Below are 288358 nucleotides of genomic sequence, written 5' to 3'. Positions count from 1 at the left end.
TTTTGGAAGTGAGCAGTGAAAAACATGTTCAAGGTTAATCTTGGATATGTTCAGTATAAATGACATCTCTGAAGCCTGGGGGGGAAAAGGCCTCATGTTTTCATTTGACCTCTGGTTTTGGCTGTTAAACATTGTAAACTAATGTAAATAACACCAATCTCTTCAAATCAGCTGGAATCTTTTCTCTTTTTTGTCTCATCCAGCCACTCCTATGTTCAACACCCCAACTTCCCTAGTACTGTTTTTCCTCCACCCTCTTTAGACTTTAGAAGCTCTTCTTTTCCTAAAGATTTAAGGTTTGTGTTTGGAGTAAATTATTCTCCCATTTGGTTACAGGTATTGAATGGGTGAATGTATTTAAGCTTAGAACTGTGGCTCAGTGTATCCCATATCCCTACTTTACTGTGGAAATTTTTTTAATGCATAAGTTTCTTCCAGAATTTCTTAAAAATGGCTTACATTTTTAAAAAGGCAAGCCTAACGTTTACATCCCTTCATAATTCTGAATATAAGAACACTTGAGTTATTAAGTTTAGAGGTGTAAGTTTAAAATCTAGAAATGATCACAGTATCACATGTTTGCATGTTTGGTAGCAACACAGTATAATATTCTCCCCTCTTTGGGATTTTGGCTAGTTTGAAACTTTACATCAAGGATACAGAAACTAAGTAGTATATCCTATTTGTAGACTGGGTATTTTAAGTTTTTGCCAAACCAGTCTCTTTAATGTTTTGGCCCAACAAATAATTTGATGGAGTATTTCTTTGTAGAAGCAATGTATTTGAGTCAGCCACTTTGTGAAGAGATGAATAGTTTGGATTCTATCCCATCACATTGCCTTTCAAATTCTCAGTTTTTCTGTTTAATCTTGGGATATATTTGTTCCTTATTTTTAACCTGTTGCTCTAAATTTTAATTTTCAAAACTGAAACATCTCCTGAAGATTCTTCAGTCTAAAGTCCTCACACCAAACTCCTTTCACTAAAGGTTTAATTAAGGGGCTGGGTTTGTGACTTGGTGCATGTGAGACCCTGGGTTCAGTCCTCAGCGCCACATAAAAATAAATAAATAAATAAATAAAATAAAGGTATTGTGTCCTAAAAAATAAATTTTTTTAAAAAAGATTGAATTAAAAATAAGTGTGAGGAAATAGTTTGCATTGTTTTGTATCACTGACTGGTTAGATATGTCTGTTGAAACCAGGTTGAAATCTTTTCCCTTGGTTTAAATAAGAATGTTTTTAATAGAGTGAATAATGTCTGGATCTAGAAGGTGGCATTTTCAAACTGAAATTACAAGTGATTTTACAAGGTAAGTACTGCTGGTTTTGTGAAAAGTGAAGAGGAATTCAGATGATGAGAGAAGTTTTAATGGTATTTGCTTTATTTATACAGCATTTCCCCTTTATTGAGACCCCAAACCTAAACATTAATGCTTTTATAGTTGTTCATATTTTACCCAAGACAAGGAGAGAGCTACAGTTGTGTACGTCTGAGCCTTAGAAATAATTTGTAAATGTTGACAAGAGCTTATACGTAACTATTATTTTCTTACAAAGAATGGTGATTGATGTTCAGGAATTTTAACTGTTTACCCAGGTTAGTATTCTGGGTATGTCATAGAATTAGCTATTATCAATTTTTATTGGTTTAAACTGTAAGGCAAAAAAAAAAATTCACCATAGCAAACTAGTCTTCAAAGTCCCCAAAAATCTTTGCTTTGAATTGGGTTTTGGAGGTTAATTATTTTCAGATTGTTACTTTTGTCAGTCTAAATTGTCACATACTGCAGCTTGGATAAGGCTCTTTTGCATAAAATTTTTGTGCTTGTAGATAAAACAACAAAAAGCATACTTGTATTTGCTTGTGCTGAATGTACCTTAATGAATGTAAATTTAAGGGTTGTCTGTTTTTGCAAGAAATTTTCTAAAAGATTCAGGCAAGTCTTTATTTTTTTAGCAAGATCCTAGATTTTCTTTGCCAATGCCCTTTCCAGTTATTAAAATATTATAAAATATAACCTTGTCAGCTTGCTGAGTTTGTGCATGTGTAATGTTAAATGGACTCCAGTTTGTAGTCTCTAGAAACTTTGTAACAAATTGTAATGCTGATGGGACAAATTTATTTTCTAAGTAGGGTCTCTTAACCAAATATATAACATTAGCCTAATTGTTGCCCTCCGGAGGCTTATAAAGTGGCCACTTGAACTTAGAAACTGAGTTGAAATAAGCATAATATTTATGTTATTTAGTCTGGTTTCTTAAAATATAGGAGGAAAATTGGAAAGGGGTAATGAAATAAGAGCCAGGTGTCCCCGCATTGTAAACAGTTGTGTTACCTAGATCTTTGGCCTCTGTTCTAGTATTTTCAGCATCTAAGCCCTGTATCTGTACATAATCTTTAGGAGGCCCTAAGGAAACCTGCTTGGGCATTCTGATTCCACGATTACATTTGTGTTACCAGCAAACATTTCCCATTACATTTTAGTGATGGATATTAAAAGAAAACCAATTAGTATGATTCCCTTAAATAAAAAGCTATTTAAGTCTTTTCCCAGATTAAATAAACAATAATTGACTGTAAAACTAGACTGGAAATTGTTTTTACTTTTTTAGAAAATATTTCCCAGGATAGCCATGGTTATCTTTATACCCAGATAGGTGTAAAGACTTACCTATGATTGTTTTTTTCTTTTAAGAATTTTTTTCCAAAAGGAAAATATAGGAGTGGAAATGAATGGCATTAAGTGAAAGATTATATGATAATGCCGAATGTTTCATGCAGGCAGTATTAGTATTTTGTTTACACTAATCTGCTGAGTCTTTTAAATCATCATCTGTGGAGGTGAGCTATAGTTTTCTATATTGCCACCTTATAAATTAGAATTTTGCTCCCCCTGATTTCTAAACTTTAATACTTTGTTCATCAAGGGGAAAACATTACCAGAAAAATCTTTGAAAATACTACTGTTGGACTCAGGTTTGCTCTTTTCCTTCATAGCTACTAGCATATAGTAGTAGGTTGACTTAATTTTTGCTGACTTTAGTTCTAAATTTAGTAATTACACGATTCATACTATAAAACTTCAATAGAGCAGCTTTCCCAGGGTGGGTTGAACACAATAGTTCCAAATTGTCAGGTTCCCTGACATTGTCTAACAGTGCTCTTTAAAATATACAGTACAAAAATGTGTGACATAAGATACGTTTCTTTATCCTATCTAGACAAGTCACAATATTGTAAACCTCTTCAACCCTGAGCTTTTGTCATCATTGTACAAATGAATTGTCCGTGCTTTCCTTTCTTGCACTTTTGTATTAATGTGTCACTTTTTGACTAGAGATGTGCTTTTGACACGATTTTCTCTTGATGAATACAATCTTAAGAAGTGTGAAATGTAATTAACAGTTCTAAAATGTTAAATGAACAGTAAATGTTCAGTGGCGCACTTCACATTCAACTTAAAACGCATGATAAGTCTATTTGGAGTAGACATGAGATTATCATATACTAGAAACAACAGAAGACTGTAGTTTCTGATTTTTGAACTGCATATTCTAGTTTTTTTTTTTTAATCCAAAACGACAAGGGATTTTTTTTTTCTAGTTTCAGTTTTGGCACTGGATTTTATCCCGGAGTTTTAAAATATTCTTCATCCTGTTCTTTTTCTATTAAGGTTAATGTTGAAGAAGGAAAATGCGGAAGTCGTCATTTGACAAGTTTTATAAATGAGTATTTGAAGCTCAGGAATAAGTGAAGCTGAAATTTGAAAAAATAAAAGAAAGAATGCATGCTAATTATCAGACCAGAAGTCCCACTTGTAGAATATTGAGCAATTTGTGTGAAGTGGGGAAGATGAAAGAAGTCAGAATTTGAAACGGAAGAATGAAGAAAAGAAATAAAAATGAAGTTAAGATAAGAAGTAATCTGGAATCAGAAAGCACTACGCTAAGTAATTACTAGTCTGTTTATGTGTCCCTGTATATTTTGCTAAACATGCATGCATTATTTGTTTAATAGAAGAAAATATATACAGGGTAACGAAGTGCCTTCCAAGGGAAACGTATAAATTAGGTAATTCTAATTTTAACTGCTTAGTCAAATGATTGAAATGCAATTCTTTAAAAATAATCCTTTGTAGTCAAATACCAGGCAGTGATAAGCTCTCCAGCATGGGTAACAGTTGGCCTCCTGTTGTCCCTTAGATTTTTCATCTAACTTAGCTTGTTCTGGGACATGAGTGAGTACCTTCTGAGTTGGAACTGCTAGTGGTATATGCCATCTCCATTCTCCCAACTCTTAATGCACTGACCTTTATCCTTCAGTACTAAATAATATGATTATAATGTTTTTCTGTTGGAAGTTTTTAAAAGAATGTCACCAGGATGGTTATGAAGCCAAACCCCCAAAATCCAAGCAAAGCATTGAACCAGGGTAGTTAAATTTTGGAATGAAAGCATTAGTTTTTTCCCAAATGGTGTTAGTGGAAAGCTGCAACCATTTAGGCCCTAATATTCAGATGCATATGTGCCAAATAGGAACGATTCTTCAAATTTTGTTTAATGCTTGTTCCAGCCAAATGACTAAGGTTTCCGCTAAAATACAATACCTTTCCTTGGAAGAGGTGGGTCATACAAGTGAAACAGGATAGCTAATTCAAAATGTAATAGTAGTAATAGGTGCTTTGTTCCATTTTCTGTTATCAGTGTTTAGCTATTATGATATTAAAGACAGATTCTGAAATAGTTTTTTTCTAGACTATCCCTATCACTTCCTGAGGAAACCAACTCAAAGTTCTGTCTTTTCTCTTTCTGTGTTTCATTGTAGCCAAGAAGAGTCAGATGATGGTGTGATGTTGTTGCCCCTGGTTGGATGGGACAAGTACACATCAAAATAATTAGTAACCACCCAACAGTTGTCTTCTACCCAATTTAGAATGCCAAGGGTATCATCTTAATCTCCCCCCCCCCCTTTTTTTTTTTTTTGGTAAACTGAAGGCAGCTTTAAAACTTTCTCTCAGGTGTAGGTCTTAAAGCTCTTTGAGAAAGTAGTTTACCCCTGAAACTTACAGGATCCATTTTTTGATACTTGGGGCCTATTATCACAATGTGAAAGTTGTACTTTTTATATTGCATTTTGTAAACAGAAGAAAAATATTCCCATTTATAAAGAGTTTTTGTATTCATTTTGCCTTAATTGTTGCTTTGTAAAACTTGCTATGAATAAACCAGTATAACGACATGAATAATGCTGATTTTGCACATAGCAGAGGTAAAAATTATGAATATTTCTGTTCAAGCCCTTGGGTTCTTTTATCAAGAGACCTGAAAAGTCTAGAGAAAAGGGCCTTTTAGCCCCATAAACTATTGGAACCAGTATGAAATTTAATTATGTGGCCCAAACTGGAAAGACTTAAACTAGAAATGTTGATGCTGAATGCTGGTGGATTGTCAACATCCATTCCTTCTTGGCCAAGTCATCTTTGGGTATTAGTGTGGCTCCTCCCTGGGCCATTGGGGAGACAAGGGAAGTTACAGGCTTTTGTCCTGGGACAGGCAGTATAGGGAAGACAAAAATAATCAGGAGTGTTGATAAATGTTAGGGATGGATAGAAACATGGTTCCAGGAGGGTGGGGGGATCAAATAGAAAGCTTATAACTTCTGAAATTGAGTCAGACTAATCTAGCATCATATTCAAGTGTACTTTGATTTTAATGAGTGGGTGCCCAACTCCAAACTTACTCAATAGATTCCAGGCTAAAGCCCTGTATTTTGAAATATTAAAGAGGTTTAGTGGATACCTCTTGTTTATGAGCTCTTGCATCTAGTTTTTTGAATAATAGGGATTGGATGGTATTTCTGTTTTTATCATCTCTTTCAAATAATTTTTGAGATTATCACTGTTCTCGATAGGGATATGTCATCATGTTTTGTTGGAAGGCTTATTTTTTAAATTTGTATTTCTTGTAGGTTGTATATTAATGTATGACTAGGAGCCAATCAATAAGAACCAGGATTCTCTGAGCATTTTTCAGGGAATTTTTGGCTTTATTGTATTGATGCTAAAGGCATGTGTCCTTAGCAGTTCTTTTTGGTAGGGTTTTAATGTATTGACACCTATAACTTTGTCTGCCCTGGGTATGTAATTTGAAGTATCCTGTGTAGGGGCTTTTCCCCAACTGGTTTTATAGATTTGCCTGTGTATTAAGACTTTAATTCATGCTTTGGATTTGGCTAATCTTTTAGGTCTCATTTCTTTTAAGCAAACTAAATTCCTTACATATATCTTCCCAACCAGCTAAGTGGCAGAAGGCTTTAATTTTTCTAAGAAAATATCCCTCATAGGAAAGAAAGTAGAGGTACTATTTAGGTGTTAACCAGATGGCAGTAGACAGGATATTCCCCTTATTCTTGGTATAAGAAATTATGAAATTTTGCATAGCCTGTTAGATTCTGAGGCTGAGTGAACTCTGATTTTATAAATACCCTGTCTAGCTCTTGGTCTGCTCTGATTTCATGAATAAATCTCAGACTTATTTCCTAGACTAGTGCTTGTGAAACAGACTAATGCATCTCAGCTTGGAATAAAGCTTTTCTGTTGATTAAAGCCAAGAAATTTGTGAAAAGGGTTCTTGCCTCTCTATACCTGATCTTCCTTTATATTCAAGTTCCAGTGTTAAAAATTTGTTAGCTATAACAGAGATTTTAACTGTTAACTGTAAGGCATTGGTGTTCTGCTCTCCTTCATGAGCAAGTAGTTCTATTTGGTTTCTATTAAAGCTTATAATTATTCCGTTAAGTTATATTTCTAGCACTGGAATAGAAGCATTTAGATAACTTGTTCATCATTTATCTTCTAGATTAGCTTTTGCTTGTAGTGAAGATGGTAAAATTTGCATATTTTTGAGGCGTATTGAGAGTAGAGATAAAGTGTCTTTCTAAATGTTTGTTGGAACATTGAATAGAGAAATCTAAGGGCTTGTAAATTGGGGTTTCCAGTATAGCAATACATCTTTAAACCTGAGGGTATCTATTTCTCAACAACAATCTGAGGTTCTTTTTTCTTGTCTTTGCAGTCATTTATTGAAGAGAATTGGTAGATAGGAAAGCCTGTGTAGCATTTCAAAAAGTTGTTTGTGGTATAGAGACCCAAATTCATTTTCTTTGTTAGACTTTTCTTCCCTATTTTTGAACTTAAACTTGATCTTATCTGTTTGGTGCTATCTATACCCCTTGCCCCCCTGATTTCCCCCCTCCCCCAAGGCATCATAGAAAGGATCTTCTGAGTGTTTTCCACTATCCTGTAAAAAAAAGTTTGTATTCTAAAAGGTTTTTAAACTGTAATTAAAACCTTTTGGAGATGCCAGAATTTTCTGAAGTTTGGCAGAGGGGCGATCTCTTGTGATAACTTATATTTGGATTCAGACTTTACAGTGACTTAATACTGTAAAATTGCTTCATTTTCAACTTGGCCATTTGTGCTGTGTCTCAGGTAGAGTTTCATTTTGGATTTCTAGGTCTTAAATTGGAAAACCTACAATGAATGCTGTCTTGCTTGGTGAGAGCTTAGTTATCAAAGACTTGGAGTCTCTTATCTTCTTGGTACAATTTGCAGAACTTTTCCCTAATTCTGTTACTAGCTATATTGCACATGCCTCTTCTGCTGTTTGACATGTGCCGTTAACTCATTGAATTAAATATCCTATTGAGACATTATCCTTTGCTGCTTTCTTTTTGTGATCTTTTTTTGTGCTACTCGCCTGCCAGCTACTTGAATTTTGATTGAGAAAGCTTAGAGTACACAGATTATCTAGACTTCAGTTTTTGCTTGTAGTTCCTGGGTCACCTTTCCTTCCTGGACCCTAGATTAGTAGTTGATGATTTAATCTGTCTTGGTTTTAATATGTATTTTTTATATAACATTTCTAGTTTACTTATTCTCAGTTTCTTATAAGTTTACCCTGTCTTGTCTCCATGTAGCTGAGAAATCTAGGTCTTAACAGGCCATTGCCTTTCTACTGTAGCTCCATCTGATTACGTTGAATTTCTTAGGAGCCTCCCACCATTAGATGAACCTAGGGTCTTATAGAATTTATTTAATGTCTTATATGGCTGGTCTTTGCTTTCCACTAGCTATCCACCTTTAGGACTTAAAATGAGATCATTGTCCTTGTCTCTTTCCGCATTTAACAATAAATACAACTCTTGAAAATTTGAAGTCTTATGAGAACTATCAAAAGCATTCTAAAAGTAAGTTTTGCAAATTTTGTAGGGTTTTAAAATTGACTGTAACTTAACTGAAAAAATAAGTTATAGATTTCATAGTTAATAAGATTCTTTCTCACCCTGGTCTTTATGGAGTAACATTCCCAAAATACAATCCTTGGACAGTTCCCTTAACCACCCTTTCTTCAGGGAGTGGGATCAGGTAACTCTTATTCCTGCTCCAGAAAGGTGGAAGAAAGGAAAAATTAATTGACTTATGTCAGTTGGAGGAATGAAACTATTATACCAGGTATATGCAATTCCTGCCCTTACCTATGTTTTCTTATCTTTGGAAGAGGATTGCTCTCCTCACCATTTACCTCACAGCAGCTTGTTTGTTTTTGAAGTTGCCCAGAAAGTATACAAATTAAACTTTTGACATCTACGTGTAGGAATCCCGTTCTGCTTCCAGAAGTGGAAGTGCTCACGGATCGGGGAAATCTGCAAGGCATACCCCTGCAAGGTCTCGCTCCAAGGAAGATTCCAGGCGTTCCAGATCAAAGTCCAGGTCCAGATCTGAATCTAGGTAAGAAAGACAATCTTGAGATTTTCTTCTGTTTCTCTTAGCTCTGAAATTGGTGTGTGCTTTGTTAAACTAGGAAGATAGAGAGGGTTAGATCTTTTGTTGGCTTATTTAATATTGGTACTAGAAATGAACCTAAGTTGTGGAAGAGAGACTTGGTTAAGAGCCTGGGCTTTTGGAGTCAGGGTTCAAATCTTACCTCCATTTTTGCTGGCTTGGGCAGATTACTTACTTAACCTTTTCAACTTTAGCTTATTATCTATAAAAGGCAAGTTATATTAGTTTTTTGAAGTTGTAAGGATTCACTATAGGCAAACTGTTAGTTTGGCAAATATTAAAACATTAGTTTTCATTAATTGCAGTTCTTTTAAATAGGTGTAGTCCAGTGTGGATTTAAAAACTTACCACTGTGTTGGAGGGGTTTGGGAGCTTTTTTGTGTGTGTTAAGAGAAGGCTGTGCACCCTGCTTTGCTTGGAACAGTCGCAGGTTATTAATGCCTCTTCAGGCATAGCACCTCTTCTCTCAAATGTGTCCTGGATTGTGTGGTGTAATGCTAGTCGAGAGCCACTTATTAATCTTTTAAAAAATAAAAACTGGTAAAAAAAAACTGCCTGTGGTGGTGATTTTATAATTGTGTTAAAGTGAGTAGTGGGAGACAGAAATAGAGTGGTATTAAAAGCAAAAGGTGTGCATAAACTAAGCTAGTAAAGTGCTGCATGCCTTGATTTTTCAGAAGATGAGTATAAATTTGATTTCACCTTTTGTTAATTTGAAGAAATGTTGGTATAGCTTGTGGTTTTGACAACACTTCTAGCAAAGTTGAAATGAACAGAAGAAAAAATGGACTCCACTTAAATTGGTGATCATGTTACTTTGGGAGTTTAACCTCCAGTAATAAAAGCATTGAAAGTCATATCTATTTCAGTTATTTATTATAACCTTTAAGCCTTTGTCTTAACAGGTCTAGATCCAGAAGAAGCTCTCGAAGGCATTATACAAGGTCCCGGTCCCGCTCCCGCTCCCATAGACGTTCCCGTAGCAGGTCTTACAGTAGAGATTATCGCAGACGACACAGCCACAGTCATTCTCCCATGTCTACTCGAAGGCGCCATGTTGGCAATCGGGTAAGATGAAAAACTTATTTATTCCCATCTTATTCCCTCCCCCAACCAAGAAATGGTTTTTATAGCTGGCCTGTGACACCTCCCTATAATCATAATCCCAGTGACTTTGAGATGAGGCGGGAGGATCCCCAGGTTTACGGCCAACCTGTCTCAATAAAAACAAGTACTCTAGTGAAAGTACTCTTGGGTTCAGTCCCCAGTGGCTTGCCCAATAAAAAACTAACATGGAAAGTAGAGCTATTAGCAGTATAACATACAGCTCCATACTGATGTTACTCATAATTCTGGGGCGTGGTTTATAAATTTTAAAAGGTGCTCTCCTAAGTTTTTTCATTTGATTTTAAACTTATTTTTGGTATAAGGAGTTTGTTTTTAAAATGGAATGTAATTTCCCTAGTAAATTGTGATTATATAAAAGTGAAACCTGGTAATTTCATTGTGGAAACTGGAAAGTTAGTAACATGGTCTTTTTGTTGCATCAATGCAGACTGCTTAATACATGTTAAAAATGGTTTGGTATACATCCTCTTGGGTTGCATTTATTTGTTGATTTCCAGAAAATACTAAATGGAAAGTCTGGACATAATAACTTTCCATTCCATCACTAGCATGATGTAATCAGGTGCTGTGCTGTTTCCTAGGCAAGGAATGAGCCATCCCTTTGTACAACATGTTTATACCGCATATGCTACCCCCACCATTACTCACTTAGCCATCTGAAAGCAGTTGAGACCATATTCATATAATTACTGTTACTGGGCCTATTTTGTTAAGTCAAGTTTTTTTCATAGGTATATAACCGAATTGTTTAAGGTATAATAATAAAAAAGTCTGTTTTAGTACAGGTGTAATTATTTTTTTAAAAAGCTGGGTTTTTTTGTTTGTTTGTTTTTTGGTTTTTTTTAAGTTGAAGATGAACACAAAAACTTACTTTGTTTTTATGTGGTGTTGAGGATTGAGCCCAGTGCTTAACACTTGTGAGGCAAGCACTCTACCATTGAGCCACCAACCACCCTGGCCCTACAGTTGTAATTTTTACCTACCGATGAATGAGGGCTGACTTCTAATTTTTTTTAGTGCCATTTTTTCATCATGACATTTACATTTTAGTAGGCAATTAAGAAATATAGTGGTGTTTTTTGATACTGTTTTTGGTGCTGGGAATTGAGCCCCAGCCCTTGTAGTGATTTAAAGTATACAAGAAGGTTATGTGCAAGCAAGTTTTTCATTGTAGGAGCAGTATGTGCTAGCAATTTGAACATACAACTTTAGTATCTGGGCAGGGCCAATAGAAATAATGCCTATGGACAAAGTGATAACTATAGCATTGGATATGTGTGTTCTTGTGAAATTACTTTCTTGGTTTTTGTTACAGAGAATTAAATCCAGATTGCATTACCACTAAGTTACAGCCCTGTTTTTTTTTTTTTTTTTTTTCTTTTTTTTTTCCTCCCTTTTGAAACAGGGTCTCAACAAGTTCTTCTGTGGTCTTTGTGCCCATTCTTTAAAATATTTGCAGTGCTTTGTAATTTTTAAATGATATTTGGTCTAATTATATATCTTACGGGTTCCTTCACATTATTTCTCTCTAAACAGGTTTTCAAAGTTTAATACCCTTTTTTCTATTTCTAGGCAAATCCTGACCCCAACTGTTGTCTTGGAGTATTTGGGTTGAGCTTATATACCACAGAAAGAGATCTGAGAGAAGTATTCTCTAAATATGGCCCCATTGCTGATGTGTCTATTGTATATGACCAGCAGTCTAGGCGTTCAAGAGGATTTGCCTTTGTGTATTTTGAAAATGTAGATGATGCCAAGGAAGTAAGTAAACATTTACCTTTGTATTAAAAGGAAAAAAAAGGATTTCTGTTTAACTCCCAAGTACTAACGGACAAGTGCTTAGACAAGGACAATTTTTGCTATTTATGGTATAAATAGGAGATATGTAAATACAGTTTTAGGTAAATCCTTCTAGCCTCAGATATCAAATTATACATTGAATTCTTTTTTCAACCTTTCATTGTGGGGAAATTTCAAATCCATGTGGATTAACAGAAAAATGATTTAAGACATTTGGTTCTATCACCTAGTTTGAATAGTTCTCAGCTATGGCTAGCTGTGCTGCAAATCTGTTCTTTCCATATAATTTTGAGATGATTGCAACATGTCACTGTTATTTCTGTAAATACGTATTACTGTTTTGGCATGTATAAGTAAAATACAGGAATATTAATAATTCTGTGATTTAGAGTATCAGTGATTACATTGAGCTGTTTTCTAAGGTGGAAAATAATCTGAAGTTATGGTTATAACAATGTTTTAATTTTTTAAAAGTATACTGGCAAGTGAGTGGTTTATTTGGATTTTGATTTGACTTGAGGCAGGATGTAGTGGAACTTTCATGTGAAATTCAAACAGCATTTACATTTCAGACTTTAGATGAAAAGGTGTGGTAGCTGTGACATCATCTTAAGGGGGAAGGAACAAGAAAATCAGAAGCAATACAAACCTACTGGTTAATGTTTTTTATTTATTTGTTTTAGTTGTAGGTGCCAAAAGTTATACAATTTGGCCCAATCTCACTGACAGTGTAGTAGGCTTCTGCATTTTCTGATTCACTTGCTACAGCTATATGAACACTGGCTTGAAAATCTGTGCTAAAGTAGTAACATTGGAACTAGAAACTTAAATTCTGCTTAGGTTAAAGGCTGTTGATTCCTCAAATTATCAAACTTCCAAGACTTTGAAATGGGGTATTTTTGGTTTTAAATGCAGAGTTTTTCAGTTGGTGTATACTCTGGATAGGAGGATATGTGAATAAAACTTTGTAAAATCAGAGGATCTCAGTTCTGCTTAACCAAAAGCATCCATATGTAAATGAAAGTGTGACACTGTATTCACTCATTTATGGATTTCATTTGATTCCTAGCCACTTAGATTGTTAGTTTATGGATCATTAAGAGTCAGGCAACTGGCCATATTTGGCTCTCAGATAATGTAGTTTATCAACCATGCATCACTTTAGAGCTGGAAATATTGTTAAATTGAAAAAGTTTCTACGACCAGCTTTCCCAAATGAAATGACTCATTTTTAAGTTTTAAGATTTCATGTTCTAGCCTATGTTAAATGTTTGACACTAACTGAAAGCATCCACTAGGTTATTATTTTTAAAGCTATAGGATAATTTAGTATTTTTATCTAAAATGCATGCACCAATTTATTTATCTTTTATCTCTTGAAGGCTAAAGAACGTGCCAATGGAATGGAGCTTGATGGACGTAGAATCAGAGTTGATTTCTCTATAACAAAAAGACCACATACCCCAACACCAGGAATTTACATGGGGAGACCAACCTAGTAAGTTTACTTGGAAGATAAAAGTGTGATTGACAGTGAAGTTTGTTAATTTCTTCCTGAAAACACTTGAGATGAAGTGACACCTACATAAAATCCTGTGGCCTCGTAAATCATTTTTCTTATCTCTTAACTAGCTAAAACTAGGTAGATTGTGATGGAAACATTCTGTTTGTGTCACAAATTTTGTTTGCCATCTTTAAATCATTTCCTGTAATAAGATGATAAAATGATAAAATCAAGTTTTTTTTAAGTGTTCTTTGCAGAATATAATGCATGGGCTTTAGTTATTGCACTGAAGTATAAAATACTTCTTATCATGACTCCCCAGCTGTGTACCATATTGACAGAAAACTTTAAATTATTCATGTAAGTCTAAATATAATCCATATAATAGAGAATTATGACTATGTTCCATGGTTGGCATATTCTCCTGACCTAGCTAAACCTTAGCCTACTCAGAAAAATGAAATTTTATTATTCCTTAGAAATGTGAACTAGTGAATTAACTTTATAAAGTATTTTTTTAGTTGTAGATGGACACAATACCTTCATTTTGTTCATTTTTTTTATGTGATGCTAAGGATCAAACCTAGTGCCTCACATATACCAGGCGAGCGCTCTACCACTGAGCCATAACTCCAGACCAATGAGTTGGCTTAATAAATGAGTGATTAGGACCTGTGAGCCTCCTTAACCAAACGAGATGAAATATTGTTACAAGGGATGAGAAAAGGGAAAGGCAGATATTGGTGAGGGTTATAATAAAATTCATTTCCAGTTAAAATATCAGAGAAGAACTACATATTGTAGATACCACTATTTTTGTACAGGAGAAAAAGATCCAGTTGTGTACATAGATCTTGACTAAAAAACCCAGAACACTGCATAGTATTTTGCTATATATATGTACTGATTTTTAATAACATAAGTCTTATCTGGGAAGATAGAAAAGACTACCTGAATTTTTTAAAAGGTTTATTATTATTCACAGTGGCAGCTCACGCCGTCGGGATTATTATGACAGAGGATATGATCGAGGCTATGATGATCGGGACTACTATAGCAGATCATACAGGTATGTTATATGGAAGGCCATTACCCTTCTGAGTCTCAATTGTAAGGTATTATTTAAAGTAACACAAAGCTTAGTTTTTAGTAAAGGCTTTACTGTTGGGGCGGTATCTCGGTGTCAGAGGGCTTGCGTACTCACGGTCTTGATTTTGACCTCAGTGCCATAAAGAAATAAAAGCTGGAGTTTAAATCAAATTTAAGGATTATGTGTCTTTAATTTGGTATCTGTATTTGCATTTTTTTGAATGATTATTCTAAAATATTAAAGGGAGCTTTATCAAAAGTTGTTAATAAATAATAACTAAAATAATAAAAATAATAATAAAACTTTATTTTAAACATTGTATATGAATCGGCTGAATTCCCTGAAAGTTGGCATATGTTTCCATTTTGGGAGTGGTTGGGTAGTTTAGCTTTCAAGTAAAATTGTAAATTTATGTGATGATTAGATATGAACTATAACTGTTAACCTTGATGGGTTTGTGGCTTTGAGGTATGGATGTCTTTGCATGGTACTTTGATATATTTTAGAAAATTGGAAGTTGTCCTAGCCAGGTTTATTTGCACATTCCTGTAATCCCAGTGATTCAGAAGATGGCAGAGTTCAGATTGAGGCCTGTCTTGGGATTCAGCTCAGTGGTAAAGTGTCCCTGAGTTCAAGCCCAAGTACCCAAAAAAGAAAAATCGATTATATTGTTGCTGTTTGTAGGAGTGAGTTTATTAAGTATGTTTTTGACATTGCCAACATTTAACCCACACAAACTCAAAATATTTGTTCTTTTTAAATAAGAAATACATTAAACAACACTTAAGAGTAGAGGCTAAGATTATAGTCTTCATTTTTCATTCACTTGGTAGCATTTCCTTGGAAATGTTCTGTAGTGTTAATACTCATTTTAGCCACCAGAGAGAGCACTACAATTTTCTAAAAAGGATGGCAAAATTGACTATCTATTATACAACACTAGTATTCACTGGGCACAGTGCCAAACACCTGTAATCCCTTGTGACTCAGAAGGCTAAGGCAGAATTTCAAATTTCAAGGCCAGCCAGGAGAACTTAGCAAGACTTTACTCAAAAAGTAAAAAGAGCTAGGAATATAGCTCACAGTGGTTGAATACTTCTGGGTTCTATTTCCAGTATTGTGCCCCCACCCCCAACTAGTTTCACTCAAGGTTCATGAGGTTTTTTTGTGAGGTACTGGGGATTGTGGAGCCATACCTGACCCCACACACTTTTTTCTTTTTGGCAAGGGAGAGGGTCCCTCCTAAGTTGCTGGGGCTGGCCTTATAAATTTGCCATCATGCTTCAGCCCCTTGAAACACTGATCTTAGAGGTGTGAACTGCTGCACTTCATTTTCGTTTTATCTTATAACTAAATGTTGCTTTTCTGTCTTCACAGAGGAGGAGGTGGAGGAGGAGGTGGATGGAGAGCTGCTCAAGACAGGGATCAGATTTACAGGTATGTCAGGAGAGAATTTAAATCTGGACAAAAACAGAAAACATTAAAGATGTTTGCTATATAGGTACTGATTATATGTAGGTAGTTTTAAGTGGCATCACAAAATTGGATTTCTTTTAGTTTATTAAAATACTCTTTAACAATAAAAAGGGCTTTGTAGTGTTCATAAAAGTTAATTTGACTTATAATAAGTAATTGGTGTCATTTCATAAATAATGGGAAGCAATTAAGTCATGGATATGGTTGCAGATTTGTAGTCATTTGCTTATGACTGCTGTGTTCTTCCACTCTTAATTTCTCAGTTTTTCTTTTTTAAATAAGTACAACCTACTTGAAACACTAGTCAACTTTATTTATGGTGTTAAAAGTGGTTGTAAATAATGGTAAGGGAATTTTATAACGTTATATTGATGGAATATAGCAAGGAGTATTTAACCTGATATTTTTTAGGAGATGCTTATTCCAGTACACTAGAGCCCAGTATGATGTTCATTCTGAAAATTTAGCCTTTGAAGCCTAACTAATGAAAACATTAAAGGTTTGTTAGGTCCTTCTAGTTTTTGTTGTATAATCGTAATTTGTAGAGACTTAGACAACCTTGACGTTTGTTTACAGAAGGCGGTCACCTTCTCCTTACTACAGTCGTGGAGGATACAGGTCACGTTCCAGATCTCGATCCTACTCACCTCGTAAGTTTTTTATCTTTATGATTTTGTTTATATATTATAATATTATGACTTGTTCTGACTTGGCATCTACAGCTAGTTGAGTGATCTTTTTGCAAATAATGGGTTGGTCCACATATTATCATTGTATATCTATTATCTATTATATCTACGTTAGGATCCATTTAATTGTTCAATAAGCCTAACATAATCTGTCACCATTTTTTTTTTTCCTGCTTTGGGAACTATTACAAATTTTGGACAACTGGAATTGGGTCGTTTATTATATGTTCTTGCATCTGCTTTTTTGCTTTCCACATTTTTTATTGGTACCTCATAGCTGTGCCTAATGATGGGATTCATTGTTACATAGTCATGCAGTATGACAACATAAGTTAGCCAGGATCATTCCCCAACACTTATCCCCTCCCTGCCAGTTGGGTTTTTAGACTCTTATCTCTCATATCTAGTATTTAACACCGGTTATCTCATTTCTATTTTTTGTACACACTTCTGTTATTCCCACAAAGGGAATCTGCTAGAAATTTCCTAATTGTAGAATAGTCTAATAAAAGTTCTTAGCATTCAAATAAGCTTGATATACTGCTCCCTTAGCATTAAAACATGTTAATTTTTCATTTTCTTTCCAGGTCGCTATTAAAGCATGAAGTTGAAGATTTTCTGAAACCTGCCATAGAGCTGGGATATTGTTTGTGGACAATATTTTTTATTGTCTCATGTTTAAAAAGTGAACAGTGCCTAGTGAAGTTAGGTGACTTTTACACCTTTTATGATGACTACTTTTGGTGGAGTTGAAATGCTGTTTTCATTCTGCATTTGTGTAGTTCGGTGCTTTGTTCAAAGTTAAGTGTTTTCAGAAAAGTATGTTTTGCATGTATTTTTTTACAGTCCAAATTTTGACTGCTGAGAAGTTTCTATTGTACAAAACTTCATTTAAAAGGTTTTTCTACTGAATCCAGGGTATTCTGAAGATCGAAGCCTGTGTGTAAAATGCTACCAAATGGTAAAAAGCAACAATAAACAATTTGATTTTTACTTTTCTTTCTAACATCAGTGCTTAGAACTATTCCAATTTGTCAGTAAATTTAAAGACAAAACTGCCCATTTTACTCCAATCCATGAAACATAAACCATATTTAATATACTTGCAAATAAATGTTAAAAATATGCTCTGTAACTCTGTACTGCTAGTATTAGAACTAAAAATCTTTCAATACAGCAAGCGCTTAATGCTTATAAATGTGGATTTGTCAGCTTTTATGTAATCTGTATCATAGCAGAGGAATAAGAAGAGTTACACATTGTATCCCTTAAGGCTGTTTCTTAAAAGCTGTTACAAGGGGATAATGGTATTTTCGTCTAGTTATCAGCAAGTAACAATACATTCCACCACAAATGTACTCTTGTTCTAGTTTTTAGACTATATGAGAAAACTGGGTGCTTCAGAATGTGGGGTAAGAGAAGGGAACACTACACCTGTGTCGTGGATGGACTGAAGACATTGCCTGTTCATTTTTTAAATATTTTCAGGTCCTTTGCTTACCAAAGGAGGCCCAATTTCACTCAAATGTTTTGAGAACTGTGTTAAATAAATGCAAATGAAGAGACAAAAATACTGGTGCAACTCAGTTTACAAAGAAGTGTTGGTTTTCTTTTGACCTTGTGGTAATTAGGATAGTTGTTTAGGCCCTGATGCAGTATGCTTCCTGGGCTGAGATTTATACTTTTTTTGTTGTTTTAAGATTGTGTTTCTCAGAAGTATATTTAGAGTGGATAAGGGTTACCTAGAATACCTTGGTATTTTACATTTAATTTTCTTTTACATTTAATTTCTTCTTCCAACCAATTCTGAGAATGTCATAGGTAATGGTGTTATGCTACTGGCTTTAATAGCACTTAGATATAATTCAGTATGTCCCAGCTATTTTTATGTGTTTTGCATTAATTTCACTTAACAATCATAATGTAAAGTAACATAGATCAAAAGACTGCTAAGGTGGCATTTGGGCCTAGGTGGTCTCAATCCAGCTCTTTTTTGTTTTTTGTTTGTTGTTGGTAGGACAAGAAGAAATTGCCCAGCCTATTTATTGGCCTAGGGTATACAGCATCCTTGGGAATAACCATGTCTCATTGATGTATCCTACAAAAGTATTTGGGTTGATCTGTTAATAATACAAGTCCCATTTATACCATCTGTTTTTAAGATGGATTTTCACTCCTATCTTCCAATGTGTTCTTGGCTCTGTCGCATGGAAAGGTTCATTCTTGGTTTTGTTTGGTTTTTGTACTGAAGAGCCCAGAAGCACTCTACTGTGGCACTTAATTTTTATGGGAGGGTCTCACTAAGTTACTGAAACTGCCCTCGGTCTTGGAACCTTGCTTCAGTCCTTAACTGAGATTACAAGCATGTTCCACCACACACAAAAACCAAAATCAAGGCTCTCAAAGTTGTTTGTTTCAGGATCATAACACTAAAAGTTGTTGACCTTGGACCAACCTATAAAGCCAGTGCTTTTACCCATTATAGTACACCAACTTGTTATCACTCATACCATAAATCTGCCTGCTTCCTTAAAGTCAAAATCTTGTGAGCATGTGACATTTTTCACACTGAGGATATTTTAATTGGTGGTTCTGATTACAGAATATTGGGGGGTTTAGGTTTTGTGATGCTGGTGTATATCTGCACATAGAAATACACATGAACTAGGCATAAATAATGCTCAGCTGCGAGTGTAATAGTGACATTACATGCAAATCTCAACATCTGAATTTATTGAAAGTTATGGGAAGTACTTCCAGTCCAGGTAGAATAATAGGATTCCTTTGATATATTTCTACTAGCTGGGTGCAGTGGTACATGCCTATCTCAGCTGCTCAGGAGCTGAGGCAGAAGGATCCCAAATTCAAAGCCAGTTTCAGCAAAAAACGCTAGACACTAAGCAACTCGGACCCTTACTCCAAATAACATAAGAACTGGGGATGTGGCTCAATGGTTTCAAGCCCCAGCGTATAATCCCCAGTCCACCAAAGCCCCACCACCACCACCAAAATAAGATTTCTACTAATTTTTGAGTTTCTCAATTGGCTTCATCTGTTAAGTTTGAAAGATTGAGTGAATAACCCTTTCACCCAGATTACAAGGATATATGGGATCCCTATGGATTTACTATGGAGTTGATAAAGTTGGATAGAGTGGTTTGAATATCTAGTTGCTCCAAATTTGTATTACAAGCTTGTCTCCAACAGTACTATAATTTGTTAACTTCTGAACTGCGGCCTGTGGTGGTGCACCTGTAATCCCAGTAGCTCAGGAGCTGAGGCAGGAGGATCATGAAAGCCCAGCCTCAACAAGTGAGATGCAAAGCAACTAAAGTGAGACCCCATGTCTAAATAATACAAAATAGGGCTGGGGGTGTGGCTCTGTGTCAACTGCCAGAGTTCAGTCCCCGGTACTGCATCCCTCCACCCCTGCCAAAACAACATTCTGGAATGGTGTTATGTAATGACATTCTGCCTACTATTCCCAATCTGCTTTTCTCCCTAACCAATCTACACACAAAAATTGCCACATCAGTGGGTTGGGGATGTGGCTCAAGTGGTAGCACGCTCGCCTGGCATGCGTGCGGCCCGGGTTTGATCCTCAGCACCACATACAAAAATGTGTCCGCCAAAAACTATTTAAAAAAATTCTCTCTAAAAAAATTGCCATATCACCCAAAGGAAACAGTGTTTGGGACATTACATGGAGTCTTGAATAGAAAATAAGTAGGAAGGTTAATGGTAATGGTGTGGGAATTCTAGCTATTAAGAAGACATTTTTAACAACCTGGATTCCTACCTTAACCCAGATTTTTTTTATCCCTGATTTCATTTTGAGGTTGATGGTGCAGGGGAGAGTACTGGGGATTGAACTCAAGGACACTTAGCCACTGAGTTACATCTCCACTGCTAGACATGCATCACAGGCATGTGCCACCATTCTTGGCTTTAGTAACTGTTCTGTGAGATGCTTTTTCCTTCTTTTGAGGGTCTCACTTGGCTAAGTTGCTGAGTTCCATCATGCGACCAGCGCACTGCTTTTATTAAAGAGGTTCTTGGCATAAAAGTTAGCTAGCAAGATCAAAATAAACAGACTCAATTTTACCTTTTTTTATGACCAGGTCCAAGACGGCTCTCACTTCTCTGGCTCATGGCCCCGACCACCCGGTAGGGCAGCAAGGATTACTATTACTCAGGGCTAGCAGGAGAGAAAGAGCAAGCCAGGGAGTGGCCTTTTATTGGGGAACAAGAAATTCAGGGGAAAATTCCATCCCATGAAGGTTGAGGGGGGCAGCACTCCAAGGTCAGGGATGGTGGTCAGTCACACCCCCACATGGACAGGCTTTCGCACCAGGAGAGGGTCGGGAAAGCTCCCACACAGTTTAGCCAGAGCGCCTCACACCCAATCCGGGAGTTGCCCAATCACATGTGAGAATGGCTTCCCACAGCTGAGGCTAGCTTTGGACTTTTTTGGTGGTGCAGCGAATATTGGAGATTGAACTCAGGACACCAGACCACTGGCTTTGGACTTTTGATCCTCCTGACTCAGCCTCCCAAATCACTGGGATTACAGGCATGTACCAGCATGAAGTCTTGCCTGGAAGTAAAGGCATTCATACACCAGGGCCAACCATGTGTTGCTTTTAAAGCTGTAGGACTGAGACTACTAAAAACCAAATATAGTTGATTGGAGGGTTGCTGAATTAAAATACTTTGTACTCACTAGGGTCTCTTAGCAGGGCATGATGGCACACACCTGTGATCCCAGTGGCTTTGGAGACAGGATCACAAGTTCAAAGCCAGACTTGGCAACTTAATAAGGCCCTCAACAACTTAGAACCCCAGCTCAAAAGGCTGGGAACGGACTCAATGGTAAAGCACCCCTGGGTTAAATCCCCAGTACATGGGCCTCGGGATGTGGCTCATGTGGTAGTGTGCTTGCCTGGCATGGGTGAGGCACTGGGATGTTGCTCATACGGTAGCGTGCTTGCCTAGCATGCGTGAGGCACTGGGTTCGATCCTTAGCACCACATAAGATATATTGTGTCCATCTAAAACTAAAAAAATTAAGGAACCCCAAGCCCTCTAGTATGATCTTTAAAGTTTTCTTTATAATAAGAAATGTGTGCTTCAATCAGGTAAACAATTCTCAGCCCTCACTTTTCATTAGGAGGATTTTAGCTCTGTTGCCCAGGGGAAGAATTGTAGGTTTTGAATAGGACAGAATTTCAGAAGTAGTTGTTTTATTTACATTGTTAAAATTATAAATTTTCGGGGGGTGAATTAGGAAGATGGATTCAGGTTTATTGGTTTTACCATTCACACCAATTTTGCTTCAGGCCATGTGGTTTTTCAACTTCTAAGCCTGGATTTAATGATTGAGTCTGCCAAATGACATCAAAAGGTAGAATGCATTTGAGATGATGTAGAGGAATGAGATTGCTGGATTGGTTCCCTATACATTCTACTCACTGCCCTTACCTTAACAGTACACCAAATATTTCTTCTTTACTAAGAGATGAAAGTGAAATGAGGTATCAGGTTATTGCAGGTCAGGTGATGACTTAAACTCTAGGAAGCCATGTAGGCAGGTTAATAAAAGCAGCAGGGTGGTCGGTGTGTGTTGATTACAATTAGTGTGTGAAGTGGTCTGGTAACAAATATTTAAAGCTGTTGGATACTAGCTTCACAGGAATAAAGTTAATAGACCTTAATTATATATCAAAAAAATGTGAACATAGGCCTGGCACAGTAGAGATTTCTAGGCACAAGCCCTTTGATTGAAGAAAGCCAGACCTAAAAGGACCACATGTAATAAGAATCTTCCTAGCTTTGCCAAAGCATTCTGCAGCCATCTACCTACCTCAGTGTTGGGAGAAAGACCAACACTGAGGTAGGTAGTTGGTAGGTAGTTGGAAAAAACTTACCAGCAATATTGAATATTGGGCTGGGGATGTGGCTCAAGCCGTAGGGCACTTGCTTGGCATTCGTGCAGCCCGGGTTCGATCCTCAGCACCACATACAAAGATGTTGTGGCCGCCAAAAACAAAATAAATAAATAAATATTTAAAAAGAAATATTGAATATTGGCTTGTAGTTAAATTTATGGGAATCAGGAACATCACTGTCAAAAGTCAGTGGTGTTCATGGGGACTAGATGACTAACACTTTGACACATTCATTTCACTTGACATTCAAGTTCTGAGTATGTTCAACAACTAGGTGAATCCTAGTAACCTTGGGATACGGGCCAAATAGAAATCATTCAGGCTCCTAGGGGCTCCTGGTAAAATGCAATCCTCAATTTACATGGTTTTTAATGGTGTGAGAGTTGAATGCATTCAGTATCAATATGCCATATGATACTCTGAACAGTGCTGACCCCAGCAGCAACAGTGTACCAGGACTGCCAGTCAGCCAGTGAAAAGAATGAACAACTAATCCTCTAGTTATGCTGTTTGGTAGGTTAGGTGTATTAAATACATTTTTGACTTAATGATACTTGCACTTTATGATAGACTTTCAGGACATACACCTGTATAAATCAGAGGATCTATAGTATTATATCCCCAGGGGATTGTCAATAATTTAGTAGTAGTTCCAATAAATACCTGGAAGATGAAGGCACAATGATTTCTTTGCATTAAACTCACCAGTTTGGTCAATGCATAAAACTCATGGATATTCTAAGTAGTGAATTTAAACATGGGTAATGATTCAGATTATATTACCTTATTGGGACAAACATGGTCCCTAGCATTTGACATGTGCCTGATAGTCTAGAGCTATTTTCACCTTTTTGACTAACATCTGAAACAATATGCATTAATCTGGGAAAAGATAACAGTTCACCATTCCACATTGCCAAGTGACACTCTTATCAACCACATCTGGCCTGTGTCTTTTTTTTTTATAAACCTTTATTTTATTTATGTATTTATATGTGGTGCTGAGAATCGAACCCAGTGCCTCACACATGCCATGCAAGTGCACTACTGCTGAGTCACAGCCCCAGCCCCTTATGTTTGATTTTTTTTTAAAGACATAATTGTGCCCATTCACTAATACATTGTGTAGACTTTCTACTTCATAAAGGCAGTATCAAGTAGTTTTGACAGAGACCGTATGGTACATGCAAAACCAAAAGGGTGTTTTTGGAAAAAATCTAGATCTGTTTAATCTGGTACACGTGTCCTTGAATTCCCATTCTGCCAGAGCCTGGTTTATAGATAGCTCTTTCCCCAATATGGTAGCATCAGCCAGAATCAGACTATTTAAATGTTGAAAGACTCCAGTAACCCTAATAGCAGAAAATATATCTTACCATTGTAAACTAAAACCAGTATATGTCCTGAGTTTATGGTTATCTTCTAGACAGTGAAATGATCTCATTATTTATGTATTTAAAGGCTCAGGAGTAGCAGGACGGGAAGACTGGTAACAAGAAAGTAAAGGCAAGGAATATATATTTACCTAGGCTGAAACATTACTATCACAACTGAAAGCCTAGCATGCCCGTAATAATGACCAGCCCTGAATTTCAATGTGTTGATGAGAATATGTTGAGCTTCCATTCTTAAGAGAGAAGTAGTTTGTCCTCAATGGAAATAGAATCTGAATCTGGATTTGCTTTATTTTTGCTTGTCATTCCTGTACATGACTTATACATGCTGTACCACACAGCTTAGTTTGGGGTTTTTGTTGTTTTGGATACTGGGGATTGAACCCAGGGGTGCTTAACCACTGAACCATATCCTTAGTCCTTTTTATTTTTCATTTTGAGAAAGGGTCTTGCTAAATTACTGAAGCTGGCTTTGAACTTGGAATCCTCCTGCCCTCAGCCTCCAGAGTTGCTGGAATTACAGGTGTGTACCACCATGCCTGGCTCCACACACCTTGATTTCTATATCAGTCAGGGAGGGTTCTCTAGAGAAACATAGGTTAGGAGATGGATATGTAATTTTAAGTATTCCTGTTTTATGGTGATATTATCAACTATATGTATATATACACTAGGTTCATAGTATGAACATTTTACATGTTTTTAAAATATTTTGGAAAACACAATGAGAATTTCTGATGTCTTGAAAACATCTAAAAAACTATCAGATGGGTGTAGTGGTGCTCACCTGTAGTCCCAGATACTTCCAGAGTTTGAGGCCAACCTAAGTAACATAGCAAGGCCCCATGTCTTTATAAAAAAGAAAATGTCCACCTTTTACCTTTTGATTTATTCTAATAAATTTTTATATGTAAGATTATAAGTAATCTCAATTTATCTTCTCCATTTTAAAATATTAATAACTTAGTCATAAAGTAAACATTTTTAAGTCTCTTGAGTGTACCAATACATATGACTAAACTATTCTCCGGGAGAAAGACACTACAATCTATCCTTCTAGAACCTTCTAGAAGGTATTAAAGTCCCTAAATCCTTATAGCCCTACCAACCACAATTAAGCATAAACATTGTAGAATCTTTTGAAAGTTGATAAGTGAAAGCACTTTGCTTTTTAAGAAAATCTGTCTTAGTATGATTATGCTTTTGTATTTGTCCGTTTAAAGTTTGCTTTCATTCCTTCAGTGACAGTAAACATACTGGGAATTGAGCACAACTGTCTTCCATTCTCCATCCCATTCATTTATGCATAACTCCCCTCTCTATAAAATGGGATGATGGAATTATATACTTTGGCATTTCATAAGGAAACTAAGTTATTGGAATGAGAGTTTAACTGGAGTTCTAATCAGTCCACATATATGTCATCCATTTTAACTTCACATTTAACTTAAAGAAACTTTCATCTCAACATTCAACATTTATTAGCTATGTTATAGAAATTATCATAGGTCCTGGCGATAAAATAGTCAACAAACAATTCTCTTCCTCATTTTGTCAGGAAGACAGATAAATGAAACATATGTCCCATACTGACACATGCAATGGAGGAAAATAAGACAAAATAGTATTTTTAAAATAGGTTGGTCAGGGAAGGCTGCATTTAATATGACACTTGAGCAGAGATTGGAAAGAGTAAGCCCTGAAGATTTTTACAGCAAGAATATTCTAGAAAAGAGTCAGGAGTGGTGGCATCCACCTATAATCCCAGAGGCAGGAGGATTGCAAGTTCAAAGCCAGCCTCAGCAATTTGGCAAGGCCCTAAGCAAATTTGTGAGACCCTATCTCAAAATTAAGTATATAAAAGCTGGGGATGTGGCTTGGTGTTTAAGCACCCTGGATTCAATCCTCAATACAAAAAAAAAAAAAGTATTCTAGAAAAGGAATACTTTTTGGACTTTTTAAATATAAGGCATACCAGGGAGGCCAGTGTGAGCAAAAACAGCAGTAGGAGGTACGATTAGGGACAATGTGATCCACTCATGGTGGAATGGGGGAACTGTTGGAGATTTTGGAAAGATCTGACGTAGAGGAGGCTCAGCTATTGAGCCAGGCAATGTGTAAGAATGAGCTTTCAGTCTGGTGGGAAAGATGACCACATGCAGAGATGCTTTTATTCTCATAAGAGTAAAATCTGTGAAGAAGATAGTCATAGAGTATAGTGAGATCCCAGAGGAAGGGCCCTGGGCAAAGCTTTTTGGATGAGATGACAGCAAAACTACTGGATACATGATTAGGTGTTTGAAAGTGCTTTGTAAGTCATGAGACAATATATAAATGTAAAGAGAATTTTGAAAATATCCATGCATGTGGAAGCCAAATGGTCTTGGTAGAATTTGGTACAAAAAGGTTCCTTCAGATCCATCATCCATACTCCTTGTTTCCATAATTAAAGCTTATGTGCCAACTTTTGATCACCTATGTGGTGCTTCTCTGAATATCATCTGAATGTATCTAGTCAGTTATCATAGCATACTAACTGCATAATAACCAACCATAAACTCTCCAGCATACATCATTAAGCATTATTTAGCTCATAGGACTCAGTTTGGGTGGCCTTGCTGCTCTTAGCAAGACTCTTATTCAACTGCAGCACAGCTCGGAGATTGGCTGATGATCAACATTGTGGTGGTAGAGACAGGTCTGTTTCACACTGCAGGTGTGTAAGACTGCTCCACCTGCCTCAGCGTCTTTGAATGAGTGGGTGAGCTACCACATGTTCCTGTCGCAGCAATGATAGAAACACAACACTAAGTCTATCCACCCAAGTGCATTTTAAGCCTCTGCTTGCAATTATATCTACTAATTTCTCTTGGGAAAAATAAGTTACATGGCCAATGCATAAGTCAAAGAACGAGGAAATGCAGCACTTTCAGTGAAGGAGATTGCAAAGTTACATTGCAAAGGGCATCGATAGAGAGGGGCGTCAATAACTCAATCTAGCAGACCACTTTTTCCATCCTGGTAGTGGAGACGTGTCATCTTTTCAGTTCAGCTGCCTTACATCAAGACCTGCTTTTGTTTAGGAAATTCCTTTTAGAGGAGCCATCTAATACTACAGAAGCTGAAAGCCCCTGGTATTTCTGTGCCTAACCTTATACTTAGAGTATTTGCATGTGACTAAGCCTTGGTCAATTGCATATATCAAACTGAATTCATAACCAGTGACTCCAAGAAATAGAAATAGTAGAAAGAATGGATGATAATGGTGTTTCAGGGATGGCAATATAAGGATGGGGTGGGGGTCCTAACTCTAGTGGTCACATTCCTTGCCTGGTGCCAGTGGCAGCTGAGGTGCAAGCTGTGGCATCCAGGATTTTGCTGTAGCAGTGACCTCACTTGTAACTATAGCTGTTAAAATTCCTTCCTAGCCTATTTTCAAGCCTGGTCTCCCCTATTCCTGTTGTCTTCAAACTATCCCATGTCCTAACATATAACCTTTCTGCTTAATGACCTGGAATTGTTTTTTTATTGTTTATAACCAGGAATCCTAATTGATAAAAGATTCTTCATTGCTCATGATGCCTGATTGGTAGCCATTTGTCTGGTCTTCATGTCCTCTCCAATCCCAATTCTCCTTTTAGTGGAAGTAGATGTCCTAAAAGAACTTAGATCACATTGTTGTTTGCTTTAAAATCCTTCAGTGGTTTTCTCTTGCATTTACATACAACTCAAAACTCTTTAGTGGTCTGCAAGGACCTTCATTGTCTAACCCACCTCCCAGCCACACCTCTTTACAACCTCACCTTGCAACTGACTTTTGATTACTGGAAACAGGAGCTTCTTCAGCTTTTCAACTTGAGGTCCTGAAGCTATAAAGGCCTATAGTCTCCTCAATTACTTATGTTACTTAAATAGTATATTTAATTATAGCTAAAAAGTTACCATATTCATAAACAAATACTATATTTATTCTTCCTCTGCTATAGAGATTGCCTCATTAATCCATAGAAAGAAGATTATTTTATAACTATTTCTATATTATAATCCTCTGCATAAGTCTTAAGTGAAATGAAGCCATATGGCAATCAATTGCTGGCATCATAAACCAACATCCATCTAGGTAAAAATAAAATAAAATAAAATGAAACTATTGAACCAGGCCCAGTGGTACATACATACTTGTAATCCCAGTGAATGGGGAGGCTGAAGCAGGAGGATCTCAAGTGTGAAGCCAGCCTCAGCAATTAAGCAAGATCTTCAACAACTGAGCAAGATCCTGTCTCAAAAAGGAAAAGAAGGACTGGGATGTAACTCAGTGGTAAAATGCCCCTGGGTTCAATCCCCATTATTTAAAAAAAAAAAAAAAAAAGCGGGGGGTTTGAACTTCTTGATTGCAAGCATTTTTTTTCACCACAAGTTGTTTATTTTATAATACAAAAAAGTTAGCTTTGCCTATGCTAAATCTTCATACAAACAAAATCATCTGTTATGTATTCTTTGGTATCTGGCTTCTTTTCAATCAGTGTGTTTTTGTGATTTGTTTATACAGTTGTATATATAAGTGGTTTGTTCCTTTTTGTTGCCAAACAATATCCATTTTTATTGCCAAATAATACCCATTGTATGAATATATCATGGCATTTTTAGCTATTCTGCTAATGGACACCTGACTATTTGTAGATTTTAGGCATGATGAGTAACTTTGCTATAAATATTCTTATGCAGGTCTTTTTTGTGGATATATGTTTTTATGTCTCTTGAATAAATTCATAGCAATAGAATTGCTGGGTCACAAAGTAAAACTATTTTTAACTTTTAAAGAAATTAATAGTTTTCGAAAGTGATTAATTTTATATTCTCACTGCCAATGTACAAGAATTCCTGTTTTTCTTTGTTTAGTATTGTCAGTCTTTTTCATTTAATTTTAGTCATTCTGTTGGGAAGTGATATTGGTATCTCATGACTTTGATTTTCATTGCTGATGACTGTTGACGTTGCAAATATTTTCATGTGCTTGTTGGTCTTTTTCATTTAAATGTTTATATTAGTTGTAGATGGACACAATACATTTATTTTATTTATTTGTTTTTATCTGGTGCCTCCCCTGTGCTAGGCAAGTGCTCTACCACTGGGCTACAGCCCCAGCCCCATTGTTGTCCTTTTTAAAAATGTCTGTTCAAGTCCTTTGCTCATTTTAAAAATTAGTGTAGGCTGAGGTTGTAGCTCAGGGGTATAACACTTGCCTACCATGTGCAAAGCCCTGGGTTCAAGTCCCAGCACTACAAAAAGATGGATTCTCCAAAGAACTGAACCAATATACCTTCTGTTAATAGCACACACACATGCACATGTATATTTCTAGAATGAGATTTTGAGGTATTGGCAAATTCAGTTGTGCAGTCTAAGAAATAACATGTCTACTGTCTGCAAGCTGGAGATCCAGGAAAACTGTTAATAGCATCTGAAGGCCTAAGAGCCAATGATGTAGATCCATACTGATTTTAAATGCCTGAGAACCAGACTGCTTCAGGAAGGATGACTGATGTCTCAACATAATAGGAAAAGAGAATTCAACCTTCCTCCATTACCTTTTTGTTCTTTTCAGGTCCTTAATGGATTGAATGATGCCCACTCACACTGGAGAGAGCTGTGAGGCAACTCAGTTCACAAATTCAAAGGCTAATCTTTTCTTGAAGTGTTCTTACAGACACATCCAGAAATAATGTTTAACCAGACATCTGGGCATCCTGTAGCCCAGTCAAGTTGACAAAAAATTAACCATTGCAAGTTATTTTTATTTTTATTACTTAATTGCATATTAGGTTCTTTATTACATACATGTATTACAAATAATTTCTCCCAGTCTATAGGTTGTTTTCATTTTCTAATTGGTATATTTACAAAAGGATTTTTTAACTTTGACAAAATCCTATTGGCTAGCTTAATTTTTTATGGTTAGTGCTTTCTGTATTTTGATACCTTTGTGTACCTATGGCTGCAAAAACTATTCTCCTATACCTTTTTCCAAGAAGTTTTATCATTTTAACTTTTATGTTTAGGCTTAGGGTCCATGTTGAATTAATTTATATGCATGGTATAAAATAGAAGTAAAAATTCTGCCTGTAATCCCAGCGGCTCATGAAGCTGGGGCAGGCAGATTTCAAGTTTAAAGCCAGCCTCAGCAACTTAGTGAGGCCCTAAGCAACTGAGACCCTTTCTCAAAATAAAATATAAAAAGGTCTGGGGATATATATGGCTCAGTGGTTAAGTGCCCTTGAGTTTAATCCTTGGTACCAAAAAAAGAAGTTAAAATTCTTTGCCATCATCTATGTGCATATCTAATTGCTCCAACACTATTTGTTCAAGAGACTGTCCTTATCCATTGTATTTGTATTGCTCTCAGATTGAAAATAATTTGACACAAGTGTGGGTTTATGCTAGACTCTTTTTATTATATTCTATTATTTGTCTATTCTTTTGCCCATACCACACTGTTGCAAGCACTCTGAGTTATTTTATGTATTATGTATAATAATATTAGAGCTCAAATATGGTTATGAGGTCTTGTAATTAATTACTAAAGCTTAAATATCTTGCATAATTGCAGACTTGCTCATTTTACAAGCTTTTATGGAAATTGCCGCTCAGTACATAGGTCAATGAAATGAAGATACTAGGAAGCATTCTGCTGCAGTGTAAGTAGGAAAACAGATGCTTTGAACTGCCAAATAACAAAGAGAGAGTACAAATACAGATTATTAAATTCAACTTTTTCCTCTGCAAACTGATGAGATCTAGGATTATTTAATGTCATTATTAGAATCCCTGATAAAACTAGAAAGCACTTTTCTTTGACAAATTATCAAAACAAGTAACGAATAATGAAATATTTGAAGTGGTGCATGAAAGTTTTTTTAATATTTATTTTTTAGTTTTAGGTGGACAAAATATCTTATTTAATTTCTTTATGATGCTGAGGATTGAACCCAGTGCCCCATGCATGCTAAGTGAGCGTTCTACCACTGAGCCACAACCCCAGCCCTTTTTATTTTATTTTGAGATAGGGTTTTGCTAAATTGCTGAGGCTGTCCTTGAACTTGTGATCCTCCTGCTTCAGCCTCTAGAATCACTGGGATTACAGATATGTGTCACTGTGCCAGAATAACAGACATTCTGACCACTAGAATGAACTCAGTAGAAAATTGTTAAGAATGTAATGAAGTATGTTAATGCTGACTGACAATTGTTTTGTATTCAAAGAAAAAAACAACAAAAAAAAAATAAAAAGTTTAAATGTTTTAATAGTTTGTTAAATCAGTATTACAGTTTTAATATTAAAGATTTTTTAAAGACTGATGGCAACATTTGTAGTTATGTTCAGGAAAGCTTCATAAGATTTTGGAAATATTTGTCATGAAAATGATGCATTGGATTAAAAATCCATTTGTATCATCACAAGAAAAGTCATCATTGTATTTGTCAATAAATGAAGGAAGAACTCAGATTTAAAGAGTGATTGTATACTTGACACACAATTTTAATAGATCCAATTATCTGAATTATGATAAATGGAAGAGTCTCTGTTAGAAAAAGTGAGGAATCTCTTCTGATATTTTCTATTTCCTGTGTATGCAAACAAAGTTTAAAGAATTCAAAGAGATCATCTCTTCAAATTGCGTATAATGAGTTTAACTATTATACATGTTAGGTTGGTGGGATAAAGCTCAAATTTCTCATAAAACTTTTTAAAAGATTTTTTTGGGAAGAACTCAAAGAATTTATTTAATTAAATATTCAATATCACCCACTTGAATCAAATGTATGAAATATGTCAATAACTATGTAATGTTTTGAACAACCAATAATAAAAATTAAAAAAAATTCAATATCCTTACTAATAGTTTGATTTTTATTTATCTTATCATAATTATTTCATGAAAAAATGTAACTTTTTTTAACCATGACACATACCCCTAATCTCTACCAGTCTCCCCACAGTGTACTGCACCACTGTTGTCATTTTGTGGTGTTACTGGGGATTAAACCCAGGGGGCTCTTAACTATTGACCACATCCCCAGCCCTTTGAGTATTTTATTTAGAGAGTCTCGCTGAATTGCTTAGGGCCTCACTAAATTGTTGAGACTAGCTTTGGATTCATGATCCTCCTGCTTCAGTTTCCCATGCTGTGGGGATTACAGGCCTGCACCACCACACCTGGCTAACTGTTGTCATTTTCTGTGCAGGCCTTCATGCACAACATGGGGAAGTTCTGCACTCCAGTGAAATCTACTAACTTATGAAATTCCCATCAGAACTGTATTGTTTTTCTCAAATATAAAGAGGCAATTATTCAGCATTAAAAGAAAATAAAATCATGGTATTTGCAGGTAAATGGATGGAGTTGGAGAATATAATGGTAAATTAGCCAATCCCAAGAAAACAAATGCTGATGTTTTCTCTGATTTAAGGATGCTGATTTATAATGTGGTTAGGGGGATCATGGAAGGATTAGAGGAACTCTAAATAGGGCAAAGGGGAGGGAGGGGAAGTGAGGAGGCATGGGGTAGGAAAATGGTGGAATGAGATGGACATCATTACCCATCATTACTTATACATGTATGAAGACACGAATGGTGTGACTCTACTTTTTGTACAACCAGAGATATGAAAAATTGTGCTGTATACATGTAATATGAATTGTAATGCATGCTGCTGTCACATATAAAAATTAGAATTTAAAAAAATGTATAGTATGTATATGTGTGTGTGTGTGTGTGTATAGAGGGGGGGGGCAGTCAAGGACCACTAGGATTTAAAGCCTCCAAGAGGAAAAACAGAAACCTAAACATATAATTGGAAAAGAGGATTAGGAAGTTAAACAAAACCCCAAAGATATTAACTGTAAAAAGTTAATAAATTGGGGCTGGGGTTGTGGCTCAGCAGTAGAGTGCTCGCCTAGCATGTGCGAGGCCCTGGGTTCCATCCTTAGCACCACATAAAAATAAATAGATAAAATAAAGGTATTGTGCCCCCCCAAAAAGTTGATAAATTGAACTTCATTAAATTTTTAAAGATAACATATAAGATACATAACAGGGCTGGGATTGTGGCTCTGCAGAAGAGCACTCGCCTCACATGTGTGAGACCCTGGGTTCGATCCTCAGCACCACATAAAAATAAATAAATAAAATAAAGGTCTAAAAAATTTTAAAAAAAGATACATAACATTTATCTTATATATAAGGTGTGATATACATATAAAGAACTCTTCTAACTCAATAATAAAAAGTCAGCAAAAATGGGCAAGAATCTGAATAGACATTTCTCCAAAGAATATTTACAAGTGGCCAGTAATCTCATAAAAAGATGTTCAACATCATTAGTCATTAGAGAAATTCAACTCAAATCACCAATTAGTCATCACTTCACATCAATTAGGATAGCTGTAATGAAAAAAATAAAAAATAAGAGACAGAAAATAACAAGTGTTGATGAAGATGTAGAGAAACTGGAAGCTTTGCACCATGCTGGTGGGAATGTGAAATGTTGTAGCTGCTATGAAAGCGAAATTGTTGATTCCTCAAAAGATACCTCGGAAGGCTGAGGCAGGAGGATTGCAAGTTCAAAGCCAGCCTCAGCAAAGGCAAGATACTAAGCAACTCAGTGAGACCCCGTCTCTAAATAAAATATAAAAATAGGCTGTGGATGGGTTGAATTCCTGGTACCAAAAAAAAAAAAAAAAAGAAGAAGTTAAACATAGAGTTACCTTACAACTCAGCAACTCCTTAGCAAATGGAATTGAAAATATATATTCAAATAGATTGTTTCTGAATGTTCATGGCTATTCATAATGGCCAAAATAACCCAATATCCCTTGTATTGATAAACTGATAAATAAGATGTGATACATCCAATATAATGGAGTAATGCATTCTGGAATGAAATTCTGACAAATGCTATAACATAGATGAAACTACAATACATTTTAACAGGAAGAAATCAATCACAAAAGATCATATGTGATATGATTTAATGTATATGAAGTATGCTCAACATCCATGATGTCCTGAAAAAAAACATAGACACTTATGAAATATGCAGAACAGGCAGATTTACATACAGGGAAAGTAGATTAGTAGTTTCCTAGGGATGATAGTTTGCAGGAGGGGAAGTCACTGCTGATAGGTCCGAGGTTTCCTGTGGGGGTAAAGAAAATACTCTAAAACTAGTGGTCCTATAACTTCATAAACATACTAACTGCTATTGAATTGTATACTTTAAATAGGTGAATTTTATCTTCATGTAGTTGTTAAGAACTTTCAGTCATTAAAAGACGCTATTAAAGGTGTGAAAAGGCAAGTCGGTCTGACAAATATCACATCTAACAGAATTTCTAACCAGAATGTACGTAAAGATGACAGATCACCCATGGTAGCCAGCCTCCAAAATTGATCCTTGCCTCCTGGTATTTATACCCTTGTTGAGTTAGTTCTCCTCGTTTTGAATAGTTTGTCTTATGGATTATAGAAATGACAAAGTTCAATCGACAAAGACAGGTCAGAAAAGACATTACAGCTTCGGCACTGTTCCCTCCTAGGTCACTTGCCTTTGGGGAGGCCTGCCATGATGTGAGGAAAGTCGAACCATCTTATGCAGAGTCCATGTGGAAAGGAACCGGCCTCCTGCCAACAGCCTAGCTTGTGTGTGAGGTTCCATCCTGGAAGTGCATCTTTCAACCCCTTCAAGCCTGCACATGACTGCAGCTTCATTGAACCTCTTGGCTGCAACACCATAAGAGATCCCAAGCAGAACCACACAGCTAAGCCAGTCCAGAATTCCTGACTGCCCCCCAGCTGTGAGAGTGAACCTGTGTTGATGTTTTAAACCAATATGTCATGAGGCAATTTGTTATTAAGAATAAATATCCATCCCATTTTTTTTTTTAAATAGCCACAAGCTCTAACTGTTGCTTCATCTCAACAAACAAACAAACCAGAAAACTGTAAAAACCTAATAGCTGGGGTGACTGTTGATGAGCCCACCCTAGAGATACCCAAGTCCACACTGGAGGGAGGTCTCTCTGGGGAAATAGAACTGTGTTTAATTCAGAAACAATACTGAGAGGCCCTCACAGATTTGTTGAAGTCCTTGGAGAAAAATTGGTATCTATACTTTAAAATGTAGAAAATGAAAAGATGAAATAGGTTTCAACTCTAATATAAAAATTCAAATTTATAGGAGGTGAGAAAGCCATTTATGCTGTAAGACAGTCCTTGACTCAGAAATGAACCACACCGAGGTAGTCAGAATAAGGCAAACACTGCCTGTTAACACTGAAAATGGCCATATCCCTCTAGGAAGAGGATGGGAGGAGGAGAAAGCCGGGTCAATAGGAGAAGGATTATCAGTCCTCGACTTCCATAACAGGAAATGGGTCACGTCTAACACTAAAGGAAAAAGTGACAGTATAATATTTAGACATGGAGGTAAACCCTAGATGAAAAGCTAGAATTGGTGTTGGTCGTTGTCTCAGAGGAAAAAAAAAAAAAAACCTGGGAGAGGAAGAATGCTCCTGTTGTTTTTTGTTGTTGTTGTTGTTTGTTTGTTTTAATTTATTGTTTTTTTAAAAATACGATTTTAAAAAATTACTTCGATTGGAAACTTTTTCTTTCTGTTTTCTTTTTTCTTTCTTTCTGTACCGGGAATTGAATTCACAGTGCTCTACTACTGAGCTACATCCCCAGGTCTTTTTAAAATTTCTTTTAAAAATTGAGACAGGGTCTCACTGAGTTGTCCAGGTTGGCCAGGAATTTATAATCCTCCTGCCTCAGCTTCCTGAGTAGCTGGGATTACAGGAGTGCACCACAATGCCCAGCTAGTTAAAACATTTTAAAATTTATTTTTTATTTGAGACAGAGTCTCAATATGTCACTCTGGCTGACCTTGAACTCCTAGATTCAAGTGATTTTCTTGCTTCAGCCTTCTGAGTAACTGGATTACAGGTACCATGGTCGGCTTGATTAAAATATTTTTTACAAAATAAAGTATAAATAAATTAGTCCTGGTCTCTTCTTTGCTTGTTAATGGGAATGCCACAAGTTCCAACAGAAGGAATGGATTTCACTGAAAAATAAAAATTTATTATGTTTGACTTGAAGTAAAAAGAAAAATAAACTTGCAGAAAAGTGTGCGTGAATATGTGCTGACGTTGGTATGCTTTTCATCACTTTTTCTGCATTAAATTTTTCTCTAAACCTCAAAGGAGTTAAGGGACTGGGGATGTCGCACAGTGGTTAAGTGCTTGCCTAGCATGGGTGGGGCATAGCACTACAAACAAAACTGGGGAGTTAGTTCTCCATTTCATATTATCTGGAAACTTTGAAAAACAATCTCTGCTGTTTGATGTCCCTCTTGTTTCTGCTGAAAACTTTACGTGCCTTTTGACTCAGACACATTGCATTTCAGGAAATTTACCTTAAAGTGATCAAAAGTAACCTATTGGGAAATCAAGAAATAGATGGAGGAGGGGCTTATTATAGCTTAAAAGAACAATGGAAAAGAAAATGAAACTCTTAAATACTTAAGAGTAAGCAAAGGATCTGAGAAAATAAAATTCATTCTGAAGGATCCAGCTCTGTTTATGAGCTGCGGTCTTGCTAGTGATTGCAATGATTTGGCTTGTTTTCCAAGATTTACATGAACCAAAAGTTGCAAACTAAAGTGTGGAATGGTAAGCCAGGCCTGGTGGCACATGCCTGGAATCCCAGCAGCTTGGGAGGCTGAGGCAAGGGAATCCAAGTTCAAGGCTAACTTCAGCAACTTAGCAAGACACCGTCTCAAAAAAATTTTTTTTAAATAAATAAATAAGAACAGAAGGGTTGGGAATGTAGCTCAATGGTAAATTGTCCCTGGATTCAATTATATATATATATATATGCATTTTTTTAAAAAAAAAAAACCATGAGATTGTAAAACAGGAGAATACAATTTTTTTGTTGTTTACGTATTATTTGTATGATCAAAGTGTTTCCGTTGTTTTAAATTTGGTGAAAAAAATATCTTTCATATCAATCATTCATTCATTTATTCAATACGCAGTTATGTGTAGACATTTAAAAAATATTTTTTTTGTTGAAGATGGACACAGTATCTTTATTTTATTTATTTTTTTAATGTGGTGCTGAGAATTGAACCCAATGCCTCCCAGAGCTCTACCACTGAGCCACAGCTCCCGTCCCTGTGTAGACATTTCGCTAGGCACCTGGATTGAGGGTAAGAAGTTGAGACAGAAGAACCCAAAGAGAAATTGGCACCTATAGGTCCCTAACTTTAAAGGCACTTATTCTATCTAATAGAGGAAACAAGACAGGTGCTACATTAAGGACAGCACAGAACAGGAAATGATAAAAGAGGTACAGATAAAAGCCAAAAGAAGCAGCAGCCATCATGTTGAATTAGGGGAATCAGGGCCAGTGTCAGGAAGGAGGAGGGACATGTTCTGTGCCTTGGAGAATGGGCATAGCAGATGGACTGCACTCAATAAAAAGGAGCCCCATAGGAAAGGGAAAGGGAAAAAAGATGTTTCTAGACTCTTCCTATGGGATTAATAAGACGTACAGAGTTAATGGTCCACCCTGAATCTGAGGGACTATAATCAATTTCCTTAAGACATTTCCATCCAGAAGGTAGAGGGTGTCCAGCGAATTACTCTCTGACAGGAAACTGCTGACACCAGGCGCTGATAGACCTGCTGACTCAGGCTGATGGGAGCCTCCAAACCCTTGTCACCCCTCAGTGCAGGAGTCTTAACTGCAGCTGTTGGAGCAGGGCCAGGCTTGCAAATTGCCTTTCGTGCCACTTGCCAAGAGTGAGTGTTCACTAATTTTTTTTTTTCCCCTGGGCAGAGGAATAAATGACAGTGATTTCCTTGGCATTCCCTCCTGTGGGAAGTCTAGTTAGTTCAAAACGTTGAGAGTCTGGGAAACTTTGCATTTCTGTACAGCCCCAAGGCTAAAAGCTGTGTAAATATAATTATGTTTGTGGGTTTGCCTATTTATTATCACATCATTTAAAAACAGCTCGACGGATGAAACGTTTATGTAAACCTTAAAAACAGGGAAAGCAATACCATATTTGTTAAGACACATATAAAGTAAGATGATACATATGTATGAAGTCAGATGATAGAAACAAGCATGAGGATAATATAAAGTTCAAGATAGTGGTTACGTCTGCAGGGGAGGGAGGCATACCCAGGGAGCTTCTGGTTGTATTTGTTCTGTTTTACTTTGTAGTCTGAGTGATAATCAGACAGGCATTTCCTGTATTATTCTCCATATGTTTTGCATGCCTAATATTTAATAATGTTGCTTTGTTCCGAAAAGTCTTTATTTCACCTTTTTACAAGGTTTAATGAGGTTTAATTTATACACAATAAAAGGTACCAGTTTGGGGCTGGTGATGTGGCTCAGTGGTAGAGTCCTTGCGTGGCATATGCAAGGTCCTGGATTTGATATCCAGCAACACGCGTGCGCACACACACACAAACACAAAGTACAGATGAGTTATGACAAGTAAACAGTCTAAAATGTAATGTAACCAACTCTAAAATTAATCTAGAGAATTTCTACCACCCTCTAAAATTAAAAACAAAAAATCACCTAAAAGATCACTTAACAGAAATTTACGCTCAACCTGTTCTCTCACAGTAAGCAACTATCGAATTGGACAAAGTACATTAAATAACTGTTGTTCTACAGGCATTACAAGATTGTGAGCCTTGAGAAAAGCGAATCGACAAGGTGAGCCCTATCCTTGCTTTCTACCTGGATTCAGTTTCTGGACTGTCTTGTCAGGAGGCTCACCCTTAGCAGAGCACAGCAACTCCCTGACTCAAGGAGACAAAGCTCAGAACTCAGAGCTACTCAGTTGTGTGGATTTTTTTCCCCCCTGGATACCAGAAATTGAACCCAGGAGTGCTTTACCATTGAGCTACATCCCCAATACTTTTTATTTTTTATTTTGACACAAGGCCTTACTAAGTTGCTGGGGCTGGCTTCGAACTTAGAATCCTCCTGCCTATTGCTGGGATTACCAGCCTGTGACACTGCACCTGGCTAGTTGTCTGGAATTTGTTGGGCAAATTATCAAAGAGATAGGAGCAATGCCAAGGAGAAGCTCCAGAAATCTGCTTAGAGCCCCTCTTGAGTCTGGCTGAATACTAAACTGTACATGCACAGGACAAGACTCCAAGAGGCTGGACTGATAACAATTAGCTGGAAAAGAACAAATATTGGGCTGAGGTTGTGGCTCAGTGGTAGAGCACTCGCCTAGCACATGTGAGGCCCTGGGTTCGATCCTCAGCACCACATAAAAATAAATAAATATAATAAAGGTGTCCAACTACAACTAAAAAATAAATATTAAAAAAAGAACAAATATCAATTAGCTGCAAGCTAAGAAACTACTCAGTCTCATTCAGGGCTGGGAGATGTTTCACCCAGCCAAAGCAAAATATCGAGCCCTAGAGTTTAAGATTTCTCTAGACTCACTCTAAAAATGCTTAAAAATAAGTTTCAAAAGGGTAATTCCCAAATGAACTAACTCCCTGATAGAACAAGATCCAAAACTCAAAAAAGGAAAAGTCTGGTAAGGTGTACAACTGTAGTCTCAGACCCTTGGAAGACCAGGGTAGGAGGATCATTTGAGCCTAGGGGTTTGAGGCCAGTCTGGACAACAGAGAGACCCTACCTCAAAATAAGAAAAGAAAATTAAAAAAAAAACAAACTGTAGATATTCAACAAAGTAGTACCCACCATGTCTAGCATATAATTTAAAAATTACTTGATATAAGAACAAGCAGGGAAATATGATCAATAACCAGGAGAAGAGTTACCCCAGTGTGTACCCCCAAGTGATGAAAATGAAGTTATTATCAATAAGAACTTTATACCAGTGTAATAAAAATTTCAACTATTTTAAAAAGGTGAACACAATGAGGGAAAATTGAAAAATACCAGTTAAAAATGGAAAGGGCAAAAAAAGAAATGAAAATTCTAGAATCAAAAAATAAAACATATGCATTAAAAATTTCACTGGATAGGTTTAAAACCACACTGGAGACATAGAAGAAAGATCAGTGAACTTGAACATGTGGCAACAGAAAGTGTACACACATGGCACACAGAGAAAAGGGCCTGGAAAATCGTTAACAAACCTAAGCAACTGGATAACATGAAGCCATCTATATGTGAAAAACACGAAAAGAGATGAGATTCTAGCAGAAAAATATTTGAATAATGATTACAAACAATTCAACATTTGAGCAATAGTCAAATTTCTTTTTCCAAAATTTCCAAAATATAAACCCATAGATCCATGAAGCTCCATAGAATCCCAATATTATAGGCTAGATATAAATCAAAAGATGTCAAGGAACATCATCGTTAAATTTTTGAAAACTAAGAGAAAAACTTAAAACAGCTAAAGGAAAAATTATGCATTACATAGGGAATCAACGATAAGAAAAATTTCTGACTGTAAGTCAGGACACAATGTAGTAACCATTTAAAGTGACAAAAGAAAAAAAAACCTGTCCAATTAGAATCTACATTAAGAAGATTTTCCTTCAAAAATTAAGGTAAAATCAAGGCATTTTCACCAAGCACTTAGCCCAGAGAATTCACTACATATATTCTATAGGAAATGTTAAAAAAAATTTCTTCATGATGAAAGAAAATTATGTTAGGTGAAATATGAATGAATGCACAGAGGAATAAATTATCAAGTACTATAAGAGGTAAATATGAATGTAAATGTAAAAAGCTTTTTTCCTCCTTTCTTTTTTTGTGGTTCCCACTTGATTAGGAACAAATGTACCACAGAGCCCATGCTCTGGCCCCTTTGTGATCACAGAATTTGGTGTGCGCATCCTGTGCAAATAACTCACCAGCCTGTGGATTCATTCATTCATTCATTCAACAGATGTGCTAGGCACATGTCTTTTCTTTTATGAGGTGTTTTGTGCTTATCAACATTAAATAATATGACAGCAATAAATTAGAATGTCCAAATGCAAAGTAGATATCATTGAGTACTGTTCTTTTATCTTTTCTGAAACCCACTAATGTTCTGGGACTTTTTGGAAGCTAAGCTAGCATGATGGTGTGTGGACATTTGTTAATAAAGATTCATTGGTTGATGGTTAGAAAAGCTTCCTGGGGAACAGGATGTGACTATTGATTTAGCCCCTGTAAGTTCATCCATGGGGTGTGGGTTGCTTATCCTTGGTATGATGACAAATGGAGAAAATGTGACATTTTTAAGACACCTTTTAAGGAAGTGTGAGGCTTGAAATTGATTTGGTCATTGTGATCTCATTCCAGAGTATTTAGCGAATGCACAGTACCTACGCAGCAACTTCCAAATTGCTTTCCTTGGAGAATATGAAGTCTAACAAACTTTCCTTCTTCATAATCTTGAATTATCTTCAGACAACTTGCTTTTCAAAATGTGGCCTCATTTCAGAGTCTCTGTCCATAGACAGTTGGCTCTGTTCCTTGGGGCCTAAGGGGAGGCAGAACATGGGTGGAGGAAAGCAGCTCATGACATGGCCATGAAGAAACAGAGAGGGAGAGCTTTTTTCCTCATTTCTGAGTTTCTTTAGAAGATAATTAAAGGAAAAAAATATATATATATAGATTGCAAGATTTTTAGTGAACACAAGGTAAAATACACATAAACAAAAGCACAAAGAATGGGCAAAATTAAAATATACCATTGCATGTTTCTTAAATTATATGTGAATTTGTATCATATAAAGGTAGAATAAAGGTAAATTTGGGCTGGGATTGTTTCTCAGCGGTAGAGCGCTTGCCTAGTGTGTCCGGGACCCGGGTTCGATTCTCAGCACCACATAAAAATAAAGGCATTGTGTTGTGTCCATCTACAAAAAGATATATTCTCTCTCTCTCTCTCTCTCTCTCTCTCTCTCTCTCTCTCTCTCTCTAAAAAAAAAAAAAAAAAGATAAGTTAAAGATGAACATTGAACATTGTAGCTCCTGGGCAATCACTATCAGCATAAAGCCAACAATGCATATCGCTAATAAGCCAACTTGAATACTGAAAAATAGTCAAATAACCCAAAAGAAGGCAAGAAAGAAGAAAGATAAGAATAAAAAACACATGAAAGTAATAAAGCAAGATAGTAGATTTAAAACTATTAAAGTTATATTAAATGTAAATTAATTAGGTATTCTAGTTAAAAAACCAGAGATTGTCAAACTGCATTTCTTAAAAAGAAAAACTCAATTAATTATACACTGCTTAAGAGATGCCCATTAAGTAAATGACACAGAGAGATTAAAAGCACAGAAATGGAAAAAAGAGGGGCTGGGGTTGTAGGTTAGTGGTTGAGCATTTGCCTCTCATGGGTGAGGCACTGGGTTCGATCCTCAGCGCCATATAAAATAAATAAATAAAGCAAAGTTTAAAAAAATAGAAAAAGATAAACCATGCAAACACGAATCTTACAAAAACTCATGCAGTCATTTTGAAAATTAGCCTCATTTGTAGTATAATCTTTTTTTTTTTTAATTTTAATATTTATTTATTTTTTAGTTTTTGGCGGACACAACATCTTTGTTGGTATGTGGTGCTGAGGATCGAACCCGGGCCGCACGCATGCCAGGCGAGCGCGCTACCGCTTGAGCCACATCCCCAGCCCTGTAGTATAATCTTAACATGGAAGAACATGATAAACTTAAAATCAAACAGATTAAGACATGATCCATATATATATATATATATGTATATATATATATATATATATATATTTTTTTTTTTTTTTTGCCATGCTGGGTATCAAACCCAGGGTCTTGCAAATGATAGGAGAGTACTTTACCACTGAGCTACAGCCCTGGCCTGAGTCCTAAATTTAATTTCAAACAGCAGGCTTCAGGACAAGGAGATTACCATAGATAAAAGAGGGACATTTTATAATGATAAAAAAAAAGGTCAGTTCATCAACAAGACATCTAATCCTGAGTGTGTATGTACTAAGTTACAGAGCTTCCACACACATAAAACAAAACTGGCAGAAGTGGAAGAAGAAATAGAAGTCCATATTTATAGTTGGAGATTTCAACACTTCCCCCCAATAGTTAATTATTAACAAGTAAAAAAGCAGTAAGGCTACAGAAATTTTGAATAATATTATCAACCAATTCAATTTTTTGACATTTATAGGATACAAGGTTGAAAAACTGCAGAAAACATATTCTATTCATGTGCACATGGAACATGCATATGGTGAATGTTCTCTGAGTACAATTTAACCAAAACTGAATTCAATAACAGAAAAATATCTGGAAAACCACCAAGTATTTGGAAATTAAACAACATACTTAATTAGCCCATGGATCAAAGAAGTTACAAGGGAAATTTGAAAATATCTCAGATTGAGCAATAGTAACATTTTCCAAAGATGGAAAATCTCAGCAGAGAAATAGATGCTATTAAAAAAAATAACCCAGTGGAACCAGGAATGTAACCAGTAGTACAGCATGTGCTCAGCATGCTTGGGACCCTGAGTTCAACCTTCAGCACTGAAAAAATAAGTAAAAATGAAAGTAAATCAATGAAAATTTTAGAACTGAAAATTTTTAAATAATCAAAAGTTTTAAAAATCAAAACTGGAAGTAATAGCCAAATGGAGATGATCTGATATCAAAATTTGGGTGATTGAGCTAAAGAAATGATTGGGAGGAAAGTTATAAATCTTAATGATTTCTACTAAAAAGAAGAAAGGTTTAAAATCAAGAATTCAAACTTTCATGGGCTGTGGTTGTGGCTCGGGGGAGGGGGGTGAGGGGTAGGGGTAGGGGGTGGGGGGGCTCGCCTAGCATGAGTGAGGCCCTGGGTTGGATCCTCAGAACCACGTATAAATAAATAAAATAAAGGTATTGTGTCCACCTACAACAATATATATATATATATATATATATATATATATATATATATATAAAATTTTTTTTAACTCAAACTTTCACTTGTATAGAATAGAGGACACAGAACCAAACTCACAAAAATGGTTATCTCATACTAGGCAAGGATGCCAAAAACATTCACTGGAGAAAAGATAGCCTTATTCAAAAATGGTGCTGGCAAAACTGGGAATCCATATGCATCAAAATGAAATTAAACCTCTATCTCTCACCCTGAACAAAAATCAATTCAAAATGGATCAAAAATTTAGGCACTAGAACAGAGACACTGCACCTAATAGAAAAGAAAAAATAGGCCCAAATCTTCACCATGTCGGCCTAGGATCTGACTTCCTTAAAAAGACTCCTAAAGTGCAAGAAGTAAAATCAAGAATCAATAAATGGGATGAATTCAAATTAAAAAGCTTCTTATCAGCATAGAAAACAATAACATGAGGAGAGAGTCTACAGATTGGGAGAAAATCTTTACCGTATGGACCTCCAATAAAGCATTGATCTCTAGGATATATAAAGAGCTAAAAAAACTTAAACACCAAAAAACAAAAAAACAAATAAACCAATCAATAAGTGGGCTAAGGAACCGAATAGATACTTCACAGAAGAAGAAATATAATCAATCAACAAATATATGAAAAAGTGTTCAACATCTCTAGCAATTAGAGAAATGCAAATCAATACTACACTAAGATTTCATTTGACTCCTATCAGAATGGCAATCATCAAGAATACAGGCAAAAATAAATGTTAACGAGGATGTGGTGGAAAAAGTACACTCATGCATTGCTGGTGGGACTGCAAATTGGTGCAACCTCTATGGAAAGCAATATGGAGATTCCTCAGAAAACTGGAAATGGAACAACCATTTGACCCAGCTATCCTGTTCCTTGGTTTATATCCAAAGGACTTAAAATCAGCATACTATAGTGACACAGTCACATAAATATTTATAGCAGCTCAATTCATAATAGCTAGACTATGGAACCAAACTAGGTGTTCCTCAATAGGTGAATGGATAAAGAAAATGTGGTATATATCCTCAATGGAATATCACTCAGCTTTAAAGAATAGTGAAATTATGGCATTTGCCAGTAAATGGTTGGAGTTGGAGAATATCATGCTAAGCAAAATAAGCCAATCCCGCAAAACCAAAGGCCAAATGTTTTCTCTAATATGCAGATGCTAAATCACAGTAAGGTGGGGGGCACTAGGGAAGAATAATGTTACTTTAGATTAGATAGAGTGAAGTGATGGGAGGGGAAGGGAGGGGATGTGGGGATAGGAAATATAGTAGAATGAAACAGACATTATTACTGTATGTATATATGTGACTACATGACCAATAGGATTCTGCAACTTGTACACTCAGAAAAATGAGAAATTATACCCTATCTATGGATGATATATCAAAGTGCATAAATGCATTCTACTGTCATGTGTAACTAATTAAAACAAATAAAAAATAATAAAAGGAAGTTAGGAGAAAAAAACTGAGCAAACTAAACTCAAGTAGAAGAAAGAAAAAATAAAGACCAGAAATCAACAAATCAAAACTCAGATAATAGAAAAAATAAATTAAGATAAAAATCTGTTTTTTGTAAAGATTTATTAAATAGCTACACCCTACCTACAATCACAAATAAATAAAGAAATATAACTATGGTGCCTACAAACATTAAAAGATTAGTAAAGAAATGTTTTCAATAATTTTATGTCATGAAATTTGAATATCTAGATGAAATGGGCCAATTATTTAAAAAACACTACTAAAGAAATTGAATTTGTAATTTAAAATATTTCCATTAAAAAAACTACAGACATGGGGCTTAGGCTGTAGCTCAGCGGTAGAGCACTTGCCTTGCATGTGTGAGGTACTGGGTTCTATCCTCAGCACCACATAGAAATAAATAAATAAAGATATTGTACCAACTACAACCAAAAAAATATTAAAAAAAAAACCTACAGACTTAAATGACTTTACTACTGAATTTTATAATATATATATAGGGAAGAAATAATACCAATTTTATATGAACTTTTTCAGAAAATAGAGAAAAGAACACTCTGGTATTATTTATTTATTTGGTACTGGGAATTGAACCCAGAGGCACTCAACCACCGGGCCACATCCCCAGCCCTAAGAAAATTCTTCAACATCATAAAGGGTACCTATGAAAACCTACTGCTAACATCATATTTAAAAGTGAAAAACTGAATGCTTTTCCTCTAATATCCAAATCAAGGCAAGGCCTTCCACTTATTGTTTCTATATTTAACACTTTACTGAAGGTTCTAATCAATGTATGAGAAAAAGAGAAAGAAAAGCATTCATATTAGAAAGAGGCAAAAATCTCACTCACAGATTACCTTATTATAATAATACAAAATTTTAATGAACCTACAAAGAAAAACTATGAGATTTAATAAGTGAATTTAACAAGTTCAAGGATATAAGGTCGATATATGAAAATAATTGCATTTTTATATTGTAGCAATGAATAATTGGAAAATGATATTTTAGAAATACTAATTTACAACAGCATCCAAACCAGAAAAAAATATACAGGAATAAGTCTAACTAAATCTGCCAAGACCTTTACATTAACCTCTACAAAACAATTCTGAGAAAATTCAAAGAGGACCTAAATAAACTCAAGGTATATGATGTTATGGATTGGAAGAGTCAAGATTGGTAAGCACAGGTTTTTTGTTTGCTTGTTTTTGTTGAAATTGAAAACTTGATCCTGAAATGTATATAAAAATATAAACGACCTAGAATAGAAAATAGCCAATATAATTTTGATAAAGAGGAACAAAGGTAGATTTATAGTTCCTGATTTCATGATATACTACAAAGCTGCAATAGTTATTGACGATGTGTACTGATATTTAAAAAAAAGTCCATGGGGGGACATATTTCAGAAATAAACCACTCTTATATGATTGACTTTATTTTTATCAAGCTATCAAAGGACTTTAATGAGGAGATTAAGTCTTTTCAACAAATGGTATTGGGACAATTGGCTACCTATATATGAAAAACAAATCTTGAGATTTACCTAATACAAAAAAAAAACTTATTCAAAAGGAATAATATATTTAATGTAAAGGATAAAATTAAAGAGCTTCTGGAAGAAACCACAAAATTTGGGATTCTGGTTAAGTGGAGTAAGCCTACTCCCTCAGCTCTTCCCTGATTGCAACTAAGAATCCTAGAGGGAATTCATGAAGTAACTCTTTGAGGACTCTAAAATGCAAATGATAACACGCAAATTGGAAAAGAAATCATAACTCGATGTACTACTAATTCAGCAATAAATATTCTGATTTTTCTACTCTTGTACCTTCCAGCCTGAATTGAAAGGCAGTCCAAATCCCAGATGTATACCAGGTGTGGACAGAAGAAGTTGCAAGAGAAAAGTTCTCTTGTTCCTCAAGAAGTTTTAAATGTTCATACCCCTCCACGTGGTCATTTCAGCCTTAGGAATCAATCCCAAAGATAAATAGATTTGCCTTTACCAAATCAGAGATTTTCCTTACTGAGTTATTTATAATTGCAAAAAACTTGGAACAATAGAAATATCCAATAATAGAAGAATGTTAAAATAAATCCTATCATTGAAATGCATTCAATCATGATGGATGATTATGCAGTCATTTTTTGAAGAATGTTAAAAATGTTTGGAAAATGCAGTATACACTCTGTGCAAGGTGGCATGCACCTCAAAGTCCCAGCTACCCAGGAGGCTGAGGCAGGAGGATTGCTTGAATTCCAGGAATTCAAGACCAGGCTGAGCAACATAGTAAGACTCTGATTTGGAAAAAGAAAATTCAGTTTAATTCAATGTACAAATCCATAAATAGAGTATGCCCAACGTTCTTATGACTGACTGTGGTTTTACCAATATTACTAACCTGGCCACTTATAACTGACTTTTCTTCAGGGGAAGAAACACATTTATCTAACATTAGCCTTGGTGTTTTAGAAATCAAAACAAACAACAAATCAATTTACTTCCTCCTGGATCTTTGTTTAACCTAAGCCTAATAAGCCTCCCTGAGGGTAAATGATGCTATTAATACTGAAGGTTAACCTGCAGGAAAGGATCCCACTCTGGGCACCTTAATCCTGTGCTTCTTTTCAGGTTTAGTTGAAGTCACTTGCCCTAGAAAGAAACAGTATTTGCTGATTAACAAGCTGCCTCTCAGATGTAGAAGATACCTAGGAGCCCAGCGCTGTGCCTGGGCTGGATATTGCTCCCTGGAACAGAGGGAACACACTTAGAGGTCTCAACTCGGCAGGCAGCCCGTGTAGGCCTTTTCTTTGACAAGGTTGCTTCTACATCTTTCATATATCAGGCAGCAAATACCCTCAGGGCTGCCATCCTTCGAGACTATGTTAGAATGTTGGACAGCAAAGAAGACCTAGCTCAAGTATCCTATTGCACAGGAATTTTGCAACCATCTTCCTTCAGCTGTATCTTTCTAGAACAGTCCAGAAAATACAACCTGCAGACATCTAGATGGAGGTGCATCCGCTAAGGTCCAGAGCTACCCGGAGCCTGCTCCTAAAGGTACCAAGGTCTGGAGTATCCTACTCCCCACCAGAATTATTGACTTTGACCACTGCGTTACTCAAGTTGATGCTTCAGACCATGCAAACCCTGATTGTGGGATGTGGGGACAGCCACTGGACACACACTCAACACAATAACCTCTGAACTACAATAATGGTGGCATTTGCTAGCTTTTGAAAGTTCTCTTGCTCTGTGTGCTACTACCCTACATACCATCCTAATACAAAACTGTAATGGATGTCTAGCTTCCTCCTATGGCCACAATCCAACTTAGGCTGGAATGATAGTTCCAACTGTATTTTCTGCCTAGAATGTTCTACTGATAAATAGTCCTTGTTTTATTTCTAATTGGAGTATAAAATACATATAGTAGAGTATATAAAGTGCATTTACCTTAAGTGCATATAGTTCAATGAATGTGTGCATGTGTATAGACCCATGTGACTATTGCCCAGACCAGTGTAGAAAATTTCCACATTACAGAAGATTCCCCAGTTCTCACTAGTCAATATGAGGGACCACCACTATTATAATGTTTTTTTTTGTGTGTGTGTGTGTGGGGGGGAAGGGGTACTGTGGATTGAACTCACTTTACCATTTGGCTACATCCCCTGTTCTTTTTTTCTTTTTCTTTTTTTTTTTTTTTTTGAGACTAGGACTTGCTAAGTTGCTCAGGCTGGCTTCAAACTTGTGATTCTCCTGCCTCAGCCTCCTGTCACCAGGATTACAAGCATGTACCACTGCACCAGTCTGACTTATCACTATAGATTAGTTTACTTATTTTTATACTCCATATCTGGCTCTTTTGTTGTTGTTGTTGTTTCTGCTTGGTTTATCTGTGAGATTCTGCTGTTTTCTGTACTTGACTGTTTTTCATTACTATATAGCCGTCCATTTTATGTGTACACCACAACATGTTTGTCCTGCTTTTGATGAATATGTGGGCTGTTACCAATTTGAAGCTATTGTGAATGAGATTGCTATAAACTTTTAAAAAATATTTTTAAATATTTTTTTATGGACACATGCACTTTTCTTCACCTAGAAATGGAATCACTGGGTTTATAAGATCTCTATATATTTAGCCTTAGTAAACCTTTCAAGACCATTTTCCAAGGCATTGAACTCCCATCAGCAATTGTGCGAGTTCTAGCTGCTCCCAATTTTCACCAACATTTGGTATTATGGTGAATGTGTAGCTGTTACCATTGTGGCTTTAATTTGCATTTCCCTGACACTTATTGGTCATTTAGTTTTTTGCATTTCCTTGGTACTTCTTGGCCATTTGGATATCTTCTTTTGAGAGGAACCTATTTTGCTGTTTCACACATTTTTCAAACAGCATGTGTTGTGTTCTTATTAATTAACAGGAGTTCTTAAACATTTAGACAAAAAAATTTATGTTAAATACACTACTGTCAAGGTGGTGGAGGTAAATTAGCAGCCATTTATTGCTGATGAGACACAGAGGTTAGAGAGAGTGAAGAACAGATGCAGAAGTGCCTGCTTGTCCTTACTCCTCTCTCCTCCATGTCCTGCTCATTTTTCAAAAGCTCCCTTGCTGACCAACAACAGGCCAGGCCTGTCATTAGATGCATACGGCAGGCACACAGATGCAGTGTAAGCTTCTCCCAGACTTCTCCCTTCCTGGTCCCACTTTAGTAGCTGGTTGTGCTTGGTTTCTTGGATTCCCTGACAACCTCCAACTTTTCTACTTCAGGGTAGTGTTTCAGGAAGACCCGTCAGTGTTTCTCTTATCTGTCAACAGAATAAGACCTCTCTGTTCAAAGGAATTCTTGTTTCACCTGCAAAGAGGATATATGTATCTCCTTAGCATTGTATTTCCCCCAAAATTGTCTGTATGCATGTTTGTATGTGAGACTGAGTCTCTCTTATACACACACACTTTTTCTTGTTTTTGTTTTGCGATACTGAAACCCAGGGTGCTCTACCACTGGAATACATCCCAGCTCTTTTTATTTTATTTTTTTAAAAAATATTTTTATCCACTTTGAGTTGATTTTTGTGCAAAGTGAGAGATAGAGGTTTAATTTCATTTTGCTACATATGGATTTCTAGCTTTGTCAGCACCATTTGTTGAATAGACTACCTTTTCTCCAGTGAAAGTTTTTGGCACCTTTGTCTAGTATGACATAACCGTGTTTATGTGGGTTTGTCTCTGTGTCCTCTATTCTGTATGATTGGTCTACAAGTCTATATTGGTGCCAATACCATGCCATTTTTATTACTGTAGCTCTGTAGTATAGTGCTGCAGTCTAGCTGGGCACAATTCAGGAGCCACTTGTCAAAAGAAATAAACTTTATTTTTAGAACACACACACACGGCACCACACAGCTCTTTAGGAAAAAGCCTGTGCTACTACCAGCTTCCCACAAGCCTCTCAACCTCCCCCACTTTTCCTGCTCTTGAGGCTGATTGGCTGGGTTGCGTGGGCAGAGCCAAAAAAAGTCCCCCAATGAGCAGCTCTGTGGACTGAAAGGGAGAGGAAACAGCCCAATGAGGATCACCGCAGAGGAGCCAATCAGTTGGCAGCTAGAAGTTTGCTGGGGCCCTGTGAGCCAATCATCAGCTGGTAGCTGGAAGTTTGCTGGGGCCACCTGGAAGTTTACTGGGGCCCCTTCGGCTATGGCTCTCAACAGTATAGATTAAGGTCTGGTATTGTGATGCCTCCTGCTTCACTTTTCTTGCTAAGGATTGCATTAGCTATTCTGGGTCTCTTTTTTTTCCAAGGAAATTTAATGATTGCTTTTTCTATTTCTATGAAGAATGTCATTGGGATTTTAATAGGAATTACATTAAATCTGTATAACACTTTTGGTAATATGGCCATTTTGACAATATTAATTCTGCCTATTTAGGAGCATGGGAGATCTTTCCGTCTTCTGAGGTTTTCTTCAATTTCTTTAGTGTTCTGTAGTTTCCATTGTAGAGATCTTTCACCTCTTTTCTTAGATTGATTCCCACGTACTTTATTTTATTTTTTGAGGCTATTGTGAATGGGGTAGTTTTCCTAATTTCTCTTTCAGTGGATTCATTGTTGATGTATAGGAATGTGTTTGATTTATGGGTGTTGATTTTATATCCTGCTACTTTGCTGAATTCATTTATTAGTTCTAGAAGTTTTCTGGTGGAATTTTTTAGATCTAGATATAAAATCTAGATATAGAATCATGTCATCAGCAAATAGTGATAGTTTGAGTTTTTTACCTATTTGTATCCCTTTAATTTCTTCTTTTGTCTAACTGCTGTAGCTGGACTTTCAAGGATGATGTTGAATAGAAGTGGTGAAAAAGGACATTCTTATTTTGTTTCAGTTTTTAGAGGGAATGCTTTTAATTTTTCTCAGTTTAGAATGATGCTGGCCTTGGGCTTAGCATATATAGCTTTTACAATGTTGAGGTATGTTCCTACTATCTCCAGTTTTTCCTAGTGTTTTGAACATGAAGTTGTGGTATATTTTGTCAAATGCTTTTTCTGCATCTATTGAGACAATCATATGATTCTTGTTTTTAAGTCTATTAATATGATGAATTACATTTGTTGATTTCCGTATGTTGAACCAACCCAGCATCTCTGAGGGGTTTATCTTTTTAATATGTTTTTGTATGTGATTTCCCAGAATTTTACTGAGAATTTTTGCATCTATGTTCATCAGGGATATTGGTCTGAAGTTTTCTTTCCTTGATGAGTCTTTGTCTGGTTTTGGTATCAGGGTGATATTAGCCTCATAGAATGAGTTTGTAAGGGTTCCCTCCTTTTCTATTTTATGTAATACATTGAGGAATCTTGGTGTTAATTCTTCTTTGAAAACCTTGTGGAACTCAGCTGAAAATCCATCTGGTCCTGGGCTTTTCTTGGTTGGTAGGCTTTTGATGGCGTTTTCTATTTCATTACTTGAAATTTATCTGTTTAAATCATGTATGACCTCCTCATTCAGTTTGGGTAGGCCATATGCCTCTAGAAATTTGTCAATCTCTTCAATCTTTTCTATTTTTTTGAAGTATAAATTTTCAAAATAGTTCTAATTATCTTTTGTATTTCAGATGTGTGCTGCACAAAAATTAACTCAAAGTGGATCGAAGACCTAGGTAGTAGAACAGAGACCCTGTGCCTAATAGAAGAAAAAATAGACCCAAATCTTCATCATGTCAGCATAGGATCTGACTTCCTTAACAAGACTCTAAAAGCGCAAGAAGTAAAATCAAGAATCAATAAATGGGATAGGGCTGGGGATATAGCTCAGTTGGTATAATGCTTGCCTTGCATGCACAAGGCCCTGGGTTTTGATCCCCAACACTACTAAATAAATAAATAGGATGGATTCAAATTAAAAGGCTTCTTCTCAGAAAACAATAACATGAGGAGAGAGCCTACAGATTGGGAGAAAATTTTTATCACATGCACCTCTGATAAAACATTAAACTCTAAGATATATAAAGAACTCAAAACTATTAACACCAAAAAAAAAAAAAAAACCCAATCAATAAATGGGCTAAGGAACAGAACAGACACTTCACTGAGGAAGAAATACAATCGATCAACAAATATATGAAAAGGTGTTCAACATCTATAGCAATTAGAGAAATGCAAATAAAAACTACTCTAAGATTTCATCTCACTCCTGTCAGAATGGCAATCATCAAGAATACAGGAAACAATAAATGTTGGCGAGGATGTCAGGGAAAAGGCACACTCACTCATTTGCTGGTGGAACTGCAAATTGGTGCAATCTCTATGGAAAGCAGTATGGAGATTTCTCAGAAAACTGGGAAATGGAACTGAATATGAAACTGGGAAATGAAAACTGGGAATGGAACTACCACTTGACCCAGCTATCCCACTCCTTGGTTTATACTCAAAGAACTTAAAAATCAGCATATGGCTTCAATAGAAGGATGTAATGGAGGAAAGCACTCACAACATGACTGACAGGAAGAAAAGAACCCAAATTGTGTTTGTTGTTTAAATTATAAATTTTAACTTAGAGAAGCAAAAGGAAACAAATAATGCAACTACCTAAGAGCTGCCTGTTCTATAGCTTTTCCTGAACACTTCCATTCTTCTCCTACTCACATTCATTGGTCCTTTCTGAGATATTAATTCATATATGAACATAGGGAAGTTATGTCCAATTAATTCTCCTGTCTTTTCTACTCCTATCCCCCTTCCTTCCCTTCATTCCCCTTTGTCTAATCTAATGAATTTCTACCCTCCCCCCATACACACACTTATTGCGTGTTAGTATCTGTCTATCAGAGAAAATTTAGCCTTTGTTTTTTTGGGGATTGATTTATTTCACTTAGCATGTAATTCTCCAGTTCCATCCATTTACTGGCAAAGACCCAAATTTCATTCTTCTTTCTGACTGAGTAATATTTCATTGTATACTACATTTTCTTAATCCATTCATCTGTTGAAGGGCATCTAGGATGGTTCCATAGCTTAGCTATTGTGAATTGATCTGCTATAAACATTGATGTGGCCACCTCCTCAGTATAGTATGCTGATTCTAAGTCCCTTGGGTATATGAGAGTGGGATAGCTGGTCAAATGGTGGTTCCATTCCAGGTTTTCTGAGGAATCTCCATACTGCTCTCCAGAATGGTTGCACCAACCAAGTTGCATATTCTTAAGCAAAATAAATTATTGTTATTCTATACCACAAAGTTTTGGGGTGATATACTTTATACTAATAAATAACCAGAATAGAATGAATAAGTAAGATTCACTTGGGTTTTTTACATTATATTATGTAAGACAGGCATCTAAGCTAATTCTTTTCTACACAGTGATTCTGGTATATCCATATATGTAAATTCCTTAAGACAGAATACTATGTCTAGGGGCTGGAGGTTCAGCTCAGGGGCAGAGCATGTGTCCAGCATGTATGAGGCTTGGGGTCAATTTCTAATACCACAAAACAAAACACCATTGAATGGAAAACAAATGATTGACTTCCAAAAAAATTGCAAATCACATATATATCTGATAAAGGATTTCTATCTAGAATATCTAAAGTGCTTACACTTTGATAAGAAGAAAACACTCAATTTGAAAAACAGCAAGAGACTCAAATAGACGTTTCACCAAAAACCCATGAAAATATGCTCAGCATCATTCGTCATTATAGAAATACAAATTAAAATTGTGATATCGCTTCAAACCAACTAGAATGTCTATAAAGACAGAAAATAACAAGTGTTGGTGAGAAAGTGGAATCTGATAGTGTTGCTAGCAGGAATGTAACATGGTCCAGCAACTCAAAAACAACCCAGCCATTCACTCTTAGGAACCTAGACAAGGGAAACAAAAACAGATGCCAAAAAAGACATGTAATCCAGTGTTCATGGCCACATTCTTTATAATAGCCCCAAACTAAAAAAAAAAAAAAAAAAAAAAAAAAAAAAAACCGAAAGGTCCATAATGTGAGGAGTGGATAAATAAAATACAATATGTTCATGCAATCAACTTAGTGAGGCCCTAAGTAACTTAGAGAGATCCTGTCTCAAAAAGAAAAACTAGATAGGGGCTGGGGTTGTGGCTCAGTGGTAGAGGGCTTGCCTAGCACATGTAGGGACCTGGGTTGGATCCTCAGCACCACATATAAATAAATAAGTAAAATAATGGTATTGTGTCCAACTACAATTTAAAATTTTTTTTAAAAAAATTAGATAAATAAAAAAGGACTGGGGATGTGGCTCAGTAGTTTAGTTCCTGGTTCCAAACAAACAAACAAACAAAAACACCCCCTACCAACCAAACAAACAAAAACATTCTGCTAAGTGAAAGAACTCTGGCATAAGCACATTTTATAGGATTCCTTTTATATAAAGTATCCAGAAAAGGCAATTTTTAGAAACAGATAGCAAATAAGTGGTTGGGTGTTAGCCAGGGTTGGGGTGCTGAGAAGGACTATCTGCAAATAGGTGTGAGGTTACTTTTTGAAGTGATGTGAAGGTTCTAAACTGGACCATGATGATAGTCATAACAATATTATGCATATATTGAAAACCATTGAATGTAAGATGTAAAACTATGAAAATACTAGAAGAAAACACAGGGGAAATGATTCAGGGCATTAGAATGGACAAAGAGATTTTTTGGACAAGACCCCAAAGTATAAGAAACAAAAGCAAAAGCAGACAAATAGGATTACATCGAACTAAAATCTTTCATACAGCAACAGAAACAATCAACTAATAGACAGCCCATAGGATGGGAGAAAATTTGCGAACTGTACAACTGACAAGGGGTTAGTAACCAAAATATACAACAAACTAAAAAAAAACTCAATAGCAAAACACACAATCAAACAAAAACCCCAAACAACCCCATTTAAAAGTGGGAAAGTGATCTAAAAAGACATTTTTTTTTTTCCAGAGGAATACATACAAATGGACATCGGGTATATGAAAAAAATGTTCAGCATCACTAATCATCAGGGAAGTGCAAATCAGAACCACCATGAGATGTCAACTTACTTCAGTTAGAATACTTATTACCAAAAAGATGAAAGAGAAGAAGAAATGCTGTAGAGGGTGGGGACAAAAGAGAACACTTGTACTGTTGGTAGGAATGTAAATTAGGAGAGTCGCTGTGGAAAACAGTGTGAAGTTCCTCAAAAAATTAAAAATGAAATTATCATGTGACCCAGCAATCCCACTACCTGGGAGATTTTCAAAGGAGATGAAATTTGTCTATCAAAGAGACTTCTGCCCTCCCACGTTCACTTCAGCTCTATTCACAACAGGCAAGAAGTAGAAATGACCTGGGTGACTGTCAGTTGATAAAGAAAATATGGTACATAACAAAATAGAATACTGTTCAGCTATAAAAAGATTGAAATTCTATAATTTGGGATGACATGGATGGAACTGGAAATCATTATGTCAATTGAAACAAACCAGGCAGAGGAAGGCGAGTACTGTATGATCTCACTAATAAGCCGAATATAAAAGAGTTGATCTTATCAAAACTGAGGGTGGAATGGTGGTTACCAAAAGCTGGGGAGAGTGGTGGGGAGGAAGAGATGGGGAACTAAGTTAAATAAAAGCAAAAGTTTTGTTGTGCTATTACACAGCAGGGCAACTGTACAGTATAACAATAGTATACCGTATGTGTCTATACACACACACACACACACATATATTTTAAAGCTAGAAGAAAGGATTTTGAATGTTTCCACCTTACAGATATGATGAATTTTTGAGGAGATATATATTGTATAATGTTCAAATAAAGAAAAACATATGTACTGAAACATAGTACCCCATAAATATGTATAACCCCATAAATATGTATAATTTTATGTATCAGTTAAAGTTACAAAATGATTCAAATTATTGAATCACTTACAATGGTTAGATTTTATTGTATGCAGATTACTTTTTAAATAGATACCTAATCAGAGTTGGGTAATAAAAAAGGATGCTGATTTATAATCAGAGATAGCAAGCCTGGCACAAATCTCCATTTAAGCAGAGGATATGGCTTTAAAAAAAAAAAAAAAAAAGAGAGAGGAAAGGAATTGTCTCCAAGGAATCTATTCAGGAAATTCTGAGCAACTTTGTTAAAAAGGAATGTTCAACTATATATCTTGTTGATGCCAACTGTTTCTGTGGAAGCAATTCTGGCTATTAATTCCATTCATCCATTCACAAAACTCACAGAGTGCTTACTTATTTGCCAAGCATTATTTATCACACTGGAGAGGGATAATGAGAATGAAAAGGCATGGCGTGACCTTTGACCTGTCAGCATTTCAAAAATGTGGTTCTATTTAGGAGTCTTGGACCTTCTTCCTCTTCTAGCTACCTTCTTCTTTCTTGGACTTCAGAGCCAAGAGCTTTGCCTACTTCCTCACCTCCCTATTCACCCTTATTTTTTTTCTTATTTTTAGCAATATTTCAAGCATATAAAGGAGAGTAGTAAAAATACATAATGAATATCCATGTGCTAGTTAGTTCTTAATCTTAAGATTTTTAATCTTAAGATTTTTAAAAATTTTATTTTTGTATGTTTTTATTTATTTTTGGTGCTGGGGACTGAACCGAAGGGTGCTTTACCATTTATATACATTCTCAGGTCTTTTTATTTTTTTATTTTGATGAAAATTTTTAAAAAATCAACTAAATTGCTGAAGACCTTGCTAAATTGCCTCAAACTTGCAATTCTCCTGCTTCAGCCTCCAGAGTCACTGGGATTACAGGTATGTGTCACCACCCCAAGATATTTTCTATATCTTAATCTCAAGTCTTGAAAAAACAAAAACAGATATAGTTAAAACCCCTGTGTTTTCATCTTTTTTCACAGAGATAACTGGTGTTTGATATCTCTCATCTCCTCCTCTCATGTATATACACTATTTTTGTGTGCACCTATTCATAAATAACATATACCATAATTTTACATTTTATATAAATAATGTGATACTTGATGGTAAGAGTTGCTTTGTGGCCTAAATATGGTCTATTTTAGAAAATAATCCATGTGCTCCTGAGAAGAAACTGTCACCATTGATGGATGAAATATCCTGTACATGTCTGCTAAGTCTAAATTATTAATTATATATTTAAAAAAAAATAATGTGATACTTGACATTTTCCCTATATCTTGCATTCTTTACCCAATATGTTTTTTTACTTTGATCCAAATTTTAACTTCTAGTTACTATTAATACCATTAGATGAATAAAGCATAATTTATTTCTTTATCTTTCTATTGCTGGACATTTAGATTGTTCCTATTTTTTTTTATTGTAAACAGTGCTGCAGTAACATCCTTGTTTCATTATAAAAATGTTCAAGATTTTTATGGGCTCTATACCTAAGAGGGGAATTTCTGGGTACATACACTTTTTCAATTTCTTTTTTTTTTATTGGTACATTATAATTACAAGTAATAGTGTGATTCATTTTACTCTTTGATTTCTAAATTTCTTTCCAATTTACACTCATACACTCATATTACCAGGACCTGAGAATTCTTATTTACCCATACATTTTGTTAAGATATGGTTTTTAAATTTTAGATGTTGATTTACCTTTATTTTATTCATTTATTTATATGTGATGCTTAGAATCGAACCCAGTGCCTCACAGATGCTAGGCAAGTGCTCTACCACTAAGCCACAACCCCAGCCCCTTAACGTATAGTTTTAGATTAAGTTGTGCCTGTATTAAAGGTCTAGAATAGTAGCTACCTCACTGTGATTTCATTTTGTCTCTTCTTATTACCAGGGAGATTGAGCACCTTTTCATTTGGTCTGCACTTTAGATAGCCTGCTCCGGAAGTTTCGGGAAGTTTTTTGTTATGCTTTGATCATTTTTCTATTAGTCTATTTTCCTTTTTCTTATTAATTTGCTGTCAGTATTCAATCTTTGTTATATGACTTTTATCTTTTTTTCAGTCTACCTTTTCCCCTTTTTGTGATGATCTCAGTTAAATAGAATTTTAAAATATTGAATGCTAAAAAACATATAAGCTTTCCTTTGTGCTTTTAAAAAATTTTATTTGTATTTTTTACATCTTGTTAAGAAATCTTTAGATTTTTTAAAAATATATTTTTTAGTTGTAGATGGACACATATATTTATTTTATCTATCTATCTATCTATCTATCTATGTATTTATTTTATGTGGTGCTGAGAATCAAACCCAGTGCCTCACTCATGCAAAGCAAGTACTCTACCACTGAGCTACAACCCTAAGCCCAGAAATCTTTTTATTTTTATTTTATTTTATCTTATTTTGGTAATAGGATTTGAAGCCAGGGGCACTTGACCATTAAGCCACATTTCCAGCCATTTTTATTTTTTATTTTGACTTCTCTGCTAAGTTGCTGAGGCTGTCTTTGAACTTGCAATCCTCCTGCCTCAGCCTCCCAAGGCCCTGGGATTACACCATGCCTTAGATATTTTTTACAACTATATTGGACCAATAAAAAAAATTTTTCGTTAGCTGTGCTCCTGGTGTTATGTTAATTAGAAAAAGGCTCTTATCAATTACAAAAGAAAACTGATTTATATACACATGAAATTAAATGATATTTGGGATTCACTTTAAATTAATTCATCAAAAACTTGACAGGAGGGCTGGGGTTGTAGCTCAGGGGTAGAGCGCTTGCCTAGCATGCGTGAGGCACTGGGTTCAATCCTCAGTGCATATAAAATAAATAAATAAAATAAAGATATTGTTCCTATCTACAACTAAAAAAAATGGACAGTAAATGTGCATATGGAACAACAATAATAGCTGTGTGTCACAGAGATAGGAGCTAGATGATACACCAACTTTCTATGGCAGTTTCTTATACTGTCTTCACTTCATATTGCCTTAGAGTGTTTTATAACAAACAAAAAAATTGAAAAGAGATGAAAGGAAAACTTCTCTGTTAACCACAGGCACCAAGGTATTCTAAGTCCCTAACTTGTAACCTGCTTCAGGCTGTCTTCTGTCCTCACTGCTCAGTTGAAACTACTGAAAATGGCCCAATGATGTCTTACTTGCCCAAATCAAGAGAGTCTTCTTCGTTGACATCTGATTTTTCTGTGGAATTTGGCAATTTTGTAATTCTCTATTGTTTTATCTTTTTTTTTTTTTTAGTTGTCAATGGATCTTTGTTTATTTATTTTTATGTGGTGCTGAGAATCTAACCCAGTGCCTCACACATGCTAGGCATGAGCTCTATCACTGAGCCACCACCCCAGCCCCTGCTTTTACTTTTTGAGAATTTTTTTATTATGAGATTTTTTTCTTTTTCTTAGATGGGGTCTAGCTGAGTTGCCCAGGTTGGTATTGAACTCCTGAGCTCACGTGATCCTTCTGCCTCAGCCTCCCAAGTAGCTAGGATTACAGGCATGTATCACTACATCTGACTATTATGGGAAATTTTAAAGTCATTTAAATGTAGACATGACAGTGGTGAACTCTCCAGTGTTCATCAGCATTTTAAAAAAATATTTATTTTTTTAGCTGGGCCCAATATCTTTACTTTATTTTTAATTGGTGCTGAAGATCGAACCCAGGGCCTCACATGTGCTAGGCAAGCGCTCTACCACTGAGCCACAACCCAGCCCGTTCATCAGCGTTTTTTTTTTTTTTGAGAGAGAGAGAGAGAGAGAATTTTTTAATATTTATTTTTTAGCTTTCGGCGAACACAACATCTTTTTATGTGGTGCTGAGGATCCAACCCGGGCCACACGCATGCCAGGCGAGTGCGCTACCACTTGAGCCACATCCCCAGCCCCTCATCAGCATTTTTAAAAAATATTTTTTAGTTGTTGATAGACCTTTATATGTGGTGCTGAAATTTGAACCCAGTGCCTCATACATGCCAGGCAAGTGAGCTACTGCTGAGCCCCAGCCCTTCATCATCATTTTTAACAATAATAACTCAAAAATCACACTATGTCATATATTCTTCCAGTGATTTGTCCCTTCCCATATTATTATTTGGAAAAAATTCCAAATATTTTATTCATAAATATTTTGTATGCATTACTAAATTATAAGGTCTTTATTTAGAAAGGAAAAAAAAAAAGGTATAGCTCAGTGATAGAGTGCAGGATTAGCATGTGCATGGGCTCTGTCTTCAGTTCCCAGCATCACAAAGTAAAACCAAAGGCCACAGTGATTTTTTGTTTGTTTGTTTTGCAGTATTGGGGAATAAGCCCAGGACACACTACCACTGAGATACGCCCCCAGCCCTTTTTCTTTTTTATTTTGAGACAAGGTCTCACTGAGTTGCCAAGGTTGGCCTCATACTTAGAATCCTCTTGTCCCAGTCTCCAGAGGAGCTGCGATTATAGGTGTGTACCAGTGTACCCAGCTAGTGCCATGTTTTAAAATAAAAATCACCATACCTAGAAAAACAAACAATTTCTTAATATCATAAAATATTCCATCAGTATTCAGTTTGCAATTTTCTCAAATGTCATAAATATTTGTGTATATGTATCTACATAATTAGCTTAAATCATGATTTTTAGATTTGACCATTTTCTTTTTGTCTTGAAATTTATTTATTGATAAAAGTGGTTCATTAGTCCTAAAGGGATTCCCACAGCCTGAAGTTTGCCAACCACATTCCCATGGTATCCATCCTCCCAGATCCTCACTCTGCTAAGCATGCAGTATGCACTCTACCCACTGAGCTACACACCCAGATCCTTGGGTGCTATTTAACAGGTTTCTCTACTTTCACATTTTTTTTCTTCTTCTTCTACAAATTGATGATTTGATATGGATGTTTGATCATGTTCAAGTTCAATTATTTTTTCTCATGACAATCTCATGATATCGTGTTTTATCAAGCGGCACATGGTGTCTCGTTCAAATTCTATCATGCCTTCTTCATTTATATAATACTTTAAGAACTTTCTTTCACCTACTACTTGGTTACCAAATGGCATAGATCATCAAAGGAAAACATAAATGCTTAATTCTGCCCATTTATTTAAGTACTGGGGATTGAACCCAGGGGTACTTAATCACTGAGCTACATCCTCAGCCCTTTGTTTTGAGACAGAGTCTCGATAAGTTGCTTAGGGCCTCACCAAGTTGCTCAGGCTGACTCTCAATCCTCCTGCTTTAGCCTCCTGAGCTGCTGGGATGACAGGCATGCACCACCATGCCTGGCTTTAACTGTGTTCTTTAATTTAGCAGTTCTCAAAATGATGAATTGTTTACTAGCTTCTTACAGTGACTAATTTTTTAGCATTATTATCAACTGATGTTCATTTGAACATTTTCATGTGATGCACAAATTGTCCCATCTTTAGCCAGTGCAAGACTCTTTAAAGTTGGCTTCTAAGCCCTTTTGACAAGACTTCATTGATTTTTCCTTTTTGCAAGAGAAGAAAATATATATTTATATTCAAAATATATATTTATATTCACATATATAAAATATAAATATGTTTGTATTCACATATAAATATATATTTATTGAATCAGGCCACACACATATATGTCACAGAGTATTCAGCTCAATAAAATATTTTATTACAAAGATGGTAGGATAAACAATAAAACATGCATCAAATAATGGTTTGATGTGAAAATATGGTAATGTGATTTTTGTAAAGTGAAATTAGTATACTAGATGATAAGAAGCTCAGAACAGTAGGGAAAAACAAAAACAACTGAACCAGGGATAGAAAACTATGATTAATGTTCTCTTTGATCAATTGCTTTCCCCCTCTTGCACTAAACAGAGTTCTAGCAGCACTAGTGTGGAGGAAAAGCCTGAGGATATTCATTGATGAAATATCTAAAATAAAGAATAAAAACTTGTTGCAGCAATCAAATAATTGAAGTACCCTGATCTGAATAAAACACATTGGTATTTTTTAACTATCAGAAGCTTCTTACAATAGTTCCTTTGACTTCTGTGATTTTTGATAACTCTCTTGCTGTTTGGTGTTTCAGGCTACCCTAGCCATGGGGTCAGCCATTTCTCCAAGGAGTTATAATTTCTTATAGTGGAAAGTGATATTTTAAGATCACAAGCAGGTATCAGATTATGCTTATTTTTTTATTTGGTCATTGTTTTCAGGATTTTGAAATGAACAAAATAAAATACTTATTTTTTCCTGAGATTATTTCTTCATAAATTTCTTCAGGGTTTCCACTTAAGCTCTTCTTACATCTGCATCTTTATTTTCCAATGCTGAGAATCCTGGTTCTCAGTGACACTGGGAATGACATTCGAATATCACGTAATAGCTCACTTTCTTCACCACATAATACACATTCAACAGTCTCAGAATAATAGTACTAGCACTGCCATCAACATGATTTTCATAAACAGATTTAAATTCTATAGTAGTTCTTTTTGTCCTTAGTAATTTGATTGCTTTTACCGGTGGGATATATCCTATGTTTTTAACTCACTGAAGCAGGCCCCCTATGTGTGTCTATGCCACTAATTTGATTTACACTTAAGTTCATTTGCTTTATTTTGTTTTCAATTTTTAAGAGATTGTTTCTAAAACTTAATTTTGCTTTATAATTATGTAAAGTACTTACATTGGTCCTAAGACAAATCTGTAAACAAACAACAAAAATCAATCTAAAAGTTCACTTCTGGCTGGGGATATAGCTCAGTTGGTAAATTGCTTTCCTCACATGCACAAGGCTCTGGGTTCAATTCCCAGCACCACAATAAATAAACAAATAAATAAATAAGTAAAAATTTAAAAAATAAAAGTTCACTTCTATTCCTTTCTTCTGTATCCTATCAAAAAATGTTATGGCTTACCCTTCTGTCTATTTATTTATTTATTGGTACTGGGAATTGAATCTGGGGCACTACATCACTGAGCCACACTCCCAGATCTTTTTATTTTTTATTTTGAGACAGGGTATCACTAAATTACTGAGGCTGGCTTTGAACTTGTGATCCTCCTGCCTCAGCCTCCCAAGTCACTGGGATTACAGGTGTGCCCCACCTCAAAGGTCCTGCCTCCCCCTGCCAAACAATTAAGTGGAAACGAGTTTCCTCTAGATTTCTCAGTTTTGTGTTTTGTATTATTTTCCTCTGAAGATTTGGTTATGTGTAGAAACATAAGGTCAGGTATGTGGAGAAGACTGAGAAATCACATTTTTTATTTTTGATGGTGGGCTGAGGAACACTAGGTTCTTCTCCCAAGCCAAGCCCACTACTGCTTAGGAAGTACTCTGTCCCCTTAGTGACTCTACCTCCCTAGTGACACCTTGATGGACCTCCACAGGCTCCATGTGTGAATGGATGAGTGCCTGCATTGCACTGGAAGCTGGAACGGAGGGAAAACTAACACGTGGTCTCAGATCTGAGAGGACCCCAGGGACTATGACTGCACTACAAATAGTAGTCTAGGTTCCCTGAGGGAACACGACCTGGACTCCATCCTTACTACCCCTGAAATGTAATCACATCAGCCTTCAATTCCTCCCAGCCCCTCTCATCTGTGCTCACTCGGGCACCTGTTCCACAAGGCAGATGGTGGGCTGACAAATGAATGGGTATGAAGAGATCGAGACTGTGGATAAGGCTGTGAAGAGCAAGAGACAGACATGGTGGTAGTTTAGGAGAGCCTGATTTTGGCGGAGAATATGTTTAAGGATGGAAGAGGTGAATGGTTTAATAAACAGAGTTCTAACAGCATGCTCAAAGAAACAGGGAGATGAAACTGGTATCTGACTGCCACTTTAAAAGAGAGAGGCTTCCTCCATTCATCAGCCACAAGAATGACAAGACAATATGGGTGACAAGACTGATGTCAAGAGGTGGCAACAGTCAGGCTATCAGTGCACAGTGTGGAGAAAAGTGCAGATGGCTAAGTGGATGGCTGGGCAGGCGGGCAGGGCTGACATTGGACATCAAGCCTGGAGTGAGAGCAGAGAACTGACCTCTGGACTGGGAAGGTTGGCACCTCTAGCTTTAGGAGAGCTAGGGTTAAGGAATCGAAAAACAAAACGTGACCCTCAGTTATGAGTACTCCCGGCTATTTTTATCCCCTTCTGACTGAGTGCCTTTTGATTGTAATTCACAATAAGAAATACATTTTCACCCCGTGACCAAATACAAAACTAGATAGGAAATAAAATTTTCAGAAGATTATATTCTTGCAATGAATGATGAAGGATAAGAAAAGTTTGTATTAAATATTATTAATATTTAAATATAATATAGAGAAATTCCAAATAATATAATATCAAAAATTGGGGAATACTGATACTAGAAGAATATGAATCTGGTTTACAGGTTCATGCAACCTGCTTAGTACTTTCTCTGAAAAAAAACCCAGCAGACTTGGAAATGGGTGGCTTCAACATCTGAACAAAGTATTCTAAAAGGTTAATTATTCAATTATGTATAATAACAAAAGAAATAACACAAATATCCTTTAAGAAGGAACTGGTGGGATTAACTATGTATATGTATTTACATATGATGGAATATCATGCAGATGTAAGAAGAGAGGAGACCTTTATATACTGGTACAGAGTGACACCTCAGACATATTAGTAAATGAAAAGGGAACCCAAAAGTGGGTATGGTATGCTGGAGGAAAGGAGAGCAGAAATAGGAATATGTTGGTTTTTTGGTTATGAGAAAAAAAAGAGTGAAAGAGATTAAAATGGTGAGGTAATAAACTATTGAGATGTGAAGTTGGTTATTATTGACCTGTCCTATGTTATATGGTAGGGAACTGTCAGGGGACATGGAGGAAAGATAATCCTCACACACTATTGGTGGATTGGTGGGAATATAAATAATTACAGTCGTTATGGAAAACTATATTCCTCAAGAAATTAAAAATGGAATTATCATGTGATCCAGCAATCCCACTCCTTGGGATATTTTCAAAGGAAATGAAAGTAGTCAGTTGAAGGGACATTTATACTTCCACATTTATTGCAGCACTATTCACAATAGCCAAGAATTGGAAACAACCCAAGTGACCATCAAGTTGATTAATGGAAAAATTTAATGCAATCCCTATCAAAACCCTTTTGAATATATTTTGTTTGATACGTTTAACTATGAAAGTATATAAACATTTTACATAATTATAGAGTATGTAATTTAAAAAATCAATCCCTGGATATCAAAAGCAAAATAAGATAAATAAATCTAACTATGCATTGAGTTGGGGGCATAACCACACAAATCCAAATTATTTCAAATTATTTTAAAATATTTGAAATTTTTAAATGAGTTTAAATTCTATAATTTGACTGTATACTTTTCTGCAGTGCTGGATATTTTGTGCAAGTGCTCTTCCACTGAGCTACACCCCCAGGCCTTGTATATTTTTAGTGGTATATACCCAAAGGAAAAAAAATAAATCTTAAGCTGGTTTCAGTAATCATAATGTTTGTATTAGTGTCAGAACTATTAGACTGTTGTATATGCATTATAGGATAAAGCCAAAGAATGATTATGTTGGTTTTTTGGTTATGAGAAAAAAAGAGTGAAAGAGATTAAAATGGTGAGGTTAATTTAAAAAATCCTGTATTCCTGTGTTTGATTTCATGATGTACTTTATTATAAAAATAAAAAGAGCTTTTGAATGGGGTGTGTAGCATACATCTGTTATCCCATGTAAGCTAATGCGGGAGAATAACAAATTTGAGGCCAGACTCAGCAATTTAGTAAGACCCCATAACAACAACAACAACAACAAAGAACTTTTCAATGGAGTACAGTGACATATACCTATAGTTCCAGCTATTCAGGAAGCTGAGGCAGGAGGATTACTTGATCCCAAGATCTTGAGATCAGGCTGGGCAACACAGTGAGACTCCATCTCCATACATACATACATAACAAATAAAAATTTAAAAGCTTCTCAACAACTATATACCAACAGATTTAGTAACCCATAAGTAAGAAAATTCCTGTACATATACATCTTTTTTTTCAATTATTGCATCTTCTATTTATTGATTTATACATATACATCTTACCAAGACTGAATTATGAAGGAATGGAACACCTGAAAAGACTGATAACAAGTAATGAGATTGACTCAATAATAAAAATTCTTTCATCATGGAAAAGCCCAGGACCAGATGGCTTCACTCATAAGGTCACCAAATATTCAAAAAATAACTAATATCAGTTTTCCTAAGTTATTCAGTTATTCAATTTCTTAAATTGTATAGGATGGGATTCTTCCAAACACATTCTGTGATGCATTATACTGATACCTGAGACAAGGATATTACAAAGAAAAAAAAACTATAAAAATATTCTTGATGAACATGTGTGTAAAAATTGTCAATAAAATAGTAGCAAATTGAATTTATAAATATATTAAAAAGATCATTTACCATGATCAAGTGTGATTTTTCTTAGGGATGCAAAGATGTTTTGATATATGCAGATCAATAAACCGGATATACCACACTAACAGAGTAATGGACAAAATCCATATGTTCAGGGCTGGATATGTAGCTCAGTAAAAGAGGCTTGTCTAATTATGTACAAGGTCCTAAGTTCAATCACCAGCACTGCAAACAAACAAAAGCCAACAGCAACAATGAAAACATATGGTCATTTCAACATTCCTTTAGGATAACATACTGAGCAAATTAGACTCAAAAGGAATGTACCTCAACATAATAAAGGCCACATATAATAAGCCAATAGCTAACATGATACTGAGTGAGGAAAATCTGGAAACTTTCTAAGACCTGGATCAAAGATAAGAATGCCCACTTTTATTCAACATAGTACTGAATCTCTAACCAGAGCAATAGGGCAAGAAAAATAAAGGGCACTCAAATTGGAAAAGAGGAAGTCAAAGTGTCACTGTTTGGGGCAAAGACTTGACCCAAACCTATTAGAACTAATAAATGAATTTAGCAAAGTTGCAAGATATAAAATCAATACACAAAATTAGGTCTGAGGATAAAGCTCAGTTGGTAGAGTGCTTGCCTTGCATGCACAAAGCCCTGGGTTTAATCCCCAGCACCACACACACACAAAAAAAAATTAGTAGCATTGCTATATACAAATAAGTATTATCTGAAATAGAAATCAAGAAAGTAATCTCATTTATTAACAGTTATTTAAAAAATAAAATACCTAAGAATAAATTTAACAGAAGGGAAAGATCTCAACAACTAAAACCTCAAAATATTAATAAAAAAAACTTGAAGTGCGCACACACACACGCATACACCCACAATAAATAAATAAATAAATAAATGGAAAGACATTCTGTGTTTATGCATTGGAAGAACTGATTTTGTTAAAATGCCAGTACTACCAAAGGTATTTATAGATTTAATGCAATCCCTACCAAAACAGGAATGGCAGGGAGGGAGGGGGAAGATGCTGGGGAATGGTATTGGCCAAATTATGTTATTATATCATGTGTATGCACAGATATGTAACAGCAAATCCCATCATATGTATGACTATAATGCACTAATAAAAAAAATGAGGGTCTGGGGATATGGCTCAGTTGGTAGAGTGCTTGCCTTGCATGCATAAGGCCCTGGGTTCAATCCCCAGCACCAGAAACTTTTTTTAAAAAATGACATTCTTTACCAGAACTAGGGGAAAAAATTCTAAAATTTATATGGAACCATATATAGCCAAAGCCATTGTGAGAACAAAGCAGGAGGTGTTATAGTACATGACTTCAAAATATATTACAAAGTTGTAGTAATCAAAACAGCATGAAGTCAGACACACAAACCAATGAAACAGAATAGAGAACCTAGAAGTAATGATTTTCTACAAAGGTGCTGAGTACATGAGAGAAAGGAGTCTTTTCAATAAATGATGACGGGATGCAACTATTTCTTACCAGTTAAAAAAATGAACAAAAGGGACAAGATTGTACAGGTTTCTCTGCTCATCGAGTTCAGCCACTATTCCCTGTGGTCCTTGGAGTGGCCTACAGAGCCAGGCACTGGTCACCTAAAACCCCAGGCAGAGAGCTGGGGTTGTGGCTCAGTGGTAGAGCGCTTGCCTAGCATGTTTGAGGCACTGGGTTTGATCCTCAGCACCGCATATAAATAAACAAAATAAAGGTGTTGTGTGTCCATCTACAACTAAAAAAAAAAAAAAATGGTTGATGGGATGAGCCCTCGTAAAACAAAACAAAACCCAGCAGAGGAGAGGCTGGAGCTCAGTGGTTGCGAACTTGCCTGGCACGTGTGAAGCCCTGGGTTTGATTCTCAGTACCGCAAATAAACAAACAAACAAACAAACTGTTGAAGGAAGACGTTGGGTTTGACATAAACTTAAGAGAAAAAAAAAAAAAAGACACCAGCAGAGGAGGGAGGGGGGTAGCCATGGAGGAGAAGAGGCAGGCTGAGCTGAACTGGATGGACAGAGAGCTGGCAGAAGCCCAAAACGACAGAAAAGAGACACCCAAGCCTGCATTTCCTTAGCCCTAGCAGACAAATAAACCTTCCTCTGTGTGTGGAAAAATAAAGAAACTCAAGGGGCTGAGATGGTGGCTCAGTGGTAGAGCACTTGCCTAGCATGTATGAGGCACAGGGTTCCATCCTCAGCATCACATAAAAATAAACAAAAAAATAATAAAATAAAGGTATGGTGTTCATCTACAGTTAAAAAAATTATTTTTAAAAAACTCAAAATGTATCAAAGGCTTAAATTTAAGAGTTGAACTAGAAAACCACTAGAAGAAAACATAGGGAAGACACTTTAGAACAATGGCATGGGCGAGGGTGTTTTGGGTAGGACTCCACAGCACGGGAGTCATGAGCAAGAACAGACTAACGGGATTACATCAACTACAAGGCTTCTGCACAGCAAGCAATCAACAGGGTGCAGAGACGACCTACAGAATGAGAGACGCTAACTGAAAACTGTACACCTGGGTTACCATCTGGAAGACAAAATGATTTTTTTAAGAAAGAATCTCCTCTATATGAGAAATGTGAGTTTTCAAAAACCTCAATAGTTAAAAAACAAAATGGGGATGAGTTCTATGCCAAAATGCTTGTGTATCCTGGGCAAGGCCCTAGATTCAATCCCAAGAACTGCAAAAACTAAAGCTAACAACCTGATTTTAAAATGGTCGATAAACCTAATTAGACATCTTTCAAAGGAAGACATACAGACAACAGGACGTGAAAAAATGCTCCATGTTGTTCATCATGGGGAAATTCAAACCAAAGTCACAGTGCGGGTAACACCGGGCTCCAGTAAGAATGGCTGTTATCAAAAGAGAAGAGATAATACATGTTGTCAAGGATATGGAGGAAAGATAATCCTCACACACTACTGGTGGGAATGTAAATAAGTACAGTCATTATGGAAAACTATATTCCTCAAGAAATTAAAAAATGGAATTATCATGTGATCCAGCAATCAGACTCCTTGGGATATTTTCAAAGGAAATGAAAGTAGTCAGTTGAAGGGACATTTATACTTCCATATTTATTGCAGCGTTATTCACAATAGCCAAGAATTGGAAAGAACCCAAGTGCCCCTCAAGTTGATGAATGGAAAAAGAAAATGTATCACATATACATAATAAAACACTATTTAGCCATAAAGAAGGATGACTTCCTGTCATTTGGGAAGACATGGATGGAACTGGAGATCATTATGATAAGCGAAATAAACCAGGCAGAGAAAGGCAAGTACTGTATGATCTTACTAATATGCAGAATTTTAAAAAGGTGAACTCATAGAAGTTGAGCTCTAGACATTGGTTACCAGAGGCTGGAGAGAAGAGAGGGGAGGGAGAGATGGGGAAAGGTTGATTAACTGTTACTAAATTACAGTCAGATAGAAATAAGGAGTTCTGATGTGCTATTACAAATAACAATTACATGCTGTATATTTCAACAAACTATAAGAATTCTGAATGTTTTCAACATAAATGATAATTGTTTGAGGAGATAGATTTGTTTTGCCTGATTTAAACATTATACAGTGTATACTTATATCAAAACATTACATAGTAGCCCATCAATATGTACAATTTTATGTGTTAGTTAATTTAATCTAAATTTTAAAAAATAAAAATTAAAAGTTGCTTTTTCTAGCTCTTTCCAAAACTTATTTCACACTTAAACTAGTGTTCTTTGGAGAAACAGTTGATTCCATGTCTCGAATTGAGTCTGAAACACTCAGAAAATAAGAAAACCATTAAAGGAAACCATTTAACACACAGGTGTGTTAAAGTGATTCAGAACTCACTTGAAGAGTCATTTATTGACCCAAAATAGCATAACTGCCCAAATACCTCCAAAATGTCCATAAGATTAATAACTGCAATTATTTTAGATTCCTCAATTATGCTCATAAGTTCATAATTTGTTGGTTATCTTTGGAAGATGCTAGGGAACCAGATCATTATTTTGGAATCCATACAAGGTGGGGAAAGTTATTTATCCTGCCTTTCCTATATAAATTGCACTCAAAATAAAACAGCTGCTTCATTCCTCTTAACAGAAGTATATAGCTAATAAAAGAAGAAAGAATTGATGTGGGAAGCAATTTCTGACACGTGATTGGGTGGCTCCCGTTAAGGGTCTGAGGTGCTTTGGCTGTGTCGGAACTTTCCTGGCCCTTTCCTGATGAGAGAGCCCATCCGTGTGGGGGTGTGCCTGACCACTGACCCCAGGGGCCCAATCACTGACCCTGACCTTGGAGTGCAGTCCCTCCTCAACCTTCATTTGATGGAATTCTCCCCTGAATCTCTTGTTCCCCAATAAAAAGCTACTCCCAGGTGTGTTCAAACTCTCTCTCCTGCTAGCCCTGAGTAATCCTTGCTGCCCTGCTGGGCGGTTAGAAGAGGGAACCAGAGAGGGGAGCCGTCTTGGACCTGGCAATAGAAATAAGGTAACTGAGTCTGTGTGTTTTATTTCGATCTCTTCTAGCTAACTTTTATGCCAAGAACCTCATTAATGAAACCATTGCGCAGACCGCATGGTGGAAATTGTGTTGTTATTTTTCAAACAATAATGAAATAATGATCTTGGTATTGATAATCAGTAACTATTATATCATCATCACATACAGAGACCACTAGACATTTCCTGATGGAAGTGTACAACTGCAGCCTGACGCTGTGGCACGCTTATAGTCCCAGCTACTTGAGAAGCTGAGGCAGGAGGCACACTTGTGCCCCAGGAGAGGGGGATATCATTTAGGATTCCATCAGGGAAGCAGAGCCATTTTGGGAGATCTAAGGGGTTTGACCTGACATAATTGGTGGCGGGTGAGTTAGTCAGTCTATATAAGTCAGTGGTCCTGCATCTAATGCTGGGCTTGTAATCAGGGCAACCTGCTGTCAAGAAGAGGTAGTGGGTTTCGAAGCCCAAGAACAAGAACAAGCTAGAGTACTGTTTCCCTGGAACCCATGTTGATCTCTCACCAACTTCATTTATAGGGTGACCTTCAGAAAAGTGAGTGCAATTTAAAATTTTTTTATCTATTTATTATAATTATACATAGCCGTGGGATTTATTATTGCCATATTTGTACATGCATGTACTTTCATCAATCTCATTCCCTTTTCCTTTCCCTCATTCTGATATGCTTGCTCTCCTCTACTGATCGCCCTTCCATTATTAGTAGTACTATTTTAATTAGTACATTATAATTATATACATATGTATGTATATATATTCGAGATTCATTGTGGTATATTTGTACGTGAATATAGCATAATGTGGTAGATTTGGTTCCCCAGCACTTCTCCATGCCCTATCCTCTTCCCCTCCCTCTTGATCCCTTTATTAGTTTCCCTTCTATTTCAATGAGATTCCCCGCCCCTTTTTTAAACTGTCCTCTCTCCCTCCCTTGCTCTCTCTCTCTAGCCCTGACCCAGGATTTGGTGAAGCTGAAAGAGAGACCCCGAAGTATCTGGAGGAGCTGTGACCTGGCTGCTGCCCACATCAGCACAGCTGCCTGCCGAGAACACAGGTGGAATGCAGCAGTGCCTCCCAAGACCCCAAATGTCAGACCTCCTTCATAAAAGTGGGTGGCTGCTGCTTCACTTGTGCCTTTCAAATCCCTCATGTTAGAAATATGCAGGGAAAAGAATTCTTCGATAAATAGCTAAATAAAAGAGAGTTTAGCCAAGTCAATATAAGGCATAGTCACCAGAGTCATCCTTGTTGACTTGACCCCTGTACATACCTTTTATAATCATATTTAACTCCCAGGAAAAGAATATAACACAATCATGGTTCTGCTTAATATGATATAAGTTTCCATCATTTAAACAAAAGCATGCCAACCCTTTCCCAAAAGAGTAGACAAAGCCCCTTTATTTATCACTGGGTGAGTTTATTCTTTAGTTGAGTTACAAATCCCTTGATGTCCTATAATTTAAATATTGAGATGTGAAATTGGTTACTATTAACCTGTCCTATGTTATATGGTAGGGCACTGGCAGGGGGAAGGAAAAGTTGGTTAGTATACACAGAAATTAGGAAGAAATGTTCCTAAGTATTACAGTCCTCAGTTTTGTGACTGGTCAGAGAGTCATTGCCAGTATTTATAACTTCTTTAATCCAATAACAATTGTGTGTCCCACCTACCTTCATCTTATCTGGTTACGATTCCTTGACTGGTGAGGTGACTCAGATCTTTAAGTCTGGCGCATAAGAGTTGTGACTGGACTGAGTTTGTCCTTTGGGTTTTTTGTTGTTGTTGTTGTTTTGTTTTAACCAACATTAATCACAGACAGGGGAGCACACACAATATGCAACTAAAATATGTTGGCAACTGTGCTTTCTATGACTAACAGTCATAGGATGACTACGGAACTGTTCAAGGAACTTTAGATCATTTTCTTCTTAAATATTCAAGGGTTTATCACAGCTAAGCATCTTTCTTATTTTGAAGGTCTTAAGCTTTTCATTTGTGAGAACACTAGTAAGAAGAGTACATTGTGATCATGTTCAGTGGTTTTCAAATATTTGCCATTACCATATTTGAAATGGTCTTGCATTTACTCATTTCCAGAATAAGCATTTTTTCTGGATCTTGTCATAATTTTACACTCCCCACGTCCAGCCGTTAAACTTGAGCCTGCCTTTGTATTTTTCACTTGATCATTTTTTTCTATGAAATAATTAATTTTAAAACATTTTGTACACATTCAGTTAAAATGTTATACATTTGTATCTTAAAGTAGACTGCAATATAATAATGCCTTTTCTGAAAAACCCTGAAAATTCTTATCTAAAATTCATTAGGAATGAACAATTTTTCCAACAACAGATAAAATTGTACTAAGCTTTGCTCTGATGTTAGCTACAACTGTTCAACATTAACCCTCCCGTGGTGATAAAAGTCAAATTGATCATCACATTCCAGAGAAACAAAGACAAATTCTAACCAGTTCCTAAATTCATCACATCCCTTTCTCCCTCGCCATTCATTGAACTTGTGCAGAATACTGCTAAGTATCCTTAGGATGAACTCTAGTGTTTTCTACTCTGTTATTTTCTAGTATATTTTATTGCTTTTTTTTTTCCCAAGGGGGCCGAGAGCCAGTATTTGATTTTATGACCCACTAATTAATGGTGACCTACAATTAGAAAAATACTTCCCTAGGCTGAGTTATATTTACAACCTTAAAATCCCTCCTTTGCTAATGTTTAAATTTGCTTACCTCTTTTGACTATCTGTATCTTTATTTTTATTCTCTGTGTTTGTGTTCATTGCTTTCCCCTGCTCCTTATGGTGGTCTATGCAGTTCAGGGATAGTATAGGAATTCTGAGTGTGTGTGATTTTGTAGGTCATTTTATTTTTTTTTTAATTACACGACAGTGGAATGCATTACAATTCTTATTACACGTGTAGAGCACAATTTTTCATATCTTTGTATATAAAGTATGTTCACCCCAATTCTTGTCTTTATACATGTACTTTGGTTTTTTTTGCATTACAATTCTTATAACTTACAAATACCACAATTATTCATATCTCTGTATGTATATAAAGTATGTTGACACCCAATTTGGATAATGATGTCCATCACATTCCAGCATCCTTGCTAATCCCCTGCCTGCTTCCTTCCCCTCCTACCCCCTGCCCTATCTAGAGTTCATCTATTCCTCCTATTCTCCCCACTCCCTACCCCACTATGAATCAGTCACCTTATATCAGAGAAAACATTCAGCATTTGTTTTTTGGGATTGGCTAACGTCACTTAGCATTATCTTCTCCAACGTCATCCATTTACCTGCAAATGCCATGATTTTATTCTCTTTTATTGCTGAATAAAATTCCACTGTGTATATATGCCACATTTTTTTTTTTATCCATTAAGCCACGGAAGGGCATGACTGGTTTTCTTTTGTCTTCAAAGAGGAAAAGGCAACCTAAATAATAGGCAATAGCTCAGTCCTCTCCTGTTTCCTCTTAGGGCTTCTTCTTATCCAGCATCTCAGGGTTAGTCTTCACTATTATCCTTCATCTCTGAAAGTTTTTTTTTTCTCTAAAAGTTATTTTTTCTTTTTTACTTATGATTCATAAAATCCTGGATTTATAAAATGGCAAACATCTGACACAGAGTATCTTTAAAAGGGGTAGATAGATATTGTCCTGATTTTTCTATTATTACATGTCAAGCTACGCCAAACTTAACAGCATGATACAGCCACCGTTTCATTATGCTTATGGATTCTGTGGGCCATTGATTCAGAGTGTGCCCAACAATGTTCAGATCTCCATGAAAGGAGACTCTGGTGGCAGGAAGATGGATCACCTGGGGTTCTCATCACTCAGGAGCCTGTTGCCTGGCTGGGATAACATGACGCTGGGCTGGGCAGTGTCTGTCAGCTGGGTGCTTATATGGGGTCTCTTCACTTGGCCCGGGATTCTCACAGGGTGACTGGGCTCTTGGAGGAAAGACTTGGAGAGTGAGCAGTCCAGGAAAACCAGACGGGAAGCTTGGTTGACTTTCTGATCTAACCTGAGTTATCACATAGCACCACTTGTGTCAGATTCTGTGACTGAAGCACTCACAAGCCTTCTCCAGATTCAAGGGCATAGATTCCACCTCTTGGAACCTGCTTCAAAACCACCAGTGGGGTCTGTTTTGGGTGCCATTTGAATGGGATTTTACATGTCTACTCATTATGTGGGCTCAGCTTTCTTTGATTCATCCAGCACAATGCTGATTGAGTCCTGCCTTAGGTGACACACTGTGTTAAGCACTGAAGATAAGACAGCCAAGAGAGATGTGACTCCTATCTTTGTGAGATGGCCAAGAGAGATGTGACTCCTATCTTTGTGAAGCCGATTGTCTTCAAAGTGAGATTAAAAAGAACACAAATGATCACACAAAGAATGCCCTATTTTTTTTCCATTCATCTTATTCTTTTGACTCTTGCATTGCTGGGATGACAAGCGTGTGCCACTGCCCCCAGCTTTGGCTGTATTTTCTTTACTTACTTCTCTGATGATTATTTTCACATTGTCAGCCTTTTCTATTTCCTATAACCCCCTCCTCCCATTCCACCCCATTGTTTTCACCTGGACCTTTCTAATTTATGTTCTAAGTCTTTTAGTTTTTCTTGCATTGTTTTGTGGCTTATTTGTTTTGAATCTTTCTGTGCAAATACCCTGAGATTTAGATTTCTGGCTTGGTGGTTCTTAATTGTTAATTTGTTCAGTGACATCCATTCATATATTTTTATCGCTTCTCTTATTCCTTTGACTCATTTGTTCACTTCCAAAAATGTTGTAGGTCTTCTATGTTTCAGCTACTGTGCTGAGTGTGTGGATACAGAGTTTAGACACAGCCTCTGCCTCAGGCAGGAAATACAGTTTATAGGAGGAGCAAGTTCTCCTGTCAAGCAGGTGGGGCCTGGAATTATGGCTCATTATTTACTAGTTCAAAAGTTACTTGGTAAATTGTCCTCGTTTTCCTCCTGGGGATGGTAAAGTTACCTCTCATAATTTGTACTGTGCCTGGAATACAGTGGAGCTTACTACATGTTAGTTCCCTTTAAATAGAGGAAGCTACTTAACATCTCATTTAAATTAACAATTAAATCAATGTTCCCAAAACAGTGTAAAAGAGTTATGTAAAGGTGTGTATATAAGATGTTTTGTGAACATAGAGATGGCACCTAGCCTGGTGTCTTAAAAAGCTCCCTAGGGAATGAATACTGGTTTCTCATCTTGGGTGTGGGGAGGAAGGGATTTGGAAGCTGCCATGAATAATCTTTAAATTGAAGGGAAGAAGCTAAAACATATATTCAATGAGACCATTTTATATTTGAAGAAGTAAAAAACTGTTATGTTCATAATCTATAATTAATAATTTACAAAAAATATACCTCAGAAAAAATAATTTACAAAAAAATATATACAAAATCATCCCAGTGATGGAGAGTTAGATTATTCTGTTCATCAACAATGTTCAAAGTGAAATTATTAGAGTCTCAGGGGAAGGTTAGTAAGAGATACTTGTATGTATCACTTAAGATTTGTTTTTATTTTTTTAAAGATTGAAAGCTGAGTGAGGTAGTGCACACCTGTCATCTTGGGAAGCTGAGGCAAGAGGATTGCAAGATTGAGCTCAACCTCAGCAACTTAGTGAGTCCCTAACTAACTTATAGAGGCCCTGTCTTATGCCGGGGTAACCAGCACCCCAGTAGAGTAGATTCCTGCTTAGAGGTATGAACCACCTGGAAAAATAAAAAGCCTGAAATAATCAATAAGGGATAAAAGACAAAACCAGAAATTAGATTTAAAAGGGGGGCACACCTGATAGGTCTTCCAGCCCTGATAGGAACTGGACCTGAATAACTGAAAAAGGCTCCAATCCTTTATTTAAGGAGAAGTACATCAAAGGTTTCAGTGTGGCAGGGGTCTTTTGTTGTTGTTATGACAGCAGAATGCATTACAATTCATATTATACACATGGAGCACAATTTTTCATTCACAAAGTAGAGTCACATCCTTCATGTCTTCTTACATGTACTTAGGGTCATGATGACCATCGCCTTCCACCATCTTTCTTACCCTTATGCCCCATGCCCCCTCCCTTCATCTCCCTCTCCTTTTCTCTCTTGCCCTATCTGGAGTTCATTTAATCCTCCCCTCCCCACCCAGCAACATATTATGAATCAGCATCCTTAAATCAGATAAATCATTTGGCATTTGGTTTTCTGAGATTGCCTAATTTCACTTAGCATTATATTCTCCAACTTCATACCATTTACCAAATGCCATGATTTTATTTTCTTTTAATGCTGAATAATGTTCCATTGTGTATGTATACCAAAGTTTCCCTATCCATTCATCTACTGAAGGGCATCTAGGTTGGTTCTACTGTTTAGCTATTGTGAATTGAGCTGCTATAAACATTGATGTGGCTGTGTCCCTGTAGTATGCTGTTTTTAAGTCCTTTGGGTATAGACAGAGGAGAGAGACAGCTGGGTCAAATGGTGGTTCCATTCCCAGTTTCCCAAGGATTCTCCATACTGCTTTCCATATTGGCTGTACCAATTTGCAGTCCCACCAGCAGTGTATGAGTGTGCCTTTTCCCCCACATCCTCGTGGCAGGGTCTTGAAGTAAACAGGTTGTTTGGTCTTGGCAGGTTACACCCATCTCCTGGCGGCTGTGTTTGTTCCTAAGGCTGTGAACTAAGGCAGGGTGCCAGCATGATCTGAACTTTCTCCAACCAGGGAATTTCACCTGGGAGTTCCCAGAAAAGCAGCTTCCCTGCCTTAATGGCACAAACTAACCCATAATTTATACATGGCTCTCAACACTGCCTCAAAAAACAAAAAGGGCTGGGGATGTGGCTCAGTGGTTAAGTGTCCCTGGGTTCAATTACCAGTAGTACAAAGAAAGAAGGAGGGAAAGAAAGAAAGGAGGAAGAGAGAGAGAGATTTATAAACTGGAGCCCTTCTAATTTGAATTGGAAAATTTTCCTGAGATGGGTTATTGTAATCCAGTGTTTGGCTTTTCTTTCATTTGTCAGATGATAATGGCACAGGTAAGGTATAGGCTTAGCTTTTACTTTTTGTCTTTTTAACCTTCGTACCAGGGATTAAACTCAGAGGCACTCAATCACTGAGCTACCTCTCCAGATCTTTTTATTTTATTTTGAGACAGGTTCTCACTAAGTTGCTTAGGGTCTTGCTAAATTGCTGAGGGTGGCTTTGAATTTGCAATCCTCCTGCCTCAGCCCTCCAAGCCACTGGGATTATCGGCAAGCACTTCTGCACCCAGCACTTAGATTTTTTAAATAACTGTTAAACTTCTCAGAGATACATTGACATGTATTGTGCAAATTTTGTTTTAAAGGTGTAAGATGTGCTAAAATAGTCAAAGGATAAACATAACAGGGGCTGGAATGGGAAGTTTGTACCCCAGTGGTAGAGCACTTGCCTAGCATGTAGGAGGCATACAAAAATCAAGTGAAGGCTATTTACTGGGGAGGTGATGGCTGGTAGGAAAGTGGGGGAGTGAGGCTGGGTGGCCAGAAGCTAATGCAGGGTGCTTTAGTGAAAAGGTTACCACTAGAAGCAACTGAATCATAGTCCAGTTGAATTTCCAGTGCAGAGAGAGAGAGAGAGGGAGAGAGAGAGAGAGGGAGAGAGAGACAGAGAGACAGCTAGATTGAGACACTTTGCTATAATAAGTAACAACTAAGGCAAGCCTTGAATAATAAGTAGGAATTAGAGTAGAGATGCAAAAGGAATTCTAGGTAGTAAAAACAACCCTTAAAGGGCTCAGAGGTATGACTGAGATGGGCTACTTGGGGACTGCAGATAGTTTTATATGGCTAAGAGTGGTGGAAGATGAGCTGGAGAAGTTGGCAGAAGCTGAATCTTAAAGCCCTTGTATGTTCTACTAAGGGAATTACAATGGAGGCAACTGGGAGCCATTGACAGATTCTGAGAGACAGAGTGACAAATTAGGTTTGCTTTTCTAATAGCGCCTACAAATTTCCTTCCATAATGATAATTTTCTTCTTTAACCTTTTGGAAAATGTGAAGTGTGGTTTTCCTCTGATCAGAGTCTTAGCGGGTCTTGGTGTTTCTGTCATGGTAGATGTCCTCTTTCCCTTGCTGACTTTCTCTTACAGATTTGAATATTTATTGGTTGCATGACTTGACCTTGATGTGGTGGTTTTTTGACTTTTTGGGTGGGTCCAACTAGGAAATTTGCAATGCTGAGTTTACTTAGGGAAGCAGCAAAAGAAAGGAAAAAATATCTTGGGCTTATTGTTCAAGTCACTTACTTGATTCTATACCTTGCCCTGATTGAGCACATCACAGGCTCTCTGAGCTTCACCGTATAAAACTCTCGTGGGGATCAGAGCCAATGTTCTCTAAGTGCCTGGATTACACAGGTGTTCAGGAATGGTAAGCCCTGCAGGTGCTGTCAGTGACTCACCCCACCCCCTCAGTACTCCCTGTTCCCTTACATGCCACAGTCTCTCACAGCAAGCACCCGTGACTCTGCCTCAGGGCTCTCTCTAGCCACAGAGGTACTATGCACCCCTATTTGGGGCAGGCTGGAGATGCCATGGAGGTAATAAAAGAATGATCAAGGCTTGCTGTCGGAGAAAAATGCCCGTTTATTGAGGAACAGCTCTGCATATTTATAGAGCCGGGGGGTAGTTTGACAGTTATGACAGTTTAATGGTTGAAGGGTTTGACAGTTAGCATGGGGTGCTTTTTGATTGGTGGTTAAGGATCATGTGAGCCGGCAGGGCTAGTCTGATTGGTGGGTAAGGATCATGTGAGCCAGCAGGGCTCAACATTAGACCGCTCTTCTTGGGGGATGGGGAAGTTAGTCTTTGGCACTGGGCGACTCCCAACAGGTAATGCCACAGGAGCAGCCCTTTTGACCAATAATAAGTGGGAGCTGGTAGATTAAACGTCCTTGTTGAATCTCCAAATGACACAAACCTGAGGCCTGTTCCACATTTTCTCCCAGAGGTCCCCTGTGGACTATGACTCAGTTGCTTCTAGTGGTAACCTTCTCATTAAAGCACCCTGCATTAGCTTCTGGCCACTTAGTCTCACTCCCCCACTTTCCTACCAGCTATTGTCTCCCCAGTAAATAGCCTTCACTTGAATTTTGTATCACTCGCTGCTTCTGGGGGGAACCCGAGGGAAGACAGTATCGGTTACTCAGTTATTTAATGGCTATCTGCTACAACATGTCAGCACAGCTTATTATTATTGCTTCATCCTCCATTTCACTCCTACACCTATGATTTCTGGTTTTCTTAATTTGAAAAATTATAGTATTAAGAAATTAAAGGAAAAATGTAAGGAAAACTCTTTCCTATAATCTCAAAAATTTAGCACAGACACTGTTTTGGTTTTACTTCTTCCTGTTTCCTTCCAATCTTTACTTGTGAGTATGCACATTTCATGGTGCGATTTCAGGTACAACCTAGTGTTCTGTGATTTGGTTTTCCATTTACCTCCCTACCACGCTTACTTTCCCTGAACTTCCAAGTTAACACTTGAATGACTGCATTATTGCCCTATTGTAGGGCACTGCAATGATTAATATCATGTGTGAATTAAAAAATATTTTTTGACATAATACCTTTATTTTATGTATTTATTTTTATGTGGTGCTGAGGGTGGAACCCAGTGCCTCACACATGCTAGGCAAGTGCTCTACCACTGAGCCACAACCCCAGCCCCTCATGTGTGAATTTGAGTAGGTCACAGGATGACCATATTTGGTTGAACATTATCTTTGATGTTTTTGGAGATTAAACTTTTAAATCAGTAAACCCAGCATATTAGATTGCCCTCCCTAATGTGGATGGACCTTACCCAATCAGGTAAAGGCTTGAATAGAATAAAAAGACTGCCCCTCCCCTGAGTAAGGCAAAATATCTCTTGCTTGTTTCCTTCCAATAGGTGTATGGCATTTTCCTACCCTTGGACTTGAGCTGGAGCTCCAGCTCTTCTGGGATCTTAAGTGTCTAGCTTTCAGGTTGGAGCTGTACCGACCTCTTCTAAGCTTGCTGATCACTCTGTAGATCTTGGGACTGATCAGCCTCCACAATCATGTGAGCACATCCCTTTTAATAAATCTTTACACATACACATACACACACATTCTGGAGAATGCTTTTACAGACATGTAATTTTTTTCCAGTTATGGCCAGTAATGCACATGAAATGCCTGTCTATAATTTATTCTTTTTTGTGTGATTTTTAAAAAATATCTAACTTTATTATTTATTTATTTATTTATTTTTAATGTAGTGCTGAGGATTGAACCCAGGCCCTTACACGTGCTAGGTAAGCACCCTACCCCGAAGCTACAATCCCAGCCCATGTGATTTCTTTTTATTGGTTCTTTATTGTTATATATGACAGTAGAGTTCACTTTGGTATATAAGCATAGAATATATCTTATTATAATTATATTTTATTTTTTTGATGTTAACTTTATTTATTTTAAATGAGCAATACTTGAGCATTGTACAAATTGAAAAGATTTCCCTCCCTACACAATGAAACCCACAGTTACGGCCTTCTTATTTGACCTTCAGCGGGTGGACCAGTCTGTCTCACAATGGCAGCACACTACCCATATTGCTTTATGCTCTTTACTGTTCAGTGATACATCTTGGAATTCTTCCCACCCACTTACCCCCTTTTTTAAGGTTATTGTTTCCCCAAATTTTGTTGAGTTATATTGAAAAATAAAAATTGAATTCAGGCACTTGAGGTACACAGAATGATATTTTGATATGTACTTATTTTACAGTACAATAATTACCACAATTTAGCTAATCAACATGTCCATCACCCTACATAGTTAACTTTTCTGTGCCTATGTGGTGAGAGTACTTCCTGTCTAGTCTCTACGCAGATTTTGAGTATATAATACATTATTATTAATGGTAGTCACCATGCTGTACGTTACTAGGTTCTGTCCCAGAACCTAGTCATCTTAAAACTGAAGGTTTTTACACTTTGACTGATGCCTCCCCATTTCCTCCACCCCCAGAACCCTGATAACCATACTTTAGAGAGAACTCTGTATGAATTCAACTCTTTAATGTTATACATATAAGTGAGATCATGCAATATGTAACTTTCTGTGTCTGCTCCCCACCTCCCCCGCCCCCAGCCACTTAGTGAAATAATACCAAAAGCACAGGCAACAAAAGTTAAAAATAAGTGAGACTTCATCAAACAAAAACTTTTCTCCCAACTATGATGTCTATTAGAAAAAAAAACTACAAAGCTCTAACAGAAAAAATTTTAAAAAAAATTAAAAAGTTTCTGCACAGCAAACAATCAGCAAAATGAAAAGGCAATCTACAGAACAAGAGAAAATAATTGCAAACCGTACATCCAGTAAGGGGTTCATATCCAAAATATATAAGGAACTCATACTATTCAATAGCAAAATACAAACTAAGAAACAAGTAACCTGATTTAAAAATGGGTGAAAGACCTGAACAGGCATTTTCCCCCAAAAAAATATTCAAATGGCCAACAGGGATTTGAAGGAAATGCAAATTAAAACTATGATGGGTTGTCACCTCACACCCAGTGGCATGGCTATGATCAAAAAGACAAGTGTTGCAAGGGTGTGGAGAAAAGGGAACCTGTGCGCACTGTTGGAGAAACTGATAGAGCTATTATGGAAGAGCGTATGGAAGTTCTTCTGCAAATTAGAAATATAAGGACCATAGGATCCAGCAGTCCCACCTCTGGATACGGACACACAGGAAATGAAGTCAGACAGGAAATGAAGAGACGCCTAGGCCACGTTTATTGCCACACTATTCACAATAGCTAAGAAATGGGAAAAATCCTTAAGTTTCCCTCCACGGATAAATGGATAAAATGCATCACACACACACACACACACACACACACACACACACACACACACACACACTATTAGCTGTTGATAGCCACAGCCAAAGGGGCCCCAGCAAACTTCCAGCTGCCAGCAAACTTCCAGTTGCCGGCTGATGATCCAGCTGCCAGCAAACTTCCAGCTGCTGGCTGATGATTGGCTCACAGCGGCCCCAGCAACATCTAGCTGATTGGCTCCTCTGCGGTGATGTTCATTGGGCTGTTTCGCCCTTCAGACTGCCAGCTGATGATTGGCTCACAGCGGCCCCAGCAACATCTAGCTGATTGGCTCCTCCACGGAGCTGCTCATTGGGGGACTTCTTTGGCTCTGCCCACGCAACCCAGCCAATCGGCCTCAAGAGCAGGAGGATTGTGGGAGGTTGAGAGGTTGGTGGGGGTGAGAGGCTTGTGGAAGCCGGTGGTGGCAGTTGGGCTCTGAGGGTTTTTTCCCTGAGGAGCTGTTTTGTTTGGCGTTTGTAGTTCTAAAAATAAAGTTAGTTTCTTTTGACTCCTGAATTGTGCCCAGCCAGACTGCGGCAATTAGCCTTTAAGAGAAGGAAATCCTGCCATTTATGACAACATGGTTGAAACTGGAGGACATGACACCTTGGCCTTCTTTCCTGCCAGCACAGCTTCTCCTACTTTCAATTTCTCTCTGCATTCTTTTTAATGGGTAGCATCCCCCGCCCCCACAGCACAGGAACTCTCCTCCAACAAACTAACCAATTGGCCTTCTCTACTCATTCACTCACTTTTTTAGTCCCTTGACAAATGCTTACTAAGCACTTAGTAGCTACTAAGCACCGAGCAAGTGCAGGGCATGGAATGCTGAGCAAAACAGGCCATATCCCTGCCCTCCTGAGTCTTACTTCAGGGAAATAGAGGCAGTAAGCAAGAGATTTTAGAGACCAGGTGACTGGCGTGAGGGAGGATATCTGGGGCACAATGGACCACACAGGAGGGCATCTCGGCCCCAAAAGGCTTCCTGAAGTCACCTGAGCTGAGACCTGAAGAATGTTCAGGAGTTAGCCTGGTAGAAGGATGTTGGGAAGAGTGTCCCTGGCAAGAGCTGACAGAAAAGAGTGAGTAGAGAGAAATTTGAATGTGGAGGAGAAGCTTAATGGATGGGAGAGGTGAGGCTGGAGAGGTTGGCAAGACCAGGCCAAGGAGGCTTTCTGGATTTTTGTTCTGGGAGCAAAGGGAAACTACAGAAGGGTTTGCTTTTTGATGTTTCTATATTCCTCTTCTATCTTTGGAGAATGGTGATGATTTTGTATGTGGGAATCAAACCCAGGGCCTTACATATGCTAGACGAGCACTCTATGCTGAGCTACACCCCTGACCCTGAACTCTGTTACATCAATTGTCCTTTTCACTATTCTTCCTGAATTACTGATGGGTGTTCTGGGGATGACAGTATGCATCTATCACTTTTCAAAGTCTAATTTGGAGTTTATTTTGTATCATCGCTTTATGTGAAAGGTAGAACCTTGAAAACACGTGAGCTTCCCCAGCCTCTCCAGTCTTTGTGCAACACCTATCATATGTATTACTTATATATGTATTAAAAATTCCACAAGAAATTATAATTTTTACTTTAACTGACAATTTAAAAGAAATTTATGGTAAAGTCTTTATATTATTCAGATATTTGCCATCTCTGATATTCTTCATGCCTTCCTGAAGGTGAATTTCTATCTTTGTATTCATACCCTTCAGCCTGAAGAATTTCCTGTATCGTTTCTTACAGTACTCTCCAGCTAATAAAAACATTATCTTCATGTTCTTAATCCAAAAAGGTCATCCATTTGCTTTTACTGTTTAAAGATACTTCTGTTGGATACGCAATTCTGGACAGACATTTTTTTCCAGCATTTAAAACATATTTTACTGTCGCCATAAGTTTCATATTAAAGTCAGTCACTCAAATTATTATTCTCTGGTATATAATGTTTTCATAATTTTCTCTTCATGGCTTTTGGCCATTGGACTATGATGTATCTTGGTTACCCTGCTTAGATTTCACTTGACTTTCTTTAATTGGTACATTTATATCTGACTAACACAAATGTCCATCAACTTGAGATGGGGTTACATCCAGATCAATTGAAAACATTGCAATCTAACCAATTTAACATATCTAACATGCCTAACATCATAGCTTAGCAACACAGTACCCTGAAGACTATTAGTTGTGTACACTCGTGATTGTGAAGCTGACTGGGAGCTGAGGTTGCTGCCACTGCCCAGTATCATTTTTTTTTTCTTTTTGTTTTTTGAGTTTCAATCTTTTTTAAAAATTTGTTCTTTGTATATATATATATATATATATGTGACAGTGGAGTTATTTTGGCATATTATACATACATGGAGTATAACTTACTCTAACTAGGATCCTATTCTTGAGGTTGTACATGATGTGGAATCACCCTGGTCATGTGTATTCAAGTATAAGAATGTTATGTCCAGTTAATTCTACTGTCCTTCCTATTCTCCTCCCCACCCCTTTGGCTTCATCCCCCTTTGTCTAATCCAAAGTACTTCTATTTTCCTCTTTCCATCCTCTGTTGTGGTGGGTTAGCATCCACATGTCAGAGAGAACATTCAGCTTTTGCTTTTTTGGAACTGTCTTATTTCACTTAGCATAATTGTCTCCAGTTCCATCCATTTACCAGCAAATGCCATCATTTCTTTCTTCTTTATGGCTGAGTTATATTCCATTGTGTATATAAACCACATTTTCTTTATCCATTCATTTCTGGGTGTTTTTTTTTAAGAGTGGAAAGTAAAAGCTTTATTAAAGGACAGCAGAAAGGACTTCCCCGGAGGAAGAAGGGGACCTAAGAGGTGGAATCCATGGAAGGGTGATGTCTTCCCCTTTTATAGCTAAGGTCTTCTTTCAGCTTTCCTGCATTCCTGTCCTTAGTTCTGTTGCCTTGCAGTGATGGAATGTAGGTGGAAAGGCCCAAAGGGTGGGAGACAGGTGGGCTGAAGGAGTAATCTGGGCAGGAAGGACTTTTGGATTAGCATCTCCATGTTTGCTGGGAGATGCTTCATTAACATTTCCTTGGGATGGGCTCTGGGCCTTGGGGACATTTTTAATTCCCCTTTTCCTGGACTACATTCTCAATATGGCCTTCATTCTCTATTTTACTCCATATTAGACCCGATTTACCTAACTACACTAACTACCTATTTGTAAATCTGGCTTCATTCCTCCCTCTAATTTGGGGAACTCCTTACTGCTGTCAGGAAAGGGACTGATGACCATTCTGGCTTCTTTGAGCTGAAAGGGGGTAGTGTTGAGCAAGCAGTTTTGGAGTCCCCCTTTTTAAAAATCGGGTCTATCGAGTGGTCCATGATAGAAGTCCAATTGAGAAGTAACACGCTGGAGGTCCATTTGAGTGATGGATGGTCGGTGACAAGTCCTTGCTTCCCCAATGCTGAAGTATAACACCAGAGAAGCATGCCGAGGCAAGTTTAGAGTGGAATGTAAAAGCTTTATTAAAGGACAGCAGAAAAGACTTCTCCCTGGAGGAAGAAGGGGACCCAAGAGGTGGAATCCCTATCTATTCATTTGTTGAAGGATATCTAGGTTAGTTCCATAGCTTGGTTATTGTGAATTGAACTGCTATTAACACTAATGTGGCTGTATCATTGAAGTATGCTGATTCTAAGTCCTTTGGGTATAGACCAAGGAGTGGGATAACTGGGCCAAATGGTGGTTTCATTCCAAGTTTTCTAAGGAATCACTATGCTGCTTTCCAGAGTGGTTGCACCAATTTGCAGTCCACCAGGTGTACTTTATTCCCCCACATCCTCACCAAAATTTATTGTTGCTTGTGTTCTTGATAATTGCCATTTTAACTAGAGTGAGATGGAATCTAAATATAGTTTTGATTCACATTTCTCTAATTGTTAGACATGTTGAACATTTTTTCATCTATTTGTCGATTGATTGTATTTCTTCTTCTGTGAAATGTCTGTTCAGTTGCTTAGCCCATTTATTGATTGTGTTATCATATTATTTAAATTTTTTTTAGTTTTTTATATATCCTGGAGATTAATGCTCTATCTGAGGTGCATGTGGTAAAATTTTTCTCCCATTTTGTAGGCTCTCTTTTCATGTTATTGATTGTTTCCTTTGATGTGAAGAAGCTTTTCAGTATGATTCCATCCCATTTATTCTTTTTCCCCCCATTTATTGATTCTTGATTTTACTTCTTGTTCTTTAGGAGTCTTGTTAAAGAAGTTAGTTCCTAAGATGACATGGTAGATATTTGGGCCCACTTTTTCTTCTATTAGGCACATGGTCTCTGTTCTGGTGCCTAGATCCTTGATCCACTTTTGAGTTGAATTTTGTGAAGGATGAGAGATAAGAGTCTAATTTCATTTTGCTACATATGGATTTCCAGTTCTAGTACCACTTGTTGAAGAGGTACCATTTTTTCTCCAATGTATGTTTTTGGCACCTTTGTCAAGTACAAAAATAATTGTATTTATGTGGGTTTGTGTCTGTGTCTTCTATTCTGTACCATTTGTTTATGTGTCTGTTTTGGTGCCAATACCATGCTGTTTTTATTACTATAGCACTGTAGTGTAATTTAAGGTCTGGTATTGTGATGTCTCCTGCTTCACTTTTCTTCCTAAAGATTGCTTTGGCTATTCTGGGCCTCTTATTTTTCCAAATGAATTTCATGACTGCTTTTTGTATTTCTATGAAGAATGTCATTGGGATTTTAATAGGAATTGCATTAAATCTGTACAACACTTTTGGTAGTGTGGCCATTTTGACAATGTTAATTCTGCGTATCCAAGAACATGGGAGATCTTTCCATCTTTTAAGGTCTTCTTCAGTGTCTTTCTTCAGTGTTCTATAGTTTTCATTATAGAGATCTTTCACCTCTTTTATTAGATTGATTCCAAATATTTTATTTTTGAGGCTATTGTAAATGGGGTAGTTTTCCTAATTTTTCTTTTGGTGGAGTCATCACTGATGTATAGGAATACATTTGATTTATGGGTGCAAAAAAATTGGGGGGGTGGGGATGGTACCAGACATTGAACTCAGGGACTCAATCACTGAAACACACCCCCAGCCCTTTTTGTATTTTATTTAGAAACAAGGTCTCACTGAGTTGCTTAACACCTCACTATTGCTGAGGCTGGCTTTGAACTTGCGATCCTCCTGCCTCACTGCAACTGCATCCAGCAGGTATTAATTTTATATCCTACTACTTTGCTGAATTCATTTATTAATTCTAGAAGTTTTCTGATGTAATTTTTTGGATCTTCTAAATATAAGATCATGTCGTAGGTAAATAGGGATAGTTTGAGTTCTTCTTTTCCTATTTTTATCACTTTCTTTCATCTGTCTGATTGCTCTGGTTAGAGTTTCAAGGACGATGTTGAATAAAAGTGGTGAAAGTGTCCATTGATTGTATTTCTTCTTCTGTGAAATATCTGTTCAGTTCCTTAGCCCATTTTTTGTCTTGTTCCAGTTCTTAGAGGGAATGCTTTCAATTTTTCTCCATTTAGAATAATGCTGGCCTTGAGTTTAGTATATATAGCTTTTACAATGTTGAGGTATGTTCCTACTATCCTTAGTTTTTCTAGTGTTTTGAACATGAAGGGGTGCTATATTTTGTCCAATGCTTTCTGTACATCTATTGAGATGATCATGTGATTTTTGTCTTTAAGTCATTGATGTAATGAATTACATTTATTGATTTCCATGTGTTGAACCAACCTTGCATCCCTGGGATGAACCCCACTTGATCATGGTGCACTATCTTTTTAATATGTTTTTGTATGTGATTTGCCAATTTTATTGAGAATTCTTGCATCTATGATCATCATAGATACCGGTTTGAATTTTCTTTCCTTGATGTGTCTTTGTCTAGTTTTGGTATTAGGGTGATATTAGCTTCATAGAATAAGTTTGGAAGAGTTTCCTCCTTTTCTATTTCATGGAATAATTTGAGGAGTGTTGGTATTAATTCTTCTTTGAAGGTCTTGTAGACTCAGCTGAGAATCATCTGGTCCTTGGCTTTTCTTGGTTGCTAGGCTTTTGAGGGTGTCTTCTATTTCATTGCTTGAAATTGGTCTGTTTATATTGTGTATTTCCTCCTGATTCAGTGTGGGTAGTTTATAATTTGTTGATATCTTTAAGATTTTCTATTTTATTGGAGTATAAATTTTCAAAATAGTTTCTGATTATCTTCTGTTTTTCAGTAGTGTCTGTTGTGATATTCCCTTTTTCATCATGTATTTTTGGAGTTTTCTCTCTCTCTTCATTAGCAGGGCTAAGGATTTATAAATTTATTTATTTTTTTGAAGAATCAACTTTTTGTTTTGTCAATTTTTTTTCAATTTTATTGACTTCAGCTCTGATTTTAATTATTTTCTGTCTTCTGCCTTTGGTGTTGATTTGTCCTTTTTCTAGGGCTTTGTAATGTAATATTAGGTCATCTATTCACTTACTTTCTATTCTTTTAGTGAATGAACTCAATGCAATGGTCTTTCCTCTTAGCACTGCCTTCATAGTGTCCCAGAGACTTTGATATGTTGTATCACTATTCTCATTTACCTCTAATTTATTTTTTAAATTTCATCCCTGATTTATTCTGCTGTACATTCATCATTTAATAGCATATTATTTATTCTCCAGGTGTTAGAGTAGCTTCTATTTTTTATTTTATCATTGATTTCTAATTTCAGTCCACTATGGCCTGATAGAATGCAGGGTATTATCTCTATTTTTTTTTTTGTATTTGCTAAGAGTTGCTTTGTGGCATAAGATATGATCTTTTTGAGAGAAGGATCCATGTTGAGAAGAAAGTGTATTTGCTCATTGATGGATGAAATATTCTATATGTCTTTTTAGTCTAAATTATTGATTATATTATTTAGTTCTATAGTTTCTTTTTTTAAGTTGTTATTTTATTGCAGAGGAAATACATCCTGAAATATTTGTTAAAAAACATAATTCCAGACAAAATCATTCTTCAAGGTTTGTGAGTCTCACTGTCTGTTCAGATATAGTGAGATGTCCCTCACCCTTGTAATAAGCTCCATTAATATTCCCATAAACCAAAGGAAAACTTAAAAGGTTTTAGATGGCTTCCAAATTTATGTATGGATGCCCTCACTTAAGGTAGATTATAAAAAAAGTTGACAGATAAATTATAAGATAGCTTAGAGAAAAAATAAAAAGGTTAACACTTGGTGAATCCAGAAAGAAGGACATATGGGTGCTCCTCATACCATTCTTCTGACTTAATTTTTTAGTTAGTTGCTTTACTGAGACTATTGCTCCTTTCCAGATTGGCCTAAAAATATAATCAATTATTTCTTTTTAAACCAGAAATTAAAAAATCAGTTCTTTCCCAGATGTTGCTACCTTCCTATTCCATCTTAAAAATCTTCCAAAGCTTTCTAGGAAGCTTAAATTAAGGGGCTATAGTACATTGATATGGTTTTAGAGTGTTCAGAAGGTGTGTGAGCCAAATTCTCATCAAAGGTCTGTGACAATCACTGCTCTGTCCACAACAGTCACGTGGATACAGCTACAAAACAGAGTGGATCCTTGCTGTGGGGATGAAATCCTTTCTGGTGACATGAAGAAATCTCTTCTAGTCCATGGTCAGTTAATTGAAAGAATCCAGTTTCCTGAAACTTGGGGGGAGCAGACAATAGCTATTGACTCTGGCAGCAGCATCTGGTAGGAACAGTGAGTGTGTAGGTGGACACTGGAGAGAAAGGTAGTCTGTGTGGGATGGGTATGAATCCAGCCCAGTGTAATGAGACCCTGCTGATCCTGTATGAGGAAAAGTTGTTCTTCATTCTCTGTGTTGCAATAATCAGACCCAGCAGTTTGCTTGGGGATGAGAACAGGGCTAATGGTAAATTCATTCCTCCTCAGTTTTCCAAGAGAATTCCACGTTTGTACTCTCAGAGCCATGTTGGCACTGGCTAACTGGAGAAACTGCAGACACAGCCTCCCGGGCACCACCACATGAGGCAATCCATCGATTGTAGGAATACTCTCAGTGTTGCTTGGAGCTCCAGGTTCCAAGGATCTGTCCACCACTGGTGGCTTAGCTGGCCTTTAAGTTGTGTTACAGTCTGAAGACTGTGTGGATGACACAGGCGAGGTGGGGAACCCATCTAAGGAGGGCTTTTCCAAGTCAGGCACCAGTGGGCCACCTAGGCCAGGATCCACCTTCCCAAATTCCTGTACAATTTTCAGTTGCTCTTTTTCTAGCTCCTGGTTCTGGATCATTTTTTCAAAGGCATGGAACTCTTCCTTTTCCATCCGTTGCTGCTTTTGCTGTGCTATCCTCTGTCTTTCCTTTTCCAAATCTTACTGGATAGCCATATTCTGGGCAAATCCCTCTGCTTTTTTCTTCTTTTCTTCATTATACTGTGTATATTCTTTGGTATATGGTTTTAACAGCTCTGCCTTCAGCTGTTCTGCTTTGGGAAATGCAATCTACTTTAATTTCTTCACTGTATCTTTCTTTTCAGGAATAACAGCTGATTTATAATCTCGATGCTTTGGTAGTTTCTCAATAAAAAGCATGATTTACTTGTTATAGAGGATGAAGGCATGTTCAATGTTGCCTTGCTCAGAGTAAATGGATGCCATTGGGATCATCTCAACTCCAGAGCGAAGTATGGAGGGGGTGGAATGTTTTCCTTCACTTCCACGGTACTTCCCAACTGGAACAGAGCCCTTACCCTGTCTTTGGCTGGGAGGCTCACATCTCCATGGTCAGACATCAGGACCAAGATGTTTTTTCCTCCAGGATGACATCTGGCGTCGCTCCCACTTGGGGCCAATCTGTCAATTATTTCTACAGTTTCTTTTTTAGTTTTTCTTTGGAGGCTCTATGCAGTAGTTTGAGAGGTGTGTTAAAGTCACCCAGTATTATTGAGTTGTGGTTTATTTGACTCTTGAAATTGAGGTGGGTTTGTTACTTGTATTCTTGATAACTGCCATTCTGACTGGAGTGAGATGGAATCACAGTGTAGCTTTAATTTGCATTTCTCTAACTGCTAGAAATGTAAACAATTTTTACATATTTTTGAACATTCATATTTCTTCTTCTGTAAAGTGCTTGTTCAGTTCTTTTCCCTTTGTTGATTGGCTTATTTGATTTTTTTGGTGTTTTTTTGAGTTCTCTGTATTCCTGGAGATGAATGCTCTATCTGAGGTGTGATGGTAAAGATTTTCTCCTATTCTGTAGGCTCTCTTCATATTCTTGATTGGTTCATTTGCTGTGAAGAAGCTTTTTAGTTTGATACTATCCAGTTTGTGATTCTTGATTTTATGTCTTACACTTTAAGAGTCTCATTGAAAAAGTTCCAAAGCCAATATGATAGAGAGTTGACTATAGTTTGAGAGTATAATGTAGAGCATATCCCTAGCCCAGGAGTAGATGAAAATAAAGATTTTGTTTCTATTAAAGGATTATCACTTTTACACCATCACAAAATTGATCAAAAATTAAATCAAACTATCATAAGTTGGGGCCTTTTGTATAGGAAAGTTTTTATTAGTGTTTCCTAAATTATTCAGGGAATGAGGAAAGAACATCCTCATTCTCTTTACTTTGACAACACATATATTGGACTTTTAATATTGCTTCACAAGTCCCTGGAGCTATTTATTTTTTCACTATTTTTTCTCTTTTTCTTCAGATTGAATACTTTTCAAACTTCCTGGGTTGTTTCTCTTTGATCTATATTCTGCTGTTAATACTATCCTGTGAAATTTTCATTTCAGATGTTGTTTCAGTTCTAGATTTTTTTTAAAGTTTCCATGTCTCCTAAGATTCTCTATCTTTTCATTGTGATCTCATTTTCCTTTATGTCTTTGACTATGGATACAGTAGCTTTTAAATCCTTATCTTCTAATTTCAGGTGAGTGGTGTGCTCATTGTTGGTCTCTGTTGATTGTCTTTTCTCAGGAAAATGCATCACGTTTTCATGGATCATTTGACTGTATTCTGGACCTTATAAATTGTAGAGATTCTGGATTCTGCTATATTCTCAGAAGAATACGCATCATTTTTAAAACAGGCAATTAATTTGATTGAACTTGAACTGGAAAAAAAAACCTGCCTATCCCTTTGATGGTAGCTCAAATGTCAATTCTTTTGTTCTTAGCTCAAATTTTTCTCAAACCTGGGTGGTTCAGGGGTCAACTAGTATTTTGGAAAGAGTTTAGATACAGAATTGATAGCCTTTCCTCTATGCCTCTTTCTAGAATTCCACTTTCCCTTCTCTAGTATCGGGGATTCCCTGAATCTTATCCTGGGATGCTTTTGACCAGAAAGATGGCAAGTGTTTTCTCTGCTTTAGCTACCACATGCAGTGCTGATCGTGGCCTGTCTTCAGGGAAGAGGCTCCATCAATGGATAACTTACCTTTTGAAGTTTCTTTTTCTCCTGACTGTTGAGTCCTCTCTAGGATATACCTGCTTTGTTTAATCTCTTTAAGCTTTGGGGTTTTGTATTTCATTCAAAGTTTAGTGATCTGTGTGAGCATTGTGTTTTCTAGGAACTATTCAGTCATGCAGCCAAACATCTTTTCTAGTTTTGAAACATGCTTAGAATAAATTTTCAGAGTTTAGATTTATAAAAGATGATGTAAAATTTTGTCTCATGGTATGCTTGTTCATAGATATTTCTTATTAAATATTAATGAATACTTTAGAGAACCAATCTTATGCAAGTCTATTTGCTTATATCTCATTTTATGGTTTTGATTGAAATGTTTCTTTTATCTTTTGTATTCTCTTTGATTTTTCTCTTCTCCCTTTAATTCACTTTCTGGTAGTTTCAATTAGTATGTTTGCTTTGGGTATGGTTTCACTTTTTTTTTTTTTTTTTTTTTAGAAAATTTAAAGGTAGAAGATATGACATGAGAGAAAATGTTTCCAAGTTCCTATCCTAAATAGATACCTAGGATAATATGTTGCAGCAATTAAAAACTAAAGTGCAAAGGAATATTTGGTGGTTTAAAAAATAGTTCATGGTACACCAGAAAATATAGTTAACTAAGGCACTGAGTGCATAGCTTAGTAGTAGAGTGCCTTATCTAGCATGTTTGGTTCCCAACACTGCAAAAATAAAATAAACCAAAAATTTTAAAAAGTCCTAACAGGACAAAAACAGTGATAATAACTTTCTTGACTAGTGGTAATTGTTGAGAGTGAACCAACTAAGAATTTATACTATCAGCACTAAGAGCACAGAGAGAAAAAAAGAAAATGTAGTTAATTAAAAGAAATATGCTCTCATTCTTGAGAAGCAGAAAAACGACAGGGGACTATGAATGTGGGATCAGTGTTGGACTCCAAGGGTACAGTCCACAGACTTGCCAATTCACAGCTCCCCAAAGCTCACAGAGGGATGCTCACAGTGGCTGGATCTCAGGTCCTGCTAGCTCCAATCATAAAGGTTTTTGAGTTTGGAATCTTCTATTCTTTACATCTATGCCCTTGTTGGGGTCTCATGATGGGCAGAAAGTGTTTCCATGCCCCAAAATAGAAAAATGCTATCTTCTGAGTTCTGGAGATCAGGGTATATTGTCCCTGTTCTTCATTGTTCAACCCATACCCTTGGCCTGGTTCATATCCACTCTCTTTCCCAACCCTAGACTTTAGAGATTTGGGGTTTGTGTTCCTTTTTTACTTTATTTTTTCTTAGAATGTCATGTACTCCTTATGTAAATATTTCTCTCCTCACTGGAGAGTAGATCTCATACCATGGGACAAGGAGGGTTACATTAAATAAAAGGCTTTGTTATATCCTTTTCCCAGATGTTGACTACCTATAGCTTCTAGAACATTGCATAACAAATCTGAACCTGTATTAATATACCGAGATTCTCTTTGTGTTTTATATCAATCTACCATAATAATTCTACATAAAAATAAAACAACCCACAACACATTGATATAAAATCATAGTCATTTATTTTTCACCAAGTGTCTTCAAGTTGGCAGATGTTTTAAGCTGCAGTTAGATAAGATCATACTTTAAACTATGGGATGGGCCCATGTTTGCTCCACATATTTCTCATTGCCCTTGGATCAGAGATTATGGAAACATGTTATTCTCATGGAAAAGTTCAAGCAAAATTTTGCTAGTCCACTTAGAGCCTTTCCTTTGTTTATATTCACCCTCAATCCATTGATGAAAGCAAACCACATGGCAAAGCCAAAATCAAAGTGCATGGAATACATTCTATTCATCAGGAGGACGTGGCATGGGGATCAATAATTCAATCTACCATAGTTAGAATGTTGTATTTATATTCCTCCTATAGTTATTTTTATGTAAATACTATTTCAGAAGCTGTTAGAGAACAGGCTTTATACTCCAGTCAGAATGGCAGCCATCAAGAATATAAATAATAAAAAATGTGGAGATGATGTGGGAAAAAAACCAATTTTACACTGTTGGTGGGATTGTAAATTAGTATAATCACTATGGAAATCGGTATGTAGGCTTCTCAAAGGACTAGGAATGAACCACTCTCTGACCACTCCCAGGTATTTATCCTAAAGAATTAAAGTCATCATACTGTAACACTACATGCAGACTCACATTTATATCAGCACACTTCACAATAGTCAAACTATGGAACTAGCTTAGTATCCATCAATGGATGAATAAAGAAAATACACAATGGAGTTTCATTGAGCCATAAAGAAAAATGAAATTATGTCATCTGTAGGAAAATGTTTAGAACTTGAGAACATTATGATAAGCGAAATAAGCCAAACTTAAAAGGTCAAGGGTTACATGTTTTCTTTCCATACGCAAGAACTAGAGAGGAAAAAGGAAAAGAAAGGAGGAGGATGGGAATTTATGAAAATTGAAGGAAGGTCAAGAGAGTAGAGGAAAAGGGGGTTTCAGGAGGAGGGGAGATAAAAGGGAAATTCTGGGGAATAATATTGGCCAAATTATGTTGTTAAATTGTGTGCCTGTAGCTGGGTGCAGTGGCACAGGCCTGTAATCCCAGGGGCTTGGGAGGCTGAAGCAGGAGGATGGCAAGTTCAAAGCCAGCCTCAGCAAAAATGAGGCGCTAAGCAACTCAGTGAGATCGGGTCTCTAAATAAAAAAAGTATAAAATAGGGCTGGGGCTGGGGCCCAGTGGTCGAGTGCTCCTGAATTCAATCCCCAGTATCACCCCCACAAATTGTGTGCATGTATTAATATATAACAACACATTCCACCATTATTTCCAAACTATAATGCACCAATAAAAAATATGGGGAAAAAGGAGAACAGGCTTTATAATCAAGTTCATTTGAATCTATATCTTTCCTCCAGCATTTTGCTGATTATGAGAACTTGAGCAAATTATGTCACCTGAGTCATTGTTATGGTTTGGATGTGAGGTGTCTCCAAAAGCTCATGTGTGAAACAATGCAAGAAGGTTTAGAGAAATGATGGGGTTATGAGAGCTTTAACTCAATCATTGAATTAATCCCCTCAGGAGGATTAACTGAATGGTAAATGAAGGCAAATAGGGTGTGGCTGGAGGAGGTGAGCACTGGGAGCATGCCTTTGGGGTATTGATCTTGTTACCTGTTGAGTGAAGTCTCTCTCTGCTTCCTGATCATCATGTGAGCTGCTTCCCTCCACCATGCTCTGCTGCCATGATATTCTGTCTTACCTAGAGCCCTGAGGAAGGAAGCCAACTATCCCCGAACTGAGACCTCTGAAACCATGAGTCCCCAAATAAACTTTTCCTCCTCTAAAATTATTCTTATCGGGTCTTTTAGCCACAGCAGTGAAAAAGCTAACACAGTCATGATTCCCTATAAGTCATCTATAATTCCATCACTCAGATATAAACCCTATAAATATTTTGATGTGTTTATTTTTTTCTAAGTTTCTATTAATTTTCCCCACAAATTTGGAATAATACATATATTTTAAAAACTCCAACTTCAAAATAGTATTTCCCCAGAGAGTAAACATTTCTTGAAAAAGCAGTTTTTTTCCCTGCTTGCTTTCCCAGTTTTTGCCAGAGTAAAGGCCTCGGTGTTTGAGGATAGGGTAGAGGGATGGTCGCCAGCCACTCTCCTGTCAGAATCACAAGGAAACTGTAGTAAAAATACAGATTTTGAAGGCCTCTAGATTGAAAAAAACTCTAGACCTGAAGCCAAACCTCTGAAATGAGACCCTCCACCTTCAGGATGGGTTGATTTTCATAGTCAAATGTCAGCCCAAGAGCAAACAGAACTACTCCTGCTTTCCATTCTTAAAGTCCTAGACATTCAGAGAGGTTATCCAAGTTATTTTCAACTGTTACCAGTTTTAGGGAAAATTATAGTTTTTTTCTTATGTTATCGATGGAAACAGTATCTCTATTTTGTTTACTTATTTTTATGTGGTGCTGAGGATTGAACCCAGTGCCTCACATGTGTGAAGCAAGTACTCTGCCACTGAGCCACAACCCCAGCCCTAAATTTACAGTTTTTTACTGCTGCCTAATTTTTATTATGTGGATACAACAATCTACTTTCCTTTTGCTGGGTATTCAGGTTGTTTCCAATTTGTCACACAAATAATGTTGCAGTAAACATTGTCGTACATTTTTTTTTAAATGGGTGTGAGGGGAAATTTTTTTTAATGTTTATATTTTAGTTTTAGGTTGACACAATATCTTCATTTTATATTTATGTGGTGCTGAGGATCGAACCCAGTGCCTCACATGTACTAGGCAAGCACTCTACTACTGAGTCACAACCCCAGCCCCTGTCGTACATCTTTGACCACACTTTGGATTATAGTCACATCACTTAATAATGAGGATATATTCTGAGAAATTTGTTGTTTGGTAATTTTGTCATTGTGGGAACATTGTAGAATATACTTGCACAAACTCAGATAGATATAATGTCACTAGGCAATAGAATCTTATGAGACCACTGTCATATATATATGGACCATTATTGACTGAAATGCCATTATGTAGTATATGACTATGTTTCTAATAGAAAGATTCCTAGAAGTGTGATCACTGTGCAGAAGGGCATAAACATCTTTAAGGCACTTGATGTTTGCCAAACTGCTTAACAGAAAGATCATACCAATCTACTCTCCCACTAATATAATCTTTAAGGTTATTGTTAATAGCAACTCCAAAATGATAATTTGAGATCATTTAATAATAATGTAGGGGCTGGAGAGTGACTCAGAGGTAGAGCACTTCCTTGACATGCATGAGTTCCTGGGTTCAATCAATGGATGAAAGAGGGTGAAAATGTGAAATTTCTCTAAAATAAAATAAAGTTTAATACAAATTTATTTTAAAATTTAAGTTGAAAGTGCAGTCACATTTTGGATATGCAAAATGATCTAATTTTATTAAAAATTCTAAAAGTTGATGTCCTATAGCAGAGTGTTTACAGAAATCAAACTACAAATGGTTGCTGTAGGAGCCTTACAAATAATCTTTCAGAGAGTCCCAGGTAAACAAAAATATGAATGATAAATTTTTAAAAAAAGTAGAAAATAAACCAGAATCTGTCACACACACAAAAAAAACAACCCACAAAAAAATGACAAAACTAACCAAAGCTAGATATGATATATAAACAATATAGAGGGATTTGAAAAACAATTTGAGGGGGCAATGCCTGATGTCCTAATTAAAATAATGGAAATGGAGGTGACTCTAGGAGACTCTGAAATCAACCTTTAAATTGTCGCTTAAGTGATCAGGATGGAAACACTGAGAAGGAAGCTCACAGAGGTGTTCAGAGTGCAACCTGCAGCAGCCTTCTCACAGCTACTCTGGGCAGCGGGCTCTGCTGGCCTCTTCACCTGGTCTGAGGCCCTACCAAGCCCTCTGCTGACTCACAGAGAGCATTTCTGAGGGCCTCTGTGTCTGGGGTCCAGCCTTTCAGAGGCTCCTTTCCTCCATGTGTCCATATGACTCCTTCTCCTCTTTCAAGGAACCCCCCACTCATACTGAACATTACTGTGTAGAAGGTTGCAAAGATGGAGGGGTCATGAGGAAGGGTCACACTGCCTATTATGCCACAAACCACTTAAAATGATCTTTTAGGCTTTCTTGTCCTTTTGATCACTCCCTGCTGGCAGTTTCTGACTAGCCTTTACTTCAACAATGTCCCAGCCTCCCCCACTCCTCTCCTCACTCCTCCATCCTACAGGGAGCCCCTTCCTACACCCCAACCCCCAAGAAAAATTAATTTCCTGCTTCTGTAAGTGCAGCCGTTGACTCTTTTTGGTTGTCTGAGCCCTAGCCAGGCCTCATGCCCTAGGGGTTTATCATGGTATTTCCTGAAACAAAGACAGTTACTTTTCCCAGGGAAAATTCTGCTAATAGATCTTACCACTGAGTGACACTCCTCAAAGGTGATCTGATTCCACATCTGCCTGCCTTTGACCAGTGACTGAGACTCGGAGATGAAAGAAACTGCCCCAAGTCCAAGTTCATAGGGTAAAAAAGTGGTAAGGACCAGAATCCAGGTTTTCTATTTCTAAAGTGGTGCTGTTCTTTCTTATTTGGAGTGCTCAACCAATGAGCAATACATCCAGCCATTTTTAGTTTAGGTTTTATTTTGAGTTGCCCTGGCTGGCTTCAGGTTTTCAGCCTCCTTCAGCCTCCTTCGTCCATGGGATTACAGGCATGGGCCTCTACTCCCAGAGCTGTTCTTTGTTTCTGATACAAGTTAATAACTTACCTCAGAGAGCCGACTTGGTCTGTTATCAAAAGCAGCATCTTTGTCCTTTTTTTTTTTTTTTGGCAATACGAGTAACTGAGTTGGGCAATTCAAAGTTCCTTTTGACTGGATTAAACAGAGAACTGCTAACATGAATGTTATCAGACTTCATTGATACAGAAATCACCTACCTCTATCTCCTATCACTTCCCTTCTCTCAGAAAAGTCAGACCAGATAAGAGTTTAAACAGAGTTGGAAATAACACTGATTTTACAACTAAATCATATTTCCCACTGGCTTCCAAACTTAATGATGTTTTATAACAGGAGAAAAAAAACTTTTGCCTGTAAGATAAATAACATTTAAGAAAGGAAAAAAGGGCTGGGGTTGTGGCTCAATGGTAGAGTGCTTGCCTAGCATGCATGAGGCATGGGGTTCTATCCCCAGCACCACATAAAATAAAAACTAAATAAACAAAATTAAGGTAGTGTGTCCATCTACAACTAAAATATTTTTTTAAGAGAGAATGAGAGAGAGAGAGAGAGAGAGAGAATTTTTTAAATATTTATTTTTTAGTTCTCGGCGAACACAACATCTTTGTTTGTATGTGGTGCTGAGGATCGAACCCGGGACGCATGTATGCCAGGCGAGCGCGCTACCGCTTGAGCCACATCCCCAGCCCCTACAACTAAAATATTAAAAAAAAAAAAAAAGAAAGTGAAAAGGTCTTATAAACTACTCTTCAAAAAAAAAAAAATCAAAGTAAGTTGTAAACCAGGCAAGGTTGTGTATGGCTATAATCCCAGTGACTCTGGATGTAGGTAGGAGGATCACAAGTTCAAGGTCATTGGGGACAACTTGGTGAGACCCTCTATTAAATTAAAAAGTAAAAAGGGCTGGGATTATAGCTTTGTGGTAAAGGACCTCTGAGTTCCATCCCTCGTATTACAAAAAAATAAAGCAAAAAATCCCCAAACCAAACCAAACAAAAACAACAACAACAACAAAAAAAACAAAAACAACAACAATAACAACAACAACAACAACAACAAAAACAAGGAAGCCACATGTAGTTACTCTTCTGAATTAAAACCAAATCAACATATTATACCAAGCTGCAGAAATGCTATCTGCTCAGACTGGAACATGACTTAAAAACTGCTTGCTGGTGCCTTTTCACAGCTAGTCTGAGTCTAACCGAAGACCAGGACAAGATTTCCCTTAGAATGTGTGGCAGGTATAAGGAGCTGAAGGCTTACTTCCTTGACCTGGCAAGGGCTGCCTTTAATATCTATTTTTAAAATAGCAAAAACTACACACTTGCACACACACACACATATGCTCATAACCACTGCACATGTGCCATTTAAAATGGCCTATTTGAATAATGGCAAACTTCTGACAAAAACAATCTTAAATTTCACATGGTACTTATTTGGTTGTTGTTTTTTGACAACAATTAGCTAATCAAATCAGCTATTTCTGGGGTTGGGGATGTGGCTCAAGTGGTAGCGCGCTCGCCTAGCATGCGTTAGGCACTGGGTTCGATTCTCAGCACCACATAAAAACAAAATAAAGATATTGTGTCCACCTAAAACTAAAAAAATAAACATTAAAAAAATCAGCTATTTCTGACACCACCTCTGGTGTGATTGCTAAAAATGTCTTTCATATAAAGAAGGTGATTTTAAAGGCTGTTTTCCAGGAAGAGATATATTCAATTAGTCTTATCATGGGGGGGGGGGGCGGAAAACAAATAACCTACCAGAGGTACGTGGGATATAAACATGGATAAACTCCTATTACAAGTGGAATTTAGCTAGCCATGGTGGCACATGCCTGTAATCCCACAGATTTGGGAGGCTGAGGGAGCAGAATAGAAAATTCACTTTCAACAACTTAGGAAGACTCTGGTTTGAAAAATAAAAATTAAAAAGGGATGGAGCTCAGTAGTACAGCACCTATGGGTTCAATCCTCAGTACCAAAAAACAGGACAAAACCCAGATCTATAGAAAGAAACATCACATTGGTGAAAAAATAACAATAATAATAATAATAGAAGTAGAATTTAGTTTATCGAAACTAACAATGTCAATTCAGAAAAGAAAACTTCAAAAACCAGATGTGGTATTAATTTAAAAACAAATTACTAGCTGGGTATGATGGTGTACACCTATAATTCCAGGAGCTTGTGAAGCTCAGGCAGGAGGATCACAAATTGAGGCCAGCCTAAGCAACTTAGTGAGGCCCTAAGCAACTTAGCAAGAGAGCCTGTCTCAAAATAAAAAATAAAAAGAGCTGGAGATGTGGCTCAGTGGTTAAGTGCCCCTGGGATCAATCTCTAGGACCACCCCCCCACCAAAAAAAAAAAAAGAAAAATTACTGAGGCATTTGAGCAAAATTACTGACAATTCTAGTTTTGAGACAACAGACTAATTTCCTCCTTTGACATTTTCCACTCTTTTTTTGTACTGGTGATTGAATCCATGGGTTCTTTACCATTGAGCTACATCCCCAGTCCTTTTTATTTTTTGAGACAGGGCCTTGCTAAGTCACTGAGGCTGGCCTCAAACTTTTGATTCTCAGCTTCCTGAGTCACTGGGGTTACTAGTGTGTGCCACTGTGCCTGGCTCCATTTCCTCTTCTTTTATGTTAGAAAAAAAAAAAAAAAAAGAAGAAGAAGAAAGAAAGGAAAAAAAAAGAAAAAAAAAAAAGCTAAAATCCTAGAGTAATTTAGCAAATATTACTGCGCACCTTCTTTGGTGCATATGCATATGCACAAATGTTTCAAAAGTATCTAAGTGTCCAATGAAGAGAAACTGAATAAAACTAGATAACCAGGATCACCAGCATTTCTATAAATGACCTTCTGGTTTTGTGTAGATCAACTTCTTGGCCTTTCCAAGCCTAGTGACCATGCTCTTGCCCTGGATCTGACTCACTGTCTTAGTTCTCCTTGCTAGAGCTAAATCCCAGTAAGAAGCATGTTTAGTGCTGGGCATCATGATCTGCATATGCAAAGGCAGGTCATCAAAGGGGTGAAGAATGGAGCCCAGTTAATGGGGGTGGAAGTTCAGGGAATGGGGACACTGTAAGAATTCAGAGGCCAGGCTGACTGGTAATGTTGAAGGGAGGGAGGAGACGGCTTAGCCTGGTTGTATGGGAATAGCACCTAACCTAGCTGAGCCTAGGTTCTTCATTTGTAAAATCAGCAGGTAGGCTTGAAGATCTTAAAGATCTAAATGGTTGTGAATCTATAATTTTGTGGGGAAATTAATTTCAGCTCAATTTAAGGAAAAGCTTTCTCTGAATCAACCAGTTTTTCCATAATAGGCAGCTTCAGGAGGTGGTTACCTCTATTGGTAGGAACAGAGATGGGGTGAACATCTGTTAGGAATCTGTGCTAGGATCTCCTGCGTCCACTGGATCAGTTGGACTAGGTTACTGCTAAAGTCTTCCAAAGTTTTCTAGAAACTTTTCCTCTTTTAAGTAGGGGCCATATTAGCTTTCACTGTAGCAGCGCTGAAGTGCTCTAACTTCCAGCAAGAAGAGGGAAAGGGCAAAAGTCTGTAGGACTTAACTTCCTCCATTGCCCTCTATTGAGTGAGAAGCCTGGTACCAGTACCTGACTACAGCATCTCTAACTCTACTTGCAATTACACAAGGTAGTTATTATTCTCTTTATAAAAGGCAAGTGAGGCTCAGAGAGGTTAAGTAACTTATCAAGGTCATACAGCTAGTGAGTGAGTTAGGGAATTTGACTCTAGGTCTGCTGACTTCAACACAACACCTTGCATGATGTTTTTCCATCTCAGAGGAGCAGCAGAATGGGAGGATGCAAGAAATATAGAGAAGGGGCAGAATGTCAGGAAAGCCACATGCACTATAAATTAGAAATGAACTAAAGACTACATTTGCATGGTCTGTGGGCAGAGAGGGGGTGTTTGCTTACATGCTGAGTATGAGAGGCCACCATACCAAGAGCAGATATGTAATTGCTAAACAAGGTTTTTTGTTTTTTTTCCCTACACCAAGACCTTAGAACACATTAGCATTTTCTAAGGTCTGCTACAACAAAGTCTCCTGTAAGATAATGCAAAATCCCTGACAACTAAGTCTACAATATCCATGAGTGAAAGTACAACCCACACCCAATTTCCCTCTCTGTCCCCACTCCCTTAAGGTGTATGATTGCCAAGGCCAATGTCTCGGCTTGGCAGCAGAATCACGAGGCACTCACAGCTTTGTAGGTTCAAACAGCAATTCTTTATTCCAGCTCTCACACCGCCTCCACACAGGTCCAGGGGCAAACATGTTCTGCCGTCTCCCGCACCAACAACCTACTCCACGAGGCTCTCTCCAAATCCCATTTTTATCTCACGAGAACTCAATGGGAACAAGCAGCAGGAACACCCTAATCCCAGCAATAATCTTCAACTTCCAACTTCCTTAAAACCCATTATCTTAAACTGGCAACGCCTTAAACTCAAGGAGCCGGTTACTTCCTCAAACCTGATCAGCTCTAAACCCGGATCTGCCTTGGTCCTTGAGCGAGGTCACCTCATTAAAGCATGCATGCAATGTCCCATCAAATGTCCTCTAAGCAGCATGGGGTACGCTTGGCAAGGAAATTTCGATGTGTCATTCCTACTTGGTAATGGCCCTCAGCATATGATGTTTAGCAAGTGTTGGGTATATTTGGATCCTATGACTTCACAAACATGGTCTGTGAATCACCCAACAGAATTACTTGGGGTACAGGTTTCTGGATTTCCCCCATTCAAACCAGTTCTGGAATATGGACTTTGAACAAGTGTTGAGGTTATTCATGTGTCCGCTGGAGTTTTTGAACTACTGACTCTGCTATCTGAAGGTCAGGGATCTCAGATAAGGCACAACCAAGCTATTTATGTGTTTAAAAAGTCATTATCTGGGAGAAAACAGAATTAAATAAATTGAATGTTTTTTTTTTTTTTTTTTACTTTCTATAAAGCAATCTGGGAACCGTATCCAAAATCCTATATTGAGAGGTAACATAGTTGTGAGTAAAAGGTGAGCTTTGGAGTAAAACCTAGTTGCTGAGGGCCATTACCAAGTAGGAATGACGCATCGAAATTTCCTTGCCAAGCGTACCCCATGCTGCTTAGAGGACATTCGATGGGACATTGCATGCATGCTTTAATAAGGTGACCTTGCTCAAGGACCAAGGCGGATCCGGGTTTAGAGCTGATCAGGTTTGAGGAAGTAACCGGCTCCTTGAGTTTAAGGTGTTGCCAGTTTAAGATAATGGGTTTTAGGGAAGTTGGAAGTTGAAGATTATTGCTGGGATTAGGGTGTTCCTGCTGCTTGTTCCCGTTGAGTTCTCGTGAGATTAAAATGGGATTTGGAGAGAGCCTCGTGGAGTAGGTGAGTTGTGCGGGCAGACGGCAGAACGCGTTTGCCCCTGGACCTGTGTGGAGGCGGTGTGAGAGCGGGAATAAAGAATTGCTGTTTGAACCTACAAAGCTGTGAGTGCCTCGTGATTCTGGTGCCAAGCCGAGACATTGGCCTTGGCACCTAGTTTGTGGTTTTTTTTTTTTTTTTTTTAGAATAAATTTTTTTTTAAAGAGAGAGTGATAGAGGGAGAGAGAGAGAGAGAGAGAATTTTTAATATTTATTTTTTAGTTATCGGCGGACACAACATCTTTGTTGGTATGTGGTGCTGAGGATCGAACTCGGGCCGCACGCATGCCAGGCGAGCGCGCTACCACTTGAGCCACATCCCCAGCCCCTAGTTTGTGGTTTTAACTAGTTATTTGCCTTGGGTAAGTTACCTCTAAACCTCAGTTTTCTCATCTGTAATATGGGAATGATAAAACCAACCTCATTGGCTAGTGAAGAATAAATGAGTCTGTTTATCTAAAGCCCTATGTGCTATGCCAGGTCAGAATACCGATTTGGTCAATTTATCTTAAGGATTTCAATATAACTGGAAAAATTCTCACAATGAAAAAAAAACTAAAAAATATGAAAAGGCAAATATCCACAGGAAGTAGAAGAGTAGAAACTATGAGGATTGAGCAACCTTATAGACTCTCCTGGGAAGGTTTTATTATGGAAGAATAAACCAGAATCCTTTGCCCAGCCCTGAGCTGGGCATCTAATGACAAGTTAGATGCCCAGCTCAGAGGCCATCACTTTTGGAGTATCTGCTGGGATTCCCTTACTGGGGATGTCCCCAGTTTTAGGCAATTACCAGTGTTCGATCTTTATTATTTGACTTGTGTTCCCTTCGACAACAGGCTTATTAATGAAAGTTACTTTTTACTCTTTTATTGCTAGGTTACACATTTATGTACTTAAATGTATTGCAGTACAGCTTGGATATTGCCCACTTGCACCTCCAGAGCCACTCTACACCCTGCCCTATTGTGGCTGCAGGGAGCTCTGTTGCTCCCCGGCTTCTGATGCAGGTGGTCATTAGGGCAGGAGCAGGAGGAGAGGAAGATGATGTTTATTCCTGTGGTTCCCAGCATGTCATGCTGCAGTGAGCAGTGACTACATTCCATTTAAGTCTAATTCTATTAAGCAGTTCTCTCTTGGTTCCATTAAGTAGTCCTTCCTGTCACCCTCAGAACAAGGGGTTGTAATGGCTCCTATTGCTGCTAGTGGCAGGGGTCTTCCCTAGCCCTTGTTATGTGTTAACTCCACTTACCACTCTAAAGGGTACTTCTCTTAGATTTTTAATCACCCTAAGTGTGCCATCTGTTTCCCACTGGGACCCTGACTAATACATATACTAAAAGCCTTACTAAAAAGAAAGTCTCCTCACTCCTATTTGCTGAGGGCCATTACCAAGTAGGAATGACGCATCGAAATTTCCTTGCCAAGCGTACCCCATGCTGCTTAGAGGACATTTGATGGGACACTGCATGCATGCTTTAATGAGGTGACCTTGCTCAAGGACCTAGGCAGATCCGGGTTTAGAGCTGATCAGGTTTGAGGAAGTAACCGACTCCTTAAGTTTAAGGCGTTGCCAGTTTAAGATAATGGGTTTTAGGGAAGTTGGAAGTTGAAGATTATTGTTGGGATTAGGGTGTTCCTGCTCGTTGTTCCCGTTGAGTTCTCGTGAGATTAAAATGGGATTTAGAGAGAGCCTGGTGGAGTAGGTGGTTGGTGCGGGAGACAGCAGAACGCGTTTGCCCCTGGACCTGTGTGGAGGTGGTGTGAGAGCTGGAATAAAGAATTGCTGTTTGAACCTACAAAGCTGTGAGTGCCTCGTGATTCTGGTGCCAAGCCGAGACATTTGGCCTTGGCACCTATTGTTCTTTCCTTTATTGATCATCTATATATTTGTAATTTGATCATACCTTTTTTTATTTATCAATCTTAACCATTATCTAGTTATTTTCCATTTAGTTAGTGCCACTTAGCTTTCTCACACCTCTCTTCCCAGCATCATTAGAACCCAGTATTTTTTCTTTAAATTAGATGGGTGAATGTAAAGACAGCCTTTATTGTTAGATAGGATGACTCAATATCATAAGGAGACCTGTTATGCCTAAGTTGACTTACAATGTAATGTGATCCCAAAGAAATACCAATGACTCTTTTGGAGCTTGACAAGCTGGTACTTCATACGAAGAAATAAATTGTCAAGAATAGGCAGGAAAACACCAAAGGAAAAATTTACAAGGGGGATCAGGTCTATCAGACATCAAAACACACTAGAAAGTCTTAATAATTAAACAGTGGGGTATGCCCATATTTTTAAAAGTACACTAGTAGAAAACAAAGTACAGAAGTAGACCCAAATACACATGAAACACTTATACATGATAAAAGTGGCACCTCAAAATGCATGGGCTAAAAGGATGTTTAAATAAATGGTCCTGGAATAACTAGTTATATGCTTAGAAAAAAAATGGTACAATTAGATTCATACCTCATCCTAGCATAAGACCAAATTTCAACTGGATCAGGGATCTAATATTAATAAGAAGTCATACACATCTTATTAGAAAATGAGTGAATTCCTTTCTAACCTGGAAAGGCTATGGGATAAGCTTCCTATTAATAATTTGGAATTAAGTGGAATTAAAGAAATGATTGATAAACTACATAAAAGCAAAGATTTTTTTGAGTGTGTGTGTGTGTGTGTGTGTGAAAAACACCATAAATAAAATGAAAATATATTTAAAACTTGGGAGAAAAATATCAATAATAATCTATCACAGATAAAGGGCTTATATATGTAATCATATATAAGTCACACAAATTGAGGAGAAAAATAGAAAATTCAGAAGAATAGGCAAGAAACATGAATAGAAAATGTAAAATAGATGATCCTAAATACATGAAAATATATTTCTTCTTATTCATAGTAAAAGAATTACAAATTGAAACTATACTGAAATACGATTTCTTACCTATAAGATGGAAAAAAATTAAAAAATAATAATTACGCTGTTGGTAGGTTGTAGGGAAATAGGCACTATTACACAGTGTTGGTAGACAGCAAATTGGTATAATGTCTTTTTGGGGGGATGGGGTGGTACCAGGGATTGAACTCAGAGGCACTTGGCCACTGAGCCACATCCCCAGCCCCATTTTGTATTTTATTTAGAGACAGGGTCTCACTAAGTTGCTTAGGACCTTGCTAAATTGCTGAGGCTGGCTTTGAACTCATGATCCTCCTGTCTCAGCCTCTCGAATGGCTGGGATTACAGGTGTGTGCCACTGCACCTGGATTGGTATAATCTTTATGGAGAAAAATGTCACAATATGTATTTAAAATGCACACACAGGCACATATACTATTTTTTTTTATCTAGGAATCTCACTCCCAAAAATTTACCCCAAAGATAAACCAACAATGCAACACATATATTCATAGCATCTTTGTTTATAAGTTACAGGTACTAGAAACTACTGACATGCCCATATATATAAAACACGAGTACCATGAAGCTGTTGAAAGAAGAAGAGGAAGATCTCTATGAACTAATATGGAGCAATTGCCAGGATCTATTGTCAAATGAAGAAAGCAAAGTGCAAAACAGTTTCAGTAATATGCTACTTCTTTTTTTGTAAAAGAGAATAGGAATAAGAAAATATGCCTGTATATATTCATTTATGCAAAAAGAATAGGAGAAATACACCAAAGATGAGCAAGACTTGTTACCCTCAGGGATTGGGTGGAATTGGGTTGCACAGAACAGAAAAAAAATCATCAAAGATAGTGATGAGGGGAACTAAAGTGGGAAAAGCAGAAACAAATAAACCAGCCAAATTTCAAATGAATAAGATAACCAGCACCTCAGGAGGAAAATAAAACTCCAGTAATTTTAAGCCCTGTATTCAGACATTACATCCTTAGTCTAAAGACAAAAGAATTCTCAACAAATATTAGATAGAAAACTAGACAATAGGCTTCTTTCTCAAAGAAGCTTGAGTAGTCTGTGTATTCTAGGGTTGAGCAAATAAGTAAATATATTGCAGATAATGAGAGCCAGGTTTTTGTTGGAAAAGAGTTACAAATATAAAAAATAGGAAGGAGAATGAATCCTGTTTCAGTGTAACCTTGGATTTTCAATATAGTGGTACTAGATAAATATGATATCTAGTGGTACTAGATAAATATGATAGGTACAGATTTGCATGCATATGTATTTACAGATAATCCACTTCTTAAAATCCTCCAACTAAGAGGGTCTAGAATCAATGATAGTCCAATAGCAATAAGCATATCCATCATGCAGATCTTGGATCCTATATATTGTTCTTGGCTAAACAGTAGTAGGGCCTCTTGAATAAGTGTTGTTATTATTATTATTATTATTATTATTAGTAGTAGTAGCAGTAGCAGCACTGGAGACTTAACCCTGGGGTGCTTTACCCCTGAGCTATATCCCTAGCCCCCCTTTTTAGAAATATATTTTAATATATTTATATTTTTAAAAAGGAGGGCTAGGGATATAGCTCAGCGGTAAAGCACAATATCTTTATTTTTTTAATGTGGTGCTGAGGATCGAACTCGGTGCCTCATGCATGTGAGGCAAGTGTTCTACCACTGAGACATAACCCAAGCCCCATCCCTAGCCCTTTGTAAAATTTATATTGAAACAGGGTCTGGCTAAATTGCTTGGACTGACCTCCAATTTGCAATCACTGCACCTGGCAAGTGGTTGGTTTTTGGACTGAGGCAGAGAAAGTACAAGCTGCCAGCTTGAAGGGGCTCTTATTGGCCAAATCTGGGACAATCTGAACGTCAAAATAAACATTTCTAGCACTTTGAATAAAATCAGAATCCATTAGTTCAAACTGATGAATAATAAATGGGTGAACCCTTACTTACTACAGGAAGCCAACTAATATAAAAGGAATAACAAAATTAAAATCACCACTTGGCAACCAAAATAATCCATGCAACATAGAAACATTCTATCAAATAAATACTGTACTAATCAAGCCTGGCATGATGGAGCACACCTGTAATCCCACAACTCAGGATTGCAAGTTTGAGGCCAGCCTGGGCAATTTAACAAGACCCTGTCTCAAAGTAAAAAACAAAAAGGGCTGGGGATGTAGTTCAGTGGTACAAAGTCCTGGGTTAAATCCTCAGTAGTGGGGAGGGGTGGGCAGAGGGGGAGGAAGAGGAAAAAAAAATCCACCCAAGAATCAACAATAGATGAGAAAAACTGATGAATGAAAATTTGTGGGGTAACAAAGTATCAACATGGTTTCAAAGAATCTCACTAAGACACACTTAGTAACTTTGCAATAAGATAGTGGATATATACCAAAATACCACCAGGCAGGCAAAGCCAGTATCCACAGTATGGGAGAATCAATACCTCCTGACACCCAGCACCATAACACCTAAACACAATATCACCTCTGTGGCCTTCTTGCAAGAAAATATATAAACTAAATTTAATCATGAGGAAACATCAGACAAACCCATACTGAGGAGCATTCTATCAAATAAATAGTCTGTACTAATCAAGAATGTCAATGTTATGGAAAACAAAACATCTAAAGAACTGTGCAAACTAAAGAAAAATAAACAATTTTCTTCTGTGATAACAAATATTATTGCTATAACTGGTGAAATCTGAATAGGTCTACAGATTATAGTATCAATATTTATGTCCTGGGCTTGATCATTGCATCAGAGATTTTTTTTCTTTTTTGGGGGGTCTTTTTTGCAGTAGATACAAATTGAAATATTTTTATAGAAAGGAGCATTCTGCCTGCAGTTTATCCAAACAGTTGAGAAACAGAAAAGGCTAAAACAAATGTGGTAAAATGTAAACATTTGGGGAATTTGAATTGACAATATACATCACTTCCTTGTACTGTTATTGCAAACTTCCTGTTGGGTCTGACATTTTATATATATATATATATCACACACATACACACAGGTATATACTATGTATATGCATATGTGATCTCTTTTTAGCTTTTTCTTTTAAATTATTGATAGAACTTTTATTTATTTATAAATGATGCTGAGAATCGAACCCAGTGCCTCACACATTCTAGACAAGAGCTCTACCACGGAGCCACCACCCCAACCCCCAGCTTTTTCTTTTTAAGATAAGCTTTTGATTTAGGAGTTTCAATGGTAGGTCTTGGGAGTATGTATTTTTTTTAATATTTATTTTTAAATTGTAGTTGGCCACAATATATTTATTTATTTTCATGTGGAGCTGAGGATCAAACCCAGGACCTTGTATGTTCTAGGTGAGTACTCTACCGCTGAGCCACAACCCCAGCTCTTGGGAGCATGTATTTTTTTAAGATCTTTCATTATATGATTTATAATGTGGTATAAGAATCATCCTCTGTCTCAATGTAATAAGTTATTGAAAAGATAAAAAAGATAAGTACCCATGTACCTACCATCTAACTTTAAAAACTAACAAAAACCTATACATACCCAAATAAAAATTAAAGTTCTTGAGCTGGGGTTGTGGCTCAGTGGTACAGTACTTGCCTTGCATGCATGGGGCACTGGGTTCAATCCTCAGCATGACATAAATAAATGTATTGTGTTCATGTACAACTAAAAATTTTTAAAAAGTTTTAAAAAATTAAAGTTCTGTATTTATATTCTTCTATTCCCTTTTGTCCCTTCCTAGAGGTAATCATTATCCAAAATTTGGGTCTGTTGTTCTGATGCATGTTTTATATTTTCCAGATCTGCAGTAATAGAAGAGGCAGAATCTAAGTAGGTGGGCAGATATGTTGGAAGTGCTCTTCTGATTGTTTCTATTTTCTCAGTGAAATAAAAAGCAAGGTTTTCAGTAGAGACCTAAGGTAGAAGCACAATGGAAGGTGTGAAGAGAAATGAGATAATAAATAGATATCTAAGACAGTGACAGGCAGCACAGGCCTGTATCTTCAGCCTTACTAGGTACTGACAAATTACTCTTCGGAGTAATTGTACCAGTGTATACTCCTACCAGCAGTGGATGACTATTTCTGATGTTCCACACCTTCACCAATACCCCATATCATCAGTTTTAAAAGTTTTGTTAACTTGATGGTTGTGAACAATTTTAATTTCTCAATTACCTGTGAATTATTTGCACTTTGTATTCTGTGAAGTTGCCCATTCATATTCCTGGCCCATTTTTTTTATCCTTTGCTAATTTTTTTTATTGACACATATTAATTACACAGAATTATAGAATCATTGTGGCATATTCATACAAGCATATAACAATTTCATCAGTTTTACTCTCCAGTGCTTCCCCTAATCCTCTCCTCCTCTCTCCTATTTATTCCCTTGCCCTACCGCAGTGTTCCCCCTTCTACTTTCATGACACTACTTTTTGTTTCTAGATTCCACGTGGGAGAGAAAATCTAACATTTGTTTTTCTGAGTTTGGCTTATTTTGCTTATCATGATGCTCTTCAGTTCCATCCATTTTCCTGAAAACAGCATAATTTTGTTCTTCTTTATAGCTGAATAAAACTCCTGTGTGTTAGTGTGTGTGTGGGAGTGAACAGATGCCTAGGTTGATTCCATAATTTGGTTATGGTCAATTGTGCTATAGTAAACTTGGGGATGCACGTATCTCTAAAGAATGCTATCTTTGCTCATTTTTCTAATAATCTTTTTCTGGTTGACTTGCAAGTTCTTTATGTAGTTTGGATAATACTGCAATATTTATATTATGACTGTACAAATATTTTCACTGTTTTGCCTGTGACCATTGCTCCTTTCTTGTATAACCATGTGTTTTTCCTAGAGTTAATGACTTCCTTGTTTCCATTTGCCCGGTTTTCCACTTACCTGTGATTTCCCCTAAATAGTCTACACCTATCATCCTATGAGAAATTAATTATTACATATTCATATAAATGAGTTTGCTGTGTGTGGGGGGGTGGGGGCGGTAAGGGGATTGTACCCCGGGGCACTCTCTCATTGAGCTACATCTCCATCCCTTTCTGAGACAGGATCTTGCTAAATTGCCCAGGCTGGCCTCAAACTTGCAATCTTTCTGCCTCTGCATCTCAAATCACTGGGATTATAGGCCTGGGCCACCAAGCCTGGCACTACTTCTTTTTTTTTTTTTTATCTGTTCTAATCAGTTATACAAGACAGCAGAATGCCCTTTGACTCATTGTACACAAATGGAGCACAATTTTTCACTTCTGTGGTTTTGTCCCTTGAAGTTTTCACTGAGCCATCTATCCTCTTGTTCTAATCTGTGCTGGTTGCTTTCTGGATGGTTACACTGCTGGCATTCTGGATTTTCTATGTATAGTCTCCTGCATTAGATTCTTCATTTCCCAAATCCCATGTCTTCTTATTTAATGTTGTGTTTGGCACTTATATCCCAAAAGCTTCCCTCCAAAATTTGCAAGTTTGAGGAGTACCTGGGCAACTTACCAAGACCCTGTCTCAAAATAAAAACAGCTGGGGATGTAGATCAGTGGTAGAGTGCCCTTGGGATCAATACCCAGAAAAAAGGAAGAAAGAGAGGTAGAAAGAAAGAGGGAGGGAAGGAAGGAAGGGAAAGGAAAGAAATCTTCTTGTTCTACCTACTTACCTGCCTAAAACAATCTCTGAGAAACATGATGTTCTTTACTGCCTTTGAAACTTTTGAGCAAAAGTTAACACATATTTTAAAAAGTAATGTTGACTACTATAAGAATTTCTCCAGGGCTGGAAAGATAGCTCTGATATACAGTGCTTGCCTAGTATGCACAAGGCTCTGAGTTTGATCTCCAGTACCACAAAAACAAAACAAGTCTCCCCCACAAAAACAAAACAAAAAACAAACAAAAAACACTCTACCATGAAATAAAAAACCAAGTAGCCTAACCCGCCCCCCCAAAAAAAACCCCCACTACATTTCACAACTATAAAAGAATTTCTCCAAATCTTTTTGACCACAGTTAAGCATTCAAACTGGGCATAGTGGCACATGCCTGTAATCCCATGTATAAGGAAGGCTGAAGTGGATAATCCCTTGAATTCAGGAGTTTGAGATAAGCTTGGGCAACATAGCAAGACCTTGTCTCAAAAAAAAAATCATGAAAATCTGATAAGATCATCCAAGAGTTTCAAGTGACTTCCATTTCAGCTCTCTGGGGGAGGAACAAGGTAGGAAATCATAAGAAAACTCAAAAGGAACTCATGAGGAAACAGAAAATAAGTTTGTCACACGGAAGCAATAACCTTTGGATTTCTGGTTTTGTTTGCAGATTGTGCTTCCTATCTTCAAAGATTCCCCCCATTTCTTCTCTATCACATGAAAAAGCAATTTCATACCCCAAGATAAGAAACTACAGATGCTGCAAATCAGAGGTGTGGAGAAAAAAATGACCATCATAGTTACTGTTCAAGCTCTTTTTCTGTACCACCACTGTTTACAAAATGCTAGCAGGACAGAAAACACCAAGTACAACAAAAAGCAGTCATTTCTCAGAAAAATATTTGATAGTTCTGGTGATAGGGTGAGAAGAGTCCACAGAAGCTCTCTCTGCTAAGAATATTTAGATAACTGCTGCCCACTAGAGTACCTATATTAAAACATTTGTAGTTTTGCAGTAGGACCAAATATTTGACGTGACTGAAAATATACTACAGAAGTTTTACTAACCTTTCAGAAAGGAATGAGACCAACTAGCCCTGACACTCTTTTGTTTCTTTTTTATAAAAATGTAGCTTTGAATTACTGTAAATAAAACAAACATGCTGTTCTGTCGTGCAAAGGTGACCATACCAATTTGTGTAAATAATCTGAAGGTAGTTGACTCCCACTCTGCTGCGGTTTATGCACACACAAGTTGTTTTCATCTGTGACTCTCCTCCATATTTTAGTAAGGAAGCATCATACCTAGTTTATCTATTAGTTTGAGGAATAATGGCAAAGGAGCAGTAAAATTCAGCTCCTTTTCTAGAGATGAGGAAATAAGTGAATATTTGAGACAAAGCCGGAATTTAAAACATCTGCAAATATCGAGGTGAGAATGGATTCATGATTTTCTCTAGACAATTAATTATTTAAGATTTCTTTCCCCCAAAGAAAGCATTTTAAAACTCACAATAAGTTCCTGGGGCAAAGAAACGAAAAAGCATTCACTGTGGGTGCAATGTGTCTCATCACATTACTTAAGTTATCCTTCACTTAGCCTTTTTATAGATGAAACTTGGGCTCAGGGATGCTGGGACCTCCTAAGCTATGCAACTGGGATAGGAGGAGGAAGGTCTGAGTCTCCAGCAGAGAGACCTTTCACCATAACAATGTTTGATTTCCCCAACAAGAATCACCTTTCTGAAGATATAAAATCCAGCAAACCACATTCTCTCTACCGGCCTCGTAAACAGGAAAACTAAGGAAAGAATACTTTACTATCCAGCTAGGATACCCCAAACCTGTTCCATCCCTACATTTGTGGCTTTTACAACCCAAAGCACCCCAAAGCCATTCCTGATCAAATCAACTCTCTTACGGTTCCCTGAAGTTCAGTGCTTGGAATCTTCTGCCATTTTGCCTCTGAATCCTGTCATTTCTCTCTTTCCTATAGAATTTCTTGGCTGCGACCAGGCTCTAACTATCAGGCTTCCCGCCAGGCCCCTTAACTTGCTGCTCGTCTTCAGTCAGTCTGGCTCCTTCCAGAGTCCCTCAGCTCGGACTGTTCTCATCTCAACCCTGCCTCTTCCGTCGGTAACGCTGTTTCCTCTGCTTGGAAGGACCTCTTTCTTTCCCGGCCCTCTCCAATGATCAGAGAACTCCTACACAGACCGCGCGCCTCGGCTTCCAGCCACCCTCGCCTCCCTCCACCCCGGCTCTGGGACTGAACGCGGCCACGCAGCCTTGAAGCGAGCATCCGTCACCCGCGGCCGCCGACCCAACCTTTCAGGATCCGCCGCACGCTCTTCTCTCTCCCGACTCGCTGCCCCACCCGCCACCTGGTAGTGTAGGGACTGCGGGGAAAGCCCTCAGTTCTTCCCAGAATAGAGAGCAGCTGCCAACTTCAGGCTGCCGTCCGCCGGGGGGTTCCGAGCGCGCAGAGTCCAGGCGGAGAGGACAAGACTCCCGTAACTTTGGCCTTCCGCCTCACTTAACGAATCGGGAAACTGAGGCCCGGGGTCGGGAGCAACTTCCCCGGGTGCAGACCGTGAGGGCCCGCCGGGTCCCGGGCCCTAGGGGTCCTGACTCGCGTCCACGATCCTTTGACCACACGCGCCGCCTGGTTGCCTCCCAGAGCCGAACCGGAGTGCTGGTCCCCGAGCGAGCGCACCGCCAAGAAAGCGCAGGAAGCCAGTCTCGGCCAAGTCGCTGCGAAAGTTGTCTTCCAGCCTGGCCTCGCCTCTCACCTCCGAGACACACCTTCCCGCTTGCCGTGGCAGCCGCGCACTAACATCCGGTCCACCTTGCGCACACCCCTCTCCATACTCACACGCAGCCCCTCTCCCTCCCACGCCAGCGGCTCCCAGCCGCTCCCCCGCGCCCCTCGCGCGCTCCCACCCGCGCTCTGGGCGCGCCAGCCCCGCTCCGTCGCTCGCCCGGCCTGTGCGCCGTGGCCGCCTGGGGTTCTGGCTCACCAAGCCCTAGCCCGGGGCCGCGACCCGCTTCCGCCCGCCGGGCGCGGAGCTGGAGCCGGGGTAGCTCTGCCGAGCGCTCAGAGCGCTGGGGGCGTGAGGTGAGGGGCGCAGCGGCGCGGGGCTGGGAGGGGGCGCTCGCTCGCTCACTCTCGGCTGCGCACACGCCCGTACAAACTCTCACACAGACACACGCGGGGTGCGCTGCCGCCGCCGCCCGCCGCTGCTCCTCCTCCCGCCACCGCCTTGAGAGGGAGAGAGGGAGGCAGAGAGAGCGCTTTGTCCGCGCGCCGCCGCCCGGCCCGGGACTCTGCCCCGAGGAGGCAGCCGCGCCGAGTCCCCGCCTCCGCCTCTGCCCCCGGGCGGGCCGGGCCGGCCGCGGTGGGGGGAGCCAGGCTGAGGGTGAGGGTGGGGGTGGGTGGCGGGCGGGCGGAGGGCGGGGAGGGGGGGCGGAGGAGGAGGAGGAGAGACGAGGGCAGCGGAGGAGGCGAGGAGCGCCGGGTACCGGGCCGGGGGAGCCGCGGGCTCTCGGGGAAGGGACGGATGATGAACAAGCTTTACATCGGGAACCTGAGCCCCGCCGTCACTGCCGACGACCTCCGGCAGCTCTTTGGGGACAGGAAGCTGCCCCTGGCGGGACAGGTCCTGCTCAAGTCAGGCTACGCCTTCGTGGACTACCCCGACCAGAACTGGGCCATCCGCGCCATCGAGACCCTCTCGGGTGAGCACTCAGCGCTGCCCCCTCCCCCCGCCTCGCCCCGCTCGGGTCGGGACGGCTCCCGCTGGGAGGCCGAGTCCGGCGGGCGGCGCCCGGCGGGGGATCCCGCGCCCGCAAGCTCACTTCCACGCACCAGACCCTTAACTCTTGTCGCCCGCCTGCTCCCGGGACGGCCCGCTCCCCTCCCCCAACAGCCCCAGGCTCACCCCTAGCCCTCCGGGCCGCAGCCCAGGGGCGCTCCCGGTGTCCCTCCAAGGGTCCCTGAGGCTCTCTGGGGGCACCCTATGTTCCTCTGGTGCTCCGAACTGCTCTCCAGAGCTCCCACCCCCACCCTTCCAGAGTCCTCTGTACCCCCTCTTCCCTGATCTTTATGTTACCCCCTTTATCAGGGGACTCCCTCAAAATCCAGCATCTTCTCTCCTGGTCGGACCTTCCTCCTTCCCATGCCTCGTGCCCAGGACCTCTCGCCCTCTGGCGTTCCCCTGAGCCGCACTCTCTTTTCAATCCCCCCCCCCACCTTGCCCCAAGGCCCCCCACTTTCTGCACCCCTCGGCTCCGTCCTGCCGAACCCCTTCGATGCCCAGGGGCTCCCCAAACCTCAGCCCCTGAACGACGGCACATCTCCCTCAGTCCTTTGCCGAAGCTCAGTCCCCTCTTGCTGATCTCAAGCGCTCCTATTTTTCCCTGAATTTTTTGTCCGATTTTATTGAGAAGAACTCGGGGCTGGGGGCTTTCCGCCGTCCGTCCCCCTGCCTCCCGCTTGGCCAGAAGCACCTTTTTACGAGGTGCCCTGTCTCAACTCGGTGGGGGCCGGGGCTGAGAACCGGGAAAGAGGCGACCGGGGGGCCCGCGAGCGCGCTGGAGCCCAGACGGGAGTCGGAGAGCGACACACACACACTCGCGCGCGCGCACTCCCCAACTCTCCCTCCCTCACTCGCACCACTCGGAGCCGCGCTCGCCCCCAGTCCCCCAGCCTGCGCCCCCAGACCCTGGGCCCGGCGGGAGCCCCTTCCCCAAGGGCGCGCGGGGTGGGGGCGGGGCGGCGGCGAGGCCAAGGTGACACCCAGAAGCTGGCTGGGACCGGGCTCTCGCAGTAGTCGACCCGGGGCGGGGTGGGGGGGGGGTTCGGCGCGTCTTCTCGGGGCCACCAGGAGGGAAGAGAGACTGGGGGAGCGCAGTGGAGCCTTCGGGTTTGGGGTTAGCAGAATGGGGAGGTGGGGGCCTGGAGAGGAACGGGGCCGCGCCAGCCCTGCAGCTTGAGTTTCAAATGAGCTCATCCTTTCAAATTGGCGCCGCTCTTTATTAAATTTGTTTTTCCGGTAATGCCACCCACAGCTATACCTGGGGTCGGAACCGGGCTTGCGCCCTTCCCACCTCATTACGAGACCCTGAGCACCCACCTTTCTTCACACTGGGCACCAACTTAGCCCAGCTGGAGCCTCGTAGAGACCCCTGGTGGGCGCCTGAAGGCGGAGCCCTAGCGTGGAGTTGTGTGCGTGCCCCTCCTAGACCCCCGCGGGTTTGATCTCAGGAAGATTCTGAGTGCTTTAAATTTTTGTTTTAAAGGTAAAGTGGAATTGCATGGGAAAATCATGGAAGTTGATTACTCAGTCTCTAAAAAGCTAAGGTAAATACATTTGCTTAGTTTTTCTTTCTTTGCGATTGGGCTTACATATAGGTAAAAACAACAACATAAGCCTCAGCTTTTAAAAACGTGTTCTTGTAGTTTTTTTTTTTTTAAGGTTTTTGTTTGTTTGGATAGTGGAGATACATAATTTAGAAAGTTCCAATTTTTTACTTTCATTATATAAGGTCTTTACTGTACATGAAAAATAACTGGTGCTCAATTGGGGGTCAGGCTAGTTAAAGTTAGGTGGGTTCAGTTCGCTGGGACCATTTGTTTATCAAAAGTTGCCTCCCACCCCCCACTTCCCACTCCCACCCCTACCCCTATCCCCAGCACAATGGCAACAAATACTTGTCAAGACTTCCTGTGAGATGTTAAGAGTAAATATTTACTGTGTCAGCTGAATTGCTTAACTAAACCACGGGATTAATTACTTTTCTTTTTTAGATAGTGTAATGTTGAATAATAAAATAGTAAGGGGTCAATATTTTGCATAGCATTCTACAGAAGTATGTTGTTTGTATTGCATGGTAGTGAAAAGCCAGACTTTAAAAGAAAAAAAAAAGTCACTGAGAAAACTGAGTCTTGCTTTTGAGCATTTTGTTGTTATTGTTGTTTTAAGAAATTTTTGAGGCCAAACAAATATCTCAGTGAAATCGTTAGATATAACTGCACTATTGTTAGTGAAGGAGTAGCAAATTTTGTGGGGTTTGGATTGCTCCACAGTGATTTGCTAACATGAAAAATATCTATGAGGGAAGAATGAGCGAGAACATCTTTGTTTAAAGTATATTGTGGACTTTAAATTCGGGCCCTTTATTACTCATTCTAATCTTGTGTATTGTCCAGCTTAGCTTATATCCCATTCACATACACTTCTTCACCATTAGTCATTAAGTAGCTGAATTGGAGAGACTGTTTTTGATTTACCACCTTCCAATTTGTAATAGTGTAGTAGCCATTTGATTTTTGCCAGGATTGTTGCATTTAAAAATAATCTACCTTCATTTTATAAATGCTTAGATGTATTTTGAAGGAATTTTAAAAAATTGTGTCTACTTTTCCAACTACATTTTAACTAGTAACAGAATATCTTTTGTTTGCAAGTGATTCTGTAATATATTAGAAATTAATTTTTTTTTAAAAAAGAGCTAAGAGTTATGACTTACACTTTCATGTGTCATGCAAAGCTATTTCTTTGGGAAAAATGTAATGCATAGCTGATTGGTTTTCAATAAATATTCTTAATTTGTAAATTTTTCTTTAATATTGCTTTTGCTGAAGAATTCCAGATAGAAGCTGATTGATATACTAAGTATTTATTGTAAATTTAAATAACTTATCTCACAGCACTTTAAAATTTGATGAATATATTGAACAGTGTTTGAAAGAATTCCCAAGATGTTAGCACTATGTTTCTATAAATGCCTGTTGGCCGCTTAGCTGTTGTGAATCCTTTTGGGGGTTATAATTAGTAAAAATCATTATAATTTTAACTTCAGTTAGTTGGTGTCGCATTTCATGTTGTAATATATGTCACTTAATTTAGCAATATAAGTGAAATACTAGTTTATTTAAAGTCATTATCATCTAAAACTTAACAAAATATAAATATAAAATATAAAACATACTACTTTATAGTTTTTTTTGAAATTCATAGATTATTTACTGTTAGTTGGAATGTCATTTAAATAATTTTGTTCTGTTTGTATGAGTTAAAATTCAGAAGTATATTCCAAGTTTTTTGCATAAATTAAAAAGAACACTCTAGAACTTATCCAGCCCTATTAGTCCATAATTTCTCTGAATACGCTAGTGATATGAAATATCCAGGAGGTAGATTAAAATGTGCTGTATATGATTCACTACACTTGAGGATGTTTAACATACCAAATGTATGCATAAGCTGCTGTTATAGAGGAGTTTGCGTCATTTCTGATTGGATGTCTTTAATACATTTTCCTTTCCTTTATTGGCTTAAAATGTAGAAATTAGCTGCATGGACTGTAGGCTAAGGGAGAGAGAGCTTTAACTGGTGGTGTAAACTGAGTTCAGACTCCTGGGATGAGGCAGCTGTGTGTTATCGTGTAGTACTGGGCACTACCACGCTGGTGGCTTTCAAAAACCAGGGTACTGTGACATTTGAAACCAAAGCTTTCATGTTATATGGTGACTATTTTGGTGTTCTTTTGTTGCATTTTTAATGAAAATTAACAAGTTAAAAGTAAATTTGTGAGCGCTAGTTCAGTTCTATATGTGGTTTTTGTGTTAGTTGAAGTGAAAATGTGAAGAAAACAATTCATCTTCACTGCTTGCTTACTTAAAAAATGATTCAACAATTGAGTGCTAATTTTCTGTATATTGTAGTTATTTCTTTGATTTCTCCAAAAAGAAATTTTAATATCTGCATCCTAAATAGATATTTTTTATGACTAATGATAATTTGTTTTGTTTTTTAAATGGACAGAATGCCTTTATTTTATTTGTTTATTTTTATGTGATGCTGAGGATTGAACCCAGTGCCCCATGCATGCAAGGCAAGCACTCTGCCACTGAGCTGCAGCCCCAGCCAGACTAATGATAATTTGGAAGGAGATTTTTCTATCTTAATGTATGAAATTATTGGCATGTTATTTGTTTACCAGTTGGGTCTTTTGTTACATGTCTTTCCAACATCATTTTACATGTGCTGTTACACAGTAGACTAGATACTGTTATTTTCTCAGTCACTCAGAAATTGTTTTTTTGGCCATATGTGTTTCATTCTTCTTAAATGCAAATTATTGTAATGTAAACCACACACAGAGCATCTATTTCTCTTATTTCCTAAGTTGGCTTCAGTCTCTCTTGAATGCATCTTTTTTTCCTCTATTCATATTTTGGTAGTATATTATGGCTTAAAGATTTATTAAAGAGGAAAAAACTGGTAACTATTAAAATATTGTTCAAAGTTGTGGAAACTTCCTTGAGAGAAATTTCATTTTTGGTGTTGATGAAAGTTTACTTTTAAAAAAAAAGTCATACACACACAAACATATATTGCATAAATTGTTTTGAGCTAAGACATACACTAACTTGAATGTGCTTTTGTATCTAAAGTTGAATGATTCTGTGAGAAACAAAACTTTGAAAAATGCAATTTCTGCCCACTTGTAGGAAGTTACTAAGTAATTCTAGACATGCTTCCACTGAGATGGTGTGAATACTATGAGGTAGTGTAGGAAAAAGCTATGAATTTGTCTTTCATGAGTTAAAAATCAGTAATTGTGTTCTCTCCCATGCAAATGAATTTGGTCTCCTATAGGAATGTTAAAGAAAACAGTATCTCAATTGTATTTTGCTTGTATGTACTACATTGTGTATAGTTGAATTAAATACCAAAAAAAAAAAAAAAACCCATCCAACCTCAAGTCTTCCTACAACAAAGGCTTTTGCTGCATCAATTTTTAATTTTCTAGAAACAGAAAAGACTTTATTAGGTTAAAATCATATGGTAGCTTATTTCAAGAATTTGTTGAATAAGAAATTAATACTTGGATTTAATTGTATAGATTTCATGTGTGGATAGAATACATTAATACAAAATGTACAATATCAAGCTTTTAAGATTTTTTTTTTTTTGGTTTTGGGGTTGGACATTTAGTTTCCCATTTAAAAAAGGTTGTTTTCATATAGTTCTAGAAAATATACTTTTTTGTGATCTCTAGGAGATAAATATTAGAGTTCAAACAGAAGCAATGGAGAAAAAAATTAGTTGGTAATTTAATGATGTAGTTTTAAAATTTGAGTTTATCTTTTTTAAAAGTCTGTTCATTGGATTTTTAACATTATTTTGTTAAATAATAAAACCAATGAGGTCTACATATCAAAATAAGTTTTATGTATTGCTTGATTTTTTTCAGTTCACCAAATACATATTGATTTTAAATTGTAAGGTCTTAATTTATACAAATACTAGCTGACCACCTAAACACTCATTCTAAAAGGTAATTGGTAATATGTAGTACATTAGACAAATTGTGATTTTTCAATAATAAAAATAATGTTTCCTTGTTGCTATAGCTGGTAAGATGGCCAGTAGAAATGGTGTTAAGTTTTGTGTTTTACTGTGTTGAAAAAATATTACTAATCTTTCAGTGTTTCCTCATCATTCAATAGATGAGGAAAGATTAATAATATTTGTACAAAATCTTCTATACATAATGATTCAAAGTACAATATATTTTCTTTAAGACAGTTAAAATATTTTTAAAGGGATTAGAGGATTTTGAACTAATTACTTATCAAAACTATTATTTCACTACTATTTTGAGTAAACAATTTTTTTTAATGGAGTTTGCTCCAGGTTTTTTTAGTAGGTTGGGGAAGAATGTAAATGATAGTGAATTGAAATGGTAGTGGCTATGGCCACTTAATTTGAGGGATGGGAGAGTTCTGTTTAACAAAACGTGCCCAAATAAAAGGATAGTAACCTGGGTACATTTATTAGAAGTCAGCAAATCTGTGGAAAACAGATTTTTGTAGAAATCATTTGTACAATTTGATACTTTTAAACTTTCTAAATATTTGCAATGTACAACTGAATCACTCTTCCAAGTCTATGAACGAAACCCTCAAAAGTAGATGAGCAATTAATTGGTCAGAGTAGTTAGAGGATATTACCAAGCTAAATGTGTCATCACTGTGATTCAGTGGGGTGTGTGCAAGAGTGTGTGTGTGTGTGTGTGTGTGTGTGTGTGTGTGTTGTGGGGGACAGTGGTTTCAGACAGATGGTGTCAGGAGGGAAGAGGAGATCTTTAATTGAACAACAGTTGATCTGGATTTCAGTCCTGACTAGGCTAATGAAAATCATTAGGTGATTGAGACTTGTAAAGGGGATGAGATGTAATGGTATTTGCCTTAAATGAGAGCACTTTAGGTGGTTAACCTTGTTGTGGAAGTGAAGTCACAGGCACCTGCGGTTGCTTTTCTAGTGAACATGCTACCGAGAGGACCATCTACTGCAAAATCTGCCTTTTTTCCTTTTGACTTGGATATATCCTCTCATGAGTGTGATTCTGTGAAGGTTTCAGTGATCCAAAAGCTATTTTTAAGTATTAGAAAATTTCAGCTTTGAATGTACATTTTCATTTAGAAATTGTATAGTTTGGAAGGTAACCCATTATTTTGCATAGCACAAACTGAATCAGTCTCATTAGAAGCAGTGTAGCATTGAAATTTTTTGTTTGTTTGTTTTTTTGGGGGGGCTGTTAAGGTTGAATTATAGATTTCAAATTTTATTTTTTAAAATTAAATTTAAATACCACCAAAGTGTCTTCAGAGCTCTTTTCAGTGTTTGAGACTGGTGGAGCTAAACCAATTTTTAAAAAATTTATGCTCTAAAATTTTTAATCAAAAGCATAATCTCTCAAAAGCTATGGCCACTTAATTTGAGGGATAGGAGAGTTCTGTTTAACAAAACATGCCCAAATAATTTATTAGTGAAGTTTTATTCTTCCTACATTAAACTTCAAGTTCAAATTAGTTTGGGTAGTCTTTCTAAACAATGTCATCAAGCAGAGAATAGCAAATAAACAAGCACCTACCAGTACAGATAATAGCTTTTCCTCCCATTTATTACCATTAAAACATTTAAAATCGTTTACTTCATAATTTGACTTCATGCTTACAAACTTATAATTTTCATTTGGTGGCATGGATTGTATGGCTTCTATTTTGGGCAGCAAAATTGCAGAGTGCTCAGAGCATCATTTTTAAGGTTTTACTTTTCCTGTTTTGATCATGGATTTTAGTCTGAAAAAGTGAAGAAAAATAATTTTCTTTTACAGAAAACTTTAAATTTACTTGCTTCAGCTGCCAAAAAGAAGGGAGAATACAGTGGCTGTTTCTTTAATTTGGTTCAGTTTGATTGCGTATTGAGGTAGAATAAGTAGATTAGTGAAAATGGATGCTTTTTTATTATTGGTAGGCAATCAAGTCCAAAAATCATCTCTGTTTCTATCATTTAATAATTATACATCTCTTCCCTAAGCTGATGGTTTTCACTCGCTAAGTTTGCATTCTTAGGATGTGTTTTGTTTATTCCTGGTTTTTCTAATTATTCATGCTTGACACTTTATTTCTTAAAATATGAATGCTTCCATTAGGATTTTCTCATTCTGTTAAAGTAGGTCTTTTAATAAGTCCCTTAAATGAAAACTTTCAAACTTTCTAATATTTACCTTTAACATAAGAAGTGTTGCACTAAGTTACCAGGTAATTTTGTATGGGACTGTGGCAATGAGAATGTTATTTTCAGGTTTTCTTATTGTCACATAATACATCCCCAAATGTGAATTTGCCTTAGGGGGAAACTTGAATTTCTTATACATTTTAAACAAAAATTTAAATTTTTGTTTTAAATGTATAAGAAAGATAGTTTCATGATTCCCTGAATTGCTATGTAAGCAATACTAGCAGCATTATTGTAGGGAAATGTATTTTTATGTTCCTGCATCTTATATTCATATAGTACTAAGGCTGTTCAAGGCTATTACACATATCATTTATTCCAAATAATAATTTTATGAAAAAGAGAAGAAAATTGGTATCCCTTTTCTCAGATGAGGAAACTTAGTCTCAAAGAAACTAAGTTAATTAAATAGAAGAGCTAGAACCCAGGTCTTCTGATTCTCACTTCAGTGTGTTTTACTTACTTTTAACTTTTAAAGAAGCCAACTGAGAGAGTTCTAAGGCTCCAAGGCTGCTGTTCAATAGTGATGGAAATATGTGAAAATAGATTTGATCCTTTGCAACCATCTTATTCTTAAGTCCCATAAATGAAAACTTAAGAATTCTGATACATCTCTATACATCTGATTTGTATGTTTTTTTTTTGTAATGTGCAAAAAACATGCATATGTCCAAATAATCTGATCTTTGTTTGTTACAGTTTTATTTTTATTTTTGGACAAAATAATTAGAAACAAAAATGAGGAATTTTAAAAGCAGCATTACCTCCTGCCATCTGCTTTCTTGTCTGTAGAGGGAAGTGGGGTGTACCCAAGAAAGTTGTGTTTTTATTGTTTTTACATTGCTTTTTTCAGTGGATGTATTATTTGTGTTATGAAATAGAACATTGCCCTGACAGGTGTTTCACTTAGCACCTGAAACATACAGATTAGGCAGTGAGTGTAGCCCTGATGAAGACTGTGTGCCATGTGGTGAGTGGTGTGAGAAGTCACCTGGGTGGGTTTGACACAGGTTGCAGCCAGTCCGTCCATTCTGAGAGGTCAGCACTGTGTTTTGGTTTGTGTTTCCTTGGTAGGAACTGCCAGATCTTTCCCCAGATTTGCCCCAGAGGTGATGTTTCTCTCTGTTTCACTTTCTATATAAGAACAAGGCCTTTTACCTCTCCTGTGGAGATGGTTTGAGTATGAATAGGGAGGGCAACCTTAATGTTGTAATCACTCTAAAACACTTATTAACTAAGCATGTGAAGTATAGTTCATTTCCCCATAATTGCATTTTTTTTCTGCATTCATACTTCTGTTTTCTTTAACTTTCATGGACTATCATATTGATGGTAGTAGTGGGAGGGAGGGAAGAATTATTAAGGAAAAAAAATAAGTGAAAGGGTTATTTCCACCTCCTCATATATTTCTTCAAGTTAGTACAGTCTACAGCAGGTTTTGATGATTTCCACGGAAATCTAACTTGGAAGATGGAGAAGAGAAAGAATAGTAACTAATACTGAGTATTTGCTATGTACTAGACAATGGACTAGGCCTTGTAGGCCTTTTATTTTATCCCTTGAACAGCTTGGAGAGATCTGTACTTAATTCCTTTTACAGATAGGGCTGTGAAGCCTCAGATTCCTAAAACAATTCTGTCCATTGGACCAAAACTGCTTCAGAGAAGCAGTGGCCATATTATCTTTGCCATTTAACTAGCTGGAATAAAGTAATAGCACCTTAGCAATCAAGTAAGCAATTGTGATAGTTTGTACATAGGCTGTGGAGTAACTTTGTATATTACTCCTAGCTCTGGGTAAAATTTACGTGTACACAGCAGATATAGTAAGAAGGATAAGGGGCTGAAGTTTAGTATATTTTAAATTTAATATAATTGAAAAATAATTGAAAGTGTTAGTCATAATTTGAAGCAATTTTCTTGAAGTAGATCTCTAGTAGAGGAATCTGTAAATTATGTAAGGGGAAAAAACGTTGAAACAAACGTCATGGTTGTAATGTGCAAAAAACATACATGCAACTAATTCCATTCCTTTGGGCATACATACACACATATACATATATACACATCCTGAAACAAATCAACCCACAAAAAAACTTGAGGGATTTATTAGCATCCAAATAACTTCATATCGTATGTACTGTGAGACCTATGCCTTTCCAAGGTCATTTGCAAGTGATCTATGCAGGATATTAAATCCAATCCTACCAGATTTTGTTTTGTTTGGGTTTGTTTTTTGTTTAGGATCTGGAATGTTACACAAAGTTTGGCATGTTTTTATTTTATCTATGTTTTTACAAATGTCTATAGTTTGGAAAAGGGAAATAGGGACTCTTGAAATTATATTTTATAAAATGTTCATCTTATTAAAATTAGAAAATTTTAACTTTCTGAAATATGAAAAAGCTAGTGAAAATAGGGAGCAGATTTGTATGTTCTTTGTAAGGTAGTCCTTAAGCATCTTGTGCATTTGTGATTTTAAATTTAGTAAAGTAGACCTTAAAATAGGGCTATATTCCAGTGAAATGAGATATAAGTGATTTGCTTCTATTAAGAAAGATGATCCTTTTTGATCAGAATATCATCTTATGAAATTTCTCATAAAATATTACTTAGTCAAGAACCTCTAATAGGGATTAAAATATTATCAGAAAATACATTCTTATTTCTATGTTATATCTTTTCTTTACCTTTTCTTTTTGAAAAGTGAGACAAAAAAAAAAAAAAAATTGAATGGTGGTTCCCTAGACAGGTTAACCTCCTACCAGTTCATGAAGTAGAAGATCTTTTGAAATGTTCTTGTGAGTACAGGCCAGATAGTTCTTTTATATTACATAGAGAGACCTTTTACTTTAGTCCTTCCTGATCTTTGTGATTTTTAACAATGCATACTTTGAGAATTAGGTGTTTTTCTTCATAATTGTATGTATAATGTTTTGAAATAAAATGTTTTGTGTCTGTTGAGTCACACGTAGATGATGAAAACAGATTAATAGAAAACGTGCAGTTTTAGCCTCTTCAGTTATTAAGAAAGAACAGAGGGAGAGGGAGGGATGGGAGAGGTTGGAAGAGAGGAGGGAAAGGCCACAGAAGCAGAGGTGACTGGGTAACTGAACCTGGGTGGTTATGCGTTCCCTATAATTCCAGAGCACATGGGAAAGACTGGTCCTCCGTGGTAGTGTGTAGATTCCATTATGACAGCAGGACTGAGAGTCTCCTGCAACTTGTTTTTTCCTTTGACATTTTAAAACTCTAAAGAGTATGTGGCTGGCCTGCCCCAAAAAAGATTTTGCATTTCTTTCTCTAAGGGCCTGTGCTGGCCACATCCTCTCCCTTATTCTCCTTCCCCTTAGCATGACGGAGGTGATGGCTGGGAAGGGCTGGGGTGCGGAGCCTATTGTGTAGGCCTGCCTGCAGCCCCATTGCCCCCTCTTTGACTGAGGTTTGGGGCGGCCAGGGAGGCGTGTGTGTGCTTGCTCAATGTGTTGGAATGTATGGGTTCTGTGGCACATGCTTCCTTGGAATGTGCAGCAGACACACGAGCTTCAATGGGTGTGGGGGTCACACGGTGTAGACTTTTGTAAGTGGTTGAAAATTTGGGAAGGAATTTCCTGGTGTTGAAAGTTTAGATTATGTTTTCTCCCCCTGAAGTGCAATTGTTTTTATCCTTTGTAAAGGGAAAACATCTTTTTTTTTTTTTTTTTTTCAATCCATTGAAGGATAGAAAAAAATTCTGTAGATGGGTAAATCATCTGACCTCTCTCCTGGATCCAGCTGGCCTCTTTTCCCCTTTCTCTTCAAACTGATAATGATGTCTTCAAGTCGGGGACACTGAATTTGTAAACCAAGCCTTTTAAAACTCTCTGCATTATGCCACCACTGAAGATGATGAAATCAAGGTTCTTTAGAAATCAAATTTTAGGCTCAGACATTTCAAAATGTAGGATCTGTTCTCCCTTTTAAGGAATGAAGAACAAAATACTAGTTGCTTAATATCTAAAAATTTTAGCTGCTTATTCTTAAAATCATCACACATTTAATCACAAAATAGTTGAGATGACAAAGATTTTGTTTGCTCAATTATTTGAAGTGAGATAGATTTAGGTTTGTGAATTGGGCACTTTTAAAGGGCATTTTTTAAAGAGTACAGAGAACTGGGAACAGGTGGCTGGTTTCTGAAATCATTTTTTCTACATTGTGAGAGTTTTTCCAGGGAAAAGTTAGCCTTTTAGTTAGTTGATTTTTGTACGAATGGTTTGATGTGTATGTGTATTTCAATAATGGTTTCAAAATAATAATTTAGATATTAAAATTTATTTGTGGTTTCAGTTTATATGTAATGATTATGGTCAAGGTATTAATGCCTGCCTTAAAAATTTCTGGGCCAAAGTCATATCTTTTAATCCCATAGGATTGCTTTTAACACTGTGTATCTCAGAGCCTTAGGATTCTGAAGAGAGATGCCAAATGTATGGGAAGAAGGAGTGGATGAATGTAATTGAGGAATCTTGGCACCTCACCACCTTGCAATCTGAAGACAGCTACATTCATTGCTCTTTTATGTATTGGAAGTCAGTCTAGAATTTGGTTTAGGAAAGGGATTGCTATTTTAAAAACCAGTTTATGAGGTTCCATCCTATGGTGTGTTTTTCTGGGTCTTGATTAGGCCCTCTAGCAGATCCAAACTCTTTCCTGAGGGAAGCGTAGACCCTGCCTTTGTTACATCTGCATCTGCTTCCTGTGGAATGGCCTTCCATCTCATGTCACTTTCACTTTAGAAACAAATGTTTGCTCTGCCAACTGCAAGCCAGACTACTAAATCTATGGATGTTTCTATAACCAACAACAGAATGTGTGCCCTTCAAGAACTTTCCAGAGACCTCCTTGGCCAGCGACTGCACTCCAGCTCTTGGCAGAGCCATTGGAGTCAACTAACTTGAAGAGTGGTGGATATAGTGACATGGGACCTGCTTATTCATGGGAAACGAGTTTTTTTTTTTTCTTTAGCAGAGCAGCTCTTGGCCTTCCTATCCCTTCTTCAGGCAAAGCAGCTCTCCTTTTATCTGTTTTGCTTGAGTTCTGTGAACACATGGGTGGTGCTCAAACATTTAAAACTGGTTAGAGGGGATGCTCAGCAAATCAGACCTCATGTGAACCATCTTACTCCAACATGTACTTCCTCAGTATCCGTCCTGCATAACTGAGTTTTGTTCAGAAAAAGGATATCACTTTAAAAAACACTTTTCTCTTTGTGACTTCTTACCCTATGGCAAAGAACTCTTGGGGGAGCCTTGAAAGTCCTTGGAATTTGGCTTCTTTGTTGGGTAAAGAGCCCCTGATGAAGCAGAGCCAGAGAGAATCTGTATTCCATCTCTCTAGCTTCCTGCACACCAGTCTTCTAAGATCAGTGACTTCATTTCCTATATGCCAGCTGTAGTAAGATTGTTGTCAGAGATTGCCATATATTTATAAGGGACTGCACTCAGATGCTTGCAGGGCTAGTGCATGTAAATGATATGAGTAAGTGGTGGCAAGGAGGTATTTGGGGTGTGCAAGGAAAGCTGAGATTGGCGCTAGCCAGCTGTTGTTATTTGGAAATGTGGGGCTAATGTTCCCGAATCTAAATTTTCAAGAGAAGCCAGAAGGGCTGGTTAGGATTTGGAAAAGTGTTTGCTTACCATGCATGAAGCCTTGGGTTCAATCCCCAGCACTGGCGAGGAAAAAAATCTTATGTTATAAATCTCCAAATTTTGAAATTGGCAACAATTTTTTAAAAAAATTATAGACCGTGAGGATGTTAAAAAGACAGCTACAGATTTAATCTGGCCCATGGGTTGCCAGTTTGCAGTCGCTGCCATATGAAAATCTCTATTATCTCAAAAAACGTTGTTGAAGACACTGTCCAGTGTATTTAATATTTCTTGCATTTAGGTTTGTATATGGGTGTGAGGGAAAAGTCCTCTTGAAAAACTGGATAAACTAGTATGTCTCTTTATCTAACCTTGATAGCTGTTGGAAAGCTCAAAATTAAATTAGTTCTCAGTCACAGCAACCATCCTCCATTTGGTTTTGTAGAATATTTATTATATTTTCTCTATTATAAAGTACCCTATATTTTTATCTTTATGTAATAATCTTATGATGTTTCTGTTATGTGAAACCATCTAAAATTATTTTATAAATATAGCCTTACATATGCTGAATGTGTGACAGTAATATAAGTTTCTGTGTACAGTGTTTCATAATACATGTTCATGAGAAAAAAAGCCTATATTTTCATATAATTGGAGGAGTATTTCTGTATAGATCTAAATCACACTCTTTCCAATTAAGCACTAAGCCAACTATAGATGATGTTTTAAGCCATTTCCTAAGAAACTATGATTCTCATATGTTTGGCAAACACTTTAAAACAAGAACTTGAGTTATTCTGTCTCTAAACATCTAATGTAAGGCAAGTGGTTTTAAAAGCAGAGTATACAGTAGGAAAATGCAGTGGTGAAAAAATGGTGCTTTTGAATATATTTGAGAAGTATTTTGGTTACTGTTGAACTTTCTTATATTTAAGTCAAGGAAATTGAAGGCCATATGGATTCTGCGTCTGGGCTTTGGGTGCAGTAAACACTCATTAAGGCAAACTAAAGAAAACTGCCAGTTACCTAAGGGACTTTTTAAGAAACAAAATTAAAAACTGCTCTGACAGTTGAAATTAGCATTTTAAAGTATCTTTTTTGCTCTGTAATTTATATGAATGATGAAATAGCTTCTTAATATGGTGGTGAGATGGAGCACATGTCTTGGAGATCTTGAGTTGGTGAATCATCTATGGTAAGGCATGATAGAGTGGCAAACACCAATCTGGAAGTTCAGGATTACATTTGGCTCCCCTCATTTGTGATGGAAGTTCTGTGAGAGTTAGGGCTTATTTGTAGTTCCAAAGCTACATTCTGAATGCTCTGAAATAGCTGTTCATTAAATAATTTTTTTGTAAAATTAAAATTGTAATAAAATACATTAATAATTTGTTCCCTCTCTTCTTTATTTCAAACTATAGGAGTAAAAAGCAGTTGAAAAATTTTTTTCTCTTGAAAATGACTTCAAATTTTTTACTCTTATCTTTGACCTAAAATGGAATAAAAATATTAAATATGAAAGTTCTATTAAAATTTAAGGTGAGGGCTGGGGATGTAGTTCAATGGTAGAGCACTTGCCTAGCATGTGTGAGGCTGTGGGTTCAATTCCTAGCATGGCAAAAACAGTAAAACGTTAAGATGAGCTGCATAGGCTATTGCACAGGACTGTGGAGTGAGCATTAGAAGGCAGAGTTTTAGATTTGTTGGAACCAGAATAGGTTTTGCAAATCAGTCTTTAAAAAAAACAAAAAACAAAGATAAGTTAATTCTTAAATCATAAAACTCAGTAAGGTTACATGAAAATATTTTTCCCTATGTGTGTGTCTCTTTTTTTTTCAAGTATTCAATTATTTATTAGAGCATAGTCTGCCTTGGGTCAATAAAGGAAAGAGAACTAAAAGCTACTATTCATTGGAGGGTCACATCATTCAGAATGCCAAAAGAAAAATTCAGCTTGGGACTTGAAGCTTTCTCACCCCATATGACGTGCTAACTATGTTTAATTTAATTACAAATAAATTTTCATTTAAAAATTTATTTGTTTTAAGTGACATAAAATGGTTATTTTTAAAAATTCCATTACTGATCTATCGACATTAAAGATAAAAATAAAAGTCAAGTCACATCAAAGTTCATAAGCAACTTCAAACAAATATGTAACTAGTATTACAACCTAGATAGGAATGGATGGGGTCCAAACTTCACATACTTCTTTATGACATAAATCTGTATGACAGTTTTTCAAAGCCCAAATTATTATCAGCAATGATAGGAGGTTTTAACCAAAAAGGATATTAGAATACATTTGGTGTTGAGGTCTATGTGTCTCTTAAACCCAATTTACACTAAAAATCTCCGAATCACGGGAGAAAAACTGATTTAAAAACAAAACAGCTATACTTTTTTAAAAAAATATTTTTAGTTGTAGATGGACATGATACCTTTATTTTGTTTATTTAGTTTTATGTGGTGCTGGGGATCGAACCCAGGGCCTCACAAATGCCAGGCAAGCGTTCTATCACTGAACTATAACCCCAGCCCCAAAACAGCTTAACTCTTATTCACAGCTTAACTCTTGTATTCACAGTAGGTGAATACAAGAATCAAATATAAGGTATGTTTGTTTAAACATGTTGAGTATACCTTATTTGAAATGTTTGGGACCAGAAGTGTTTTAGATTTTTTCAGATTTTATAATATTTGATATATATACGCATATATATATATATATATATATATATATATACACACATACATATATAAATATATAATATTTGAAATATATATATATGCTGCTTACTTAAGTAATTTTATATGGTGCTTTGTATATAATTTTGTACATGAATAGTGATGTGAAATTTTCCATTTGTGGAATCATGTTAACACTCAAAAAGCTTCAAATTTTGGATCATTTCAGATTTCAGATTTTTGAATTAGAGATGCTTAATTGGTAGTAGATTAAGTGGACAGCATCTAAAGTTACTAGTCAAGACAAACAAAACTCAGGTGCACAATGCCATTTACCACTGGATAAGGTAATTCAGAACCAAGGAATTAGCTGATCTTAAATGTTAACTGCAAGCAAGATCCTTTCAGATGCTTTGTATTTGTAATCTATTGCTGCATACAAATTACCTCCCAAATTAGCAATTTAAAACAACAAACATTTATTATCTCACATGTTTTTGAGGATGAAGAATATGGCAGCAGTTTAGCTGAGTGGTTCTGGCTCAGCATCTTTCAAAAAAGTGTCGTCAAGCTGCCAGCTGGGGCTGCAGTCAGCTGAAGGCTCAGCTGAGGCTGGGAGATCTTCCACCAGGCTTCCTTGTATGGGTTCAGCTCCTCACAACAAGAGCTGCTGCGTCAGTCTGCTCACAGCAGGCTTCCCCTAGAGTGAGTAATCCAAGAGAGCATAGCAGAGGAGAGTGACTCCACACTGCCTTTCATGACCCGTCACTGAGCAGCATGTCATCCCTCAGCCTCATTTTCTTTGTTAGACGTGAGACATTAAGTCCAGCTCACACTCTTTGGGAAGGGATTACTCAGGATGCTGAATTTCAGGAGGTTGGTGATCTTTTGGGAGTCATGTTGGTGTTTATGGCAATCAGGAAAGATCAATAAATATCAATACTTGCTTTGTTGGGGCTTATACTGACAAATAATAATCTCCTTACAATTAATATTTATAGTAAGCCCTTTTGGAACTAAAACAACAGTAATCACAATTACTGATTAGTGAATCCTTTTATAACACTTACTGAATTTTCACAAGCCATGTAGAAAGACATCTGCCTACCTGCCCCCATTTCATGGATTAGAGAACTGAGGTCCAGATTGTTCAGATCAGAGAAATGTAGTCGGGGTTACATTTTTAGCTTTTAGTCTGTTTTTTTTTTTTTTTTTTAAGTTATAGACGGACGCAATACCCTTACCTTATTTATTTTATGTGTTGCTGAGGATCGAACCCAGTGCCCTACATTTGCTAGGTAAGCACTCTACCACTGAACCACAACCCCAGCCATCAGTCTGATTTTTTAAAAAATGTTTTTTAAGTTATAGATGGACACACATATTTTTATTTATTTTTATGTGGTGCTGAGGATCAAACCCAGTGCCTATTACATGCAAGGCAAGCGCTTTGCCACTGAGCTTCAGCCTCAGCCCCTGTTTTTAATTTTTTTTCACCTCTTTCTATTCTTTCTCCTGAAGGGTTATTTCAACTTTTATAAAAATACAAATTATTTTGTCTTACATGAAAGAACTGGCTTTTTTAATGCCTAATAGAAGAATTTTAACGTATTACTTTTCTAGTATCAATAAAGATGTTTGTCACTTTTCTGCCAGCAGCAAGAATCCTTTTTGCTATTTTTGTAACTGGGTGAGGTCTGATTTCTCCAGAATTGTGCCATACTGTGGTTAGCCATGGTCTACAAGAGGAAAATATATTTACTCTTCTTTAAAATCATTGGTTTTCTAAGAAATATGCCATTTACTATACCAAATATGAGTAAGTCTTTCTCAAGCAAAATACAGTGGTCACTTTGATATGAGACCCAGCCAGTTCTCTTCCCTACTAAAAATCCAAAGCACAAAGCACTCAGATCTTTGGTAGCTACCTCTATTATGTATTGAGAAAATATTACAAACATTTCTAATGGTTCAGAAAGTTCCTGAAGAAATTTGATAATGCTTTTGAATTATTTTTGATGTCAATATGTCCATGGCAGTGTTGAATGATCATTCTGTATTAGCATTTTACCAAAGTCATGAAAAACTCTCAGCTTGGCTATAGAATGTTCTAAATGACTATGACTTTTGGTCAACAGCACTGTACTGGTAGTCATGTTTTAAAGTTTTTAGTAAATTTCAGTGCTTGCTTTATATGCATTACATATTCCTGTTTTTTAAAGACCCTGATATATTGAGTTATGTGAAATTAAAAGTTATTTTGATTTTTTCCTTTTGAGTATGTATAGACTGAGGCTTAGAGAATGTTAGAGACTCTAACATAACCTAAATGCCTGCTCTTTAGGAAAGATAAATACTTTTTTATTGTTGGAAAAAAAAATAGGGGTAAGTATAATATCAAATTTTCTGCACAGCTGATATAGTCTGGTCAACCAGAGTATATCCTGAATAATCCATCACCCTTTTTTCCCTTTTTTGTATGCTCTAAGTGGCTTCTTGACCCCTTTGTAATTTAAAATATTGATGTTTTTTCACAATACAGTCCAGTGATTATATTTAATTATTTTCTGCTATAGAGTGTTAACTAAAAGCTCCCAAGTACCCTCAACAGAGAGACTGAATTTAAGATTTATTTTTATAATTTTCTCCAGTTACAAGATTAAAGGTAAGTAGAAACAAGAAATCTAGTGAGCTTCAAGGACTAAATGTGATATATATTTCTATACCCTTTTTTTAATTGTTGATTTTTAGTAGTTTGGATATGCATCCAAACAAATGTATTTTTCTTCATTTTTTTCACTGACTTTTCCTCTTGGTATAATCCCAGCCTCGGGGGAATCAGAGCAGGGAAAATCAGAAGCCATCTGGAGGCCTAGCTGCCTCCAGTGACCTGCTAACCTCTCAGACAGTCTTGGTTTCTCCTCCTTAATTTGCCCCTCAGTTTGTTTTTCAAGTCAAGAAAAACAGCTTTGGGGGTAGAAGAGAATATTCCTATTTAAATATGCCTATATTACAGGCAGCCAGAAAGAGCCTGTTTCCCAGGCTTCCTGACAGAGCCACGTAGATGTCTCTACCTATAAAACCTTGCCACAGGGCTTTCCACAGAGCTCTGATCAGTACCTATCTTCTGAATATCCCATATTGGGTAGCTCTTGCATGTTTATCAGCCTTTGGGAACATCCATGTTTTCTGGACTTTTGGAAATGCTTCTGAGCTAGAGCAACTGATGTCTGAGCCTCTGACATTGTGTGTGTACAGGAATTGAGCCACACAAAGAGTGCAAATGGTTGGGCATCCTTTATCATCAAATTCATCAGCCCCCTCTCTGAAAACAAAAGCAATATCAATTTCTCTGAGTTTGCCATTCAATTCCTGACATGAGGTTATAGAGAGAATAAAATACTTGGAGGCTTCACTGATTGAAACTGGTTGGGATAAGAGGAAATTGATGATAATTAGTAGGATGTTTGGGCGTATTTAAAATTTTTATATTGCTTTCAATTCAATATTGTAACCTGAGTAAACTAGCAAAGTGTTGCTGGAAAGCAGATCTTCTACCAGACCTTTTCATTGAACACAGAAAATGATTTGAATTCTACATACAGGTTTTATATACATGCTTCTAAAAATGAGTTTAAATAACTCTTGAGTAGTTTAAATATCCCTCCTATGCTCTTATTTATATTGACTCCTTTGTTGAATAAGAACTATTCTTGTCTTTTGAAAGGAACAGCAGAGTAAATCCCAGTTCTGTCCTATTACAAGTAGAATCGTCATGTTGTGCTATTCATTGAAGCACAGTCTGGATTCACTTTACATTTCTGATAGTTTTGAGTGGCAGTTAATACTTGGGTAGTGTCCTATCTTGGAAAAAGTTAGGATGATGCCTTTAGTACTCAAAAGAGATAATACTCAAAATAAAAAGAGATAATACTCAAAAGAGTTCAATTTAAATCATGGCAATACAATATTATTTAATTGACAGAAAATGAAAGCAACAACTTTGATCAAAACACTCACAGTTTAATAAAATGAAAATATTTTTTTTCCTTTAGTTTTACTTCACCAAGAAGGATCCAATAGCCAGTAGTACTTTTAATTTTGGTTTGGAGCTCTTTGACATTTGATTCTGTACTGCTCTTGAAAGGTGAAATTTGAATTCATTTTTGTTAACCTGATCGATCACCTGAGACTGAGTCTAGCAAACTACATTTATAGAAATAGGATGATAACCTCTGTCTTCAGCTATTAGGTAGAAGGGGCTGTCTGGAAACCCTGTTCTGGTAAGTGATACACAGCCTGCCCTTTGTAATCTTGGCTACATTATCACTCCAAAGGATATTTCAGCTTTTAACGGTTACATTTATTTAAGTTCTTTTAAGAACACATAAGTGTTTGTTGTGTTCTCATCTAAAAAAAAAAAAAAAGCTTCTACTTCTGGATATTTTTCTCTGCCAGGGGTCTAGGGATCTCAACTTCGTTGATGGTGTTCAATCAGGTTGGTGGGTGTAAGAGGGATTCCGTACCTAGTTGGTGATGTTGCATTTAGGTTTTGAAATTGACTGCCTGCCAGCTTTCAGTTCCCTCAGCTGAATTGATTGTTGCATGTCAAATGATGTCTAAATAATTTGAACAAATTCTTGAGACTCAGTAATGCATCGAACAAGTTATTTTAACCTGGAAGAGCATGAATTGAGGACCTACTACATATTTAGCCAGAGGGTAGGATACTCATAGTAGGATACAGAATTCAGCCCTCTGTCCCTGCTATGGAATGAGCCAGGCAATGAGGGATCTTCTCTTAGTATTTGCAAATTTACCTAAACAAACAGTGAAAAAGCTGCCGCTTCCCACCCTTACCATTCCATCATAGCTTAATGTGATTGCCATAATTTGAGTTAGTCAAAAACATTTCTTAAGTGTCTTAGTATGTTAAATGTGGAATGAAGATGCTACTTACAGAGAAAAAGACTGGTGGTTAGAACCTGACCTCCCCTCTCTACCTGTTTGCACCCCTGGGATGCACTAGGTTTACCTTCCACATTACATCTTTTCTTTGTTGAATCTCAAGTATTCAGCTATAATGTAAAGCATTGGGCTAACTGTTATAAAAACACAAAGGGAGATAAACCACAGAGATTGCCTTCAACCTAGAAGTTAAATTAGCCTAGAGTCCTGATCACTCCTGTGATGGCTAGAGATAAGTTCCAGGCAGTAAGCTGCACTGGAATTGTAAAATTTGTTGTAGACAGTGGAAAACTGGCAGGTGGCTAGACCCCTTGGAAACCCCACTAAAAGATCTTGGCCTGAGTAAAGATCTTTTTGAATTGTTCCTCCTGCAGGTCTGTGTTACCTCCCTGGTCATCATTTGACTGCACAGTTGTGTTTGTGTACATGGAGTTGTGTCTGAGAGTCTGTTCACTTGTCTAGGAAGGAAAGAATGAATTGCTCATGGCACATTCCAGCTAATGCCTTGCACAAGCCATTGATGGGAGGTGTTTACAGGGTCGAATTGAATTGTGTCTGACCTTATACTGGTTTAACTTCAGTAATTAAAATTCTCAGGGAATGGGTGCCTTCTGATAAACAAAGTTACCTGTTTTAATTGATGGTTCAGCTTGGTTCCATGCTGTTGAAAACCTTCCTGAAATCTTAGCACTCAGAGTGGTTTAATTATTTTAAAAATAAATTAATTTAGAATAACTGCTAATGTTGCTTAACTGGAGAAGATGTTAGAGCAGTGATTCTCCATGAGGAGGTCTTTGGACCAGCAGCAGCAACATACACCTGGGAACTTGTTAGAAGTCTCACAACCCTTAGACCTACTGAATCAGAAATACCCTGATAGGGCTAGCAATCTATATTTTAACAAGGCCTTTAGCTGATTCTGATGCACACTTGTTTCTGAAAACTGTCAGTATAGGACAATTGTTCTTAACCCTATTTGCAAATCACAGTTACTTGGGAGCTTTTTTAAAAAACAGAATGATGAGCCCTCTTCCACAAATTCTGATTCCATTGGTCTGAGGCAGGGCTTACCATAGCTAAGTGTCCCCATATGATGGTGATGTGTTGCCAGAGCTGAGAACCACTGATATAGGGGTAGAACAGAGAACTTTATCCTCTGTAACTTCTTCCTCTGAAAAATTGAAAAAAGAAAAACTTACTTATATTTCACTTAATCAGGGCTTTAGTGAACAGGCAGTCCCTGCTTTCATGATGCTGGATTAATTAAAACTTCCCCATTTGAAAGCAGGTGTTGTAAAGCCAGTGGTATTTTCCCACAGGAACAATGTCATATTCATGTGTTTACTTCCTGATCCAGGCATTGGCATCAAATAAATCATAGATGGGCCTGGGGGTGTGGCTCAGCAGTAGAGCGAGCCTAACACAAGCGAGGCCCTGGGTTTGATCCTCAGCACCATATAAAAATAAGTAAAATAAAGGTATTGTGTCCAACTACAACTAAAAATATAAATATTAAAAAATAAATCATAGATGGGGTGAATAATATGTCAAAGATTCGTGACACAGTAATTATAAACTTCTGTGGTCATTTAAAATAAAAGTTATGCTTCAAGTCCAATAAAATTGCCATGAATGTGGCATACACCTTAGGATTACCCCCAAAGGTCTCACTGTTGGAAAATGCACATGGTCCTAGGGACACATTTTTCTCAATCTATAATGAAATAAATATCCATTAAAACTATTTGTTTGTACTCTGAGAATTTAGACAGGAAAGATTTGGAGAGCCCAATTCTGTAAAAATGTCCCAGGAAGTCTTGAGTGAATGCCTTTTCCCTCCGTAGACTTACCAGGAATAAGGCTGGGAGCTGGTAAAGTCACTGGGACTCAGTCAATATCTTCTTTTGTTGGAGGTGGAGAGAACAAGGGTGTTTGAATTTCTGAATAAACGTTTTTAAATGGAGAGACTACTCCCCGATTTCTCTTCCTGGCTTTGGTCCTTCCGAAGGTCTGCTGTCAGCTGAAATAAAAATGAGAGTTGAAAACATCAGCACTCTTGTTAAAATTTTAGGCTGCTTTTAAGAGAGAAACTTTAGATGTTCTCTTTGGGGTGGCAAGTTGGCACAGGCTTGTGAAAGTGCATGCAAGTATTGTGGCAAAAAGAGCACTGAACTTGGGCCAGAAGACCCGGTCCAGCCAACCTGGCTGTGTTGAAATTCACACACAGGGAGGTCAAAAAGCATGTTCAGGGGTTGGGGTTGGGGTTGTGGTCCAGCGGTAGAGCGCTTGCCTAGCACAGGTCAGGCCCTGGGTTCCGTCCTCAGCACCACATAAAAATAAGTTAATTAATTAAAGATATTGTGTCCAACTACAACTCATGTGGCCCTGGACAGGACACTTCTCTGAGTTTCTACCTTCCATAAAATTACCGTTAGTGGGAATATTGATCCATGAGGCAAACATGGGGAATTCTATCTGCCCTTGTTCTGGGAATAGAAAGCAGATACCTAAACAGAAAGAGTTCTAGGGGAGCTGAGGGAAAGGGTAGAGGAATGTTTCTCACTCTGCAAATCCTTCCTGGGAAGAGAGTAATGTATGCAGTCTTGTTTGTTAGAAAAAGAAAGTAGATGGCATTTGCAGTGAATTGTTGGTATCTTACCTGGAACCCAATCAGGGTTCTTGATGGCAAGAGTATGTTGCTCAGTAACCAGAGTACTATTTGGACCAAACTACTGTAGCATACTATTCTTGGCAGGTATGCCCTGTTGATACAGAGCCTGGTATGCATTGATAGTTTTATACCAACTGCTACAAAGTAACCACAAGTTCACAGTGACTCAGATTAAGATGTGACTCAGATTATGCAGGTACTGTGCTTGGGAAATTCTAAGGCTATTATCAAATAAGTGTACTACTAAGAAAAATTATTGCTTGTTTTATTAAATAAGTCTCAATGGTGTTTTTCCAGCTCAGGAACTCTTCTCATTGTCTCTGGAATTCTTTTTCAAGAATTCGCTAAATTCTTTTTTTTTTTTTTCATCTTTTCTCCCATTTCTTTTGATTCTTTTTTCTTTTTTTAAAATTTATTTCTTACATACATGACAATAGTGGAGTGCATTACATTCATAATTATCCATTCACAGCACAATTTTTTCTAACTCTGTATATAAAGTATGTTCACACCAAATTATGCCATTATACATGAGCTCTCTTATTTTTTTGCATACAATTCTTAATACACCTTTATACCACCATTTATCATATCTCTGTTTGTATATGACACTAAATTCACATCTTCATACATGTATTTTGTATGATGGTGACCCTCTCCTTCCACCATCCTAGCTAATCCTCTTCTCTCTCCCTTTCCCTCCCGTTAAATTCTTTAACTAGAAACAGTTCTTTAAACTCTGGTAATTCAAACATAATTAAAGAGAGGAAAAGTGGTTAAAGAACCTAGTAATCCTCTAAATAAGTTATCTGTAGAATCATAGAATCCCAAGAGTCCATAGACCTTTGAAATGATCTAGACTACTCTCCCCTGCATGTTGAAATTCACACACAGGGAGGTCAAAAAGCATGTTCAGGTGTTGGGGTTGTGGTCCAGCAGTAGAGCACTCGCCTAGCATAGGTGAGGCCCTGGGTTCCATCCTCAGCACCCCATAAAAATAAGTTAATTAATTAATGATATTGTGTCCAACTACAACTAAAAAATAAATTTTTTTTTTAAAAAGCATGTTCATTTTTGTTGCATTGGACATGGATACAAAATCGTCTCTTTAATCAATATGCTTTTTCCTCTGCCTCATCCCAAACCTCTAAAAGATTTCTCACATGATTTATTGTTTTTAAGTAAAGATAAATTAAAAAACAAAACAGTATTTTTCACTTTCCAGAAGATTTCACCAACCAAGACAATTTAGTCCCTCTTTGTCTCTTTTGAGACACATTTCAAAATAGCACTGACACATCATCATTTGATTCAGTTCTGGATATATAACCGAACAAATTAATGGCAAGAACTGGAACCAATACTTACACATCCATGTTCACAGCAACATTGTTTACAGAAGCCAACATGTGGAAGTAGATACAAGTGTCCATCAACAGATGAGGTGAGTGGATAAACAAAGTGTCTCTGTGTTCTCTCTCTCTCTCTCTCTCTCTCTCTCTCTCTCTCTCTCTCTCACACACACACACACACACACACACATATTCAGCATTAAGAAGATAGGAAATTGTGACACATGCTTTATCACAGATGAATCTTAAAGACATTATGCTAAGCGAAATAAAACAGTCACAATAGGACAAGTATGATTCCACTTATACGAGGTGCCTGGAGTAGTCAAATGCATGGAGACAGTAAAATGGTGGCTCCTAGGAGCTGGAGGAGGGGGGCAGTGGGGAGTACCAACTGCATAGGAACAGTTTCCATTTGGGATGATATGAAATGGTTGTACGACAATGTGAATATACTCAACACCACTGAGTTGTGTAACTAAAAATGTTAAAAGGTTAAAATTTAATTATAATGAAAAATAAGTTGAACAACAACAAAAAAGGTGACCTCTGAATAAAGCAGGACTTTGAAAGCCATGAAAAAAAAAAAAAAGGTACTAGGAAGAGGACTCTGTTCACTGACACTTAAGAGACAGTAAATTCTTATGGAAGGCATGCCATTCTGAACCCTATCTAATTCTGGTACAGTGATTAACCAGCTCTGTGATCCACCCATCTGACCATTAGTTTTCTCTTCAATGAAGAATATATATAGACTGGTTGGTCTCCAGCCTTCCTGCCTGCTAGAATTCTGTCAGTCTGTAACAAGTTCATAGCAAAGAAATACTTGTTTAGAAACAACTGTCAGTGGGAGGATAAAAAGCTGGGTGTATCTGTGATATGAGGGCAGCCCAGCTCTCCAGAATTTGTGCCAACCATCCCTTGTCAGGGGCATGTTTGAAAACAGAGTAAGCATCTTTAATCTGGTGTCCATCCTGCCTCTCTAGGAAGGAACAGAACTCTGTGGGACTTTCAGAGGCCAGGACTTCTGTGCCTACTTTGGCACCAGGCCCAGAAATAGGACTGTTTCTGTCCATGTTTTTCATTGACCAGCTGTATCATGTAAAGAAATCCGTTTCTGTAGCACTACCTCAGGGATGGAGCTGTTCTCATTTTTAGTAACCCATGGAAAAGATTTCCTCTTACCTGGGCTGATGTGTCAATTATATAAAAGTTGTTTCTTTTTGGCTTTGGAACATATAATTTGGTACCAAGTTTATCCTTTCCCTTAGGTTTCATATAGGCTTGTGTTAGCAGAACTTTGCCATTATTGAGCACACACAGACTGATTGACAGCCTGGAGCTTACCTTGAACACTTTCTGAGTCCCATGTGTAATCAGCAGGTGGATGTGTATATAGGAAGCCTGGCTTTTACTATGCTATTTGCTTTACGTGGCTCATTGCTGATCTCCTAACGGTCCTGTGGTGGCAGCTATATTTCTTAGAAGAGAAGACTGAAGTTCAGAGAGATTGCCAGCAAGAAAGGTGGAAAACCTTAGATCAGACCTTTATCAGATTATTTCTCCTGTACTGCACTTCTTAATATAGGAAAGCACATAATTGTATAGTTGAATAATTTAGAACAAAAAGTTTATCTCCAAAAAATCTGTAACAGAATTACTAGGAGGCTCTGCTTAGAGTCCCCCACCCCTCTGCATAATGCTGATATCTGAATAATTCTAAGACTGTTGAGCCATGTTTGATCACCATGACTAAAATGTTGAGTAACTCTTCTGTACCCCTTTGTGCTAGGGCAGTAGAATCTTCTAGCTGAGATAGTAGCTATGGCTGATTAATAGAAGGTTTTGTGGTTTGGAAACTATAGTGGAAGACTAATGCTGCTAGTTCTTTGTAGATCTATTTATGGTGTCTTAGGAATGCTGATGGTGTGACCAGATACTCCTCATTTTGTTTGCACCTGTGTATTTCTAAGTAATCATGGTCTTAGCCTATTTTTAACTTCTACTCTAATTTATTATGGGATAGATCTTAGAGTCTGTCTTACTTTTTTACTCCAGTCATCAGTCATTCAGTAAAGTTTTTAACAAGTCAAGAAGTAAAATCAAATTGCTAATGGAGCATGTATCCCACTTTTGTCTCCTCGACTTTTTCTTAAGACTAATGGGATATCTGATACATACCTGGTGGCCCATGGATGGATGGATAGATGAAACAGCCAGTTTTAGAGAATCATTATCTTTGAATCGTTGTCTATATCCTCGATAATATCTGTGCTAAATACATCTATTTGCTATCACTTTAAAAAAAAAATCTTAAGGGGCTGGGATTGTGGCTCAGTGGTAGAGTGCTTGCCTGGCATGTGTGAGGCCCTAGGTTTGATCCTCAGCACTGCATATAAATAATTAAAAAAAAATCCAAAAAATAATAACAAAATAAATCAAGGTTGGAAAAAAAATATCAAGCCATTGGAGGAAAAGGCAAAACTTCCAAAATTATTTAGACTTTTTAAAAAAATATAGCTAATGTGTTTGGAGGGTTCTTAATTTGATGGTATCTGAACCCCATTAAGTAAATGTTCTGCTTTTAAACAGGATTTGCTGTAATTTGATGAGTGATTTGTCTATGATCATACGTTTAAGCAGATGGCAGTAATATCTTTAGTAAGACAGAATTCATCTGGATTTAATGAGTTTCAGAAATAAAAGATGCAAACCCTTTTTTCTTCAAACACTGAAATGATCCATATCATATTTAGGAATATTACACTTTACATTTCTTCTTCCCGTATTTTCACATGCTAGGTAATTCTTTATTTCCTCCTTCTCTCCATCCCTGACTGAGCAAAGCTCCCGTAAGAGAAGAAAAAAGAAATTAGGAATGTGGGACATGTCCCTGGAACTAAAGTACCTCTGTTACAATATATTTTTCTGTAGAAACAATGACATGGAAATAATAGGTTATATGACACTCTAAGCTATTAATGGCTAATTAGGATACTTAAGAGCATTTACAATCATGATTTTCTGAAGTGTTACATGGTATTCCTCTGTTCTTCTTCCCTTTATAATCTTAGTGAACAGATAGGGCCTGGGAAAGATGACCCTCCAGGTGACATCAGCTCATCGAGATGCCTGTATCTGTGTGTTCACAGAGGCTGCCATTCCTAGTACACAGGACATGCCCAGAGATACTTGTTGATGGAAGAGAAACTTGCCTTCTCTGTTTTCATCCTTGGCAGCTTCAGGAGGGACTTTCTTATGTCAAACATAAGGAAGTAGAACAAGTCATTGGATTTATTTCTTGATCCCTTTACTTATTTACCAGACATTTATTGATACCTGTAATGTCCAGCACCAAAACCACATCAGTGGACTGATACATTTCTATTGCCTGCCCTTAGGAGCTCTAGCAGCGTGGTAAAATAATCACCTTTGGGAGGACATTAGCTGGGCCTGGGACGCACAGTTTAGGAACTGCTGCTGTTTTAGAAATGCGTAGACCGGCCTTGAATTAGCTCATATTTCTAATGGCAGAATCTTTTTGTTTCCTTAAATGTCAATGATAAAAAAGTGACTTTTTAAAAGAAATTATTCAGAAATTTCCTTAACAATAAATGGTGATGTCAGCAGTTTGTCTTTACATAGTCTTTGGTTAGAGAGTAATTCCTATTTTCCTTCTTTTCAAATATAGTTGTTACATAGTAAACCGAAAAATTTTTAGAAAGGTAATCTTTTTCAAGTACTGCTACTTATTAATGTTTTGAGTTTTCTATTAAGGCAAACAACAGGTTTCCTTGTGGCTAGTGACTAATTTAGTTGCCTTTCCCATTTCTATTCATAGCTTAGGTAGAATTGAACATGAATAGCTTTGTCTGGTTTCACATGGAAGAAAACAATCATAAGGAGGAAAGGTTAGCAAATCAACAAGACAGGGTGATTGGCTAATGTCTGGGTTAGAAGAAAGTGAAATTTTTTCTTAATATTCTTTTTGTGATGGAAGGTTTCTTTCCATAGATAAATATAATTTACATAGGCTGGTTGAAGAGATTATAACTCTTAACAGGTGCCTCCAAGCTCTTGGTTATGCACAGCCTGAAGCCCAGACTGCTTCACACTGGTAATTGGTCTATAAAATGTGCTTTCAAGATAAAAATTATTGGGGGACTTTGAGGTGATCACTTTTGTGATGAAATAATGTAATGTCAGCTCTTCGTGTTCAGTTGGAGTACACCTGGTAGCAGAGGTTTAACCTAGTTTCTCAAGAGAACTAGAGGAGAGGAAGGGCCAGGAATAAGCCCAGGGTGAGCCAGGAGCCAGTTACCTTTGGCCTACTTTCTCTAGGATGACGCACTTTATCCTTCCAGGTCGGGCAACCTCCTGCCCATGCATTGAGATTCTTGGTTGCCAATAACAGAAACTCATAGTCTAGTTTAAGCAAAAGAGAATTTTTTTTTCTTATTTGATCAAACTGCAGGATGAGCTGGAATGAAGTGAGTTTTAATGTTGTTTAGAACCAGGAACTTGAAACAAAGCTGTATGTGGCCCACTCCTCTCCCACTCCTCATTTTGTCTAAGTGTTGGCTTAATTTTTTTCTCTGTGCAGATGGGTTTCCTCTATGTAGTATAGGGCACGGCTGTGGTCAGTGCCAATATATAGACATCATTGCTGCTACGATCTAAGGAAAAAAACCAGGTTTCACCATTTGATCCAGCTATCCCACTCCTCAGTCTATACCCAAAAGGACTTAAAAAACAGCCTACTACAGTGTTTATCAAGGTTTATAGCAGCACAATTCACAATAGCTAAACTTGGAAGCAACCTAGATGCCCTTCAATAGGTGAATGGGTAAAGAAACTGTGGTTTATATACACAATGGAATATTACTCAGCATTAAAAGATAATAAAATTATGGCATTTGCCAGTACATGGATGGAGTTGCAGAATATCATAAGTGAAATAAACCAATCCCAAAAAACCAGGGGCTGAATGTTTTCTCTGATAAGTGAATGCTAATCCATAATGGGGGGCAGGCACCAGATGAATGGAGAAATTTTGGATGGGGCAAAGGGGAAGGAGGGAGAGAGGGGGCAAGGAGGTAGGAAAGATGGTGGAATGAGATGGACATCATTACCCTAGGTACTTGTGTGATTGTATGAATGGTGTGACTCTACTTCATGTACAAACAGAGAAGTGAAAAATTCTGCTCCATTTGTGTACAATGAATCGAAGAGCTTTCTACTGTCATGTATAACTGATTAGAACTAATAGAGAGAGAGAGAGAGAGAGAGAGAGAGAGAGAGAAGAAAAGAAAAGAAAAGAAAAGAAAAGAAAAGAAAAGAAAGTTCTTTCCCCTAGCTTAAATTTGAAACAGGGAAGAATTCTGATTTGTCTTGCCTAGTTCATTTTCCTGGTGGCCACAGCCACAGGACTGAGATACGAGATACTTCATAGGCTCAGCTTTTGTCCCATGTCAGGAAGGTCATAATGACATTTCCTGGCGATTGTTATAGAACAGGTAGATGTAGCTCCCCCCCCCCCATCTGTTTCTGTAGTACAATATGGTAACTAGTTAAGATTCTTTTCATAATTAATTGAAAATCTTTTAAAGTCTTTTGTTGATGTTGTTGGTTTTGTCTGTTTATGAACTTAACCCAATTAAACTTTGTTTCCCTTTTATTTTTTGTACTGGGGATTGAATCCACTTGGGCACTTTACCACTGAACACCCCAGCTCTTATTTTTTTTTTTTTTTTTTGTGGTGAGGGAGATTGAACCCAGGGCCTTGTGCATGTGAGGCAAGCACTGTACTAACTGAGCTATATCCCCTTCCCCCATTTTATTTTTAAATTGTAATGCAAGGTCTTTCTAAATTGATGAGGACCTTGCTAAATTGTGAAAATTGACCTTGAACTTGTAATTCTCCTGCCTCAGCCTCCTGAGTAGCTGGTATTATAGGTGGGCGTTACTGTGTCTGGCTAAATATATTATAGGGGGTCTCTCAAACACTAAGGATTCAGCAGTATAAGAGGGTGAGAATTCCCCTCCTCCTCCGCGTTTCTAAACCATGGGCTTGATACTGGGAACTGAAGATGTTGGAATGAGACAGATAATAAGGAAGGTAGTTCCTTGGCTTTATGGAGTTTACAGTTTCCTTTAGGAAATCTTGACAGGTTAACTAGAATGCTAAATTTCTTTCTGTTTTTTTTTTAAAAAAAATCTGATCTGAAATTCTGATTGTCAATGTGTATCTTTGTTTAAGAAGCAAAATAAATTATTAGTAAATGATGTTTTGTTTAGCAGTAAAATATTTTTTAATATAGCATCTGTTGGAGAAAATAAAGGAGTTCCTAATGGTAAGAATGCTGGAAAGACAATATCTTCTCATGATTAAGAGCTTGATCTTTAAATTGCTCAGGGTTCCAATCTCCTTACTCCATTTGTTACTTTTATAATTTGGATAAGTTTTCAGAGGTCTTTTACTTCACATTCTTCAGCTATGAAATGAAGACATCTACTTTGTAAGAGTTTTGTTGTTATTGTTGTAAAGTCTTAGTTACGTTTGCATAACATTTTAATTGTGGCAAAGTACACATAACATAAAATTTACCATCAAAACCAGTTTTAAGTGCACAGTTCAGTGGTTTAAGTATAGTCATATGGTTTTACAGCTATCACTACCATTCATCTCCAGAGCACTCCATGACTCGCAAAATGGAAATGCTGTACCCATTACATGATAATTCCCCATTCCCCCCTCCCTAACTGCTGGCCACCACCATTCTACAGACAGTTACTTTAAAAAAAAAATATATATATATATATATATATATATATATATAAAAATATTAAGATCTCTAAAAATGTTAGCTATTATCCCTCCAGATCAGGAGCCAGCAAACTCCAGCCCACAGGCCAAGTTTGGTCAGCAGCCTGTTTTGGTAGGGTCCTCGAACTAAGAAAGGTTTTTACATTTCTAAAGGGTTGTAAAAACAAAACAAAAAAATAAGAATATGCCTCAGAGGCAGTATGTAACCCACAAAACCTAAAATATTTACTGTCTGGGCTTTTAACAGAACAAAATTTTTGACCCTTGTTCTAGATCTAATCTTGTTTTTTAAAAAATATATGTGTGTGTGTGCATGGGTGTGTATTTGTGTTGGAATCCTTTAAGAATTTGATTTTAAAAAAATACACATGTGTATTTGCACATATGTCTGTCCTTTTCCATATGTCTTTTTTTTTTTTTTGGTTTTGGTAGTACTGGGAATTGAACCAAGGCCTTGTGTATGCTAGGCAAGGCTCTACCAATTGAGCTACACCCCAGCCCTTTAAAAAAAATTTTTTTTAAGACAGGGTCTCACCCAGTTGCTCAGACTGACCTCAAAGTTGAGATCTGCCTCAGTCTCCCAAGTAGCTGGGATTGTAGACAAATGTGTGCTAGCATGCTTAGGTTCTTCCATGAGTCACACTTGCATGTATGTGTTTATGTGTGTGAGAGGCAGACACACACACTTGGGATTGAATCCAGGGTTGTTTCATTCTACTGAGCTATATCCCCAGTCCTTTTATTTTTTATTTTGAGACAGGGTCTTGCTAAGTTGCTAAGGCTGGCCTTGAACTTGTGATTCTGCCTCAGTCTCCTTAGTGGCTAGGATGACAGGTGTGTACTACTGTACCTGGCCTCCTGCATGTTGTAAGAGGATTATATAAACATCTTTCCTGGACCATGATTTCTCACCTGGGCCATGTTGCCTCAAAAGGAGTGAAAATTGGTTCTTAGGGGGAATGAGATCTTAGTTATTACAAAGTTTATAACCTCCCAATGGGTACCTAAACAGAGATCTCTCTCATATTAAACTTTCTTGGGGGAGGCAGTTGGGAGAAAAATGTCTAATTAGGCTTATTATAGGAGTGATAATGAATAAACATTTGAGAAACACTGCTCAAGTCTGAATTCCAGAAGGCAAGCTTATTAACCTCTGAATATACTTGTGCCAAGCAGATATTTTTGCTACCTTCTAGTTAAATAAATGAAACCTCTGGTCTAGTTCACTGACTCACTCATTCTATAAATTGCTTCCAGGCAAATAATATGGCACTGGAAATTAAAAAGGAATTTTTTATTTGTTTTAATTAGTTATATATGACAGTAGAATGCATTTATGCACTTTCATATATCATACATAGTTGGGATATAATTTCTCATTTTTCTGAGTGTGTATGTTTCAGAATCACATTGGTCATGCAGTCACATATATACATAAAATAATAATGTGTTTCATTCTACTATCCTTCCTATCCTCCCCCCATTCACTTCCCTCTACCTAATCTAAAGGAATGCTACTCTTCTCTAGTGTCTTAGTGAACATGTCCCCCACCTTATGGTGAATTAGCATCCGCATATTAGAGAAAACATTCAGCCTTTGGTTTTTTGGAATTGGCTTATTTTATGATATCCTCCAACTCCATCCATTTACTGGCAAATGCCATAATTTCATTCTTCTTTAAAGTTGAGTAGTATTCCATTGAAAAAAAATATGTATAACATTTTCTTTATCCATTCATCTGTTGAGGGACACCTAGGTTGGTTCCATAGTTTAGCTGTTGTGATTTGAGCTGCTATAAACATTGATGTGGCTGCATCAATGTAGTATGCTGATTTTAAGTCCTTTGCTTATAAACCAAGGAGTGGGATAGCTGGTCAAATGGTGGTTCCATTCCAAGTTTTCTGAGGAATCTCCATACTGCTTTCCATAGTGGTTGTACCAATTTATAGTCCCACCAGCAATGTACGAGTGTACCTTTTCCCCCACATTCTCACCAACACTTATTGTTGCCTGTATTCTTGGTATTGCCATTCTGACAGGAATGAGATGAATTTTTTTAAAAAAATCTTTTTATCCTTTTAGAAGTTGTCAAATGATTAGTCTCTCTAATATATCAGACAGATTCTTGCTTATTAGACTAAAATTTTTGTTATTTTCTTAAACATTTGTAACTTTATTTATTTTTAAAATTTATTTTACTTGTCAGTAGACTTTATTGATTTGCCTGCGGTGCTGAGAATCGAACCTAGTGCCTCACACATGCTAGGCCAGTGCTCTACCACTGAGCCCCAGCCCTTGCCCCCTGTAAATTTATTTTTTTAGTAATTTTTTATTTGTCCTTTTTAGTTGTACATGACAGTAGAATGTGTTTTGACATATCACACATACATGGAGTATAACTTCCCATTCTTGTGGTTGTATGTGAAGTGGAGTGACACTGGCCGTGTATTCATATGTGAATATAAGAAAGTTATGTCCGATTCATTCTACTCTGTCTTGCGTTTGTTATTGAAACAATAAAATAAGTATTGGTGCTGGGAAGTAAAGACCTCTTAACTCCCCTTACACTCATGTCAACACTCAAGTGAAAAGCAAACACAGGTATATCATCATTTTATTTGACAAAGTCTGATTTAGAATATAGAGTTCTGGTAGCAGGCCACTGAAATATCAGGTCATCCTGATCTTGCCTCCAAGACAAGGACTGTGTCTTATGCATCTCTCTATCCCCAGTGCCTGGTGGAGTAGATGGCTAGTGAACATGCTTCCGGGATCAGCTGTACTGATACTTCTGCATTTGCCTTATTGTACCCTGGAGTTCTTACTACTAGCAGTTTTTCTTTGCCCCAAATTGTTCTTAATCACAGACCCATTCCTGTAGATACAGCTCCCCTCTGTACCAGTTGGTCCATCCCTATTATGCTGTTGGTGATGACAGAGAACAGAGGATTGATCAAACAGCATTCATGGCCAAAGAAAGTCTTCACAGCATGACCATTGCTGATGTAGTAGTGCCTAGCCCTATGGTCCCTGAAGAGCAGGGCCAAGGATTCAATGCCTCCCACTGGACTAGAGCTGGAGATAATATTTGGGGAGAAATACTATCCATTTTGATTTGTAGGTCTGAGGGAACCGCAGAGATCCAGCAGGTCAGTGTTTCTTAGGTATCTCTACCCAGTTCTCTTTGGAGTAAGAATGCCTCCAGGGATTCAGGAGGTGTCCACCTAGATGATCTTTGTGAAAACAAAACTTGTCTTGTGGCTGGGGGTGTAGCTCAGTGGTAAAGTATGTGCCTAGCATGGATAAGGTTGACCCTTAATGTGCACACACACACACACACCAAATTATTATTTGATTGATGATTACAGTGCTGGGGATTGTGCCCAGGAGTGCTTAGACACTGAGCTACATTCCCAGCCCCCTTTCTTTTTTTTCCTTTTGTGTTTTGCATTTCGAGACAGGGTCTTGCCTAAATCAGCCAGACTGGTTTCAAACTTGGAATCCCCTGCCTTAGCCTCCCAAGTTGCTGGAATTATAGGTGTGGGCCACCACACCCAGCTAAAACTGTTTATTTTTAAACACTTTATGTGTTTTTAGCAATGCACTCTATCGTATATGTGTTTGCTTTAATGTAAAAAAATGTTTAAAATATTTTAAAATTGTACATGGAATTGATATTCCACAAAAATGAACTATATTCATGCTGTATTCTCAGCCCTCCACCCTGAATCCCTAAGAAGACTTACATCATCCCTGGAGAAGCATATTCAAGCTATTGATTGTACACACACAGGTATTAGCCAGTCAGCTCTTGGAAGTGGAGGTGTGTTTTCACATAAAGTGATAAAGACAAAGACAAAAGAACTAGGTATAGAAGCAGTGGCCTGTAGCTAGAGTGATAGTGATAGCCTCTCCCTGCTTTAGTCCCTGAGTTTGTAACCACTTGTGGGTTGGAATCTCTGGGATCCCTTTGTCCTGCCCTCAAGGGTGAGAACTTTGCTGACCTTAGCAGTCACAATGGCCCTGGGCTTCCTACTCGTTAAGTCCTTCTCAACTTTTACACCACTCCCTACAGCCCTAGAGAGGCCCAACACATTCTCCTTGTTGAGGGCTGGGGAAGAATCAGGCTTTCCATGGCCTTCTCAGAGCAGAGGCACCAATCTGTTTTCAGTTAAGAGTCCAAATGTTCAGAAGACTGTGTAGGTGAGGGGTCCATTTACCTTCCTTGTTCATGGAACAGGAGAGACCACTCTTGGTGTGCATGTGTCTCACTTGTATCAAGTCTAAATCAGACATGTGAGACCTTTAATCTTATAATTTTTAATCCATAGCCTTCATAAATGACCTGGGTTCACGATGACAGTCTAGTGGAAATAAACTTGAGCCAAGAGTTATGTCATTAGTTACAACTACTAACTGAGTCAAGCCTGTAACTTGATAACACAAGGAGTGACAGCTGACAGATAGTTAATCCCTACTACATAACCTCATCATGTGTTCCTTAAAATAGGGTTTAAAGCAACCACTATAAGACTTTTGGGGAAAAATCTCAAGTGGTTGTTATTTGGTGACCAAGCTAGAAAACCAGTGACTTCCTCCTGCCATCTCCCAACTTTAGGGTCCTAGTCTACCTTTCCTCTAACCCCCAGTGCTGGGTATTGAACTCAGAGCCTCATGTGTGCTAGGCAAGAGCTCTCCTGCTGAGCTACACCCCAGCCCCTGGTCTGCCTTCATGAGGCTCTCCTCTGTGAAGGTCCTGCACCCCTCAAGTCTTGTGTTTGACACGTTCTCTTCACTCTGTTATCATGCAGCTATTTCCAGACAAACCAGGGTAGGTAGGCACATTAATTTACGTTCTGAACTCCTGGTGTTGGAATGAAGTTACTAGAAATAACCACTTTTTGATGGCCACCTTGTATGTGCCATAGTGTAGTGGGAATTCCTTTTCAAGGCTTCTCAAAATGAGCAAGTGGTAGTATCACTTTCTATATAAATGAGTGTGAGCTTCCTGAACATGGCACATGAGAGAAAACCATGATCAAAGGGTTATCGCAAGCAGAGATGGTCAGCAAGACTTACTTCAGGACCTTCTGAAGCAACCACATGGTGCCTTGGGCTTGATTGGGTTTCACTGAGACACAGAGAAAAAGGACAGATTTTGGTCACACAGACCATTGCTGGGTTATCCTAAGTAGATTTTAAGTGTCTGCAACTGGTTGCTTTCTCATCCAAGGAAAGGAGGAGGGGACTGGTAATGATCTACATTATTAAGTAGTTCCTGGCACCTAGAGGTTGTTTTTAGCAGAACTCTCCAATGGGACAGTCTCTTCCACTCTTCCCTCCCCAAAAGTAGGAAGGGCTTGTCTTACTTGATTGAGTCAGGGTTTAAATTTAGCTAGGTCTCAGAGCCAGTATGTATGTTTTAAATGGTTATGGGAAATATGTCTCCAATTCCCATTTGAAATACACTATACTTGATTCATATTTTTTTAAAAAAATACATCTATATTCTGCCCAATTCTGCCAAAAAAATCAATTTATTTCTTGGTCATACTATGAACTCCCAGGATTTTTATCAAAGCTCCTCATAGAGCTTTGAATGTGTCAAACCAATTGACCTGATTTTGTACATTTCCCAAAAGCAAGTGTGCAAGAGCATGCACACACACACACACACACACACACACACAAACACACTCACACACATTATGACCCCACATTTGGGAACAATGTGAAAACAAACAAACTTCTTAGAAAGTTGTGAGGTGCTTAAAATAGTTTGCTTTTTCAATAATCAAGAAGCTTTTCCCATAAGACTTCTTGTTTGCGGTTATAAATAGAGGCGTGCGTATGTGTCCAGCATTGCTCTTCTGTAATCTGGGTGCTGAAGAGGATTCCTTCAAGAAGTCAGTTGTATTATCTTAATATCTAAGGTACAGCATGATCTTTTAATCCTAACTCCAAACTTAAATTTTATTTCATAAAACCTATCAGTTTGAGACTATTTCACATGAAAAGTTTCCAGTTAATCACTTTCCTTTAGGGATGGAATTTTTCAGCCTATTAAAGACAAACAATTAGATTTCCCCTTTACTACCAACTCCCCAAACACTATTTATATTGCCACGAGTAAATTTTTTTAATGGACTATGAAAATTACTCAAGCTGGGAGATGGGTACTTACAATCTGCCTGCTTTTATATTAAATTTTTTTTCATAATAAATGTTTAGAAACTGGAATTTATCTTTTTTTCCTCTCATGAAAAATCTCTTAGGATTATGGGGGTTTGGCCTTTTTTTCTTTCAGTGTCAACCCTTGGGCTGTTCGTGGAAGGTATTGGAAAAATAACTGGTTAAAACTGGTTAGATTTGGGATCTTAAAAATGTACATATTATTTGAATTCTAATTTTATTTTTTTCTTGGTAGTGGAGATTGAACCCAGGGACGTTTTACAGCTGAGCTATATCTCCAGCACTTTTTTTTGATTTTGCAACAGGCTCTCCTCACTAAGTTGCTGAGGCTGTTACTCCTCCTGCCTCAGCCTTCTGAGTTGCTGGGATTACAAGCCTGTGCCACCAAACCCAGCATGATTTCTAACATTTCTCCTGAGAATTTCCAGTTTGAAGCTATCTAAAAATTGCCTTTGAATGTGAATTAATATATTTTTAAGTGTGGAAGTGTGACAAATATGGTACAGTTGAAAGGAAAGAGGATGTGAAATGACACTTTGTCATTTACTAACTAAATAGTGCTTGGGGGTACATCACCCGTTTTTCCTGAGCTGGTTTCTTCAGCTATAAAATGAGGACAGTTCATGCTCTGCCAATTTCTTAGGAATCTTTCAGCTATTGTTTTTATTCATTGTGTGGTGAGTTATTCATTTCGCTAGTGCGCATCATTATCTGTTAAGCTAGGACTTGGGAATGTGCATCCATAGAAACAATCACACAGAGAATATAGCTTGTTTTCAAGTAGCTCATTCACATTTGGAAGGAGTACAAATATTCACAAAAAAATGAACAGAGCACTTTTTTTTTTAAAAGAGAGAGTGAGAGAGGAGAGAGAGAGAGAGAGAGAGAGAGAGAGAGAGAGAGAGAGAGAGAGAGAGAGAGAGAGAATTTTTAATATTTATTTTCTAGTTCTCGGCGGATACAACATCTTTGTTGGTATGTGGTGCTGAGGATCGAACCCGGGCCGCACGCATGCCAGGCAAGCGCGCTACCGCTTGAGCCACATCCCCAGCCCAACAGAGCACTTTTGATGACATTTTTAATAGTGTAAAATATGCCTAGTACTAGCTAAATATGTGTGTTGAAGGCAGCCATGAGAAAAAAGTGGTTCATCAAGGAGATCCATGATAGCATATCTAAATTCCAAAAACCTATAGGTCTTTAAACTTTCTATCTCTTTGCACCTCATCTTGACCATACTTTCTCACATAAATATGTTGTGAATAAAAAACTATACAGCTACTTAAACATATTTGTCCCACAAGTGGTACATGATGGATTCTCCTTTCAATAAGTAAGCAAATAGAACTTTATAACCCTTCTTTAACCTTCTACCCTTCATCCTGGTCCCCTTCATCTCTTCCCAAATGTAACCACCATTTCCTTTGGTAGCCACCTTTCCAGACCTTCCCTCTTCCTTTGCTTGTGCATGTACGTATCCTGGGAGAATACATAATGAAGCATCTGTTTTAATATCTTTTTTTTTTTTTTAAAAGAAGTATTGTCATACTAAATGAAACATTCTGCTTCTTTTTTCACTTTACAAGTCTAGGAGAACTTTTGACGATCTGGTTCATTTACTTTAGTACTGGTTTGTTTTACCGTTTACCTGTTGGTGGACATTTAGGTTGTTTCTAATTCTAAACAATGTTGCAATAGACATCTTTGTAATATCCTGTTGTTTAAGTAGACAAGAGTATTGTTCTAGGGTAGGTATTAAGAAGTGGAATTGCTGTGTCATAAATCATACTGGTTAATGGTAAGTTATTTTCCCAAGTAAAATGGACAGTTTTTCTCTCTGCAATTTCTTGCCTGGCTTTTCTGAGCCACATAGGAAGTTTTGCAGAGGAGAGAGTAAGCTAGAATAGACATTTCTAGCAAGCTCCCAGGTGATGTAGATGCTGCTGATCAGGAACTACACTTTTTTTTGGGGGGGGGGACGACCAGGGATTGAACTCAGGGGCACTTGATACTACATCCCCAGCCCTATTTTGAATTTTATTTAGAGACAGGGTCTTACTGAGTTGCTTGGTGCTGAGGCTGGCTTTGAACTCATGGTTCTCCTGTCTCAGCTTCCTGAGTCACTGGGATTAGAGGCATGTGCCACCATGCCCAGCTAGGGACCACAATTTGAGTAGAAGAATCTGGAGAATAGATCTTGCTCCAGCATGCTTCTGGATATTGCCTGGAATATACCTATTTTATGGGTATATGTACACGTGTGTTAATTCATGGATATAAGCCTGTTTCCTTAAAGAAGCTTTTTCTTTTTAATTTTTATTGTTGGTTGTTCAAAACATTACATAGTTCTTGATATATCATATTTCACACTTTGATTCAAGTGGGTTATGAACTCCCATTTTTACCCCGTATACAGATTGCAGAATCACATTGGTTACACATCCACTGATTTACATATTGCCATACTAGTGTCTGTTATATTCTGCGGCTGTTTTTTTTTTTTAAAAAAAAACAGTTTTTGAACTCTAGCTCCACCCGGAATGCTTGAACTTTTAGTTAGATACTATGAACATGGATGTCAAAATGTCGATGGTTGTTAAACCAGGTAATGGGTACACGTAGGTCTGTTACATATCCCTATTTATGTTTAGTTTTGTGGAAATGCTCTTGGTATATATTTGAAAATAGAAGGCAGTTTGAAGTCAGTTGTTCCTGAAGATTTTCAGCTTGGTACCTGCTGCTGTGCCTATTGTAGATTTCCTCTAGTATATAGTGTTACAGTGTTTTATTTTAATCAGTTGTATATTTGACTCATGTGAATTTTAATTTTAACATATTGAAAGTATTTTTAGCAGTCTAAAAATAACTGCAAAAAAGAGCGTTGTTCCATATCTGCCTACCTTAGCAACTGCAGTCAAATCCCCCTCAGCCTTACTCATTCAAGAGAGGATGACATAAAGTATGACACATACCATGATCACAGCGTGGTGTGTTAACCCTGGAGACACTTTATAGAACCTTCAGGGCAAGAATGCCTGAGGCTGATTGATTGGTGATTACCTGGAACACTCCTAAGCAGGATTTTGAGGTCTTTGCAGCAGGGGTTATCAGAAGAAAGTTCTTTGGTTAACCAACAATGTGTGTCAAGGTATAGTGAACTGGAGAATTATATCACATCTACTAAGTATGGTTGACTCTGGTTCACTGTGAACTTATTTTCTATTTGAGCAAACAAGATACAAAGAATTTAAATGATCTGCCTACGTTAGGTTTGTGATTAGTGTAAATGCTAGTATTTGAACCAGATGTCCTAATTTCTAAACCAGTTCCCTTTCTACCTTTCTATTCTGATGATGGGAATCTAACTAGGTCTTAAACATTTGCACGTTGAAGCAACTTGGTAGAGTGAAAAGAACCATTCATCTTTTAACTGGGTGAGATTGGGCAAATCTGTTAATCCTGTGAAAGTATGCTTTCTTCTTATGGAGACATCTGACTCTCTTTAACTTTGGCCACTAGGAAGCTCAGAGCCAAGTTTGTACCTTTATTGCAGCAATTCTGTAGTCCTCTTTGACCTGCATAGTTGGATTCTAATCCTACTCTTTTACCTACTCTGCTTCTGTATTGACCTCCTAATCAAATGCCATATATTCTTGCTCTGATTTATTCATTTCACTTTTATTTTACTGTTTTATTGTATGTCTTTACCATAAGCTGCCTCAAATATTTGTGAAACAGATGGTATATAAATAAAGAACATTGGAATGTTCGAGAAAGTTGTTGACGAGACTGACAAAGATGAAAATAGTGTTGTAGTTCTGAGAAATACTGATGGCTGTGACATCTGCTCTTTTTTCCTTCCTGATCCTCCAGTCTTCCTGATCCATCCATCTTGGTCATCACTGGTACTCCGAACCCGAACCCTCCTATGGCTCGAGCAGTAATCTCTCTTTCTCCAGCCTCAGCCTGCATCACAGATGCAGATCCATATTTCTGACTTCCCTCTTACTGGATAGCTATATCTGAATGTCCCAAAGGTACCTCAATTGAAACTGTTCAAAACTAAGCTCAGCATCCCTACCCCAAACCTCCTCTGCCTGGATCCCAGTTGTATCACCATCAACCTCATTGTTCTAATTAGTAACTTGGTATCATTGTTTACTTTTTCCATTTTCCAATCTTTCATATTTAATCATCTAAGGTATGTCACTGTAATTTATAAATATTTTTGGAGTCTATTCTCTGTACTCCATCCTTTCTGAAATGTTTTTTATTAGAAGTAGTTTTGTGAGGGGTAGTTTCTAAGTCTCCTTCCCTTTTCTTTTTCCATCACAACCCATCCTTTTTCCTAAAGCTGGGCACTCCCGTTTAAGTTAAAGTTCAAATTGCTTAGACCTTTCACTATATTTGTCTTTGCTGAGTAATTGGTCTTACGTTTTGCCATTCCCCAACCTTGCCCAGAACAACCTCCTTTCCCCTCTTCCTTTGGTGTACTCCAGTCTGCCTTTTAAGGCTTGGCTCATTCTCCTTCCTTGGACCACTCCAGGCTGCTGCTTGTTGCTTAAGATTCTATATACATCTCTATCACAGTTCTTACCACTATGATATACAGCTTAAGAAATAGCCTCCTCTACCTGATTGGATGATGTTTGGAGGGTCCAGAGTGTGATTTCTGGCTCTATCCATATTGCCAGTGTTGAGCTCCATACATGATACTGTAAGTGTTTGCTGAAAGAAGGTAACATGTTTGCTGAAAGAAGGTATCAAAATCCTTGGAACTCATTTAGAAAACACAAGTGATCACATTAATAATTATTACTAAATAACTTGTTGTATACTGTTCTAAATGCTTTTCATGTTTATCTCCTATAACTTCTGTGCAATCTTTCAAAGTCAGTCTTATTATTATCCTTTTCCTTAGTGTACAAATGAAGAAACGGAAGCACAAAGCTTAAGTAACTTGCCAGAGTTATCCAGACAGTAATAGAATAAGATTTGAATCCAGCCCTGTGTATACAATAAGATTTGAATCCAGCCCTATGTATACAATAAGATTTGAATCCAGCCCTATGTATATGTACTATCTCTGAGACTGACTTATTTATATCTATGGGAAGGCAGGGCTTGGTCCAGTTGTTATTTCTTGAAGTCGCTTTTACTTTCTTAAACTGATATTTTACAATAACGGAGAAAAACAAGATGACATCTGAAACACAGTGAATGTCATCAAAATCATGTAAACACTGTTTTAATCTCCTGATTCCCTGCCTTCTGCCCTGGACCCTCCACACTCTCCTCAGTTGTATGGACTAGAGTGAGAATAATGTAACAATTCTTTACCCTCTTGGAAGGCACACATTTTGGAGCTCCTCCATAAAAATTTTGTTGAGCACTACATTCAAGAGCAGCAGGCAGCTCTTATTCCAGGGGATCAAGAGATTCAGTTCTCCCCTTAACCAGCAAAGTTGGGACTTCTGAAAGGGCAGTCCAAAAGTGAGAAGAATTCCTGGTGAATGGAGCTGAAAAAGTATTTGCTTTTGTCGGATCACTGGCATGAGTGTGCTCAACAGGTTTAAAGTATGGCACAAGGGCTTTTAGAGCACTTGTTTTTAGAGCACTTAGCCTGCCAGAAAGTAAGATTGAGCTAATGAGTATCCATAACGTGTAAATAAAAAGGAAAAAAGAAGTTAAAGAATTAAGCCCAAGAAGTTGCATCAAGAAATTTCAGCAAGAAAAAGAAAGTGGCATAAAAATGACATGATAAAAAATTATAAAAAAAACTGCAGGGATAAGGCCAGTTGCATATTTATCTATTTGTGATGATGGTTCTTTTGCATTTATAAATCCCTTTGTGGGGATGGGGTTGTGGCTCAGTGGTAGAGCACTTGCGTCATATGCGTGAGGCACTGGGTTGGCTTCTCAGCACCATATATAGATAAATGAATAAAATAAAGGTCCATCAACAACTAAAACTATATAGAATGAATGAATGAATGAATCCCTTTGTGGTCTTAGTTCTAATGTTGGGAATTTAAACATTTAAACTTCCCCAAAGTCTGTTTTGTTTTGAACTATGTGATTTTATTTTTATTTATTTATTTATTTTAAGAAGTAAGCCTTTATTTCTTTGTTTTGCATATAAAGCTGAGTTGTTGCTTTTTGGTGATTAGTCAAAGAGACCAAATCCCATACCCTCATCCGACTCCCCCGACTCTTCCTTGGCTTCAACCTTGGCTGGGGCCGCAGCAGTAGTAGCAGCAGCCACTGAGGCAGCAGCCACAAATGCAGATGGATCAGCCAAGAAGGCCTTGACCTTCTCAGCAAGTGGGAAGGTGTACTCAGTCTCCACAGACAAAGCCAGGACCCTCTTGTACCCATTGATGATAGAATGGGGTACTGATACAACAGTTGGATAACCAATTTGCAAACACTAGCAACATTGCGGACACCTTCCAGGAAGCGAGAATGCAGAGTCTCCTCTGTGATGTCAAGCACTTCAGGGTTGTAGATGCTGCCATTGTCAAACACTTGCTGAATAATCAGCCCAAAGGAAAAGGGGGATATGTTCAGCATGTTCAGCAGGGTAGCTTCGATGGTTCCCACTTTGTCTCCAGTCTTTATCAGCTACACATCACTCAGGATTTCAATGGTGCCCCTAGAGATTTTAGTGGTAGTGCCTAAAGCCGGGAAGAAGGAAGTCTTCTTGGGCCCCAGACCAGTGTTCTGGGCTGGTACGGTGACTTCACATGGTGCAGTGGCACCAGCACGGGCAGCAGCTAGAACCTTATTGGTCAGCAGCATGTCCCTGATCTCAGTGAGGTCCTCCTTGGTGAACACAAAGCCCACATTCCCTCTGATATGAGGCAACAGTTTCTCTAGAGCTGGGTTGTTTTCCAGATGCCCTCGAATGGCCTTGCGCATCATAGTGTTTTTGCCCATCAGCACCATAGCCTTCCCCTGGAGGGACATTCAGATCTGCTGCATCTGCTTGGAGCCCACATTGTCTGCTCCCACAATGAAGCATTTTGGAGAGTCATCCAAAAGTTGGATGATCTTAAGGAAGTAGTTGGACTTACAGGTCGCCCTGTCTTCCCTGGGCATCACGACGGTGTGTCAGGGATTGCCATGCAGGGTTTAAAGACGATGTCACTCTCACGAGGACACCTGGCGAGAAAGGGTGAACTATGTGATTTTAAACACAATTTTTAAAGCTATACATTTGAGATTTTCTATTTCTAAAAATTATCTATTTTTTGTGTATTTCTCCATTTGAACATGTAATATGGGCTTGAATTTTGCATAGGAGCAATTTATATTTATTTAGTACTTCTGCCTGATCAATTAATCTGATAGATCACTTTAGCCAAAAAATGTCAGAATACTGTTGATGTTATAATAGTGATTTTTCCTCTTCACAATAACCTATTTTACTCATCAGGTAAATGACTTAGTAACAGGAATTGGGGCAGTGTTTAGGAGGTCAGCAGATGTGGACAGTATCTTTTGGCAATTTGTATTCTTCTCTTGTACTTAGAATGGGGTTCTGGAGGAGTATTGGTGATGCTTGGCCTCCTGGGTAACAGCACATATTTTGCTGCTTTTGGAAATGTGATTGGTACCATAATAAAGTCTTCAGGCCTCCCTTACACCTCTTGGTGTCCTAGTGGGCATCATTCACATCCTGGAAACAGGAAGCAGTAAATAATTTTTGTGCCCATTCAATAGATGACCCAGCCTCTGTTTTTTTTTTTTTTAATTTTTATTTTTTATTACGAGCAGATAAAAAGAGAAGGGGAGAAAGTGAAATGTAGAGATTGTCTCATTATAATGATAATAATGCAATGTATGAGGTGCTAATGAGGAAAAAGGGGAGATGAAAATCAGACACAGAGCATGAGAAGATAATTGAGAATAGATAACTTTGAAAATCTTTCAGGGACTGTATGAAAGGATAGGAAGGATCAAACTGCCAGGCTGAGCCTTTTCTCTTGAGCAAATTGAATACGTACACTGAATAAAACTTGACATGGGGAAAACTCTTTAAGAAAGATTTATAATAACTGTTATTCAGCAAACATCTTTGATTATCTGTTATTGTCCAGGCATGATTCTAGGTATTTGGGCTATAACAGGGAACAAAATAGGCCAAAAAAAAAAAAAAATCCTTGCCTTTATAAAACAAAACAATTTAGTGCAGAGAAATAGAAAATTAAAAAAAATAAAATATATTATTTAGAGACTGTAGGTTCTAAGTAATAAAAACATAATTAAGGAAAAGGAGTGGCTCTGATTCAATCAGAGATGGCCCCAGGGACAGAGTTGCAGGATATAAACAGGCCCCCCAGAGCCCACCCTTGGGGCTGCACTGGCAGCGAGAGCTGCGTAGAATCACATACTATGTCTACAATTAGCCCTGCACAGTTCCAGTTCCATTGTTTTCTTTTTCCTTTGGTACTCGGGTACTAAACTTAGTAGCTCTCTACCACTAAGCATTAACCCAGACTTCTTTAAATTTTTGTTTTGAAACAGGATCTTGCTATGTTGCCCAGGCTGGCCTCGAACTTGTCTCCACCTCCTGGGTCTAGTTGCTGGGTTTACAGGTGTGCTTCATGATGCTGTCTCCATTGTTTTCTTTCATTACAAAGAATAAATTTGCATTACAAATAAGATAATCAGATTTGAAATGTACCATCTTAAAAACACAGTGTGATATTACTTATTCCAACTAAGTAAATAGGGGGGGGCGGGAATGAGAGCATAGGAAGAAGAAAGAGATGAGCTAATTGATTGAAGTTTTTGAGAAGAGATGTTAGTGGGAAACCCTTGATTATCTAGAAGGTTTTTGGAAAGTGGACCATTTACCTCTTAAGCCAATGTTTTAGTCCTTCTGAAATGGATCCTTGAATCCCTTAAACGCAGACAAATGAACACAATTATAATGTTTACCTTAGGCTTATTGTAAAGTTTTGAAGGCCTGTTTGTCCCTATTTTTATAGCTTTGGGCTTCTTTGCTTCTTAAGTTTGTCTTTTAAGTGACTATTTCTTAAAAATTTTTAAAGCCTTTCCAGTGTCATCTGTTAGTCTCTTTCTGCAGTGCCAACTGTCTGTAGGGTCTCCTCCTCTCACAATTTATGTTTGCTGATTACTAAGCCACCTCCCATTGGGTGTCCCAGGTACTGTGGGAAACACAGAAGAGCAGAGGGTGAGCCTTGAGTCTGTAATTAGCATGTCAGGACACATGGACAAGCCATTTAACCTCACAGTCTTATCCATCTGTTACCATGGAATAAAGGCCCACAGGGTCATAACTCAGAGAGGAAATGAGATGTTTTGAAAATATTTTGCAATGTATAAAATATTCCGCAAAAAAAAAAAAAAAAAAAAAAGAAAAAGAAAAAGAAAATCTGCAAATTTAACCCACTAATAGTTCCTTCCACACACTAGCCTTAGGGTTCTCTGCTCTTTGATTTTGCCTCTTTTACCACGTCCTGTTTCTCCCTGAGAGAATTAGAGTTCCTTGTAAATCACTAGATATGCTCTATGGGGTGACTGATTCTATTTGACAATCCCAGATCCTTACTAGGTGGCATGCTGTGGAAGAACAACAGCATACATTTCATTTTCTAACATGCCTTATTGCCTACCACCACATCCCTCCTTATGAGATGTGAACTATTGATGAATGAGTGCAAGAGGGAGGGTGTCAGGGATCATTTCCCTTCCAGAGGTACCTGTACCTCACACGGTGTGTATTGGCCTCTAGTCCACAGGAGCTGAGTTTGGGAAGAAGAAAGTAGTGTTGGTCACTGTAGACAGTTGGCACTTCATTAATGATAAATTATGAAAAGATAGTTCAGTCACTCTTAGTTTGTGCTAAAAGGCAATAAGCATGATAAAGACACAGGCTTCTTGGTTCACGTGATTTTGTGACTAAAAGGACATTATTTCTAATCTTTTGAGACCATGGTTTGTCTATAAAATGGACTTGAGAACAAATCAAGGAAAAGCCTTTGAACTGAATGACCAACTCCTTTGGTCATTTGACCTTCACCACTTAGGAGTTACAGGGTCTTAGACATTTTTGCTGCCTCTTAATAACTTACTTTTTCTGAACTCAAGCTTTTAAAGGGGTTTATTGATCTACCCAAAGCCTCCAAGTAAAAGTGTGGTACTCCACCACTAGAGGGCACCGCTGCCTTGGTCACATGATCTGAACCTACAAGTTGCTTAATTTAAAGTTTCCTTCAGTACCTCACAGACTCATACTTAAAATTCATACTCTTCTTTTTTAAAAATAATTTGTTTATTTATTTACTGCACTGGGGATTGAACATATGGGTGCTGTACCAGAGCTGCATCTCTGGCCCTTTTAACTTTATTTTTTCATTTTAAGACAGGGTCTCACTAAGTTACCCAGGCTGTCCTGGAACTTGCAATCTTCCTGCCTCAGCCTCCCAAGTAGGTGGGATTACAGGCATGTGTCATCACACCTGGCTTCTCATTTACTTCATGTGTAAATATACACACACATATTCAAAATATGGATGTACTTAAATCATTAAATGACTTTTTAAATTAACTTAAATTAACTTTAAAAAACAATGGTTTAACATAATCTCTCCCCCCCCCATCATTATCTTATTTTCTACCAAGTTAGTCTGAGTCCTAGAGTAAAATTCTGCCCCAAAGCTTTGTGTTTTGTCATCAGCCTTCAGGTTAGCTCAGCGTCATTAACAGGAGAGATACTTAATGGGAAAGTATTCAACTTTCCTTCTTCCTTTTTCTGTAGAAGGTAAAGAGCTAAATAAATATTTATAAATTGTCACAATGCCACTAAGAATACAAAGCCCTTTTGTCTCTTTGCATTCAATCCTAAAGAAGTTCTTTTTCCATCGCCTGAGTAGAGAGATAAAGCAGCAGCCTCTTTTGTATTTTCAAGGGAGAAACTTTTTTTTTTTTGCACCAAGGCACAAAGATGTATGTAAGGTATGGGAATTTGATATTTATTCACATTTTTTCTTGTCTTTTTTTTTTCTTTTTTTGGCAGTACAGTGATTGAACTGAGGGGTGCTCTACCACTGAGCTACATCCCCAGCTCTTTTGATTTTTTTTCCTGTATCGAGGCAGAGTCTTTTTTTTAAAACATATTTTTAATTCTTGATGGACCTTTATTTTATTTGTTTATATGTGGTGCTAAGAATCAAACCCAGTGATTCACACATAGTAGGCAAATGCTCTACCACTGAGCCACAACCCCAGCCCCCAGACAGAGTCTTGATGAATTGTCTAGCCTGGCTTTAAACTTGTGATCTTCTTGCCTCAGTCTCCAGAATTGCTGAAATTATAGTCATGCACCAGTGCACCCAGCTGTACATTTCTGATTTTTTAAAAGTATAAATTCCTAGAAGTGAAATTTACTGGGTCAATTTTAAAAATATTGTATGATTATAATTTTTTTGGTACTGTGGCTCAAACCTATAGTCTCATGTATGCTAGGCATGCACTCTACTACTGTGCTATATCCCAGCTCCAGCATTTTTAAAGTAGAGGATATATTGATCAATGTTTCCCCATACACATTGCCATCATAGTGAAATATAATAAGAAATGGTTCACTGGGCTTGGTGGCACATGTCTGTAGTCCCAGATGCTTAGTACCAGCCTGAGAGACATTGTGAAACCCTATCTCAAAAAAAAAAAAAAAAGTTTAGTAGTCAGATAAAATTTTCTGTTGTTGCATACTTGTCCCATTTTTGGAAATCTATGAAGCATATATGCATTGTAAGACTCAGAGAAGTTTAGAAGTAATTTGGTGTTTCAATTTTCTTTGCTTAATTAAATAATCCTTTTTAAAGAGTAACATCTAATAATATTTTACGGAAATGGGGATTGTGTTTTGGAAGATGGTGGTGGTAACGGTGGGGTAGACGTGGAGTTTTTAAGAAATGCTCCAAATGTAAGGATTTCTTCTGAAAATAAGTTGTGTGTGTGTGTGATCTTAGATGTGGAGAACAGAATCATGGTAGCAAATTGGAAGTACATAGAAGTACATAGCAGAATAATTGGATAGACTGAAAAAACAGACCCCAGGTGAAACTTCTAGGAATTCCACAAAACTGGTCTGCCAGGGGAGCTGCAACCTCTGCCGCCATCTTGAAGCTTCTGCCAGAACTGCTCTGCCAAGATGGGAAACCACTGAGTTCACAATTGTGTGTCTCTACACTACAGGAAGTGGGGCTGGGAGTTTGTTTTCAATCCTATTTTAGGAAGGATGGATTTACACTATGGTGAACTATCAAATATGGAGAGAATGTTTAAAAGACTTTGGGCAGCCACATTTGGCAGACATCCAAGAAGACAGAATTGTGTAATGTGAATGCCTCAGGATGTAGGTCAGAAAACTGGGGTATAGCCCTGGCCTTGCCACTTAGCAGAAACATGACCTTGGGCAAATCTATTTTCAAAGTATTATGTCCCCACCTCTAAAGAGGACATAATCCAGAATTCCTATTGACGTAATTCACTGATTTGGAGTAAAGATAAGTCCAAGTAATAGGTGTAACATACCCGGAAAAACTATAAAGTATTGAATGGAATAAGTAAAAGATATTTTCCACATCTTAGGTTTGTATCTAGACCAGTGGTTGGCAAACTTTTTCTGTAAAGGGCCAGATAGTAAATATTTTTTGGCTTTGTAGGCCACATGATCTGTTTCATACCTACTCAATTCTGCAAAAGCAGCCATAGAAAATATGTGAATGAATGGCAGGACTGTGTTCCAATAAAACTTTATGGGCACTGAAATTTGAGTTTCATATAATTTTCACATCATGGAATATTATTTTTATGATTTTTCAAGCCATTTTTAAAAAGGGAAAAACATACTCAGATTGTGGACCTTACAAAAAATAAATCCAGCTGGATGGCTGGATTCACCCTATCAGCTATAGTTTGTTAACCCATGTGCTGCATCATTAACTTAAAATATTTTAAAATGTTGAGTTATTTTTGCTTTAATGTAGTATCACATAAATTTGGAGATTTATCTGATGGCATTGTCTAAATGGAGAATGTACAGTCTTTATCACTGTTTGGATTGCCCTTCATTGTAGCTTCCTCTTTGATGGTAGAATTAAATTAGCTTAGTGATCATGTATGAAAACATGGTCTCCACTTTTGTGAGAGCACTCTGTGAAGGATAAGTTTACTACACAGCCCTTAGCTTCTTAGAACCTCCATGATGTCTCCCTGTCATCTTCTTTGTCTTTGGTTTTGGGAAAGGGATGGGGCAATCGTGTACTTTTATGGGAAATACCATAGTCCCATTCCCATATCCATGCCCACAATGCCTGCTTTTTAAAACCACTCCATTTCCTCCTTTGGAATATTCTGTATTTAAGTGGGCACTTTAATTTTTTTTTTTTAATTTTGTGTGTTGCCGGAGTTTGAACCCAGGGCCTTGTACATGTTAGACAAATGCTTTACCACTGAGCTATACCCCAGCACTATTCTTTATTGAGGCTTACAATTTTGCTGCCTTATGGACATTTTTTTTTTCCAAGAGAACTTTTGCTGTTGCAATCTCATTATCTCTATTAGAAAACCAGAGCCAGAGTATTTTCCTTGTTCCCAAGTCCCATAGAGTTTCCTTCAGTCAACAGAAACCTAAGATAAGGTTTAAAAATAAGTTGGTGAAAGAAATAGTGAGTGGTATGAAGCAGCTATGGTGATGTGGTGGTTTAGAATTCCATGGTTCTCAGGCACCCATGCTTCCTGTCTTTTAAATGTATCCCCCTTGTTCCCTTCTAGGCGCCAATAGAATAGTATGTAATATATTTACCATTGACTTTGAGCATACTGGTAGAGAACAGAGAGGGTGGCAAATGAAATGGGGCAGCATGGGAGTGCAGGGGCAAGGAGTGGTCCCAGACAGAGGAGGGGAGGTGGAGAGTTTGCCTTCCCAGGTGCACCTGCCTCTTGCAGAAACAGGAGAAGCTGACAGGTCTCTGGAGGACAGGCTTCTCATTAGTATATGTATGTTCACAGGAGCTTTACCTTCGGAGCTGCTGCCATATAGACCAACTCTAGGGCTTATTGATTCAAAGAAACTATATTTAATTTTGCTTTGCATGTATCCCTTTTATTTGGGCTTTACTAAATATAGCTGGGTGGGAGGGAGGAAGGGGGAAATTGTGTAGAGCAGAAGTTAAAACTCGCCAGTGCTTTGGCAGCTTTGGGACAGAAAAATAAAACTTTAAACTTGCTTTCTATTTTGAGGCCATCACAAGATGTTTTGTGCTTACGTTCATTCTTAAGTCATAAACAGGGGGAGGAGGGGCTGGGAATTAAGCTATTTCTTGAAAAATATTAATTTGGAATTGAGTTAAAATTGGAAAGGAGGAGGAGGAAATAAAACACTGGACTCAGCCCATTTGTAAGCAGAGTAATACCTCATGGGTGTAGAAGAGACATGTAAATGTCCTTCCAGTTTGGGGGCCTCTGCTCCTTGACACAGGACACCATTGTCTCAGAGTAGAGAGCAAGGATGTGTGCTGAGAAGTTGGCAAGGAGAGCCTGTCAGTGAATTTTGACACAGGTCCGCATCTTGAGTTCTGTGATCTGAGTCAACATGGGCTTCTGACTAATAGGCAGGAGCTGTCATACTATGAGCTGTTTTATCGTAACATAATTATCACATACAAGATGCAGTCATTATCTATTTTTAGGAATCTTCCTTCTGAGAATTATGGAGAATATGGTCTCCAGAAAACTTTCCAATCCTATGAAGCAAGCTCTCTTTCCAAGATAGAATTCCTTCCTGGCAACCTGCTAGTGCTTTGCAGGTCATTCCCTCCATCTCTCTCTCAAGATTTTCCCCCCTTTGTTAAGTAGCAAGAGTGCTTTCCCCAGGCGACAGCCTTGAGCTTCCCCCTCAGGTCCCACTTGTCCCACAGTACCTATTTGTGGCTCTGCACAAAATAGTCAGGCTCTCTTCTGATTTATTCAGGTGCGGAAACAGTAGCAGAAGTTGTGAATGTGTGTAAGGAAACCTCACCTGGCCCCTTTCGTATCCAGAAAGTCCATATTTAGGACACTTTGTAACCCTGCCTTCCTAAGCATAGCCCTGATGATGTCACATTCCTGCTCTTTTAAGCCTTCCATTCTCCTGTACATAGATGAGAGACTGAAAGGAAATATACTGAAATAAGAGGAGCAGTTTCTTAAAAATGATGAGCTTCCTGGTGATACCTTCTTTCTTTCTTTCTTTTTTTTTTTTTTTTTAGTCTTTTTCAGTTATACAATTTTTAAGGAATGTGTTCATTTATTATAAAAAGTCCTGTTAAAAAATCCTTCACAGGCTCCCAGTTGCTGATTATAAATTCTCCCTCTGACATTCTATTCTGTTGTTGTTGTTTGATTGTTTGTTTTTTGACCATGCTGTTTTTATTTTTTGGGATGGGGTCTTGCTGTGCTGTCTAAGCTGGTTCTTAAACTGCTGGGCTCAAGGGATCCTCCTGCCTAAGCCTCCTGAGTAGCTGGGACTATCAACAAATACCACTGTGCCTGGCTTCCCTCTGACATCCAAGGTCTTTTCAGTATTGCTCCAGCCTCTCTGACATCACCTTCTCTCCGTCCTAAGCTCCTGTTGTCAGATACAGTTGCTGCTTTGCCTGCATGTGCCTCTTCTTCACCTGGCAGGTTTTTAAATTTTCCAAACTGACTTCGCCTTCTCTGGGAAGTATTTTTTCATCACAAACTCCTTCAAAAAGACTTGGAAATACGTGCCTGTGTACGTATACACACATAAACAACCAAAAACTAAAATAAATAAATAGAAAACAAAATCCTCAGTCCTACTTCCTAGAGATAACTGCTGTTAAAATTCAGATTTACCTCCGTTCTGCAGCTGTGAGTGGTCTAGTTATCTTGGATGTCTGTAATAGACTGTAGTCTGTATGATGTTGTCATTACTCATTCTTGCCTTATTTCCATTCTTGAATTTGAGTTCCTTTTCTGTAAGTACAGCCCTAAGAGTGACTTTTCATCTTTACAGCTGCTACAGGCTTTGAACATAGTAATGTTCACATAATAAGCAGTCCAAAGACACCTGTTAAACCAAAGGAGGGAGGTAAGATAAGCATGTCACTTAGACACAAATCATAGATAGTAACAAACAAAAAAATGATGGTTGCATTATGAATGTAATACTGAGTATATCTGTGAACACTGAGTCACAGGAGAATACAAAACTTTTAATAATAGAGATGTGTCTGGAATGGTTAGGTGATGAGGGACCTACCACGGTAAGGCAGTTTTGATACTTCACATGAAAGAGATTCAGCCTTTGGAAGGAAGAAGGAAAATGACGTGACTAGGTGTAAAACGGAGAGATATCTGTATAGGATCATTGATTCTCAACCCTAACTTATCTTTGAATCACTGGAGGATCTTTAAAAAAAAAAAAAAAATACCAGTGCCTGGGCTCAATCCCAGAACAGTTCAACTAGAATCTCAGGAGGTAAGCTTAGCTATTTAAAAGGGGGTGGGGGGATGTATTCAGGTGTTTCTAATGTGTATCCAGACTTTAGAACCATAACGTACTCGGAGAAATTTTCTACAAACAAAACTTCTAAAAAACAAAACTACTATAACAAAAGTAAATGTTTTGCTATAATATTGATGGAGAAACCAGGGGATTGGTTTCCCCTGAGGATGGGAGGCTTTTGGTGTAGGGGTAAGAATAGTTGGTGAATTTTGTTCTCTGTGTTATGTACTTTAAAGCATGGGATGAAATTCATTTGTTAGCTGTTGTTAAGAAAATAGCCCTTGTATATCTTAAACTGCCCAGACATTCCACTATCTCAGACTGCTTTCTCTTGGGGCAGTAGTGAAGTAGAAGCAGCCAGTAGGAGTTATCACACACACTCTATTATATTGAACTTCTCTGGAGATTTGACCCATATTCAAATACTGTCAAAACATACTTTATCTCTGGTATGATACATCCCACATTTATGCCTCAATCTAGTATACACGCATGCACGTCCGATGCCAACAAAACAAACACATATTTTTCTTCATGCAAACATTTGTAGTACCCCAAAGCAGAGTATCTATAGCAGTTTATCACATGGAAAAGAGAACCCTAGTGCCTTGCTCTAGCTGTCAAGTAGCCATGCACCCTAGAATAACACATTTTCCAATGTGTACTCTCTTGAATCGAATGCAAGAAATGTTATTTTGTTAAATGGTGCTTTCATGTTCAGAAACCCACCTTACATGTTGTCATACAGTAGTTTTAAATCCAAACCTAAGTGGTTTTGTTGCAATGGAAATATGTCAATGAATGCCTAGGATAGGGACGTGTAAACAAAATATGGATCTAAATTAGTTGATTAATCATTCTTTTCCTGAGTGCAGGAAAAGTTTTATTGAACTCTTATCAAAGGAGGAATGAATGTCCTCTATCTGTGAGGTCCTTCCTTGCGAAAGCCTGCGTTTTAATGGTACTTGGTACAGGCTATTTTTCTTTTGACAAGAGCAAAGCAACCAATACCACCAAATAAAATGTGCTCAATAACTAGCACTTTGGGAATAAATACTTCACACTTCTAACAGTAAAGTTGCAGTTCTTGTTTTCTGAAGTTGCTACACATACACACCCTTCACAGTAAATGTGGCAATTTGTTATTGAGGCACTAATCTAGGATCCCAGAGCGATACCTGCTATATGTCTCTCTTTTTTTTTTTCTCTTCATTTCTTGACTGTCAACTCTGCTAGGCTTAGTTCTCTAAACCATTAAATTGCGAATTTGTTCTTCACAGATCCTGCCCAACTCATGTATCTCTCTTTTGTGTTATAGGAAGGAATAAATTTCACACCTCCTCATTCAAGTCACCTTTAATGCATTTATACTGCTTCTTCACGCTTTAATAGGAGCCCAAGAACCACACTTTTGGGAATACTAGCCTAAGCATGTTATCAAAAAGAAAATAATCACACCCAGATGTGAGGTGTTCTCCTAGGCTTTCAGACAGGATAGGACAGTAACAGAATGGAGAAAACTGTTATGCTTTAAAATCTTTCCTGGTTCCAAAAGAAGTATTTGAGGTAAAGAGCAACAATACTTGAAGTACAGCTGGGCACCATGTCTCATACTTGTGATCTCTGTGACTCAGGAGACCGAGGCAGGAGAATTGTAAATTCAAGGCCAGCCTGGGCAACATAGGGAGACCTTGTCTCAAACTAAAAAGGGCTGGGGATGTAGCTCAGAGGCCAAGTGCCCCTGGTTTCAACCCCCAGTACTGCCCAAAACAAAACAAAACAAACAAACAAACAAACAAAAAACCCAACAAAACCTTTGAGATATAAGAAAAATGCAAATGAAGGTAGAATACTTAACTGAGGACAGAGGGATGTTTTGGTCCGGAAAAAACATATGATAATAGGCTATACTGTTGTACAGGGTTGGTTGCAAATTCAACTCTCAGATAATAGCTCAAGCAGAAAGAAAAAGCTGATTCTCTCCCACCTGCTGGGAAATGGTGTTTACCCTCCAGAGTATGCTCCTGCCTTGATGGACCACAGGGTAGCAGGGAGGGTGCAGATCCCCCCCCAAGAAATTTAAATAGTATGAGTATGAATGTCCAGCAAAAGCAAAATCCACAGAAAGGAAAACCAACCACTAGCTTCCAGGGTGAGTAGGAGGTGGGTGACTGCTGGTGGGTACAGATTTCCTTATGGGGAAAATGTTCTGAAGTTAGTGATGGTAATTGCACAGCCTTTTGCAGTATACTAAAAACCATTGAATTGTACATTTTAAATGATGAATTTTATGGTATATAAATTATATCTAGAGCTCTCATTTTAATTTTTTAAAAAAGAATACAGTTGTAAAAGATAGTAAAATAACATTCTAGTGGGGAAAAAGAAACAGTTGAAGAGTATAAGATTTGTGTCTTCTGAAAGATGCATCCATCTCAGGGGAAGTATCTCAGCTGAGGTACTGCTTCCAGGGGGTTTGGGTTGTATTGGATAGAAATTGAACTAGCAGTCTAAATTTTTTTTTTTTTTTTTATTGTGAACATTCAGTTTTAGACCAACGGTTGAAAAAGATGATAAAATTATAAGAAAACTGGGAATTTTGAACACTGAGGATATACTTGTTAATATAAAGGCATTATTCTGAATGATCTATGTATGATAGTGATTTGTTAAATTTTTTTAAATCCTCATCTTTTAGTAATATATACCGACGAAGTATTTGTAAATAAAATGCTATAAGATCTGGGTTTTGCTTTAAAGTATAGATGAAACAAGATTGGCTATATATTGAGAACTGTTAAAGCTGGAGTAATTACACCATCTCTTTACTTTTGTGTGAGTTCAAAAATTTTCGTGACAAAATGTTAAGACAGATTTTATCATTCTGTTTTCACTACAAAAAAAAATCTAGCAGCATAGCTGGGGTTTTTGCTCATGAGAAATTATGCTATTTGCAGCACTTGTCTCATTTGCTGATTTATGGATGGCTTCTGAGAGATTGGAAGCCTGGGTACGGGCTCCAAGTCACATGTATAAGTAAGCATGAAATTCTAGTAAGGTCATCCACAGCTTTTCAGCCTCCCTTGTGCCCTCAGATACTGCTCATGAGGTTGTAGAAGGAATGGTTGCAGCTCTAAAGCAAGACAGAGGAAAATGCCTGACTCTTAGTCTCTCAAGGGGGTGGAGTGAGGTTTGTCCTTTACAGGTTTTGTCTCCTGATTTTCCCTGCTCTTCAGTGGGATTTTAGTGCTCAAGTTCTTAAATTTAATGTTTTCCTTGGGAATGGAACTAAATTTTTTTGCAAGATGCTGAAGAATGGCACTTATCCTTGACTTCCTATAAACTTGAAACCCACTCAACTATTCATGGGTACTCCTGAGCCTGGAGGAGTAGGGGAGAAGTTGACAATGGTACGTGCCTGCGAGTGCATGCCAGCTTCAGTTTCAATATATATATATATATATATATATATATATATATATATATATATATATTTTTTTTTTTTTTTTTACCAGTTATTCTTTGCTCTCAGGAGAGGCTGAAACTAGGCATTGATATTTGCCCTACTTCCTTCCCTGACTCTGAAAGCTGGAACTCTTAGTCATAGTAATATTTATTACATTGATATCTCAGGTGTAAAATTACACTGAATATGTAGCTCATTTATAACCCGAACATTCTTTTTGCTTGTGTGTCCACCAGTAAACTAGGTGTGGCCTCTTCACAATGGCCTGCTTGATGCTGATTTCTTACACTGTTGTTTTTTAAATTCCTGGCATTGCCTTCATTAAAGAACTAATGCTGGTTTGGGGAACAGTATTGGCCTTCTGGGTGTTTACAGGTGATTTATCCCAAGATAAAGCAGGTGAAAGTATTTTGAAATGCAGTTAAATGTTCTGCCATTGATGTATATCCCCCAAAGCAGTGTTAATTTTTGAAAACATCAAGTGTCTATGAGGATGATTGGAGATAAGTATTTTACTTAGTAAATGCTTTAGGATATTATTGCTTGTAATGTCAGTGAAACATCTTAGTTTCCACATTACCTAGACTTAAAAAAAATACATATATATGTTGCAGATGGACACAATACCTTTATTTTATTTTATTTTTTAATTTTTCTGTGGTGCCAGGGATCAAACCCAATGCCTCATTCATGCTAGGCAAGTGTCCTACCACTGAGCTGCAACCCTGGCCCCACATTACCTGGACTTTAATGACAGACCAGAGTTCCAAGGCATGGGGTGGTCTTATTTATTATAGTCACCGTACTTCTCTCACTGAGTCATGGTCTCCCTTGAAATTTTTTTTCTTTCTTTTTTTTTTTTAAGAGAGAGAGAGGGAGAGAATTTTTTAATATTATCAGCGGATACAACATCTTTGTTTTTGTATGTGGTGCTGAGGATCAAACCCGGGCCGCACGCATGCCAGGCGAGCGCGCTACCACTTGAGCCACATCCCCAGCCCCCCTTGAAATTTTCTTGTTGGATATGCAGCGGTGCTAACAGTGTCCAACCCTACAGATACCACCACTGCCTACTAATCCTCTCCTTTAGCCATAGCAATAGCTTAACCACTTCCTGAACATCTGTGCCAAACACTTTACATGTATTATCTCACTTAATCCTCAAAGCAAACCCTGTGAGGTAGGTGGCCCTGTCCTTGTTTTACAGAGAAGAAAAAAAAAAAAAAAAAAAAACCCAGCAAGGGCAAATGTCTTTCCACACAACTAGTTAGTAGTAAATTAGAAATCAGACACAGGTTTTCTTGGTTCCAAATTCCATGTTTTTCCTTGTGTGTTGTCTGGTAAATATTTGCAGAATTGATGTACATTTTGGATGCTTGAAAGATCTTTTGCATACCTTCTTCTAAGTTTATGAGAGAAATGGTTATGAGTCTATGAATGTCAAAGGTAATTAATTGAGTGGAACTCTTGGCCAAACCCATGTTTACTTGCCCACACATATGAAGGAAGACCCCGTGTCCTCTCCTGTTGTCATTCAGAAGCATTCCTTTTACTTTTATAAATTAAAGTTTCATAAAGTTCTCTCAGTGCCTAAGATATACTGCTCACAATTTCTGGGGAAAATCAATTATTATTGCTGGTCAGGTGGTTAATGAGCCCACTTGGTTTGGAACATACTGTTAATAATGGTTTGTCTCTTCAGATATGAGCTAGTTAACATGGACACATGGCTGCTGTACACCAGGCAGGTCCTGGTGTAGATGTTTAAATAAATTGGATTTGTAACCACCAGCAAAACTCAGTGAGCAGCCAGGTGCAGTAGACCATACCTGCAATCCCAGCAACTCAGGATGCTGAGGCAGGAGGATCATAAATTCAAGACCATCTTGGGCAACTCAGTGAGATCCTGACTCAAAACGTAACTTACAAAAGGACTGGGGACATAGTTCAGTGGTAGAGTACCCCTGGGTTAAATCCCTAGTAACCCCTCTCCCCCCGCCCCGCAAAAATCAGCAAACATTTACCATTTGCCTGACACCATGCTAGTATCTGGGGGGAAAAAAAAGATACACTAGCTCCTAAAAGGTTTAGAGCGAATTAATGCATAGTAAGACTCATGGAGAGAGGAAAATAAAACAGGAAACTTGACTGTGTTTTTAATTTTATTTCCTCCTCCTCCCTCATTTTCTCATTCACAGTCACTAGGTTGGTTTCTGGCACATCAGAGAAACCCAATAAATATTTTCTGAATGAAAGAGAATACAGAGATTAGAACTTAGTATCTTTTCTGATAGTTCATAGAAGAGGTTGGATTTGAGCTGGACCACTGAGTGTAAGTAGAATTGAAGGAAGAAAAGAAGTGTAGGAAGTGGGAAGGACCTTCTAAATACAGGGAAAAGGCATCAAGGGCTGTCTGTAAGTGTAAGTGTACATGATGTGCCCCCCCCCCAAGAGTAAAGTAGATTGGTTTTGTTAGACCAGAGATACAGCTGGAAATATGGAGTATTTTGAGTTCTGGACAAAAAATTCAGATCTTATTCTGTGGCCTCCTGAATTGCTGATCAGCAAAGAGATATTAAACAGGTAGTCACTGATAGGTGAGGGAGGCCAGGTAAGAGATTGGATATGGTTAGGTGTTGGGTAAAAAGGTCTAACTAAACTAGGATTTTGATAGAGGAAGCTAAAAGAAAGAAGCAGGTGGGGTGCTGGGATTGTGGCTCAGTGGTAGAGCACTCACCTAGCACTGATGGGACCCTGGTTCTATCCTCAGCACCACATAAAAATAAAGGCATTGTGCTGTGTCCATCTACACCAAAAAATAAATATTTAAAAAGAAAGAAAGAAAGAAAGAAGCAGATGGGAGAGGGAATAGTGTTAAGAGGAGAAATAGGACTTCTTAAGTTAGTAAGACATGCATATCTGGCAAAGGTAAGAAAGAGCAATGGTCAAAGATGGTCCAGTGGTCCTGAACTAGGGACTGTGGGACAAGAAAGCTGCTGTTGTTTTATTAAGCATAATATGGAAATCACGAGTAGGAGGTAGGTGTGAGGAAATAAGATTTTAAATTTCATGCACTGGGACATTAACAGAAATGTCTATTTAGTAGCAGAAGATGGCCCTGCTCTTTGGATTGAACATTTGCCCTATCTTCATAGGGACACACTAGCTGACTGGGCCTCCCAGATGTGATTGTTACAGGAGGTGATAATTTTTCATAAGGGATATATAATTTGATTTTTTTTCTAGATTTATATATATATACCCCTTTTTCTGTATCTTTCCTAGTAATGTTGGTGGTTACAAACTTGAGAAGGTAGAGGACATGCTTTTGAGACAATTGGTAAGAAATGAGAAGCAGGGGATATACTTGGAGGGCTGAGTTGAGAAGGGCAGAGAGCACCCCTACAGGTACTCAACAGTCCTCAAAAGTGCTGTTAGTCACCTCCATCACCAGAGAAAACTCGCCGGAAATGAGGTCATGGCTGTATGTGTTCCTGGGTGTGAAGGCTTGATGTTGGAAAGGTAATTCCTACATTGACACTTGTCAGTTTTATGATTGTACTTTACCTTACACAAAGCCTTTGATTCTTTTTTTCTTTTTAATTTTTTTTTTTAGTTGCAGATGGGCACAATATGTTTAATTAATTATTAATTAATTTGTTTGTTTATTTATTTATTTTTAGTGTGGAGCTGAGGATTGAACCCAGTGCCCCACACATGCTAAGCAGGTGCTCTACTACTGAGCCACAACCCTAGCCTGACCTTTGACTCTTTAACAATGTTAACTAACTAAAGTGTGTATTGTAACATTTAGATTTTTCTCCCCCTCACTATTCTCAGCCCTTCTCATAGTGACTTAGAAATTAAAACATAAATAGTTTACATGCCAATTTCCTCTTATTAAAAACAATTTTAAAAATATGCTCTTATTATCTTATAGGCCCTGGGGGTGTATGTATATTCTGATTTCATTTAATTTCACTGACAGAATTAAATTTCTCATTTTAGAAAAGTGGGGGGGAAATGTTTTAGTCATTGGAATACAAAAGGGAAGGCCTTTGTGGACCACCTGCTCTCCAATATTAGAATGTGCAGAAGATGAATAGGAGTGTATTTTAATTAATGAAAATGTTGTTCTCTGATTAAGAAAGTCAGTCTGTAAATTTTAATAAGTGGCAATAATTCCCATATTACCCTAAAACTGAGTTCCTGCATATGTTAGCGATAGAGAATAGAGTATTGTGTATTGACTGACTTACATAAATTTCAGAGAAGATGGATGTCAGGAGATGCGACAGTTTGCTGATCTTTGGTGGCTGGCTGGATTAATGATGGCAGGCATCTTTCTTCTCCATATTTAGCAAGACTGTTTTTTTTTTTTTGGAACAGAGATAAAAGTATTGAGGATGTCTGGGGGATTTTATGTGGAAGTACATCAGGTGGAAGGGATATGACAGCATATAAAGAAAGTCAACATTGAAGTACTGACTCAGGGATGGCAGGAGAAATCTAAGAGGACCATGAATGATCTTTCCCCTGAGATTGATTTTGGTGGGTGAGAGGGGTGTCTGGATATTTTGAAAAATCTGAGTAGCTGAGAATTATCACTGATGGAAGATGTTCCTGGATTACAAATGATCTGAGTAGAGAATTCTAGAACTCTTCAGCAAGGACATAATAGTGTTGGCAGTTTTCTGAGAGTTAGACTTAGGGCTAAGAGCTTTAGATATGTTGTCATTTCATTATCACACTATGAGGTGTATGTATTATTACTATCCTCACTTTACAGATAAAGAAACTGGCTGAGGAATTCTGCTTTAGAAGAGCTTAGAAGCTAGAGAGGTTTAATCCTAGTGACTCAAGCAAGTTCAAGGCCATCTTCAGCAACTGAGCAAGACCTTAAGTAACTTAGTAAGACTCTGTTTCAAAATAAAAATTGATGGGGGATGTGGCTCAGTGGTAAAGTGTCTTTGGGTTCAGTCCCCAGTACGAAAGGGGGGAAATCAACAGATGTTTTCCCAACAGCAAAGACAAAGTGTGGGCATTTCCTGGAGCATGTCACTTTGCAGGCTTTCAATATTGTTGCAGGGATGTTCCTCATAGAAAAGTAAGCACCCTCCCACCTGTGCACACCCCATGGGGTTGGAAAGCCAAGTCACTGATTCTCAAAGTATGATTCCCTTACCACTAACTGGGAACTTGTTAGGAATCCAAAACATTGAACCCCCACCCCAGATCTACTCCAGAAACTCTTGGGGGTTGGGGGTCCTGCAAAGTGTGTGTTAAATCATTCTTCTAGGAGATTCTGATGCATGCTCAAGTTTGAAACAACTAAGCCAGGAAATAATCCTTACCACTGCAGTTTTTAGTCACATGTTAAATCAGCAAGGGGGATAAAAGCCAAGATGCTATTGTGTTTTTGGTGTACTTTTAATTTTTGTTAGCTGTGTGTGCTTGCCTGATTTATCTCAGGAACAGACTCTTTTTCTCTCTGAACCAGGCTAATTCATGTTCTTGGCTTGATGTCAGAGACCTTTTTAATACACTGTAACTTTGTTAATTGTAACAGCGCCTTTGCCTTTTAATGAGAGCACATATCCTGGTTAATTTCAAGTCCTATTGTAGGTTCCATTTTACATTTCACACTGGGTAGGAAAACAACTTGAAGTTTTTCTCCTTCTCCTTCTCCTTCTCCTTCTTCTCTTAGTGGAAGAAGTGATGTCTCTAACAGATAACCCACCTTAGTGCTGCTGCACCTGGGAAAAAGTGCTCCCCATAGAAATTTGAGGATTCAGTGTGAGGACTCAAGATGCAGTGAAGGGCCTGGGCCTATTCACTAATTGTTTACTCTTCTTGTATCAATCTTAATTGCTTGTTTGAACTGTAGACTCTAGAATTCATTATCATCATTAGTGTCTAATCAGTAATTGACTGTGCATTTTAATTTCTCTAATGGAGTTGAATTTTCAAGGGATAACCTCAGCTTCTCAGTGATAACCTCAGCTTCTCAACTTCCTGAGGGGTCTGATAAATAAACTCATAGGTAATTACCCTTTACAACACAGCCTGGACATGTAAACATTTAGGTTAAATTATTGGTACTCTTCCAATAAAAAAATCAAGTTGGAAAAGGGAAGACGTTCTTACAATACTATACCTGTTTTTAAGTAGTTTTAATGTCTGGTGAGAGGACCTCGCGGAATTTCTGAGGCTGTCACCGACATTGGCCGCTCTTTGTGTCAAGAACTTGGGGAACAGGCTTCACAAGATGGAACATAGGCTGATTTTGGACTTATGCAGGGATAGCCAGACTTTCTGGAACGAGGTTGCCACATAGGGCTGTATGGGGAGGGGAAGAGGCAGCTGCATATTCTAGATTAAGAGCTGAGGAATCCAATCTCTAATGATGGTTACTTGTTATGTCCAGTTCTACCCACCTAGAACTGGCTGGCTGGAAGTTTTTAGAAATTAGCAAATTCTATAACTTGGAAGAGAGCTTTTATATAACCTATTATTGAGTGGAAAGAAAATTTGATGTTTGAGAGGTTGCTGTTGACTTCCCACAATAGTAACAACAGCAGGCTTTGTGGGTTATTTTCCTGTTTGCCAGTTGCTGCTTCTGGTGTTAAGGTGCAGTAGTGCTTGTTTAGGAACACACTAAGCACAGGAAGGCAGTACATCATATACCTAATGGTGTGTCTCTGATGCCAATCTGTTACTCCTTCCTCTGCCTTTTTTGGTGCTTCTGAGGGCAGGGCAAATAGAAAATCTCTTTTTAAAAGAAAATGATAAAAAGGAAACTTTTATCATCACATTTGGGACACGCCCAAACTATTAAGAAACAAATCTTAGTCATCATTCATATATATTTTTTTTAAAAAATCTGTATTAGTAGAGCATCTAAGACCCTAAATAACCAAAGTCTTCAAGCCCAGTACCGTAAGAATAGTGAGAAGTGAGAAATCAGAGTATTACCAGTTTTCAGTACTTTCAAATATGTGACATCATGGGCTGGGAGTATTGCTCAGTGGTAGAGTGCTTGCTTAGCATTCTTGAGGCCCTGGGTTCTAGCCCCATTTTTTCCCCCTATTTAAGTGACCTCCTAAAGAGCTAAATTTCTTAAAGCAGTAAAAGAGTACCTGTTTATAAGTTATAAGTTAGAAACTATAATTGAATGATTAATTTTGAAAGGATGAAGATCCTAGAAAGCTAACATGTGTAATTCCATGGATATCTAGTAGGATAATTACCCTTAGCTTGTAGTGATTTAGAAATTTCATTTTGGTGTTGTCTAGGTCTCTGACTTATTTTTCCATTTTGCATGCCTTTTGCTTTTTTGTTTTGATTTTTGCTTAATCACACTTCCGAAAGAAGATGGGTCCAAACTGAAAAATAGCCCACACTCAAATTTAGCTTGGCTGCATTTGCACATCTACATCTCTACAGACCTATGTTTACAACTGTACTGAAAGCAGCAAAGAGATCCTTTTCTGGTCCCGCTTCTAAACATAAAAGCATTTTCTTTCCTGCAATTTAATAGTTCAGATAATTTCTACAGAAATACCTGGCTCAGGAATCTTATCATTTAAGTGAAAGTTTAAGTAAAAATTAAAAATAGGTCTCCTGATTGCATAATATATTTCCTGTTGTCTTTATCTCCACTGGTACTTCACCTCCATATATAATCTTCATTAAAAGCCTGCAGACTTTATAAATCAAATGATGTCGCACACCCAAGTTATTGTGAGGCCTGGCTCTTTTGACCCAGAAGGGAGAAACATTCAGTTTGAAGTAGTGTTCCAGTGCTAGAAAGGGGAGTCCTGAATGAATGATGAGTCCCTGGCTGGCCTCCTGCGTGTAGCTGAGAAAAATAATTATCTTTAAGTCATGCGGTTTCCACTTTTACTGGGAGGACATGATGTTGCCCTGGTGAGTTGTGCTGCCATTGGGAGCACCTGCCCTTGAGAATGCTGATGTTTGGAACTAGATGGTTTTAAAATCCACAGTTGGGTGACTCACAGTCACGTGGCTCATCAATTTGTCAGCAGTGCTGGAAGAGGCCTTCCTATCTCTTTGAATGCTGTCCACCCACTCAGGATGCCCCCAAGTAAGATGTGTCAGACCTTGCCTGTGATATTTTCAGTTATATGGGCAAGGGTTCTTTTTTTTTTTTTTTTTTAAATCAGGAATTAGAATTGAATTTTGGTGTGTTTGAGGGTAGAGGGGTCCCCTTAAGTGGTAGTTAAACGTTTTTGTGTTTTTCTGTAGGTTTTGGAATTACTGTTGTCTTTGGAGTCTTTACAATAGGCTAGATTCTCTTAGGTCCAGAGTGGTTCCGTTGTGGTTCTACGTGAGGGAGAGTTGTCTTCCCAAACCTAGCTTCTTGGCTCTTTGAGTTGGCGAGGAGTATTTAAAAAACAAAACAAAACAAAACAAAAAGGATGTGGCCCTGCCTAGAAGAGAGCTTTCAGACCATCCATCAACCAGAGGGAGGCTGGGTCTTTTTTTCCCCCTCGTGTATAGGAGAAATATTCATTGTGGGAACATTGCCACAGCTCGTGATTTTCCTTGCCACCCAGTGGCGTTCACAGTATTCAATGTGATGTGTTGGGCCAGCTCCCCCTGCCCTTGTTTGTGTGGCCCGTATTTTATGTCCCCTTCGAGTTTCTTTCGAGTTTCCTGCTTCAGTGAATGGGAGTGGGAGTTGTGGGGGCTGAGGGAAGAGAACAGTCAGAGATGGTTAGACTCACTTCTGAATCATCACAGGAGTTCATGCTGTCCCTTGGGCTCTGCTGGGCAGCATTGCCCACTGTTTTGTCGGACCAGCTTCCCCAGCTGCTTTTGGGGTTGGGAAGGGAAAAACCACACCTTGCTCTGTGTCTACCAGTTAACAGACAGAGTTTTGTTCAGTAAATATTTATAGAACCTCCCTCCTAACCTTGAACCCTCTAACCTTGTACCTTTGAGAAGCTTATTCTCCTTCCGTGGGCTCCAAAGTAACCATTTGGGCCTGGCAGTGTACCCGAGAGGGACAGTAATGGTGCTCCTCAACTGTAGGCCAAGTCCGTAGAAGCTCATACTTCTGATTTTAACCCTGAACTTGGTCCATTATGTCCCTTTTTAGAGGAGGAAGTAAGTTCATGGGAAGGGGTGGGGATGGATAATCTTTTCACTATTTTCCCATTTAATCTGTCAGTTGAAACCTTTATGATCAGAGGAAGTACATGCAGTGTATGGAAGGGCCTGAAACCCTAACCCCAGTGAGCCCGGACTACCCTGGCTCCTCAGCACCACCAGAGGGGTCATAGGCTTTTGGGCTGTGCCTATTCTATGGAACAGAGGTAAGTACCCTCTGTAATTCTGTAGATGAATTAGAAACAACATACATATCCCCAAAGGAAAATTGATTACATAAACTAGGGCTTATCTGTATTAAGAAATTCAATGTTATTTTATTTTAATGCTGGATGAGAATATAATATGTTGAATTTAAGAAAAAAAAATACAAGCTGGGTGTCGGGGTGCACACCTGTAATCCCAACAACTCAGGAGGCTGAGGCAGGAGAATTTCAGGTTTGAGACTAGCTTGGGCAATTTAGCAAGAGCCTGTCTTAAAATACAAAGTAAAAATAAATAGGTCTGTGGTGGTAGAGCATCCCTGGGTTCAATCTCTAGAACTTGGGGCGGGAGGTGTTACATATGGAAACTACAATTCAATTTTATAAAAACAAACAAGGAGAATATCAAGTCATTAATAGCAATTTTCTCTGATGGGATTTTGTGAGATTTGGCTTCATCTGATTTCCCACAATGAATATTTATTACCTTTTGTTTTTTTTTTCTTTTTTTGCAGATTATACCATTACACAAAAGCTCATAAAACACATATATGGTTTAATGAACGAATATAAGGTGAATATCCATGTAACTACTCCTCAAAACAAGAACATTAAAAGTAATACTACTTTGCTCTTTGGAATATTGACAATAAAAATTATATTTAAAAATACTTCTTTTGAGTCCCTTACATGGCCATGGTGGTAATAAGATAAAACTATATATGCAAGTATTTGTGCTTACTAAAGCTTAAAACATCCATCAAATGGTAGGAGTTATATCTGACCTCTAAGGTGCCAAAGATGGCCAGGCACGGTGGAGTGTGCCTATAATCCCAGCGGTTTAGGAGGCTGAGGCAGAAGATCACAAGTTCGAGGTCAGCCTGTCCACCCTGTCTCAAAATTTAATTTATTTATTTACTAACCATACTGGGATTGAACCCAGGGTGCTTTACTTTTTTATTTTTTAAGACGGGGTCTCACTGAATTGCCGAGGCCAGCCTTGAACTTGCAGTCTTCCTTCCTCAGCTTCCAAAATTGTTGGGATTACAGGTGTGTGCCACCACACTTGGCTCAAAATAAAATTTTTAAAAAGGGTCAGAGCTGTAGGTAAGTGGTAGAGTGCTTGCTTATGTATATGCAAGGCCCTGAGTTCAATCCCCAGTACCACAAAAATTAATAAAGTGCCAGAGATGACAGGTGCACATAAGCAGTAAGTCATTGCCAAAGTCAGAGGCTATCTGTGTCATACAGAGATATACACTGAAAAATGTTATTGATTATACCTCTTACCCTAGCCACACATTTTCCCCTCCCAGAGAACCTTTTTAGACACAGTCTTGGATGCTGGGAAAACTAGTAGGACTTACTTGATTCTTAAATATTTTTCCCCCTCCATTTCAGGCTGAATAACTTTGGTTTTTTGTGACCCTTGGGTGGTTGCAGATGGTGGAAGGAGGTTGAATGTATGTGTTGATCAACTGACTTCACCCAAGTCAGAATTCCAAGAAGTAATTAACACCTACAGACTTTATTATTGAATTATCTAGTTTTTCAGCTCTTGGTTTGAGGTTTAATTGGAAAGAGGCAATGAATCATAATTTAATCCTTTTATCTGTTACTATGGCTAAGGCCAGCTGCATGGTTTGTGGGGACAAGTACAGAATGAAGATATGGTGTCCTTTATTAAAAAAAAATATAGTGGGAATATGTTGTTAAAGGTAATAAAACATAACATGTTTTCCTTCACTGGTATCTCTCTTGTCATGGTGAAGAAAAATGTAAATATTAATATAATTTTTTATTTTGTACCTTTATACTATACAGTTCAGTTTAAAAATGCAAATCTGAGAGTATTTAGCTTATATGCTGTCACCAAAGTGTCCAGTTTATATTTTACAGCCCATACATTATTCTTACCCAAGCAGTGGAAATGTTGCACCAAACTAACTCAGCTTTTTTTTTTTTTTTTAATATTTTTAAGTTGTAGATGGACATAACACCTTTACTTATTTTTATGTGGTGCTGAGGATTGAACCCAGTGCCTCACACATGCTAGGCAAGTGCTCTCTCATTGAGCCACAACCTCAGCCCCTAGCTCAGCTATTTTTATTTCAATTCTTAATATGCAACACTCCTACCTTCAGCATACTGATGAGTGAAGGAAAGGCAACACAGCCTGCCCTATCTTTTCCTTCCTTCTTACATCATGCATCATCACTTTTAGTGTAAAGTGATGAGTAAGAAAGAATACCATATAGTTCTCTGTAGATACCACTGTCGACTTTCTATGTTCAAAGCAAGTTCTGGTTCCAGTAGAGAGAAGAATATGACCTCTTGGGATTGCACCTCTCCTTAGTCATAGACATAATATGCTCCAAGCCTTGCTGAACCCACTTGTTAGGTCTATTAGAATCCGGCACTCACGGGGCCTCACCAGTGCTATATACAAATGGGGTAAGAAGGAATGGCTACACGCATGTTGCACATATCTTCTCTGCTCATACATGTGCTCCATTTGCCATTGGACTTCATTTAACTATACACAATTTCAAAGATGAATTACATGAGTTTCTACTTGGACACTGTGAGTATAATTCATTGCTTCACCTAACATCTTCAAGGACCTGGTTTTGATCTTCAACACTACCAAAAAACTAAGTAAATAAATTTCTGCTTGGTGACAACAGAACATTAAACCAAGTTTGGGGCCCATCTGACCATTTTGTATCTCTATGGATTACACATCCTCATCATGATTTGTGTAATCCTAATGAGCAGTCCTTGTGTTGTCACCCTTTCCATGGTTTCCTTAATTGTAACCCATGGAGCCCTGAGTCTTTGTCTGTTCCTGGTGAATTCCAGATTTTTTTGGTTGTTTATGGGACAAGGTACAGCTCACTATTTTTTAAAAAATATTTTTTAGTTGTTCATGGACTTTTATTTTCACTTATTTGTATGTGGTGCTGAGAATCGAACCCAGTGCCTCAAGCATGCTAGGCAAGCGCGTTCCTACTGAGCTACAACCCCAACCCCTGCAGCTCACTATTGATATAGCCAATTCATTTTTTCATCATCTATTTGTCAGTCAGAAAAATTAGTCCACACATCCCATAAAGAAAAGAAACAAAGCTGAATCTGAAAAGTCAGGTTCAAGATGCAGGAAACTTAATAAAATCAAAATTTACAACAAGTAACTTGAAGATTGTACTTTTGGCAGTGAGTTATTCTCCATATATGATACTATTGAACTTATAAAATTGTTAGTGGACTGGTGAGATGTTTGCAGAACTTTCTGAACTTAACTCTGAGAGGATTTTGCATGTTTCTGGAGTATTTTGCCCCCCTTGCCTTTGATAGAGCAATTCCTCAAGGAGAAAATATCCAAACACCTGCTCCATTTGCAAGGAATTTTGTCAGCCCCTTCAGTTGGTGGCAGCCACAAAGCTTGGTAATTAAGAGCTTAATTCCTGTTGTGTAGAACCCAGTTTTCTACTCTAGCTGTAATCCTTACCAGGTATGACTTCTGGCAAGTCACGTATGACCCTGAACTTGGTTTCCTCACCTTTAAAGGCGTGGTGATAACACTAGCTAGCTCAAAGGATTATACTTGGTAATATACAGAAAATGAATTAGTTTGATGTTTGACATAGAAGGAAGTCAATCCAGACAACAGAAATTTTGCAAGCTGGTCAAAAGTTTGTTTTGTGTCCATTTGCTTTTTGACAATCAAGAAAAGAAGGAAAAAACGGATAAAAATTGGAAGTATATTTAATAAAGATAGAGATAAATGATAACTTTCCATATCTGAACACAGGCCAACCTGTAAGGCCTGGGTACAGAGGCCGATGGCCCTAGAGCCTCACATGGGATCTGAGCTGTGTTGTTTAGCAGAACAGAAAGTGATGCTCCATTCAGTTGCTACCTGGGCTCCCAGGTCACAGCCTCATCTCACAGCTCCCTGGCCAGAGAACCTGTCTCCTGGGATCAGCATCAGTGCTAAGCATCTGCCCCTGGCCCTTCATGGCTGATTCCAGCTGGTAGTGGTGACCATGGGGAGCCTAGAGAAAACCTGTTTGAGAAGTTATTTAAGCCATATAGGGCACAATTTGAAGAACTTAAGTTAAAATAATAATAATAATGGCAAAGTAATGGGAAAGTCATCTTTTAATGATTTACAGAAAACATGAGGCCCTTTTGTGTATGGTTTTCTGTCAGTTTTGTTTCAGTGCTCTGTGATTTAAACGTGGAGTTTTGTGACCTAGAGAGGCAACCGGACCCTAAAATTCTGGGATAGGTTAGAGGATATATATATATATATATATATATTCTTGTATAGTTGGCTACTGAAAGCCATGTTCCTAGGAGTACATTCTTTAGAACACTTGTTATATCCTAGACACAAGTATTTATGTATACCACCAATGATATGCAGAAACATGAAAAAGTAGCTTTTAAGGATATTTTATTCAAATATTATCTGATGCTATTAACAGATTCTTATGCTATGTGCTATTTTTATGTAGAGCCAATTGACTTATTTTTGTAAGAGTTGAAAGCAGTTATTGATCTCACTTGCATACACCTTACCTGAGAAAGCATAGCATGACAACTGGAATTTTTGAAGTTTATATTCTACAAAATTGCTTTCTTTCTTTTTCTTTTCTTTTCTTTTTTTTTTTTTTTTTTTTTTTGCAGTGCTAGGGATTGAACCCAGGACTTCATGCATGCTAGGCAAACCCTCTATCACAGAGCTATATCCTCAGCCCTCCTACTTATGTTTTATAAAACAATGTCTTTGAAGATTTGCAGATTGCTTTTTTCATGAACAGAAATGCAACTGTATATGATTATGATGAAAACAACAAAAACTGTTCATGAGGTTTAGCCCTGAATTGCTAAAACTTTATATTGCGATAGATATTTTCTGGGAGAAGATGATAGTGGCTTCAAAGACCAAGATCTGGCTTCTCTTAATCTCTTCATTCTCCCTTCCATGACCAAGATCTGCTTTTCCTTCAAAACCCAACTGAGAGATCACCACCTCCTTGAAGCCTCCCTTGATTATCCTAAGCTGTTTTGGCTCATCTTTGTTGCTTTTGAATTTTTCACTTGCTCCTTAAGGAAGGAACACTTCCTGCAGTGTTGATAATTATTACTGTTTACCTTTTATATTAGAGTAAAAGCCCTTTGAGGGCAAGGTCTGAGACTATTTCATCTTTGTGGTCTAAATCCCAGTTTATCGCCTGGAAAATAATAGGCATTCAGTTAATGTCTACTCAAAGACAAAAGATTTTAACAACTACAAGGTGACACCAAAGTAGGTATCAGGTGGGGACACTTTATATTGGGAGAAATAAATTTAATTTAGATTGTTTTCTTGCTTTTTTTTGTATGGTTTTGCAAAGCAGTCAAATAATAACCAATGTTGAAAATTATGTGGTAAGAAGCATTCCTATACATTGGTGATGAGGGTGTAAATTGGCATACCCTTTCTGAGAAATTATTTGGAAACCTGCAGCCTCAACTTGGGTACACCCTTTGACCTTGTGCTCTTGTGATTTAGAATCTATTCCAAAGAAATAATAAGAAATCACTTCGTTGTTATAAAGCATAATATAAAAGGTGGCAGCAATAGCTTTCTGATATTATATGATCTAAACTAAGTAAATAGTTCCTAAGAATTGAGGATGATAATTATAACTTCTTGAGGTCCTTGTTTTATGTTCTCCCACATTGTCCAGCTTGTCTGCACATAGTAGAGATTCAATAAATACTTTTAGTGAATGGGTAAATATGTCCTTAAAGTTGAAACAAAGAGCACTAAATCCATGAATAATGTAACCGTTATACCTAATGCTAGCACCAGATTTAACAACTGTTATTTGACCTACTTATTTCCAATCTTATTTTTTTATATTTTAAAAATTATGGAAATGTGGTATACACACATTTTTCATGTACAGTACTTTATGATCTGCAAAGTGGTTTTATATTTTGTTCTCTTTTAATCAAATCAGGAAAGATATCATTCCCAATTTTACAGATGGGTTAACTGAGGCTTGGGACAGATCCAGGACTAGAACGGCCACTTCTGACTTCTGGTCCAGTTTCTTTTCACTATTAGGACTTGTTGGAGAACTCTTAGGAAACAGGAGTACCTAGAATATTTATTAAGGGAGGGTGTGCATCAGTTGCAGAAAGATGTTGACAGATTGGAAGGAATTTAAAGAGGAGCCAGCCCTGCTGGAAGGAAGGACATGGGAGAGATGAAAGGAGCTAAATATGTATAGCTTGGCCAAAGGATGATTAAAGGGGTTATGATAACAGTTCCTAAGAATGTGAAGGATGTAAACATCATGGAAAGAGAAAACGTACTTAGAACCGATCAAAGCAGTATTCAACAAGAAATAAAAATTAATGTTAAACATCAAGAAATGCTGTGTTTTTATGGTGAGACTTGTTAGCTTGTAAATTGGAGTTCCAGGAGAAGTATCAGAAGACCTGTATGAGAAACACTCAGGACAGAGCTCTCTGCCTAGGTTTGTGGAGGGCTTTTCCAGTTCTAATTTTGATGGCTGAGGTCATGCCCCTTCCTAGCATGGATTTGCCACCCAGTTCTGATTGCACAGTTTTGCATATCAGGGTCAAAAGGAAGAGTCTGGTTACAATCTTGTGGAAGCCAAACTCAGGCATCGTGCAGTCTGATTTTCAGACTAACTGTTAAGCCTAAACTGAAACTCTTAAGAATTTAGGTGATTAACTCTGCCCTCAGATTCCTCTTTCCCTAGTGCCCCCTTCGATCTCAGGCTGTGAGCAAGAGGCAAAGGTGCCTCTTTACTGTCTATTCAACAGCCACATTTAGTAAGTGGGCGTGTTCTGAAGGAAGAGAATATTGTTTGCCAGCCCCTGAGTTGTCATTGTGTCGGTAGAGAGTGATCTAGCATACATATATTGTGTGTGAAGTTACGTCCCAGGAGGGGCATTAGAGCCAATGGGGACATCAAATAAAATCTTAGATCAAAGCAGTAAAAAGTGTTCTTTCCCCCGGAAATTTCTCTGCTCCATAAAAGTCAGGCAAGAGAGAATGTGAAGGATGTCCTTCAAACTCAACAAGAATTTAGAAGGCAGTCTTAATGTTTGGAATGGAAGGAATCAGAGGTCTATTGGGACCCTTGGAAAGAGCTGGAGGGTGCACAGATGCTGTACAAGAGTGGACCCCCACTTTAGTCCTCATGCTAGATCCAGTGCCATCTTAAACCTAGAGGTATCAAATGGCTTCAACCAGTGCAGGAGCAGCCAGCCTTAGCAGTCTAGTGAGTTTGATCCTACAAATTGAACAGGACTGAAAAAGGTGATCAGGGAGTCCCCAGGGAGCCTGTGACACTACAATTAAGAAAAAATCCTGCTGAGCATGGTGGCACATGCCTGTAATCCCAGCAGCTTGGGAGGCTGAGGCAGGAAGATTGTGAATTCAAAGCCAGCCTCAGCAATGGTGAGGTGTCAAGCAACTCGGTGAGACCCTAGCTCTAAATAAAATTCAAAGTAGGGCTGGGGATGTGGTTCAGTGCCCCTGAATTCAATTCCCAGCAACACCCCCCACCCACTGCAAAAAAAGAAAAAATTCTGAGAGGGAGGGTGCTTTCAGATGGACCTTACTGGAGTGGCCCATCATTCCACAGAGCTGAGTTAGAATGTTTGTTAACAAAATGTGTGCATACAGTTTGTAAAGTAATCTTTCCCCTATTTTTTTGTGGTCTTCTTTAATATTTCTATTCCTATTCCCACTTATTCACTCACTCCAGCAGACTTCATGAGCCTCACTTCTGTGGCCAGTTAGGAGGGCATGATGATGAGGATATGATTTAAGACAGTGATGGTGGGAATGGAGATGAAAAGGTGGGTTTTTAGAGAGACTTAGGAGCTATGAAGTGAGGTTGGGGGAAATGCTGGGTTAGTAACTTCAGCATCTTCAGGTTTCTAGGCAGAGAGCCTTCCCCTCTGCTGCTTAACACTTATTATCGCCTCCTGGAAGAACTCTGTAACTTAGCCTTCTTTCCTGACCAAGGACTTGGCATCAAATACTTTAGGTATGATAAATAATGCTATAAAAGCAAAGATATGAAAACTACATACTCCTTAGCAGTTTATATTTGTGCTCTAAATCCTTTAGGATAGTTTTGGTTTTCTATGCACATAAAAGGATTAAAATATAATGTAGATCTGACGTAAAGTACATAAAATTAATGCATTTTCTTTAATAATCCCTGGAATGAATGATTTTGTTTGCTCCTTTGAAGCGAGGACTGCCTTTTGTAGTATGAGCTCGTACCATGTGCTCTTTCATATGATAACTGCTATCCTAACTGTTGCTCCTGTCTCCATCTTGCATGGGGAAGCTGAGGCACATTGGAGCTTGAGTGATTGGTTAAGGCCATGTGGTAAGTGGCAAACTTTGGATTTGAATTTAGGCAGTCCAGGTGCAAAGTCCTTGACCACCGAACAAGAAAACCCTTGCAGTTAGTTTTTAGCCTGAATCTCAGGGGATCTCGCCAAAGAAATTTAAGCCTAAAGTTAATTTTTCTGTTGTAAGCAACACTTAATATTATTCTATTCCATGTTACTGCTACTTTAGAATGCTATAGGCAAATGTCACCACGCTTCTCACTTCATTGGAAATCTATAAAAATAATTGCCAGGTGTTAACACACACTTTTTTTAAAGAGCAGTTGTAACATTGCAAAGGCAAACCATCTCTGATCTGCCCAGTGTATGAGTCTTTGCTCAGAGACAGTAGAATGGATGGACGGAGGTGCTGCATGATTATGTTCCCATAGGGTACTGTATATAGGACTTGGGTCTCAGGAGACATTCGCTTGATTTGGGCTCTGACATTCTAATCTTTCTGATCTTCAGCAAGTCACTTCTCTGTTTCCTTCTTCAGATGGAGTTGATTTCCCCCTGTGCTGGGAATTGACTCCAGGGCCTGGCATATGCTAGGCTAGGCCTCTACCTGATCCACACCCCCAGCTGTGTTGATACTTTTTGCTCCACTCACCCTCACAGAATATTGTTAAAATTAAATGAATAAAGTGTGTAAAATGGGTTTAACTTACAAAAATACTGTACTGTCATTACACTCCCAGGACAGGAAAGAGGTGCCCTAGCAGAGGTGAGCGGCTGTCTGGAGGAACTGAAGTGTTTCCCTTGGTTGCTGTATTAATAAGGAAATGTGCACCCTCTTGTGGCGAAGCCAGGGGGTTAAGGGCATGTTCTGAAAAATACTTAAATGTTGTCATTTGAGGTTTTTTTTTTTTTTTTTTGGCGGGGGCCGGGGGGCAACCAAGCATCATTTCCCAGTAAGTTTAAGAACTTAAATTGTAATGTGAATAAATTCTTTATTTCCTCCCATTTCTTTCTCATTCCAGTGAGAGGCAACCTTGCTAGGCTTTTTATTTTCCTAGACTACTGGATTTATTTGGGCTTTGGGTATGTGCATGGCACATACGTTCTTTGCATTTCCTTCATTTTCATATCTGTTAATTTTAACATAGTCAGGGCTTTCTTGATCTGCCTGTTTTTTCAAATTTTAGTACTTATTTAATCAGAGGGGGAAAAACATTATAAACCTCTGGCACCCAGCATAAAATAGATATCTCAGTAAGGCATGGGTGTTAGTTTAGTTTTGATACCAACAATGTTTTTAACCATTCTTCAGTTTCTTTCCCCTTTTGACTTTAGGCACCCCCCTTTATCTAGGTATCAGTTTTCTTGAACTAAAAGTATAGTCACTTACCGTTTCCTGTTTCTTCTCGAGTAAAATAAGGGTCAAGGTGAGCCTAGGTGATTTCCAAGGCTGTCACTCTGTAGGGATAAGGGAATAAGATCACACGCTGTGGGAGTGCCTGAGAAGGCTATGGAATGTCTTATGCCTATTAGCTTTATTTTTCTAGACTACTGGATTTATTTGGCCTTTGGGTATGTTGAATGGAGAGAAAGCAGCAGAGTAAGGTACAGTGGAAGGAAGGGAAAAGGCAGGATGAACAACAGGATAAGAAGATATTGTGGTGAGGGAGCATTCCAGAAAGTAGCTGTAACATCCTGAGTGTTTTCCATAACTTACATATGTTGCATTATCTGTGATGTGCACAGGAATTATCTGACTCAACATCCTTTTTCCCCCCCATGTTGCTTACATTGAATTTGGGAAAAAAATGTGTTTCCCTTGTTGAATTATAAAGTTGTAGTACTTCAAGTAATAGTAATGATTTTGTTGTTGGCTTTATAAACTCTTCGTTTTAAGCATTTATTTTTCAAACCGGGCTGCTTAGAAGCATTTGGATAAATGTTGGTGAGGATGAGGGGGAAAGGTATACTCACACATTTGCTGGTGGGACTGCAAATTGGTGCAACCACTATGGAAAGCAGTATGGAGATTTCTCAGAAAACTTGGAATGGAACCACCATTCATCCTAGCTATCCCACTCCTAAGTTTATACCCAAAGGACTTAAAATCGCATACGACAGTGATGCAGCCACATCAATGTTTATACATTTAGTTCACAATAGCTAAGCTATAGAATCAACCTAGGTGCCCTTCAGCAGATGAATGAATAAAGAAAATGTGGTACATTATACCCATAAAGAAGAATGAAATTATGGCACTTGCCAGTAAATGGATGCTAAGCAAAATAAGTCAATCCCCAAAACCCAAAGGTCGAATGTTCTCTCTGATATATGGATGCTAACACACAATAAGAGCAGGGTCAGGGGGTAGTGGAGAAGTTCATTGGATTAGACAAAGGGGAGGGGATGGGAATAGAAAAGACAGAGAATAAATCAGACATACCTTTCCTACTTTTTTTTTTTTTTTGAAGTGCAGGTTCACTGTCTTCATTTTCAAGAAAATGTCAAGTAGCCAATCTGAACAGCCATGGCTGTCGGTCAGCAACATTGTTTTCCATAGTGAAAGTAGCCATTTCAGCTCAGTTCAATTATCCAGTTATCTTCTCTGGAAGACATCTACTTCATGTACAACAGAAGTGTTTTATGTTTAGTTTCCATTTGGTCACATGGTATTTTAAAAGATCCAGACTCCAGAGTCAAGATATTTAGAAATTAATAATTTTTTAATACTTCATCAAGGACAATTTTAAATGAAAGTGGCTCCCCCTGCCCATTAAAATGCATAACAGGACTTTTAGTACAGTTTAATACTGGTGCCTTGATTTGGGCACTAAAGGGTCAGCAGTTTGATCCCCCACTTCTTTTGCACCATCTGTGCAAATAGCAGCACTGTGACAAAAGGTGCATAACATCCTGGTGTAATTAGAAAAACAGTTTGGGCCTCATGGACCACCCCCCACACACACAAAGGGTCTTTGGAATTCTAAGGGTCTGTGTATCACACTTGAGAATTGCATTGGATTAGTGGCTAAAGGCATGACTCACCATCTGGATTATTCCTGGATTTGAATCCAGCTCCTGCTACTTGACAGTGCAACTTTGAGAACCTACTTTTTCAGAACCTACTTTAACTCTGTCAGTAACCCTACTTGTCAAATTTTGGTGTCGTATTAAAGAAGAATATCCATAATCATCCAAAAAGGCTGATGCTTTTTTTCCAACTGCATATCTGGTTGCGCTCAGCTTTTCTTCAGAATTTTCAACCAAAACAATAATTGCGTTTATATGTCAGATTGAATGCAGAAGCAGACATGCAAATCAGTATTGTCTTCTCTTTAAAAGGTATGGGTAGGACTCAATTTCTAGTTTATTGATTGCGTGATTGGTTGGTTGATTGGGCAAGTTCCTAAAGGCTGCTTGCCCTGAAGCTCTCTCCTCTTTCAGTCTTCTAAGGTGCCTGAGACATCCACTGTTGTAATTACTTCTTATACTCGTGGTAGTAAAGTGCATGTTAACTGAGTTAAAAACCCATGTCTTAGAAGATATTACATAATATAATATATTATATTATAATTATTATATAATATATTATAATTGCTACCAACTTAGCAATTGGTTTGTCTAGTTAACTTAAAAATTCTTGCTATTTGAGTCAAGGCTGCAAAGGAATTGGGAAAAGGAGAATGCTTTGTGAAAGGATGGGCGAGGTGTTACCTAGGGCAGTGAGGATGTGTTGGTCAGCTGGTGTATACCACAAGAGTGCTGAGCTAGGGCCCTCTGGAGACAGGAAAGGTCACAGTAATTTTGCCCCTCACACAGTGGGGTTGGTTTTGATCACTTGTTCATCTTGTATGCATTGGATATATGGTAGACATGCATAATGGATATGTTCTTCTCTATACATCCTCTAGTTTAGGGGGCAGTCACATCTGGGGTATTATAATAAATTTCCTTAGTCCAAACCTGACTACTGGTGAACTCATGACTGTTGAGAAGTAGGCAATGCAATGTCCAGAAAGACCATGGGCTCTGGGATCAGGCATGTCAGGATCCAAGTCATGCCTCAAGTCATGCCTCCATCATAGTCTAGCCGTAGGACCACAGATAGAGGAGCCATTCTAAGCCTTTGCCTAGTTTCTGTGGGTTGGGACTGCCAGTATCTCATGCGGGGATTATAAATGTGAAGTGAGATGGCGTGTGGCAGGCCCTCATCAAGTGCCTGCTACCTCTCCTGTGCCCACTTCATTCGTCTTAAACTCTATCTCTTAAATTTATAATAAGGTCCTAACTACTATTCAAACAATTCATCATTACTTTATTTTTTTTTTTACTTTTCATTAAGAAATTGAGTTTTTAGGGGGAAAAAATGCCAGAAGAATTGATAATGCTATTATTTTTTCCATGGATTTCTAGTAAAATCATAAAGCTGTAACCTCTCCCTTTACTGTTTCTGGAAACTCCTGAGTTGGCCTGATCCATAGTTTTGTTCACAAACTCAGCTTGTGAGTAATCCAGTCACTGCTCTGTCTGTGGAGCCAAGAGTCCAGTACAACCCAGGCATGTCATGCTGGGTCTACCCAAAGTGAAGAGGCAGGAGAGGGCTGAGCCTGGAGCAGCTGGCACCCAGCCACCTCTCCAAGTGCCACCTCCCCTCCACCCTCTCCCCCCTCGCAAAAAAAAAAAAAAAAAAAAAAAACCACGCCTGCTCGCTCCTGGTTACCACTCTTCCCCAGCGCCAGATCCCCCTTGCTGTTTGTAGAATGCCCTGCCCGTTGTTCCTAGGATTTCTTTTATTCTTTCTACAATCTGGGTGGCTGTGCTTCCCCTCCCCCATATCCTTTTCAGTGAGTTTCAGAGAACCTTATGGTCATTAATGAATCTATTTTCACAACCTCCCCAGAAACGAGACTCTTCCATGTTACCGATCAAAGAACTCACTACTGACACAAAAGGAATCCAGCCAACTGGACTTCCCCACAGAAGGCAGGCCCCGTTCTAATCTTGCCTTGGCTTTTGACTTGCTGTGTGGCCTTTGTTTCCTCATCCAATGATAATATCTACCTCCCAGGAATGTTGTGCAGTTCAACAAAAGCTAAGAAGTGTTCCCCTTAGAGGCTGAAAGATAGGAATCAGATCTACTGTGATGCCAGAGAATTCAAAGCACTTTATAGGAACCTAATCTGTGCTTTCTCTGTGTGAGATAGATAAGTGGCAGGTGTTCCTATCCCCACTTTAAACCCCTAGGCCTGTGCTTGTCATCATCTCAGACTCACAGGAAACTCCTGCCTGAAGGGAGACTGAAGACTTGCCCAGGCACAAAACAGTCTTTGTGTCACGTCATTCATTCATTCATTCATTCATTCAGTTTGTCTGATTCCACTGTAAGTCAAGGGTAGAGGGGGCTTCCTCTGATCCTGGTCCCTTCCTGGTCTCCTTTTTGGCTTCAATGCCTTTTGTCAGTCTTTTGTCTCTGTACTAATGATGATCACACCCTCTCAGACATTGGTTGTGACATTATGTTCTCAAAATTCTGCCTTTGTAACTGACCAGCCCACATTCATCTCACCTGTTATTCCTGTTGTTCCCCTAAATATATGCACTCACCAAGCTTAAGAGCTTTTCCCAGCCTAGTCATCAGAGGCAGTCACATCCATTTTTAAGGTTTTAACCAAAAGCAGTCTTCAATTTCTAGTCCTGAATTTTAACTTCTTGCTAGACACTTTGCAGCTTATCCATACATCGTGCAGATTCAACATATTTAGAATGGAATTTACTTTCTTTGCTCTACCCTCTCTATCCCCTGTGGTGGATGGGACTCCCTTTCTAGATGAACCTAATTCTCTCAGGGATTCTACTATGAGTTCAGACCTCAAAGTCTGAACTTCTCTTTTTTTCCTCAACCCACACATCTAATCTGTGCCCTGTAAACTTCCACCCCCACGCCACACAAAGAGTGTCCGTGGTCTCCTGTGAGTCTCTCTGCCACCGGTCCTAGCTTACCACACTGAAGCTAATCTTATGGAAACTTGGTCTTTTTCAGCACTCCCAAATCTTTCCTCTGTTGCCTTGAAACAGTAGTATAAATTATCTATTGCTACCTAGAAAACTGAGACTACATGGCATTAAACAAACACCATTTTATTAGACTCATAGTTTCGGTGGGTCAGGAATTTGGAAATGGCACAGAAGGACAGTTTGTTTGTGCTCTATGATTCGAAGATTCGAAGGCTGGGGTGATTTGGCATCTGAAGGCTTGCTCACTCACATCTTTGGCAATTTGATGCTGGCTGTCAGCTGGCACCTCAGCTGGGGCTGTTGGCTGGAATGGTGGCCTCTCCATGTGGCTGCTTGTGCTTCCTCCCAGCATGGTGGCTAGGTTCCAAGAGCAAACATTCCTAAGAGAAGCAGGCTGTGATCTCTCTTCAGAAGTTGGAGACTCTTCATTTTTACTGTGGACATAAACCTGACTGGATTTCAGGGATGGGAACATAGAACCCTGTCTCTCAGTGGGATAGATGTTAAAGTCATAAGAAGAGCTGTGGGGGAGAGATTTAGATGCAGTCATCTTTGGAAAATACAATCCACCACAAAACCCAAATCAACGTGAGAGTTCTATAAAACCTGGCCCAGCTCGACTTTTAAATAGAACACTGGAACACCTACCGCTCACAGAACACTATCTATGTGCTGTGCACCGCGATAGAAGTGTTTTCTCTTGTGTCTAATCTGACAGTTCTGACAGTTTAGATGAGGGAGTTGAATCAGGGGAATTAAAGCAGCTCTGCCAAGGGTCACCCAGTTAGTGAACAACTGGATGGCTTTGAACTTGGAACTTTTTTTTTTTTTTAAAGAGAGAGAGAGAGAAGAGAGAGAGAATTTTTTTAATACTTATTTTTCAGTTTTCGTTGGTCACAACATCTTTATTTTATTTTTATGTGGTGCTGAGGATCGAACCCAGTGCCTGCGCATGCCAGGTGAGCGTGTTACCGCTTGAGCCACATCCCCAGCCCTGAACTTGGAACTTTTGACTCTAGTTTTAACCTCTAGGCTACACTGTCTACACTTGCATTAGGACAGAAAGCCCGGGTGTAGGTAGAGAGGAAAAAAGGGAATCACAGTTATAAAAACTTGTTAGGAATTCGCTTTAGTTCAGGCTTTGACCTGCCCAATGTCCATTTGCAGTCTCAGAAGGCTCACAACTCAAAGGAAACAGACTCTTGTTGAAGATTTTTGTTGGCTGATGGCTCAGGCCAGCTTTATCTTTGGCCACATGTGACCTGGTGGACAAGAAAAGCCCCCTGGCTGGTGTCAGAGACTGTGTGTCTCCCTCTACAATCCTCAGCTTGGCTGTTTCACTCATGGGCTCGCTGGGAGGCTTCTTCCTCTTCCGGTTTTCTGCTGATATGTTCGTTCCTGTGTTGATCCTGATGCTCACTTAGGACACCTTGACCCTAGCATGTGCTTGCTTTGACCCTGTGCCCATTACAGCCCGATTTAGGGTTACAATGACTTCTTTGTAGTTTGGCTTCTCCCTGGATTTGGCTCCTTTGGTTTTATTGAACCTGCTTACCCTCCTGAGGTTCCCTCCAGGCCTTGCTCATGCTGTTCTCTCTGCTGCATGAATGTCCTTTGCCACCTTTCCGACTGGCATATTGTCTACTCTTCCTTCAGATCAGGTTCCTATTCATTGTCCCTCAAGGATGGCAATGGGCTGTCCACTGACCTCCCATAGTGTCCTGTACATTTTTCTAGAGTGGTTTTCACCCTCTTCTGTACTTACCTGTGCAGTCCCATTGGACTTTCACTGGAAGCTCCAACAGGGAGGACACTGCGTGTCACTCATCCTGGAGCCCTTGGTGCCTGTCCAGAGCGCCTATCCTCCTGGAGCTGACACAGTGCCTGGACATTGGTGCTCGTGTGTGTCTGTCAGTGGGTTCACTGGGTGGATACCGCCACAGAGACATCCGGGTGCAAAGGAGAGTTGAAGATCTTGAGACTAGAAGATGTGGCTTCTCACCCTAAACATAATTGTATGCCTTAGGACAAATCCCTTCTCTGAGGGGCAGTCTCATTATATATGAAATGATGGGTTGCCCTAAGAGCCTTCCCAGGCCTGATGGGAAGGTGGCTTTATCTGATAAGCTTTGAACTATAGGCTGTCATTGAACTAAGCAGTGAGTTCTGAGTATTGAAAATATGACCCGGTATACTGATTTTTTCAAGGTATAGAAACTTTGTTGTTTGTATAATTTGGATTATGCCCCTGGTGTGAGGCTGTGGCTGACCACATTTGATGAAATCCACAGTTTACCAACTTTTCCCCCATTCCTACCTAAATTCCGTAGATCTTAACTCAGAAGACTTAAAAGCCTCCATGGAATTGTATTGCCTTCTCTCCACTTCAGTCAGTTAAAAACATTTCAACAATTTTCAACACTTATCAACAAGGGCAAGAAAAAAATGATACATCCCTTTGGGAACGAGGCAAAACGATGTTTTTATGGTTGACCGTTTCTCTGTTACACTGAAGTTTGGTCATGAGAACACCCTATTGTAGGGGGTTCTTACAACTCATAGTTATATAACTATGTATAACTATTTGTGTACATATGTACAGCTGTATTCATATATTTGTACATGTTTGCATAATTACATAGCATCAGGCCAAAATTCTCCACCCACCAGCCCTGAAGTGAAGAGGCCATTCTTACGTTTTTTGGATGAGCTGTGAGTGGGGTTTATGTATCACTTCCTGGTCTCTGTGTAGCCCTCACCAGTTTAATATTTCTTAGTTTGCTTATCCCAGGTAGGGTCTTAGAAGCCTCTTGCTTTACCTTCCCTGTCTCCACCTTCCTATCATATCACCTTTTTCCAAGCTCACTATACTCCCTCCACAAAGCATAAAATGGTGTAAAACTGAGAAGCCCACTGACATTTGCCCCTCCTAGAGGTTCATTTCAGAGTTGGCTGGTGGAGGAAGAAAGCATAGCTTTGTCAAGGAGTGATTCAGATCTTTAATCATTTTCTTAGTCTTTGAAAATAACTGCCCAAATTGAGTGACACTAACTTGGATCTCCTTCCTGTGGCGTGTCCTCATAGAGATTTCCTCTTCTGTCCCTCAGTTTCACTCCCTACAAAATGGGGATAAATAAGCACTTAATGACTGGCAAGTTTCTAAGGGCTGCCGAGGAGGGTGGTATAGGTGAGTGGTTGGTAAACAGAAGACCTGCCTGCCGAGCAGAAGTCAAGGGCCCCACAAGCAGGCCAACAGAGCTACTCTACTTGCTACAGGGGGCTTCTTTGCAAGTAGAAAGAGCCATGAAGAAAGCCTGAATGGCTGAGTTTCTCCCAGTGACTTTTGGCCCTGGTGACAGAAGGGATGCTCCAGGTGGGTGTTGATGACTTTTCAGATGAGAACAAGGGGGGCAGGGACAGAAAAGGATGAGAAAGATGGATGCAGGAGAGAATGATCTGAGGTTTAGATTGATAGACAGGATGTTATTAATCTGGAGGAAACTAGAGAGAGAGAGAGAGAGAGAACAGCTTTTAGAAAAAGAATTGATTTCCTATAAAATTCATCATATCCTTGCTGAGGGGTGCAGGTAGGAAAATTAAAAGTTTTCACCATGAAAATAAAATTAATGGAGAGAAAAAGAAAAACAGAAGAAGAGAGTATGGGCTTCTCTTCTCACATGTGGTATTAGTTGGCTAAAATTCACAAACCAATTTTTTAATTTCAAATAAGGTGCCTGGGGATTCTTTAATCACAGAACACAGGGAACAGTATTTGAGTGTTTCATGACATCTACCTACTCATGAGAGCACACGTTCATACACACACATGCATGTGCACACACCCCACAACTTCTAGGCATCACAGGGGTCCTTTCTTTTTCTCCTTCGACCAGGCTTCCCTGGAAGTACATTTACCAGTCCTGTATCAGCTGCACTCCATGTGACTTCACTGCTGGTGGACTGCCTTCTTTCTCTGCAGCTACTGTCTCTTTGGTTTCAGGATTTGTTTCTGATGATGCAAGGTATAATGATCCTAGCTCTTCCAGGTAGCCCAGGGTGAGCAGGTCTACTACGCAGTTCCCTTACCTTATCTGCAAATGGAGTTCCTAAGTCTGAATCAGTCTCTTCAAAAGCTGTTGAAGGTCAGCTGTAAGATCTGTTACTGAATGGCTGCAGGGTGGGGGTGGTTCAGCAGTGTGACTTCTGAGTGACCTGTCATGTCCTCTCACATCACAGCAGATCAGCATCCAGTTAAGAACTGTTATGAGCCATAAGCCAGATTCCCAGTGGAGCGCTAGAGGCGGTTTGAGTAGCTCACCAGAGGCGACTGTGTGCATCTCTTCCCCACTTCCCTTTGGTGATATCACATTAGTAGTTTTAAACAGGCTAGGGAGAGAGTTTGTACCACAGAAACTGGCAAAACTACAAATTGCTATGAGGCCAGTGCTCTCACCTCCCAAGTAGGTACCTCTTTCTTTTAGTCCCCAGCCAACGACAGAGGCTTGTGCCCACAAGCTCCTTCTTGATACACAATTACCCAAGGAACAATGTTATTCCAGTTTCCAGGGGACTTCACTTTAGAAGGGATAGCTAGAAGGCCCACCTGCAGGGTAAGGTGTCTGCCCTCACCCCCATCAAAGGATCAGGACTTTTTGTTTTAAGCTGGATGTAGTGCAGGGTCATAGTTTGCTGACCATAGTGCATGTAGTGCAGGGGTCATAGTTTCCCTGTCCTAGTCAGATATTTGTCGTTCTCCACTCCTGACACTTGTTCATGTACCTGCCTACCAACCTGAACATGTGCTATGCATTAGTGCAGCCCTTGTAAGAGATCATGTCTAGGACATTCCCCGCTGGAAACCCTGCAGCCTCAGAGGTGAGGGTTCTGAAGAATATTACTTGTCACGTTTGCCCTACTGCAAAGGAGCATGGATTCAAAACTGGGCAGAAGCACTTGTGTTCTGAGGGACAGTATGACAAAGGTAACATTTCCCAAATGTCAGCCACCCGTGTGCTAGTTTCGTGTTTTTTGCTATATCTCCACCACTATTAACTACTGCCATGTACCACGTAACAGTGTTTCAACCAATCATGCCCTACAGATATGTTGGTGGTCCATTATATTACTATGATGCTTAGTAACATGGCCTAGTGATGTACACCTGTAATGCTAACTGCTTGAGAGGCTGAGGTAGGAAGATTGCGAGTTTGAGGCCAGCCTGGGTAATTTAGCAAGATCCTGTCTCAAAATAAAAAGAACTAGAGCTGTAGCTAAGTGGCAGAGCACTTGCCTAAAATGTGGGAGAACCTGAGTTTAATCCCAGCATCGAGGGAGGTGGGGGTGGGGGATTATATCATCTAGTGACTTCATAGTCATTGTAATTTGTGTGAATCCTCTTAATGTTTTTCACAAAATGGCAAAACTGCTGAACAATACATTTCTCAGGGTGTATCCCTGTTATTAAGGAACACATGACTGTACTTAATATTGTCTTTTAAAAATCCCCCTCAATTTTTTTAAAAGCCACATTTACTTTAGTAAGAAATGTTGTATCATTTATGTAAATGGAAAACCAGAGCTCTTTGCCATAAATTGCAAGTAACCATAAAAATAAAATATACTGAAAAAAAATGTTATTAAATTCAACCTAGTGTTGCTTGCTGGAAGGTTTTGAGTCTAACACCTTCTCCTATTTTTCTTTTTCTTTCTTTTCTTTTCTTTTTTTCTTTTTTTCTTTTTTTTTTTTTTTTGGTGGTGTGTTGGGGGAGATCTAGCCAGGCCCTTGCATTTGATAGATAAGTGCTCTACCATTGAGCCACACCCCCAGCCCTCTTCTTTTTTAAGGAGAGCAGGGGAAGCTTGGTGCTTAGGCAAGTGATAGAGCTCATTTGAGGCCCTTGTTTGAGCCCCAGCACTAAGAAAGGAAGAAGAGATGTAGGAAGGAAAGAGGATTAGTATTAGATACTAAACTGACCAGTCCCAAACCGATACATTTCCTTGATAATAAAAAGAAATATTAGAAAATAAAATACAGTCCTTTTTTTTTTTTTTTAATTGCTGTGTTTGCACACCTCTTGCAGTCATTGCCTGGAACACTGTGTCTCATGTACCACCCAAAACCATTACCAGATTGACAGGACTAGTGACTTTGGTGTCAAACAGACATCTGTTCAGATTCTTGAATTCACTTTAGATTCTCCAACTGCAGAGCAGAAACTGTTAACATCCTACTTTTATTCATGGAGCAGATAGGAAGGAGTCAGGTAGGTATCAACTCAGCCTGGGCCAGGCCCAGTGCCAGTGGGTGCCTCTTTCAGGTACTGCTACTGGTATTCATAAGGCATTATGTACCATACCTGCCCTAGCATGGGTACTCATTTGCATATAAGCTGTCTTTGTCCTTGGAATCCCTGCAAATTCTGACTGTCTCTTACTATTCTTACAGTACTACATGTGAAATGTCTAATAGTAGCCCAGAGATCCTGGGCAAGTTACTTAAATTCTCTCTGGCCTTCGGACCATTGTGAGAATTAAATGAACTTCTTGTGCATAAAATGCTTTGTAATGGGTAAAGTACACAGATTTTATCATTGACAGTACCTTGGGTGGTGGTTTTGGTGTCCTAAGTTCCTTGTCCCAAGGATGAGTTCCTAGAAAGGCAGACTGTGCTGATGGGTTTTCATCTGCATCGCTCCTTTGAGCTGGCTTAGCCCAGTGCAGGCTTTCAGTGAAGGAAGATACCATTCCTGTTCATTCTCACTTCCTTCCCCCCTCTACAGCCTAAGAGCATGGTTTGGGGCACAGTGAATCCTAATGAATTTTGATGGTCCCTACTTCCTGTCCAGTATGGTAGGCTTTCCCCAAGCTGCGTCCTGGGATGAAGATGTGTCTGCTGCCCCCTGTGGACTCTGAGTGCATGTGTGTCACCTCCGTGTTGCATTCTGTACCACTTGCCCCTTTGCCAGTTGACTGTGTGTTTCAGAGCTCACTTTCCACCGCCTGTGATCCTGCAATGATTCAGTTTTAGTCCCTGGGAACTTTTGGTTGTTATAGATGTTTTTACAAGTCTTCCCCTTTGGGTTCTTTTCTTCTAGCCTTTACAAACTATTTTTCTTGACTCACAGAATGACGATTTCTAAGACTTCTTAGTCCTTTTCTTAGGATTAAACCACCCAGTCACAGAAAGGTGTTTTTGCTTGAAAAACTCAGTTCTTGCACCATCATATGAGAGGAAGAGGCATCTGTTCTGTCCTTGGGGGAAGACAGCAGGCGGCACTGGAGAACTCTCGACACTGAGTTGGATCTTAGCAAGAAGCCATCTGGCCCCAGAGAAGTGGAATAATGTGCCAGAGTCACATGTCTGGGTGGTGGCCACATGCCCAGTAGTCCTGATGCCTAATCTAATTCTCTGCCCATGGCCTCCTAATAGACTGGGTGTCCACCCCTCAGGGAATGAGCTCCTTCTCAGAGCTCCATGGGCATCAGAGGTCCCAGGGTTATGTCTGGTCAGGCATAAAGTGAGCCCTTTATGTTCAAGAGACCTGGACTCACCCAGTGTGGGTTGAGCTGACAGGATGAGCTGAGAAGACTTCTGATATCTCTTCATTTGTTTACAGTCACCCATTGAGCATGTAAAGAGCTAGATGGGATGAACAAATCCCAGGGGGCAGGATCTGGCAGGGTAACAGAGACGTACACAGAGGGTTACAGCAGGAGGATGTGATAAATGAGAAACACTGCACCGATGGAGAGGTATGAGATCTTGCCAGACTGTAGCTCCCCTCAGTTAAGGTGAAGGGTTTTTTTTTTGTTTGTTTGTTTTTTGATACTGAAGATGAACCCAAGGGTGCTTTACCACTGAGCCACATCCTCAGCCCTTTTTGTTTTTTTTATTTTGAGACCTGGTCTTGCTAAATTACTGAGGGTGGCTTAAACTTGCAATCCTCCTGCCTCAGACTTCCAAATTGCTGGGATTATAGGTGTACACCACCATGCCCAGCTAAAGGTGGAGTTTAAAAAACTATTTTTTTTTTTTAGATATACGTAAGAGTAGAGTATATTCTAACATATTACACATACATGAGTGTAACTTCCCATTCTTGTGGTTGTACTTGATGTGGGGTTACACTGGTCATGTATTTATCTTAGGGTGACTTTTTTGGCGGAAGGGGGTATACCGGGGATTGAATTCAGGGTCACTGGACCACTGAGCCACATCCCCAGCCCTATTCTGTATTTTATTTAGAGACACAGTCTCACTGAGTTGATTAGTGCCTCACTTTTGCCGAGGCTGGCTTTGAACTCACCATCTTCCTGCCTCAACCTCTTGAGCTGCTGGGATTACAGGCATGCACCACTGCTAAGATGAGATTTTGATACTGGTACCTGATGTTCAGATGTGGCCTGGAACCAGGGTGCCCTGTGTCCATTCTGATGATGCACCAACACTGACCCTTATTGCCAAGTAAATACTGTCTCCTTAACCAGACCGGGGAGCTCAAGACCACGAAGGGTTGGAGGTGTCTTTCCAGTGCTGCTTCTCTCACCAGCCCCTGAAGGAAAGTAGGAGGCAAATCCTTTGCTGAGGATAGGCAGATGGCATGGATATGGTCACCAGCCCTGCAGTCCTGCATCCAAGGAGGGCTGCAGAATAAGGCAGCCCACTCCTCAGAAAACTGTTCTCTTTGCTGTCAGAGGAAGTCTCTGAGTTTTGCTTTGTTTACACTATCTATAGGAAGAGGGAAGGAAAGGGAGGGATACTGTCTCAACACAGAGCACACTTGTAAAACCACTAGAGACCAAAAGCAAATCAGTGAAATTACTATTTATTGGGTAGATGCTGCAAGAAAAATATCCTTAAAAGAATTCCATAAATGTTAGAAGAATCATTATTTGAATAAGTAGTCTTCTGTAAGGGCATTACTTTGAAGACATTATCCCTGTGCACTTTAAAAATAAAAGGTCTGGTGGGTTCATTTAAAAAAAAAAAAACTCAATCGTGTGGGCTGGGGATATAGTTCAGTTGGTAGAGTGCTTGTCTAGCATGCACAAGGCCCTGGGTTCAATCCCCAGCACCACCAAAAAAAAAAAAGTCAGTCATGTTATTTAATCATTCTATTAACCTAGGACACTCCTGATGTATTTAATGGAGTTATCTGTTGCACTCCCAAGAGGTGTGATAAACAGAAGGTTTTGATAATGTAGATGGAGGGCTGCTTTTATTTCAAGATAAGGAGGCATTTGTTGATCAAGCATACCTAGCAACCACACATCGGAGAAACAAGGAATCATCCACAGACTGCTACGATGGTTGGATGCACACAGCCACAGAGAAGAGTAGAATGATAGCTGCATCTATACTTTCAGGGCTGCAGAGCTGTCTTTGAGGAAGGAAGAAAAATAGCCTGAGAACAGGCAGCTAGCTACACAGTAGGCTGTGTTGACTGTCAGTTTTACCTGGTGCCCACTGATTGTGTGGGATGTGGTGATTCAGGGCTGGGTCTTAAGAAGTACCTGCCGCCTTGGTGGCTCACCTCAGAAAACAGGAGACTTCCACGATGTCCAGCCTGCTGTCTTGCCCTTCCCTGGGAACATTTTCTCCTCCTCTCAGACCAGAGGACTTGAAATTCCTCAGCCTCCTGGCGGCCACGCCTTTATCTGCCTCATTCCGTTGACTTGGCCTTTTCCTGACTCCTCTACACTCGCTTTTCCCTTTGGCCCTCTCTATTTCCTACTCCTCAGGGCTCCTTGAGCTCAGGCTGACTTGGAGCAGTGCCACTTGCTGGGTACATCGCCTGCTTAGCACCTTCCCCGCCAGACTGCGGCTGGGAATAGCTTGTCCACTTCTTTCTAGTGTCTGATGTGCTAAGTGTTCGGTAAGGATTCGTGGAATAAACGAAGTGAATGGAGGTCACAAAGCCAGTTGTCCCATGTCTGACATATTGAAAAAAAGTAGAGAAGTGTTCTGTGACGTTTCCCCTGAAACGATGGGGTAGATTCTTCAACATAGGAAGAATGATCAACCTCATGAGAGAGAGAGAGAGAGTGAGGGAGAGAGAGAGAGAGAATTTTTAATATTTATTTTTTAGTTCTCGATGGACACAACATCTTTGTTGGTATGTGGTGCTGAGGATGGTACCCAGGCCGCACGCATGCCAGGCGAGCGCGCTGCCGCTTGAGCCACATCCCCAGCCCCTTCATTCTTGATTCAACTCATTAATTAAAATACAAGTAAAATAGCACTTTTCTCCTATAGATGGGCAGAAATTAAAAAAAAAATTGATAATTGTATTTCCAGCTGTGTGGGGAAATGACATTGCATTTGTGTGTTGACATTACATATGCAGAGCTGTCTGTTCCACTTCTGAAAGCTTATCTTCCAAGATACACTAAGTACATGCAAACTGAGATAGCTAGGTACATAGGTGAGTATTCATTATAATGTTTATTTTTTGGAAATAGCAAAATATCAGAAATGTCATATCTATCAGGAGACCGTTTAATTGTGTCTATTCAGAGAGTTGATTATTATGTAGCTAGCAAAAAAAATGATATAGCTTTATGTATGTAGATATGAAGCAATCTCCAAGATACACTGTTTAAAATAAACACATCTGTGGGGCTGGAGTTGTGGCTCAGAGCTAGAGCGTTCGCCTAGCATGCATGAGGCACTGAGTTCGATCTTTAGCACCACATAAAAATAAAAAATAAAGATATTGTGTCCACCTATAACTAAAAAAATAAATATTTTTTAAAACACACACATCCAGCAATCCCACTACTGAGTGTATATCCAAAGAAATTATATCAGTATGTTAAAAAGGCATCTGCAGGCAGCCCATGCTCACTGCAGCATGGTCACAATAGAAACGGCATGGAATCAACCCAAGTGTTTCATCAGTGGATAAAGAAAATGTTGTGCATATACATAATGGAATACTATTCAGTCATTTAAAAGAACAAAATTGTATTGTAACAATGTGGATGAACCTAAAGGACATTATGTTAAGTGAAATAAACCAGGCACAAAAAGACAAGTACTGTATGATCACACTCATGTGGAATCTTGATCCTCACAAAAGTTGAGAGTAGAATGGTGGTTACTAGAGGCTGGAGTGGTTGATGAGGAAGGTAGGAGAATGGATTGGGGGTGGGAGAAAAAAAATATGTACAGAGCACTAATATTTGTGTTTGGGAGGGAAAAAATACACACTATATGCCATGTATAGGCAACTTTGGAGGTTTTGTTTGTTTTTTTTTTGAAATAGTCATCAGGGCTCAGTGGTAGAGTGCTTGCTAGTGTTGGGACCTACAGGACTGACAGGTGCAGAAGGGAAAGTTTTTCTATTTAATTCTTTGGTAGCTTTTCAACTTTGTGAAAAGAATATGTAATATTTGAAAGATCCTAGTTGAGTGGCAGATATAAGTGTCCAGCTTTGCTGAGATCTGTAGAATCACTAAACAAATTATGAGGAAGAACTCCGTGTGCTATGAATACTTCTCATCCTAATGTCTCTACCACCCCTCCTCCCTCATCCCTGTGCTGCAACCTCTCTCACCTGTTACCTGACTGTTGGAGCTGGAAAGGCCCACAGACAGTTATCTAATAGTGTTTCCATTAAATCAAACTGCTTGCTGCTGCTTCCAATAAATGGGCCATGCCTTAAGTTTCTCTTACCTGCTGCTTCAGCATGCTGCTTTAAAACTGTGAGTGTGGGCTTTACAGAGCTGTTGAGATTAAAGTTGCAATAACAAGGAGAGTATAAATACAATACTAATTAACCAACATCTGAATTATGGGCCAGGGTTCTGTTTCTGTGTAGGGGAAATGTAAGCTTTGATCTGGTGGTTTATGACTTCAGTGGAATCCCTTGGCAATTCCAGGCTTCTCATTCACTTGTATATTATCTATGGAAAATGGACAAGTTCTTACCCAGCTGTGAATACTCTTTATTTGTAGTAAATTTCATGAAATAGCACCACACTATCCAAGTCTAGACCCTAGAGATCACACAAGAGTACCCCTGGCAATAGAAAGGTAAACTTAAAACTTTGGGGGTGGGGTGGGGGCGGGGATGGGATATAGGAGTCAAATCAGGTCACAAACCCATTGTGCTTGGATTGTAAGCTATCGACCATAAAATACTGTGGACTTTGTTTAGTTAAAGGATCATTAAAAATCCTGCCCCAAACTGTGCAAGATTTGTTGTTATTGTTTTAAACTCAGTATCTGTAGATTAAGATCCACATGGGACACCTCTTCTTTCTCTTCCTAACCTTCTCTTGGCAACAGTTTTGTTGGAGCTGAGATCTGTAGAATCGCTGTACAAAAACTGTGAGGAAGAGCTCCGTGTGCTATGAATACTTTTCATCCTAGTGTCTCTACCACCCCTCCTCCCTCATCCCTGTGCTGTAGCCTCTCTTACCTGTCAAAATAAGTTTAAGTATTAGATTTGGAATGAATGTTGTGCTGTCTTCCTGCCTTACATCGGAGGCATTGGAAAGGTTAACTGACTAACCAAGCACTGTCTAACAACTTCTATGATAGTTGGGATTCAAACCTTGATCTGTGGTTTCCAGGTTGGCATGGATCCCACTCTGCTTCTCTGCTGAGTGGAAATAATAATGGTCTTTGGTAATAATAAAATGTTTTATCAGAAGGTGCAGAAGGGAAAATGTTTCTATTTAATTCTTTGGTAGCTTTTGAACTTTGTGAAAAGAATATGTAATATTTGTTTGAAAGATCCTAGTTGAGTGGCAGATATAAGTGTTCAGCTTTGCTATCACTCGAAGGGGTAGGGAAAATTAGTTTAAAAATCCAGGGAATATTTACAATTATTATTTTTTTTTCTTAAATCATTTCCCCTGCAAAATCAAGGTCTTTTGCTTTGTTTATAAACATTAGTAAATAAAAATGTTTCATTTCCACAAGCATCCAGAATTGAATATTTCAAATTTACATTTCACAGCAAGGAACAAAGTACTCTCTCATGTAATAAGTATAATAATCAAAGTGTTCTTAAATGAAAGAGAAATATAATCCATCAGTTTGATAGAATATACCCTATCGTTTATATTCATTTATGCATTGCCAAGAAACCCGTGTTTAACTCCAATCCACAGGTCACAGTATAACTTTGGTAGCCTCTTTTTTTTCTTTGGTGCTAGGAATTGGGCCTTGGTAAGTTCCCGAGGCTGGCTTTGAACTTGCGATGGAGTCAGGGGGCCTACGCCACCATGTCTGGCTACTTCAGTAGTTTTCTTTTCCTGATTCTGTACTGGCTTCAGCCTCCTTACTCATTACCTGATTGTCACTCATTAGGTCAAGTCAGATATATTCACACTGCTAGGAAAACCAGGAAATATTTTCCCCGACAAGTCAGATCCAAAGCTGGGAATGAGAGGAGCCTGGGGAGTTTGGAGGTAGTATTGTGCCTCTGTCAAAATAACCCCAATAGGGCTGGGATTGTGGCTCAGAGGCAGAGTGCTTGCCTCGAAAGGATTAAGAGGCACTGGGTTTGATCCTCAGCACCATGTAAAAATAAATAAATAAATAAATAAATAAAGGTATTGTGTCCATCTACAACTAAAAAAGTAAATAAATAAATAATCAAATAACCCTAATAGCCACATTTGTAGGACACAGCACAGTCTGTAGAGTACTTCCACATAATTCCTAGAGGTTTGATGAAAATGAGATGAGAGGGCAGGAACTTATTACAATGCCAAGGAGACAGGGACCCTGTGAACAGTGCAGGGAGAGAGCACCTGCTCCCCTCCCTCAGTCATGCTGCCGAGGACCTGGCTCCGGGCAGGGAAAGGAGCAGGGTCCTGAAAGTAGTGGGGTAGTCCTGGTCTGCAACCAGGCAAGGAAAAAGAGGTAGGAAAAAAAACTCAAAGCTGCAGTAGCAGGGACCTCCCATGGCTGCCCAGGTAGCCAGGTAAGTTGTTCACTATTATTCAAGTCCGGTTTGGACTCCAGTGCTCCATTGTGCAACTTCTGTTGGTGGTTCGTGCTGGAGCCTGCCTAGCTAATGTTGATGGCTTGAGAGGAAGTGATGAAAACTCAGGAACCAACTGAGACAGATGCTATGTTTACTGTCTTTGTAAGACAAGGAACTCAGCAGACAGATAGTGTGAATCAGCAGCTGGAAGGAATTCTGTGTCTAAGTGCCAGGGCTGTTAACCCTGTCATGTATATTCATTCATGCATTAAATTTACTCAGCAACTGCTGTGTACACGTCATCAGCCCAGAAACCGTGAATGTGCAGGGATGGGAATTGGAGGTGCATTGTTCAGGAAGGATACAGGATTTAGGAACCTTGCATTTCTATCAGCGTCACTGGAAGAATTTCTCTGTGTACAAGTATAATCTCCCAAAATTGATTTTAAGTCAAATTCATATGTTAAAAGTTATCTCCCCACTAATTTTCTTCATCTCATTTCAAAGGGATCTTAATGTACATTCTCAATGAGTTGATAAATCCTTTTTAAAACAAGAATAATTATATGCCCGCTTTCCTTAATTCATCTTTTTTTTATTAATGCCTGATAATTATACAGAGAGTGGGTTTTATTGTCACTCATCCATTACTCATATGACATGATTTGATCAGTTTTACTCTCATACTTCACTTTCCCCTTATTCATGTTTTTAAGGCTTTAAAACATGGATTTGGGGCTGGAAATATAGCTTAGTGACAGAGCACTTACCTGTGTGAGGCCCTGAGTTTGATCTGTAGCACTTCAAAAAAAAATGAGTTTTATTGTATTCAAATCATGTAACATTAGTTCTAAGAGCTAATGATTTTCTTTTCGTTAGCACGTTATGTATCAGTTTTTCACTGCTATGATGAAATACCCGAGGCTAACTAGTTATAACTAACTTATAATAAGAAAAGGTTTGTTTAGTTTTGGAAGTTCAAGGGCACATGGCACCAGCATCAGTTCAGTTATGGTGAGAGCTATGTCACCTCACCCAGGATAGCTGTGCGTGACCAAGAAAGTGATTACATTTTGAACAGGAGCAAACGTGGAGCCAAGCTTACTCCTTTTCTAATAATCCTCTCATGAGACCTGCCAAAGGGGTCACACGGGAAATACCCGAGACCCCTAGTGACCACTAGGCCCCATCTCCTAGGGGGTTCGGTGACCTCCCAGCAGTGCCACCCAGACCAAACCTGTCATCACAGAAGACCTGGTAAACACATAAACCTAGCATCTTAGGAGACACTAGAGGTGTTCATTGATACGTTTTTGTTTATATCCTGTGAAATGCTTTTTTTTTTTTAATTTGGTTTTGTGTGAGAAATTATTTTTCTAGCTCCTCTCAAATTTTGATAAATAACTTCCTGTGGTATTTTTAAAAATTCCTTTCCTTTCTTTCTTCTGGAGCAAGTAAACAGAATCATCCTAGGTTTTCTTTCTGTTTTTTTTTTTTTTCTTCAGTGTCCCTTTGTGAAGCAGAGGAAACACAGGGACCTAAGTGCCCAAGGACGGATCCTGAGTGAAGGAAAGCTTCCCTGACAAGCCCCTGGGGCAGGGATGATGTCCACTGCTCTCCCACCACAGCCCTCCCTGGGCTTTAACTCCCACAGCCACTCTATCATGCTCCTTACTAGCCGCTATTGTGGGATTAGAGTACCGTGCAGAAAGAGCTGTTTAAAGATATTTTTAAAAATCTAAAAATATGAGCTAGAAAAAGGCAGGGAATTGGATGACACAGCCAACTACAAAACACATCATATGGCTTATTAAAATTAAGTAGCAAGTTTTGAGGATTGCAGGGGTCAGTATTGTCCTGGTTTGTCTTCCCTAAAACGTTCAGCTACTTGAGGGCTTTTTTGCTTTGGTCACTTTTGATCACCATTGAACAGCCTAATACCGATGGCCTATAATAGGTGTTTAGAGAGCATTTGTTAAATGAATTTGGAATAGCTTATGTTTAGCCTTAGAAATTATCCTAGACTTAGAAATCAAATAAAATGTCTATTAACTTCCAGGAAAAAAAATTGGGGTTATGGGTGGTTTTTTGATGTTCGTGCCTCTGACCCTAAGCATAGGTGACATGATCATTTCTTGGTGAGATGGTGATACTATTTGATTTACCTGGCAAAAGGAAGGAGCTCCTCTGTGAGGGAGGAGCCCATGGTTTGGCTGATCTGCTCTGCCGTTCCTTGCTTTCCTGGGGTTTAGGGCTGTATTAGAGATGAATTTAACTTTCCTTAATCATCATAATGACTGTAAGGAAGAAGATCAAAGTCTTTTATAATTGGCAGGAATAATTTCTACTTTTCAGAGGTAAAATAGTGTTGGCTATCACTCGTAAAGGAGAATAAAATAAATTGATGTGTTTGAAGACCAGTCAGTGTCATCAGAGAGCGCAAGTTCCTCTCCTGCTGGGAAGGCAGAGAGTGGGAGGGAGTGGGCCAGGAAAGCAGGGACAGCTGTTGGCAGCAGATGCTCCTGGATCGCTGGTTGCTGAGTATGGTGTGTTCTAGCTCCTGCTTGGGCTGAAGGGGAATTAAAATGAAAAAGACACAGGTAGTAGGGAGGGAAGGAAAGGGGAAGATTCAGGAGCTGTTTGGAGAACTACAGAGAAAAAAGTTCTTTGCAAACCAATGGATGAGACGCTGAAAGGTTGGCCCAGTTGTTAGTGATTGGCCATGTTTGTTCACCCTGTCACACAGGACATTTATGTATTTCTAATATGACTTAGGTTGTATTGTGTTTATATATGTTATTTCGGTTTTTTTCCCCCCCCCAGGCTTAATTACAGATAATGTGTAGAGGGGCTGTATAAATGTACTTCTCTAGAAGTACATTTTGGGTTAGGTTAACTGGAAACGTCACAGAGTGAAAGCATTAAAGGAAATAGTTTCATTTCTTACTCTTGTTTAGATCTTGAAAAAGTGGAAGCAGTCATTCAGATTTGTGGCTCACAAAGACCCAACCTTGCATCTTGAAAGCTCACCTGCCTGAATCCAAATGCATGTTTGTACTTAGGTACACACACATGTCCTAGCCCTTCTGAGGACCGGGTCTGGCTCTCTCTACCCTTCCCTGTACAGTAATACATATTTTGCATAGGGTTCTCAAACTTATTCTTGCCCAGTGAGGCTTGGTCTCAGCCAGGGATGCGGGGGGCAGTGATAAACAGAATTGTGAGGTGGGTGATTTCTCACAAACTCACACCTTTGGTTGAAGCTTTCAAAATAACGCTTCCTGGAGGATATAATTTTGGTCAGAGCCTGCATTTGAGGTTGAAGCTGAAAGGAATAACTGGACATCCATTCCGAAGATGCATTTTCCTAAGACTTGTCCAAGGGGACCCCATCTTGTCAAAAATTCATTGACAATGAAATACATACTTCAAATATTGATTTTTATTGGTGAATTGACAATTCTAGAGTGACCTTTTTAGAGCATCTATTGAAATATATAAAACACAAATAAAAAACATCACACCCTAGCTGCTAGAGTGAGATAAGGGACTCATCAACTTCTCTGTTTATTTATCTGAGAAGTGTGGGTGGCAATGTGTCCATCCTAAGGGGTGGTAAGGCTTCAGGGAGAAGCGCAGCATTCATGAATGCGGGTGTTGGTGAAACCTTCTTGCTAAAAGCACTGTAAAGAATGTTTGGGATGTACTTTTGAAACCTTTTTAGACTTCATTCAATAGAGTAACTTCAGGGATGGGGAACAGACAGTGTTCAGTGAGGACCGTGAGAAGTTCTGGTAAAACTGTTTCTTTATATTGTCACAAAATGAGTTGAGGAGAAGGTAGTGTATGCGAGAGATGATGTTATCTGTGGGGAATTATACACAGACCTACATAAGAGTGTCACAATTTTCCTGTGTCAGGGATTTTCCCCTTCAGTTTCCTAAAGAGGTCTTTAACAAAGAAAAATATTTGTCTTTCCTTGAATAATTATTTAGACTTTTAGTCTTGTTTCGGTTCAAATAGTTGTACTGTTTATCACTGTTCCAGGAAAAGAAGGCTGTTCACTAGAAAATTTTTAAAAGTCAGATATTAACTTTCTTTTTAAAGAGGTAAAATATTGAATCTCTGAGAAACCTGGTGATATATTTCACTAGGACAGTGTATGATGATTCTAGTCTGTAAACAAGCGTACTGGTTCCTTTTGATGGGAAATGGTTTTCACACCCCTTACCAAAAGATTTTAGAATCCTAGAGTTGGAATGAAGCTTGCTGGTTACTTAATGCAGATTGCACTCATGCTACCCAACTCACTAGGAAAATCCAGTCTCTTCACTGTTCTGCCCAGGAGTAATCATCTGACCTGTCTTCTTAGCATCCCATTGACTTTTCTTCTTTCCCTTTCTATTTCTCCCGACAGCAAACAATTAAGATTCTCTGAAGTTAATAAATAGCATTTATAATTAAATGGGGAAAAAAAAGGATTTCCAAAGTTTCCCTCAAAATGCAAACATGGTGTTGTTAGTGACCTCTTCAAAAGTCAAGATCTATTTATGAGCTCTTTTAGAGAGAATGAGAAAGTGAACAAAGTACGAGGTCCTGGACTATTGCTTATTGCTAAGATCTGGAAGTTCGTTCCCCCCACCCTGCCCAATTCATACGTGAGGGCATTCAGAGGTAGCCCCTGTCTATCTCCCTGCCTGCCTCTCTCTTACACTCTTCCCTCCACCATGGGATGCTTCACCATGAAGGCCCTCACCAGATGTTGGGACCTTGATCTTGGCCTTCCCAGCCTCTAACACTATATGAGAAATAAGGTTGTTGTTGGTTTTTTTTTTTTTTAATAAGCCACCCAGTCTATAGAATTTTATTATAGTAGACCAAGAAGCTTATCATATTTACTGATTTCTGTTCCATTAAACAAGTGGACTTTTGTGAATTCTGGCCCTGATTCTCCGGAAGTTTGAGTTGTTAGGGCTGCTGGGGGTTTATGGTTTTATGGACATGAGTTTACAGAGAAAGGGAAGTTATGGGATTTGTAAGTACAACTTTCCTGGCTCAAACTCTTTGCAAGGGGTCACCATAATATTGGACTTAATTATTTTATGATTTGGCCCAGGACACTGCTGCTATTCGCTGTGTGTGTGTGTGTGTGTGTGTGTGTGTGTGTGTGTCTGTGTGTGTGTGTGTGTGTAGGGAGAACTTTAATAGACCATCAGGTAGAGGATTGGACTTGGCCATCACCAGCCATTTCTTTGCTTCTCTGAGTAGCCCTCAGTCCTAGTTCCGTTTAGCACAGTAGGCCCCTTATACAAAATGTCCAGAGTCTTAAGGGGAGCTTTTAATAGTAATTAGGACTAGGAAACAGTTAAAATGCTCCACACATCATGAGTGCATGGTACGCAGTACAATTTGACCATAGCAGATTATGGCTGGGGCTGGGAGACTCTGGTAACCCCTTCTCTGTCACTGTGCTTGGACTCAGTCAGCACACCTGCCTCTCTGTACAGAGCACACTCTCTGAGGTGTTCAGATTTCCCTCCAAGATGAGGACTTTGTGGCATTTGATGGAGCTCAGAGCTGCTATGGAAACAGACGGGGCCTAGCTGGGTTGAATCCCTAACTGAACCCCAGAAGACTCTCACAGGGCCCTCCTTGCTTCCTCTATGACCTCTCTTGCCCACAGTTTCCCTGAGGATCCCATGAGCCAGGTCCCCCAATTCATGTTCAGTTTGTTCTCTGCTCAAACACCCAGTGTGGTCAAGGCTTGACCGAAAACACCTACACTTAATAACACACCTGAAGACCAGAGGTTACCCTCACAAACAGGCGCTTTACTTTCTTTTCCCCCTTGAGAATACAAATGAAAGGGTTCTTTTATTTCACAGAGATTCCTCAATGATTGTGATTTTTATCTCCCCAGCTGATTGTCCATTTATTTTAGCAACAAATCTTACCGTGACAAAATAAGTTCTGGCAGGCCCTTGAAATTCATAATAATAGACATTTAGTTTATTTGAAATCCACTCAGTTGGAACCTTCTATTACCTCCTGACACCTACAGTGCAGAGATAGTAACACATTCAGAGAGAACACATGGAGGCACCTATATGTTGAAAGCCTTGTAAACCATCAGCTGAATTTGTTAGATGAATTGGGATTAAGTATATTCTGTTTTGTAGTTCTTTACAGTTGACAGTCTACACTTGTTTAATCACCAACTAACCAGAACGTAGAATCAAAGTAGCCAGCTCCCCAGTGAAGCCAGGGGATTATCAGGCTGCATTTCCCTTTTCCTGGTGCATGGAGGCTGGGCTTCTTGCCTTTGCCTACCCCACTTAGTTCCTTGAATATGAGAGCAGGAAGTTTTGAGTTCCTGAATTCCAAAGTCAAGGGAAAGAGCCTACGTATTTTTTATATTAAAGAGCACTCTTGGGCTGGGATTGTAGCTCAGTGGCAGAGCACTTGCCTAGCACATGTGAGGCACCAGGATTCCATCCTTAGCACCACATAAAAATAAATAAATTATAAAAAGGTACTGTGTTCATCTACAACTAATATATATATATAATTTTTATAATTTATTATATAAATCGCACCCTTTACCAGGCACAGTGACGTATGCCTGTAATTGTATCAGCTTGGGAGGCTGAGGCAGGATGGCAAGTTCAAAGCCAGCTTCAGCAACTTAGCAAGACACTAAGCAACTTAGTGAGACTGAGACTGTGTCTCATTAAAATATTAAAAAGAGCTGGGGATGTGGCTCCGTGGTACCAAAAAAAAAAGACAACTTTTTCATTTGGGTTCTGTGATGCATATCTGTAATTGCAGCTACTCAGAAGGATAAGGGAGGAGGTTTGTGAGTTCAAGACCAGGATTTGCAATTAGCAAAACCTTGTCTCAAAATAAAAAGGGCTGGGACGTGCATGGCTCAGTGGTAGCATACCACTGAGTTTGATTCCTAGTACTAAGGGGTGGGGGGGGAGCAGCCATACCCCTGCTGCCCTCTTTACTCTTGGTTTAAGGTGCACTGCAGGTATGAAAGCCCAGCCCTGGTACCTGAAATACTACAAGTATACCAGGTTAGCGTGACAGGAGTTTTTAAAGAGAGATGGGGGAAGGAGACAGCCACAGGGTCAGGAAGGGGAATTTGGATTCAGGGATGGGGAACCATTCAAAGAAGGCAGAACCAGTGTGCCTGTGTTTTAGAAAGTCACTGGCAGCCAGATGAGGAATGGAGGAGAGAAGAGGGAGGCAGGCCCAAGACAGAAACAGAGACCAGCTAAGACCCTGCTGTCCTAATTCTTTGCCAGTGAACATGAGAAATTCCGTTTATATATGTTTAGAGAAGCTTGATTTATTTTTTTAAATATTTTTTTAGTTGTCAATGGACTTTTTAAAAAATTTTTTTCTTAGTTGTTGATAGATATTTATTTTATTTATTTATACATGGTGCTAAGAATCAAACCCAGTGCCTCACACATGCCAGGCAAGTGTGCTACCGCTGAGCCACAGTCTCAGCCCTATTTATTTATTTATTTACTTATATGCAGTGCTGAGAATCAAACCCAGTGCCTCACACATGCCAGGCAAGTGTTCCACCACTGAGCCACAACCCCAGCCCCTTGATTTCTTTTTTAAGACAAAGGAATTATGGGAAAAAAAAATTTTTTTTTTGTAAGGGACAAAGATTTGCTTTCTTATATTTTTCTAAGTCATTGTATGAATTTGCCTTTTTAAAAGAGGACACACTTTAATGGATTTCAAAAGGAAAAAGACTCGAATTTCTTATTTAAGACCAAGCCAAATACTGGCTTACTTGTCCAAAGAGGGAAAAGAGCTTGCTCTTCTGTCCTGAGCAGGCTAAACCTTAACATAAACCAAGTATGTTTGTGTCTTCCCACATAACAATAAATTCACAAGCTACACTACCTTCATCAGTTGCTGTTCACCAAGTGCTAGTGGGTCAACTGGTAATCAGGCTAACAATTACAAATTCGATTATTGCATTCCAATCTTATTTCATACAATGATATATATGTTTTACAGAAAGACTAAGGACTAAGGCGGCCACAGTGTTGTTACAGGATGCTGTGCCAAGAACAAAGGCAGAGAGCATATTTGAGTGCAAACAACAACTATAGGGGCTCAGCTAAGGGTCGGGTCCCGCCCCCCCCTTTTTGGTGGTGCTGGGGATTAGAACCCAGGACCTTGTGCATGCAAAGCAAGCACTCTATCAACTGAGCTATATCCCCAACCCTCAGATAAGGGGTTTAATGAACCAGTTCTGCAGGTTCCTGATGGAGGGATGGAGTTCCCACATTTGGGTCCCAGAAGTTGGGTGCTGGCTTAGAGTGGGCCATGTGTTATTCTTACAGGCAGAAGAAATTGCACTACACTGAAGCCCAGAAACAGAATGGAAGGTTGTTACCTGGGCAAGGTTGTAATGAGTAACCAGGTGACAGGGTCAGGATCCTGCTGTGTCCAATCTGGGTGGAGTGGGGAGAATCTCCTTTAATGGGTCTTAGATGAGGGGGTCATGTCATGTGGAGTTGATAAGCTCCTCTGTCTGGGTGTTTTTGATGTGATTTGGGATTGCCCATGTGTCCAGGTGCTCCTGATTTAGTTTGATCTGTTGGCACAAAAAAAGGTATTTATCAACTTGTGCCTTAGGGTTATGCTGGGCAGATGGTTGTGTACTTGTACAAACAAGGCATAGAGTCATTCTACCTTGGCATTGGTGCTCAAAATGGAGTAATCCACAGCAGACCACTTGTTTGTCTACATGATGTGGTAGGAGCCAGCAGATCAGAGACCCTGACCTGAATGACAGTCCCTCAGAAGAGTCACAGGTGACCAGATGGAGCCCCAGCTTATTGTTTATGCTGTGGTGATCTCCACTCCTTTTTTTTTAGTTCTCAGTTTTCTTTTTTCTTTCTTTCTTTTCTTTTCTTTCTCTGAGATTAGAGGTACAACAGACAACTTTTTAAAGATGATTGCTGCTAATGTCCTGCTTAACACTAGAACTTAATCAGTCTGGGTACTGAACTGATGGCCTGATGTGCAGTCTTAATGGGAAGCATAAATTGTTTCAATCTGGTTCAGTGAGGATGCAGGAGTATCTGCCCTGAGCAATTTCCCTACTTTTACACTTTGAACAAAGGTGTTGCCAAATAAATGAATACTCATGAAGTAAGATTGCAAGAATGTCTAATCTAATTATGGAAAAAGGAGGTATGTGTTTGCTGCTGCCATCTCCTCTTCTCCTTCTTCCTCCTTTGACTTAGCAGGTAAACTTAACATCAAAAAACCAAATAACCCAATTAATAAATGGGCAAAGGAACTGAACAAGTACTTCATAGAAGAAGAAACATAATCAGTATACTTTAAAATATATAAATATATATATTTAAAGCCACTTTAGAAGTTTTAACAGTTTGTTTTTTAAAGCAAGGAAGATAAAACACAAATATATTCCTATTTTTTAAAATGAGAATTAAAAATACCTTTTTACTAATCAGATCTTCTTGTAGGTATTTTTTTCCAGGGCATTTACATATGTACCTATTTAATAGTATAGTTTTGGTTTGTGCTTTAAAAAAAAGCAGGATCAACTTAATCTGTAATAAACTCTCTTATATCAGGATGTCTTGGAAAGCTTTCTATGATAGTGCACCTATCTCTGTCTACTTCATTCTTAACAGCTATATGATGTTCCTTATTATATATTTAATTATATATTGATTTGCAGTTAATAGACATTTAGCTTCCGATCTTCATTACAAATAATGCTATAGTAGCTCTCTTTGTTCAAATTTCGTAGTGCTCATGTGTTTCTTATTATGGAATTTATTCCAATAAATTTTGATGAAATTGAAGTCAATGTTTATATTTGGGAATAACAAAATATATTTTTCTTTGGAAGTACTCCGTTTCCTTAAATCCTGATGCCTTTTCTACAAATAGACTTGGTGAAGTCTTTCATGGAGAAATTCCATGTAGCCACTGTATGGGATGCTGTTGGCAGTTTTATATGAACCATTGCCATAAAAAGGCAGGGAAAGATCCAAATGTCCATGGGTAGGTGGTGGGCGAAATATTTGCAAGAACATCTCTGTCATATAAAATAGCCCGAGGAAGTTCTCTAACTACTGAAAGAGAGAGATCTCCAGGATGTTACTGTTATCTGGAAAAAGCAAGATGCAGAGTGTGTGTAGAATATGCAGGTGTTTCTGTAAGAAGAAGATGAAGTAAGTTTGTACTTACACAAAGAAATTGAAGGTAACACAAAGGTGTAGTAAAAGCATTTCTGGATGGGGTGAAGGAAGACTTTTCACAGCCTACGTTTTTACAATGTCTTAATTTTTGAACCATAATTATATTGCCAATTCAGAAATAATTCACTTCTGAAAATGAATTTTACTTCTTAAGGAGCCAATTAAATCTGACCTTTTTATTTTTTTGCTTTTGTTCAATTTTATCTTTTTTTATTTGTTCTTTTTAGTTATACATGTCTAGAATTTATTTTGACATTATACATACATGGAATGTAACTTTTCATTCTTCTGGTTGTACATGATGTAGAATTACATTAGTCCTGTATTCATATATGCACAAAGGAAAGTACTGTTTGATTCATTCTTCTATATCTCCTATTACCATTCTCCCCTCCCTTCCCTTCATTCCCCTTTGTATAATCCAGAGTACTTCTAGTCTTCTCTATTCCCCCAGCCCCATTGTGAGTTAGCATCCACATATCAGAGAGAACATTTGGCTTTTGGCTTTTCAGATTGGCTTGTTTCGCTTAGTATGATAGTCTCCAGTTTCATTCATAAACTGGCAAATGCCATAATTTCATTTCTCTTTATAGCTGAGTAGTATTCCACTGTGTATATATACACTACATTTTCTTTATCCATTCATCTGTTGAAGGGCACCTAGGTTGGTTCCATAGTTTAGCTATTGTGAATTGAGCTGTTATAAACATTGATGTGGCCATGTCACTATAGTAATGTTGATATTAAGTCCTTTGGGTATAAACCAAGGAATGAGGTAACTGGGTCAAATGATGGTTCCATTCCAAGTTTTCTTAGGAATCTCCACACTATTTTCCAGAGTAATTGCACCAATTTACAGTCCCACCAGCAGTGTATGAGTGTACCTTTTCCCCTACATCCTCGCCAACATTTATTGTTACTTATACGCTTGACAATTGCCATTCTGACTGGAGTGATATGAAATCTCAATGTAGTTTTAATTTGCATTTCTCTAATTGCTAGTGATATTGAACATTTTTTCATATATTTATTAACTGATCATATTTCTTCTGTGCAGTGCCTGTTCAGTTTCTTTGCCCATTTATTAATTGGATTATTTGTTTTTTGAGTTCTGTATATATCTCGGAGATTAATGCCTGTCTGAGGTACAGGTGGCAAAGATTTTCTCCCATTCTGTAGGCTCTCTCTTCATATTCTTGTTTCCCTTGCTGCAAAGAAACTTTTTAATTTGATTCCATCCCATTTATTGTAAATCTGACTTTTTTAAAGCCCATGATATGTGGAACTTTATGTAGCATGTTCAGACCTACATAGTATTTGAGAGAGGTCAGTTATAGGACCATGAATTTTGAAGGAAATTCTAGAAACAGAATCTATATGGCAATTTAAATTCTAACTACTTTGGTAGGAAGTTAGAAGCGCAGATCTGTATTTAAATTGTTGTTTCTTTAGTTTGTTAGGATTTCTCAGATTTTTTTTTCCCCCAAAGTAATTGAAAACTTTAAAACATGATGCTCATGATTCACAGTAGGAATCTTTTGTGGCTGCCTTGGTAAATACAGTGATAAAGTGAACTCAGTTATGGTCTTAAGCCTGTGTTTGTTATTTGCTGAAGTTGGTGTCCTACAGAAAGTGTTATAGACTGTGATTTTATCTTTACAGGAGCAGGAAAATTCAGATTCGAAACATCCCTCCTCACCTGCAATGGGAGGTAGGTCAATATTTCTTATCAATAAATTACCAAGACACTTTCTCCCTCTTTTAGTTTCCTTTCACATTCAGGAATTAGAGGTCCTGAGACTTCTCTGCAGAGTCTGGGGTCCTGTCTCTTCCTCTCTCAGTGCCCTGGTATGGCCATGGGTCTCGGGGTACATTTGGCCTTTTCACTATGTGGCATGTACTTTGATCTCTCATGCTATCTTCTAAAGAGCCAGGTCACCAAGCACCAGCAACCAAGCTGTGAACAAAACGCTTACCTGGTTTGTGGTTTTTAACCTCAAGATTTGGGTAAAAGATTTTATCTTTCCAAATTATGATTAGGAAAAAAAAATCAATGGAAAACCAGCAAAAATAGAAAGCTGATTGTTAGTTTGAGCAGGTTTTTTGTTTGTTTTGAATTAGTTACTATGAGTAACAGTTAAGATATATTTTCAGAGCTATAAAACTTCTAAGATTGCTATCTTAAATTTAAATAAGATAAACTATTGGGAGTGGCTTTATTGCATTATTTAAAAACTGTCCCATGTTGTATTCCTCAACCCAAAGGAAATCAAAATAGCCTTAAAGGAAACAGAATTTTTTTCTAATGTTTTCACTACTTTAAAATAATGCTTTTTATTATGGAAAGTTTTAAACATACACACCCTGCTGCCTTAAAAAATAAGGAGATCCCTGGAGGAAAACTGAAGGAAGAATTGTTAAATCTTACAGGAGGGAGAAGTGAGCTCTGTACTTTATTCTGCTTCTCTTGAAAGAGCAGTGAATGAATCCAGCCATCATAATGAGTGATTGTCAGCAGCTACCAAGGCTCTAAAATTCTGTGGTGTCACTTGAGTGAACAGATTACTTGGGAGACAATAAGCAAATCAAAGTCCCCGTAATATTTGTTCAGTTCTAACTGTATTTCTGGATGGCCTGAAAGCAATTTAATTAAACATTTATGTATCCATTCTTGTTTTGCTTTGATTTGCTTGCTGGGGGATATCACTAATATATATATATATATATATATATTTTTTTTTTTTTTTTTTTTTTTGGTGATTGTTTCTTCCCATTCTGACACTGCAGCTTCCTTTTACAGGTACTGGATGGACTTTTGGCTCAGTATGGGACGGTGGAGAATGTGGAACAAGGTAATAAGTAAGGAAATTAGCCTGAGTTTTGGAGAGGGATAATACCTGTTATTTCTTATAGACAACTCCAGAGAAGAATAGTAAATTCATATTTGAAACATGCTTCCTAAGGTGTATGTTAAATAACTGTGTGTGTGTGAGAGATATCTGTATCTTTGTATATGTCTATATAGTTTTGTTTTTCAACTAAATATGACTCTTAGCCTGTTTTCCTTATGCTGTGCAGTGTGCTCAGGCACTAGAGAAACACTTGACAGGACCAAGTAAGCTAAATTCACTTAAGAGTAAATGGATTTACCCTGCTGCTATTTATTTTCATCAGCTAAGAGGAACACATCCCTAATGTCCTGCATTGAATGTTTTCCAAAGAGTAGGGCTCCTGTCCCAAGAATCTCCAGCCGTGCTTATGAAAATGCAGACTCCTAGCTTTCCATTCTAAGGTTTCACTAATAAGATTCTTTGGAGAAAGAGCTCAGAAATCAAGTACCCTGAGTGATTTTTGTGTGTACTCAAGTCTTAATAACTACTGTCTTAAAAACAGTGCTGCAAAGGCCCAGAGAATACTTACTTTACTAGTGCCATCCTCATTTTTATCTTGTAAAGCATGAAATTCTATGATTAAAAAAAATTAAAAAGTGAGGGAGTAGCTGCTGAAGCTGATGTCTTATGTAACTCATTAGAACTCCCAGAAAAAAATGTTTTATAGCAGCACAGGTCACAATAGGTAAATTATGGAGTCAACCCTGATGCCTATCAGTAGATGAATGTATTAACATAATTTCTTACGTAAAAACATAAGAAATTGTGGTATATATACACAATAGAGTTTTACTTGGCCATAAAGAAAAGTTATGGCATTTGCTGGTAAATGAATAGAAATAGAGAACATCAAGCTAGGTGATATAAGCCAGTCTCAGAAAATCAAAGGTCGAATGTTTTCTCTCATATATGGAAGCTAGAGCAAAATAAAGGAAAGAAGGAGGGAAGGATTAGATATCATAAAGACATAGGGAAGATCAGTAGAGTAGAAGAAGGAGATCGAGAGGGAGAGAGGAGGGACAGGAAAGGGGAGAAAATGTGGAATGAATTTTAAAAACTCATTCTATGAGCATATATAAATATACCAAAGGGAATTTCACCTGTGTGAGTAAAAAGAACCAATAAAATAAATAAATAATGAGTAAAAGGAAGATCAGTAGAGTAGAGGAAGGAGAATGGAGAGAGGGAGGAGGGAAGGAAAAAGTGGGGAAACATGGATTAAAATAGTTTTTCATGAATTTATGATTTTATCAGAATGCACCCAAATACTGTGTATAATTATTATGCTCTATTTAAAAAAAAAAAAAAGAGTCCCATAAAAGTACATGCCAAAAGTTGGTTCCTGATATGAATGGTAGTAGCATAATAAAATTTTTTTACCTTGCCAAGAGAGCAGAATGTAATTTCAGTAACTTACTGACCACGTGCCTGGAAAAGTCACTCAACCAGACTCAGTTTCTGCATGTGTAAAATGGAGAGCATCATTTCTCTCCTGCCTTTATATCACTGATAGTTGTGCCACCTAAAGAGATCCTACAGAAAGTCCTTGTGAATAATGGAGTTTTATATAATCTTAAGGGATTATAAAGGTTCACTTAGGAAAAAATCATAGGAGACCCATGAAATCTCTTCTGTCTGCCAGTATAATTAATAGAATAGTTTTATAGCAGATGTTCCCCACTGGGCTGGGGTGGTGGCTCAGCAGTAGAGCACTCCACCTAGCGTGTGCAAGGCACTGGGTTCAATCCTCAGCACCACGTAAAAATAAATAAATAAAATAAAGATATTGTGTCCAGCTAAAAAATAAATATTTAAAAAATATGTTCCCCACTCTATGAATATTAAAAATATCATTATTCACATTTATGCTCCTACCCGTTCATGGCCAAAGGTGAATGGAAAGACCTCAGAAGAAGACATGATTTACAAGGATTTTATTTCTCAGTTCTTATTTCCTTCAGTATGGACAAGAAGACATTCTTATGATTGGATGTGGTTGGCTAGATAGCCTTACAGACATGAACATATAAGTTCCTAGCTAAGACCATGTTATAAATTCCATACAGTGCTACCTAAGGAAGAAATATCCCCTGTAATCCCAGCAGCATGGGAGGCTGAGGCAGGAGGATCACAAGTTCAAAGTCAGCCTCAGCAACTTAGTGAGACCCTAAGCAAATTATCTACACTGTCTCAAAATAAAAAATAATAATAAAAAATCAAAGGACTAGAGATGTGGCTCAGTAGTTATGCATCCCTGATATTAAAAAAAGAAAAAAGAAAAGAAAGGAAATATCCCAGTTCCCTGGGGCAGCTTATAGCTCCTGATCATTTCCAGTGTCTTCACAACTACAGGACAAAACTGTTGGGCTCTTGATTAATCACTCTCTTTCTTGGGTGATTCCTAATTCAAAGGGAAAACATTTTTAGTTGAGTTTTAAAAAACATAATAGTTTTGAATCCAAAAAAAAATAAGTGATTTGAATGGATCTTCCAGTTCATTCCAGAATCAAAAAACTGCCTGATTTCCTGAAGAGGAACATTTTTGAACAGGGAATATGGCTAAGAAGTGGGACGAGAACCTGAGCATCTGAGTCTTAGTGGACAGCTGTATTCAGGAGGCTTCATGCACAGGGTTTTCTGGGAGGCTGCTTCTGCAGCCTCATCTTCAATCCTAGGAAGCAGCCAGTAGGAAACCCCTGCAGCTTTCTGTTCCATATTGAGAGACACTTTTGGGCACATGCTGAATTGTGAGGACACTTTTGGGCACATGTTGTTGTTCTGTCCTGGATACGTGTGAATTAGCAAGATGAGCGTTTCCAAGCAAAGGCTAGGGCTGGGCTTTGCATTTATGCCATGGACCTCAGGGACAGTTCTGGTTGATGATTATGCACCCCGACCCCCGTAAAGGCTGAAGCTACTTTCAAAGTGATTGAACAAACGATGTTTTTTTTTTTTTTTTTTAACCTAAAAATCTTTAACCCCTTTGAGGTCCCAAATCCCGTTGAGAATCTTATAGAAATCATAAACCAGAAAAATTAACCTTTCTGCAAACATTGGATCATGTGACAGGTAGAGGAGGTTACAGAATTCCTGAAGCTCAAGTGTGATGGATTTTATTATAGAATTTTATATAGGTTATAGGATTTTATTATTACTTTGTAAAACAGCTTTATGATGGTTTTCTTAAATTAACTTAATCTGGCTGTTAACTCTAAATCCTGCAACAGCTTTTTTTTTTTTTTCTTCCCCCTGCGGTGCCAGGGGTAGGAATCCGGGGCCTCGAGCATGTGAGGCAAGCAGCCTGGCACAGAGCTGCACTCCCAGCCCCTCCAGCAGTTTGTTTAAAGAGAGGATTCGATTTAGTCGTCTGTTTTGGAAGAATAAATATTTTTAGCTTAATTTTACTGGTTTACATGGAGAAAATTTTATCTGGAAACTTTTTTTATTTTTGAATCTCTAACTATGGAAAAAGAGATGCTGAGCAATTATAAACCAAGATAAGCCAGACGAGAGTGAGCCCTCCTTGGCCAGTCTCGGAGTTGATGTGTTCTCTCCTTTACTCAAGTTATGTAGAGTTGTCAATATTCTTTATTGTTCACAGTTAATAGATTTAACTCATGCAAGCAGTCAAGGAATATGATCACAGGGAAACAAAAATAGTAATGGTTCAACTTCATTAATAAGTGAAGAATAAAAGCACTTTCATAAAATAATGGTTAGCAGAGGCTGAGGGTTACCGGGTAGAGGAGATATTGGCCAAAGGATACAAAATTTCATTTAGATGGGAAGAATAAATGCAAGAGAGTACATCATGGTGACTCTGGTTAATAACAATATATTGTATAGTTGAAAATTGCTGAGAGTGGGTTTAGTGTTCTCACCACAAAAAAAACATAGTATGTGAGATAATGCATCTGTTAAGTAGCTTGATTAAGCCATTCCATAATATATGCATTTATCAAAACATCATGTTATATACTGTAAATATATAGTTTTTACTTGTCAGTTAAATTTTAACAAAATTAAAACATTTTCTTACATACGTAATTATTTTAAACAAGTGAAAATAATAATAATTAAAATTTATATCTTAGTAGTGGTACAGTAAAATTTATCCAGACTCCTAGGAGAGTGGTCTGAATATGTAGTAAAAAGCATCATGTTGAGGCCCAGAATGATGGTACACACCTGTCTGTAATCCCAGTGACTCTAAGGCTAAGGCAGGAGGATCTCAAGTCCAAGGCCGACCTGGGCAACCTAGTGAGACCCTGTCTCAAAAAGGGTTGGGAATTAGCTCAATGATAGAGCATCCCTGGTGCTAAAGAAAAAAAAAAAAGCTTCATATTGGGGCTATGAATATAATAGTAGAGTACTTGCCTAGCATGAGTAAGGCCCTATTTGATCCTCAGTACTGTAAAGAAAAACAATATCATGTTCTTTTACCCAATTGTTTTCTTCTTCGATTTATTTTAGCCTACAGAAGTAATTCAGAAGAATACAAAGTCAAATGATGTTTGCAACAAAGGTGATTTTTAGCAACACTATTTATAGTAGTAACTATTGGGAGCAGCAGATTTGCCTTATGGGTTATGGTTAGGCAAATCGTGGCACATTTGCTCACTACAATTCCATGTCAACATTAGCAATGAAAACTATATTTTAAAAGTACATATATTCATGCAAAAGTGTTTATAAAATAAGTGAAAATAAAACTGTTGTGTATACAATCTATTATAAATGTGTTATAAATGTGTTTCATAAGTTGAGGACAAGTTACTGCGAATGTATTGGAATAAATATAACAATGTAAATACCTACAGAGTTCGATGACCTATTTGGTACATTTTCTCTAAAGCTAGTCTGTCTGCCTTGAGCCAGAGAGTAACCGACTTTTTAAAAATGATAATACAGTTTTTGTTTCTTCCATAGTCAACACAGACACAGAAACTGCTGTTGTCAACGTTACCTATGCAACAAGAGAAGAAGCAAAAATGTACGTGGACTCAGGTTTATTTCCTTTTGAATTTATTTTAATTTTGTCTTGGAATTCCATTGAGTCCTGTGTTTATAAACCCTTTCTAAGAAGATTGGTGGAGGTTAATCCATGCCCCCTTTGACACATCCCAGGAGCTCATGACACCTGAGCCACAGTTGGCATATTGGTATAGCTCCAGCATATTCCAGCCACTTTCAATATGCAGAGAAGCCCCAGGACATTCATATGACGATGTTTGGTGATTGTGCAGAAACTATCTTAAAAAATGTTGAACATTGGCATTAAAACAAAGGTGGATGCTGTGTCCTGACATGGTTGGGAATAGAGGGCCGTGTCTTTTGGACTCTGTTTTGACAACCACTTGGAGTTCCTTGTACTCAGAGCTTCCTTCGTGGGCCATGGGGAAAATACACAGCCTGTTTCTGTTCACACTCATTTGATGGGTACTGAAACATGACATTTTCCTCTATATATTATTAAAAAAAGGATCTACCTCAGTGCCAGCAGCAGTGGGTGAATTATCTGGGAGTGGGACATGGCTTAGGTTCTTATCTCTACCCCCTTTCTCCTCCTAGTCTCTATTATTACATTGCTTCTGTGATTGATAATTTAAGCTTAATTGTTGACGAACATGGGACTGAGTTCTTTAAAAAAAAAAAAAACAAGTTCCTTTTTTAAAGGAGGTTCTTGAAGTGCTGGTCAGGTCATCATAGCTAGAAATCTGGCCACATGTGGTCTTACTTTATGCCTGTGGCCTAACTTTGGTTATATATCTGTTACTGTTGGAACGTCAAGTCCAAGTCCAGGTCCTAGGCATTCCGAATAAGGAATTGAGCGAAGACACACAGAAGTAGCAGATAGAGCACTGATATATTGAAGGTGAAGATAGCACTCTGTTACGTAGAACAGAATGGGCTGAGCCAGAGAGAGAGGATCAAGGCCCCCAGTGTTTGCACAATGTCTATGCAGCATTCTCTTCCCTATACGGACCTGATTGAAGGCCTTACCCCATTTTCTCCAGTTGGTTATCTTATGATACCTAATCAGAATGTTTTCCAATCCCTCCCTGCCATTAGTTACTTTAGAAAACCTAATTAGAATACTGTCCACTTTACTTCCATTGGTCATTTTAAAATTTGGTGGGAGTTGTCATGGTAATGGGATTTATTGTCTTTTCCTCCAGCAGCTTTTGATACCCTGTCTCCGCCATCTTGGTGTCCCTGAACTCCTCCCTAATGTATCCATCTAGGATTATAATCTCAACTTCTTTTGCTAGTTTTTAACACACGTAAAGATATTTTAACACATTCTCATACCAATAGTGTTGAGAAAGTTAATTTTGCACTGAAAAAAAAAAGATTTATTTGCCATTAACTTTAGCACATGTGTCAACTGAAGATGCTCTAAGAACCTACCATTCTAGCTTTTTAAAAAAATTTTTATTCTTTTTAGTTATACATGACAGTAGAATGTATTTTGACCTATCATACATACATGGAGTGTAATTTCCCATTCTTATGGTTGTACATGACATGGAATTACACTGGTCCTGTATTCATGTAAGAACATAGGAAGGTTTTGCCCAATTCATTCTACTGTCTTTTCTATTCTGAACCCTTCTACCTTTCCTTCATTCCCCTTTGTCTAATCCCCCCCCCAACCCTTATTGTGTGTTAGCATCTATATATTTGAGAGAACATTCGGTCTTTGGTTTGTAAGGATTGGCTTATTCCTCTTAGTATGATAGTCTCTAGTTTCATCCATTTGCTGGCAAATGCCCATAATTTCATTCTTCTTTATGGCTCATAAAGAATGTGTATATATACCACATTTTCTTTATCCTTTCATCTATTGAAGGGTACCTAGGTTGTTTCTGTAGCTTAGCTATTGTGAATTGAGCTGCTATAAACATTGATGTGGCCGAATCACTGTAGTATGCTAATTTTAAGTTCTTTGGGTATATGCCAAAGAGTGGGATAACTGGATCAAATGGTGATTCCATTCCAGGTTTTCTGAGGGATCGCCATATTGATTTCCAGAGTGGTTGCACCAATTTATAGTCCCACCAGCAACTACCATTCTATTTTCTATCCTGCTGCCACTTTGGTGAACACCTATACAGGTTACTCTCTTGCCTTTTTTAATTCAGACAGTGCTTATTTGTGATAAATTCACAAACCCTGTACATTAACTTAGTAGAATTGGATTAATGCTGCTGCCAAAACCATGGGAAGAGCCCAGCACAGTTGTGCATTCCTATAAGTCCAGCAGCTCGGGAGGCTGAGGCAGGAGGATCATGAGTTTAAAGCCAGCCTCAGCAATTTAGTGAGGCCCTAAACAACTCGGTGAGATCCTGTCTCTATATAAAATACAAAAAAAAAAAAAAAGATCCAGGGATGTGGCTCTGTGGTTAAGTGCCCCTGAGTTCAATCCCTGGGACCCCCCCCAACCAAAAAAAAAAAAAAAAAAGAAAAAGAAGGAATTGTTCTGTCTCATGTATAATTTTTAAAGTACAAAAGTGGGTTATTCTTTACCCCCTATCACAGTGATATCTATAATCTACATAACAGTGCTCTGTACTTTTGAGGATTGGGGACATAAGTACTCTCCTAAACTGCTGTGTGGGATAGGAAATGTTGAAACCTTTCCAGAGGGCCAGTGGGCAATACTTAAGATGTTAGGAATCTGTGGACTTAGAGCCAGGTGTGGTGGTATACATTAGTAATTCCAGCGACCCAGGAGAATGGCAAGTTCAAGGCCAGCTTCAGCAAGTGAGGCCCTATCTTTAAAAATATATAAAAATAAAAAGGGCCAGGCATGGTGGTGCACGCCTGTAATCCTAGAGGCTCAAGAGGCTGAGGCAGGAGGATCACAGGTTCAAAGACAGCATCAGCAACAGCCAAGTACTAAGCAACTGAGTGACACCTTGTCTTAACATAAAAAGTACAAAATAGGGCTGAGGGTGTAGCTCAGTGGTAAAAGCACTTCTGTTTTCAATACTCAGTACCCCCTTCCACAAAAATGAAATTTAAAAAAAAGAAAGAAAGAAATCTGAGCTGGACATGGTGGTACATGCCTATAAACAGTGGCTGGGGAGACTGAGGCTGGAGGATCTTGATTTCAAAGCCAGCCTCAGCAACTTATCAAGGTTTTAAGCAACTCAGCAAGACCTTGTCTCTAAATAAAATATAAAAAAGGGCTGGGGATGTGGGTCAGTGTTTAAGCACCCCTGGGTTCAATCCCTGGTACCAAAAAAGAAAAAGAAATCTGAGAACTTTATTTTAATAGTAGGAATTTGTCCTGTGTGTGGAACTGTAGCTGCAAAGATGCTTGTGGTAATTCTATATGTAATTGTGAAAGATGGGACCTAATGTACATATCTACAATAAAGTCAATTTCAAAAACTTGGATAAATGATTAGCCTGTTAAAATATAAAGACATGGAAAAATGTTGAGTATTAATTTTTTAAAGATTAGAAAATTATATGTACAATATCAATTCATTTTTATAATACATTTACACTTACTGAAGATAGGAAAAAATAGAATGGAATAGAATTCTTTATTTGTACTTAAGTATTTCTGAATTTTCAATAACAAATGTTATGTTGTGATTAAAAAGAAAAAAAATGATGATTTTCTACTGATATCTACAAAGAGTTTTGGGTGAGGAGGATACAACCCAGGGTGGTGAAGAGCAGAAGGCAGGATTGTTCGTCCAGTCGGTCCAAGCCTATAGGTGATCACTTGTTTTAATTGTGGGGAGCCACTCTGGCCAGGAGCTGTGTACACACCTTTAGGTCCTGAGTAAGGAGGTACTGACCATTGCAATGCAGTTGGACCTTACCTCTGTGGGGTCCAGAAGTGGGCGTCACCGATGGGGTTGGATTACACCCACTTGTTTGTGGTAACCCTACCCCTTGCCTCATTTGAATGGCTTCTCCCCAATAAAGTCCGGGTTCCTGGCGCGCTCTCTCCTTCTTGCCTGCCTTGGCCCCCTTGTGGGAGCTGCAGCTGAGGAGCGGTCACTGAACCCAAAGATAAGGTGCTTTCTGGGTGGTCTGGGTCCTTATTTGGTCCCCAAATTCACATGGAGCGACCCTGACCGGTTAGTTGTGTGTGGCGACATTTCACTGTTAGCTGTAAGCTCCGGGGGAGCAGAGCTTGCCCTCCACTGTATGCTCAGTGCGGTGCGCGGCACCCACACCCACACCCACATAAGCGCCTGGTAGAAGGGAGTGCACCCACCCGTCCCCCGGAGAGTCTTCCTCCATGTCGCTCTCTGACAAGGCTCTCCCCTCCCTGCTGCATTCCAGAGCCATCGAGAAGCTAAGTGGGCATCAGTTTGAGAACTACTCCTTCAAGATTTCCTACATCCCGGATGAAGAGGTGAGCTCCCCTTCGCCCCCTCAGCGAGCCCAGCGTGGGGACCACTCTTCCCGGGAGCAAGGCCACGCCCCCGGGGGCTCTTCTCAGGCCAGACAGATTGATTTCCCGCTGCGGATCCTGGTCCCCACCCAGTTTGTTGGTGCCATCATCGGAAAGGAGGGCTTGACCATAAAGAACATCACTAAGCAGACCCAGTCCCGGTACGTGCCTCCGGGGCTTCCTTTGCTTCCTTCCAAGGGGGTCCCCTGCCACCTTCAGGTCACTCTTGCTTATATCAGCAATGGGGTGGGGTGGGAGGGACATTGTATGGGATAGTAGCTTCTTTAAACAGGACTACTAACAGACTAACTTCGAGCTGGGGGCCATGATGAGCTTTAGTGCTAATTGCATAACAGACACAAGCCAAAGGTGTGTAAAGAGGGCACTGATGAACCTCATAGCCAAGGATTGTTCCCATAAGCTAACTAATGCCCTGAATGCATGTAGTTCTAAAACAGCCCAGGTGTGGGGTTCTGTGGGATTGTCAAGCCCTCTGTCTTAGCTCTACCTTCTGCCCTAAGTCTGAGCCCTGGAGGTAGACATTCTTTTAGAGACCACCTAGGTAGTCTCACGTGGACATGGTGAGTCATTGGTGCATCAAGCAAGAAGGAAAGTACACTGGCCTTAGGTTTAGTTTTCTCTCTGTTTAAAGAGACTGAACTGTAAAAGGAGTCGGATAAAATGACTTGTGCAGTTCTCGATTTTTTTTTTAGGTTTGTAAGACCACAGCACAGGACTTGAAAAACAATGACTCATGTTCAAGTTTTACCACTTAATGACTATATGATCTTGGGGGAAAAAAAATTTAACCTGAGTATCAATTGCTTCTTCTGTGAAAAGGAGATTACTGTTTTGCCAGGATTATTGTGAGAATTAGCAAAACCAGGCAGATTTAAAGAAATCACTTCAATTGCAAACATCAAAAGTACGACAAATGCTAGTTACATATATGTGCTAGTGCATTTTAACCTGAAATGTTTGAGGTTTGTAAAGAGGCTTTGTAACCTGGAAAAAAAAAAAAGAAAAGCTAATTTCCTCAGCATCTGAGTTAACCCTAAGTATAGACACTAAGATGGATAAGGCCTAGAGTGCATAATCTTTGGAGGAAAAGTGAAATAGAGAAATTACTATCTCATGTTCCTTTTATTTTAAAAATCAGCCCTTTGGGTTAGCACAGTCCCATGCCTTAAGCGTACAGTAAAGTTTGTATATATTTTTTGCAAATAAACAAAAAACAAACACACAACCCTTTCTTTTCCATCAAGTTTGCCTCACTGAGAATGTGATTTTTATTTATATCTCCTTTTATTCCAAAGATTGTTGAAGGTAGCTTAAAAAAAAAACTGAATTTAATGTTCAAATTGTGTGCCTGTTTTAAAGAAGTAAGCCAAAGATTTGACTCTGGGCTTTATAACAGCCAGAGTATAAAGGGATACAATAGATACATGATTTTGAAAGTTAACAAAATGAGTAGGGCCACAGCTACCCAAGGAAGTCTGATAAAGTCATCAAGCTTTTGAGCCATTAGTTTTAAGAGCCGGAAGAAGGCAGGCTGCCAATGGAAAGGAAACCAAAAACTTAGAGAGGCAGAGAGAGGGCATGCCTCTGTGTTTTATCCACACTCAAACATATAAAGCTTGATCAAATTTGGTGTTTGGGTTTGGATTAACATATGGGTTTTAAAAGCTGCAATCAGTTCAGAGACGGCATGGTGCCAGTGTGCAGTATTATCCTTCTCACTTTACTCTTTGCTTCTGCAGTCATCTGAAAGTCTGCAGAAAATACTTCATCTACCAAACTGGCTTCATTACCAAGCTGGCTTGATGCCTCTGTCCCACAGCACTCCTATGAGAAACAGTCCCTTTCTGAATGGCAGTGCCAAGGATTAGAGCTTGGCACAGACCCCCTGCACTGCTTGCCACCTTCTTGGAGAATGGCATTGGTTGTGAACGTGCTGATGACGCTTTCCTGTCTGTGCCCTTGGTGTTGGCTGGTGCCAGGCTTTCTTGGGACTAGGGTCCTACCCCAGAGGATGTTGTACTTATTGTGCCTGATTCCTTTCTTACAGGGTAGACATCCATAGAAAAGAGAACTCAGGGGCAGCAGAAAAGCCTGTTACCATCCATGCCACCCCAGAGGGGACATCTGAAGCCTGCCGCATGATTCTTGAAATCATGCAGAAGGAAGCTGATGAGACCAAACTGTAAGTTTACATACGTTACCCGGGTATAGAGTAAGAAATGTTAAAAGCTTTAGGTCTGTAACTCAGTAAAGGGAACAGGGGAGGGATTGTGTTTAAGAAATTTGATCCCAAGAAGAACACCATAGCGAACAGACCTTTTACATTTACAATATGTTTTTTCTTCACTTGTGTTTTGGTGATCCCAATGTTACCATCACCCATTGGTAGTAATATTGGTAAGAACATGAATACTTATGCTGTCTAGTACAACTTGCAATGACGGAACTGTTCTATATCTGCACTGTTCAATAAAATAACCACTAGTCACAGACTGGTGTTGAGTAACTGAAATGTGAATAGTGCAGTGGAAGAGATGAAAACTTGATTTCAACTAATTCAAATCTGAATAGCCATGGATATGGCTAATGGCTGTCATATTGAATAGCGCATGTTTAGGATGTTCATTGTCTCCTGAGCTATCCTTTACTATTTTGGAAAAGGTTTTTTCCAGCATGTTTCTATACCATTTGCACTCTTAAAATTGGATTGTATTTCCTTGAGTAGAAGAAACTAGTTTCCGAGTGATTACTTTACTCTTCATCCTCCTTTTCTTCCATCTCCTCCTTCCCTTTATGAAATAGTTCTTAGGCTTCCACAGTATAATAGAGTATGTTGGTCAGCTTTGCGTAGCTGTAACAAAAATACCTGACGAACGATTTAGAGAAGATTTATTTTGGCTCACGGTTTTAGAGGTTCAGTTCATGGTGTGCCAACTTCTTGCTCTGGACCCAAGGTGAGGCAGAACATCATGACGGAGGAAAGCATTTCATGGCAAGATAGAGGAGAGCTCACCCTTCATGATAACCAGAAAACAGAGAGAGAAAGGGGAAGAGGCTGTAGGGAAGATGCACCCTTCCAGGGCATGTCCCCAATCATCTACCTCATCCCACCATCACCCACCTGCCTGAGTTCCCACTCAGACCATTCAGACTAGGATGGACTGATGAGGTTACAACTCTCGCAGTCCCATCATTTTACCTCTGAACATTCCTGAATTAACAGGAGCTTTAGGGGGACCCTTCATAGTCAAACCATAACAATGAGCATTGTATCAATTTGAATGGCAAGCACAATTTCTTACTAAATGAGTTGATTTTTATATTATAAATTGATGAATGGTAATAAAATAGAAAATTTAATTTTTAAAAAGACAATGTCAGTTTGGCAAAATTTGTGGGCCATAGTGGCAGTTTTATAGAGGAGCAATGAAGCATGAATTGAATATAATATTAATTTGGCAAATAATGTCAAACATAACTGTCCCAAAACTGGGAAGATGAAAGTAGTTTTTAAAAGAGGAACATTGCAAGTCTATATTCAGATTTCATAAGAGACTCCAACCTTTCATTTATGAATTATTTGCTCTTTATGGCTCTTTAAATTCCCTAAATGCCACAGCTTAATTTGAGGAAAGCCTTCTTTCATCCTAATTATTTAGAATTTTATGAGTAACTCCCTCCTTGATCCTTTAACCTAGGTGCAACTTACAAAATTCTAAGTAGTCAGCAAGACTCATTTTTTATAAATTTGGTCTTTAAAGTTTTCATGTAGAGCCAAGAGAGAGCATTTGAATGTCTTTGAAATATTTTTTTCTGAGTACCTGAACCATGCTAAGCACTGTGTGTGCCAAAGCTATAACCACGAGCAAGATCCAGTCCTTGCTTTGTGGAGCTTACCAGTCCAGTGGGAGAGAGACTCATTAAACAGTCACACCAGTAATTATGTGCAGCTATGAGAAGTGGAGAAATGCAAGACCGGGTGATTACATGTAATGGGAAGCCCCAGTCAAGGTTTTAGGGGGACAAGAAGGCCCTTGAGGGTTTCAGAAAAGGCCTCCCTTGTCAGTGACAGCCCTGAGGGGGCTGAGTAGAAGATAAAAGCTGTCAGAGAATAAGGATGCTTAAACTCTATTCTTTTGCCAACTCTTTATTGAGTACCAACTATGGGCCAGGCACTGTTCTGTGTGCCAGGAACTGAGCAGCGAGCAAAGCGGACAAAAGCCCTACTCTCTGAAAGTTACATTTGGGGGAGGTCTTCAAGTATTCTGTTTGTTTTGAGGCAATAATGCATCTGCCACACGTTTTTGGTCTCAGGTAATAGAAAATACAAGTGGCTTAAGCCAAGTGTGATGGCACGTACCTGTAATCCCAGTGACTCGGGAGGCTGAGGCGGGAGGATTGTGAGTTTAAAGCCAGCCTCAGCAATTTAGTGAGGCACTAAACAACTCAGCAAGACTCTGTCTCTAAATAAAATATAAAAAAGGGTTTGGGATGTAGCTCAGTGATTAAGCATCCTTAGTTTCAATCCCCAGTACAAAAAAAAAAAAGAAAAGAAATGAACATAATATTTACCATATTAATAAGGCTTGGTAGCACCCACCTTGGGAAGCAGAGGCAAAGAAGTTTGAGCCCAGGAGTTTGAAACCAACCTAGGCAACATAGCACAAGATCCTATCTTAAATAATAATAATAAAATTTTTAAAATAAAATCTATCATAATTATTTTTAAATGAATAGTTCAATAATGTTAAAAATATTCGTATTATTGTGAAATCAATATCTAGAATTTTTCCATCTTGCAAATCTGAAACTCTGAACCCTTTGAAGAATTTTCCCTTTTCCTCTTCCCCACCCCTGGTAACCACCATTCTACTACATGTTTTATGAATTTGACAGCTTGAAATGACTCATATACGCGAAATCATAGAGTAGTTGGCTTATTTTACTTAGCGTAAATCTCTAAGGTTCGTCCATGTTATGGCATAGAGCAGACCCTGCTTTGATTTTGGGGGGGTATATGCCCAGAGATGGACTTGCTGGTTCATGTGGTAGGTATTTTTTCTTTTTTCTTTGGCAGTATTAGAGATTGAATCCAGCTCTATTACTGAGCTATATTCCCAGTCTTTTTTTTTTTTTTTTTTGGTGGTACTCACAGCCTTGTGTATGCTAGGCAAGTACTTTACCACCAAGCTACATCCCGATCCCTGGTAGGTCTGTTTTTAATTCATATCTCATTGGCTAGATCTGCCTTGTAGACCCACTTTTCCCTTCCAACCAGTTACCACAAGAGAGTAAAATGATCATGGTTTAGCTACATTAATTGAAATTCATGAGCCTGAGGTTGGCGAGGGGACCTGGCCTCCCCTAAAGCCCAAGGCCACTTGGTATCCAAACAAAATAGCTTCCATTATATAAGAAAAATGCAGGGTGATGTCTCTTGAGAGGCAGCCATTTTGTCCATCTTAAGTGTTAAATCATCATTTTTCTCTTTTAGAGCTGAAGAGATCCCTCTGAAAATCTTGGCCCACAATGGTTTGGTTGGAAGACTGATTGGCAAAGAAGGCAGAAATTTGAAGAAAATCGAACATGAGACAGGGACCAAGATAACAATCTCATCGTAAGTCACCCGTTCAGGTTCATTTCGTCCAGTGATAAATCACTTGAGCATTTTGATATGCCCCACTCATCTGCTTTTCCCTAAAATTGAAATATAATCATGTGTGATATAATTATTTCCATCATCATCAAAAACAAATACATAGTTCCCAGTCTGACATTTTCCAGGGGATATTATCTTAAGTCACTAAGATTTGAGTGTGTTGTGAGGGAATCCAGTTTTCTCTACCAAGACATGTTTGTGATTGTTCTGGAATGTTATTTTTGCTATCAGAAAAAGAAATGTCTCTCTTTTTCCCACTGGCCAGTTTGCAGGATTTGAGCATATACAACCCTGAACGAACCATCACTGTGAAGGGCACAGTGGAAGCCTGTGCCAACGCTGAGATAGAGATTATGAAGAAGCTACGTGAGGCCTTTGAAAACGATATGCTGGCCGTTAATGTAAGTGCCTAGCGCTTCCTTCTCCGCTGGTTTTCCTCTGTGCTTTCAGACAGGACCCAGGCCTTTCTAAGAACACTGTCATTCAGCTGATGAGAAAGTGCCTTATCTAGATGAGTATGTGGAGTGTTCCTGACTTCTCTGGGGTAAAGGCATTAAAACAGTCAGGAAACCAGTTAGTAAAACGTGATAAACACAAAACTGGACAAAACAATGTGAAGCCATTAAAAAAAAATAATGACTAATAATAAGATTGTAAAATCAGGAAATACTTATGATGTTTATTAAGGAAAGACATGTGAAAGTATTTATAACTAGGGTTCCAATTACATAAAATAATATGGATTGGAATTACTGGAAGGCTCCATACAAAACTAAAAATATATGGTATGTTAGGAAAGTGTTTTTTTTAACTCCTAATTTCAGAACTTTCTGTAACATTGTCCGTATTACTTTGGGTGTTTTAAAAATAAAAACTTTGAGCCGGGCCTGGTGGCGCACGCCTGTAATCCCATCAGCTCAGGAGGCTGAGGCAAGATTTCAAATTCAAAGCTGGAATTAAATTAAATTCTCAGCAAATTAGCAAGGCCCTAAGCAACTTAGTAAGACACTGTCTCAAAAGCAAAAAGGCTGGGGATGTAGCTCAGTGGTCAAGTGTCTCTGGGTTTAATCCCTGAGACTCCCCCCGCCCAAAAAAAAAAACATACTGTGGCCAGGTTCAATTACGCATAACTGTAATCCCAGGAGCCTGAGGCAGGAGGATCACCAGTTTGAGGCCAGCCTCAGCAACCTAGTGAGACCATGTCTCAAAACAAAAAATAAAATAAAAGGCCTGAGCATGTTGCTCAGTAGTAAAGCATCCCTGGATTCAACCTCCAGTACAGAGGAGAGAAAGCACACTTTATAATTAACTTCCAGTTTTTATCTCGTGCTAGTGATCTGTACTTTTAAATTGCTTAATAATTGCTGACCTCCACCTGAGCTCTCATTAATACTGCTAGGAGACTGGTTTGAGTGTGTCCTTCCTGTTATTGCTACTAGTTCCCACTTGATAATGGGGAAACACAAGTCTGCACTCAGGACTAAGTCCTAAAAATATTTGTCTATTAGCAAAGCCCAAGCTCAGCTCAGGGGAGTAACAACTTTTTATTATAATTTTCTAACATATACAGAAGGGTGGAAAGATCTCTGATAAGCCCTCATAGCTGATAATCCAGCTTCACTGGGTTGTGACCTCATGGCTTATTTTGTTTCATCTCAACTCTCATCCACTTCCCATCTGTGTCAGATGACCTTGAAGCAAGTTCAGACCTGATAACATTTCATAGAGGAATGAGTGCTGACCAAGAGTTCTGTGGACTAAACCCCAGCACCCTCGCTGCAGCACTTTCCACACTGGCCTTTACGCAGGTCCACACTCTGCCCCCACATCACCTGGGCCCCACCTGAGCAGGCCACAGCACATGGTGACTGTGAGGCAGGATGGGGAGAGGTGGAGGAAGAGACAGCCATGCAACCTCCTCCCTGTGTGTTTGTCTGTGGAAGGACCATCTGAACGGCTCATTTTCTTCTTGACATCTTTCTGTGAACACTTGGAAATGCTCAAAAGGGTCTGGTTGCTGCAAAGATTTGTCACCTGAGCATGAGAGTCATCATGTCTATTCAAAGCCACGGTCTGAGAGATGACTCATAAAATCACTAGGGTCTTACATATCGAATGAGATGAAGGTGAAGATCCCAGTTCTACTGTTCCAAACATTCTAAAGGGCGTCAAGTTATGGGGTGACTACATTCCTCTGTCTCTAAGAGGTTTAAAATCCGCCTCCAGCCCATTTGAACATACTCAGGTTTAAAACATGGAGTAAGCGAGTGAGATGATCGTGAAGCTGGCAACTAAATGATGAAGAGACAGAAGTCACAGACCATCCCAAACTTGGATCATGGAATTTCCATATGTAGTGTCCTAGTGAAGGGTCTGATCTGTCCCTGGATAAAGTGAGAAAAACCTGTTGACCCAATTTGTTTTCAGGGAAATCATTCAACAAATATTTATTGAGTACTTAACTATGTACCAGGCACTGTACACAACACTAAGTAAGAGTCTCTGTAAGAAATCGTGGTCTAAAAGGGGAAAAGTTAATTGCACAGGTCATTCAAACACCATATGATGAGTGCTGTTTTAAGGAAACAGGAATGCCAGGAGAACCCAGATAGGGCGTTAGAGCTCAGACCTCTGGGGTCAGAGAAAGCTTCATGGATGAGGGGGACACTAAGCTGAGTGAGGGGAGACTCAGCCAGATGAGGAGGGAGAGAAGCACTTTCTTCCAGGGGAGTCAAATGTGCAAGAGCCCAGAGGTGAGAGAGAGCATGTGGGTATTGAAAGAAGCAAGATTGAGCAGGATGGAAATAACAGGTTGACAAGGTGGCCAGAGTCCCCAGGTGGTCCTCAGTTGCCATGGAAAGATGTGTAGATGTTCCCAAGGTTGGCAGAAAAGCTTTGAAGGCATGCCACAGTCGGGTTGAGGATTGGCATCCACCCCCAATGCAAGGCAAAGAGGTCTTGTGAGCCAGGGCAGAGCTAATGGGGAATGCTGGTGCCTTTCAGACAAGAAATGGAGGTTGACCCAGGCAAGCTGGACCCCTCTGGTCTCCTCCCCTCATATTTTTTCTCCATTTCTGTTCCCAGCAACAAGCCAATCTGATCCCAGGGTTGAACCTCAGCGCACTTGGCATCTTTTCAACAGGACTGTCCGTGCTGCCACCACCAACAGGGCCCCGCGGAGCTCCCCCCGCTGCCCCCTACCACCCCTTCGCTGTAAGTAGCTCAGGATTCAGAGATTTGCTTATGCTCTGGGCACCGCCAGGCAGCAGCATTACTCTGCTATGTTGAGTCAGAGCTAAAGCTTTCATGTGGAGGCCATCCTCATGAGTGATTGGAGGAGGAATCCAGTATTTCTTAGTACTTCTTCCTCAGGGGAAATTGATATTAAACCATCTTCTAAACATGTGCTCTTAAATATCCTCTATTTAATCAATATGCTAGTATTTTGTCTTTCATAGAATACTAGCATATTGATTAAATAGAAGCCTATTTATTGTTAAAAAAAAAAGATTTGTTAGCTCAAATAAGAACATTTGTATTATTTATTACAATGTGAGGATACCTGGGTGATTCATTATAGATAGATAGATGATAGATAGATAATAGATAGATAGATTTCCTATATGTTTACAATTTAGATGCATTACATTTTAATAGGCAGTTTTTTTTAAAAAAATAGTGTTTGTGTCTAAACAGAAAAATGCCTGGTATTTAGTATGTTCTCCATAAATATTTATTGTTTGAGTTATAATTTACAACAAAAGAAAAAAATGTGAAAGGTATATTTCTACTTGTTGTTCTCCTTCACAAGCATTATTCAAGATCAATACACTACCAAATTGGGATTTCAGACACTTGACAGCTCTTCCTTTCATTTCTGATTCTTCTCTATACATATTGCTTATTTTTAAAAGCGAACTTTCTTTCACCCAATGTTTATGCCGTTTAAGTGAAAAGAATCAGGTAGGTGAGTGAGCATTGCTTTCTTTTGAGAGGTGGCTTCTGGTGTGGGCATTGCCTTGTGTGAGTTCTCAGTGGCTGTTCTGCTCCCCTGTGGAGATACAGGAGGAACCCTCCACGTTGCTGTGCCAACAAAATACAGATGTGAGCTGGCACTACATCCTCTCTCACGTACACGTCTCCTGCAGCCTTGTCATAGAAGCTCCTCTGGGGTTTTTCTGAATAAGTCCATATCATCTCTTTAGTTTCATTCATCTTCCCTGACACTAAAGGATGCAGCTCAATCAACACTAAGTTTTGTGTGTAGGTTTGATAAAAGCAGAGCCTATGAAGGGAAAGGCTGTGGCTGCTCACTTGGCAGCTCCAAACAGTGAGATAGCATAAGAGGTATGTGTCCCAGTACCTTTGCTGTCAGATTGGAGAATGACCCAGCTCAGTACAGGGAAAAGGCATTAAGACATATCTCATTTCTTGAGAGGGAGGCTGAACACAGGGCCCCATAGAAGATAACCTCAAGTCAGACCACTCTCACAACCTACCAAGGAGAGGCAGGGGAAGCATAATAAAATAGACCATTCTCAAGTTGGTAATCTAAAATGGGGGTCTCCATTGTATAGCCTGAGGGGTAGATCTGGTCCATCATTTCCTTTTTTTTTTTTTTTTTTTAAGAATTCAATCTTTGTTTATTTAAAAAAAAAAATATATATATATATATATATATATATGTTGTAGATGGACACAATTCCTTTGTTTCATTTATTATTTTTATGTGTGCTGAGGATAAAACACAGTGCCTCACACATGCCAGACATTCACTCTACCACTGAGCCACAACCCCACCCCCTATTATTTTTTTTTATTGTTTATTTTTTATATGGTGCTGAGGATCGACCCCAGTGCCTTACCTGTGCTAGACAAGCACTCTACCACTAAGCTACAATCCCAGCCCCCATCATTTATATTGTAATCATTTTGTAAATTGCTTTTTATTGTTTGTTGTTTTGTTTTGTTTGGGGGCATGGTACTGGGAGTTGAACCCAGGGCCTCACACATGCTAGGCAAGTACTCCACCCTTGTATTACATCCCCATCCCTTTTTATTTTATCTTTGAGACAGGGTCCTACTAAGTTGCCCATTCTGGCCTTGAACTTGCAATCCTTCTGCCTCAGCCTCCTGAGTACCATCATTTATTTTTATAAATAAAAATTGGGGGGGGGGCACAGCCATGGGCACTTATTTTCATATTGTCCATTTACTATCAGGCAGAGATGAGTACATGCAATAGAGACCATATGCTGCAAAGCCTAAAATTTTTATTATTTGGCTCTTAACAGAAAAAGTTTGTGGACCCCTGAACTAAAACAAGACAAGTTTTCATGTGATAGCAAAATGTTTTCTAAAATCTAAACTACATTTTCCCAGCTGAAGAGCTTCCTCCACATCTGAAATTTTTACTAAAATAGTAGAGTAACCATTTTGCTAATATATGTAGTTCCTATTCTTCATAAGATGTTTTTAAATAAGATTTGCTTTTTAAGCTAAAAGTCATGTAGTTCTGACCATGGTTCTGTGGATCAAGAAGATTCTAATGTAGAGTGCACAGTTGCCCCGACTTTGAGATATTCTGGCTTCTACGGACATCACCCCGAGATATCACCCTCGTGCAGCTGCAGATTGCAGAGCTAGGGTGTAAAAGCACCTCTGCAAGACCCCGTACAGGCCCCCAGAGCCACATCTGGAGAGTTCACCCTACTGGCTTCTGAGCTTTCCTGTGGGCCTAGATCTCCTGAGGACAGGGGAGGGGAGGGTGGTAAGAATACTTTATGTACTTACAATGTTGCTTTCCTGTCACATAGGCATTCAGATTTCAAAGAAAGATTCTTTTTGGTTGCTCTCATACAGCACAAATCCTGCACTTTTGCTCTTAACATCCAAAGGTCAAGAAGTTTGTGTGCACCTCCTTATAGCTGAATCATACACACATGCATTTGTCTCTAAACTCTGGAGTTTTTCATGAATTTGTGTATGTAATGATAACTATCATTTTTTACTGTTTTTTAATAAAAGTGACCCATGCATAGTATTTAATAAGCAATACAGAAATACAGAAAGTACAAGTTTTTCTTAGTCTAAAGATATCCAGTATTTTCCATGTGTAATATGAATATATATATTAGTCATATTTCAAATTTTCTCTATTAGAAAACTTGCATATACATCTTGGCTGTTTTCTTGATCTCAGGGATTGAACCCAGGGGTGCTTATCCACTGAGCCACATTCCCAGCCCTTTTTATTTTGAGACAGTGTCTCACTAAGTTGCTGAGGCTGCCTTTCATTCTCCTGTATCAACCTCCTGAGTCCCTGGGATTACAGGCATGCATCACTGCAACTGGCATCTTTTTTTATCTTAATGATTTATAACAACTCATTGTATATTAAAGCTGTTAAGCCATTGTCATAACTATTTTCCATCACCTTGTCATTTCTTATTATGTCTTGTACATATAATTTTTAAAAATTATATTGTAAAGAAACTATTATATGAAGTAAAATAGTTTCCCTTTGGCCTTTTTTTTTTTTTTTTAACTAGGGATTGAACCCAGGGGTGCTTTTACCACTCAGCTACATCCCCAGCCCTTTTTACTTTTTGTTTTGAGACAGGATCTTGCTAAGTTGCTGAAACTGGCCTCAAATTTGTGATCCTCCTCCCTCAGCCTCTTGAGTTGCTGGGATTATAAGAGTACATCACCATACCCAGTGGCCTTCCTTCTTTTACCCAAATTTCATCTATACCTATTCCCCAGAAGTGTAATACTGTTATGTTTACCCATTTTTTTAAAATTTTTTTCTCAGTATATATATAGTCATATTTTAAAAATGCAAATGAAATCATGCCATACACCATGCACAACAAAGTTTTGTTTTTTACTTTGGGGCATCTTTTCACAGCTACACCTAATTTTCTTTAGTGGCTGTGTGATATTCCATTGTATGAATTTACTATGACTTTTCTAAATAGTACACTATTTTTAGATGTTTGAGTTGATTCCAGGTTTTTGCTATTGCTAGCAATGTCCAAAGTAATATTGTGTGGGCCTGGCTTGTAGCTCAGTGGTAGCACTTGCCTAACACGTGTATGGCACTGGGTTTGATACTGAGTACCACATAAAAATAAATAAATTATAAGATATTAAAAAACTGACATTTCAAAAAAAGAAATATCTTTATACATGCATAAGTCTTTGCACAAGCATGTGATTATATCTGAAAGTAAAGTCTCTTAAGATCTTTCACCAACAGAATTCATGGAGAAATTTTTAAGTTAAGATGGCTAAATCTGTATTGTTTTTCTTTATGGGCTTCTGGCCTTTGATGTCATGCAATGGAAGAAATCTATCCAAGATTGTAAAAATATTGTGTCCTTATAGTAATTGTTAGTTGGGTTAGGAAGATGGTTGTTTGTATCTGTAATTCATGGGGAATTTATCTGGACTTATACTTTGAGATAGAGATCAAACTAATTTTTTTCCAGTTGGAGAGCTAATTTCCTCAAATCATTTATTGAGTAATCTACCATCTTATTATTCTAACTGAAGAGCCACACTCATGTTCTGGACCATATCCCACTTCATCCATGAATTCTTGGTCTACACAGCAGTTCCCATAGTTCTAAATCATCTTTGACAATCTTAACAGCAAGCTTGTTTGTTTGGTTTTTTTGTTTTGTTTTGTTTTTGCCTCAGAGAATGAATTGGAAAGATGGCCAACATTTACTATTTGAGAAAATGAAAGAATATGAAGGAATTTTCTAGTCCTTGAAGGTTTGATAAATCCCATTCGTAAAATGTCTGGGCCTACCAACTTTTGTTTGGAGAAATATAATCGTTTTAGTTTCTTACAAGTGTTGGCTTGATTTTGTGGACTTTTATAAAAATATTCATTTTGGGGTTCAGGGTGAGCTCAGGGGTAGAAGTGTGAAGCCAATTCTTAACACCACAGATTTGTATTTTTCTCTTTTTTTCTTAAGATTTACGAGGGATTTTTTTACTTTTTAAATTTATAAGTAATTAAGTATAACAGTTTCCTTTTTATTATCTTACAATCATTTCCTGTATTCTTCTTTTTTAACGAATCTGCCATGCAATGGGTGCCTGTGAAAGCAGAACCACTAGATTGTCTGTCTCCAAAGCTGCAGTTCTGGTTCAGATCCCCCCCAAACCCAACCTCTGATACAGGCCTGAGGCCACATGTACAGATAAGAGAAACCAGGCCCACCTGGAGGAGCAGCTAGCCTCTCCCTGGTGGGCACTCAGCAAAGCACACCTTAAAAGGGAAGCATTACAAGAAAGTTAAAGAAAAACAGGACCTTAAGAGGGAACCATTATCAAGGGTAATGACCTTCACTAAAGTGTTACATATGCTTAAGATAAAATATTAAGTAAAAATATTGCCTATAAAAAAAACCTTTAAAAGAAGGCTGAGGGGCTGGAGATGTGGCTCAAGCGGTAGCGTGCTCGCCTGGCATGCGTCGTCGGCCTGGGTTCGATCCTTAGCACCACATACAAACAAAGATGTGTCCGCCAAAAACTAAAAAATAAATATTAAAATTCTCTCTCTCTCTCTTAAAAAAAAATTAATAAATAAATAAATAAAAGAAGGCTGAGGTTGTAGCTCAGCAGCAGAGCACTCACCTAGCACTGGCAAGGCGCTGGGTTCAATCCTCAGCACCACGTAAAAATAAACAAATAAAATACAACTAAAAAATATATTTTTAAAAAAATGTAAAACCTTCAGATGTCTGCATTGTGGACCGTGGGGCTTTCCCCTTGGCCCGTAGTGCTTTGGGGGCCACATGCAGAGGGCTGGGTTCACTGCTGTGCCCAAAAGCCCTGCTGCCAGGCTGAGATTAACTGATGGCACAACCTACTCGTGGATTCACATGGGCAAGTGGCTGCCTTTGTGCCTCACCCCCTTCACAACCCTGGTCAGTGTTGTCCACAGGAGTAACCAGGGACAAAGACACCCCTTTCTTCTGGGGTCCCTGAACATCATGTAAGAGTGCTTGAGATACATGAGGAAGGCACAGACCAAGGGATCTGTCTCCACCATAGTATCCCCAGGCTCCTGCTCACCTCCCCTGGACTCTAGGTAAAAGCAGCTCTTCTGGGGTCTGGCCTTCCACCCAGCCACCGGGAACACTGGGTATCCCCCATCAGATGAAGGGAGCTGGTCATGGTGCATGAACGGCTCCTCCCCACTGGCTTGGTCAGAGTAAGGGGATGGAGAGGATGCTCCTCTCCCGGCTCATAGACTGGTTGGCTGCAGCTGTGCTTGGCCCTTTGGAGGTACAGCTCCAGGAGGACCTTGTTCAGCTGCTTACCCACCCTCTCCCTGGGCACCCATGGTTGATCAGCCAGTCCATGGGGTACTTATGTGAAGGGTTGGGTCCCCACAAGAGCTTGGCACTGTTTGGCCTGCTCTGGTGCCAGAGCAATTCCACATTGGTGATGGTCGAGATTTCCATCATGGCCCTTAGCACTGTCATGCCAGCAGTCTGACCAACGAGACCCACAGCTCAGAGGGTGCTGCTGTCAACAGGTACAGGTGCTGGGTGCAGAGCATGTCCTCTGGTGCTGCTTACTAGGGCACAGGAGGGGAGGGTGGTGAGGGTGGCTTGCAGTAGATCCAGTTGAGCATGCCAGCTCGTGCACCGTCTGGATACCCTCCTCCATGTTGGTCCAGATACAGAAGAGCAGTTCAGTGGCCTCATAGGTCAGGAAGGATTCCCAGTGCTGGCGCCAGGACTTCAGCAGCCAGGAGAGCAGCATCTTGCTGTGGTAGTTAAAGATTGTGTCATGGGTTAGGTCATTCTGCAGCACTAGTCCTCTAGAATTCAAGGACAGAGCAGGGGTCCAGTGGTCATAAACCTGCAGGATCCTGGTGATTATACGCTTGTTGGGGTTTTGCTTAAAGTGCTGAGAAACGACCAGAAGCTCAGTGTACATGTTGTAGCAATTTCCCTGGCCCATCTGGGTGAGCGCCTGCATTCTCTGAGCCATCACCCAAGACAGAGAAGAGCAAGAGGGTCAGGAGGTACCCCTCTGCAAAATAAGGAGGAAAAGTCAGGAAGTGAGGCAGCAGGACACCTGGAGAAACCACCAAGATGGGTTGATGGTGGGTAGCCCCTCCACTAGAAGATGCACCCGGTCCTCCCGCTCCACAAGGCCTCCTGTATTCTTTGGTACTCAAATAATGTAGCATTTTGATTTCTGTGGCCTTGCTCATGTGTGACCAATTGGGGGGGTGGGGGGGGATAATAGGCCTTTGGAAAGCATGCTCTGAAATGGGCTCAAGGCTGTATTAACAGCTTGTAACAAGTGACTCATCTCTCCTAAAAATTTTTATCTATATGGTATTAAACTTTGAGAGTAGTCCACACTTCTTAAAATTTTAAAGTCAAATTCTTAATTTAACAGACTTTTAAATGTGTTTCAGTCATACTATTCTAGAAGCAATCTGTTATTTTAGTCCAGTTTATTAAGCTTGCTTTCTTAATATACACACAGTCTCATAATCCTCAGTTATTTAGAATTAACTAAACTTTTATTCATTTCTTTGGTCATCATGGACAATTTCCTATATCCTATATTCTTCCAGTTTTTGAGTAATTTATTTGAATTTTGTTGTTGTTTGGCTGGCACACTTCATCAAACAACTTTATTTTTAGGGAATAGCATTAAAGTAATAGAATTTCCAAGCCTTCCTATATCTGAAAATACCTTTCTTTTTCCTTCAACATGAATGAAAGTTCGGCTGAGTGTCTAGAAATGCTGGGGCGCTTGTTCCTTTAGAACTCTGAAAACATTACTGTTGGCATTAAGTTGTTCAGATAAATGTGCTACAGCCTGATTCTTTTGTAGATAACTTTTTCCCTTGTAAGTTCTAACCTTTTATAGTATTTTGCTTTTCCCTCTGGAATTCAGAAATCCGAAAATGAGCATTCTGATCTGAAGATTCAAGTTTTTCTTTGGCTCAGGAAAATTGTTTCCTTCTCTGCAGTAATTAACTTTAGTATCACTTTTTCTCCATCCCTCTGTTTTCTCCTCCTGGAGTTCCCACTTTATGGAGAGTAAACCTCACTCTTCTTGTCATCCGATCCCCGCTCTCTGTTCTTGTTTTGTGCAGGTTAAGCTTCTGAGGTGTTCATGGGCTTTCAACAACATACACTTTCTATGTGTCTGTCCTCTCTTGAGTTTCTAACTTAACCAACCATCACTATAATTCTCCAACTGGTCTTTTCTCTCATGGCAGGGGGCTCATGATTTTCCAAAGTGCTAGCATCTTGAGTCTCACTAGGATCAAAACAAAAAGCTCTCCCTCTTCCCTGCATTAATTCACTGCTGTCTATATATGTCTAATGAATTGTCTCTTCTTAGGTTTAAATAAACTCAACAGAGGGCATATTAATGAATACATAGGGGAGCTCTTTCATAACATGCTCCCCCAGCGCCACCTGATCCAGTGAGTTGAGAATGTTCTAGATGTGCACAGTATCGGGTGTAATGAAGATCTTGGACCACAGTCAGACTCAGAGATCTGTGTTCAAATCTTGCTTCTACTCTCTGGTTATCCCACCAGTTTCTGAGGTTGTCTTAAGAGAACACACAGTGGTGGATAAAAGCTACCATGAACAGCACTTTGACAGTGGGGGATAGAAAGTTCACCCTCCCAATCTTGGAACGTCGTGTTCATGACATCTCCTCTAGCCAAGTCCTTCCCCAGGCCTCGGTCTCTCTTTCCCAGGTGGAACACCTCTCATCTTTGCAGAAGCCCTTGCCCTCTGCACTGTCCCTTCCCCAACTCTTCACTTTTCCTGTATCATGTATCAGCTGGTCTAACCTGTACCTTAGACCCTGCAGTTCTGCCAGGAAACTAAGCCCAATAGGTGATAACTCCCTTGAATTTCATAAATTTGTCTGATACATACTTTACCCACCACCCCACTCCCCACCCCAACATAGTTAAAGTCAGAGGAAAAGCAGACAGAGCCTGAAATGAGCTTGATAATGACCCCCTGCCACTGTCCCTTGGTTGGCAAGTGTGGGGCACACTGGGGCCAGGCACCTTCTCCAGAACATCACCTTTCCCTGCTCTATACACACTCAAAAATATAGTTTCTCTCATATACAATTACTGAGACAGTGAGTCCAGCTGTACCACTGGGTCAGATTCCTGATCTACTGCCAAGTCCACGGAGGCCTTGGGCTAGATGTTGGATGACTGCAACCTGCTTTCTTCAAGTTGATGACAGGTGACTTTCTGATCATCATAAGGAAGCATGTTTAAAACCCCCCTTTCACTTGAGGCTAGATTCTGCATAGGCTTGGGTAGATGGAAAATAGAAAGTGGGCTCTGAGAAGATGTGCATTTCATTATAGACAAATACACTTGTGAATGCAGCCCATGCATGTCTGGTAATAGATTCTTTCATTCCCATGGCCCCATTGGAGGCCACGCAACACCCTTTGGGAGCATCCATTGTACTCGGGGTCAAATCCATATCTAGATGAGGTCCACAAGGCCCTGAGTGATCTCATGTTGCCTGCCTCCCCCTCACATCTTACTGAATTTTCCTGTTTTCACCTACTTCTTTCTGGTTTTCAAACAAGCTATTGCTGCCCTGGCTCTAGACCTCTAAGAATCCTGCTCAGTAAGTTCCTGCCCCAGGACTTTTTTATGTGTGTGTTGGGCATCAAACCCAGGACCTCAGGCTACTAAGGAAGCAATTATCACTGAGCCACACCCCCAGCTCCCTCCCCAGGACTTTGCATAAGGCTCCATCTCATCTACCAAAAAGTTCCAAGAACTTTATTCACCAGACAGCTAGAGTCACCATTCCACCCTCAGCTCCCCAGCTGCCTGTTCTCATTTTGTTCTCTGTCTGTCTGAAGGTATCTTTTATGTTTGCCTCCCCAGTAGAACATAATTCAGTTAAAATTGTGTTTTAACTGTGTCTCTAGCACCTAGAACTGTGCCTCCTACATTGTAGTTATTCCGTTTTTGAGTAAATGAATAAACAGTTGCATGAACCCCCACAATAATACAGAAATCTAAATATTATTTATTTTTTTTGCGGGGGTTGGGGGTTACCAGGGATTGAACTTACTCAGGGGCACATGACCACTGAGCCACATCCCTAGCCCTATATTGTAATCTTTTTTTTTAATTTTTATTTATTTATTTTTTAGTCAGACATGACAGTAGAATGCATTTTGATATATAATACATACATGGAATGTACATACATTAATCATATTGTCTATTCTATTTTGCTGATAGGGTCTCACTGAGTTGCTTAGTGCCTCACTAAATTGCTGAGGCTGGCTCTGAAACCACAATCCTCCTGCCTCTGCCTCCTGAGCCACTAGGATTACAGGAGTGCGCCACCGCGCCCGGTTCTAAATATTATTTGTAATTGGGCTGAAGATATAGCTCAGTGGTAGAGCACTTGCTTAGCATGTGCAAGACCCTGGTTCAGTCACCAGAACTAGAAAAAAATAAAATGTAATTGATTTACGGATGAGCTTCAGAAAAGTTTAATAAGTCATCCCAACTTGTAGAACTAGTGATTCAGACCCAGGACTTCTGACTCTAAAAACCGTCTTGTGTACACAGGGGCCAATGTCAGCCTCAGCTAGAGAGGAGCGCCTGATTGCTGAGCTCAGGATTCTTTCCTTATGACAGTCTTGCAGCTGTGACTCATAAATAAAAGGGAATTTGTCCTTCTTATCCTTTTACAGCTAATTAAAAAAACACCAAAACAAAACAAAACAAAAATCTTTCCTTCCCCCAAGTGGTAGGTCTAAATTTGATAGTGTTTATGTTAGAGAAGCATTTGAACACAGAATAGGAGACACTCTGTGGCTCATCTATTGGCCTCACACAGGTTTGGGAAGGAAAAAGCAGATTACAATTCAAAATAATTATTTCTGCTATGAAAGCTGAAGAAACAACACTGTAGATGAGAGAAGGACAGAAGATAGAGCTTTGTTTGGGCAGAAAGCTGAAGGAACTCTTTCCCTGGACAAGAACCTACACAGAGAAGGGTCTGGAACTTGTGTGTTTCCCAGGGAATCCTCAAGAAAGCGGCAAACTTCTTCACCCATCTTCTTTCCGAACACAAGGTTTCCTGGACTGCTGGTCTTGTAGCACTCTCTTGTGGCCAGGAGGCAGCACTGCAGCCTCTTTCAAGTCAGAGCAAGGCTTGCGTTAAGAGCCGTGATGCCGCAGGTGCCGCTGGCACCTTGGCACCTTGGAAGCAGCACCTCATGATGCCTGCATCTTTGCCTTCTCTCTCTGAGCTCCAAAGGAGGACACCTTTAATCATAGGTGTCACACACCTGTAACTCCAGATACTTGGGAGGCTGAGGCAGGAGGATCAGAAAAAAGTTTCATTTTGTCTTTAAGGAGTCATGAGGTGAAGTTGTAATTGGGAGCTGAGTCCAGATGGAAATTAAGGAGAGTAAGTACGTGCACATCACCATGAAATTTGCTCAGGGACCCCTGAATGAAGCTAGGTTTCCTAATCCTAGCTCCCATCCATGTCTGACATTATGGGAACTTTCTTCCTGGGGGGCTGTTGTTCGGGGCAGCTGGGCCATGGTGCTCAGAGGTAGTCACCTCATTTATTGTATGGTAAAACCAGTGTTTACTTGGCCTTATATAGAGGATAGTTGACTAGACTTTGCTGACTTTGGTCAGCCCAAAGAATATGTAAAGTCAGACATGTAAATGTCTTACAGGACTTTTGTGGAGATTGAGGCCTCATAAGTAGATATAAAATATCTATCATGGTACTAGGTATATAGTAGGTTTTCAATTAAAAAGCAACTATTTTTAAAACTTTGATTTTCCTAATAGCTCTGTTTTCTTTTGTCCACACCTTCCTTCCTTTTCCCTGCGTCCCTCTTCCCATGTACAACATATTTGTTCATTCACTTTCTTCTTCCCCTTTCACAGTCTCTCTGCTCTCAATCTCTCAGTTCCTTCTAAAATTCTCTGATGGGGCTAACTAATCTGTCTTCCCAGGAACACATTTGCTTGGTTTGAATAACTCTTGGATATTGTCCCAGTACTCTCTGTTCCTTGTAATCCACAACTCATAATTCCCCAGAAAATAGAAGCCACTGGCCCTGTCTGTCTACCCAAAAGGCAGGTCGCGTATGTGTGTGTGTGTGTGTGTGTGAGAGAGAGACAGAGACAGAGAGAGAATGGTCCCATGCTAAGTTCCTACCAAACCTAAAGCATGACTTGGCTTAAAAATGACAAACATTTAGGGCCTGGGATTGTGACTCAGTGGTAGAGTACTTGCCTCGCATGTATGAGGCAACTGGATTCGATCCTCAGCATCACATAAAAATAAGTAAATAAAATAAAGGTATTGTGTCCATCTACAACTAAAAAAAAAACATTTAAAAGAAAAATGATAAATATTCAGCCCAGAGGGCCACTCTGACCAGACAATATCTTGCCAAAATATTAAGTGGTCCAAGGAGGGAAATTGGAGGAGAAATCCAAGATACAAATGGACAGGTGTGTGGACATGACTGTGAGGTTGGCTGATAATGTAGAGAGCCTGGGTTGCATGGGAGAAATCTTGCATGCATGAGTAACATGGCTGTCCCTTGGGGACCCTGTCACCGAATGATTATTTCCTTCATGCTGCAGACACACTCCGGATACTTCTCCAGCCTGTACCCCCATCACCAGTTCAGCCCGTTCCCGCATCATCACTCTGTAAGTGCCCCTCAGTTCTGCCCAGCTGCCACCCTTTCTGTGCCTAGAGCTGACCCATATGGCCCCTGATTGACTGGCCAAGAGCTGTCTGCTGTGGTTCTGGGCCATCTGGGAGTGCCATGTGTCAGAGCATAAGCATACCAACCTGCCTGGCTCTGCTGGTGCCTCCACATACACCCTGCCACCAGTGAGCAGTCCAGAGGTCAATTAAGAGGCAGTGTTGTGCTAATGAAAGGCTTCAAAGACCTGTGACCAAAGTCTAGCAAATGGGGTTGTCATTCCTTCACATCCCTATATCTGGGACCCCTGGCAACCCTGTCCAAGAGCCTTCTCTCTACCTCAGGGTCCCGGGAGGGGTGAGTTCCCTATTTTCCTGGGCCGTCACCAAGAAGCCTGGTCGGGGAAGGTTTAGTTGCCTTGTGAAATTGCTGCTCCTGGCTGCATAACGGTCTGGGCAGCTTTCATTGCCCCCTAACAGAGTGCCTCAGGACCTTGTCCTTTAATAACTGTTCTGATTTCTTGGGTGAAGATAAAGAAGAAATACCTATCAGACTCACCCAGGTGAACAGACAGCCGTTCACAAACAACCAGTTCAGATGCTCAGGAGGAGCTTGCACATGGACTTCAGTGTCATCCTGCCTGGGTTCAGTCCTATTCTCAGCTGCAGAGCCGCAGAAGGATCCTAGTGTGTCCTTTTGGCCTTTTCTTTTGACGGCAGGGCCTTCCCACCTTGGGGCTCACAGAAGGTGCTTGGTAACTATTGAGTGCCTGAGGGAGTGTCCTGTTGGAATGTCTTCTGTCTTCTCTTGCCTTTCCAGTATCCAGAGCAGGAGATTGTGAATCTCTTCATCCCAACCCAGGCTGTGGGTGCTATCATTGGGAAGAAAGGGGCACACATCAAACAGCTGGCTCGATTTGCAGGAGCTTCCATCAAGGTAAGGCTGCTTATCCCCATGTCCCTCCCTCCTTGTGCTAGTTCCATGCAACTTCTTACAGAATCCCACAGGATCTGGAAAATTTGCTTCAAAGACTGTTCCCATCTGCTCCCATCTTTCCTCTTAGTGGAATTAGAAAAAAAAAAAAAAGTACATGTTTTATTACAACCCAGCCCGATCCTCTTTGGATTTTCATTCTCCTCTCCAGAAGATAAAGAAAGGTTGAAGGTTGCTCCTAGGCTAAGGGAATAGACTCAAGGCAGCACACATAAGTGCTTAGCATCTATCAGTGCCTTGGTGCTTTTATTAGTCTGCACTTCAAGGACCTTTTAAACTAGGAGAAAATAATTAGAATGAAAAAAAAAAAACCTCTTAAAAAAGCAATGATAAAATCATAGATAAACAAAAGCTGATGACATGACCTGATATGAAGCTGGGACTGAGCAGAGAGCCCCTTAGCTTCTTAGTTCATGGAAACAGTTGTGAGCACAGCCATGGCTGCCGTTAGAGACCCACATCCTGCCTGCCCGAGTGATCAGAGAAGCTGAAAGGGAAGGATTATTCGACCCTGGTCCTGCTCCAAGCCCAGCTATCAGCTCTGACTCACGGGCAGAATGCTGAGCGTGTCCCAAGCCTCATGAAAACACTTTGGGAAACAGAGTTTCCGTTGTTACGGAAAATAATTTGCTACCATGAGACAACCCGGAATTCCGAACAAGAAGTCTCATGACTTGGAGAGAAAGAATGCTTACACTTTCTCCCCAAGAAGAGCTGGATTTTCTCCCACAGCAAGTGTGCTGGAGAGAAAACAAAAACAAACGTTCTGGGCAGCGCAGGATAAGGATTGCAGTGAGACCAGGAAGGGATTTTATCTTAGTAAAGTGGTTCCCCTCTCAAGCCTCTTTTTTCTCACCTGTAGTTGTAGACCCATATCCAAACTAAATGAGACCCCTGAGGTGGGGTTCGCAGGAGCCTGTCTCCAGCAACTTGTCATATGAGATCTTGGCCCAGGTGCTGACAGGCAGGGGCTGGTTACCCCGTTGGGTAGGATGGGGAAAATATAGAGGAGCAATGAGTGGCCGGCTGCACCCTGAGGGCTTTTCCCTGTGTTCAGTGCTTGGTCTGAGGTGCCATGCAGAGGTTGGAATGAGAGTCTCAACTAAAGGGACTTGAGGGATCATCTCTTCAACTCCCTCCTTTATTCAGCTGAGAAGAGAGGACAGTAGAGCAGCTTGTCAAGGCACCTAAGTGGCAGGACTGGAGCTTAGATACAAACCCCACTGACCTCTGGAATACAGAGTGCCCACTGGGGTCAGCCATAGAAGTACCTCTCCACTTACTGTTGTACATGAGGAATGAGGCCCAGAGAGTTCTGCTGACTTGTCTAAGGCCACAGAGATGAAGGATGTGATTTGCTCAGGTTATCCTATACCTGGTCCAGTGCTTCCCCCTACAGCAACCCTACTGCTCTTTCAGAATCATTCCCAGCAGGACCTCTAGGATAATGAGAGAGAGAGAGTGTGTGTGGAGAGAGAGGGGGTGGGGGGAGATATCAGTTCCTTGGACTTTACCTCACAGCATTTTTACAGTCCTATGTCCAAGCAGAGTTGAGTGGTGGTGTGTCACTTTGCTCATGGACTCTGTGCTAAAGACAAAAGGGCTGCACCAGGAAGAAGTCAGGATGGGCAACAGTATTTTTGGTTTATGATTTTTTGGGGGGGGGGGGATATTATACTGGGGTTGAACCCAGAGGTCCTCTACCACTGAGCTACATCTCCATCCCTTTTTATTTGAGACAGGGTCTCACTAAGTTGCTGACTCCCAATCTTTCTGCCTCAGGCTCCCTAGTTGTGGAGATTACAGAAGTGCACAATAAACGCCTGGCTACTGGGTGACAGTTTTACATGCTGGGTCAAAACCTTCTCCTTCCCCCAGGCCTGCCTCTTTTCATAGCATAAAAAGAAGGAAAGAAAACCAGGAAAGCCAAGTATTTTTGAAGTTTAAAAATCTGATTTTTGCTAGTTTCCTTTATCTTAGAAGGTCTCTAAACACATCCAGCTCCAGAGTGAGATGAATGGTATCACTAGCTCCACAGATCCCCTTCAGAGGCTGCAACAGGGGCCACTTTTGATGCTGCCGGGACAGGGAGAGAACTCCACTCTCATCCACAAGAGTAGAATGCTGGGAGGGGAGTGGGCTGAGCTGAGATTTGGAGATGCCCTGGCTACAGGCAGGAGTTTAGCTCCTTTCACCTGCCTTACCTGCAGAGCATCCCATCTGCTTCTGAATGCCCCAGAAAATGTGGGTGACAGTGTTAGCCAAGAACACTGATTACTGATCCTCGTTCCAACCCCTCAGTCATGTTACATCTCTAGGTCTCTCTCCTTCAGCCATAAGATAGAGTCCTTCTTCCTGCCCCTCCAGAGGGAGTGAGCCTATAGAATGCCATTCTGACGCTGCTGGAGGACACATGCAGCTTCTAGATATCTGTTCTGGGCTGGTGAATGCTGGGAAGTAGGGCTGTCAGGAGTTTCAGAACCTGAGCAAAGCAGCCACGAGTCACTAGGAAGCAAACTGCGACCCCATAACAGATGATCAGCATGAATCACTAATCAGCCGTTGGCCCTTCTCAGTTTGGGTGCTGTAGAAGCTGGGACTCACTGTGGCTGTGGTCTGGTCTCTCATTTACCCTTTGAGATAAAACCCCAATTTGATGCCAGCTGTGGATCTCAAAGTAGAGGCAGGGCTTCCTGCCTCGGGTCCCAGGGCCAGCCTGTGTGTGGCCTGCCCCTGGATCTGTCTGGTGTATGTGCCGAGGCCGCTGTCAAGAAAGAAAAGGCTGTCCACAGTTAAAGGCAGTCCCCGAGAAGCTCAGTGTCGGTCACCTATGTGTCACATTCATTTTCATACAAAGTAATCAAGGCCAGAGATTCAAATGTGTCCCTCCTCCTAGAGCAGAGTGGGATCAGAGCATATTTGAATGTGGGTCTGTCCACAGGAGGAGCCTGGCTTGGAGTGTTTACTAAGAGAAACAAAACCAACTGTGGGGGTGGAGGCCTTCCTGGAGAGGCTGAGACAGATTCAGTGGCCCATGCAGAGCTGGTGCATGCAGAGCACAGCACTGATGGTGAACCCATCCCTTTCCAAACAGAGGCTCATCTTAGAAATTGTACCTCCTCTGAGCCGCTGGTTTTGCTTTACCTTAGGAATACCGAAACCCTGTAACTGACCATGCTTCCTTTCTAATTAATTTTACTATCATTTACTAATTTTTTAATTTTTTACTTGGTTTGTTTGGGGTTGGAGACAACATCTTGCCCCATGGCTCAGGTGGCTCTGAAATACCTGGGCTGGAGCGATCCTCCTACCTCAGCTTCCTGAGTAGCTGGGACCACAGGAGCTGCCCACTGCACCTGGCTGAATTTTTTATTTTTTTAAAACTATTTAAAGCTTTTTGGAAGAAGGCATAATGTGCGGAAAAAAATATACGTAATAAGGTCTTCTACAAAAATGCTTGCTGGGTCCGTTGTTCGTGTTATAAAAGAGCTCAGACCCACAAAGAACCTTGGGAGTCTGGAGGAGGTCTGAGCTTATATCCATCTTTCACAGGTGAGGGAGGGGAGGAGTTTGCAGAGCCAGGACTGGAACCCAGGTGTCCTGGTCCCTGCTCTGGTGCTGTTGTACTTATGATTGATTTGCCAGAAGGAGACAGTACCAGCCACACACTGTTCTAACTCAATTGTCACAGCTAACTATATATGGAGCTGGGAGTTAGAACCAGGCTGACTATTCCTGTAAACTGGATTCCAATTTAACACCTCAGCAGACTAGCCGTTCCTTCCCTCTAAGCCCTGGGTGGGTTGGCAGGACTGTAAACCTCCCTATCCCTAGAGTTATTGACTTGTTGGTTATTTCCTAGGATGTGGCTTGGTGAAAGGAGGCCAGTCACTGTTGGGGCACAGGGCAGAGACAGGCAGGAACTGTTCACCTGCTTCAGACTCTCCCTTGGTGACCACGTACCCAAACTTGATAGTGAGCATTATGGCCTTAACTTCCTAAGACCCAGGGTGAGGCAGCATGGCGTCAAAGTAGCAGGTCCAGAGGCAGAAGCCCTGTCGAGCTACGTAATACTAGTGTGTAGGCCTTCCATCCAGACAAGCAGGAGGGGTTTGACATGAGCATTGTTTCTTCCCTTGTGACCTGCAGATCGCCCCAGCAGAAGGCCCAGATGTCAGTGAAAGGATGGTCATCATCACCGGACCACCAGAAGCGCAGTTCAAGGTCAGTGTCCTGCAGACTGTGGGCACAGGGAAGCCACCTCAGAGGCATGGTCAGGTTCTTCTTTGGAGGCTCGCCATCTGTTTCACTCCCAGCTGCTACTCATGGGTTTCAGAATCATTCTTTGTCCCTTCCCAGCTGTCCCCTCTGCACATTTCCCTTTGCTAGAAAGCCCTCCTTCCCTTCTCTCCAAGGAAATAGAGGTCACCTGTTGAAGCCCCATCCAGGTGGTAAATCCCATCACCACCACCTTCATCTTCATCCTTCTCCATTCTTTAATAATTGCACATAGCCTGGCAGGAAGGAGTTAAGAACACCCTGAATTATATGCTTCCCAGTCCAATAAAAAAAAAAGAAAAGAATGTCGTAACAGATTCAATCAACCAAATAATAATTAGGTGCTAGGAATATGGAAATAAGATACAGCTCTGGCCCTTCGCCAGTACCCCCAGCGACAACACAACACTTCTAGAGGAACGGGTCACCTGCAACCCACAAAGACAGAGCATGCAGAGGCACAGGTTTCACAGCACAGTGGCCAATGTAGCAGGCACAAGGACCAGTTCTGTGAGGGCTGAGGCACGCATGTCTGGCCAGAGTGGGGGCAGAGACATAGCATGTCCCATCACTGGATTCTGTAGTTCCCATAGCAGCATGAATATCTGCTGACTCAGTCACCAATCACATTTTTCTCAGGCCCAGGGACGAATCTTTGGGAAACTGAAAGAAGAAAACTTCTTTAACCCCAAAGAAGAGGTGAAGCTGGAAGCCCACATCAGAGTGCCCTCTTCTACAGCTGGCCGTGTGATTGGCAAAGGTGGCAAGACCGTAAGTCTGCTTTGGTTTACTCCATCACCTAGTTGACCTGTCCCTCAGATCCCTGTGGCCATTGTCCCTTGAAATATACAGGGTCCTAGGCTAACAGAGTTTCTCCTGGCATCTGAGCCATTTCACACATGGGAATCTCAGTATTACTCCAGAATTTAGGATCCAGTTCCACAGTGCTGAGCCTAACTCCAAAAACACCAGGTTCCTGTGCCCGGTACCACCGTCCCAGCTCCACTCCCCTAAGACAGGGAAGCTATCTTTTGCACCCTGCACATACAAGCATAGCAGGCAATAAAAGGGTAGGGCTCCACCCAGAGTATCTGCCAGCCTAGTTGGCAGAGAACCAGCTGGGACTCCAGGCCAGAGGCCTGTAGGGTCTGGTGTTCTGCACTCTCTTTCCCGTGGTTCCCATCTTCTGGCTAACTCCCAGACACAGCCATCTGGTACAGCAGAGCTAGCTCAGCAATAGGGTGGAGGACAAGAAGGAAATAATTTTTTAAGAAATTATCCATATTTTCAGTCTGAAGGTGGCAATAACAAAGTAATTTGAAAAGTACAAGAGCTGGGGACATAGCTCAGTGGTGCACCATGTGCTTATTATGTACAGGGCCCTGGGTTCCATCCCCAGTACCACAGGGAAGGGAAAGGAGGGGAGAAAAGGGGAGAGAAAGGAAAGAAGATGCCAAAGCATGAACTCTGAAGCTTGTAGGAGTGAACAGAGTGGTTTGTTGGACACATGTATGTTCTGGAACTCGTCATATTTGTCTAGTGTGGAGATGGCCCCTGAGAAGTTTACAGTAGAGTACATGCTGGCAGGAGGCTGTGTTGGGTAGTAGGACTTAGGGAGGAGGTGTCTACAGTCCTGTGTATGTTTGCTGTTTTTACGAAGTTCTTTCTGTGGAAATTCCTACAGAGGATTCCAAACCAAGTTCTAGTCACTTTTATGCAAAAGAATCCAGTTACATGGTATGCACGTCACTCCCTGTGTCCAGGAGTGCAGTCCACATCCCAGGGTGTACACACTGAGCTTAGGCAGAGTTGGAATGTAAGAGACAGAAGAAAACAAATCCAGCAGGGAGTAGAATCCTAAGCCCGGGGATGTCTTATTTGGTTATTGTAGAACCAATCACTGAATTTTTTGTGTCTCCAGACACTGTCCACTGTCCACTAAGACTTGCTGAACCTGCCTGAGTTCAGAATCATGCTAGGGGCCAGAGGAGGGAGAATGAGCCCTCAGGAAGTGACCAGTGTCTTTGGAAAGCAGCAGCAGGGAGGCACAAGGAGCAGCCACAGAATGCAGGAGATGGGTTGAGATAGGAATGTCACCATTGGCAAGGAGAGAGAATAGCAGCCCAAGACCAGGAACAGCAAAAGCAAGACTTAATAGCTGGAGTGAAAATGGAAAGCAGGGTGCAGAGTGGGAGCTGATTAGAAGGAAGAGTTTACCGCAGTGAGTCAGACAAGAGGAGGGGTCACCGCTTGGTGGGCACCCAGGGAGGGCATTCCAGGAAGAGTGGCCTTCTTACCTGGTGAACGGGTTAGCCAGGGTCTCTGTGTGTGCAGAACTATATTGATGTAAATTCCAGAAACAGAGAACTCAGCCCCAGAAGCAGTCCATGGCATGAGGGTTAGACTCCCTCTCCCTGTCACTGAGCCTCCCAGGGCCCAAATCCACAGACCTCTGGTGGCCAGGCAGGGAAGCTGAGTATCCTAGACTGAAGGAAAGGAGAGGTGTCTCCTCCTTGCTCTGCCCCTTCCCTTTCCCTCCTGGCCTCAGTGTTGGCCTTGATGGGAAATGGAAGCCGCCTAGCCCACTGCCTCTTCTCCCTCCGCAGGTGAATGAACTGCAGAACTTAACCAGTGCAGAAGTCATTGTGCCTCGAGACCAAACACCAGATGAAAACCAGGAAGTGATCGTCAGAATTATCGGGCATTTCTTTGCTAGCCAGGTACCTGTGCTGCAAGGGCCCAGTCTCTTTCCTTTTTTCTGCCTAAGTAGTGGTCTGTCAGGTGGTTGGGATACCCCCCACTCGCATTCCCAGACACACACACACACACACACACACACACACACACACAGGAACCTCTTCCTGCTTCTCCTGGCTCTTCAGGGACTGCCATACCTACAGGGCGGGGCAGGGGCAGCGCCTATACCGTCTTACTGCTGCTGTCCCCCAGGGATGCTAGGAAAGCCTGAGGAAAGTAGAAACTGTTGAGGCCAGTCCAAGAGGCTCAGGTTCGAGGTCTCAGCAACCTCACCTCCCCACCCAGGCCTCAGTCACAGCCTTGGTCTGCAAGGATGTGCATACCAGGCAACCCCCTCCAGACCCAGGTGCTAGAGTCTCACTGCGAAAGGTTAAATGCTTACCATGCTAGGCTCTTGGATCTGTTTTGCTCTCTCCTTCCTCACCTCATCACTGCATGCTCTCCACATAGCTGCTTCCCTTTCATATGGAGAGGCCAGCACTGCAGCAAAATGTAGCCTAGTTCTCTTGGATGCTTTTGCTGGTTTGGTTTTGGGAGAGAGTAGTCCCTGTTCTTATCCTAAGCCAGCAAAGACAAGCAGTCTATGCTCCCTGTGGCCTGCCTGGTGCACTCAGATTTCTGCCTGGGTCTCCTGGAATCAGAGCCCTGGCCATACCCACCTGGGCCCTCAGCACCCCAGGACACATCTGAACAGCCAGGTTGCTGTAGTGCATTCTGCAGGCATCTCCCTTGGTTGAGGGTCAGGCTGGGGCTCATGCTTAGTGCTCCAGCTTTTCAGGGTAGTATCTGGGAAAGGTGGATGGTCCTGAGTGCGGCTCAGGTGTATAGAGTAGGATCCAGATGCTGTCTGGCCTCTGCAAGACCCTATCATTGGCTGCCTGTTGCTGTGTCCTAGCCTCTGGTCATGAATGGGAAGCTCTTGGGGCTCCACCCAGTTATCTTTCATCCAGCAACCTGGAGTGGAAAGGAGGAGACCTCTGCCACTTATTTCTAGGGAGAAAAAGCCCTGGAATAAGGGATCCAGGGGAGGTGACACCTGAACATCCCACCCTTCCCCAAGTCCCAGACCCTACCCCTTCTGTGCATCCTCAGAACTGGGTTCCTTTCTTCCCTTGTTGCCTCCTCTCCCTTGCTGCAGACTGCACAGCGCAAGATCAGGGAAATTGTACAACAGGTGAAGCAGCAGGAGCAGAAATACCCTCAGGGAGTCGCCTCACAGCGCAGCAAGTGAGGCTCCCGCAGGCACCAGCAAACAACGGATGAATGTAGCCCTCCCAACACCTGACAGATGAGACCAAACACAGCCAGCAGATCGGGAGCAAACCAAAGACCATCCTGAGGAATGAGAAGTCTGCGGAGGCAGCCAGGGCCTGCAGAGGCCCTGAGAACCTGGGGCTGAGGAGGGGCACAGGGAAGGCTGGGTTCCCCAGAACCACCAGCCCAGCCACCCACCTTCCTCCCCCAGCTTCTGCAGGCTTCCCAGCCATTCACCTCCCCTCACTCAGATCTCTCCCCCACTCCCATGACGCTATCCCTTTTAGTTGAACTAACATAGGTGAACGTGTTCAAAGCAAAGCAAAATTCACACCCTTTTCTTTTTTGTGGAAAATCGTCTCTGTACATGTGTGTACATATTAGAAGGGGAAAGATGTTAAGATATGTGGCCTGTGGGTTGCACAGGGTGCCTGCAGCATTAATATATTTTAGAAATAATATATCAAATAACTCAACTAACTCCAATTTTTACTCAATGATTAATTTTGTTTTCTTTTTTTTTAAAAGAAAGCAGGCTTTTCTAGACTTTAAAGTCTTGGGGAGGTCTAACGGTGTAGAAAGGAACTTTTAGGCCACCCACACAAAATTCACCCAGAGAGAAATCCCGTCGAAGGACACTCATGGCAGTTCTGGATCACCTGTGTCTGTCAACAGAAGGGATACCGTCTTGAAGAGGGGACTTTGTCCCACTTCATCCCTGTCTAGCTCACACACCCATTTCTCTTTGCTTCACAGGTTTTAAACTGGTTTTTTGCATACTGCTATATAATTCTCTGTCTCTCTCTGTTTATCTCTCCCCTTCCTTCCCCTCCTCCCCTGCTCCATCCTGACTCTTTTGAATTCCCTCATCCCACTGTCTGATTCCCTGTATCTATGCACCCCCCAGGCAAAGCAGTGCTCTGAGTATCACATCACACAAAAGGAACAAACGTGAAACACACAAACCAGCCTCAACTTACACTTGGTTACTCAAAAGAACAAGAGTCAATGGTACTTGTCCTAGCATTTTGGAAGAGGAAAACAGGAACCCACCAAACCACCAGTCAACCAAACAAAAATTCCATAAAGAAAGAATGTATTTTGTCTTTTTACATTTTGGTGTATAAGCCATCAACATTCAGCGAAATGATTTCTTTCTTTTAAAAAAAAAAAATTGTGGAGGAAAACAGCAATTTACACAAGGTTGTTGGCCCAGGGCGTTAAATTTACAGATTTTTTTAACAAGAAAAACACACAAAAAAAAGCTACCTCAGGTGTTTTTTACCTCAGCACCTTGCTCTTGTGTTTCCCTTAGAGATTTTGTAAAACTGATAGTTGGAGCATTTTTTTATTTTTTTAATAAAAATGAGTTGGAAAAAAAATAAGATATCAACTGCCAGCCTGGAGAAGGTGACAGTCCAAGTGTGCAACAGCTGTTCTGAATTGTCTTCCGCTAGCCAAGAACCTATATGGCCTTCTTTTGGACAAACCTTGAAAGTGTTTATTTAGAGAAAAAAAAAAGATAACAAAGAAAAACAGAGAGAGAAAATATTGGAGATGTCCTGAATTTCAATAGGGTACGCGCCATTAGGGCTTTTTGCGCTAAAGGATGAACATGTACTGGTTTATGTGAACAAGCCATTATACCACCAGACTGCAATGCCAGTTTCCTCTACTGCAAACAGTGTTCTGTGACAAAAAAGAAAAAAAAAAGAAAAAAAGAAATATATCCAGCTAACAAGATTCTGGTGTCTTGGTGTTTTATTTTACTAAATGTTGTCACAATCACAAAGTCAGCCAAGTCCCAACTCTGAAGGACTTGGGGAAACAAAGTAGTCTGTGCAGCCAGGCCCTGAGAAGCTACTCTGAGGAGGCTTTGTCCACAAAAGCCCTGGGGGAGAAGCTGAGCTAGATCAGTGGTCCATAGACCAGCAGCCTCAAAATCACCTGGGAACTTGTTAGAAACAGACTCTTAGGGATGGGCATGTGGCTCAGGGGTGGAGCCCTTGCCCAGCACATTCGAAGACCTGGGTTCCATTCCCCACACTGCAAAAACGAAAGAGATTCTGCAGGTCTGCCTTGAATCAAAACTTGTCAGGGTGAGACCTGGTGTCTGCCTGAGCAAGCCCTCCAGGTGATTTCCTGTGTGCTTTTAAGTTTGAGAGCCACAGAACTAGAGAGATAGATTGGCTGCATATTGAACTAGGCAAGACAGGTCTCTGTCATTATGTCCAACAATTCAAGGAAACAAGTACTTCACCCTTCATGGGCAGTGTTTGGAGAGGTCAGAGAAGGACAGGAGTCACCTTGGGCTGGAGGGTGGGAGCTGTACCTGGCATGTCTACTGATATACCATGAAATGGTGGGAAACAATATCCTGCTCCATTTATCAGCTAGCTTGTTCATAGACCTATGAGGTCCACCACAGATAGCTGCTAAAAGTCTATGCAGTTTTGGGGACAAAGATCTAATACTTAGATGCTGTGATATGCTCCTGAAGTACCAGCTACTCTGAAGGCAGAGGGTCTCTTGTGCCAGGGTTCAAGGCCATCCTGGGCAACACAGCAAGACCCCATCTCAACAAAACAGACCTAGTTCTTGACTGTCAGAAATGGTCAATTAGGCTTTTGGGGGTGACATTCATAGTACAGCAGAGGCAGATGGTGAACTCATGGGATTCCAGAGTAGCCACGTGCCTCCTAAATTACTTAAAGTGGGGCATCCTTGATGCCCTGTGCCCACTCCTGAGTGTCTCATTATTTCCAATCTCGGTGATCCCAATTTCACTTTTTAAGTTTTACAGTGTGTAGATTCCAAGTTATCCCCCCCCCACTGTTTTTCTCACTGCTATGGCATGAACTTGGACAGGGCTAGATGGTCCCCTCATGTGGAAACCCCTGTACCTGTGGCTCCATGTCCCCTCCTCTATTTATCAAGTGAACAAGGAAAAACACATCTGTAAAGGAAGGACTTCAGGTACAGGCAAATGACCTTGGTAATGACTCTCAAGACTAGACATCAGGGAGGGGAAGAAGTGACACAGGAGCCTCAAAAAAGAAAAAGAAAAAAAAGAACCCTCTTGTCTCTGTCCCTCTGGTTTCATTCCTTGGCCTTTATTCCAGATGGCAGAATTTCAAGTTTAGCTCCTCAAGTACCCATTTCCAAAATATTTGTCTATGAACCTGTGTGGGAAAGGGAGGGAGGTGCCAAGATGATGCTTGGCTCGCCCTGGTACAAAGCACTCAAATTGTCCTAGGGTTGCAGAAATGAAGGGGAGACCATGTGGAGAGACAGGAGACAGGAGGAACGAGACCAGCTGGCCTTGTTTGTCCCTTGGCAAAGACTTTCTTCTAACGACCCATTTTCAGAGAACACAATTGCTGGGTTATTTGGCACCTGGGCTAGGTGCCCTGGAGCTTCCCAAGGGCAGTGCCAGCATGAGGCCATCGTCTACACAAGTGCATCCAGTCCCATCTCACTGTGAAAAAGAGCTGTTCACCCACAGGGACTCAGATCATTACAGACTTAGTAGTAACTTCTTCAGCTATAAACCTCCAACTCTCTCTCTTTTTTTTTTTTAATGAGAGAGAGAATTTTTAATATTTTTTAGTTTTTGGTGGGCACAACATCTTTGTATATGGTGCTGAGGATCGAACCCAGGCCGCACGCATACCAGGCAAGCACGCTACCGCTTGAGCCACATCCTCAGCCCAACTCTCTCTGTCTTGACAAGACTTCCTAACATTCCAGAAAGTCCTAATTACACGTGATTTTACACTAAAGAAAAATAAAATGATAGCTGTTAAATGGAGACTAAGCTGATTAACCTACACTAATGAAAGCATTTAATCATTACCCTACACCACTCGGTCCCTCCCCACTGTTGGATCAAACCCCTTGGATCTATGACCCACCGCAGTCTAACCTGCTAACATCTCACCAGACGAGGCAATCAGTCCTGACTTTTGTCCTGCCGGTTCCCCTCAGCTCCCACCCGTGCCGCTCTTGACTCTTTGAGCATGAACTTGGGAAGGAATGGTAGTAGAATTCGGGGACAAAGCAGAAGATGATTTTATCACAGAGGGAGAACTTTAAAAATATGAGAATTGATAGAACAGTTTAAAACATGGAGGGATTTCACCAAAGAATCGAAGGAAAGATTGAGCCCTAGACACGAAAAGGGCAACGTGATAGGGTCAGGAGGCAAGGGGGGAGAAACACTGGATTTCTCAGGGCAAGTGGAAAAATTGGCATCTGGATGATTCAATGAACAGCTCAAGAAGGAATAAGGACTTGGAGAGTGTGAAAGGATTTGGCCTACACTTATTCCTACATGCTTAGGAAGGATGTGAGTCACAAGAGTTCTCCCCATGTGTCTTTTTATGAAAGTATTTCCTAGTATTAGAAAGCCTACCCTTAAGTTTCTCTGGCCCACTACTGCTAAGGCTGCATAACAGTGCTAGCACATTCCCAGGATGCTGTCAATTGCCACTGCCCTTCATTTCCTCTCCTCATTCCCCTAATGTGCTTATGAATAGAAATGTAAGATGTGTCCTATGCAGGTTAATTTACTCTAGCTCACACCACCCACATAAGGTCCCTGTCTTTCTAGAAGTCATGATTGAGTTGTTCTTAACAGCTCTTGCTTCTTCAAAAAGAGCTGGTACCAGGGAAGAGCCTCAGACAAAATTATATTCTACTGACCTCAATGGTCCCAGTAATATGTTATAAAACAGCAATTAGGTCATGGATTGAAGGTGCTGGGTTTTTTCCCACTAGTAAACTTTGGGACACTGCCTCAGTGCTCTCTCAGATGTGGCTGACAATAAACAATGAAGAATATTCCTGTTTGCATTCAAATAACCTCTAGTGATCCAGGCAAACTCTGAGTGAAAAACTAAAATCAAACTCATCCTTACCTTAATTTATCTGTAATTTCAATGACTTCCAATATGAATTTTAATAATCTCCACTACTAACTATGCGGTTCCAAGACTACTTACAGAACCCTCTGTGAACTCAGTAAATCCTGTTCTCGATTCTGGATTCCCTGAATAGCAGTACAAGAACCTTAGAGGCCATTCAGCCCATCTTCCTTATAGGGCATAAAGGCCTCTAAAATCTCTCCAACAACTGACCACCCTATCCAGAGAAAAGAGCACAGCTCCTAAGGTCAGCAGTTCTGTCTTGGCCCAGCCCATTCTCAGTTCTTTCCACTGACCTGAAATCTGCTGTTCTACAGTCACTATACACAACATCTGGAATACCATTCCTAGAAATCTCTCCTCCAGTTTGAACACACCTGTGACCTCCTCCTTGCTCTCAGTTTCTCCATCCTCCCTTGGCTCTGGACTTGCTTCAGTTGTATAATAAGGACTCTGCCCCTGCATCCTAGGCCTTCAGAAACCACAGTTTAGAAAGGGGGCGTGCCTGGGAGACCTCGCCCCAGAAACAGCCAGAGGCTGTGGAAGAAGATACCAGGCAGAGCTCTGGGCTTCAGGTGGGCTTCAGGTGGGCATCTGGGCCTGACAAACCACCCTCGTAGCAGCTTCCCTGTCTCATCAGGAACACAACAGAAAGCCCAGGCGTGGAAGTTTTCTTCTTTCCTTGCCTTTAAACCAACTGTATAATTTTTTTTTTTAAGAAAGAGAGAGAATTTTTTTTAATATTTATTTTTCAGTTTTCGGTGGACACAACATATTTGTTTGTATGAGGTGCTGAGGATCGAACCCGGGCCTCACGCATGCCAGGCGAGCACGCTGCTGCTTGAGCCACATCCCCAGCCCCCCAACTGTATAACCTTGTTCACAACACAGCCTCTTAGAGACCATTCTTCTTGTAAAATGTTGGAACATGATAGTCTTTGATTCTAGTATAGGGAACCTCCAAATCTTGTTAGCAATGTTCCTTTTCACATTTCTCACTGCATATCAAGAAAAAAAATGAAAGCTTCATAGCATCAAATACAGACTCGAAACACCAAACATCTGAACACCAAAAAGCAAGAGAAATTGGCAAAGATTAGAAATTAAGCAGAACAGGAAAAAGAAAACTTCAATGCCACCAGGTCTGAAACCACTGTGAAAAAACAGAAATGTACCTTTTCCAACTCAACGGTGAAGGGAAGGGAGGTGCTTACACCTTGTCGCTTCCTGCTGGAAGGGATGTGGACCTGGAGTTGGGAGCCATGGAGAAGCTGGAACAGCCATTGCAATCCACAAAACAGAAGCCAAGTGTCCAGGATGGCTCCTGACACTGAGAAGCTGCCACGTCATTGCTGCACTGCCCAGACTCAAATTGGTAGTCGAGAGAGAAATTTTTATCTTGTTGAAGTCACCATTATTAGGGTTTTTGTTATAGCAACAAACCAGCATCAAAATGCAGCCTAACAAAAATGTTCAGACCTAAACAGATTCTGGCATAGTTTTTGGATAGAATACAAATTCTAATAGGCTTACAGAAAAAAAAAAGTTTTTCAAAATAAAAAAGCAAAAAGCAAGCTAGTTGCAGATCTCTCTGTTCTACTGTAAGTGCCAGAAAACGAGTTTTAGAAGACTGTGATTCAAGAATTTGAATTGTCCTTCATGGGTAAAAGCTACAGAAAAATTCTCATTTGCAAGGATCCAGATAATTTAAATGCCTTTCTTAAATAAAATTATATGAAAATAATTTCTACCAACTGAAAAATAAAGCCGAAGGAGATTCATATTTAAAAAAAAGATTTAAAGCATTAAAACTACTTTAATTAAACTAGAAATGTTCAAGTTATTGCAAATCTAAATTTAGAGCTGATTATAATGACTAAATTTACAACTTAATTTAACTATCAAAAACCTTTTGAGAGGAAGTAAAATATATTAGTAATAATAAATCTCAAAAATAATGTGTAAATAAGGACCAAAAGACATACAAAATGTACAGGGAACAGCAAGGGTTGAAGGGGAGGTGGCCGGGGTGGTGGCACAGGCCTGTAATCATAGGAACTTGGGATGCTGAGGCAGGAGGATCACAAGATTGAGGCCAGCCTCAGCAATTTAGTGAGACCCTACCTCAAAAACAAACAAACAAAAAACTGGGGATATAGCTCAGTAGTAGAGCTCCCCTTCGTTCAATCCCCATTACTACAAAAACAATTAAATAAAACTATTCTCACTGCAAATCTTTAAAGATAGTTTAGAAATAAAAAGCACTGTAAAAAATCTTAAATTCCATTTAGTGGCCTTGTTAAGAGTTATGCTGGTATTGATATTTTTTGAAACTAAAATAGGTATACCTTAGGGAAAATAATTACATTGATGTAGTTAGTGACCAAGATTTTCAGTATTACAGTATAAGATCAAGAAAAACCTTGGGTCAGGCTTGGTGGTGCATGCCTATAATCCCAGTGGCTCTGGAGGTTGGGTCAGGAGGATTGCAAGTTCAAAGCTAGCCTCAGCAAACGTGCGATGCTAAGCAACTTTGTGAGACACTGTCTCACAAAGTACAAAATAGGGCTGGGGTTGTGGCTGTAGTTGAGTGCCCCTGAGTTCAATCTCGGGAGGGAGGGAGGGAGGGAGGAAGGGAAGGAGGGAAAGTCCTTGGAAGCCAAGTGTGGTGGCACATGCATATAATCCCAACAACTTGGGAGGTAAGGCAGGAGAATGGCAAGTTTGAGAGCAGCCTGAGCAATTTAGCAAGATCCTGTCATAAAATGAAAAATAGAAAAGGCTAGAGATGTGGTTACTCACCCCTGGGTTTAAGCCCCAGTACAAAAAAAAAAAAAAAGAGGAGAAAAGGGAAAGAACTTTGTCTTATATTTGAAATGGAAGACATTAAAACAATTTTTTTTAATTCAGAGAAAATCATTTCCTAGTCTGTTGCAAAGACTTGGGAGAACAAATAATCTGGTAGAAATTAACATTAATAGTGTGCCTTAATTCTAGAATTTCTCACTAAAAGAAATCAGGACACCAACAAGAAATGGCCAGGAAATGTGTAAGGTAAGCTTTAACTGTGCTAATAAACAATTAAAAAGGGCTGGGGTTGTGGCTCAGCAGTACAATGCTCTCCTAGCATGTGTGAGGCCCTGGGTTTGATCCTCATCACCACATAAAGAGAAAGAAATAAAGGCATTGTGTTCATCTACAACTGAAAAAAAAAATTTAAATAATAAAAAAGAATAATTACAGGCTGGGAATAGAGCTCAGTGGTATCCCTCCCTATATAAATTACATTTCAAGGTAACCAGATAACCAGTTTTTCTTTATAAGCTGGGTGTGGTGGTCCATACCAATAATCCTAGCTGTTTGGGAGGCTGAGACAGGAGGATTGTAAGTTCAGAGCTGCCTCAGCAATTTAGCAACACCCTGAGCAACTCAGTGAGATTCTGTCTTTAAATAAAATATAAAAAGGGCTGGGGATGTGGCTCAGGGGTTAAGCACCCTTGGGTTCAATCCCCAGTACTAAAAAAAAAAAAGAAGAAGAAAAGAAAAACAATTTCTTTAGAGAACAGTTCAGGCTACTGAACACAGAAGGGATGTGTTTTCATCAGTTTTTTGTTGCTGTGACCAAAAGACCTGACAAAAATAATTTTAGAGGAGAAAAAGTTTATTTGGGGTTCATGATTTCAGGTCTCAGTCCATAGGTGACTGACTCCATAGCTCTGGGTCCCAGTGAGGCAGAACATCATGGTAGAAGCGTGTAGCAGAAGAAAGCAGCTCAGGATGTTCCAATCAGAAAGCAGAGAGATCTTGGAAAACAAAATATATACCCTAAAGGCACAGCCCCAGTGATCTACCTCCTCCAACCACACCCTACTTGCCTGCAGTTACCACCCAGTTAATCTAATCCATCTATGTGGATTAACACATGGATTTAGGTTAAGATTCTCATTACCCAACCATTTTACCATTAAACTTTCTTGCATTGTCTCACATATGAACTTTCAGGGGACACCTCATAACAGGATGATAGAATTAGACAATTGCCCCGACCGGCAGGACACATCAACGTGGGCAGCGAACCTAGATGGGGAGGAATGAAGGGACAAGAGACACGAAGGGTGACAGCAAGACAAAAGTTCTGATCAAGCTGCAAACTTTTATTGTTCACACAGGGGTATTTATGGGCTGGGGATGGGGGGAGCTCTCTTATCGGCAGTTGCTAGAAGTCTTCACAAGGTGAGATAGCGCAGGATGTCTCAGGGAGATGGATGGCTGCAGGGTGTCTCCCAGGCGAGATGTCTCCTAGGGGGCTGTTTCTTGTAACTGTCAGGCTATTCTTTGAAGGAGAACTCCCTTTTGGTCCCTGGCAGACAATCACCATTTTATACTTCTTAATGAAATAAAAGATCATCAAATAAATTTAAAACCATATGGAGAAAGATTTACAGGAAACAAGTTGGAGAGTTTAGGCCGACACTGATCAGTCTTAAGCACCAATAAATGGAACAACCTGAGGTGGGCTCATGACGCAGTAAAACAAGATCACTAATTATCCTTGCTGAATAATTAAACCTGGGTGTTAGTCAGCTTTCTGCTTCTAAGACAAAACACCTGAGAAAATCAATTTAAAAGGTATATTTTGGCTCATGGTTTCAGAGGTTTCTGTCCATGATCCGTTCATTCCATTGTCTTGGATCTGCAGTGAGGCAGAAGAACATGATAAGGAATGTGTGGTTCCACACACGCCAAAGAGGAAGGGGTGGGACCCAAATATCCCCTTCAAGTGACCTAATTTCCTTTCCCTAGACCCATTCCCTAAATATTGCACCACCTCCTAATAGCACCATCAACTGGGAACAAAGCCTTTAGCTTACGGGACATTTAAGGAGGGACATTTAAGATCCAAATCATGACCACCTGAATCTCAAGCCTTTAAATGAGAACTTATCAGTTTACATGAAATACAAGGGACAAAGGAATCAATCACTGCCAAAGAGCTGTAAGTCAAACCTATTATGTAGGATGTTCTACAGGAAAGCAGTTTCTGAAAAAATAGTATAAAGAAGGAAACTGATATTGAATAAAAGAGATTAAAGAGACAGAAATCTGGGTGGTGGCCCACTGCTGTAGTCCCAGTTACTGAGACCAGTCTGGCAACAGAGAGAGACCCCTGTCTCAAAAAAAGAGGTGGGGGGACATAGTTGCCATAGGCAATGTACAGATTTGACTCCTGTATTATCTTCCTGAGACTGCTGTTAACAAATTAGTACAAATTTGCTGGGTTGCACGTGACTAAGATACTCAGAGGTCACTCCAGGGGAACTGGGCTGCGCAAAATAACCACACAAGAGAGAGAAATACCTTTTCCTTTGGGGGTGCTGTGATGGCTCCTCTGACCTTAAGTGTCCGCAGAAAGAGAGAGAGCAGGCACTGACCCCTTTTATTGAGGAGAAGCTATTCAAATGAGGCAAGGGTCAAGTTTCAAGGGACTGAGTCTAGCTTCATGGTGTCTGCTGTCAGCAGGTTGACTGACATCTAGGAAGGCCACACCCAAGGGCAGAGTAAGAGAAGAAGACACACAAAGGGTGTTTCCATGGAACATTTTATCCCAAACAGGGCAAGGGGTTAATATCAAAAGGAACAGGTGAGCATAGCTCCACCCATGGGGATTTAGCAAGGCCTGCCCATGCACGAAGACCCAGTCGCTCGCACCCTAAAAATAGGGGCTATCCAGATCACAGCATGACCGCTGATGCCGCACTGGTCAGCAGGGGAGTCAGACACAGTCATGTGCTAGTTTGGCCTCCCACACAAATTTATGGGGCTGAGGTTGTGGGTCAGTGGTAGAGCATTTGCCTAGCATGGGTGAGGCACTGGGTTCAGCACCATATATAAACAAAAGTCCATCAAAAACTAAAAAATATTTTTTAAAAAAATTAGTAACAAATTTAATGGCTTAAAACACTTCATTCTCTCCCAATTCTAGCAGCAGAAATCTGAAATCAAGGTGTTGATAGGGCCTTGTTCCCTTTTAAGGCTCTGAGGAGGATTCATTTCTTGCTCCTTCCAGCTCTGGTGTCTCTAGGCTTCTTTGGCTTGTGAGTAATGTCTCTCCAATATCTGGCTCTTCCTCTTCTGCAGAAGCAGGGCTGTAGCTCAGTGGCAGGTATTTACCTAGCATTGCACCAGGGCCTAGGTTTGAGCCTAGCACCACAACAACAGAAGCCTGCTTTCTTATAAAACCTGTGATTATGTGTAGGTCTCTCTCAAGTAATCCAAGAAAAATGCTTTTCTCAGGATCTCAAATTATATCTTTTATCATACAAGGTAATACTTAATATTCCCTCTGCCACATAATGTAATATCCACAGGTTCTAGGGATTAGAATGTTGACTTGTTTTTGGTGGCCACCTTCCAGCCCACTACCTGTCCTAAGAACAAAACATTCTTTTCCAGTACTGTGATCCAACCCAGGGCCTGGCACATGCAAGGCAAGCACTCTACCACTGAACTATTCCTCGGCCCCTAAAATACTTTTTAAACAAACAGGGAGATGAGAATATGAACCGAGCATCAGATGATTTTAGCAAATTCTTATTTTGTTACATGTGAAATGACAGGGGTTTCTTTTCTTCTCTCTCTCTCTCTCTCTCTCTCTTTCTCTCTCTCTCTTCTTTTTTTAGTTATAGTGAAGGAGACATTCTGAAGTATTTGGTTAGAATAACATGATGTTTATTATATCAGAATTTTGTTTTAAATTATTGCAAACGAGGGCTGGGAGTGTGGCTCAGTAGAGTGCATGCTTTCCATGTGCAAGGCCCTTGGATTGATCCCCATCATCACCAAAAAGAAACAAAACCCCAAATCCTCCAGATCTGACCACTTCCCATGGAAAACATAAATAGGTGAACCAAGATTTAGCCACATTTTTCATAACTGAAAGGGCTGGAGTACATAAATGTTCATTATGCTTTCTCTACCTTTTTGTGTCTTGAGATTCCCATAAAAGTCTTTTTTGTATAGTAGCTGAAAAAGATACAATTATCTACTAAGGGAGGATCCAAGATGGTGGGCTAGAGTGAGGCTGTATTCTGTGCTGCTCCTTGACCTGGGATCAAGTAGGAGTTATGAGAGGACCCCTGACAGCTGTTCCCACACAGGAATCACAGCCTCTGTGCCCACATAGGGTCTCCGGGCCTCAGCTTCAGCGCAGGACTCCTGGGCACTCGCCCACGCAGATCCTCCAGGTGCCGGAGCAGGACCTCTGGCATCAGCACCCCAGCAGGACCTCCGGCCACCACTTCTGTGTGGACCCCCATCTACCAACGTGGGGCTGTACCAGTCACCTCCATCTTGAGACACTGCAACCACTGCCATAGTCCTCTACTCGCAGTAGCCTGCACCTGGGGACAGTGGCAAGGCACAACACTGCATGCCCCAGAGCTGCATCTCTGAACACACCGCCCAACACCACCACCTGGCCCAACTGGACCTGACACCCCATCGCTGAAACCAGCCACCTCTATCTTGGGACACCTTTGTCACCATCTTTAGTTAGGCAACTCCCAGCTTGGAACACGGGCTAGGGCCTAGAAGCAATATCAAGGTACCTACCATCCCCAACTGCCTCCTCTCCCCGGCAGCTGCTAACTGGGCACAGTGCATGCGGCTGCACAGCTATGCCATAGCATGCAAAACCTGGTCGTGAACTGCCCACTACAAAACAGTTCTCCACAGCAGGTACGCAGCCCCCAGAGCGCAGCCCTCAAGACCCCTAGAGAGAAAGGTTCCTAATTGGGAAGTAGAAAGGGAGGAGGTGAGTGAGATACAGTTAAGAGACTAGAGACCAGCAATTTGTTCCCAGGATGTAGGCTCCCTATTTACCTCTCTTATTGTTTCTCTTGCTGAGAAAAAACTTTTCAGTTTAAGTAAGTCCCATTTATTGATTCTTGTTATTAACTCTTGTGCTATGGGTGTCCTATTAAGGAATTTGGAGCCCGACCCCACAATATGTAGATGGGAGCCAGCTTTTTCTTCTATCAGACACCGTGTCTCTGATTTAATATCAAGCTCCTTGATCCATTTTGAGTTAACTTTTGTGCATGGAGAGAGAAAGGGATTCAGTTTCATTTTGTTGCCATATAGATTTCCAGTTTTCCCAACACCATTTGTTGAAGATGCTATCCTTCCTCCATTGCATGCTTTTAGCCCTTTATCAAATATAAGATAGATGTAACTTTGTGGTTTAGTCTCTGTGTCCTCTATTCTGTACCATTGGTTCACCCACCTGTTTTGGTACCAGTACCATCCTGTTTTTATTACTATTGCTCTGTACTATAGTTTGAAATCTGGTATCGCTATACTGCCTGATTCACACTTCCTGCTTAGAATTGCTTTTGCTATTCTGGGTCTTTTATTTTTCCATATGAATTTCATGATTGCTTTATCTATTTCTATAAGAAATGCCATTGGGATTTTGATTGGCATTGCATTAAACCTATAGAGAACTTTTGGTAATATCGCCATTTTGATGATTTAGTTCTGCCTATCCATAAACAGGGTATATTCTTCCATCTTCTAAGATCTTCTTCTACTTCTCTCTTTAGGGTTCTGTAGTTTTCATTGTATAAATCTTTCACCTCTTTTGTTAGGTTGATTCCCAAGTATTTTATTTTCTTTGAGGATATTGTGAATGGAGTGTTTTTCCTCATTTTCATTTCAGAAGTTTTGTTGCTGATATACAGAAATGCCTTTGATTTATGCGTGTTGATTTTATATCCTGCCACTTTGCTGAATTCATTTATTAGCTCTAATAGTTTTTTTGTAGACCCTTTTGGGTCTTCTAGGTATAGAATCATGTCATCTGCAAATAGTGATAATTTAAGTTCTTCTTTTCCTATTTTTATGCCTTTAATTTCTTTCGGCTGTCTAATTGCTCTGACCAGTGTTTCGAGAACTATATTGAATAGAAGTGGTGATAGAGGGCATCCCTGTCTTGTTCCAGATTTTAGAGGGAATGCCTTTTAAAAAATCTTTATTTTATTTACTTATTTTTATGTGGTACTGAGGATCAAACCCTGTGCCTCACGCATGTGAGGCAAGCACTCTACCACTGAGCAACAACCCCAGTCCCAACTTCTTTTTTTATTTTTTTAAATTTTTTTTCTTTTTTTATTGTTGGTTGTTCAAAACATTACATAGTTCTTGATATATCATATTTCACACTTTGATTCAAGTGGGTTATGAACTCCCATTTTTACCCCATATACAGATTGCAGAATCACATCAATTACACTTCCATTGATTTACATATTGCCATACTAGTGTCTGTTGTATTCTGCTGCCTTTCCTATCCTCTACTATTCCCCCCTCCCCTTCCCTCCCCTCCCCTCTTCTCTCTCTACCCCCACTACTGTAATTCATTCCTCCCCCTTGTATTATTTTTCCCTTTCCCCTCACTTCCTCTTGTATGTAATTTTGTATAACCCTGAGGGTCTCCTTCCATTTCCATGCAATTTCCCTTCTCTCTCCCTTTCCCTCCCACCTCTCATCCCTGTTTAATGTTAGTCTTCTTCTGATGCTCTTCTTCCCTACTCTGTTCTTAGTTACTCTCCTTATATCAAAGAAGACATTTGGCATTTGTTTTTTAGGGATTGGCTAGCTTCACTTAGCATAATCTGCTCTAATGCCATCCATTTCCCTCCAAATTCTATGATTTTGTCATTTTTTAATGCAGAGTAATACTCCATTGTGTATAAATGCCACATTTTTTTTATCTATTCATCTATTGAAGGGCATCTAGGTTGGTTCCACAGTCTTGCTATTGTGAATTGTGCTGCTATGAACATCGATGAAGCAGTATCCATGTAGCATGCTCTTTTTAGGTCTTCAGGGAATAGACCCAGAAGGGGAATAGCTGGGTCAAATGGTGGTTCCATTCCCAGCTTTCCAAGAAATCTCCATACTGCTTTCCAAATTGGCTGCATCAATTTGCAGTCCCACTAACAATGTACAAGAGTACCCTTTTCCCCACATCCTCACCAGCACTTGTTGTTTGACTTCATAATGGCTGCCAATCTTACTGGAGTGAGATGGTATCTTAGGGTGGTTTTGATTTGCATTTCTCTGACTGCTAGAGATGGTGAGCATTTTTTCATGTACTTGTTGATTGATTGTATGTCCTCCTCTGAGAAGTGTCTGTTCAGGTCCTTGGCTCATTTGTTGATTGGGTTATTTGTTATCTTATTGTCTAATTTTTTGAGTTCTTTGTATACTCTGGATATTAGGGCTCTATCTGAAGTGTGAGGAGTAAAGATTTGTTCCCAGGATGTAGGCTCCTTATTTACCTCTCTTATTGTTTCTTTTTCTGAGAAAAAACTTTTTAGTTTGAGTAAGTCCCATTTGTTGATTCTAGGTATTAACTCTTGTGCTATGGGTGTCCTATTGAGGAATTTGGAGCCCGACCCCACAGTATGTAGGTCGTAGCCAACTTTTTCTTCTATCAGACACCGTATCTCTGATTTAATATCAAGCTCCTTGATCCATTTTGAGTTAACTTTTGTGCATGGAGAGAGAAAGGGATTCAGTTTCATTTTGTTGCATATGGATTTCCAGTTTTCCCAACACCATTTGTTAAAGATGCTATCCTTCCTCCATTGCATGCTTTTTGCCCCTTTATCAAATATAAGAAAGTTGTAGTTTTGTGGGTTGGTTTCTGTGTCCTCTATTCTGTACCATTGGTCCACCTGCCTGTTTTGGTACCAGTACCATCCTGTTTTTGTTACTATTGCTCTGTAGTATAGTTTGAAGTCTGGTATCGCTATACCGCCTGATTCACACTTCCTGCTTAGAATTGCTTTTGCTATTCTGGGTCTTTTATTTTTCCATATGAATTTCATGATTGCTTTATCTATTTCTATAAGAAATGCCATTGGGATTTTGATTGGCATAGCATTAAACCTATAGAGAACTTTTGGTAATATCGCCATTTTGATGATGTTAGTTCTAACCCTTGCAGGCTCGGTTGGCGGCTCTGCCCCTCCTCGGGCTGCTGGGCCTGTTCTGTCGGTGGTTACAGTTCCGCCTACCTTGCAGGTGCAGGGGGAGGGGGCCCCAACTTCTTTTTTTAATATTTATTTTTTAGTTGCAGTTGACACAATACCTTTATTTCACTTATTTATTTTTATGAGGTGCTGAGGATCAAACCCAGGGTCTCGCACATGCAAGGCGAGCGCTCTACTGCTGAGCCACAACCCCAGCCCACTCCTACTGCTACTTCTTTAGATTCCTCTTTCATGCTTTCTAAGATCTAATAGCATTATATCCTCACTCTTACCCCCTCAACATCTCATCTTATACCTCACCCCCAGTTCTTTATCCTTCATCAGAAACTGTAGCCCCTTTTGCAAACCTACTATTTATATTATAGATAATAATCAAACTCTCCATTTCTGTGTATTTTGATAAAACTGTAAAAATCTTAATAACAGTTATTTGGTTTAAGGCTGTATATTATTTGTATTGGGATCTGTTAATACCTTAAAGGAGAGATATTGAAATTCTGCAGGGACACTGTAAGCCTATAGGGTAAAAACTGTAATACCTCAGATCTGCAGTGCTAGAAGGGAAGACACATGAACAATATGAAAAATCAAGGGAAGAATGTGTCCAAACAAACGAAGATACTATATTATTAGAATCCATGGCCAGCACAACAGAAGAAATGACATGGAGTTCAGGATGTAAAATGTTTTGTGAATTAAAGGATGATATAAGAGAGCAAATATAGGCCACAAAAGATCATTTTGATAAAGAGCTACATAAGCAAATACAGAAAGCAAAAGATTACTTCAGTAAGGAGACAGAGGTTGTAAAAAAAAAAACCCAGAAATCCTTGAAATGAAAGAAAAAATAAACCAAATTAAGAACTCAATAGAAAGCACCACCAACAGATTAGATTACTTGGAAGATAGGACCTCAGACATTGAAGACAAAATATATAATAATCTTGAAAAGAATATTGACCAGTGGTGAATATGGTAAGAAACCATGAGCAGAACATTTAAAAATTATGGGATAACATAAAAAGACCAATTTAAGAATTACTGGGATAAAGGAAGGCATAGAATTATAAACCAAAGGAATGAACAATCTATTCAATAAAGTAATAGCAGAAAAATTTCCAAACATGAAGAATGAATTGGAAAATCAAATATAAGAGGTTTACAGGACATCAAATGTACAAAATCACAACAGATCCACGCCACAAGAGAAAGGAATCAGATTACATATAGGGGGGAAAACAATTAGGATATCTGCAGATTTTTCAACCCAGACCTTGAAAGCTAGAAGATCCTGGAAAAATATATACCAAGAAGATTACCACTAAATAGGGAAGAGAGATGGGAGGGAAAAAGAGGGAGAAGGGGAGTTGCAAGGAAAATTGAAGGAGACCCTTATCATTATACAGAATACATGTATGATGTTGTGAGGAGAAAAGAAAAGAAAGTGTGTCAAATTATATTGGATAGAGAGAAATGATGGGAGGGGAGGGAAGGGGAAGGGGGGATAGGAAGGGCAGCAGAATAGAATAGACATTATGACTGCTGTATGTATATAGGTAACTCTATGACCAGTGTGATTCTACAATCTGTACAATCTGAAAAATGAGAAATTATACCCCAATTGATTCAAATGTATGAATTGCCAAGATCATAGTAATGTCATGTGTAGCTAATAAAAAATAAAAATAAAATAAAAATAAAACTGTGGGAAAAAAAACATATACCAAGCTCTGAAAGAAAATGGGTGCCAGCCAAGAGTCTTATATTCAGCAAAATTAAGCTTTAGATTTGATGATGAAATAAAAACCTTCCATGATGAATAAAAGTTAAAAATAATTTACAACTAAAAGCCTACACTACAGAACATCCCCCAGCAAAATATTCCAAGAGGAGGAAATGGGAAAAAAAAAAAAAAACAGGGCTGGGAATGTGGCTTAAAGGTGGAACATTCACCCAGCATGCATGAGGCACTGAGTTTGATCCTCAGCACCACATAAACGTAAAATAAAGATATTGTGTTTACCTATAGCTAAAAAATAAATATTAAAAATAACAATGAAAATCAGCAAAGGGAGGTATTACACTAAAGGAAAAACCAATCAAAGGAGAAACCAAGTCAAGTTAAATACCAAAAATAAGCAAAAATGACTGGGAATACAAATCATGTCTCAATAATAACCCTGAATGTTACTGGCCTAAACTCACTAATCAAAAGACACAGACTAGCAGACTGGATTAAAAAAAAGAAAAAAAGAAAAAAAAAAGACCCAACAATATGCTGCCTTCAAGAGACTCACCTCATACGAAAAGACATCCACAGACTGAAGGTAAAAGGTTGGGAAAAAACATATCACTCACATGGACTGCAGAAACAAGCAAGGGTTTCCATCCTCATATCAAAAAAAGGAGACTTTAAGCCAAAGTTAATCAAAAGGGATAAAGAAAGACATTTTATACTGCTCAAAGGAACCATACATCAATAAGACATAATGAGTATAAATATATATGCCCCAAACAATGGAGCATCTACATTATCAAACAAACTCTCCTCAAGTTCAAGAGTCAAATAGACCACAACACAATAATTCTGGGTGACTTTAACACACCTCTTTCACCGCTGGAAGATCTTCCAAACAAAACCTAAACAAAGAAACTATAGAACTCAATAATACAATCAATGATTTAGACTTAACCATCATATATAGAATATTTCATTAATCAATGAGTAAATACACTTTCTTCTCAGCAGCACATGGATCCTCCTCTAAAACAGACCATATATTATGCCACAAAGCAACACTTAGCAAATACAAAAAGGTAGAGATACTACCCTGCATTCTATCAGATCATATGGAATGAAATTAGAAATCAATGATAAAATAAAAAATAGAAGCTACTCCAACACCTGGATACTAAATAATATGCTACTGAATGAACAATGGATTGCAAAAGACATCAGACGAGATTAAAAAAATTCTTAGGGGTAAATGAGAACATTGATACAATACATCAAAATCTCTGGGACACTATGAAGGCAGTACTAAGAGGAAAGTTCATTGCATGGAATTCATTCCTTAAAAGAAGGAAAAGTCAATAAATACATGACCTAACATTTCATCTCAAAGCACTAGAAAAAGAAGAACAAATCAACACCAAAAGCAGTAGAATACAGGAAATAATTAAAATCAGAGCTGAAATCAATAAAATTGAAACAAAAGAAACAATTGAAAAAATTGACAAAATAAAAAGTTGGTTCTTTGAAAAAATAAATAAAATTGATAAACCCTTAGCCATGCTAACAAAGAGAAGGAGAGAGAAAACTCAAATTAAACATCCATGATGAAAAAGGAAATATCACGACAGACACTACAGAAATACAGAAGATAATTAGAAATTATTTTGAAAATTTGTACTCCAATAAAATAGAAAATACCAAACGCATTGACAAATTTCTAGAATCATATGATTTGCCCAACCTGAATCAGGATGATATACACAAGTTAAACAGATCAATTTTAAGCAATGAAATAGAAGACACCATCAGAAGCCTCCCAGCCAAGAAAAGCTCATGACCAGATGGATTCACAACTGAGTTTTACAAGACCTTCAAAGAAGAACTAATACCAATACTCCTCAAATTATTTCATGAAATAGAAAAAGAAGGAACACTTCCAAACTCATTCTATGAGACCAATATCACCCTGATTCCAAAACCAGACAAAGACATGTTAAAGAAAACTTCAGACCAATATCTCTAATGAACATAGATGCAAAAATTCTCAATAATAAAATATGGGCAAATTGAATACAAAAACACATCTAAAATATAGTGCACACCACAATCAAGTGGGGTTCATCCCAGGGATGCAAGGTTGGGTAAACTTATGGAAATGAATAAATGTAATTCATCATATCAACAGACTTAAAGATAAGAATCATAGGATCATCTCAATAGATGCAGAAAAAGCATTTAACAAAATACAGCACCCCTTTCATGTTCAAAACACTAGAAAAACTAGGGATAACAGGAACATATCTCAACATCATAAAAGCTATCTATGCTAAGCCCCAGGCCAACATCATTCTAAATGGAGAAAAATTGAAAACATTCCCTCTAAAAACTGGAACAAGACAGGGATGCCCCTTTTCACCACTTCTATAACATAGTTCTTGAAACACTAGCCAGAGCAATTAGACAGATGAAAAAAAATTAGCAATATGGATAGGAAAAGAAGTCAAACTATCACTATTTGCCGACCTAGAGGATCCAAAAAATGGTACCAGAGGCCAGGCGTGGTGGCACACGCCTGTAATCCCAGCGGCTAGGAAGGCTGAGACAGAAGGATCACGAGTTCAAAGACAGCCTCAGCAAAGTGAGGTGCTAAGCAACTCAGTGAGACCCTTTCTCTAAATAAAATACAAAATAGGGGATGTGGCTCCAGTGGTCAAGTGTCCCTGAGTTCAATACCTGGTACCCACCCCTCCAAAAAAATTCCACCAGAAAACTAGAACTAATAAATGAATTCCACAAAGTAGCAGGATATAAAATCAACACACATATATCAAAGGCATTTCTGTATATCAGTGACAAATCCTCTGAAAGAGAAACTAGGAAAACTACCCCATTTATAATAGCCTCAAAAAAAAAAATACTTGAGAATCAACTTAATGAATGAGGTGAAAGATCTATTTAATGAAAACTACAGAACCCTAAAAAAGAAAAAAAAGAAGACCTTAGAAGATGGAAAAATCTCCTTTGTTCTTGGATAGACAGAATTAATATTGTCAAAATGACAACACTACCAAAGCACCATACAGATTTAATGCAATTCCAATCAAAATCCCAATGACATTTCTCTTAGAAATAGAAAAAGCAATCGTGAAATT

The 288358-nt window shown here is 39.0% G+C and overlaps 2 protein-coding genes, 1 non-coding gene and 3 pseudogenes across 4 annotated transcripts in view; 3 read left to right on the top strand and 3 right to left on the bottom strand.

The window, feature by feature from the left end:
• Tra2b (transformer 2 beta homolog) overlaps positions 1 to 17525 on the top strand; it is a 19943-nt gene extending 2418 nt beyond the window's left edge. The window contains exons 2-9 of the mRNA XM_005331012.3: positions 8658 to 8791; positions 9751 to 9913; positions 11546 to 11734; positions 13156 to 13271; positions 14263 to 14346; positions 15745 to 15804; positions 16420 to 16493; positions 17120 to 17525. Of these exons, the coding sequence (XP_005331069.1) occupies positions 8658 to 8791; positions 9751 to 9913; positions 11546 to 11734; positions 13156 to 13271; positions 14263 to 14346; positions 15745 to 15804; positions 16420 to 16493; positions 17120 to 17130 (831 nt within the window). The 3' untranslated portion in view covers positions 17131 to 17525. The remainder of the gene's footprint in view (positions 1 to 8657; positions 8792 to 9750; positions 9914 to 11545; positions 11735 to 13155; positions 13272 to 14262; positions 14347 to 15744; positions 15805 to 16419; positions 16494 to 17119) is intronic.
• Positions 17526 to 68415: 50890 nt separating this feature from the next.
• Positions 68416 to 68491, top strand: Trnaa-ugc (transfer RNA alanine (anticodon UGC)). The gene has a single exon. It is a non-coding gene; the product is annotated as a tRNA-Ala (tRNA).
• A 22843-nt stretch (positions 68492 to 91334) lies between these two features.
• Positions 91335 to 92577, bottom strand: LOC101976070 (STAM-binding protein pseudogene; annotated as a pseudogene).
• Positions 92578 to 118016: 25439 nt separating this feature from the next.
• Igf2bp2 (insulin like growth factor 2 mRNA binding protein 2) lies at positions 118017 to 269229 on the top strand. 2 transcript variants are annotated; one of them, XM_005331015.4, is made up of 16 exons: positions 118018 to 118282; positions 119846 to 119906; positions 226116 to 226164; positions 227254 to 227305; positions 232274 to 232337; positions 236657 to 236929; positions 238837 to 238971; positions 242284 to 242406; positions 242714 to 242849; positions 245533 to 245661; positions 258137 to 258205; positions 259024 to 259140; positions 263347 to 263421; positions 264115 to 264246; positions 266082 to 266195; positions 267371 to 269229. In XM_005331015.4, exons 1-16 carry the CDS (start codon positions 118105 to 118107, stop codon positions 267461 to 267463), a joined length of 1800 nt encoding a protein of 599 aa, XP_005331072.1. In that variant the 5' UTR covers positions 118018 to 118104; the 3' UTR covers positions 267464 to 269229. The 2 variants fall into 2 exon arrangements, with proteins under 2 accessions (XP_005331075.1, XP_005331072.1); XM_005331018.5 differs by lacking the exon at positions 245533 to 245661 and having other exon boundaries at positions 118017 to 118282.
• On the bottom strand, positions 162567 to 163630 carry LOC101976357 (large ribosomal subunit protein uL10 pseudogene; annotated as a pseudogene).
• On the bottom strand, positions 251212 to 252468 carry LOC110598728 (uncharacterized; annotated as a pseudogene).
• Positions 269230 to 288358: the final 19129 nt, after the last annotated feature.

Source organism: Ictidomys tridecemlineatus, chromosome 3, assembly GCF_052094955.1.
Source record: "Ictidomys tridecemlineatus isolate mIctTri1 chromosome 3, mIctTri1.hap1, whole genome shotgun sequence".
Taxonomy (NCBI): Eukaryota; Metazoa; Chordata; class Mammalia; order Rodentia; family Sciuridae; genus Ictidomys; species Ictidomys tridecemlineatus.
Note: the sequence above shows the minus strand (reverse complement) of the source record. Positions and strands in the feature narration are given on the sequence as shown.

Bases quoted from the DNA above. Each gene is read 5' to 3' on its own strand.
- Igf2bp2 (XM_005331015.4), top strand. From the start codon at position 118,105: ATGATGAACAAGCTTTACATCGGGAACCTGAGCCCCGCCGTCACTGCC. The intron at 118,283-119,845 runs GTGAGCACTCAG...TTTGTTTTAAAG, and splicing joins CGCCATCGAGACCCTCTCGG to GTAAAGTGGAATTGCATGGG. The intron at 245,662-258,136 runs GTAAGTAGCTCA...TTCATGCTGCAG, and splicing joins CCCCCTACCACCCCTTCGCT to ACACACTCCGGATACTTCTC.